Source organism: Vidua chalybeata, chromosome 2 (genome assembly GCF_026979565.1).
Source record: "Vidua chalybeata isolate OUT-0048 chromosome 2, bVidCha1 merged haplotype, whole genome shotgun sequence".
Lineage (NCBI taxonomy): Eukaryota > Metazoa > Chordata > Aves > Passeriformes > Viduidae > Vidua > Vidua chalybeata.
In genome coordinates, this window is record NC_071531.1 from 95,813,625 (window position 1) to 96,101,982 (window position 288,358).

General features: G+C 37.4%; 2 protein-coding genes across 20 annotated transcripts; both read right to left on the bottom strand.

Annotated features, from left to right (window-relative positions):
- Positions 1 to 294: 294 nt before the first annotated feature.
- POSTN (periostin) lies at positions 295 to 31,332 on the bottom strand. Of its 18 annotated transcripts, none has more exons than XM_053934417.1 (24): positions 31,178 to 31,330; positions 29,607 to 29,705; positions 25,654 to 25,718; positions 24,263 to 24,420; positions 23,574 to 23,738; positions 22,619 to 22,765; positions 21,585 to 21,726; positions 20,743 to 20,955; positions 20,446 to 20,580; positions 18,877 to 19,025; positions 18,269 to 18,405; positions 17,455 to 17,585; positions 15,746 to 15,876; positions 15,473 to 15,575; positions 15,028 to 15,095; positions 14,448 to 14,493; positions 12,329 to 12,376; positions 9,084 to 9,179; positions 8,418 to 8,507; positions 6,781 to 6,858; positions 6,308 to 6,358; positions 3,778 to 3,800; positions 2,047 to 2,088; positions 295 to 1,528 (listed from the first exon to the last, which is right to left on the bottom strand). In XM_053934417.1, the coding sequence occupies exons 1-24, from the start codon at positions 31,297 to 31,299 to the stop codon at positions 1,499 to 1,501; spliced, it is 2,469 nt and encodes an 822-aa protein (XP_053790392.1). In that variant the 5' UTR covers positions 31,300 to 31,330; the 3' UTR covers positions 295 to 1,498. The 18 variants fall into 18 exon arrangements, with proteins under 18 accessions (XP_053790392.1, XP_053790391.1, XP_053790382.1 ...); XM_053934416.1 differs by having other exon boundaries at positions 3,778 to 3,803; XM_053934407.1 differs by lacking the exon at positions 3,778 to 3,800 and adding an exon at positions 4,114 to 4,200.
- Positions 31,333 to 56,236: 24,904 nt separating this feature from the next.
- TRPC4 (transient receptor potential cation channel subfamily C member 4) lies at positions 56,237 to 187,463 on the bottom strand. Of its 2 annotated transcripts, XM_053934709.1 has the most exons (11): positions 187,018 to 187,463; positions 137,812 to 138,216; positions 117,095 to 117,613; positions 93,469 to 93,805; positions 81,017 to 81,156; positions 72,862 to 73,175; positions 70,966 to 71,161; positions 69,121 to 69,315; positions 61,019 to 61,060; positions 59,098 to 59,187; positions 56,237 to 58,796 (listed from the first exon to the last, which is right to left on the bottom strand). In XM_053934709.1, exons 2-11 carry the CDS (start codon positions 138,187 to 138,189, stop codon positions 58,080 to 58,082), a joined length of 2,928 nt encoding a protein of 975 aa, XP_053790684.1. In that variant the 5' UTR covers positions 138,190 to 138,216; positions 187,018 to 187,463; the 3' UTR covers positions 56,237 to 58,079. The 2 variants fall into 2 exon arrangements, with proteins under 2 accessions (XP_053790684.1, XP_053790685.1); XM_053934710.1 differs by lacking the exons at positions 117,095 to 117,613; positions 137,812 to 138,216; positions 187,018 to 187,463 and having other exon boundaries at positions 93,480 to 93,529.
- Positions 187,464 to 288,358: the final 100,895 nt, after the last annotated feature.

The following is a 288,358-nucleotide window of genomic DNA, read 5'->3' on the forward strand; positions in this document are numbered from 1 at the left end:
AGCCCTTGCCAGGGTTAAAAGCTGTCCTTCCATTAAAACACTATCATAGTAGATACTGAGGTTACCTTGGTGACATGTCTGATGGCCCAGTGGGAACGTCATTGTGGAATTAGGGAAGGTTTTTAATTGCTTAAATTGTTTAATGATGCAGTCCATTAGCATGTGCTAAGTAAGAAAGGGAAACATCAGTTTTCTTCTGTGAAAGCGTATTTTGCAATTACAAGTTAAAGTAAAAATCTTAAGAATATTTAGAATTTGCTTTGCTATTAAGAAATATTTACAAACGAAAGCAAGTACAGTTCAGCCAAATTCTTTATTGAGTATTTTCAAAACAGAAGTAGAAAAGCATGTTAGACAATGCCTCTGATACTTTGATCTGCAAAATTAAGGAACTTTGAACAGGTTTTTTCTACTCCATGAATAATTGTCTTTTACCTTTTGTTGATAAAGGCAGACAACTTCTATGAGTACAAAATTAGAGTGATAAAATTGACATAATTTACAGAAAACTCCACATTAGTACCAGACATTAGCAAAGCATGTTTTGATACAAAAGCTTTCAGACCTGGCCTCATTTTTTAAAGACCTTTTTCCATGCTGAGTTAACTGCTTGCATGCATTTTATTTATTGCTTTTATAATCCATTTTAATAATCAAAAGACACATTTAGGGGAAAATGGGAAAACACTTAATAATCTCAGGATATGTATTGTTATAGGATTCCTTTAATGGGAATGTGATTTCTTATAAATAAAGAAGTCAACATGATCTCTAATACATTGCAAGAAGCTCATAATGTTTGCTTTTTTTTTTCCAAGAGCTTCCATTAGCCAAGTTACTAGAAGGTTTTTGGATATGCAATGTAGGACAAAAAAAAACCCTGATACATTCAATATAAGGCATATTTGTTTGCTTATAAAAGGTAACATTACTGGTATTACGAATTTAAACACATGATGAATTTTGTCTTATAAAAGTATACAATACTACTGAACCAAAAGTGCTATGTTAACATCTCATATTTCCTTAGATTACTATAAAAGTCACCTGAGGTGATTATTTTTATTTTTTCTAGAAATTATCTAATTTCCCTTATATTTCTTATTTAGTGGAAATAATAATAATAAAAAAATACACTCTGTATTGTTCCCTGCTCATTTTTAATCCAATCCTGCTAACACTTACTAACCAGCAGAAGAAGGAATCCTAGTTCTACAGAAGTTTTTGGGCTTCCAGGATCCCACCCTTGATAGTGCTTACTATCAAGGGTAATAAAAGCACCTCCAATGGACTACTCCTAGTGAGCACTGTGCTGGCAGTGAGTATCTGCAGCTTCACATCTTTTTGTGGATTCATGGTTCAGTTTACATTATGTCATCAAAACGTCATTTTCTAATGTTCTCATAAAAAAACCCCAAAACTAAACAGTTCCTCTCAAAGACCATGTTGTTAATATGTAATTCTGTGAATTCTGTCTTGGCAAGCTTTTAGGAATGATCTAGTCTTGTCCTCCTTCTTGCTGCTCCTCCTGAAAATATGGAAAAAGAACTTTAATTATTACCTGCAGTAATATATAGCATAGTAACACTGTATTTACTTGTGAAACAGACATGTGAAAAGAAAAGATGAAGCCTGGAGCTGAATATTTCTCTCTTGTGCTGGCAGCTGTGAAATTAAACTTTTCAGCTTCTTCATTAATCAAAATAACATAGATTCTGAGAGTTATAAATCCTGTGGTAGAGAACCCAGAGTGCCATTTTCCCATTGCTAATACTCCTAAGTCAGACTTCACTTTTGATGGCTTTAATCTCATTGGAAACACTCTTTCAGTAAAGCACACAATCTAGATTGTTTTCAGATATCAGAAAAAAATAATTAGCAACTCCAGATTTCATTAGAGGTTTTGTTTTTAACAGAAGTACAATTTTTTCTTTAGAAATCTGTATTTTTAGGAGCCTTTCCCCTTCATCCCTGTCCTGACTCTTGAGATAACTGAGATAATATTTGATATGTGTTATAATGTTTAAATGTATGGGTTTTTTTTACCTTGTGCCCTCCTGGTTGGTTGTGCTTTCCGTACGGGTGCTTCTAGAAAAGAGAAATGTTGCAGTCAGAAGTTATTTGCTGGAGCCTTTGAATTAAAACTCATTAGAAATACTGGAAACTCATTGCTGACTTTTGAAGTTTGTTCTTTAAATTTTTCAGTAAATTAAGAATTTTGTTCCAGAAGCATGTTGGCTTGATCACCTGAAATAAGAATGCTTAAAATACAATTCCCACATTTCTCTCACATGCAGTCATCCATTAAATCTTAGTGACATTTAAAAAGTATTTTTGCATTTTGAACATATGAATTAATCCATTATCCACACTGATCTTCTACAGATGGTTACATGATGTAGGCAGATGCCAGAGCATTTTGCCTATGCTCTTCACTCATTAAACACCATGTGACACTGTCAGTTAAGTACAAGCTCGGGTTAAGGCACAGGACTCAGTCTCAGCTTTTGGCAGCAGATGTCCAGGTCTGTTGCATTGACATTACTTCAGGAGTTATTAAAAAATGAAATGCTTGGAACCCTTACAAGATGTTGGCCACATTTCCAGCTGTGTTTGGGGCTTGATTTGTAAGTGCATTGTGAGTCCACAATACGATTCCGCATTTAGGGTTCAGTTAATTTTCTCAGGCTTCTGCTTTAAAAAGGTGGCTTTTGGATAAGTACCATCACCATTAGATAGATTCTTTTTATTTCACTTATTCAGTGAAACTATGGACATGTTTTCCTTTTTCTCATCAAACCTTGAGAGTTTTTTTTAACCGGATGTCTCCTCATTGAGAGGAAAAACACATCATAAGCATAAGAAATAGTTCTTCTGTTACTGTCACAGAAATGTTACTGCAGTAATTTTTCCTTCTTTACAACCATGAAGTACTTGTGTATGCACTTAACCAGCTGCAGCCAGTTCTCTTTTCATCCTGATGTATAGGGTATATAAATGTATAGCCCTGAGATGTAGGCTTGACCTCATTCCAGCTGAGACTAAACACTGGGTATCTGCAGCACCATGGCAGAAAATTCCAAGCTCTGCACTTCCCTGACAAGGACAGGATATGGTCCATCCAAAGTATGCTTTCCATACTTAGGTGCTGTATGTACAATTATGCTTTCAGATAAGCCTTGTGTTTGAAGATCACACCCATCTGTCATTTTCAGGCAATAGGAGACTCCCCAGCATGCCTTGTGCTACTCAGCACTGAAGCTGTACAAACACTTTGTATAAACCTTCACTACTTGGCACAGACTTCAAAATTAAAAAGACAGAAACACATTTATTTAATTTCATTGCCCAAAAGCCATACTTTTTTTCCTATGTATTTAATTCAAAGGCTGACAGAATAACCTATTCTGCATTATTAGAATTAGAAAAAGATATAAATTCAAAAGAAACCCTAAGCAAATTACTTCTTAACTTTGAATGAAGATCATTAAACAATGGTTGTTAAAGTCGAAGAACAAGTTGCTGGTATAAAGGCAGAGTGAATTCTATTTGGCTCCTTTTGGACCTTTATTCCATTCCAGTTTTTCAAATCAAGAGCTTCCCTCATTTAACAACAGGACAAAGGTAGAGAAATTCCAAGACCCTGTGAGATATTTACTCAGCCTCAAAGGTCATATTCCCTGCACCCCACCCACTCCTTCACAACGCTGAGAAACCCTGGCAGCAAGAGATCACATTTACACTGATAAGAAATAACTCAAGTTAAAAGCAACTCACGTGGTCTTCTTCTGTATGTATGGCTGCTTAAAGAAAAGTAAATTCTTTATGGTTGATGTTCCTTCAAATGTTTTACTTAAGCTTTGTGGTTAGGCATTTCCTCTTGTCTACTATGCTTGCCAATACTTTTAGTTACTTTTAGCCACAAGATAAGCCTCAACATTTTCCTTTGCAACATCAGTGAAAGAATTATTTTCCAAAACAATTATAAAACTCTTGCTAAAGTGCTGGCTCCAGACCTAATAATTTTCATGTATAGATATGGTAAAACCTCACCTGGAATGATCACTTTGGACAAAGCAGGTCTTAGTGATACTGAATTTTTGACAAACTAACCTTCCAGATGAACTTTCTTGATTTCTCTCTCGATAATCTGTGGCTCTCCCTCAATTATTTTAGTAACCTTGGTGTACTCAGTTCCGGCTATGGTAAGCATCAAAAACAAATGAGTTAAAGCTGGCATAGCATTTTTCCATATGCAAGGAGCCCTCAGAGGAAACAATGTCATTTTTGGGCGTAGGTGTTGCAGGCTACCATGCTATTCATGCCCTAAGGCATGTTATCTCTAGGGATGAGTCATTCATTGCAATCTTGTTTTAAAGTTCTGCTTCAGCAAAGACTGCTAATTGTTCTGGATATTTTATGAGCAGAATTAGAGCCCATATGAAATAATTTCTTTATTTAGACAGTGATAATACATTTGTTTGTGACTGTACTCAAATTTAAATGATTAGGAAATTTTCAGTAAAAAATAATTTTATGTAGACAAGAGGGCCATAAAGCATTATCACCATTATCACCAACAACCCTAAAGCAGCATGTGGATCTGCTTTTATTGGCTAAATGTATAGGATGGTATTATCATGGCAGCCAAGGGTAACTGACTGGATAAATCATGGAAAAGATAGAGAAAAATCAAATTAAACAAAAAGACAAATCTGCCTACTTGGTCCATTCTGTAAAGCAGGATGCTTATGCAAACTAACATATAATAGCAAGGAAAATAGCAAGAATTCAAGAGATTATATTGTCTTCTTCAGATTTCCTAGAAAGAAACTATCTCTTTTACATACACCTATATGTTCTAAAATGCATTTCTACAGATTACTTCTATTTAATTGCATAACTCTGTATCTGAAGGTGATTACAAATGCAGTTATAATTGTTGGATACACCAGAATTCTACAGATAAAGTTTGATCCTGCTCCTTGTTGACTGATTTAAACCAATAGAACATAGTTCAGTGTATATAGAGGAATTTTCTTGCTGCAATTTCTTAATTTCCAGCTTTTCTTTTAAATAGTCAATCCAGAAATAGGCATCTCCAGAGAGCAAATCTTTTCACTTAGCTGGGATAGTTAGGATAAAATGAAAAACCCTCTGAAAGTTTCTGTTTCTGTCCAATATTATAGGTGAATTCTGGCTTAGGTCTGTAAAACTAAGATTCAGATGTTTGAAACAGAACAAAGAATTATGGTCAACGGGAGTCATAGCCATATGTTGGCTTTTCTCTAAGACTAGCTGTGTTATCAACTAGCATATTTAAGTTTGGCGGTCAGCTGTTCAGCTGTTCAGCCAACAGGAAATTTTTTACTTGACTGAAGCTTAAGTCACATTCACACAATAGTGTTTTTGAAAAACTATGATATTTAGTTCAGTGAACTAAATGTGGCTGTAAGTTACATTACTGGAATACAACTTTGTAACTTACTGAAAAATGAACATAAAATTAAATGGAATTATTTAATTTATGTCAAGAGAAGGATCCATCCATATTTTTGAGCTTCTGACTCAGGTTTAAACTAGAATTTAAAAAAACACATCACTTAAATTCTTTTTTTATTACCCATTGCTATTATAGATAGTTGCTCTAATCTACATTAAGCAGAGAACATTCCAAATTTATAGATAAAGATTAATTTCATAAGCAGAAGTTCTTTTACTAGTTTTCTACAGCTACTGGTTATATACTGCCAAAACTGTTAGAATTTAGAGAGCAAGAAGGAAAGAAAACCATTCCTTGGAATGCTGCATTTGAAGAGAATTAAAGTTAATGTCTGGATATCCATCACCTGTAAGCATTTAAAGAAGATGTTAAACATGCCTTTGATTATTAACTTGAGGGCAATGAACATTCATTTCTGAAGAACTGATAAGTAAGATGAATTTGGCCGGTTACAAAATGTTCCATTTCATAAGTGTTTTTCACAGCTTTAAATTTGCTAAAAAAATATTGGAATAAATCTTCATTGCTCCCCTGAGTTTTAATTAGGTAACCTTTTAAAGACTGAAAAAAATCCTTTTTTTTTTTTTTTCATGTAATCAATGGCATTAAAAAATTGATTACTCAAACTTTGGTGCTTACTTCCATTTCACAGATATCTGGCACTAAAAAACAGTGTTCTATTTTTTCCATTAAAATTCCACTTCTACTATGTCAGTCTTTAAAATGTTGAGTTCAACATATCTGAGAGGGGTTTCAGTTATCATAACCTGTTGCAAAAATGTTAGTTATAATACACTGAATTACCTCCCTGCAGAAGTCTTTTGATTTCTTCATCTTCCAGTAAATGACCATCACCTTCAATAAATTTGGTCACTTTCGTGACCTCTGATAGGATACAGGTTATGGCAAAGAATTGATTTGCAGAAAACATTTGGCAATCCCACAAGAGCACATATAATCATGTCATAGCATTGTTCTGAATTTAAAAATTCATGTTATGTTATCAAATTCCACATAAACACTGGAAACACCATATTTTATGACAAACATATCATGCTATGTATTAGACCCAGTCAGCTCTAGAGCTGACTGAAATATGAAGATCATGGACTCAGACAAGGATATTACATTTGGAGGGTTCTGAGGTTTAATCTCTGGGTAAGATTTTGCAGTATGAACATGATTTTTTAAACATGAATTATTGATTCAGTAATTACTTAAGTTATATATAGAGATATATATGTATTAATGAAACGAAATAAAACAAGCATACTAACCTTCTTCAAGGATTTTCTTTAACTTCTCTTCATTGTCTGAACCCCCTGCAGTAATTCTGGTATATTTTATTTCAGGACCTGGAAAAATTTTATTTTTTTATAAGATAGTAGCTTTTATCAGATATAACAGGTTTGTCCTTTAAATTATATTTTCCTATTAATACATATGGTGATTCCATAGTTAACATGCTGTTATCTGCTAATATGATAACTTTATTTTTTATCATTTCTGAAATGAATCTGCAAGAGCATTAAAAACAGTAGTTAGAACTAATTGTGAAAGTAATTAGGCAAATTTATCATAATTAGAGTAATTACCTGCTTATGTTCTTAGAGTAAGACACAATTTTAAACTCTGTTGTATTAGGTCATAGATCAGATATTTCTGCAGTCCATTATTAGTCTGAATTTACTGTTGCAAATAGATATTTTTGTTTTTATTATTGCTATGAATCATTTGAAGACTTAACATTTGACTTAACATTTGAGATTCTTTAACAGTTTCTACAGGTTGAAAATGAGACACGGTTCTGAAATTCTGGCATTTTACATTATATTTACCATTTCATGTGGGATATTAGTGAAACTTGAATCTGAGAATTGAGAAAATTATATTTTATTCATCTCCTCTACAATTTCTGCCAGAAAATAGTCCCAAGTTTATTTGTAAACCACTAATGTCTTTCATTCAGTTATTTTCATTGTAGTGAAAAGTTGTATGGTAAAAACTTAAGCATGTTTTTTATTTTTTTCTCAAATGAGTTCGGTAGAATTTTAATATTTTCTAAATAAACTGAATATTAGGACTTACAGCTAAGTCAATATGTTATTATAACAGTGTATTTTCTTTACAAGCTCTCTAGCAGACAGAATTTTAATGGCATCATTCAAACTGATATTTAAGCAAGGTGACCAAGAAGTGTCAACAGAGAACTCCATATATCACCTACTATGCTTAAATATACCTCACTCCACTTATCAGTTTCTAGGATTCTTAAAGAAATAGCTCTGAAATTGGTCAAATACAATTCAAATTGGCCAAGGAATTTGGGAGCTTTTGTGTGAGAAAATCCAGGGATGCAGATGCATATTGATTTTATCTTACATTAGCTGTATCCAAGTGTCTTAACTAAGATGTCGGATCAAGTCCCCACCTTACAGAGAAATAGAGATCTTTTTCTGAAATGGCTTTCAAGAGAACCTGGGATGGCATGCAAAAATAGGCATTTACAAATTAAACATCTATGTTTGGTAAAATGAAACCTTCCTGGAGGTATATAATCCAAAAGTTCAGAAAAAAAAAAAAGCAAAGCAGAGTACAAAAACGCAGTAAAAGCAGTCTCATTGTGAAATGGTAGCAAGAAGTTAGCAGAAGTAGACACTTACCAAAATATGAAAATAAAAACAAAAAAAGAAGACAAATTTTCATCGTTTTGCATGCTGTTTAAATATTGTTGCCATTTATGTATATGTGTGTGTAGGACACATGGCCAGACTTAAAGAGACAGCGGAAAGTATTACTGAAAATTCATCTGTCAAGGAAATGCAGTTTAGGCACTAAGACAGAACTTAGAGATATGTTACTTTTGTATGTGAAGGTGGACTTTACTAAGAATTAGTATCTCAGCTCAATTTACCTTGAATAATTCTTTCTTCTGTTACTTTTTTCTCTGTCACTTCCACAGGTCGTCCATCAATGATTTTGGTGTATGTTTTAATAATTGGTTCTACAAGGATTTTTAAATTCAAGGCATTAATCAAGTGATGAACTTTCGAGTGTTCTTTTTGAGATGTGGAAACTGACTGAAGCATGGAAGGAAATACCATAGAATATTTTATGAAAAATAAAAATGTTCAGAGATCAGGAACTGAATCGACTCAAAATTTAGGATAATCCTGTGATTTTTCCTTTAAAACCATCCTAGATGTGAACATCTCAATGCCCTTAGCAAAGAGAAGGCAGGAATTACCTCTCTTTCTTACAAAATTGTGTTTTAATCACAGAATCACAGAATCACATACTACATATTTGATTGCAGGACAGCAATGAGCAAATAATTCTTGACATGTCAGCATGCAAAGTATTTCTAAACTGTCTTGACTGAAGCTATGGAACACAATTAGGGAAAAAAAGCCCATTTTTTAAAATGCATGAGAATTAAAATATATATGATGCAATAAAATTGCAGCACTTCACAAAGGTCTTGTTAAAAACAAAACAGCTGTCTAACATGAATCACCTAGATAAACTGATGGGGAATAGTGAATGCTACTGCAAATTGAGTTGCTGAAAGCATACCAACCTCCATGAATCACTTTAGTTACTGTCTCCCCTTCTCTGACTATTTTGAACTCAGGTTCCCCTTCAATTAATTTAGTGAGCTGTGTGATAGATGGGTCTGTGACATAGGAAAAAAAACAACATGTTACAAATAGTCACAAAATAGTTTAGTATTCCATGGGGGTGAGACGAAGCTTGCATTTTCTTCCCCTACTCTAGATAAACTCTCTATTGTAATAGAGGGCTGTTTAAATCTGAGGTTATTTGTGGCATCATTTACAGTCTTGTGTTTTCTGATACAAGATCTTAAACAAAGATCCTATCATACACTTACTCTTTATAACTTATTTGCTTATTTCTTTTGTGTTTATGTTATTTTTAACATTTGTTGACAAGTTCCAGGCAATAAACCAGATCATCAGCAGCAGAAAGGAAGTCTTTTTCTACATATTGGTAAGAAGGGTTACTCTGCATCTTTGCAGATCTCTTACAGCTATTGCTCCACTAGTGAACAGCATACAATTTACACAGTGAAAGCCTTTCTTTCTTTAATTATTTTTATTATTTGTTGCTTTGGAGTTTATTTTTTGCTTTCAGGTTTTTTATGTGACTTTTTTTTTCCTTTGTATTTAAGACTTGTCCAGTGGTTATGCAGCTTTAAAAAAAAAACCCAAAAAGCAAAGTTTTGAGATCAGCTGGAAGGATATTTATCAGCATTACTGGCTATCATTATCATGAGTGAGGACATTTTGATTACACTGATCCAAATGTATCTCTTTCTGACATGCTAAAGCAGGAGATACTAGATAAATTAGGAACATACCATCAATTAGCAGTAATAATATAGTTCTTCTCTGACAACTGCTGTGGGACTCCTTCTAATTAAGAAGCTGCTGTAAAACAAACTTTCTTTATTCCTTATTCAGTGACAGAAACATAGCATAATCAACCTTTTTTGCTTTCTTTAAAAATCCCTTAAATATCTTTATATGAATTTTTGTAGAAGTTGATTGTGCATTGATTATTTTTTCCATAATTACTGATCAGGATTTAAGAACAGCTTTTAAAGATGTGTGCCTCCTGTTAATTGTTGCAAACAGTCAATATAGGCTACCTTCAATTATAAAAACCAAAAATGTTTAGGGTTTTTTTTTTTCAGTAGTAAATGATTGCATAAATTAGAATTTAGAGGTAAATAATTCAGATGAAATGATATGATAGAATCATAAAGATTCACTATTATTACAGACCTCTATTAATTTACTCTGAATTATAAACAGCTGAACAAGCCATCAATTCTTTTATTTTTAACAGGTCTGAATGAAGAATATTTATAAATATTTTAAAGTAACTGTCTTACAAGACTCATTCCCTGCTTCTATTTTAAAATTGGAGGAATTTTTTTGCATGTTGAGAATCCATTAAATAGCAATTTACATTGATACAAGAGATGGATATAAATGAAGTTATGTAAAAGTTGTATTTATTAATATTTATAAATGCTTTATTTTTACATTTCTCAATAACTGTATATTTTCATGTGATTGATACAGCAGATGTGTGCAAACCAAAAGGTGAAGGCATAGCGAGCTATATTGCCTAGTCTAGGATCAATCCTTTGAATAATCCTTTTATCTGTTAAGATTTGGGTTTCAGTCAGATTTAACTCTTTACATCTGTTTAATCTTTTAGATCCCATACATGCCCAGGTACAAAAAATGGAAGCACAACACAAGCAGAAAACACTGAGACAGGAAAAGGCACACATCCCCCTCTAAACTTGGTGGGGAAAGATGTAATTATTTTTTAGTGAAAATCGCTCTTGCATCATGACCTAGTAGAACTTCCTGACAAAAATTAGCATTTAACTTTGCCAGCTTTTATCTACAGGCTGTTGTGGATTTATGTGGTTCTGATGGCATCTGCCACTCACTAATGTTACTGAGAAAGCTCAGAAGTGACAGAATCGGTTTTATTTGGTCTATATCTGAAGCAATTATCAGCAGAAAGGCTGCACTGGCCAGAGATCTTTTCCTGGAGTGGGTCCCAAAGCAGAAACATTGGATTGGAAATGAAAAGGAGTAGCCCTTCAATACTCACTAACTTTGTTTTTTCTCTATTTGGTGAATAAAATTGAGTTCTACATTTGACTATACAAATGCTCAGACTTTTAATACTTCGTGAAATATTTTTAAAAATATTTCATTTTTTCATTTTTATTTTTTCTTTAAAAGACTATTTTATTTCAGTTAATTTTCAACTTCTAAACATCCTGTAAATCACCTAAACAATATACTCTGTCTCTGGGTTTAACAGAGCAGAAGAGGTACTTTCAGAGAGTGATTCACCCTTACCATAGCAAGATTTCTAAAATAACTTGGATGAATTACCATATGAAATAATCAATCTATTTATATTGCACTGTGGATCTGATTTAATGATGGAGACTAGGCAACAAAGATCAGCATATATGTTAAATGGCCTCTAATCCTAAATGGGATGAAGCACAGAAAAGCTCCTGAAAAAGTAAGCATTTGTCACTTCTTCTGGAAGGAAATCCTCTCAGAAAAACTGATTAAACAGTCTGGATAAAATTCTTTGCATGACATTTTAAACTGCCTTTCTCAGTTGAGATAAAACAAATTCCCTTTCAGCATTTTTATTTCAATGGGAAACTGGGTCTCATCAGCTTTACTTAAGGTATAAATCACAAGTGATTTTAGCAGACCCATCCCCACATTTTTTCTCTTCAGTCCCACCACTAATCTTTAAGTCATGCTTCCATATGGAGAAAAAAAAAAGCCAAAAATTGGGTAGATATAATTTTCAGGTATCCAACAGATATTGGTAGTTAGAACTGATTGAAAATGATAGAAAAATGAACCAATTTTTTTCTTCAAAGTATGAGAAGCACATCTACTTTAAAATATCTGTTTTAATTAAAAAAAAGGAAGTGTCTTAATTGAAAAAAAAAAAAAAGATGAACAAATAAATTGTTTTAAAAAGGATTATTTAAGATATTTTAAATATCCATGGAAAAAGGAGAAAACTCATTTGGAGAGAAAATCCATGGATAATCTTTTCATACAAAATATTTCAGTCAGTTCTAATTGCAATATTTGTATCTTTGCTTTTCCAGCAAAGTGCTTAACATCCTGGAGTTGCTGGGTATAAAATGCATCCCGTTAAAGAAATATATTCAAGATATATTCTGAATATGTATATGAACATATGCAGAAATATATATACCATATAGGCCTCATTTACCTTCCTTTGTGATGATAGGCTGGACGTTGCTTTCAATTATGTTAATTTCTGAAAATATAGAACATGGAATATACAGTGTATTCCATTCTTACAATTTATTTGAGGCAATGATCAGATAGATTTGGTCTGCTCATAAGGATGTGGGTAAAATCATAGATATTAATGGGTGGAATAGCAACAACAAAGGATCTAGGGTATGAATCTTGGTTCTGGTTATGAAATGGTAATCTACTCAGGTCATGGTACCTATGATGATATATGGTATATAATCGAGATGGCTTGTACAATTACCCATGCAAAAATCTGCACAATTCCCTGACATGCCTTATGCCTAAATATTGCCCTTTTCATTTGGGAGCTGATCAGGCACACACAGGAAACCTTCTGGCATTCAGAACTATAGATAGAACATCACAGAGATCAAGTTGTCCCTCTACATGCAGGAAAGACTCAAGTATTCATTGAACCCCTCTGATAGTGATTTGACTCATACCCATCCACTGGAGAAGCCCACACTGATAGAGGTTCCAGCCTTCTCAGTCTTTCACTCAACTGAATCTACAGCTACAGCTTTCTAGACTTCCACATTGACCTCTCTAGCTTAATTTTTACAGGCCCTGCTTCCTGTGCTACTCTCACTGGCCGTGGGAGGTAGAATCGTAGAATATCTCAAGTTGGAAGAGATGCATAGGGATCATCAAGTCCAACTTCCTTCTTTTCAAAGGAGAAGGAAGAATAAGCCATATGACCAAGGGTGCTGTCCAGAAGCTCCTTGAACTCTGTCAGGCTTGGTGCTGTGACTGCTTTCTGAGGATCGTGTTCCATTGACTGACCACCCTCTGGGTAAAGAACATTTTTCTAATGTCCCATCTGAACTTTTCCCAAAGCAGCTTCATTCCATTTCCTCGTGTCCGTCACTGGTCACCATAAAGCAGACCAGCACACCCCCTCCACTGCCCTTCTTGGGGAAGGCATGGGTTGAGATGGGGTCACTGCTCAGCAATGAGGTCACCCTTCTTCCTTCTCTCATCCAAAATGAGCAAGCCAAGTGACCTCATCAGCTCCTCAAAAGTCTTTCACCATCTTGATCACCCTCTTCTGGACACTGGGCCCAAAACTGGCTCTCAAAACTGCCTCAGTAACCGAGGTGAGGCCATCCCAGTGCAGAGCAGAGTGGGCCCATTCCCCTCCCTTGTCCGGCCGGCAATGCTGTGCCTGATGCATCCCAGGACACAGTTGGCTACTTTGGCTGCTGAGGCACTGTTGACCCACATTCAACTTGTCATGAAGGTGAATTACTCCATTTTTTGTTCCAAGTATTTTTTATCCTCAGTATGTCCATTCCCAATTTTCAAAAGTCTTATGTGATGGTTTCTCTTTATACTGTGAAATATGGGTAGGCCTCCATCAGAATTTAATAATTTGTCTAAATTCATCTTGCCTCACAAGGTTACAGCAGGAATGTTGTCTTCTAACAGTTTGTTTCAACACATAAGTTATAATCAGAAATTAAATGCACACCCTGAGAAAGGCTGCAAGAGTGCTAAAAGGGGTATTTTTTACATTTACTCCCTAAAGAGAAAATATTCTGAACAACTGTCTCCCATTCAAGCCTCATATTTGCACATATGGGAAACAGGGTCAAGAGGTACACTCTGTCCCTCTGGAAATATTTATGAAAAAAAAACAACTATCTCAGCACACAGTCAATGCTGCATCTTTGAGAATGAGTACAGTACAATGCTATATCTTAGAGAGAGATACATCTCTGCTATTCACCAAGCACCAAAACTTGGCTAAAGCCTGAAAAACAATCTTTTCCATATGTATCTTGTCTACTCCAAGAGTTTAAACAGCTTACTTCAGGGTTACTTTCCAGTCACACATGTGGAAAGGGAAAAATACAGTAGCACAGCAGCCAGAAACATTCTATTTTGAGTCTTTGTCTTCCTTTTCTTAATTGACACATCTTACTTTCCCAGAAATTGCTTTCTTCTTTATTAAAAAAGAGATGCACAATTCCAAATTGGAATTGGCACCACTTAAAAAACAATATCCAACTCATTTGGATACTCATTTGGATCAATTTTAATACTGGAAGTATTTAAAATTAACTTACTGTAAAATGTCAGTGGAATCTCTTTGAAGGTACTGTCACGAACAAACTATAAAAACAGAAAAGCAATTTATTTAAAATTTTTAAAAAGCAGCATTTATCTTATAGTTTCCTAATGAGTGTGGGTAGGATTCACTGCTTCATTGACCTATTTGTCTAGGTTCTCTCATTCATTGTTGAGGGAGAATGTAATCCCAAGAGGATAGCTGAGATAGACAAGGATGCCTGCTTTTCTTCACAGGTTATTGATGCTGCTGGCTTTAATGGCATAAGAATTTAGTCACTCGGTATTTTTTTTAAATAAGTTATTTGTTTTCCAAGAGTGATGAAGTGAGCTAAAGAGCAGATTTGGGCCAATTCATATTGAAGTTATCCAAATGCAAATATTCTACAATTATTTGGCATTGAAAAACATAACTGTTGAGTGTAGGGTATCATTCATGATTATATTTCGGTAACTGGGAGCTATTGAATGTGTTGTCTGCTGAAGAAAGGAAGGACCAGAGAATCACTTATGACTTATAATGTGCTCAGTTTCATAGATCCTGCCAGAAAGACAAAGGGATAATTACTAAAAGAATACCTTAATTTGAATGTATTTAATCAACTTCTTCAGTATTGTGAGCAGCTGATCATTTCCAACAGGCAGTTCTGACAAAAGAAGCAGGCACATAAGAGAAAATATACAACTCTGTGCATTTTACTTTGATTTACAATGATCAGGAGCTGCAATCATTCTCAAACACTCACACAAGCATGTACTCGATATATATAATTCTATATCAGCAGAAAGGGTAGGCTCTGGCTAGTCTTGTCTTTCATATACTTTACTTTCATAAAATTTCAAAATCTTGCCAAGGTTTCAAGCAAGGTTCTTCCACAAGATGAGCATTGAGGTACATTTTCTGTTTCAAATTCCACATCGGAATTGTATCCTTAAATTGATTACCTTTTTAAAGTTATTGCAGTTACTAAGCATGTAAACAGATTTTAAAGAGTGGATACAAATTTCATGAAATAATACTCACCTGCTGGATACAGGAGTTTGTCAATGACATGAATGACGCCATTTGTTGCCATGAGATCCGATTCTCTTGATTTCAGTTCATTAACCAGAAGAGTATCATTTACCTGGTAAAGGATCAAAAAAAGAGAACGCAAGTTATCAGGGACATTGGAAAACAATCCCAAACCCTATTATAAAACTGGGAGAGATGAATGCCATTCTATGATGTGGATAGATATGGAATATCAAATCTCTGTTACAAAGCTGCAGCAGGGAGACTTTTTCTATACTTAACTGTTTTCAAGTAGAGTTTGCCTCCTTGGATGGTTTTAAGAATATTTGTTACACCAGGCTCAAAGCCACTTCCAATAAAAACTCCTTGTGTCAAGTGGTAAAGAAGAATATTCCTGAGAGCATTTTTGTCTCCTATGTAAAAATAAAAAAGTAGGAATAAAATTAAATAGTAGGGAATAGTTCTTTGTGGGAATTCTAAGGATTCACATAGACTTGAGCTAGAATGAAACGCAGTATTTATGAAAATACCATGAACACATACGATCTGAATTTGTTAAAATGATGACAAAGGGAAAAAGTCCAACTATATGACAAAAAGGTACTCAGAACATAATCACAAACATCCTATGAGAATTTTTCTACAAAAGAATATAAAAGCAGTCAATGGAGCAATTAGAAGTGCTGAGTTTGTCTGTTCTCATAGAGGACAGAAGCAGCTTGGATAAGTCAGGAAAGGGGGAAACCACCCTATTATAGAGAAGATTTCCATATTTCAAAGTTTGACATTCCTATGTCGGATGAAAATAAAATTTGCAGTATTTTCAAGACTGTCTTAAAAATAGCCCAAGTTAATATCCTGATAGGGCTGTCTGGGTCTGTGGAGGTTGAGAGTCATAGGATGGGCTGCAGAAAAACCATACCATTCCCAAGGAGACAGGGTATCAAGCAGAGAAGCTTTAAAACACATCTGTTTGCCGTTATATGGAATATTAACCATTAATACTAGAATGACATGCTGATATCAGTTCTCATTAGGAGTTTCAGCCTTGATGAAACTGCAATGGGAATCTTGTCTGGTCATATTCTTTTCCCGACGTCTCTTTCAGTGAACATTTTCTGTTTTTTCCCTGTGTTTTGCTCTGATCACTAATACTATTGCAATTTACTTCACTACTGGAATGCAATTAAGTTATCTTCTTCTTCCTAGTAAAATTAGTACTGATACTTTGTGACTGGACCATTCATAGATAGCATTAAGTTCCATAAAAATCCTAAACATGGTCACTCCAAAGATTTTTGCACAGACTATCAAATTACCTTTGTAACTATGCCACCATAGTTACTGGTTAAAATAATCCTTGGTTTGTACCTTTCCTACAGATAAACAAAGTATTTCTTTATATTTGTTTAAAAAGTTATATACTTTAAGGTTTACTCTTTATGGAAAAAGCAACATAATAACTTAAAAGAAAACCAAGACAGAATTCTAGAAAACAATGTGGCACAAAATTAATAAAAAAAAATCTGCTGTTAAAAAAAATTATGAAGGCCAAGGAAAGCATAAAGTAACTGAGTCACAATTATAGAAAAAAAAACTAAAAAAAAACCCCCAAAAACTGGTCCATAAAGCTCCTGGGAAAGCAGAAGGGCAAATAAAATTGTCTTGTTAACTACAGAATTACTCCAATATGGCCTTGGCTTTGGGCAACTTCAAGTTCTGAATTAAAGACAAAAAAATAATAGAAGGAAGCAACACTATGGAATAAGATATTGAGGAGTGAAATTTAAATTTAAAAATCAGATTGGAGTTTTTTTCCAAAAAGACATTTTCTTAATGCCCAAGAAGGAAATAATTCAGGGGATTCCTATGACCTGCTCTATGCAAAAGGTAAACTGCTTCAGTAGACAGCTTTTGTGTGAGAGGTGCATTAGTCTCCTTTCCAATCAATTTTAATTTGCTCATAATCCCAGGTTTTTTATGTTACTTACTTATCAGTATGTCCTTATCATCATCAGTCAAACCTTTAAAGGCATCATTAGTTGGGACAAACAGAGTCCACTGTCCAGGCCGTGACAGAACATCATCCAAATCTGCAGCTTTCACCAGACTGAGGAAAATGCTGTTTACAGCAAACAGAAAAAGCACAAATACATTTTGTTGAAATGTGGTAGCTATAATTGCCTCCAGGTACTCAGTTCCCCCATTTTTAAAGGAAAAGGCAGTCTTAAAAGTAGCAGACAGAGGAAAAACTATTTGAAAAAATATATTGGCAGCTGGGATCAGAGAAGGATTTGTCAAATGCAAACCCTTGCAGATCAAACAGGTAAAAGGAGGATGCAAAGGATAGTTCTTGCTCTAGGAGTACTGAGATACTTGCAGGAAAGGGACAGATATCAGTACTGGAAAGGTATATAGTCCTACTGCGCCCATATGGAATTGTACTGCCCATTAATTAAAACTCCAGAGTCCATTGCATTTATAGGTCTGGATGTGTCATTCAATTCTTTCTGTCCTTTTACTCCTTCCATTCTAGTGTCTTACAACCCTTTGTGCCATAAAAAAGCATTCTAGCATAGAGTGTGGAAGCCTTTTCAGCATACAGCTGGAGGACATTTTTCTTCTTCCACATTTTTTTCCTTTTATGTTATTTGTGTAGATAATAAACCCTTTCCTGCCTTCCCTGCTCTCAAAACCCCAACAACTCACATGCTCACAGTCCAAAGCTTTATCTCAAACCAGCTGTGCTATATATACAGTTACCCTCTGCAGGAAAATCTCAGTTCTGTCAATATTGCTACTCACCTAAAACGCTTATCATTTCTTAGCATTTCATGCAAAGTCTTTTCTGCTGGATTGATGATCTGTCTGAAGATGTGAATAAAACCATTTCTTCCTTCTTTGCTTCCTCTGACCATGCATGAATTTTCAATACATACAGCCTTATTGAAAGAGAAACAAAGGTAGCTGTTTACACAATGTTAAAAATAACAACTATATGTATTTCCTACAGTCAAATTGTGTGTTCTTGCCAGGAAATTTGGCATTGCTTAAGCAAGCAGAAATAGCAAAATCTATAATAAAATAGTATGGTGCAAATATTTTAAAACTTGATATTTTTGTGTATGTGTTTGAGAATGTTCTTAATTCATTCTAAAAATGAGCTTTAAAATTTTGTAATCAACTGAGCATCCAGTTTGAAATTTTGTTGTATTTTCCCAAAGAGTTCTCCATGCAAACAAAGTTTGGATTGAGAAAGATCAGATTTTCATTTTTTGCTATCTTAAAAGTTGAAGGATTTTTTGCTAGATAGTCATAATGATAAATGTTGAGGGTTTCATTCAGCTTTGCCTTTTATCGACTCTCCATTTTCATAGTTGGATGCATATTTTTAGGAAGACTCATTCACTTACTGTGCGATACACGAAGACTCTAAGTAGTTTTCCTCCAATTGTTTCCAGCTCTTGTCCATTGTACAGTTCATTGAGCCCAACTTTCACTTTTATAATGTGATTCTGCAGGATTGTTTTAAGAAGACGTTGATCCAGCCTTAAGGTGTCATCTACAAAGCAATTTAGATATTAATGTATAGTAATTTATATAGTGCATTTTTATTCAAATATAGTTAAAAGAATCTGGAAATACTGAATCTTTCTTTGAAATGCTTGAGTTAAAGCATGGACAGGTCCGTGTATACAGAAGGCAAATTGTTTTGATTATTCCTCAAATTCAGTCAAGAACTTTTGACAAAGCCATGATTAATTACTATAACTAATATGTCTGATGATTGATATGTGGACCTGCTCCATCTCCTGAATTACTGATATAGTTTGTATTAGAACTAGTCCTTTCCGCATGTGCACCTAAAATCTATCCAAATTTGCTTCTGTGGTAGTGAGACAGCACTCTAATTCTTTGAGAAAAGGCAAGATACCCATGCAGTCACCTCTGCAAATATACAAACACCTGGTTTATGGTATATTTACATCAGTTTCTCTCTGCTTTAATGTACTGAGAAATACTAGCTTTCTTGTATTTCCTGGTTTTAACTGGGATAGAGTCAAATTTCCTCCTAGCAGGTCCCACAGTGCTGTGGTTTGGGTTTACTATGAGTATAATGTTGATAACACGCTGATATTTAGTTGCTGCTGAGCAGTGTTCACCTTAAGGCTAGAACATTTCAGTGCCTCATGCTCTGTGAGTGGGAAGGTACATGACAGGTGATTCAAACTTGCCAGAGGGATATTCCATACCATAGAATGTTGTGCTCAGTACATAAACTGGGGGAAGCTGCCTGGGAGGTGCTTGTAAATAGCTGGGCATAGGTCAGGGTAATTGTATCATGCATCACCTGTTTCTCTTAGATTTTAATTATCCTTTTTTAAAAATTACTACTACTACTACTACTACTACTACTACTACTACTACTACTATTATTATTATTTTGCTATTAGTAATATTAATATTATTAATATTATTATTTTACTTGTTACAGTTATCAAGTTGTTCTTATCTAAACCTGTGAGGTTTTATTACTTTTTTTTTCCACTGATTCTCCTCCCCATCCTAGAGTGGGGGAAAGAGGGGAGTGATCAAGTGGATGTGTGGTACTTAGCTGTTAGCTGGAATTAAACCGCTGCATATATAATCTGAGAATAAATAAGTTTTGAATCTAATGGAAGTAATGTAGCACTAAGGAAACTGGCAGTTCATTAATATCTTTCCATTCCTACAATCCTTCTGTGCATATTTTGTATCTTATTTTAGTGCTACTGTTTCCATTAGCAAATGATACGACTGAAAACAAGCTGTGCAGCCTGGTGGTTATTTCTACGAGGTATGTAATTTGAAAGGATGAAGTCATTCTATTTGTCCACGATGCTGTTGCAGTAAGACTTAGAACAAGAACTGGGAGTTATTTGGAAAACTGTCAGGGTAGCATACATACTTGTTTATTTTGACAACCTTTTAGGGCTACTAACCTGAGAAAGCACCATTGAGAGGTGCCAGGAGAGTGTATTGGCCTTCTGGCCTTAGAGAAGATGCCAGACCTAGCTGCGCCACCAGGTCCGTAAATGTAGTCTGCTGAGCACCCCCAAGCTCAATGACTTGTTTGGCTGCAAATAAAGAATTAAGAAAAGGTATTTTAACACAAAATATCTTCCTATTCCTGATTTGGCTTCTCCATGCTTATCCAGAACTATATATATCTGAGGGAATGTGGGTAAGGTTATTGAAAATATCTTCAGTACAAGAAGTTTTTCATGCACATCACTGACCAGAATCAGGAATTAGCACTTGATCAATCAGGTGGATAACGCCATTGCTTGTCACAATATCTTTGCGTTTCACCATTTTCACTCCATTCACAGTCAGACTTTCACCATCACAACCAACTTCAACAGTATTTCCTTCCAAGGTTTCATAGACAGCTCCACCTGTGATGGCTTCAGAGCACTGGAGAGTATTTAATATATGGAACTTCACGAGAGCTGCAGAAAAAAGAACAGGAATTTAGTGGATGTAGGTGTTTGGACACATATTCATATACGTATAATTCACATATAGGTGTGGAATAACTTATTCCAGCTACACTATTTTTAATGAATTTCACTCACAGATACTTTATTTAAATTTAATGATTTTGTAGGCCTCTAAATAACATTTGTGGTCAAAACTATTTGGCATCCCTTATATTATTAAAACTATATTGGTTAAGCTACAATCTGCTGGTGACTGCATATGATATGCTGCAAAAGGACCTATGAGAACAAAACTCCATAGGCTATGCAAAGATATGAGAGAATTTCATATTCAGATAGCCCTGAATTTCTAGGGACAGGAACGTCTATCAGACCCATGCAGCTGAACGATTAGAAAGTCAATGTGCCTGTATTTTCACAGTTCCCTTTAAACTGTTTTGGAGACTAAGTTTTCAATTACTTTCTATCCTTAGGCAAGTAGAAAAATTAGAGACAGAAGAAATAAGTCCTCCTACACACATGAAAGTAGAGGTGCTTAATTCCGGAGCTATAAGGATAATTCATTTTTTGCCTCTTGATTCACTTATATTTCTCATTCGCAGTATGCATATTTCTCGTTTGCAAAAAAGTTTAAATACCTTCAGAGGCCACCTTGTCACCCATGATTCTTTCTAAAACTCCCCTTGGAAGTCTTTCAAAAGCTTCATTAGTAGGAGCAAAGAGTGTGTAATGACCAGGTCTTCCAAGGATGTCCATGACACCTGACGTAATGGCAGGAGCCTAAAATATAATTTTTTCTTTTAATGCTGATTATTTGAAATATTACCAAAATACATTATATATTTAGTTTTACCTCATGCCTGCAGGTACTTGTATGCTAGACTGAGATCATTGTTTTTAAAAAGATAGATCATGAATGTTATAGAAAAATGAAAAAATTAATCGACAGAAGAATTTTTCTTATGCTGAAAACCAGAAAGTATTGGTTTTTTGTATTAAGTTTTTTAAAGAGATTAAATATTGTGGTTGTCTGTAACTGTCATGAACTGGATTTGAGGGATTCAGAGTATCTTCTCCACCTTTATGCCTCTGCATTTAAAATACCTCTTTGTATTTATTAGGGAGATGGAAGATGGAAAAGGACAATAGTTATCTGTAAACCAATGGCATATTTTTTAAAATATGCAGCATGAATTCCCATTACACTGTGCAGACACATTTTTCAGAAGATGGACAAATTAGAAACTTGGACAATTTTTAATCATGCTTCCTCTGTGCAAGAAAAATCCTTCTTATGTGCATCTACTGGTGCTCTAAAACTTGCTATGAGTCAGGTTATGAAATTTATTTGGCATCTTTACCATTTTTTATCATCCATTTTGAAATTGTTCTTATTTGTCTAGCACCAGACTCTGTAACTTCATGATCACGTTTCATTTTCTCAGTGCTTGAAGAAAAGACAGTTTTTAGGTACAGGGACACATTCTGTCCTATTGATGTTGCCTTTTTAAATAGCTATATTTGCAATATTACCTGGAGCTCTTAATTTAATTTATTTCTCTCTCTTGCTGAGCTAATACCTCTTACTTCCAGGTATCATAAAAAAATCAAAAAGGAATAAAAACACCCTACTTAAATAAACAGAGAAGAGTTTTTATTTTTGTCCACTTACTCTAAACGATGAAAGATCATCCTCGACTTCAATGAAATCCTGAATGGTATTTCCAACAGCAGTCAGGACACGATCAACGACATGGACAACACCATTGGTAGCAATCTGGTTGCCATGGATGATCCTTGCACAGTTAACAGTAACAACCTATATTTGAAGAATCAAGTAGAAGAAGATTAAACAATAATTTGATCACAAGCTTGGATCCTGACACTCACAGACTGGCAATGTAGGTACTGTACATTGTGTATTCACTGTTGTTATTCCAGTTGGTTTTTTCAAAATTTGAATTAAAGCCTTGTAAGATTTGAAAGTTTGACTAAGCTTCTGGAAAGATAGCAGCAGATTTATTCAGGTTACATTGACTTCATATTCATGTTTAATTTCTTACTGCAATTATTCTGATTTGATTTTTCTTGTCTGGCTAATATGTTGATTGTACTGGTTTTTTAGCAATACAACCTGAAGACAAACAAACATTTTGATGCATTTAAGACAATAAAGATGAGGAACTTAACTGGGAGGTTTCTAGCATATTTATAAATGATTGTTTTTTCTAGCCAAATAATGGATGTGTGTTTCCTACAAACTCCAATGCTCCTCCTATGCACTCAAATTAAAATAAAAGATCTGCTTTAATACTATTTGGCAAAACTATGAAAATTAATAGTAGATTTTGCTGTCAAATTTATTATGATCATGTATTTTGACCACAAAAGGCTTTGTCTTTTATGAATAAAATTCATTTTCATTTGAACTTTGATTTCTAAACAGCACAATGTTTGCTCATTCTTTCTTAGTGATTAGTCTACACAGCAGTCAAATGTTCTTCAAGAAAATATTTATTTTTGTCAGTGGCAACTGGCTTGGTAGATGGTAAACTTTTGATAATAACTTTTGATAATAACTTTTTAAATAACTTTTGTTAAGGAAATAAATAAGAGAATAGACTTACCCCATTAGGATAATGGTTAATAAGCAATTTCTGGCCATTATACATAGACACCAGGGTCATGCCATTCTTAAGATCTTTTGTCAACATGCGCTTGTTTAACATGTGGTGGTGGAGAGCATTATATAGTTCAATATTTACATTGTCAACCAAATTCCTGTGAATTTCCTGAAGAAAAAAAGGAATTTAATTAATTACAAGCTACAAAACATCTTGCCACTCAGAAAGATGTATGTATTGTTTCACCTTAGTATATGCTTTCAACATATTCAGCATCTGTTAGGGAAGACAACTTTGATGCCTAGAAATCTGACTCTACTTAAAGTCTGATTTGCTCACAAATGGAAGACGAGGCTTCATCACGGTCATGTCATTGGAGGAGCTTTAATTCACTGTTTATTCAACTAAAATCATTACTAAAAGAAGGACATCTGAATTACTGATGATGTACAACCATACATTAGGCAGCTGCTGGAATTCCTAGGAGTTTCCCTGAAACTATGCTAATAAAATTAATACCAATATGTGTCATGCAAGTGGTTAAATAAGAAGAATTACATGTAGATTATTTCATTATTACTTGTATTATGTCCTTCTCTGTCTAAAATCTTGACATTGTTTCCAATCTAATTTATCTCACACTAGCTGCTTCAGCTGAAATATTTAACTCATGCACATGCAGACAGACTTACTGAATCTAACTGGTCCCAGGCTTCATTGCTTGGTGCAAAGAAAGTGAATGATCCTCGTCCCTCAATCTCTTCTCTCAGCTTTGAGATGTCAGAGTAGCGCTGTGTGGAGGTAGCTCCCACAATACCAAGCGTACCATATACATGATCAATAGGAGCAACTAAAATAAACACAAGGTAAGAATACGGTAAACTCTTCAGTTTATCACAATCAAATTTTCTTTGTGTTTTTTGGATGCATAATAATTCTGATACTGTTTAAGTCAGAATTAAGCAATGTGTTTAGATTAAAAATTTCATTGTCAACATACACAAAAATCATCTAAGGACATCTGCTGGCTATTGCTTTTTGAGATTTTCTTAATGAAAAATTAGATCAAACAATACTAATATTCTAAAGTTTCCTTTAGAAGAGCTGTTGTATTTTGTATCAACCCAACATGAAGGAGGGAGGCTATCCATTTATAATCACAAAAATTTCAGTGAAGTGGGTCTCATTTGGTCACGATGGACCAGAATTCTTTTTGTGAGGCCTCTTATTCTTCTTTCAGTGTCTGGTTTATGCATATACTGATTCATCCAGAGAGTAAGAATGGCCATAGTCTCACAGTTAAAACATGAGAACAGCATTCATCTCTCCTAATTTTAGGCATCCAGAAGTGAGACATTTGCATGCAACCCAATGGTTCTTGGCTCTTTTTATGGTTATTGAGAAGAACAGGTGATTCTAGTGTGTGACTGATGTCATCCTAATGTCAGCATCTGAAGGGAGATTAATTTATCTAAACAAACTGAACTCTGCATTATTGAACATAAAAGGATTATTTCAGTTATAGGGATGAAAAACTATGAAATGTATTTCTTCTCATACTACTCTTTCCTGCTGAAATTAGCTTTATTTTTACAAAGCAGAATAGCATAAATAGGGGAGATGAAGAATTTCTGTCTTAATTTTCACACTTTCTTTGAAAAAGGCTATAAGACTCTTTAGGTAAATGAGATTCAAGTTTTTTCAGAAAAAGGAAAATACAAAATTTATATATGCTCTGCCTTGAGTCCTGGCTTTCTGATCACACCAATATGCTTTAGACTAGTCTCATATTTGATGGGAATAGGAATTAAAGCTCTTTGGCAACTTTGGGAACTGAAGACACTATGAGTTCTCTCTGGTCCAGAGTCTGGAAGGAGCTGGGAAATTCAACCTAAATTTTATTATCAAATTCAGTGCTAGCTGATTTTTAATCGTGTTTGTCGTGTGCAAATGAAGCTGTGCATTCTTAGGCAGTACTTCTTAAAAACAGGCAATCATTTCTCATGATGACCACCTTTGAAACTCTGCTGTAATTGTAATTCTTTCCATGTGCCAACTTACCCATAAGAAAATAAGCTCATACCTGCAGGACATCCTCTCGTACCATCCATTTTCATATAGCCAGGACAGCACTCATATAAGACAGTTCTGTGGGATGAAGACAAAAGCACAATTAAATAATATGCAAGAGAAATAAACTAATTTTAGCTAAGTCTAATTTTATTTTGATTATCAATTTTTCACTGCTAGCACATACTCTTCAGGTTTTCAGCCTTTTTTTTTTTCTCTTTCAGCCTTTTTTGGATTGATTAAAAATTGGTCATATTTTACTAAATGTAAAGTTTTTGAATTTAAAGAATAACTGCCATCATAAGATTTAAGTACTGGGACAGAACATGGGTGGGCTTATAGTACTCATATAGAGTTACCAAAAGATGATGTGACTAGAACAACAGCTGAAGAACATTAATTTATCTACTGTGTGTTGATAAGAATATGACATTGAACAAACAGTAAAAAAAGATGAAGACATTAAAATGAAATCCTAATTGAAGGGTTGTAAAGGAAAAAGACAAATTTAAATGAACAGAATAGAAATTGAAGTGACAGAACTACATGAGGTCACCTACATAGTGGTTATAGGAACTGACAAGTATTTCAGTGGTCTTGTGCATTGTATGGTGATAAAAAGTGGGATAAGAGAGCCTCTGTTTTCCAAGGAATAATTTGAAGAAGCTCAGGAATTAGGGAGAGAACTAATTAAGAACAGACACAAAACTGGTTACAGAGAGGGAAGTCACTAAAAAATATATGGATAAACTCAAGAGAAAGTTCACAGGTAAATGTAGTAAGGATGGAAACCAGAATACAAGAAATCAAAAACAGAGTTTAAAAAGCTTGCTATCACAGCATACAGAGACTTTAGCATTGCCAGGGGCCAGGAAATTTTATATAATAATATCAATAAAATACTCTCATTATCAAACACACGTAAGCTACACATAACAGCAAACCAGGGCTAAATGACAATTCTGTAATGTAATGTTCGTTTTAATATTGTGTTCCTTATAAGATATTATGTCTTCTTAATAAACAGAAATAAGATTTCTACCATTGACCTGTTTGAAAAAATCCAGGAAAATGCAAATTCACTAAAGTTATCACAGAAGCAATTTTGGCTCCTTGGAAGAAATTTAATACATTAAACTTCAGATATTTTTCAAATTATGGTACACTGTACAGTATATGGTTCACCATAATGGCATCATTGTTTTACAGAATAGATTTATTTTTATAGGTGTAGATGATGTTGACAGTTCAAATGTTCTGAACATTCATTCCTTTAAGCTTTTTACTGGGTCTTTAACCACTAGAGTCCAGCTTTTAATTTGCAGAATCTTTGGTGGAAGCTGAGTACATTTTGCTCATGTTTCATAATTTAAAGCTGATAAACCACAATCACATTAAAATGAACAAGCTTATTCAAATGAAAAGTTGGACTAGACTGGAAGAAAAATAATAATAAACACCATAATTGGAAAAGTGAGGATTATCATTCCATAAAAGAGAGCAATCTGATAGAGGTGGTGAAAATGATTTCTTTTGAAAACACAGTCTTTTATTTCTCCTATGGAAATATTTTTATCCATTCCCTCACATGCATATACATACATAACATATTCACCCTTGTGCATGTGCCATGTGCACATTTTCAACTGAGAAGTCATATATTGAAAGTATTTGTATAGTTCTTTTAGTACATCTCTTTCTTTAAAGCAATTCACTCAAGGCTATGTCTTAGGAATGCATGGGTAGCATACAATTTAGGCTACAGATTTTTAAGTTAATGATAAACCTTTTACTTTTAGTCTTCCTTGCATCCTTGACAGAAGCTAATAATAAAAACACAATAATCTGATTATCTGATTAAAAAAAGAAAGTGTAGCAGAATAGGAATCAAAATGTTAGTCTATCTGTGTGAATTGCTTTGTCGTGAGAAAATATTTTTTCCTCCCCTGGAATAGAAAATCTTTCCCCCTCATCCCATGGGAAGCTATGAAAGATTGTAGTTTAATTAGCTTTTGGGAAAAGGAAAGAGGCAGCTGAATTATAAGCATTGAGTAAGTAATGGCAAGTTTAATCCTCATACCACATCCAACAAAGATACAATTAATGAAAGACAGAAAATTGGCTGAAGAACATAGGTAAGAAGAAAATGCTTCAGCCAAGCATTACAAGATCAGTGCCTTTTTTACCAAGTATCTTGTTATGCTCAGCCTAGGCTTCTTTTCAGTTATCAAGTTCCTATTTACATTATTCATGTTCCCTTACAGTTTTCTGCAGTTAGAAGGTTCTTTAGCTGTGCCCAAAATATAAGAAAGATGGGATGGGAGAAAAGAGGTTTATATGGAGCATCATCCCAATAAGGTCAGAACCAGATAAAATTCAGTGCAAGATGCAGTTTCTCAGTACCACCTGTGTGTAGGCAGAGCACACAGGAGAAATGCCACCTCAGACCAGACCAGAAATGATCCTCATATGCATCCCTACTAGTTCAGTATAAGCCTGTGGCCAAAAGAAGAAAGAAAGTAATTATTCAGCTAAGAAACCAATTATGCATTCTTGAGGTTTTGGTGGAGTTTGTTTCTTTCTTTGTCTTGGTTTTGTCTTGGTTAGATTTTTTTTTTTTTTGGTTTGGTTTCTTGGTTGGTTTGGTTTCTTGTTTTTTTTTTTTGGGGTGTTTTGTTTTTTTTTTTTTAGTACAACATTGTCCTGACCTCATCCAAAGGACTATATTCCAAAGGAAAAAGATAGAACAGCAGTACCTTAATCCTTGTTATTCTTGGCTAATAGAGCCAGTTTTCAGTTTATTCAAATCAGCTCTGTGACTCATCTGTTTCTACTTCTTGCTGGCATGGAGATAAAATACTGCTGAGAAACAGTGGAAAGATTTTTGGTCCAACAAATGCTGATTTTAGGAAATTTGTGTGTTACACTCCCATTGTAAATGGGAATTGCACATAATAAAAATTTCTAACATTTTATAGACATAAGTTAGGGAGGACTTTTTAATGTGAATATATTGACATGAGATGAGCTGTTGTCCTTTGGATTAGCATTCTTATTGGAGAAATCTCTTAGTCTTGTCTGTGTTTCTGGGTTTAGTATGCAGAGTATAAAACTCATTAATGGCTAAGACTAAGTTACAACAGATGCTTTATTATACCCACAAAAAACCCTTATACAACCCTCAGGAGTTCTGACTCAACTTATTCTCACACACATTCTTTTCCTCATCTAGCCTTGTTAGGTGAGTGCTTGTACAATGGTAGGGGGTTAAAATGGAAGGAGAAGGTGATAATTTTGTGTACACTGTCATGACCAAGACCACCCAGCCCCACTGCTCAGTGTCTTCCTGTCTTGGCTGTATTAGACTTCTTGAGGCCTTGCATAGGATTTGTGAAATGCTTTACAACTAACATTCCTCAAAATTCTAGTCATGAGGAGAGCAAAGTCTCCACGTGACTTCAGTTCAATGAGTCTAAACTGCCTATTGCTTCAAACTATTTTTCCTAACACACAAAGTTATCTATCACTGCTTCTGGAGCTTTGAAAAGTAATGAATTCCCTCAAATTCATTCTGAGAGCAGACTTTCTTTCATGGGAAGACATGACCTCTATCTAGGAATACAACCACAGAAGTAGGTTGCTTTCCAAAACTGCCTGTGAGAATATTCAAGTTCCACTCTAAGCATTTTCAGGAAATACCTTTCTTCCTAATGTGTCTGCGGTAGAATAAAATTTAGTGCCAAAGTTGTCAGTAGTATGGCAGACATTACTGAAAAGGTGAAGTATTTTGGATGACGGGCAGTGTGCCCAGAGAAGGAAAGGGGAAGTCAGTATTGCAATGCCACCTGGAGGAGAAGTAAAGATTCTAACATAAACTGTAAACAGTTTGTGAGAAAAGGACTTTTCTAATTGTGCATTTTATTATCTCAATCAATGGAGTATAGTTTGGAAGCAGAGCATACTTACGCTTTCTTTCCACAGATGGCTTGCTGGTACCAGTTTCTGCATGTGCTGAAGTATTTCTTTTTTGTTCCCATAACTTGCTGAAGAGCACAGACATTTGGGCTATGGGTGCAGTGAGAAAAAGAAGTTTTTGTACATGAAAAATTTTACATGAAATAGTAGCAAATATTTTTCCTGTGGAGTGAGAAATTAGCATCTGGCTTCAGTTCCCAGGACAGGTGTGTTTTGAAGTAGCCACAGTGCAAGCTTTTGGGACTGCACAGCTGGATTCCTTGGCAAGTCCACCCTCCCTGCAGCGACAGAAGCTTCCCTTTCATTCTGGTTTGACCGTGTGTCTCTGATGGGCAGCGATCACCAGCTGTGCCCAGGCAAGTCTCAATATCCATTTCTCCCTTCCCCCTGTGAAGTGAATTACCAGCCACCGGGGACGAGTGAACACCATGAGGCTCTTTTCATTAAAGATTTTGTCTTTTACACATCTGTGCAGCTGAAGGTCTGTCATGGGGAGATGGGGAAAAAAAGTGCCTTGTTCTTTATGTAGAAGAAAGCCCTGTCTCCTGTAAATCAATCAGCTATTTTGATTACCAACCATTTTGAGTACCGCAGGCACCTAAATAAACATTCTGGGAATTACTGGGGACCAAAGGGTAAATTGGCATGTAAATACAAGGAGTCACAGACTTCAGAGGAGGAATACGTGTTCCTTAGCATGGTGGTGTACAAAGATGAATTTCTTACAGTCAAATTCCATGGAGCAAGGGCATTTCATCCCTTATTTTTATATTTCTGCAACCAAAAAAATTAATCAGTTCAGAAGTTAGAATATATACTTTACATCACTGGGAAGCCAATGAGCTTTTTTATTTGAAAAGCTAAAATAAATTTGAAAAGCATGTGTGTGTAGCAGGCAGTGGGAAGATAGGATGGTAAACAATTCTTATTCACAGAATTTTTTTACTTAAGAAGACAAGAGGAAAATATCTTTAGGCACATGTGTTTCCCTGACACCAGCTGTTCAAATGATTTCCATGTCTCCAAGCAGCCTGGCTTGTAAGCGCTGCCTTTTGGAAGCCCTGCTGAGCAGCTTGCTGCATTACTCTAGTGGGAACAGAAGTTTCACAAAGGATTCCCAGTATATATTCCCATATTAGAAAACATTTAAATAGAGTTAACGATTTTCATCAGGATGGAATAAAGAGAACAAATACTGTGGATAGCTATCAACTCTGCAAAAGTTTGAAAACACATTAAAAATTTCTGATCTCCCATTACAATACTTATGAACTGAAATTAATTTTGGTGATTCTGAATCACATTTTACCCATTGAGAAGTAGCGATTTTAGATTTCTTTCCATTTTATGAAGTCTAACAGTATTCTGTCTCCTTTTAAAACTCTGTGAAAAGCTTTTTATTCAGGAACAATTCTTGTAAAGTGAATTTTAAAAGAAAATTCTACTTGAATGACAGTAAAAATTCATAGTGAAAAATTACATGTAATATAATGCTAGAAGAAAGGGGAGAATAAAGATTAACAGGCTTCCTTTTAAATAACAAATAAAAGCCAGTTACTTACCCCTGGTCGCGTGCCCTTATTCGACTGTGAGTTAAAATCTTGTCATAGTGAGCAAAAGCAGCTGCATGTTCAAAAGCAGACAACAAAAAAGTCAAAAAGGTGAATAAGAAAAAGATCTTCATCTTTAGTCCTCTGTTGCTTCTGGCAAGTCTAGAAGAGAGAACTGGCAAAGGGTCTGGAGAGCTGACAATTTATATACATGCTAGAAGGTGGTGGGAGGGAACCACAGGATCAACCTGAAACTTTGTACCACCCCCCTTAGAACAGCAGTTTTTGCTGCCAGCTTCAGTAACCCAAATCTGTACCCTAATTAGCCATATAAATAATTTCTTTTAATCCCCAATTGATTAATTTCTTCCTTATTACAGAAGGCTTAACATTTTATTCTGCTGACACAACAACAGAGAGAGTTTAAGTTTAGACTTTGACTTATGGCTTAGTATTTATAGCACTGAGGCATCCAGAGGTCATGATTACTGCGTGTGGTTTTATTCAAACCCAGAGGAAGATGTTGTCTGTTCCCATAAGAACTGCATTGCTTTCCTTTGTTTTCCTCACAGTTATCAGCTATGAGCTGTTTAACTATGGAAGTTGATGAAAGTTTCAAATACAGTTGCCAATAACCTGAAATAGCATTTTTGTCTTGAGAAAAAAAAAGCTGTATTAACACAAATTCTGATTATAAAGTAGTCACTCAATCAAATGCAATATTAGTTTAAATATTCATTTTAATTCTATTGACAACAAGTACTGTTACATAATGCTTTCATGCAGACCTTTATGTAATATATGATTATGTATCATATCAAAATCACAGAGTATCTGAAAATTTGCATGTGTACCTTTCTCTACTTATTAGTCAGTCCTTCGAAGCTTCTTGTCCAATGGAAAATGTAATGAAAATGGAAAACTAATTCTGAGCTGTAACTGAGGAAACTGGGGCAGAAGTGACAGGCTCAAGTCTCCTATGAAGGGATAGTCTTAAGGCTCCAGGGGCAGTCGGTGTGTGGACTGCAATCCAGGAGTTTAAAATTTTCACGTCAAGGAACAAATTCTGCCATTTATACAGATGTGTTTGCATAAAACTTCATGGTTTCTAAGATTAAGAGCAGAGACATTTGGTTATATGGTATGTGGGCTTCTGTTCTATCTTGACCTCTACATAGCCATCTTCCAAAAAACTCAAGACAGCTTGTGGAAGTGTCAGCATCTCTTGATGTATGAGCTCCATGCCTGAAATCTCACTGACAGATCCACTGATGGAGGTGATGGGACAACTCTGTGATTTCATATTACAAGCTTTAGAAGAATATCAGTGCTGTGCCCTTATTCCTCTCAGAGCTTTTTATTTATTTCTGGTCTTTGCAGCGAGAAATACTCTGAGAAATATCACCTCTGAAGTGCCTAGCTATGATATTTCAAGCTGCTAATTTGCCTTAGTTGAGTAGTCTTTGCAGTTCTCAGTTTAAAGGTGAAAAAATCAGAAGATAGATAGTAAAATTAATGTGAAAAACTTCAGAAAGTCACAGAAAGTCTTCTCAGGAGTCCCTCCCTCATCTCTGAGATCTCAGGCATAGCTCAGGTTCTTCTCTTCCACACTTACCAAGTAGCACCAAAAAAAAAAGTAGCAATTAATGCTGCTGCATGCATTGAGTTCTTGTTTACAGACCTATCCACAACAGTTAATGATGGAGCAATCTGAGCAGGGCAATAATTTTTCTTTCTGTGGTTTTCCAGTTTTCTGATTAGTGACCCTACCTCAAATCTCAGAGAATCCTGTTTGTTCTCTGCATTGAGTACAGTAGGCTATAGTCCAACACTTAATAACAAGCCTGGTAACATCATTATACTATATTCAATGAGGCAAGCAATAGCAAAAAATAGTAAATGCAGAAATAAAGTTCACTGAAATAAAGTAACAAAAGGAAATAAAATAATGAACACAGGCTTAATTTTCTGAAAAAAATATCTAAATTCCTGAATAACTTCTTCTGGAAAAATAGATGCACAGATCCTAAAATGGATAAAGCTTATCTTTTAGTGGAGATTACTTTCTTGAAAATATCAACCCAAGAAAAATGACACACTTTCAATTTAAAAACTTTTAGTAATAACAAAACAAAAAGCTTAAAGAAGAAAAGCAGTCCAAATACATTAATCTTATTCCTCATTTATGTTTATGTTAAACTAGATATAAAAAACAATATTGGAGCCAGGTTCTATTTTGCTTGTGATATAACGGCATGCTGAACTGCACACCAGAGTAACCATTTTATAATTTGCCAAATAAAATACTGCTCTAGTTAGCCAATGCTTTATTCATTTGTATCTATTGCTACTTTACTTATTTTAATTTGTTGTTTATTTAGCAGGTTGACTATCCCACTAAGCTGCCACCTAAGTGTTTTTTCTTCCTTCAGCTAAATGCTTTGTGCTATTATACTTCCTAAGTGATGTGATGTTGAAGTTCTAATTATAAATGTTAAATATCTAATTATAAAATAGATTAAAACACCTAATGGATTTGAATTATTATTGTAGTAATAGGAATCTTTATTATCCACAACATAAGGAGTATATCCAAAGAAATACCTGGAATAAGAATAGAACACGTGTTGATTTCATGGACATGCAAATAATGTCAAGAAGCAAAATCTAAGGTATCTGCTATTCTGAACAATTTATTGTATTTCTCTAGAGACCTCTAGTGGAGAGAAATCTGTAAAGTCATTTTCTGAATTCTGTGTTAATTGTTCACACTAAGAATTTATTTTATGATAAGCAATAATATTATTCCTAAAGAGGATTGGTTTAACTATATAATAGAAATTCTTTATATTCAAGTATTTAGGGTTGTGAATAACTTCTTTTACATCAAATTGAAGCAACAGAAACATTGGTCTATTAATAATTTGTGCCCAATCCATAAAAATGAAATCTCAAATGATAGCAGTATGGTTCAAAAGAAGCCAGTAGTAATTCTGGACTTAGTTCTCTCTGGTCATTTACTTCAGGACTTAACAAAAAGGATTCTGCTCCTGAATAGAAATTATTTTTGTTTTAAAGTTTAAATTTCATTTGGCACACATTGTCAAATATTTTTTCTCCTCATATTTCCACCCTTTTTCAGTAGTTAAACTGATTCTATACATTGCTCTGTCTTTCCAAGTTTTAGCAACATAAAGGAGTTTATCAAAATAGCTTCATATTATTTTCCCCATGACATCACGCAGTGAGTGTGTGACACAGCATGTATATATAAACATACATGGGAATTAAAGCACAGAAAGCATTGCTAGGTGTAGAAACACAAAGACAGCTCATAGCCATCTGAATTTAGAAGAGAAGAAATGGAAAAAGGAAGAAAGGAAGACTCAAAATTGTCATTCTGGTGATTCAGAGCTGTAGATACTAATCAATACTTTGGTTCCTTCTGTATTGTAAGGAAACATTCATCTTTGGATATCCTCGGAAGCTGTAGGTATCTGGTTTTAAGCAGGTCACAGGAGCTGTAAAATCAACCTTACCTCTTAGAAACTGCTATTTTATTTTCAAATTTTGATGGAAGAAGAAATATTCCAAAATTTTAAAATATCATGTACATTCTATATTATTAATTTATTCTATCATTCTTATGCATAATGATTAAAGTGTAAGGTTCCTAGATGTTATTTAAACTAAGATTTAAAGTATCTTGTGTGCCAATTCGTGGATCTATTTTTCTTTAAGAAACTATATTTAATGGTGATTTACAAAGTCAGGGAAGGATTGCTTCTAATAAATCTCAAAAGTCATTCATTGTATGGACTCATCCTTCTTATGCTTTTTGGGAAAAATCTACAGCCCCAAGCATCAAAATGTTTTGCTTTCTCTGTGTCAAAGTGACACTAGAAATCCCAACACATGAATTGTAACGTGTACATGGGAAAATTTTGTAAAATATAGCAGTAAAGCATGAATTATATGGTCTGATTCCTCAGTCCTGGTCTGCATATTCAGCTCGGCTATCCTGAAAAATTAAGGAGGGATTAGACTTACTCCTCGGGAAAAAGGAATGCTGGTTTCTCATCCAACAGCAGGTGATGCTGTTGCCATTGGCAAACGGTTTTCATCCTTACAGAATGAGCACATCTGACAGGGCAGCCTGCGATAAAATCCAACTTGTGCTTGTAAAGCATGTAGCAAGTGTCAGTGCAACACCGAGATAAGAGCTGGGGGAGCCAATCAATTGGAGTTAAGAAGTCATTCAGGCAGCAGCAGAATGTACTAGAAGGTCCCAAAGACACAGTAAAAGCTACAAGGGTATTTGTGTTGGGCACCACTAATTTTTTTAAGGGTGCCCCAGAATTAGATGATATGGTGATAAACTACAGTGTGTGTCTACACTCTCTATTCTTTACTGCTTAAAGGAAAAAGCACACACAAGCAAACAAAGAAAAATCCTATGAGTTTGCCAGTGCCATCCAGTTTATTTAGTTAGTGAACATGCCTCGCGAACAATATTTTTTTGGTTGAGCTTGAAATGACAGCAAATTATCAGTAATATGCATCCTAAATGGCCCAGTTAAATGCTTATTTACTCTGCTGGAAAGCTTTTAGAGATTTCAAAGGTCATTTAAACTACTCTAGTGCAGGCAAAATTTATCACACTTCTAGTTAATCAAAAGGTCATTTTTTGCAGTGTCTGTATTGTCATGAACACTAAGGAGTGGTCACCAGGATATGTATACTACACAAATGGTAGCCATTTCATCTGGTTTGAATTTTGTGATTGCTACTGTCAAGTTAAGGCAAAATTCTAAGCTTCTTGCTATTTACAGGCTGTATAATCCTGAATGCCATGATTCTTTCCTGTAACAGCCAGACTTCGAAACCTAGAATATACAAGGGTGTGAATCAAACTGCAAGAAAGATACTGGAATTTATGGATGTGGTAGTATGGTGGGTGTGAGGTACAAAAAACATGGGAATAACCATCATTTATGATGAAAGAGATCTTTTAAGTTATGTTTTTGATCAATAACACTATAATAATAAAAGAGCTACTTTTGCTTTACACAAAGTGCAATATAAAAACACTTAAAAGTGGCCCAAGGAGAAACAAATACTTTCATGTTTTATAAGGTTAAACACGAGGAAGACAGCATTCTGGAAGATGTGAAAATAAGAATTGCCAAAATTGAGGTGTAGTGAAACATTAAAGCTCAACTTGCTCAATTTGAGCCTATGTATGTATGTATGGAAGGGAAATGGATTTGACATTTAAATTATTTTTCATTCTTGATTTTTTCTCAAGTTTCAAGTGCACATGACATACCAAGATAGAGCTTTTCTTAATTAAAGAATGTATTAGTGTCAGCTGAATGTGAAAAAAAAGAAGTGGTCTAGGCAACTACATGAAGTTTTTTGAGAATTGCCTGTCAGGTTCTCAGAGATTTCAGGAAACAAAATCATTAACATTGTTTGCAAAATCTAAAATTACTTCTTGTTCAAATATGTTTTAAATGGAAGTGATGTGAAACTGAATGCAAGATTGATCTCTGATAAAATAATGATAAAGATTAAAATAGATTAGAAGTATTAATATTTGAAAAATATATCTCAAAATTAATATAATTCTATTTACAGGGGTGACTAAAACACAGTTCAAAATATTGGGCTACTGGAAAGCCACAGCTTCCCCTCAAACTGAGAAGGAAGGGATTTGACCCTGGCTTCCCACATTGTGTATAATATCAGGCTCTCTCTCTGTCTGACATTCAAGTTTGTTTACTGCCCAGAGCTGAAATGAAAGTCAGGGAACCAGTTCTAGACATGACAAGACATATTGCCTTCCTCCTTGCACCTACATTCCTATATATACTGTCTGAAGACAGGGAAATCGTCTGGTGTCTCTTTCGTACAAACAGCTTTAGTACATGGCACAAAATTTAGGACCTTCTTAGTATGTGATTAGGATACAGTACTGTAAATATGGGAAAAAATGCCCCAGTATGGGCTCTAAGTCAAGGTTTCTCTGCATAAATATTTACTACAAAAAGTAGCTTCTTTGAGTTGGAGAAGCTTAAGACATATTAACTTTTCTAGGAAAAGTTATAATATACATAATATATATAATATAAAATAATATACAATGTAATATAATAATACAAGAAATACCTCTTCCAGAAATTAAAGTATTTAAGGTTTTAATTTTTAAAAAATTATGAGTTCACTTAATTAGATCAATAAATACTAAAAAGAACTTGATGCTAAGGGATTGTCTTGTACCAGTGAGACCCTGAACTGTGCATAAAACAAAGGGCAATGAATAAAACCTCAAATGTGGCCAGATTTTAGTTTTCATATACACTGTGACAAGGTCAAAACTTTAATGTTTTAATGACAAAAAAAAGTGTGACTGTGTTCACTACCAATATTTTGAAATACACAGGTTCTGAAGGGCTAAGACAGCATGAAAATATGAGTGTCACCTTTCTAAAGCAGATCATACAAACCAGCTTGAAGAAAATCAAACCCATTTTTAACTGGATTTCATAGATTCACACTTAAAGAAAAAGAGTGTTGCCCTAGTAGATCGATATGACTTTCAAATTTAGATTTCTATTCATCAAGTCATGTGAGCACATTTAGTGCATTTCAGCATTTTCAAAGCATGCACAGTCAGATTTGACCTGTACTATGTGCATCTGGATGTAGGTTTTTTTGCACATTTGCATATCATTTTTATTTTAGGTCTTTTCTAGAATACATGACTTTTCATAAGAAGTTACACCTACTGTAGCTTTTTTTACTAAACTGAAACTTTGTTTGATTTAAAGATCATGACTTGCAAATCAAAATTACTCAAACAGTATCATACAGAATATAATCTCCCTTGGTAAATCAGTAGATCTAATTCTGCAAGGTTAGAGAAAATTGATTTTCTCCTTGACATGGGTAGAGATTTGAGAAAAAGATTAAGGATATCAGTATTGTATTTTGGAGAGAAAATCAAACATTTATGTGTAATGTCAGGCACACTATTATTTCCCTGATTCTGTGAGTTACCATAGCAATACAATCCAGTGGCTTTTGAAACAACTTATTTATCTTAGTCACTGAGGGGAGGGGTTATTATATTCAGAATCAAGCTGAATCAAAATGAGAGAATATTTTTTTTTAACCACAATTACAATGAACAGTCCATAGCTTCACAAAATTAGCTTAGTGATTACACATTTGTCTTTTGCAATCAGCCTCACTTCTATAGTTAATGCATGAATGTATTGTGAAGGACCAAGAGTAAATCACTTGAGTGGCCACTTTTCATGTTGTAAGGACCATGACTTTGAGGGAGTCTTACTTATTTTATGGTGTTTGTAGAACCCTAGTAATTATAATTACATGACACATCTCATTGGTATGGGCTGGCATCAACACTGGTGTCAAACCAGTGAGAAAAAGTGCAACAGGGAAACTCCAACCTTGTCCGATACATCTTTCAGTAACACGATTTACTTGTTTAGCAGGCAGCATTTATTACAAGCAAGCATTTCACTATCCAAAATAGAATATCAGAATATCACTCTTGCCTCATTAAAGATCAATTAATAGGAACTGGACTGTAACACTGACTTTTAGAAGTAAAAACCATGGAATAAAACAAGCATCCATATCCTCAGAAGATCAGAGATGTAGCAAAATAAAAATCAGGTTAATTAAAGCTCATGTGTATAAAATGACTGGATTTGTTACGCTGATGAACATAATTACTGTTTGATTATTCTGTATCTGGAAGAAGATAAATTTTATGATTTCTCATATAACACAAAATAGTAAAGTAGAAGCCCAAATACCGCACTATAAATCTTGGATGCCATATTGGAAGATAATTATTGCAAAAAGAGACTTTTTTTTTTTTAATGGATTTTCCTTTTCAATCATACATAAAAATTTGTACCAGATTGTTTGAGTGATTGGTTGAATCTATATGTTTTGCAGTACAGACTACACTGATAAATTACATGCTATAGATAGTACCAATCTGTCACATCATTAAATAAATTTTAACTTCACTAAATATGCTGAATTTTAATGAAATTATATCTAATAAACTATTAGACACATGGCAGCCAGCTCCTTATATACCTATACTGCAATTTTTTCTCACTTCATAGCTACTGAGTGTTGTAGAGTGTCAATATCAGGAAATTAAAATATTATGTGTCTGAATGATCCTGAGGCTATCCAAGCAAATAACCAGTGCCTACAGTTTGTATAAAACTCAGACTGCTAAGATTGCTTAGTGTTTACAATGTGGAAAAGATTAGGGTTTTAGACTCTAGTCATACAAAGAGAAATCAGTTAATGGATCTAGTTAAAACTGAGAAGGGACAAAATAAAAATTAACATATTCCATTAACTTTCAATGGACACCCCATTTATAAATCACTGAGTGACAAATTTGATTAAGTTATTAAGCAAATTAGAGGATGCATTCTCACACATGGGGAGAATTCCACCTACAATTCTCTGCATCTTTACATTATTTTGAAAGCCTGTCCTCAGAACTCCTCTGAAAAGGTGATCTATTTTAAAGTAAGGGCTAGGGCACCTGACAGTATGCATGGCTAAAGTTTCACTTTGAAAGACTGAAAGAGAACTTATGAAATACAGGATGCACCAATATGGGGTCAAACATTTGTCCCAATGGTATAATATTTGTCAAGAATACAGTGCAGAAAAATTTTTAATTTTGGGAGAGGTTATCTTAGACTGAATTTCTGGGGGATTATTGCCTTTTTTTTTCCATTTTAGGGGGAAAACTTTTTATTGAGCTACATGATCTTGATAAAGTCTGAGAAATATAAGGATTACTTCAATCCAAGAGAACATGTGATAGGTATCACATGCCTAGGAATGAGGCATGTTGCTTTTTTTCAGACTTCCATATTTGACACAATCATTCCTTGATGTGAACATGTCACGAAAGATATATGGACCAATACTTGGTCAATATTATGTCTTATGTTACTTCACAGTGAATAATAATCCCCAGTTCTAGCTTGAGTAATACTAGATAATTCTAGCATGAGTAATCATCAGTTCCAAGGTTTCTTTTTTAGTACTAGTGTGTCTAAACTACCTTAGAGTTTCTTCCTATGTTCTGCTCACACAAGTCTTAATTTGGATATGATAATTCTCCCATCTGTAATTAAATCCTGGAGTGAAAGAGCATAACAAGGAAAAAATGGAAGAACAGCCCTGGGGATATTAAGACTGATCTTTCTTTCTAACAGATGGTGTAGGCATGGAGTTTAATACTGAAAAACATAATGCTTTACTTTGTCATTTTTATCAGTGCTTCCAAGTGCTTTGACCTTTGTCACACCACTGCTTAAAGGCACTTAAGTCCTCCTTCTGTTTCATATAGCTCCCTCTGGCAGAATAAGGATCACTGAAGAGGCAAGGAAATAAACCTACATTCACTTTAGGAAAGCCTTAAGATTTCCAGAGTAAAGTAAAAAAGAAAGACACACAATTGAGAATGAAGCTGTCAGAATAAATTATAATCAGTCCGTGTTGTATTTAAAGTTGACAGCAGACTTTTAAACATACTGCTAACATTTAACGAGAGCTGTTGCAGATCAACTGCACATTCATGTGGATGCCTTACCCAGACTTGCCTTAAAGCTCTGGATGATGACATCAAAGCTGAAGGGAAAAAACCTTGAAGTCTTGACTGGGTATAGACAGAGAAGTGGGTATATGTGAAAGAGGGCACAACGCAGCACCTGAAGCCCCATGTACTGGGGGGCCATATGCACACTGAGTTTAGGAAACTCCTCATTGCTGAAGGTGCCATCAGCAATAGCTTCTGACTTTGGTCTGGTTCTTGGAAAATCACACCGAATGGCACTTCCAACATCTAATGTCTATCTGCAGAACCACCCTCCACTGCTAACAGTTCAGGCAGAGGTTTAAGAGAACCGGGTGTTGGATAACTAAGCTCATATACAGTACGTTGCTGCCCTTCATCTCTGGAAGGAACATCTTTGGGCAGAAGTGGTTAAATAACAGTGGACATCTGACTATGGGCCTGCAGACTGAGCAGTGCCAGAGGAGCCAGGGGCAGCCTTCTGCCAATCACATCTATTTCCAGCTGGCTCCAAACAGTTTGACAGCAGACAAATCCCAGGCCTTAAATACCTGTTCAGCAAGGTAAAGGTTGGGATATGTTGTGCATCCTTTTTTCTTCTTGAACATTCATGGTGAACTGTCAAAATTTGTGTAGTATTACTTGTCTAAAAAAATATGTTTAACACCATAAGAAGAATCTGATTCTCCTGATAAAAGTTTTAGTCTTTCTTTTAATTATTTGGGTTTGAAGGCAAGAGTGATTTTCTTTGGATAAATAGCAAGATGTCTTAAAGGGTTTTTCTTCTCCATAAGATTTTGATTAATTTTAGTTTCTCTGTGCAGAGGTTCTCATGAGGTATCTTTTCAGCAGCTGCCCTGGAGCTGTATAGTTTATGAAATGAAAAATAAAACAGGTCCATGTATTTCAGTAAATATATCAATCAAGATATGGTGCATATTTAGTTCCCAAACATTGCTTTATTTATTTTCCTATCAGAAGATTTTCTTTCCTTTCATGAAATGAAGAACTTTCTTTCATGAAAGGAAATGAAATCTTGAAAATGGAGAAGAAATTCTCACAAACACTCTGGAAGGGAGTGTTTTGGAGAACAAATATGATTAAAAAACCCAAAATTTGGAAATGGAGTGACTACAAGGAAATGGATGAAATAAGGTGTATTGAAAAAAGAACTGAAACTTACCAAAACTAACTATACTGAAATCTCCAAATAAGGGGATGAAGTCAAATAAAAAGACAGAAGACAAAACTGATTAAATGAAATGCTTAAAGAGAAAAAAAATTCTGCACTGAAGGGAACACAATGAAATGGCATGGTATGACAAGAAGTGCAGGGAAATGGACCAAAAGCTGCCAAATTAATCCTTGTTGAAATCAAAATATTTCACTTCCTTTCATGAAATGGAAATACTTTCCGTTAGGATTAGGCAAATCCTTTTTCCCTTTAAAAGTAAAATCTCAAAGTCAGAGACCAAAGTGAAACAAACTGACTGGGGTGGACATATAATGGAATGAAATTATATAAAATAATAATAATAAAAAAAGAAAACTCTAAAATGTACTAATTGTAATAAAATGTAATGACATGACATGATGCATTCCCCTTTGCATGCCTTTTGTAGTTTTAGTGTGCCTAGAGCTCTACGCTTTGCGGTTTTCTGAACCCCAGTCCTAAGCATAACCCTAACCCTAGGTGGAGCTCTCAGAACAGCATTTGCCCGAAGCTGGTGCCAAGCAGAAAGACAAGGAAGGAGATAGGAAGGTTGGAGCAGTACCATTTACCTCTTGGCATGCCTTTTGCAGTTTCAGTGTCCCTGGAGCTCTGGGATTTGTAATTTTTTTCAACTCTAACCCTAACCGTAACCCTAACCTTAGGTGGAGCAGTAAAAGCAGCCTTGGGCTGAGGCTGATGACAAGCAGAAAGATGTGAAGGGAGAAATGTTAGTGCAGTGCTGTGCTCCACTTGGCATTCCTACTGCAGCTGCAGTGTGCCTGGAGCTCTGGGCTTTGTAGTTTTCTTAACCCTAATGGTACAGTAAAAGCAACATTGCCGGATGCTGGAATAGGGCAAAGAAAGTGCAGTGAAAAGGATCAAAACTTGCCAAAATTATTCTCAGCGAAACCCCCAAATTCGGGAAAAAAGGTCAAGAAAGAGACAAGAGAAGCAAAAGAAGAAAGGAAAACAAAACAAACAAAAACAAACAAACAAAAAGAAACAAAGTGAAAAAACTAATAGAAAGATGAAATCTTGAAATCAGAAAACAAAGTGCAATAAAACCTCTGGTAATGATATATGATGAAATAAAAATCAATTGCAGAAAATAAATTCAAAAATTTGGAAGTGACTAATACCAAACTAATACCCAATGAAATGCAGTGAAATAGACCAAAACATGCATAAATTTTTCCCACTAAAATCACAAAATCATGGAAAAAGAAAAGGTAAATGAAAAGAAAGGAGGAGTGATTTAAAAATAAATAACTTTAAAAAAAAAAAGAGGAAATTCAGTAAAAATTAAAAAGAGAAGTGCAGAAATATGGATCCATATTATCTCATTGATCCATATTGAAATTGCAAGATTTTGTTTCCTTTCAGGAAAGGAAATGAAATCTAGAAATCAGAGGACAGAGTTGAACTAACACTCCAGAAAGGAGAGATGGTCAATCAAATATGAAACTGAAAAAAAGCAGACAATTTGAACTGTGATGAGTACAACCAGTTGTACTGAGATGAATGATAGGTAGTGAAATAGAGCAAAAGTTGCCAAAATTTTTTGCATTTTGTATTTAAATCCCTAATATCAGGGGGAAATCTAAAGAAAGTGACAGGGATGAATGTAAAGTAATGAAATGGTTAAAAAAATTTTGAAATTAAGTGAAAGTAAGAAAAAAAAATGGGCTGATTTGAAGTGCAGGGAAATGGACCAAACCTTTATACATTCATTCTCATTGAAATTGCAAGATTTCTATTGTTTTCAGGAAATTAAGTGAAATGAACAGGGCTAATGCCTTTATTAATGTTCAGCTCTTTATTAAAAAGATCAGCTGGGCAGGGGGCTCGACGCAGAGCTCGCCCCCACGGTCATAGCTTTCCCAGGCAGCCGGAAGGAAGGAGGCATGCAGAGTCTGTCACTGGAGTCCTGAGCAGCAGCTGTCCTTTCTCCTTTCCTTGTGGCACACCGGTGGCCCGAGGATGAGGAGGCGTGGTGTGCAGAGTCTGTTGCTGAAGTCCAGAACAACAGCTGTCCCCACCACTCCTTCCGTGGTGGCAGCACCAGGGCTCTCTGTCTCTGTCTTCCTGTTTCTCAGACCCTAATATAGTCTGTTCTTTCTTAGGTGATGGTGACAGTTAAAAGTCAATCAGGGGATGTGTTTCCCTCTTCCTCAGCTAGGGCATTTGTCTAGACTCCTCTACTGTGTTCAGTTTTTGATTTATATTCATTTTTATCTCCTAAAAATACTCCCATGATCCTAAGGGGTTTTTATTTGCATGTTAGTCCCAGAATGGCAGCGTGGAGGGGTGGGAGGCCAGGTAGTTTAGAGAAAACAAACAGAGCAATTAGCTAATTAGCATTTCAATATCGGTACTTAGCTAGAGTTAGTAGTTTTCTTTTAGTGTTGCCATGGGAACTAGGAAAGCCCTGCCCGCGTCTCTGGGGAACACCTGGAAACTGTTCATAACATTAAGAATTTCCTTTCAGGCAAGGAAATGAAATTTTGAACACAGAGATGAAACTTTTAGATATGCTCTGGAAAGGAAAGATTATCAATTAAAATGCAAGTGCAAAAAATTCAGAAAATTTAAAAGTGGCTTGACCACAACCAAACGTACTGAGAATAAATTACGTGTAGTGAAAATGACTGAAATTTGCTAAAATTTTACTTACCAAAATCCCCAAATGAGGAAACCAACTCAAAGGAAAAGTCAGGCAAAGGAAGTGAACAAACTAAATGTATGCAAAAAATCCTGCACAGAAGCAAAAACAAGAAAATGGCATAAATGGGATGACATAAAGTGCAGAGAAACAGACAAAGCCTTGCCAAATTGGCTGTTTTCAGGGGGGTAGGGAGGGGCTTTCTCTGGTCGTCACAGGTGCAATTAAAAGGGAGCTGAGCAGGCAGTTCCCTTTCTCTTATCACCCATTCAGGAGTAGGGAGGGGCCTCCTCTGGCCATCGGAGGTGTGATTACAAGAAGGCTCTAGGGATTTTGGTGACCTGGAGTAGGCAAACAAGGGTGTGACATATCTTTGAGGGCATGGCACATCTTTTTTGCTCATGCAGGCAGGGTTACAGTCATCCTCTTGCTAGTGGGGTTTTTATTTTATGTTGGGGTTTGGTTGGTTATGTTTTTTTTTCAGCAATAGTCACCAAATGATCAAAAGCTATAGCTAGTAAAAGTGTACTAACCTGTCATGGTTTGACCCTGGCGCAATGCCAGTGCTCCTATGAAAATACACCTTCCCAAATGAGTGCTGTGAGATGCGATCAGGAATAGAGCAGAGCAGGCCCAAGCTTGAAAAACAAAGGACAAAAAACTTTATTAACCTACTACTATAATAAAAGACACACACTGAATTCAGGATGAAAACCCTCCAAAACATTGCTTCTCCCCCCACCCAAACTCCAACAAAGCACAGTGAGACACAACTTGGACCCTCAATCAAGCTATCACCCTTCAGATAATCAATACTCAGTCCATCAAGGGAGAGAGGAGTCTCTCTTGCACCATAGAGCCCCAGGAAACACAATTGCCACCTCTTGTGTTTCCATGTCACACATGGCACTGCCCCGAGAAAATCTGCCAGTGTGACACTCTCCTTTCCATGTCACAGTGCTCTCACCACCATGCATAGACCACGACTGCTCATAGGGATCCTTTAAGGATGCTTTGCCAAGGACCTAAAGAAACAACAGTTCAGTTTCTCATTTTGGGACCACAGTCCCCCCCATTTTCTCCTCCCCTGGGGCTCAGTGTCTCAAGAACAGAAATCTTCTTCTTCCTGAAGACAGAAGGCACCAGCACACCCTCCTCATCCTTCTCTGTTCACTCCACTCCTGTCACTCTCCTGGCATCACTGCAGCAGGTCACTCTCACTCCGGCCCTGACAGTCACTGCAGCCAGCCACTCCCTTGGCTCAAACCATTGCATCCCCCCAAGAATGCAGTCACTGTTGCAGGAGATATTGGTTCAGTCTATGGCTGTACAAGAAAAGTCCAGCCAAAAGCCACTTCATCATCTCCTCCCACCTAGGATTTCTTCTTCTAACATCTCAGGTCCCAGACTGTCTCTCTTCTCTTTCAAATCAAGGAGGAGTAGTGTTTTGCAAAGCTTTCTTTTTCCCAGGAAATGGTTAAAAGTCTCGGACTCCCCAGATGGCTGAAGTCTTGGCCCAGAACTACAACTCCCACAGCTGGGCACCTTCTCCCCGCCTCTCCTTCTCCTCTGCCGGTGTACTGGTGGCACAGTCTCTGTCTCTTTCACTCTCTCTCCCTCTGGGGGCGGGGGGGGAACAAAGACATCTCAGTTTCTCTCCGCCCTTCCGTCCACAGGGGCCAACCTGGTTCCAGTCCTTCGGCCCCCTGAGCCTACCTCGACCAGGCTACATAGCTTCCCCTCCCCCACTCAGCCTGTGGCTGGGCAGGGGAGGTCTGCACAGCACTCTGACCAGAACCATAAAGTTCCCCTGGGAGTTCTTGCTTTTAACCCCCTGTGTTCTCAGAGGTGTGTCCATGCCTTCAGTGGTCACTCCAAATGCCAATATTCAAACCTGACCACTAATTGTTTTGACCCCAATTTCCTGAGAAAATTCACTTCCCTGTCAAACCATGACAGAAAACAAACAGAAACCCCCAAGGAGGATGTGTCTGTCCAGCTCACTTCCTGTAAGGAGTGTTTGAGGCTGTCAGTAGTAACAGGGGATGGTGCATGAGGTGCAAACAGGTGAATGATGCCCTCTGTCTGCTGGCCAAGCTTAAGGAGGAAATAGAAAGACTATGGAGTATTAGGGAAAGTGAAAGGGAAATTGGTGGAGTTTTACCCTTCCATCACTGAGAGAAGCCCATCAGGAGTCAGAGGACTCCTGTACCTTCTACTATCAGGGAGAAGGAGGAAACCTAGTAGATGAAGGAGAGTGTAAATGGGTCCCTACTTGGAGAGTTAATAAAAATTCCTCCTGAGCTCCATCACCTACTCAGATGCCACTTCAGAATAGGTATGAGGCCCTGGATCCTGAGGGTCAGCCAGATGACATCAAAGAAAATAATCTGCCCGGTGAGCCTCCCAATTGCACTTTGTCTGTCAGACAGATGACTAACTCTACCATTAAAAAGAAAAGAAGAGTAGTCGTAGTAGGTGCCAGTAGGCTGGCAGTGATGAGACTGAAAAGAAGAGCACCAGAGCAGTTTAAAGGCACTTCAGGGCTCTCAGTCCACTGGTTGATGGGGCAGGAGCACAGGTGTTGTTCTGCTCAGTCCCTTCAATGGCAGGGAGAAGTGATGAAAGGAACAGGCAAACCCTCATTATCAACAAGTAGCTTAAGGGTCGGTGCCATCAGCAGAATTTTGGATTCTTTGAGCAGGGGGCAACTTTTCAGCACTTGGCCTGCTGGAGCCAGATGAGCTCCTTCTATCTATTAAGGATGAAAGGATTCCACCCCATGAATTGACAGGACTCATTGAGAGGGCTTTAAACTAGGTTCAAAGGGGGAAGGATATGCAACTAAGCTCTCCAGAAACAAGCCCAAGTGTGCCAAGCCAGAGTCAGGGGTGCAATCAGCAGCCCACTGAAGTGCATGTACACTGATGTTTGCAGCATGGGTAACAAACAAGGAGCTGGAAGCCATGGTGCAGCTTGAAAGCTATGGCATAGTCACCATCACACAAATGTGGTAGGATGACTCACATGGCTAGAGTGCTGCAGTGGATGGCTACAAGCTCTTCAGAAGAGACAGGAGAGGGAAAAGAGATGGAGGGGTGGTCCTTTATATTAGGGAGGCTCTTGATGCCATGGAAATTGAGACTAATGATGATAAAGTGGAGTGCCTATGGGTAAGAATCAGGGGGAAGGCCAACAAGGTTGACAACCTGGTAGGAGTCTGTCATAGACCACCCAACCAGGAAGAAGAGATGGATAATTTATTCTACAAGCAGCTGGAGGATGTTTCAAATTCACCAGCACTTTTTCTTGTAGGTGATTTTAACCTACCAGATATCTCCTGGGAACTCAACACAGCAAAGAAGAGGCAGTCTCGGAGGTTAGAGTGTGTGAAGAACAACTTCTTGTCCCAGCTGGTAAGTGAGCCCACCAGGGGAGGGACTATGCTAGACCTGATGTTTGCAAACAGAGAGGGGCTGGTGGGAAATGTGGTGGTTGGAGGCCACTTGGCGCACAGTGATCATGAAATTATAGTCCTCAATATTTGGTGAAACAAGGAGAAGCATCAATAAATCTTCCACACTGGACTTCCAGAGGGCAGACTTTGGCCTATTCAAGAGACTTATTTGGAGAGTTCCTTGGGAAGCTGCCCTTAAAAACAAAGAAGTCCAGGAAGGATGGGTGTGCTTCAAAATAGAAATCTTGAAGCACAGGAACAGATTGTCCTTGTCTGCTGAAAGATGAGCCAACGAGGAAAACTACTGGCCTGGGTGGGCAAGGAATTTGGAAAAAAAAGAGGGTTTATCACCTTTAGAAGGTCAGGTATCTCAGGAAATGCTTAAGGGAATTGCTAGGTCATGTAGGAAAAATTACAGAGGCAAAAGCTTAGTTACAACTCAATCTGGCCACTTCTGTAAAGGACAATAAAAAAATAGTATTATAAATGTATTAATGGCAAAAGGAACCTCGATTCTCTATTAGATGTGGGAGGGAATTTTATAACTAAAGATGAGGAAAAAGCAGAGGTACTTAACACCTTCTTTGCCTCAGTTTTCAACAGAAAGACAGGTTATCCTCAGGGCAACTGGCCTCCTGGGCTGGGAGGTGGTGTCAGGGAGCTGAATGGTCCCCTTGTTATCCAGGAGGAAGCAGTCAGAGACCTGCTGAGTCACTTAGGGTGATCAGGGAACTGAACTTTCCAAGCTACTCTCCATCATTTACCATCAGTTCTGGCTCACCAGGGAGGACCCAGATAACTGGAAGCCGGCCAATGTGACACCCATCCACAAGAAGAGCCAGAAGGAAGATCCTGGAAACTACAGGCCAGTCAGCCTGATCTTGGTGCCCAGCAAGGTTATGGAACAGATCATCTTGAGTGCCATCACACAGCACCTGCAGGATGGCTGGGGGATCTGACCTAGCCAGCATGGTTTTAGGAGAGGCAGGTCGTCCTTGACCAACCTGATCTCCTTTTATGAACAGGTGACTGACCTCGTGGATGAGGGGAAGGCTGTGGAGGTTGTCTGCCTGGAATTCAGCAAGGCCTTTGACACTGTCTCCCACAGCATACTTCTGGAAAAGCTGGTAGCCCACAGCTTGGACAGGAGCACACTTTGCTGGATTAATAACTGGCTGGATGGCTGGGCCCAGAGAGTGCTGGTGAATGGTACTGCATCCACTTGGTGGCCAGTCACCAGTGATGTCCCCCAGAGACCAGTTTGGCCCTGTCCTGTTTAATATCTTTGTTGTTGATCTGGATGAGGGGATTGAGTCCACCATCAGTAAATTTGCAGATGAGCGTGTGTCAATCTGCTGGAAAGTAGGAGGGCTCTACAGAGGGACCTGGACGGGCTGGATAGATGGGCCCAGTCCACAATATGAAGTGTAACAAGTCCAGGTGCTGGGTCCTGCACTTTGGCCACAGCAACCCCCTGCAGGGCTACAGGCTGGGGACAGAGTGGCTGGACAGTGCCCAGGCAGAAAGGGAGCTGGGGGTACTGGTTGAAAGCTGACTGAAGATAAGCCAGCAGTGTGCCCTGGTGGCCAAGAAGGCCAATGGCATCCTGGCCAGGAACAGTGTGGCCAGCAGGAACAGGGAGGTCATTCTTCCTGTATACTCAGTACTGGTGAGGCTGCACCTTGAATACTGTGTCCAGTTCTGGGCCCCTCAATTTTGGAAGGATTTTGAGATGCTTGAACTCATCCAGAGGAGGGCAACAAGGCTGGTAAAGGACTTGAAACACAATCTTGTGAAGAATGGCTGAGGGAGGTGAGGTTGTTTAGCCTGGAGAGGAAAAAGCTTAGGACAGACCTCTACAACTCCCTGAAAGGTGATTTTAGCCAGGTGAAGGTCAGTCTCTTCTCCCAGGCAACCACTGACAGACCGAGAGGATGCAGTCTTAAGCTGTGCCCGGGGAAGTTAAGGTTAGATGTCAGAAAAAAAATTCTTCACTGAAAGCATGACTGGACAATGGAATTGTCTGCCCAGGGAGGTGCTATGGTGACAGTCCTTGGATGTGCTTAAAAAAAGACTGGACGTGGCACTCAGTGCTATGGTTTAGTTGATGAGGAGGTGTTAAGTCATAGGTTGGACTAGATGATCTTAAAGGTCTTTTCCAACCTCGTTCCTCCTGTGCTTCTGTGATTTTGACAGAATCAGCAGGTAAGTCAATGCTCCCTTGGCACTGGTGACAATGTCACAGAAGATCAATAAGAAAATCCCAGGTGACTAATGAAAATACTTTAAATAGTATTTTAATACTGTCTTTATGTGGGAAATAGATTTCCCATGGAAATTGTTTCTTTTCTAGTTTATTGTAAAGAATTTTGTCTTTTGCAGTACTAGCATCTTGTTTCAGGTTTATAATTGCTTTTATTTGGTCTTTAATCACTTACTTCTCTTGACTATGCTGGGTAAATCTTGGCTCAGTATCATACATCTGGTTCTCTCTTTATCAGCTGCAGTGTGTGAGTGTGTGGGAATATTTAAGTTTTCAGAAGTTAGTCATGTTCTGCAGAAATAGAAAACAAACAAACAAGCAAAGAAAGAAGTAGCTTCCAAAATGAAGTGCTCTTTCCCCACCATACATGGTCCTTAATGAATAAACTTTCTCAGTATTTATTTCTCTGGGGAAATATGAGCCAGATTTGGGTTAGAGTTTGACTTCCTAAAACTCTGGGTGTTTGTAGTAATGTTTTGGGTTCTAAAACAGAACAAACTCCAAAACAGTTTGTTCTGTTTTAGACAGGCTTAAATATTGAAATATTTTCTCACATATATTTTATATTTATGTACTTTTCTATTTTTTGTGTTATATTTACAATTGTTTAGACATGACTGTCAAAGGCTCTGTATTATATCCTGTGATTGGGTAAACAAATCATTATTATAAACTCTTAAAATCAACAGAGCACCTTTCTCTGTGGCTGAAATCCTGATGCTTCCTCCATGTGGGTCTGATTTCAGATCAGAGCTGCACAATTCTAGGACAATAGATTCACTTGGGAAATGGTCAGAGAGTTTTAAATCTTGGGAAGTTACAATCCTGTAAAAAAATATCAGTAGAACCAGTCCTCAGATGAGGTCTATCATAATCTCTCCTGATTTACAATCTCTCAGTTAATGAAATCCTTGATAATTAAGAAGTAAAATTCTGGGTGTCTTGCAAAGCAATGCACAGAAGCAACTGTATAATTTAAAAAAATAAATGCTGAGAAAAAGGTCCCTCTTATTTTACTACTCTAACTTCATAAATATAGGTCTCTTTCAATTTTCTTTTCTCTGCTTCTTTTTCTTGATGTAGAACTGGATTCTGTTAAATTAGTCATAGTGAAAGAATATTTCCAGGCTTTTCTAGCTGCATTCATTTTGGATATGACTGAACAATAATATATCTGAGTACCACACATAATTAATCCAAATAAAACTATTTCTAGTATTCCTCAGTAAACTATCTTTTAATCCTATGGACATAAGGTCAAAGGAAACATTGCATTATTTGGTCTTTCTACTTTTAGAAACAGGTAGCAGGAAAATGTAAGACATTTATTTGTATTAGTGGAGTTGTACATTCTCTGTAAAAAGAAAGTATTAGATAGGGAGGATAAGCAGAGGAAAAAAGGGATAAAATTATTGCACCAATGAGCATCTGCGTAGGACTTTCTGAGTTTCTCTGAATATGTTTGAATGCTTATTGCATTTGAGACAAGTTGACACTTCCAGGAAATGATGAGGTATGTATCACCCATCTTGTAAACTCCATTTTGTATGCTAAAAGCATAAATCATTAACTAGAACGAGTTATTTTGCAGCCGACATTCTCACTTGGCTGCGTTTAAGGAGCAGTCTATGCTGCCCATTGAATTTATGAAAGGTTAGCTCAATGTTTTCAGATGTTCTTAGGGTACTAATAATACTACAAAACCTCACGAATCTCTAAAAATTGAAAAATCGCTTTTTTTTTTTTTTTTTTTTTTTTTTTTTTTTTTTTTTGGGTTGTAGGGTTTTGGTTTGTTTTGTTCTTTTTTAAATGGGGACTGGAGTTCAGGAATACAGTATTTCAGTCCACAAAGATTTGCTATTACAGGAGAAAAAACGTCTTTTTACTAACCTGTTAAATTGAAACATGGATTCCTAGAACATTATTTTATCTTGCTCACTAACCATGGACTTTTATTGCCTGTTTAAGCATTTATGGAATAATTTTATTGTGAATTTAAAAGCTGAGCACAGAAAGCAAATATAGATGGGGCTATTCCTGCTTTTTCAGTTCCATTTAATAAAGTATGCCAGCTCTTATGAATTAACTCTTAAGAGTTAATTGTGAACTCTTGTGAAATTCATGTGTGAAATTCTCTTAGTAACCTTCAGACTAGAAGCAGACTTTCTGGAAACACCTGTTTTTACATCTTGAACATTTCCTCTGTCTCCACTGCAAGCATGGCTCTCACTCTTAGAGTGCAACACTGAGTGTGTTGCCATAAAGAGACTTCTTTTTGAACAAGGACATCCTCAACTGCATTGTCAAAGAAAAGCGAGAGAAAAAATACTGAAGAACCACCATGCTGAACTCGTGTTCATTTTAACTATCAGCTATTGGAAACAGGTTTCTAGTCATAGAACTTCCTCTTAAATGTACAAAAGAGGCAAGGATCTCTATCAAAGACAATTATCCTGAAGTGAAGTGTCTGAAATTCAAAGTTGCATTTGCTCTTGAGTGTACCAATGTGGTACCATGGTGGAAACGTAGTAGGTTATAAAGAACTAAAGGCCAGAATGAAAAGGCCACAGCAGTAATGAGCAGTGCAACACCTACTGCTGCACAACACTTGGTTGTGACTGTGTTAGTCAACTAAAGAGAGCAGAAAGTTTAATTGAAATTAACATAGCATTATTGGTTTAGGCTACAGCCAAAGAAATCCAAGGCTGAAGGGGGATGAGTACAGTCAAAGCAAACAGTAGTCAGAAAAAAAATTATATAATTAAAAGATAGCGGCTGCTCAAAAGTACAAATATAAACAGTTGAAATGATTCATGTGTATAAAAATTTCATAGTTATATTTAGCAATACCAGAGGATTTGATTAATTTTAGGAAGAGAATTATGTGCTGGAGGGACCTGTGATAAAATTGTATGACTAAGTTCTCTTACAATTCTAAATTCATGATGGTTGAAAGTTGCAACTGTTTTTGTTGTTTTGATATTAATGAGAAACAACCTCTGTTTCATTCTTCACACTTATAAAAATAAAGAAACTTCTCAAGTACTAAAGCAGTGGTTACTAAACTTGGTTTGATGTAGTTCAATAAGTTCAACTTCTTTTCATACCTGGAGGATTGAAAATCATCCTTAACTGCAGCAATTTATTTTGGAGTATATCCAACTACTTAGGCATAAACTGTCTCAAAGGATCTCTAATTTGCTCATGCTGAAGTGAATGTAGGGTCCATAATTAAAACTTCAGTTAGTGAAAGAGTTTAAAGACAAAGTAAGGCTTTCTCAACAGAGATTAGAGTGCCTATGTTGGAAGACAGATGTGCCCAAGGACAGCTTACTGGTGTTATCAAATGGTTACTTGATATGGAAAACAGGCAAACTTTGAGCAGGGATTAGAACTGGGGGGTTCCCCCTTCCCAGGGGTAAACACATGGTATTGCTATTGTTACATGTACATTTACTAGTTCTAGTGCATTCACTACCACTATCATTACCAGCACTATTATTTACTATTTACCAGTATTATTATTTTTGTGAGGTTACCTTACTCACTAAAGCGTTTGGTATCTCTTAAGAGACTTTAAAATGAAGATGGATTATGTTTTTGTCCAACTTGTACTGCTATATTCCCAGAATAGTTGATATCAAATGTTTTGAACTGTATTCAAAAGTTCATTGCCTCTTCACAATATTTAAATATGATTTGCTTCTTTTCTCTTTCATGCTGCTTGTCAGAATATGATGAACTATTCATCTGAGGTTTTGATAGTAAATGGAGTGCTGTAGCTTGCAATACATATATAGAATTTAAGAAGAACATATAATAATTTCTTTGTGTCTTTTTTCTATGCTTTATTCCTGTTAGGAAGCTAAGCAAAAATTTTCCCCCTCAAAGATCAGTCAAAGGATGCCATTAAGGAAGACATTCTTGTATCAAATATACTTTTGAAGAATTTTGAGTGCCTGAATACCAGAAATTTCACCTTTTACCCCTCCCAACAGCTATAACTATAGATATGCATTCTCCTGGAACTAGATACTACTTGTTTACAAAAAAAACTCATATTGGGAAAGTCATAGAAATTCTCATTAAATCCTGATCTATCAAAAAGAAAGAGCTGTGTGATGTGTTTAGCTCATACCAGTCAATGTAATGTCTCAATCTATGAACAAAAACAAGATTAAAACCAGCTGCAGAGCTGTGGTTACCCCCGGAAGAGGCATCTACCTGGCTTGGTCTCTGGTAATATTGTACCGCATAAAAATATAGCTGTGGCCTGCAGCTGGCCCACAGGACCCCATAATCTGAATCCTCTGATGTTCTCACTTCTGCAGTGCCCTTGAGGGCCACTGAAGCATGCAGAGTCAGAAGGAGCTTTTGCAATTTTATCTTGAAGGTAAGCAAGCAGTACTTGCATCCTTGGCCTCTGACTGTGAATCAATGTGAAGCACTGTCTTGAATTAATTCAAGCTGCCTCCTGTCCAGCTGTGCCAAAGTAGCAAAGTCCTGCTGGGCTGTACTCTATTTCTCCAGGAGCTGAAGACATTACAAAGGGCAGTCAGGTTTTGTCATTACAAAAATAAAAAGATAAAAAATTTTAAAAATGTTTTCTCAACATTCTAAGCAACCTAATATTGGTATTAAACCCCCTTGTACTTAGTCAATTTTCTAGCCACATGAAACATTTTATGATTTTAAGCTCTGCTCCAAAAGACTGTCTTTTACAGGGGTTCATATCCCGGTCTGTTCATATTCCTTCTATATTGATGCTAATGGAAGCTGCAGGAAGGGATTGGATAGGTTTTAACTTTTTAACTTCTTTTGAGGAGAAAGTATGCTCAGCTTTGCAAAGCTTAACAATGCCTCTGCTGTGACGTTACAAACTTTGCTCTGTGCATATCTTCATCTTTCTTGGCACAGGTGTCCTCTCAGAGGCATCCAGTGAGAAAGAGGTTTTTTTTTGGCTGCCTGAATAGGAATAAAAGTCCATCACCATTTCAGTTTTGGATATATTTTGGGCTCATCTGTTGTCACAGAATGAGGTGCTTATTTGGCATTACTTTTAAGTTATGTCAGGTCCTAATTACATCAGGTCCTTATTAGTATCAAGCTTTGATGCCTAAGAATAACATAAAAATGTTGATTTTAAGTATGGTTTATTTAATGGACCTGTGTTTCAGTATTTGCATGTAAGAAAAAAAAAAAAAAAGGCACCAAAAGACTGGCCATCTGTTGCTATGCAATAAATCGTATCCCTATGGTTAAGTATCCTGCCCACCTGCACTGTCTCTGCTGTTCCGTCTTCTATCCACTCCGTGACTTAGCCCAGCACAGTGACTGTGCCCAGCACAACGGCATCATGATGTGATGGTGTGGCTGATATTTCACTTTAACTCTACTGTTAAAGTGTTGGGAACTTCATGCACAGGAGAAACAGGCTCTTAGGATGCCAGAATAATATGCAGAACTCTTAGACCTGTTGTAGTTAACTTGTTCTGATATTGGTGATATTTGCAATACAAATACCCTGCTTAGGCACTTTCTGTCTGGAGTGAAACCATGTGGCTGGAATGTGTTGAAAGCTCTTTTGAGCAAGCACTGTCTGTTTTGAATTTGGCTAGTGTAAAGGGAGTAAGCTTAGGACCTGAAGCCATTACAAAATATGATGAAGAATGAGAAACTGAATGAGTAGTGGAAGGACTGTTAACTGGGATATAGAAAATTTTGTGACAACATGACACATTTGCATTATGGCATTTTTAGCAAAAATGTTACAGTACAGAAAAGAACTCTCTAAAAGAGTTGACCTAATACAAATGATATGAGGTTATACCACCATTATTATTATTTATTTCTTTTTATACTTGTAATAATTCAGGTGCTTTCCAGACAGAAAAGCTGCAGGCCCTGCCCCAAGGAGCTTACAATCTAAAGGTGGACAAGGAGAGAGACGTGAAGGAGAGAGGGTCTACACAGCAGTCAAGAATCCAAGATGGAAACTAACCAATCAAATATTATTTGAACACATTGTTGCAAAGCTATACAAACTATTTTCCAATTGCTACTCATATTTTCCATTTTGTTTTAACTGTATCTGCCATGACATAAACAGGTGTGTAGGAAGGAAGCTTTCAATTTGTGGCATCAGAAAGAGTAGCACATGTGTAAAGTAGAGCTGGAAAACTCACCTTAAAGTATAGAGATGAGTCTGGATTTCCAAGACTCAGTTCAGTACCAGGACAATTTAGATCCAGAATGACATGGCTTTAGGTCAGGTTCTACAGGTTTACACGGGATAGATTACATCAGAAATTGTAAATTCACTCTATGCATTTGGAAATTCTGTAATACATCCTAATACGAACTACAAAATCTGTCACACAGGGCTGGGGAAGTTAAGAATGAAATAACAACACTTTTGTGGTATATTCAGTGGGGGAAGGAAAGGTGTTGAAAGCTGGGGGTGGTTATTCTTATGCCAGTTGTAAAATGAAATTTTTAATAATGTAGGACACCAGCCAATGATTAAAAAACCCCACAATGTTTAATTTTAAAAATACTGGTTTCAACTAAGACAGTAAGTCATTCATCAGTTATGAAAAATACTATTAGGTTTTCATTATACATTTAGGTATCTATTATAAAACACCCAATCAGGCTCCCCCAAACTGTAAAATTGTCAAAGAAACTCCCTTAAGGCATGCCTTCTAAAACTTCTCAACAAATTGCCATGTTTATTCAAGTACTCAGGGGAATCACTGTATGCTTGTTTATTCCTGAAGTATCTTTCCCTTAGCAAATGCAAGTGTATTGTAAAGGCAGAAGCTAATAAGCAGCTGAATATTAAAGTGCATAGGTTGTCCACATGAGGAAAAATAGATGGTTGAAGAAGCAGTAGCTGTGGTGATAAAGGATTCTTGGGGAGCAATCCATCATCAATTTTTAGTAAGCCACAGATATTTCTTTTCCTATAAGAAACATTTCTACAGTCTTCAAAACTTGTAAATGCATTTCTAACAATGGTATCAGGACAGTCACACTCCTCTTGCTGTGAGGGAAAAGTTGTAATTAAATAATCAAATAGACCTATTTTTCATAATTTACAGGTATTCATATTCCTTCAATAAATAAAAGAATATAATTTATCTTCTGATTCTGTATAGATTTCGACACAAGTTTCTAGCACTTTAAACAAATTATTCTAATAGCTTGATGTGAATTATGCTGGCAGGATCCACATATGGTTATTATGGTGCACAGAATCTTTTATGAACCTACAAAGTTAAATAAAAGCTTACAAGTCTCTTAAGCTACTTTTTATTTGCATAGAAAAATATTTATCATAGGAGTCAACTATCATATGAGAGAAATTCCATTTGTTGTAATTGAAAAAGATAGCTAAAAAGTTTCTGTGGATTATTGCAACAGTACAAGAATACAAGATGCTTCCATTTATTAAAAAATGTAAAACAAATCGTGAAAGCTAAAGCAGGCTACAAAACAGAAGGTCCTCATATTTTCTTTCTCTTGACTACTATGTTACAAGATCATGTGCCACAGTTGAGTACTATAAAGTGTAATTCTGCATTAGCTAATATAATTCTTAAAACATTCCCCCCAAAAGCACTATGCAAAATATATATATTTGTAAATGCTTCCTCCTGTAAGCATCACAACCTCGTTATCACATAGTCACCCTGAACAATTGTTTCCTGTTTCCCATCAGAGTCAATGCTAATGTCCAATGCCTTGTCCAGCTGATCCTGTGGAGTGGCAGGTTCTGAGTTTTGTAACTCCATTTTCTCTATTTCTGAAGGACAAATACTTCCCTCTTCCTGTGAATACAAAGACTCACTGGTATTTTGTGACTCAGCTAACACACATTTTTTGCCAGGATTTCGGAAGTTTAATTCACAGTTCATGATCAATTCTCCCTCTTCCAGTTCATCAGTTTTCTCACATTGTTCTTCTGCCTGTTGACGGGAAACTTCTTCAGACACGGTGTATATTTTATTTGTACTCTGCTCCACAGAGTTTGTTTTTGATCGTCTGTGAAACAACCCAAAATTTTTTATGTCTGTTACAAAATTCACACGCTTTTGTTTCTCCTGAGTGGACTCTGACACCATCATTGCTGAGCCATTGCTTACATTATGTCCTTCAGAGGCGATATTGGCTGATCGTGGGTGAATCATCGTTGTTATGTCAAAAAGGCTGAAAGGTTTCTTCTTTCCTTTCTTGTTTCCTTCACTCTCACTATTTTCTTCATTTTCTGACAGAGAGGCAGTGTCTTTGCTCATCTTTCCAGCTTGCAAATTAGACAGCTTGCTTCCTTTTAACAAACCCAGGACTTCAAAGCGAAAGCTGGAAATATCTTGTTTTAACTCCTAAAAATTAGGAAAAAAAAGATGAAATGTCAGAACATCAAAGCTCATTTGACTTTCCTTTTGAAATAAAAAGAAAAAAAAAAAAAGGAAAAAAAGGGCTTATGCTGGGGTCAGTAATAAGCTTTACTCTCTTGATGTTGGCATACCTGGCATCTTCAAGGTTGAAGATCTTGCTCTAGGAAGCAAGTTATTTGCTACCTGAATAGCTGAGTGTAAAAAATATGCTTCACAGTTTTAAAATATCTTACTAAATTACTAAAACACCTATAGCATAAAAATAAACATAAAAATAAACACATACCTTAAAATTTTCTTCTGTCAATCCTTCCTCAGTTTTGGCATCTCTTATCATCGCTGCAACATACCTTTTAACCAGATTTCTCATAACTTCCTAAAAAGATAAAGTATTCTGTTAGCTTTCTTGGTATTAGTTAGTAATCCTACACTCACAGGCTCTGCTTGGGCTTTTTCATGCTTTAGGAATGTGACAAAAACTATACAAACCTGTTTGAAAATTTGTTTTGCTATTTGATGGAAACTACTAATGTTTATTATCCTGAGAAGGGATATGTTGGGTTTGACCCAAGGTATGTTTCCTGCCAGTAATATCCAGCCTGGCAGCGAGCAGTTGCTGATGCCTCATGAGAGCAAGTCTGGTGTGGTTGTACAACTTTATTTCCAGCTATTCTCTGTCAAGCCTCCTGTGCTGTGAGCTGCAGTAACTCTGAACAAAAATGATAGTTCTAGGTTTAATTGGCTGTGACAGGTTTTCTTATGCATTTTGAACTAATGTAAACTTTCAGCATTCAAAAATCCTCTGCTAATGAATTCCACAGTATGGAGTAAGATTCCATTTCGGGGTTTTATTTTTAACCTTAGGTCTGGTAGTTTCCAGATTGTTGTCTTCTAAGAATCCTAGAAATTATTTAGATTGAAATAGATACCTGGAGGCTGTCTGAGTCATCTCAGGGCCATGCCCAGTCAAGTGCTGAATATCTCCATGGATGGAGATGCTGCAGCCTCCCTGAGCAACATTTTCCAGTATTTACTACCCTCACTGTGAAGATAATTCTCCTTACCTTACAGAATTTCCCTTCCTTCAGCTTGTGTCCATTTTGTCTTTTGCATTGTACCTCGAAGAAAAATCTGGGTCCTTCTCTCTAACCACCCACTATGTTATTTAAGGCAGCAGTTATATTTCCCCATACCTACTCCAGGCTGAAATCTGAACTGCTTATATGACAGTCCTCTAACCATCTCAGTGCCCCCTTGCTGGATCCCTTCCAGCTTGTTAACATCTCTCTTGTAATGTGGGGCCCAGACTAGATACTGCTCTGGATACAGTCCCACAAGAGGGCTGGAGGAGAAAAATCACTTCCCTCAAAAGGCTGCCTATACAGCCTCGCTAATGTAGTGTAGTACACGTGTGGTATTCCATTTACAGATAAATGGCAAACTGCTGCTCTGTGTTCACCTTCCTCATGATTCTATAGATCCTTGTTGTACTTCCCACAGATGCCTCTTCTTCAGGTTGGAAAAGTCCCAGCTTACCTAGTTATTTCCCATATGAGATTCATTAACTACCAAGCCTACAGCTCACACCTTGTTTAACTTGCAGCCCTTTTACATGACAAAAATTCAAAATAAAGCTGAAAATTATTCATTGTGAAATAATAATCTAAAAAAAAAGTGGAAGCTGAAGAAGGAAGGATGAAAAAATTGCTTACATACAAGTGATCTAGGCAGAGGTGTAATTAAGGAAGTTGTTTATGGGGGACTAAAGCTGGAGAGATGAAGAGCAGGTTCTGATGGAGCATGTCAGTTCACTGTACACATGGTCCTGATGATTCCTGGCAGGCAGGAATTTGCTTTTTTTAAAGGCAATCCATGTTACAATTTTAAATTGTAAAAATTTAATATTTAACATTAATCTTATATTGCCTTATATTAAATATAAGGCAAAATACTGGATAGCATGTTATTGCTCTAGAAAATATTCTTTTGCTCCAAAAAGAAGAAAATTGTATTTTCAAATGCTTTTGTTTGAACATCAAAAATACTAAGCTTGTTTGCTAAAGAAGAAATAAGTACAGATTTTATGTTTTTTTCCATTTATTTTCCTTTTCCACTTTCTCATTAAATTCGTCTACATTTTTTTCTTCATGAAGACCTTCTGAAGGCACAGAAAAACAATTGCCTAAAGAATAAACATAGGCCTGTACCTGGTATTGATGATGTCTCCTCAAATTGTCAGCTGCACGTCTCTGAAAAAGCAGAAAAGAATAAAAAAAATATCAATCCCTGTGTGGAAATAAAACACTTAAGCATAGAAAACAGCAGGCCTGTGTATTATACAGTATCTAGCAAGCTGAGAGAAGAGGTTCAAAACCTGTTGAAAAATGACTGTGTTTGAAAGAAGCCTATCATTTGCTTTATAGAAAGGGGAAGGCTGCTGTAGGGAAGGCAAAGTGGATTTTCTACATTTTTGTCAAAATGCTTTTATTCCTGCATCAGCATGCATGTGGTGGGGCAGCCAGGTCACAGGCTGCAGAGTCCCAAGGTCAACGATCTGAGATGGAAATGGAACAATAGATCATGTCACTCACTTGCACAGACTGAAGCATATTTTACTGAATTGAAAAGAGCTTGACTCATGTCAAGTTAGATTTTTCTTGGAGGTACACAGTGAAAGAACAGGAGTCAATGGACATGAGTTACAGAAGGGAAATTCTGCGTGGAAAATCATCAACATGGTGGGATTCGTAAAGCCATGGTGTAAGCAAGACATTTGCTATGGCTCCTAATGTCTCATTTAAGGTAAAGCTAATCAAAACCTGCACTATAAAACTGTGTTAATGAGAAAGTTTCCCCTTAGTTCTCTGTTAAAAACACTTAGTCATAGAGAGGTGTATGGAAGAAAGAAACAGCTTTCAACACAGTTTGGTGTTGACAAGGAGGGAGGGTAAAAGGGACAGTAACTCTGAAGAGGAGCAGCAAAAAGAAGTGTGGTAGGATGAAAGAATCGCCCAGGTTTCAAGCAGGTGTATTAAATTAAACTGCCATATCTAAGGGCTGCCCAGAAGAAGACAGAGAAAAAGGGCCGGATTTATTTTTTCCCTTGACTTCCTTTTTTCCTCAATTGCATAATGAGTAGCATATCCTCATCCTCTACAATAATTATTCCTAACTAGCGAAAGAAACACAGCTTTAACTTAGTCTCTCATATCTGCTGCCGACAATAAAATAACGTGTCTGACCACTGATTGTATCTCTACAAAACAGAACATTTAACAGCAGTAAAACAGGGTGAAAGGATATCCAAGGGACTTGTTAAAATTGACCTCAGTTGCATTGTAAGGCAGGCACAGCAAGTTATTTCATCTCTTTTTTTTTTTTTTTTTTTTACTTTAAATAAGTTATATACCTTTTCCCTGTACTTGGAATCAGTTTACACTTCAGAGTTGATTTCTGGTTTGCAATTGATTTAGGGATGCAGTGGTTTTGTGGCTGGCCTAGCAAAAAATAAAGGGGGAAAATCATTATTTCCTAATCAGTCTAAGAGCCACTGTGGTGTAGGGCTTTGTACATGAGAATGCTTTCTTCAGTATTTTTCCAGATGGTGTTTCTCCATCTATGCCTCGTAAAAGAGAAAATGGCTATTTCTTGTGTTTAAGGATGGAGGGATGGGTGAGCTTGCCCATCACCAGGGCCAGAGGGAACAATACAGCCGTGGAAAGGCTCATACCTTCACAACATCCGAACTTAGCTGGTTTTTAGAAAAAAAAAAAAAAAAATCTCAGCTTTCTTGCAGCTGGCCACACGGTGGAGATGTTTCATTCTGCTGAGAAAGCACTAAGGGAGTCCGTGGCTAAGAGCGCTCTCAACAACAGATCTGACTCACAGGTGAAGGGAAAAACAATTTAAGTTGTAATTGAAACACACTTCAGGTAAAGTGAATAACTACTAAGGGGAAAAAAAAAATCTGATTTTTGTATTCACAATACTTCCTGCAGCTGCTGTCTGCTCTGCTTTATTTTACAGTGAAATGTGAAATAAATGCATAGGTTCAATTCTCTACCTGTAACAAGAGCTACCTAGATAACGTTTATTTTTTTTTTTTTTTTTTTGCAGCCAATTTGGAAACTCACAGAAACAGAGGCTGTGGCTTTCCCCCTTAATGTAATGGCAACAAGGGACAACTATGTGAAAAGATTTGTGTAATAATGTGTCAGAACAGTTCTACTGCACTTAATTGTTTTCAATCCATACCACCAAGAAGCTGAAAGAAAATTAATTTTATTGTATGCTTTCATGCACATCTACATACCTAGTCCACAGGGAATTACACCTATCAATAACCTACCAAATTTATTTTCACCAAACAGTTCTCTATCTGGCATTTAAATGTTTAGGTTCCATCTCCAGTTCCTAATCATCTTTTGCTTCCTTTTGAAAGCAGAATGAATCTTTGCCTAAACACATCTGAAAACCAGGCTATTCACTAGAAATAAAATGTCATTAACATTCATATTGTCCTTATTTTAGTTCTCAGCTGGCCTGCTTTTCTCTACTCAGTTATAGTCTAATTTATGGTTCAAAATTTGTTTCAAGTAACCATTGTTATGGGCACGAAGAATTTGAAAATTATGGTTAGCAAAGGGATGAAAGTTTAATTTGACTAAAAATAGTAAGAGGGTGGGAAACACGGTTGTGCATGTTGAATGCAATAGTGAAATTGAGGGGGATGATGTTGTCACTTTCCAAAAGGGGGCACTAATGTCCTTTAGGAAGCTTTAATGGTAGCTTCACTGGTAGTGATAATTTTTCTGGTCTTCCTGTTTATGCCATTCCTAGCAATTTACACTGTTTGGAAAAAAGAGCTCCTTAGCAGTCAAAAATTTAATAAAATTGTATTACTTATTTTGATGTGTTTTATTAAAATTGTATCTTTTATAATGCAGAAATACAAATCCAATTGACCTCTCCATTTGACCTTAAACTGCTTAGTGATAAAGAAAATGGAACTATTGACTGAAGTTGTGGGATATATTTGTCATCTTGACTAGAAACACCACCTTTAAAGGATTAGAACTTATCTGTGTTGACAGAGAGGCTTCCCCATGAAATGATTCTTTGCTATACAAGGAACACTCCAGATTATTGATTTCCATGCCAGATGGAAGGCATTATTTCTTTGCTCAACTTTCAATAAACATACATTACAGAGAAAATACAAAATGCTTTCATTGACTTAGAAATTGCATCATTTTCCACTAGTGAGAAAAGGAGAAGGGAAAATGAAATTTTCTGTGACAAATGATAATAAAATCATGTAGGTTGCTCAGAAAATGGCATAAAATTCTCTATAGCGAGAAGAAAGGCAACTGTTTATCTAAATATGAGATGGAAAAAAAGATATTACTGAAGCTATCCCTGGCAATACTCTCCATTTTCACTTCTGAAATACTTAAATTTATCGGTAAAACACTTTTTGGTGACTGATCAGATGTAAAGCAGGATGTAATTTGAGGAAAACAGTACCATTTATTCCAGTGGGACTAGGATTTCTTTTCCCATATATCTTTTTTTTTTTTTTTCTGAAATACCAATGGATTTTAGATGGCCAACAGGATTAGCCTAGACACACCCATAAGCCTTGTGCAGTCAGGAAAAGCTCAGCCTAATTAATAGAATTATATTACTAATCTGGCTTTTGCAAAGATGAGCTAACAAAATTAATAGAACTGATATAGATATAGATATAGATATATGTAAAGAGTAGCACACAGGCATGCACTTATTTCAGAATTTTAAGTGCAGGAGATAAGTGATAATAGCTAAAGAAAATGCTGCATACCTGGGATATGTCAAAATGACAGATTAAAAAAATGTGCTGAACTCTGAGTGGTAGAAGAGCTCTGTCTGATTCATAGCAGAGCTGAAATATTAGTAGATCACATGTACCATCCTGGCCTTCCTTCAGCTGAAGATGTGGCTAGAGAAGCTGCCGTCAGCATGGCTGGGCACCATGTTGCTTTGGAGAAAAAGCCTCTCCCTTGAAAAACCTCCCCTTGACTTCCCCACCCACTGCTTCAAGTGTCCCAGTACAACAAAGGACAGAAGAGCCACAGAACTGACATCCAAGGAGATGCAAATTAATTGGCTTTTTTCAGAGGCACCTCACATCGCTACTGACCGTGTTCTTGCCCATGATAGTTTTGTTATAAACAGCAATTTAGATGATGTTCTCAAACATTGTCCTACTTATTTTTACTGGCATTTCTCTTCTTCCTATTGGCCAGATAAATAATTTCACTAGAATGTGTGCTGTAGACTATCCTTACTCTCAAGCCTTTCTTTACACATTCTGCCTGCATATACTGAACTCTCAACTGTACACATATATAAATTTTATGGTGGATTCTTGACACATTTGATTTGATCCTTAACTCAGTCCTAGTTCATGATTCCTGGCTTTTTGTTACTGAGGACTTTTTGCAGAGATCATGCATAATCCTTGCCAGCTTCTTTCTGTCTATCATGTATTTTGTATCCCCTAGCACAGACTCACTCTTTGGATGCACATTATTGCTTTTTCTACTGGAAAACACCATAGTACATCACTGCTGATTAGTGCTTCCTAATAGGAAAGTTAACATTTACAGATTTCAGAACAGAATGTTTTGAAATCTGAGCTCTGCCTTACAGACAATGTGGCATCCATCCATATAGCCAATATAAGAAAATCATGTTATAGCTTTTTTTTTACTCTCCCAGACCTGGTTGTAGGAAGGAGACAGAGTTTATAATGCAGGACTCAGTGAAAAGGAGTAGATCCCAACAAAGCTTATCTTGTAGCTCAGAGGCCAAAGTTATTACAGAGCAGATACAAGTGAGCTGAAGTCCTCTGAGATCCTTGAAAAAAAGACAAAGAAAACTCCTCATTAACTTTTGGTTGAAAGGGCACAGAGGTCCTAAATTTAATTTGTGGTGTAGCTTATTGGGACAATTTAAAAAGTTCTAGGAAATCAAGGCTGAGCTGTGGGTAATGGGAAGTTTGTTAGAACCAGAAAGAAGTGCTCTCTCTCAGGACAAACTATGAGATCACCATGGTGTGCCCATTTGTTGACTGATGATTAACCTCTTGGAGGATGTCCAGTTAACAGCACCTATCTGCTGGTTTGCATCTATCTAATGTGGAAATCAGAGCAGAGTGCCTATGCACATCTTACTCCATTTTGGAGCTTGGGTGAATAACTGGGTCTGGAAATTGCAAAATGTTCCAAATTCACATAAACCTAATGGGGCTTGTGTTATGCTGAGGAATTAGCTGAAGAACTTTGTGGTTTTATGAGATGCCCATATGGCGGACTGAATCTGCCTGGTCAGCCACAGCCACTCACTTTTTTCAGGCAGCTGGAAGTGTGGTTGCCATGGTGGCTCTGCTGGTAAGCTCTCTGCTTCACAGAGGTTTCACAGGGGTTCACAGGGGTTTCAGCTCTAATTCCAGCTAAGAATCTATTCTGCAGGGGAAACCAGGGATGTATATGGCCCTACTGTCCCATACACTTTAGGGATTCCACTTTCAAATAATTAAAAGAAAAAAATTACAGGAATCAACCCACTGCATGTCCCACATCTCTCCCTCACTGATATCCTCCATCCCAAAGATTAGTGGTTCACATTCAAATCATAAGGAAGCTTGGTTCAGCTCCTTTTCTTCTGTTCTCCTAAGAGAGCACCTTAGCCCCTGCAGTATCTTAAAGATCTTGAGAAGGAAATTTCTGTTGTCATAGCTTTTATGCTTGAGGTTAATAATTAGATCTCCACTGGAGAATAGAAGTAAATCTGGGTCTCCTTAGCCCAAGATATTTGCTTTAAATGGCATCTGCTCCTTTCTTCTAAACAGAAATTTCATCCTGAAGCTGAAAAGTTTCCCCAACAAAAGCTTTTTTGAAACTGAAATATATTAATTAAAAAGTTTGGTGTTTAGAGATTTTGGGGGATTTTAATTTAAAAAGAAAATTCTATTTGGAAAAATTCTCAAGGAGCTTGGTGCATAGACTTCCTACCCTTTGACCCTTTGCTGCACCAATTTTCCCAAATCTAAGACATGGGTTTCTTGAAGGTGGTGTTTATGTACCCTAGCAGGAGGTAGGTGCAGGAAGTAGACATGATCTTTCTGTATCCCCTTCCTCATCATGCCATTCAGCATAGGGCTGGGAGCACCCTGTATCTTTATTATTCCACTTGTTCAGGAATGAGTTTACTCCCAAATCTGCAGTTTGAGAGGGTAAGAAAAAGGAAAAAGTATTTCCTTATCCCAGATGGAAGGTCTGACAAGAAATATTGTCCTGAAAGTTTAGCTGGGATGTATAAGGGTATTCTGTAGCTGTCTCAGTCAAACAGGAATTTTGTGTTAATCAACCCTCTGCTATACACTGGCATCATAGCATTAATTTTAATATCATTCTCTCAGTTTACAGTAGCTAATCATCCCTACCAAATGTTTAACAAATGCCTAGAAGCATTGCCCACTCTCCCACACACACAAGTACATCACTCTCTCTCGTGACTTTTTCTTTCTAACAACATCTCATAGTTTCTCCTTCTGTTGGTCTCTGCATTTACTTTTTTCACTTCTTATATTACACAGAGATGTTTTACTCTTAAGATTATTCACCATTCATGCTAGTTCATGTTATTTTAAAAATTTCTATATGAATCATTGTTAGTCTTTCTTAATGTTTTTTGAGTGTGTTTCTTGTCATCCATTAGTGTTTTGTTTCAATGTCACCCTCATGTTTATTAGCTTTTTTCCTGGCTGTTTCTTTCCTGTATGTACAAATATGACATCAAAGTGAAATAGTTTTGCTTTCCCAATTTAGATACTGGCCAACAATATCAGTATATTGCAATAAGCCTGATTTGAAGCTTTCTACAAAGAGGACAAAATCCATTTATCAGCATAGTAATTGTGAATTAGTTTTGTATGTCACTTTTCATCTTTACCATATATCTGTACAAGCATGTGACCTTGGTCCGCCAAGTACTTCTAGAGATTAAACTGCATTCCAGGATATGACAGCAAAATAGGTAGGAAAAACTTATTACTCACTTATCAAGAAATAGGGAAGAAATACAAAGAAAAGGTTGATATCACAGTAATGTTCCATCAAAGAATTGTATCATACCCCCTGACTTCTTTGAAATGGATGGAAGTTTTTTTTAATAAGAATCAATAGCACAAGGACCATACCTCTTTCTTTTCCCCCTTACCCACATTTGACTTCCATATTCCCACTTAATGCTTGGCTATCTGAGTTCCTGACTTGAAACATTTATATTCATGAAATCGCTATGGTATAGAGAAAATTGCATTGTCCACATCTTATCCCAAATAGTCTTCTTCATGCTTGAGCTGGCTAAATTCAGTCTAGTTACTGAGGTATTGACTCGCTCATGGGAAATGAAGAAAACATAACTAGCGTGAATTAGTTGTTGGTGTGTTAGGATGTTGCCTGAATATTTGCACTGACAATATAGAAAAAGTGTGTCACTGACTGACAAGCAGACGAAGTTAGGAGGGAAAAGTTCAAATTTGCTTTACCCACTGCATCTACCAGAGAAAGTAAGTAGCTGAGATATTGCACAGGCATCTGCTGAATCCAGGTGCAAGACTATTCTTGGTCGCCTTGTGTGTCTTTCCCCCTCTTTTTTTTTTCCCTAGAAATGTCACTGCTAATCAGCAGTATCAGAATATGGTATGATTTCAGAATGGGATTCTGAAATAGCTCTACCTTTAAATTCAAGAAAACAAGTCCAAGTAAATGCTGTCACCTTTCAAAAAAGGGGAACAGCTATTGGTAAAAATGCTTTTATGGCAAACTCATTTCATTACATGTAGAGAGACAGAGACACAGAGAATATCTCATGATGAATACTTCATACATGAGTCTCTGGTTCATGGTATTCAATTATACCTGAACTGTGACACTTGAGCTAGGGATTAGCAACCAACAATTCTGACACTGACAGACAAGTATACACATTTGATCTCTTGTATTTTTTATTGCTCTTAATCTTTCTTGAACTATCTGTAGATGAAGCACAGTCATGGTTCATACTGTTCTTGTACAGGGATATGATGATGCTTTCTCTTCAAATACATTGACATGAATGTAAAAAGTAAACATTCTCTGTTAGAATTATTGTCTAACTCATATGCACATTATTTTACAGGTCAGACACTCTATAAAGCTGAGAAAAAGTCATCTATATAGCAAAGAGGAGGACTACAGGCAGAGTAAACCACATAACTTACCCCTATTGTTCCAAAACTTTCAGGCTTTCTTCTAATTTTTTTCTTGCAAAGGTGTCTCCATAACCATTTGATCAGATACCACAAAGACTTTGGGCTTGGTATGACATTAAAAGGAGTAGGCAGAGTTCCTCCTTCTTCAAAGTAACTCATCCAGAGTTTTGTTCGAGCAAACTTCCACTCAATGTCTGCATGATCCTGCACACAAGCAGCACATCATCAACACAGATAATTACAAATATTGCTGTAATTAAGGAGGTGAAATAAACCTCTACAAAAATCTGAAAAAAAAACTAAAGCTAGAACAACCTTGAAATCCCAATGAATTGTCTTTTTAAAATACTGCCATCTTTTGACAGTAGGTCTTTAACCAAAGCAAAGCTAAGCTGCTTTACCACAGTAAGGAGATATTCAATATGTAAAGTAGATATCTACTTATAAGCACTTCTTTCCCTGTTACAAGCTGTTAAATTATTGAAAGTCTCTCAAAAAACAGAAAAGGTAATTACAAGCAGAGAAATACTACAGTTCCGGAAGAAACATTTTGTTATAATAGCAGCTCAACATTATTCCTCATAGATCAGTCTAATTATACTGCTCTGCAGTAGCTGCAAAAAGTCAGCTAGGCTCATGCATTTTTTTAGAAATTACCAGTCCCCAAAATTCACAAATAGGTATCCAACAAATCATGACACTACTTAAACTATTGAGTCAATTATCCTTTTTTTTCCCTACTACTTCAGAATTCTATATTAAGGATAGGTTGTGGGGTGGGTTTTTTATTTTTATTTGAAATTTCATTTCGTTTGTAACCTATATAGCATTGTATAATTCTGAAATTTTTGGGAAAATGAAAGGTAAAGGCCAAGGAAAGATACCTAAATCCTAGCAGCTGAATAAAAAGTTTAAATCACTAATGATAGATTTGGATAGCCAAGAACTTCAGCTACAGGTCTAGCCCTGACCATACAGTAACAAAAGCAACAATTTAGAAGTTGTAGCAGGAAAAGTATGCTACCTACAGCCCAAATTTTGGTGAGTGGTACTATGTTGTGATATGGTTCACTAGACTCTGACAACTAGAGTTATACAAACACAGGTGGTCAGTTTTTCTTTTGTGGAAACACTTCTAATTTCCAGATTGGAAAAAAAGGGCATATTTAAATCTTAAGACTGTGAAGCTTTCTTTTGTTTGCTTTCTGCATGATCATATTTGAATTTTCATATGATGAATCAGTGTTTATTTCTCTTAGTCTCCTTAATAGACAGTTTACAAACAAAACTACGCCAATAGCTCTGGTAATGATAAAGACAGTTTTCACTGAAGGAGGAAACAAGACACTGTTGAATGAGAAGACACGACCTTTTGTTTCAATAGCTAGTGTCCTTGGAACATGGGCACCCAATTTCTGTTAGCTGTATATCCACGTCAGATAAAATAAAATAGCAATCTTTCAAATGTTAATAAATATAATGTATTAAAAATGTATCAGCAACAGAGCAATCCTGGGCAGTCTTTTTCTAAGAAGAGGTCCTGCACAGTGCAGCTTGGGCAGGGCTGTAGCCCATGTCACTTGCCAGAAGCATCAGGACACCCTCTTCAACTCACGAGCTGGCTTCTTCACCTCTTCCCCACTCAGTGTTGTGGGGAAATTTCACTCTACCCAGTCCAGTTTCTTTGGGTCTGGTTTCTTTGTCCTTCCAGAACAGTGCAAAAGAATCAGAGTACATTGCAATATTTGTTCCAATGTCCTATCTGTGAAGTGTTTTACTGCCAGAAAAATTGAATGTAGGAACAGAGAGAGGGTGTATATATTATAAATGATCTAAAAATAAGAAACAACTTACAGCAATGAGTTGGTAAGAGTTATTCATCATGGCTATTAGCATGTTGAGTAGAACAACCAGAGATATTACATTATAGGTACCAAACATGGTGGCCCCAACGAATTCAGTGAATTCATGCCTCGCTTTCACGTTGGTCACATAGAGATTGATGAGTCCAAATATAGACCAGAATAATGACTGCAGCGTTTCAAATAACCTGGAAAACAAAACCCAGAAGGAATAGCTGCATAATAACTACACATTTCGTTTTCAGATTGTTCAGTTTCTCCCAAAACACACAAAAGTTCTTCACTTGACTGAGATGAATGACACCTATCACAATATAGCCAACATAGAGGGAATATCTTTCTAGTGAAACAATGGCCTAGTGTTTCAAATCTGGACCTCTAGATATACAATAGAGAATCTATAAATAAGCCTGCAAGCAAAATGCTGATTTCGTTCAAACTTCAGAGAGATAAATATAGTTTCAGAGATCTTATGCTGGACACTTTCTTTTGAAGTACTTTCACCTTTTGCTTTAACTATAAGGGGTAGAATAAGGATCCAAACTCAAGTATGACTGCAAAAGTAATGTCTCGCCAGGATGTTGAAAGAGGTATGGTATCCTCAAATTTTGCAATTCTGGTTTGTTGACAGCCACTGACAAAAAAGGAGTTGAATAATTAGAAAGACATTATTAGCATTAGCACATGTTTTGTTTTACAAAGAAGGGAGACACAAAAAAGACAAGGATGCTTCTCTCAAAAAAAAACTTGTGTTTTTATACCTAAAGCATAAGACATTCCCTTAGAGAAGTTTGTACAACAGCTAGGAAGCCAGTAAAAATAACAATGGCTGTAGGCAGTATATCTCTGCACCTAGATAGATTGAAATTTTTTCCCTTTTGTTCTGTGTTCAGCTACACTGTAGTGTCATAAGAATGGTCCTGGTTAGGCTGCTCCTTGAAAGTATGGAGCACATAAAGCATCACATTTTGCCATGACACCACCTTCTGACACTGGTACCAGTACTCTCCACTATTTCCCAGATGAATAATGCTTTCCTCAATGCTGAGCTCTGAAAAATTTCTGTATGCTTTTCTGTTCAGATCACATAAAGTTTAGACCTGCATAGATGTTATTAATATACAACATAAATATGCTGTGCCTGAGAAAAGTTACTTGATTAAGATGATATAAAGGCTGCTATTTTTATAAAATTATTTCCTCTAAGAAGGAAACCATTGGTAATAAATATATTTAAAAAAAAGCCTAGATACACAGAAGTTAATAGGGAATGGACATTTATAGCAGTAGTTTGATACAGGTTGGAAGGCAAAAGACAAGAAAATTAGTGTTCATGTGGAAGTATTTTGGTACTATAGATGAACTAAAAACTATAATGAAGTAAAATTGATTTCAAAGTGAAAAAAAGAGAAACAGTTTATAATAGAAATTAGAAATTTGATTGGGGGCAGTAGAGTCAGTAGAATCTTCGACTGCATGTTTTTTTTTACAGCCTATCACATTTGCAAGGAATCTTCAGGTTTTAAAACACCACACTTATTTAATGCCCACAGGTAGACATGGAAGAAAAGCAGAGTGACAGCTGTCTGGATGAGCAAGATCTGAACTGGTGACCTTATGCAACTTCTAATCTCATTTATCTTCCTCTTATCTCTATTTTACTTATTATCTTTTGAAATATCTTGAATTGTACAGACTTTACTGTGGTATGAGGTGAACATTATTAGAGTGATGAAATGTGATTTTTTTACTATTAGGGTAATATTAGATGTGTTTGTCAGGACACCACTGTAATGCCAACAGAAAACAGAGGTTCTTTTCTGTAGACAGCATCTAAGTCTTAAAATATTTGAGGAGAGGGGGAGGATAGAAATAAATAGCTACTTACGTTGAAAATGCATTATTCTGCTTTTCACATCGTATTCCTTTGCAGTTGCCAGGTTCATTTGTCTCATAGTAGAAGTACAGCTGGTTCAATCCATTTGCAAAAGCAAGCAGCACAAGGCAGTATATGAAGAGAAACTTCAAAATGTCCAGCAACATTCTTCCTAAAGATATCTGCAGAGGTCCCAGGTGAGAATTTGCAGTGAATAATGAGATCAAGCGCAGGGAGCTAAAGATATTTGCGATTGCAAACAGGGCCTCAGCCACCAGGGTTGGATGCCACATGTCCCAGCTCTCCCGTGGAACTAACCCACTATACTGAAAACAAGCAGAAGGGAAGAAATTACTCCTCTATTTTGATGCATAAACAAGCATGTCAGTTTCTTCATAAGCTGCTCAATTAATTTGCAGATATCACAATACATTTTCACAGTAGCAAAAAATTTCACAGTTTAAAAAGTCTGACACTGCAAAAAGAACAGTTTTGAGCACCTTGCTTTTTAGAATTATAGAAGTTTCCAGCTGTACAAGCAGGTAAATTATTTCTTTGAAGAAAACTGCAGGGCTGACAGTGATGGATAGAAACCCACAAAAGCTCTGGAAAGTCAGAAGAAAACATTAAATCACCAAGTAAGTATATAAATTAATCACTAATACTGGACCAGTGATGAAAAAGATGTTTATTAATGAACCATGGCAAACTTCTTATGTGTCTCATTATCAAAGGGTCTGACCCCTGAAACCGTGACTTCTGTTCATGCTCTATCAAAAAAAAAGATTCTTGAAGATGAAGGATTAACTACTAGCAGACTCATTATTATTTATTTTGTCTCTTAAATCTGTTTTATAGAACATATCAGAGAAGAGAATCTATGCTAGGAAGACCTCTAAAAAGGAGATAATATAATATAAAGCAAATCTCAAAGGGCATGTTATCTTTATTTACCTATTCTAGACCACACAGGTGCACCTTCAGAGCAGCTGGGAATGCCCTGAGCAGTAAGGAAAGGGACTCCATGTGTCACTGGGGCCAGATGACACAACATAAACAGGCATCACAGCATTTCACCACATTCACCCTACAAAATGTGATTACTCTCAGAGTGGTTCAGAAACACCTGAGTAACTTGAACATATGTTAATTCTGTAGGAATTATGATCAGATGCATCCCAGAATCCTAAACAAACTGGCTGATGTAGTTTCCAAGTCACTCTCCATCATATTTGAAAAGTCCTGTCAGTCAGGTGAAGTCCCCAGTGACTAGAAAGAGGAAAACATTGCACCCATTTTTAAAAAGGAGAGAAATTAAAACATTGGCAACAACCAACCTGTCAGCCTCCCCTCTGTGCCTGGGAAGGCCATGGAACAGATCCCTCTAGAAGCTATGCTAAGGCACATGGAGGGCAGGGACGTGATTTGAAGCACGATTTCACCAAGGGAAAGTCCTTCCTGACCAACCAAGTGGTGTTCTATGATGGAGTGACTACATCAGTGGACAAGGGAAAGGTTGCAGGTGTCATCTGTCTGGACTTGTGTAAGGCTTTTGACATGGTCCCTTACAACATCCTTCTCTCTAAACTGGTGAGAGATGGATTTGATGGGTGGACTGTTCAGTGGATAAAGAACTGGCTGGATGAGTGCATCCATAGAGAGATGTTCAATGGCTTGATGTCTAAATGGACATCTGTGACAGGTAGCATCCCTCAGGGATCTACAGCGACTGGGACTTTTTAACATCCTCATTAATGACATAGAGGGATTGAGTGCACACTCAGCATGTCTAAAGATGATACCTAGCTGAGAGGTGTGGTTGACATGCCTGAAGGACAGGATGCCATCCAGAGAGACCGGAACAAGCTCAAGAAGTGGCCCCATGGGAACACCATGGGGTTTAACAAGGCCAAGTACAGGGCACTGCATCTGGGTCAGGGCATCTCCCAGTCTGGGGAGTGAGGAGATTGTGAGGAGATGGAGTTGAGGTACCAGCAGATGAATGCTCACAGCCCAGAAACCCAACCATATCCTGGGCTATACAAGAAGTGGGGCCAGAAGACCAAGGTAGGGGTTTCTGCCCCTCTACTCCACTCTGGCGAGACTCCACCCAGAGTGCTGTATCCAGCTCTGGCATCCTCCCTACAGGAAAAACATGGACTATTGGAGCTGGTCCAGAGTGAAAATGGTCACAAAGCTGGAGCACCTCTCTTCTGAGGAAAGGCTGAGAGAGTTGGGGTTGTTTCGTGTGGAGAAAAGGTGACTTTGGGGAGATCTTGTGGCCTTATAGTACCTAAAAGGACCTCATAGCAAAGATGGAGATAGACTTTTTTACTAGGGCCTGTAGCAATAGGAATGAGCTAATGGTTTTAAACTGAAAAAGGGTAGATTTGGACTAGATATAAGGAAGAAATTCTTTATGATGAGGGTGTTGAAACACTGGAACACGTTGTCCAGAGAGGTTGTAGATAACCCATTCCTGGAAATATTCAAGGTCAGGCTGGTCAGGCTGATATCTGTGCTTATTGCAGAGGCACTGGACTACGTGATCTTTAAAGGTCTTTTCCAACCCATACCATTCTATGATTCTGTGATTCTATGATCCAAACTGTGAAAGGGAACTTGGCATTGTTTTGGACAGTAACAGTTGGCACAGGCCCCTCACCAGGGTTTCTCTAACCAACTGGTATGCATGTGAAATTGTCCCAGTGCCTGACAGCAATCCCTGGTACAATGCCATTTACTCATATACAAGCAGCCATAGCAGCTGACAGGTTTGTGGAACCTGGGGATGAGAACTGAAAAACTGAAAAATAGCCCATTAAAGGATTAAGAATTACTCAGCCTTACATTTCATTCACCTATGATATTTTTTCTCTACAGAGCAGTGAATTAAATCTAGACCTGATGGAATCATAGATCAATACTCTCTTCATTAGACTATCCACTCCCTAATGATTATGGTCATCTGCCCCATCCACTATGGCTCTTTAATCCAGTTCTGATTGACTCAAGATCAGTGATGAAAAACAGGCAGTAGAAAGCAGAATTTAGTTACCGGAGACAACACCTAAGAGATAAAACAAGAAGAAAAAGCAGAAGAAAATATTTCCAGTGTTTTAGAGAAGAGAGAGATGTAAACTCTTCAGCATGATTCCTATAATGTCTTTGAATAAGATATTACCACACATTACTGCAAATTCTCATGGCACTTTACAACCCTCACAGCTGAAAACTTGCACCTTTTAAATAGCTAGGAATAATTGTCCATACAAGCAAAGGTTGGTACTGGACAATGCAGTAGATACTCAGATTAGGGAAAAGTACACAAGGTGTCTTGGGGCAATAAAATAAAATACAGTCATGGAGAAATGTAAAGAACATTCATGAAACTGGAAAGAGATGGAGTTTTTGGTAGAGAATCAAAAGCATCAAACTGCAGACATATTTTAGGTGAGGGCAAGCAGTAACAGATTCCAGGGAAGTTACAGATGTGGGGGAGTTGGGAGAAATCTAAGGAAATACCCTTCCAAGAAATTCATGGGAATTACATGACACTGAATAAGTATAGGACATGAAATACCAAGACACGAAGAATCAAGTTTAAAAAGTCAGGTGTGGATAGCCATATCTGCACTCTGCCACCTACTCTTACAGTCAACAAAGAGAAATGAGAATTTCTAGAGTAGTGGGAAAGAAAATAGCCCACATAGGTGAGTTGCTCTTTAACTTCCTCATTTTCTCCTCATTGAATGTTGGGGAAGGGGATAGAGTGTCTTACAGCTGTAGTGTGGCAAGATGTGTCCAATGTCACATTTTCTAGAAGCAATGATATTAAGTATAAAGGTGAGGAAAAAAGGACTTTGTCTATGATGTCCTGGATAAAGACACACAACTGATTTGTTTGAACATTCAGAAAAGATCAAATGACCTTTTATTTGTAAAAGGGAAATCAAAGGCACAACTGTGATATTTCAGCATATCTGACTCTTCCTTTTCTGGGCCCAAGTGCTTCCTGCGTGTTTGGATAGAATTCAAGAGGTGTCACCATTGTAAGCAGAGAGTGGTGGCTGCTATTTTAGTGTTGAGGAAACATAATTTAAAAGACTGTAAATACTTGGCAGAAAAAAGTGAGAAAGGTGAAGGCCTGAGAGATAAGTTTGGAAACTGTCTGTGAAATGTACTAACTGCAAGAAGACTGCAAACGATATAAAGAAAAAAATTAGTATAAGAGGTCTCTAACAACAAACCCCTATTGATTACACTAAGCAGAGGAGAGGCTGCTGAAAAGTAATCTAGAAATATAAAAAAAGCCTTAGAGAACAAAGCAGCTTTCATGTGAAAATGAAAATGCAGAAGAGTAGCAAAAAGACTAGGTATACTAAAACCAGGAACAGTGAAAAAGAATAAAAAATGTATCTTAGAGTCGAACCACTTAGAATTGAAGTATTTTTTATCTCACTCATGTTTGTTGAAGTCCTTCTGTTCTACACAGAACAGACAATTAATATTGTTCTAAGGATAAATAAATTAATATTGTTCTAAGGAGTGGAAAATTGTAAGAGAAAACATAGCAACACTGAGTTGGCTGTAAATCATGATGTTGATACTCTGCAGTCCTCTATTTGCTGACCCTGATGAATTTCTGTCCCCCCTGGAAATGCAAACACAACCTTTTGACATGTAACAAAGCCAATCATCACTTAATTTGATTAAATAACACCAATTATTGGCTCTGTGGTTGAAGGAAATTTACATGGCATATCAATGGAAAAATAAGAAGAGCAGAAAACAAATTGAGCAGCATATAAACATCAGAGTTTCAAGGTAAATATACGATGTTTTTGTGATGTTAGCCAGGGAATACAAGGTAATAATCCTTGATCCTTACTCAAAGGAATTAAAGTGCAAATTCAATATCTGAACCATTTGCGAGGGAAAAAAAGCGGAGTGATCACTGCTTTCCCATTAAAACAAAAGACATGAACTCTTGATCTCTTGGAAACACCACGAGATCTCAAACAGACATGTAGATCAGGCTACCTGAATGTTTAATGGGCTGTTGGACCTCAGTCTAAGATCACCCCCTTGTTTCTGGTCACAAAGAGACAAGTCAAATAATATCCATTTCAGGAAAAGTACTTTAAATACTTTCCTGAAAAGTCATATGTAAATGTGAACTCTTCGTATTTTAAAATGTATATACCAAGCTTTGCATTCATTATGTGGAATTTCAAAGCAGCAGTAGGAAAGGGGCAGAGGGATGGCCTAGCAGAGAGCTTTAGAATGGTAATTACACTGAGGAATTAAGTCCATAATTTCTCAGGGGTGGAGAGGTGTTAATCTGCCTGTGTAAATGGACATTTAGTCTGTGAATCTGATAAAATATCAATCAAAACAATTTTACAATGCAAATATGCAAGAAGATGTTCGCTTCTGCAGAAGTGGTAGCAGGAGAAACATGTAATCATATTTACTATTGAACAAAGTTGACCTGTCACCGTGACCATTAAGTGATCAAGCCAGTAAATGTTGAGACAAATAATGTACTTTAGCTACTTTTCAGAGTTCTTGCCCTGAATAGGAATTTGTGTCCCTACTAGATATTCACATCAGTGGCTGAGGCACGTTATCACCACTATGAGATTGTATGCGATTTTTAGCAGAATGGGAAACAAGCAGCACTAGGTCCAGTGCTCAGGTTTAGCAAGTATTTAAGAGAAAGCAAGCAGATTCTGCACACATGTTGGCACTGCACTGAACTTTACATATCAGAACAAAATAGATTATATTCAAAAAACATAAAAGGAACCATTTTTTCTTAACGCAAAATGATTTCTACCTAAAAACCCTCCATAAAAACAAATGTGTTGCTTAAAATCTGTCATCTTGTACTTTAAAAAGTCTATGACAATATACTATATATTATGATATTTTTATGGAGGAGAGAGCATTTTCAATGGATATACTGGATCATTTAGGAAGACGTAACATGTTGATACAGAGACAATAAACCATAGGCCATTGAAAATTATAAGATGTCCTTATTTTATTTGAATACTGGCAATGAACCAGTTACCTTGAGTTATCTTAGCAGGTCTCTCATCCTGAAATTATATGCTTTGGTGAATTTTACTTGACCTTATCAGCTACTCTAGATAATATCCATCTACTGCATCAGTACTACTGCATCAGTAAGAGCCTTAAATGGGCAATAAACACTATATTTTACTCTGGGAATATTTATCACACAGGAGAGTAGCATAGGGACACTCATAATTTTATTCAAGAGAGTTGGTTAAAATGTTTTATTGGGTGACTGGAACTGATCCATAGAAGACAGAATAAATCTAAGAACTGACCTTATGTATTTGGTTCAATAAAGACAGAAGAGGTGTAACTTAGAAAAACCTGAATCACAATGCTTAGGAAAAGAAAATTAAAGCTTTACATTAAAGTGTACTGGTTACATTTGGCATCCTCTCAATCTCATAGTGGCAAAGAACTCCATTGTAGGCATTTGAAGGAATGTGGCAGGGAATTAAATCAAACTTGTATTTCTCTGTTCATTACTTCACATGTGTTTCAGTTGAGTAGCACAGCTTTTGTATGCACTGTATTCATTATGATTAAAATGTAAACACTAATTTGGAGAGTAATGGATGCACATTTTCCCAGATACTGTCACCTTGGAAACTGATTACTGTAAGCAGAAGCCACTTGGGAGATGAAAGGATTATAATGTCTTCTAATCAATATTATTCTGAAGTGAATAATTGGCCATCTCCAATGATTTGGAAACATCTATTTTAAATGAGCTGTATGCTTTGTTATGAGGGACAGTGAAATGACTATTTCTTTTCTAGTCACTTTATTATAAGGCATCTTTGTGTGTAAAAAGGCATTTCATTAGCTTTTAAATAACAGTTCACCACTCTTTGGAGCACCTTCCTCTTTCAGGCTCCAAATTTCTTTGAGTGAGAAGACTTCCAAAGGTTTGCAGCCAGAGATCCAGCCAGAAATGTCAGAAACCTTTTGTCAAAGAAGGCTGATGTGTCAACACATGACCTGGGGGTCTTTGTTCATCCTTGCTCCTGACTGGCTGACACATGGACCTTTGTGACCAGACACAAGATGATATAAATTAGAGTGCCTAAGTTCCTCTATGCCCATGGCAGCAAGAACAGCTGCTGTTTGAGGAGAGGAAGTCCTCACTGGCTACTTGACAGCTCTCTCCTTGTCCCAGTCAAAAGAAACTTGGCAGAGGAGGGACTACACAGAGGAGTACTATTGCAACTATAAATTATCGCTGGTGGCAGGGAACTTGAAAAATCTGGAGTACAATGCTGATCCCAGTGGCCAGTAAAAATGGGCTTATCTCTACTTGGATGTGGTAAGAACTCTATGGCAAATGCTAAAAAATGCTTTAATTTCCTTTCATATGTGGCGTCCTTGGACTTGAGACCATCTTTTTGCTCAAAATAGCTCAGTTTTTGAGGAATTTCTACCAGGTTATGTATTCATGTAGAATACATACAAAATGTTCATACAAGATGGTCTATGCCTTTGCAAAGAAGGGCTGTTCTGCTGGAAGGTACTTAAAACAGTGGAAATATAAGACTGTTCACAACAACTCCATAAAAAGAATGTAAAAATGAATACACCTAGCCTCACGTGAACATTTTATCCCATTCAGTTTTACTTTTTCATGTTGCACTTATAACAAATTTTAAAAAGAAATTAAAATCTTGCTCTTTAGTTCCCCCCACCAATTTTGACTACATATTTTGGCAGCAGACGTGTCTGAACGGTGTGTAAAATTGTCTTAGGAGCAATAATTTCTCACTTAAAAAAACAAAGATTAACATAAAATGCAAGCATTATAAAATATTACAGGTAATTTTCATTTCTCAAGAATTTAACAATATGACAGTTCACAACAAAATTAGAAAAGATTGCATGGGCCAAGAAGAAAAAAGCATAAAACCCAATATTTTGTTTGCTCTTATACTTGTCTAGTTTCCTGTCATTGCTGCAGAAGATTCACAGAGCACATCATACATCTCTTGAATTGCTAAGCCTCAGGACCTCCAAACACAGATGAAAAATTGAAGAAGCCTGATTTAATTTATCTTTAAAATGTTGCTGATTTTTTTTTACAGTTTACCTTTGAAAATGCAACGATTTTCAAGGAGATTGTTGCCAAGTACAAGGAGTTCATTACAAAATCCATGAGGTTCCACCAATCGTGAATGTAGTCCTGTAGTCCACCATCCCACATCTGTTTAATTTCACCCCAGATAAAACCTGTAAATAGAACATAATTCATTAGGCATGAATATTAAGTTTAAAAAGGCTGTGACTTTTCTAGACACTTAACTCATGATAGATTGATTCTCCTTACATCTAGTGTAAAGGGAAGGTGGGTAAGTTCTCCAATTTACACATCCAGTTAGGTGAAATTTCATCTTTTCGCTATTCCTGGAATTAATTTGTCACAAAAAAAAAAAAAACAACCTCAAAAATCTACTTCTACAAAGACAATTTCTTTGGTTTTCTTCAATCTATTACTCATTGTATCCTAAAAAGTATAAAAAGGGTCTTAAAATAAGTTACAGGTGTCAACTCAGTCCTTGGCAACTGATGCAATGTATTTCAGACTGGAAAATTTATGACTGCAGGTCAATCCAACACAATTTATTTTGATTGGAACTCACACAATAAGGAAGAGAATTTCTATTGTTATTGTCAGTGCTGAACTAAAGTCTTCCTTTTCCATATGAAAGAGTAGTGTCTCCAGAAGAAAGTCTTTTGTGGACACCTTCCTTTGGGACATGAAGGAATTGAAACTGTTTTCATATGTGCAGAGCACACATTGTGCTAGGCACAGTGAAACAGAAATAATCAATCTAAGTGGAAATCTTGCAAATTGTCTAACATGAACTTGGTTTAACAGCTTCAGAGACAACTGTGTGGAGACTCTTTAATGCTATAAAAATTAAAAGCACTCTGAAGAAGATACTACACATTACTGTATAATATGTTAATAAGACAACACAGTACATTTAGAGGCACATTTCACGTTATTATCTACAGAGATTTTTTAATAATAATACCATTACAACTTTTGATTGTACTTATTTTCTTGTAGGAATTTCTTTCTTTGTGCTCATTAGAGGGGCAGAAATATTGCCAATCTCTCACATATTGGTGTTGAGATACAGTAAATTCAACATGCTTTTTTTTTTCCCTGCTTTTTTAGAAAATGATAAACAGATTTCGTGCAGGAGCCTGTAGAGTTCTGCATTTCCTTACTATGATCTTAATTCTCCTTAAATCTTGACATTTTGTCGCAGTGGGTCTTCTGGTTAACTGGATGGAAAACTTGTGATTTTTCTCAAACAGGATCCAAATGAAGTAATCTCTTGCATACTCTTGTTTGTGCCAGGTAGGTTTTTGAGTTATTACAATTTAATTTTGTAGTGTATTGGCTTAGTTTTTCTGTCTCCTGATTGCTTTCAAAAGGAAAAGTCCCCTTCCCAACTAACTTCACTCTCAATCCTCAGACACATGGACCCATCTTGTTTCTGTGTGTCATCACCAATAATCACAAACACCAGGAGTATCTGAATCATCTGATTGATCCAGCAATTTTTATTTTCTTTTGTGAAAAATAAATTTTCAGCCATGCTGCCATCACTATTTCAGCATTCTGCAGACCTGAGGCAACACCCTCTGAGGAAGGACCTCACTGGGAACATGTAGACAGGAAAGTGGAATAGGCCCATTTTACTGCCTACAACAGCCTAGACTGCCTTGACTGCAACTCTATCTGTAGTGTATCAGATAAAACTAACCCAGAAAATGTAGCACTGTTACAAAGTGAATACTTATGTTAAAGATGCGATCAATTGTGCTACGTAACAGTGAGACAACAGCGGAACATGATTGCATGGCAGGGGTCACTAACCTCTAACAGCACACCCTGCCACACTTCTGTTAGCTGCCCAAGTGCTATCACAAAGGCAACACCTTCACAAGGCTACTAGGGCAGGCTCCTACATGGTGCCCATTTCAGCCAGTGAAATGACTTAATCACTTTTCAAAGACCTGCTCACTTGTGACATGCAGTATGAACACGGTGACAGCAGCTCTGTCTCCCCCTTCTCTCCACAGTCCTCTCCAGCCTTCATCACACAGTCCATGAACTTGCAAATGTCCCTGCTTGCTCTTCCATTACCTTTCAGGCATAACTTGCTAAGACTTAACCATCATGAGGTCATAAAAGCAGCTGCTTTGTGTGTGGCTATATCCCCTTCACATTTCAGACACCGCTCTGAATCACTGCTGCTCCACCTGCATTATAGCACATAAAAATCACCACTGCAGGAGAAGACCTGGCTCCAGGCTCCAAGCTGAAGTCTTTGTAATACAGCTATGGCCCCTAAGTCTCAGTGTCACAGAACAGTACCTTGCTCTTTTTCATTTAAGAAATTGTCATTTAAAAGTCGCAGGATCTTGACATTGGCAAGATTGCTATGGCACAGGAAGCAAACAGCTGCATTGACAGAAGATCCCCAAATAAAAAGGCTTTGCAGAAATCAATGCACACATTCATAGAACGAAATAAACTTTTTTGTGACTCATCAGAGTTAAAATACACTTTGAAAAGAGAGCAGTAATAGGTTGGGATACAAAATAAGATGAATGCTTTAACAAGAGGCTTTAGGTTAATTGAAGTCTTCTGCCAAGATATTCTACGGTTCACAACCAGCCAAAGATGTGAACTGACACAGACTGCCATGGAGTTGTTCTCTGTAAGACTGTTGCTCAGTATTGTATGCTTTGACAGCACTGCCTAAAATATAATGGGATTATGGACAGATTGAAAAAGAAATGCTGAGTAATGCTGCTGCACTTGATCTGCTTTGTGAGTGAAAAGCCAGACTATTTTTCCAAGCACTTCCTGGGCTTCAGAAAATGAAATGTAATTTTAAAGTTGACATTAGCAGAGAAATACTGACCTATTATAAAAAGTGGAAGAGACTATATGGCTGTTGTAAATTTGATCATTTTGAATTAGAAACACAAATAATCCAAGCTACCAGCAGTTTGAAGTCATTTGGCAGTTGAAAGTTCTGAGTATACTTTGGGTACTTATAAAGGTGGTGGCTCTAATTATTTTTTTGGTTCAAGACAACTTTTATGTTCATCCTGATGCCTGTTCTTTTCAAGCAAATAGTAATGGAAAACTGTAAATCCCATATTTTTGCTGGCTGTAAGAGAGATGTGATAGTTTGCTCTTCATGCCAGCCAAAGCATCTAAGTAAAAACTCAATATATAAATACAGTTACTGAGATCCTACCTCACATCCAGAGAACTTGAAGCTATGCTGATGGGCAGATGGATACTATGTTTGTGAAAGACACAGAGCCCACCTATGCACAGGAGAGCTGCCCCCATGTGTTTTTGAAAGCAAATCTTGCTACCAAATCCTATGGTTGATTGCTCAAATTCACAATTCCAGGGCAACCTCATCATGACAGCTGCAATCAGAGTCTTTGCAGCTACCAGGTCTCCATGGCTAGGGATTCTTAGCAGGGCTCACCTGGAGCAATGAATGCTGGAAGAACTGGACTCTCTAGAGTTCTGTAAATCTACCCAAGTGTGCCTGAAGGGCTATCCTAGAAAAGTGTACTCTGAAATCCTAGAGCCTTGATGCAAAGCAAAAGATGTCTCTAAGGCCTGGTGAGCTGACATGATGAAGGTATTCTGAACAACAAACATCATGGATTCCCAGCTGTGCTGTTTAGGTTTAATTTACAGCAGCCAGAGGCCTTGAAATTTTTGTAGATCAGAACTGTATCTTTTTACAAGAAGGAAGTGTCTGGGGGGAAGAAGTAAGACCACCCTTACCTCCACAGGCTCTGACACAACATGCCAATTTTCTTCTGTTACATTCATTGGGAGAATCAGGAAAATACTTGGAAAATCTATGGGGTTTTTTTTGTTGTTGTTTTTTTCTTTTTTTTTTTTTTTTTTTTTTTTTTTTTAAGAAAAATACATCCAGAGATCAGAGCAGAACTATCTCTGTGACCTTGTACACTTTCCTACATTGAAGATTAATGGATGGCTGGATAGTACCTGATTTTATTATGAAAGGAGGCTTTAGGGCATTTCCAGACATGACCTGACACAATAGGAGAGAAGATATGCAGTGACGAGCCAGTCTAATAGAGGCACTGCTACAGGTAGGAAAGAGAGAGTCCAGGCACTGCCTGATTTTTAATATGCCAAAGCAGCAACATTTTCTGCATACTGACAGAGATCATGTCAGAGCTACACTTTCAGAAGCAAGAAAGCTGACATCTCAACAAAATAGAGGGGACACTGCCAGCTGGCACACACATATTGGGGCAAAACAGCTAAGAGAAACTAGCCAAAGACAGGGAGCAGATCTAAAAGCAAGAGCCTTTTAGGCGGTCAGGCTGGGAACAAGTTGCTTGCCCAAAGCACTCTTTTAGCCCCCTGGGAGGAAACAAGAATCTCCAAGGCAATAATCCTGTAATCTGCAGGTGGGTCAGTCTTCCCACTGGCTGAAAAGGAAGCCATGGAGGATCAGGCTTAATTAAAACAGATGTCTAACTTCCAGATGCCTGCATTTAGCTGAAATAATTCCACTCAGAGCAGATTCCACTTTTTTTAGCTGGATATTCTTTGCTATATTCTGTTTGTCTCTTTGCTCTAACTGTGTCTTTCCCATCTCTTCATACCAGTCAGATTTAACACTTGCCTCTTAGATCATCACCTATCCATTCCATGCTGTTATCATTTATTACCACTTACAAGGAAATTATAAACATTATGCATCTCTTCCACCTCATTAATCAAGGATTTTAATTAAAAAGTTGAGGGTAAGACTTTCAAATACTTGCTGCTTTGTTTATACCCACATATTGGAGCAGTAAAAGAGAAATAACAGCATGGATATTTTGAAACAGCCTGAGATGACAGAGAAAAATTTTATAAATGCCTATGGTTTTAATGGGATGAAATAGATAAATTCAGGGCAAGAATCCCACAGACCACATAGGGCCCTGGCAATGACAGACACCATGGAGAAGTTTTGTAAAGCATTGTGAATTATTATACAGGCAAGCTGATCAATTGCAACCATTTGACTGAAGTCCTGTTTGCCTGCAGCAAGAAAGGAACTAAAATTGATCAGATAAAATTAATTCAGAGAAATTAAAAGAATTTGTGAGCTAAATATTTTTTTTACAGCAAAATTTTTTGAACATTAATAAAAAAAGTTGTTTCTTCTGAAATAAAGCCTACACTTTGTAAAATAAGTTTCATTCAAAGCAACAAAATGAAAATATGTCTTAGAAAAACAAAAAGCACTGAAATAAAAGTGTTCTTAGAAAAATAACATCTTTCATTAAAGTTCTCATAACTCTTTTTAAAAATCCTTAAGAAGTTAGTAATAGATATCACATACTGCATATAGTTAATGTGTAGATCCATCAATAAATATAAACTGATAAGTTTAGCTTTTGTTTTAGATATTTATCTATAGATGTTGGTTTTGAAGCTTTCTTTCCAGTCTTGAAATCTTTGGACATTAGATACTGAAATGTCTTTTCAAAAAAGTGGACCTGCTTCTCTTTTCATAAATTCGGACTCTGATGGCAAACCTTGCAACTTTGAGCAGGGTTGCAGCTCAATACCATCACAAAAAAAAATCTCTGTTCCTTTGGATAAATCCTTGGGTTAAACACAGTATATTTTAGTGCTGGCAGACAACTTCCAATAAGAAAATATTTTGAATCTATCCTGTTTGATCCTTTATAGCTACCTAGAGCTGTAATTTTACTTTTAAGGAACACATCTCTTTGTCTCATGCAAAAGAAACAAACAACAAAGAAATAACTTTCCTCTGAAATGCATTCAAAGATGTTTTAGGTTCCAAGGAAAAAAACTTAGACACAGCCTGTCTAAATTCCTATGTTGTACTGAAACTAGAGCAACTGAAAAAAACAATTTTCCAGCAACTGTGGAAATTCACAAAGATTTATGCCATATCTACAACACTGCATTTTTTTGTTTATAATTATAATTATGGTTAAAGTCTCACTGTGAACAATAACATCAAAATTTGTCAGAGAGAGATATGAAAGGCAATATCCTGAACTATGTTTGGTCTCAAAAAGATTTGTGGGTCCCTTGCTAATTTTGGCCTTACCTTTCCCACAAAAGGTTGGTTGCTCAGTGCTATTTTTGTTCCTTACCATTAAGTGATGGGAAGCAAGAGGTTCCTCAGGGTCAATTTCTGCATGCCAAGATCAACAACAGCCTTTTAGCATGTTTCTCGGAGAACATATTTTTGCTGGGCTGTGAAATCATTTAACTGACAAAATCAACTTTGCTCTGCTATGTGATGTAGAGTTTTTCACAGATACAAGAAGAAGTGAGACACGCTGCTAATGATCTAAAGCTCAGTGAAGCAAAGGAAAGTGCTTCCAGGGAATCCAGTGAGTATTGGTGAGGCTTGATAAAGCTTTTCTGTTTTATACCTGGGCTGATGAACTGATCTCTGCTGAAGGTATTTGAAGGTAACAAGAGGCATCCTGGCATAATTCAGGGGCTTCCACTCTCTGGGGCATATTTTATTAACAGAGTACAACTATTTCAAGAGAACATGGACCAAAAAAACACACACCTCTGCCTTTCCCATGGGTAAATGCCTGTTTGTGAGGGGAAAAACTGCAGTGTCTGGGTCCTGTGTCAGGTCAGGTAAAGAACTGGGAATGACATGGCCAGAGGCAGCACTAGAAGTACTTCCCCTGGCTTTTTTTTTTTTTTTTTTTTTTTTTTTTTTTTTTTAATAATAGAAAAAAAAATTCTTTGGCCTCCATTTTGGAAATAACAAGACCATTCTAGATCAAACCTTAAACTACAAAAAGCAACATATCAGCCAACATCACTAACAACCAAAGAATATAATAAAATAATCTATATAGAAAATATTTACCTTAAATACTTACAACTTGAATTAAAGTAATCAAGTAAAAGGTCCTATTAAAGCAAGATACAGGCAATCTGGAGAACTGTCTCTCCTGATATTTAAATAAACAATTTAATTACTGAAAGAAGAGATATTAACTGGCTGAAATGAACTTAATGGAAAGATATCAAGCTAAGTAGGATCTGGACCTCATGATGTGTAAGAAGAGGAGGTTGAGGAAGCTGTTTTTGTTCAGGCTAAAGAAGAGAACACTAATGGGAGGTGAATAGTCTCAAAGCTCAGTTGGTTAGAGCATGGTACTAATACTGCCAAGGCTGTAAGTTTGATCCCTGTATGGGCCATTCACTTAGGAGATGGGTGGGTCCCTTCCAACTGTGATTCTGTAATGCTGTTGTCATCCACTACTGAAATTGCTGGTTCTGAAGAGCTGGAGCCAGACTTGTTCTAGAGGTGCACATTGGAAGGATGAGGGATGGTTGCATGCTGTGGCATGAGATATTGCTACTAGTATCAGGAAAAAAAGTTTACCAGTTGCTAGACACAGGCACTGTGAGAGGGAGACTGTGAAATATTCAACCCCGGGGAATTAAAGATCTGACTGTATAGGAACCTGAACAATGTGACCTGTCTTTGCAGTTAGCCTGTGTTTAGCAGTAGTTTGGACTTAATGGCCTTTTGTGGTCATTATGTGCATTATCCTTCCTTAAAAAAAAAAAAAAAAAGGTTGTGTTCCTGCTTTTTCTGGGGTTGTTTTTCTCCTCTGTGCTATATATGTCACTATTGGTTATACACTGTTCCATCTTGCCAGCCATATTACCCTCTATATCTGCTCCCAGAAACATGTCAGTGCATACTAAATGTTTAATTTTTTTACACAACACTTTCTTGACCTAATTTAGAAGATGATGCATACTGTACTTGCCCCCTCTACAATCAGTTATTCTGAAGTGTCTTGCTGTGCTATCAGTTTGGATGTACATTGTGCTGAGGACTGACAAGACCATACACTCCCATACATCCCACCAGCAGTTTGCTAACCACAATTTGCACTTTTGCACAGTTCACAAACATCCACATTCTCTATAGATTCATGTACTCCAACCACATAAAGCATTCTGACAGAAAGGATGAGGAACATGTTGTTCAAGAGATACAGTATGGCTCTATTCCTGCTCCAGGCAGGCTTTTGAACAATGCAATTAAAATGAACATTTAAATATGACCATAAAAGAGCAAAAACTCATCCAAAGAAATTCCCTAAAAAATCTCCTCTGCTACAGTCACCCTGAAAAACCGGCAGGGAGCTTTTTAACCACTACTGAACACTAAATTTTTCTGGTTGATGCCTTTCTCCTCTGAATTTTGTAGCATTTGCTGGTGAAGAAAATGCCCACTGCAAGAACACTGAGTACAGTCACTGCTAGGTTTGAGGCCATGGTTTAGGGCAGAAGAACAGCTATGAGAAACGTACAGGGATCAACATCATCCTTACGTGAGCTGCAGTCAAGGCACACAGAGGATGAAGTAGGGTCTTGTTGGATTTCCCCTCTGAATCGCTGCTATCATGCTCAGAGGACACAGCGATGGGGGATATGATGCTAGAAAAAGCTGTTATTCCTTGTTTTTTTCCCCAAGATGATACTCTTGATTTTCCTGTTCATTTTTCCAATGGTGATGGATTCTCAAGTATAGTAAATAGGTCTATATTTCTGTAGTGTAAAGCAACAGCCAATAATAAGATGACAATTAATTTTCCTTATGAGCCAAAGCTTGTTTCTTATTTTTTTAAGTGCAAGGACAAGAGATTCTGATTCTTCTTATTGAGAAAATTTTCACAACTAATTCTTAAGGTTATGACAGCCTTGTAACACTGACTTACTGTTCCACGGATAATCGCCACATACTGCATCACTTGTATAATCATCTAATCATGTAAAAGAGAAAATTAATGCAGAAGTTTCCTCAAGAGACTTTTGAAATGTAAAGTTGGTAGTCTCCATGGAAATGTAGCCCAATACAAGTTTTTTCCTCTGAGCCTCCTACTCTAGTGACATTTTTAATTATGTGCTAATTATGCAGATTCAGCCTTCTATTACATAGTAGTTGGCAAATGCTAATTACTATTTGCTCACTGGAGACCTTAGGTCACTATGGACAGTCTTGAAACTTCTTAAGTTGCATGAAATATTTTTATCCTGTAGTTCATGCCGACGAGAAACCTGCAACAGGGAGCTCTTCTTCCTCTCTGAATTTTAAGAGAGATAGTATTAAAATGCAAACTACATCCAGAGCTATTTGAATTAAGAAAGAACAAAAAAAAATCTATTGTTTAATATATGAATAGTTTTGACATGTAGTTGCTGCTCCACGATATCCTTTCCCAGGGAAGTACTTGGCTGTGTTGCAGGTTTCAGAGAACTATAACCCTAGAGCCACACTAGTTTTGACTCAAATGACAAAATTTTTTGTTTACATCCAGAAAATGCAAAAGTATCTCTATGTACCTCAGATATAGTCTCCCTTGAAGAGTGCTTCATTTACTCTTTTTAAGGCTACTGCATAATTTTATGGTTTAAAGAGATGAGACAACAAACTAAATTGCAGCCTGGAAACAAACCTTAGCTTATTGACATGGACTTAAAAAAAATATTAAGTTTATTAAAAGATGACTAGACTACAGTTTGTATGTATGTGAATAGCAAAAGAGCAGGGTTTGGCTGAGATTCATTCCTTTAGAAAATCAACCACCATCACCAAAAAGCACTGAAAAAACCAACCAAACAAAAATCCATCAAAACATAATGAACAAAACCAACCACCTCAACAAAAAGCAACCAAACAGAAAAAAAAAAAAAAAACAACAACATGAAAAAGACCTAAATATACAAACAAAAAAGCTGAAATGGACACGTTCATCACATGCTGTGAAATGGAATGTCCTGTGGAAATGTGTGTCTCTTTCAGTGGTATTGGGAAATCAGGTACCAAATTAATTGCCTTAAATTATGATGGGTGAATCTGAGGCCTCATTATTTGGCTGAGCTAAGGCAAAACCTGAAAGCTAAACACAGAAAATGTGAAACTGGAAGAGGAAACTGGTAGTTAGGAAACACTAGAGATCAGTGTGCAAAATGCATAATTTTGGATGCAAGAGATTTTGGAAGGCACGGGTTTTTCTGAACAGCACAGTCTAGATTGATTACAAGCTATTTAAGCAATGGTATCAAAATATTGATCTTTATCCATGCTCATGAATTTTTGCTTATGGATGTGGCTCCCTTGACTTGATCTGTACTGCTTGCAGATGAAGGGTTTGTTCAGCACAGGCATAATCCAGCCACATGAGTCTACACTGAAAATAATAATGTTGCTTTTAAAAGTGATAGTCATCTCAAACACCATAATTCTCGGGGTTAACGGCTTCTTCAAACAAGTGCTTTGGGATGCTGAGCCACATAAACATCTTCCTAAGTAAACAACTATGTCAGAGGTTGAGGGCATTAGAGGTTCTTCTTCTTCCCACTGAGTGTTTTCTGGAGAGGAGCTAGTCACTAAAAATTTTCAATTACCTTTACTACAGAAACTAGCTCTTGCCCTTCTCAAATTGTGCTTCTTTCTTTCAGCTCTATTAAAAGACAGGTTAATGACAAAATCCACTTTGGCATGTCAAGGTCTATGTGTCAGCTATGCATTTGTTCTTATTATCCTTTAGCCTCAGGATACTGTGAAAGCTGAATAGATACTGACCACCTGCTATTTTGGAAGGCCAGACAGAAAAGATACTAATGTTTTCTCTGAGCATGGCACAGCACAGAAGAGCCTCCTCAGCTTTGTAGCATTTATTTCTAAGGAGGTAATGTATAAAGATAATAGTTTTTATATTAGTTTCTCATTTCTTGATGGTAAAACAGTGGGAAAATTAACTGGAGGAATTTTTTTTTTAATATTTAAATGTGAATCTTGCTTACAGAAATTAGTCTGACTTGTCTATAAGAAGTACCTGTCTACACATCCTCCCAGATTGAATAATTTCTTTGCAATAATCTTAGATTTTGGCTTTTTTAATGTATTTGAAATATTTACCCAGCCAAGGAAAACACACCTCACAGTGAAGGCTGGTGGTGAGCACTACTATGCTACCATGGGGGAAATCCTTAAAAGCAGTTCACCTGTGGAAGGCAGGTCCTTCTGACAGGTGCCTGACAAATAAATGTAGACAGGCTTTTCAGTCATGCATGCTTGTTTTTCTAAGTGAAAAGCAGATGTACACATGCCTTCTGCTTCCCACAGTGCTCTACCAAGGTACATACAGAGGAAAAGCCACTAAATTATTCTCCAGAATATCAAGCACAATCAACTAGTGTATTACAGATTCAACACTATGTAGTAAATTATATAGGATCAATGGGGTCAAAAGCCTTGACAGTTACATTGGTCTAAAGAAACCCACATATTTGGTAAAAATGGAAGATACACAGTTATCTTAAGGAGAAGCTCTGGGAGAAGTAATGGTATCAAAATCCCACCAAAGTTTCAGAATTTTTTGTGCAGGTACCTGTCTATGTGATGACAATTTTAATGAATATATCAAACCTAAATTCTTGCAGCAAAGACTACTGAGTCCCTCCTTCTATAATTTTATTTTAGACAAATATATTTGCCCTGACCTGGTCCAACTTGTGTTGATTCTTAAAATAAGAAAAGGGGCGATACCACAGCACAGTGGGAGAAATTACCATCTAGCAGGGTGGACAGGCAAAGTTAGGGAGCACCTAGGATACTAGGATCCTTGATTACTAGGATCACAGGAAGGAAGAATCACATTTAAGGATGACATGACCAACACAAAGTAGGCTTTCAATAATCCCAGACCAAAATTTTTATTTTAAACTATGAGGATAGAGAGGTAAGGCTTTTTTTTTTTTTGGTTTTTTTTTTTTTTTTTTTTTTTTTAATGCTAGGGAATTTTCTCATTCTCTCTGATATAAGATATTTGGTTTGAATTGGAGTGACAAAGTCTTGCACCAAAAAAATACTCTGTGTGCATATTTTAATGAAAACACTCACTTGAAAATGCTGATCATCAGTATTTGCAATAGGTGCATCTGTCAAAATAAGCATACTGCAGGTATCTAAGTTTACTAATAACACTACAGAAATTATATTATGCCTCATTTCCCTACATGAAAAATAATTCTTCTAGCAAAGGGATTCTTTTTAAAAGTAGATTAGCAAATTAAAAAATAGACACAAGAACTAGGACAATTTCTGGTCTGGAGAAAATAGATATTAAAAAGAAAATCAATATATATGTTTCAGGGCACTGCATTATCATAGGAAAGAATCCTTGATATCTTTTGTTTTTTCTCATTGTAATCTTTCAGATGGTGACACTCTGGATTTTCAAACTCTTCTGTTTGCCTACATTGTCAATTACTCTTGCTAAACACTGGAGGAGCTGGACCATGTGCCTGCTTTGGTAGGTCAATAATTCATGACAGAACTCTGCTGTATCCTGCCTCAGGAACAGCTGGCAAAACCACAGTGGTCAAAATACTTTTCACTGTATTTTCTTTAGTAATACATTTACCCAGGACCCACGGTAATATCATCCACTCGACGATGGTTGGAGGGGGTCCCTGCATACTGAGGTCTGACCTGTCGATGTGCTGAGAGGCAAGCAACAGCAGGAACAGAAAAGTCAAGTACGATGCAGTATGGCAGATAAATTTGATAAATGGCTTTCTGATGAACAGCCCCAATGGGCTTTTGGGAGCTATCAGGTAGCACACAGAGAAGACTGGGAAAAGGAGTCCTATCACAACACATGTCAACATCTTCACTGCCCAGTGTCGCCTCCGCCATCCGGGGAACTCGTCGTACCAGCGGGATGCAAGCAGCTGCTGGCAGTTGGGCTGAGCAACAAACTACAGAGAGAAGAAAGGAAGAGAGTTAGTTTCTTGCTACCTCTGTAAAGTTTTTCATTCTATGTATCTTTAATAGATAGAAATTAAAAACATTAAAATAAATCCACAGCCTGTGCAAGCCCACTCATACTGATTGTACCAGTAAGACAGGGCTGGGTCAGCTTGCCTTTCCTTCAATGCCAAAAGTATAGTGTACAGAAACAAATATTTACTTTTCACAATAAAGCTTCACCTCTGCATTGGTTGAGTACACAAGGAGACAATAGACAGCTGAACACATGGACTTCAAAGCCTGACTTGAAACTGAAAAGCAAGTTCACAGATGCTTCTTATTTAATCAGCAATGTTTGTGGAGAATTCACAGAACATGAGGTAGAAACCAAGGAGCACAACTGAGGTCTGCAAACAATGAAACTGAATTCCACAGCCATGAACAAACTGTTCTCAGTATGTTCCCTGCTAATTCTCTAAAAATCAGGTTTACATGCTTTAACACTGACAAAACTCTTACAGATGCATTACAAAATGTTTACACAATGTGAACTAAGCACTAGCATTCCCCAGTGTTTCACCAGCCCTTGTCAGGATACACACCTATCCTGCGTGATACTTTATGGTCTATCTGTTACCACGATGAGACTTTATTTTTTGGAATATGATCCTTAAAACTGAATTTCACCAAAACACTCCAAAACAAAGTAAATATTTAATATTTTTCAGATAGTTTTTCAAAGAAGCATACATCAAGTATTATGTCATACTTTTCTTTGATCATTGGTTCCTATTTCCCCATTGTTTTCTTTTATAAGGGTGACAGAATAGCAGAACACAAGAGTTGACATAAAAGACATAAATAGAAGCAACATATGTATCGAAGAGGGCCAGAGTTGCATTAGGAAAAAAAAAAAAGGAATGAAAAGAAACATTTTCCTTCTGTTACTCTGGTGGTTTGATGCTGGCTGGATGCCTGGTGCCCAACAAAGCTGCTCTATCATTCCACTCCTCCTGGGGAGCAGAAAGAGAGAAGATGAAAGGCTCATGGGTCAGGGAAGGATCACTCACCAATTACCATCATGGGCAAAACAGACTCGACTTGGGGCAATTAATTTATTACTCATCAAACCAGAGTAGAATAATCAGCAATAAAATCAAATCTTAAAACCAGCTTTCTCTCACCGCTTCCTTTTTCCCAGGCTCAACTCACTCCTGAATTCTCTATCTACCCTGACATGGCACAGGGAGATGGGAATGGGGGCTGTGGTCAGTTCCTCATGTTATCTCTGCCGCTCCTTTCTCCTCAGGGGGAGGACTTCTCACACTCTTCCCCTACTCTGCCGTGGGGTTCCTCCCATGGGAGACAACTTTCTACAACATGACTGCTTCCCAAGGGTTGCATTTCTTCATGAGCTGCTCCAGTTTGGGTCCCTTCCATGGGGTGCAGTTCCTCAGGAGTAGACTGCTCCAGCATGGGTCCTCCATGGAGTCATAAGTCTTCCCAGCAAACCTGCTCCACCCTGGAATCCTCTCTCCCCAGGACCACAGGTCTTCCCAGGAGCTTGGTCCAATGCAGTATTCCCAGTGGGTCACAGTCTCCTTCATTCATCCACATGTTCCAGTGTGGAGTTACCCAGGGGTGCACGTGGATCTCTGGTCCACCATGGACCTCCATGGGCAGCAGGTGACAGCCTGCCATACCATGGTCTTCCTCACCAGCTGCAGAGGAGTCCCTGCTCTGACACCTGGAATACCTCCTCCCCCTCCTTCACCATTGACCTGGGTGCAGAGCTGTGTTACTCGCATATTCTTACTCTCTTGTACCCTGTCTGAAATTTTTCCTGTGCACTAACTTTTCTTCTTCTTAAACCTGCTACCCCAGAGGCACTACCATCACCAGTGATGGGCTCAACTTTGGCCAGAAGCGTGTCCATCTTGGGGTATCTGGCATCAAATATGAGAGAAAGAGGGGAATTTTCTGGCAGCATCTCACTTAAGCAGCCCAGCTATCAAAACCTTGCCATGCAAACCCAATACACTCACACACTTATGAGTCTATTACATACACACAGTGGATTAAACCATTAGCTGAATAGTTAGTAAAGCTACATAGAAACTTTTTTCTCTTGTTACAAAATTGTATTTTTTCACTAAATAATTTCAGATTTCAACTTGAATCAAATGCACCGATTTTGGGGTCTTACATTATCTTGATAATACTTATAACCACAGGACCCAAGTTCCTTTGGGGATGAAAAACAGGTAACTTCTCAAACTGTGTCTAAAATCATAGGGATTACTACTGGTAAAAAATGCTCTTTAGATTAGAATGAAATGAGAGTCAGCATGCACCTTTCTATATATGTCTGTATCTTGTCAGAATTGATTACCTCAGCCAAATTCAAACCTGGTGTACATTAATGAAATGTCAGAGTCTTTAGTAGAGACAAATTTGCCTACCAGACACCAGCAGTAAAGCTGCCTCTGACTGTTGTGAAAGATAAGAAAACTTACTCCTACTGTAAGGATCTTGAAAATAGCCTTAAAGAAGAGCAACAGAATGTACTCCTCCTTTAGAAAAATGCATTCTCAAAGTTTCAGGTTGTTTCTTTCAAGGTACAAATGTCTGGAATAATACTGTATGTGGTCAGAGCAGATGGTTTCAAAGTTATGCTTTTGCCAAATTTATTTTCTCTAAAACATTTTTTCAACTTAATTTGCTTGAGTAGATACAGATAGGTGCTTTGACTAGTGAAAAAGTGTGAGTCATTCCTCAATAAAATATTTTTCTCTTTTTGCCCCAGAGTGTAAGAGGTCCATGATTGCTTCTTCCTCTTCATAATATCTTCCCATTACTAAAGAATGGGAAGATATTATGAAAGAAATTACAAATCCTCTCACCTAAAGTAATCAGTGCCTAAGTCTTGCCTGTGTCCCCTTTCTAAATATCCTTGGCTACCCACACAGTGTTGGGGAGCTATGTGAAGGAACAGCTGCCAGGGGCTAGCAAAGCCTGGTGACAGATGTAGGGGAGCTACTCCTTGCCAAGCATGGCTAAAAGGGAATTATTTTTCCTGTTAGCAATGTAGAGAAAATTAAGTAAAAGGCAGGAGTTTTTCCAATGTCCAAATACTGGGCTACCCTGGGACTGGGCAGACCAGAACTGATGCAGAGGTACCTCATGTCGTGAGGACATCTTTGCTGAATGCACCATCTGGAGGATGCTCCACAATGAGGTGGATACTGTATTGCTTAGTTTCTAATCTTTAAACAGATTAATATGCAAAACTGTCAGTGTTAATAGAGGAAGCATTTCTGAGCAGGCTTTAAAAAATGCCTTGTCTTCTAATAAACATATTATATTTTATGGTGTTGGGATTGTGTGGTTAAGGTACAGTGTGTCAAGGATGGTGTTCTGAGGCACAGGAAGTTTTTTAGTAAGTGCAGAAGTTTTTCAAATCCCAGACACTGAAGAGACAATTTTTAAAGTACTATTTTCAGAAGAAATCAGCAATAACTTTTCTTCAAAATATGACCATGACAAGAGAATTCTAGCACTGGTTGGATCCTCTAAATACAGAAGAAAACTTGCATAGACTATGCATTTGGTATGGCTGGAGTCAGAGGAAGCAGCCTTGGTAACAGGCTTTAAATTACTTGCTTGACATAAAATACATAATGACTAATGGTATGGTATGGAGCAAGCATATAAAATACTATGTCTGCACTTAAAGAGCTGTATGCATAGGGAAGCAGTTCTAGTGCTACAGGCAAAGGTCTATAACAGAAAACACAACACAGTGTGTTTATCTACAGATGATATAATACATTTCTGAAAGGTCTAAATATTCATGCTGGTGCGTTTTAACAACACATTGGCAAGGTTGGTTAGCAATGTCCTGAAACAACAAAAATAGCTGGCTCTTCACTGAAGACTTTTCTTTATCATTGTGAGCTTCCTTTGCCATATATATATATATATATAATATTAACTATGAACCAATCCAAAGTCTCTATGAACCTATCCTAAGTCTCTTGCTGAAATTTCTTTTAAAGTTTAATTTATCAATGAACTTTATGACATTATTAAAGATGTCCAAACTAATTCTCACAGATTGGACTACTTCTTTCATTTTTGTGGTCAAGAGATTGTCTTCATATGCTGTGAAATACAGTCAGTATTTATTACATTAACAAAAAAATGAAGGAAGATTTTGAACAGAGAAAAGTTATACCCTGATGGAAGAAAAGTGTGCCCAGTGGTGAGCCCTACAGTCTTGTTTTCAGCTGCACAGGAAAGGTGAGTTTGTCCCTTCTGATCCTTGTGGAGGACCAGAAGAAATGAGAGGAAGGCACTGTTTTCATACTTCATAAGTAAGTATTTGAGAGCATACAAGAACTGGGGGCAGGGAAACCCTCCTGGGACTCACAGTGGAAATGCTGCCCATGTAGCCTGTCTCACGGACATTACTCACAGGTAACAAACAGTTAAATAGATCAAATTATTTAATCTGTGATTAATATATTTTATTACTGATTTCAAATTCCTATTATACTGTTAATGTATCCACTGAAAAGCCCTTCTATACATAAAAAAAATAAGGAAAAGGTCTTAATGACAAAATTCTCAGGTCAATTCACATTTATACTATAGCCATTAGAAACTTTTCTATTAGAGAGGATGAGTAAAAGTGGATGGAAGAAAGACATACTCCAGCATAGAACAATTCCTGTATAAATGGATGGCATTACATATAAGGTGATCACATATTAAAGCTAAATAGGCATGTAAGTCCCCTGATGAACTTGGAGATAAAAAAAATTGAAAGCTATTTTACACAAGTATTTTGTGACTAGCAGAAATAGAAATACTCTGTGACATTAATTTGCCAGTTCTGCATTGCCTATGCCAAAATATTTTCATTGTAGTATAATTTTCTTCCTTAATTGGAGAGATTGGAGGTATTCTTTTACTATTCTTGAGTATCTTTTGTACTGTCAGTATTATGTTATTTGACTTTGATATTGTCTCCACATAATTAGCAATCAGCAAGTTTATATTTTCACATTATGATGGCTTCCAGCAGTTTGTAATTACACAAGGGATTTTGCTACATGATTAGTCCCGATTTCAGATCTTTCGCTCCTTCATAGAGTCTGCCCATATGAAACTGTTCTGGTATTCACTCTCTTAGTTGTCATGCTGGGAATTGGCTCTTCCCTGAGACCGTTGAAAAACAGAAATTCACAGCATTAACAAAAATAATCCGGTATAAATAATAACACAGTCTGATTCTAGTGTTATCCAAGCATATACATAACACAGAATTTAATTTTCACTTCTGATTAAATCTGGTTTTGCTAGAATACATCTCTCAATGAAATTATGAAGAAATAACACAACTGATACTATTAACTTTAAAGAAAGAAAAATTTTATAAATAATGTATCATTAGAGTAAGTTGTTAGCTCTTTGCTGTACCCCAATGTTACCTTCAAGTGTTTATTTCACTGTATTATGAGATACAAAAAGATATAAAAAACCTGCACTTGTAACAACGTGCTCATTTTTACATTTATAAAAGCAGTCTAACAAAATCTGAGGTCCAAATTAAATTCTCATTCTGACATCCATAGATGGTTGAGTATGTTATATAATAAAGGATGTAATTTGTCATCTAGAAATGAAAGCTGTCAAAGAAAATTTGTTTCCTTTCTGACATAAACAAGGGAGTTATGCTGTAGCACAAAGAACTATCTCTGATAACATTCTCTAACAGATTAATGACATTAATGACTTTTTTTGAGGAAGAAACAGCTGAAAACATTTATCATAGACTTTCTTATTAATACTTTTTTGAAGTCATAGCCAGATTTTCTGTTGTGCTGTGCTATAGTGCCATTACAGACAAACTGGTAGGAAAGATTTGCTCTGAGGTCTGCTGCTTTGTCACACACTTCCCAATGATTGTGCTCCCATTTGACAAGACTCAAGCTCAATTGCTTTTTCTTTCTCTAGAATACTTTACTTTTCATATTTTACAAATTTTCACAGATATTTAATGAAAACTTATCTCTTCTATTTAGTTTAACTTCAAATTCACATGTCAGTATTTTCTATCTATTGCTTGTGAAAAGCATGGGCACTAATGACAGATTCAAGTCCCAATCTCACTAAGAAGACTCCTAAATTTGGTAGATTGTTTCTCCCTTTAGAGATGTCACTGCATATTATTTTCTATATCTTCCCCCAAAGGCTCTAACTGAGAATTTCAGCACTTACTCTGTGAGTACTACTTCATTAAGACAAACAACATTTAATTGCAATTTAAATGCTTTAATGTTATTGACTAGATCAGCTCTACATTTTCCTTTCCAAAAGCTAGGGACCATGTTCTACTTCCTTTGGGTACAGTTATACTGAGTGTTTTCTGCCTCAGGCCAGAAACCCTGATTCCTGCACCAAATCCTATTCTCAGGTCCATCCTGTCTAAATGTTGTGCCAGCTGGAGCAGACCATCTCAATAATCATGATTTGTGCTGGATGCAAACCACTGGTCAACTTTTACTCAGCTCTGTCTGCAGCTGTGTCCTTAAGGGGACCAGTGAGCTCACTCAGTGTCATGGTTTAACCCCCAGCTGGCAACAAAATACCACAGAGCTGCTCACTCACTACCCCATTCCTCTCAGTGGGGTGGGGAGAAAATTGGAAAAAAGTAAAAAACATGGGTTGAAATAAGAACAGTTGAACAACTGAACTAAAGTAATATAAAACAACAATAATAATGATAAAGAAAAAGAGAGTGACGAATAAAACCCAAGAGAGACAGGTGATGCACAATGCAGTGGCCCACTCACAGCTGATTGCTGCCCAGCCCATCCCCGAACAGCGATTGGCCCCATCTAACCAGCCTTCCCCAGTTTATATACTGGGCATCTAAGGTATGGAATATCTTTTTGGCCAGTTTGGGTTACCTGTCCTGCCCATGCTCCCTACCAGCCTCTCGTGCACCTGGCCACTGGCAGAGCATGGGACACTGAGATGTCCTTGGGTTAGGGTGAGCCCTGCTCAGCAACAACCAAAACACAGTGTGTTATCAACACTGTGGTCATACTAAACCCAAAACATGGCACCATACCAACTGCTAAGAAAAATATTAACCCTATTCCAGCCAAAACCAGGACACTTGGGATCAGAGCACCAAACAACACCACCTTATGAATGATCACGGCAACCTGAGTCACAGCAGATCTCTGTAGCAGAGAAAATTCACAGCACAGACGTATTCATCATAAAATCTGGAGTTTACATTCCTCTCAACAAGAATAGAAAATAATTCCAGGGGTTTTTATTTTAATTATTCTATTTTGTAACTTCAAATATGAGGAGGAAGGAAACAAAAGGAAAATAGAAAATAAAAACTGAAATGCTTTGTTAGAAGAATTAATGGCATTGCAGCTTTGAGCATTTAAAATTTCTCATCAACACAAGCAGAAGCTCTTAGTTTGATTCATTACTCCTTCTCAGTAAAATTACTCAGTACAGAAAAAAACCTATTAAATATCTATTAAATAAGCCAAGACTTATCTATAATTGCAGTGATTCTGATTAATTGCTTAGAAAAGGCAATGGCAACTGAAACTAGAATGCAGTTGTTAGGAACCAGCTGTGCATGAATAGCTTTGTTATACTTCCCAGTAGTAAAGGAAAATGAATCAGTTATTGGGCCTTGGGATGATTGTGTAAAATAGCTCAAAACTTCAGAACTGTGATATTGGTATAATACTTCTAGCTCCCACTCTGGGCAAGTGTTAGAGCCACCATAATTCAAGACATTTTTTGTAGGGAAAAACAATTACAGAAGCCCTGTAAGTATCTGAAGAGAAAATAAAATATGAACTTCTGTTATACTGGATCCCTGTTCTTAATACACCTAGCTGGTGTATTTCCATGCATCGCAAGCAAATAATAAAATGGATATTGCTATGTAAAGTCCTGCATTTGGGACAGACTAACCCTGTGCAACAGTGCAAGCTAGAATTCATGGGCTAGGCAGTAACTTTGCAGAAAATGCCTGGGGACACCAATAAGCAAGAAGATAAATATGACTGAGCACGTATTTGTTTAAGTCTCTATCATTTCAATCCTATTACTCCCAAGGCACTCTTCATATACCTCTGGCACCAAGTTTCCTGTCTGTACCAATACCTTGTTTCTAAAAAGTACACTATCTCACAAGAGAATAGAAATACTGGCTGATCATTCTCTCTAGTATTTATTCTAACATTGAATAAATTGAGACTATAAACACATTTTGTTTATCATTTCAGAAGTTCAAGTTCATTTTACAAGACCAAAATCAATATATATTTTAAAAAACTTCATATACCAACACAGGGAATGTAAAAAGAAGAAAAAACACACCTCTGGACCTGTGAGCAATTAAAGCTCCTTTCCAGTCCAAATCATTCTATGACTCTACTTTTCTTACATTCAAGTTGGTTTTGTGTCCTTTACTGGCAAGGCCTCCAAGCATCAGCTGGCCAGCCAGAAGGGGTTAGGATCCAAGTTAGTTACAGTTCCACTACATAACAGAACCAGTGAGTTCCCTCACATCCAGAACATTCTACCACTTTGTCTACTTCTGAAGCTGCCATATTTCCAGAAGGAAAAGTTACAAATTAATAAACTAACCTTTCAAAATTCATGAGAGAGCTGCAAATATGTTGAAAGCAACTGAAGCACAGAACACAGTGAGAGTTTAATTGGAGAAAAAATAGCTAAGAAAAGCTTTGAGTGAGGGATGGATGGGAAAACAATTAGAACAGCTAGATTCTTCCTCTGAGAATTGCCTGCTCATGTGAGAATTTCTATTGGTATCACTGGAGACCTCCATGTTCCTCATTTGCTCAGCTTATTGCTCAGCAGAGGCCAAAACAAGGTAGAGAGTCATTCTTAGTTCCACTTTCCTTTGTTGACTGTCCTTTCAGACTGGAGCAGGGTATGAAGTTATTTGAAAGAAACCTGAACACAAAAATTTTAATGCCTTCTTTTCTTCATTTTCAGGCTCTTTGACTGTTTCTGTGAAGAGAAACCTTGGATCAGTGATATTTTGTTGCACTATTAAATGTTTTCTGTAAAAACAATTGTAATTGCCTCCCATTAGCGCCAGGCAAATTTAGATATTACTCTGTTAGCTTTATGAGGTGCCATTCTGCATCCTCATGTGAAAAATATGTGGATATTAAGCATATCTGTTCTTGATGCCATACTTATACTGTTCTAGCCAGGAGATAAGAGAGTTGAACTCCAAGGTTTCCCAGTTTCTTTAGAAGTGACTGTTTGTGAAGCTTGTGTGGAACTGAAGAGGCCAAAGTTCCCCAAAATCAGTGGGAATCCAGTTCCTGGAAAGCATAACACTCATTTGAAGGCTGACTGAATACAAAATTAGAGGGATAAGGGAAAAAGAAAAACAGACTGATTTCAAAAGCATTCAAACTAAATAAAGCAATAAACGGCATATTTTTCTGCTGAAAGTTTTCTATTAATGTGCAGATCTGGCTTTGCAGTTTCACAAATACTTAGGAACAGAATGTATATAGTCACTTAATCTGCTTTTCTTTCTCTTCAAATACTTTTAATTCTTTTTATCTTTACGTTCCTCTTGTTTAACTTGGCTGTGTTTTTATCTAAGAATATTGAAGGCTGAGAAATCAGATTAATCACCTAGTTCCTGCACAAAGACTAAACTGAAATAATAAGTCTTTGGCAAGGATGCTCAGTGAGCGTTATTCTAAGACCATTTGCAGGAGAAATGCATATGAGTCTCTAACAAATGAATCAGTTTTATCAGTCAAGTGCAGTCATATGCAGCTTCTGCAGTTTAAACACAAAGTATTAATCTTGGAAAGTGTTTCAGGGGAGTATAATTGCTTGCTCCAAAGTCTTGCTTTTGAAAAGCTCTTTTACACCTAACAATAGGTTGTGGTTGAAGAAAATTACCTTCTCTTGGGAACAGACCTAAGAAATACTGTGCTTTCATGTAATGGGAAGATACCTACTACGGCCATTAATGAAAATCCGTGTATACAGGATCTGCCACCCTGGATAAATAAATAGAGCCTTGGATAGTTCTTTCCTCTTATGCAGCTCTGCAATTTGTGGCAAAACATTAGAGTTTGGTATCTCAAATAAAACCTGGAGTTACTCTCACTGTTGTTGTAAAGATGTCTGGACACTGCTGGTTTCTTTCATGCTGAGGAACCAGAAAGATGAAGGAATCCATAAAGAGCACATTTTAATTGAGAATTACATAAGCATCACTTTTAAGGATGTTTAGGCCTCATTAAAAAAAAAAAAAAAAAAAAAAAAAAAATCAGGGACAGAGTCTGAGCATTTGACCCCAGTCATCCCTACTACCTATTGTCTCTTGCCTGGCTTCATTTTTTATTTCTCCAGACAGGTCTGTGCAAGGCAAATCTGCAAGTTTTTGAAGTCTGAATAAAAATCCCTTAGCATCACTCAGTCGTCCCATCAGGCTATGGTCTGCTTGCATTTAGCAGTACAGACAACCTTTCAAAGACTAGTTCCTTGCTCAATATTTTATTGATTTACATGATACATTTCTGTGTTAGACAGGTGTTTCTAAAACTTATTGCATGCTTCTAGTAACTGGATAACTCAGGGGATGTTTTTGTTTGGCCAGATTCCATAGCATTCTCTTATGGAGATAGGGCATAATACATCAGCTTGTACTGCCAGGTAAAGGAAAATATTTTCTTTTAAAATTTGGAATAAAAATACCATTTCTTAAAAGCAAGACGTGGAAGAAGCATATGTGGAAGGATATAAACAAAGTTTTTTTCAGTCCCTGAAGGTTTGAGGCTACATTCTTCCTTGACAAATCAAAGGCAATTTGTTCACTGTCAGAGAAATTGACTTCATAGGAAGTTGTTACTGCCTGTATGACATACATGCCCCTAGCCTCTGCTCCAGCAAGTCATAAAGGGTACATTTCTAAGACAGAGCTGATCTTTGATCCTTGTGAAAGACACTAGTACTCTGAAATATTTTCTTTTGCTTTTTTTTCACTCTTCTGTGATGTTTCCCAATCATATGCATGAAAGCATGATTCTTTAAAACAAAATTCATTTGAGAGTCAGTGATACATTACAATTTAGAATAAAGATATTATTGTATAATAAAACATAAGTGAGTACAGAGAGGAAAAAGCCCAAGTAAACATACAAAAACCACTGAAGCTCCTATGTGACATGCAATTTAAATGTAAAATTAGATCACATGTGTACCTTTATCATCCTATATATAACATACAGGCTTTAACAAAATCAGCTGGGTCAAAGACTTCTGCTGAGGTCCACAGAGGCCATTCTGGCCTCCACAGAGGCCATTCTTGAGCTAGGAACATCCTGAGTTGATGTTATTGTCAGCCATCTTTTTCTCCACAAAATCCACCCTGCATCTGTAAAGATCTCATACTAATACCATCAAACATGGTAGTCAGGATGCAAAACATCTTCTGTACCACACAACTCTTTTAAATTCACACCCAAAATACCTGCTTGCTGAGGTTGTGGTGGTAAGACTCCAGTTTCTCTTTATTACTTACTGCTGTCCACTCTGTGCCAGTTAGTACCAACCCTGACAGAATCCATAGCTCTCCCAAATCCAGCCTCTATCAACACAAAAATTATGGTGATTTCTTCAGCATCCAAATGCTTCAGTGAGAGGTTGAGAGGAATGGCAGCCAAAAAACTCCATACTTCATAACTAAACTATATAGTCAACTAAATTGTATTGTAATTGTGCAGGGAAACAGCTGCAGCACTCTCTAAGATTTAACTGCAAGCTCCTTTATTGCTTCATTCTAGAACTTCAAGGATAATCCAACACCAGTGTTTTTCTCTGGGGAATTTTAGAAACTCCAGCAAGGGATCTGACACACAAACCCCTTAATTCTCTAACCTTGACAGTTCACAAAGGTAAAAACTCACCTCCTCTTTGGAAAAAGAAGACTTGATGGCAGATGTATTATCACTACTGCTTGGGGAAAATGTTTTTCTTTCTCTGAAGTACCGAGCTTGCTAAGCTTGTTACAAAACTAGCTTTTCCATGGAAACTGAGGGAGGATAGAAGCCAAAAGACCCAAGGCTGAGAGAATAATATTTATGTTTTTATTGGCAGAGTATTTATATTGGCAGTGTTATGAAGGGTCAATTTACATTGATTGCATTTGTGAAGGCAGAAAAGCAGTAAGGAAGGGAACTTCTTTTCCTTAATTTTCTTTTTGAAAATTATAGGATAATGATTTTCACCTAAATGTTTTGAAGTGAATGATCATATCTGTTGAAAATTTGGCCTATAAAGAATTTACTAAATAGTTCATTGTTTAATTGCGTTGTTGGTTTCACTACTTTTTTTTTTAATATAAGTATTTGTGTTTTGTTCCTGAATAATATCTGCAAACTGAACACTTTGTCATTCTATCTTCTGATGTAATAACTAATTTTATAGTGATCCACACTTTTCCTTCCACAATCACTTGGAAATTTATATTGCTTGATTACTTGAAACTCATTGAGCTATGTGGGAAGTTAAATATCCTGGAGTACTGCTGCAATATTAATAAGAACAAAAATACTGTTTCTGAACCTTTAAAATCTATTTAGGGTTTTTCTTTATGCTTTCAGCAGAGATGCCAGGTTATATACTGGCAAACACATATGAGAAAGACTAAGGTGGCCAGATTCCTTAACACCACAGGAGAAGAGAGGCAAGTGTGTGCGCCATCCTCTGTACACTTGATGATGGAGACTTCCCAGCACACCGGCTACAGTGCGTATGTCTTGTCAGCTCCTGTCATCAGATCACAGAAAACCCAGTCTGGAAGGGACCTCAGCAGGGAGAGAGTTCCTTCTTTTGCTTTGCATGAATGGGTGGCTTCTGCTTTATTTATTAAACTGCCTTTATCTTAACCCATGAGTTTTCTCAATTTCACTCTTCTGATTCTCTCTTTCATGCCACTGGGGGACAGTGAGCAAACAATTGTGTAGTGCTTACTTGTCAGATGGGGTGAAACCACAACAGGTTATGTTTACTCCAGCTGAAAGCTGCACTAGAAAAGCAAGACAGCCTCAAACCAATATAGCCTTAAGTATTGATAAGGTCTTGTTTGACCATCACTCATGCACTGTAATTTGCAGATCATACCTGGAAAGATCATTCTGAAAAGAAAATGTGCTCCTCTTGCCAGGCTACTTTTGCCAAGGTTTAGTACAGAATAAAGGCTTTTTTCATAGCCAGGTTAGGAAGACATAACCTTAATTTACTATGAAAATGATTATTTCTCCTCATTTAAGTGTTATTGTGCTACTTACCTTTAATGTGATTTAGCTAATACATTTTTATTGAGAATCAGGCCACATGCAGTGAAAGAAAGTATTTTTTTACTGTATATAAAAGCTTTATCCTTTATTTCAGGATTTTGACTGATGTTGAATAAATTCACTAGAGGTTTCAGCATTGGAAACAATGACGAAGAAGGGTCTCAACACAAGTGCAGTCTTGCAGGTTGTCATAGCCCTAACAGTTCTGTCTTGCAAAACTTTCCATCTGATCTTCAGAATCTTTACGTAAAATCGAGGATTTTTCCCTCAGACCAAAACTCTGAAAAGCAGCTTTGCATTATGCTTACTTCTCCGGGCAGCCCCTTAGATCACACAATGCACTGGAAGGGATTTCTGTAAACAGGTTCACCATTTCATCTTAAGGGCCTTTTCTGGGTCTCAGAGAAACAGAACACTAAGACTTAAAAAAATAGTCACTGTTAGTTACCTTCCAGAAATTATATGCTATTCTTTTTAGCCTGTATAACACATCTAGTTCCCTTGTCACCTTTACAATAATTGTAAGCAACATAGGTAGTGACAAAAATTATTTTGTTTTTGGATGGCCTGAGTTGCCTGGAAACGTCTGTCTCTTCCCATCAATGATGAAGGAACCCAAGGCTGGGCTGCTGACATAGGTACCATAGTTAAAAACCTGAGGTTATGTGGAATGAGTCAGGAACTCACAGCACAAGCACACTATAGGAATGGCTATTTCTAGTTTCTTTTTGTGTGCTATTAAGAAGGCAGAAACAAACACTTGAACTAATTTTATTAATAATGTGTCAAAACCTTTTTTACATGATGTTACACTTTCAGCTTGTCTTAATGTCAAAAGCCATGTAACCGAGTCATGTCTTTTTGTGAACCTTAACAGGGTTGCTAATAAAGCCTTTAAGGTCAGCTATTTAGAACTACATCTAATTTAAACAACTGCATTACCCTGATAATTAAACATTACTGTCTTTTATGCTCAGCAGGCAGAGTAAAACATATCCTCTTCATCCACCTAAAAAGCCTAACAAGCCAGACCTTATACTTGGCCAACACAGCATAGGCATGTTGCACTTTGCAGACCTTCAGCAATTTCTGCTTTCTGAAGATCTGCATTGGTCTTTCTCTCCTACAGATGCTAAAGACCCTCGCATTTATCCAATACTACTCAGGAATGAAACACACTCAAAGAATAGATTTGATGCCATGATTTGATGTAATAATGTAATAACATGGCAGATGATGTTCAACTCTGGATTTATTTCTTCTCCTGTTCATATGTATTCACCTTGGCTTTTCCCTGTCCTCTGATATTCTTTAAAATCCTTCCTTATCAAGTCCTTTCTAGTTTGCAAGTGCTCACTGACAAGTGAGACTATTTTCTCCATAATAAAAGAGTTTTCAATTTCTTGAAAACTTTTCTTAAAATCTCTTATTTCTCTAAAATGAGATCTCAAAAACCAACATACTTCAACATGGAAGAATAACATCCATTATTTATAGAAGAAAGCTAAGTGTCTCTGCAAGGAGGACTTGTTGATAGTTTTGTGTAAACATTTTCCTTCCTCTTTGAAAAATGCCCTAGAAGTTCAAATGCCAACACTCAAAATTGAACCCTACATGACTTTCAAAATGCAAGTTCCACTTTGTCAAACCACTGCCATATTGAACATCTCTCCTAAATTTTCTACTTTAGTTCCTGGAGCTGGAAAGATTAGAAGGTAATATTCTCTAATCAACTGAATATATATAGATGTGATCTCTTTGGAGGCACAAGAGTGAGTTCACCTAACAAACATTTGTTTTTCTCATGAACCTTTTGTTTGACAATGGATGCACATATTGATGGAGGCAACGGATGAAGACACCCTTTGCTATTTTATCTTCACAGCTAAGGCTTGCGCTAAATCAAGGAAGGGGTAAGGAAGGAAGTGAAGATTTCTCTGCGGACATCTGGTGGGACAAAGAGAAGACAGATTAAAAGAACGAGCAGAAAGACCTAAAACAAGTTTGCTTTGGCTGTCTTGTTTTATTGTTCAATAAACACTCAATGGAGAGAGACAGGCAATAGAAATGTTACTACAACAGCATGTAGAAGCTTCAGTGTCAGCATGTTCAAATGTGCCTCAGTCGCTCTTATTTTAGGCCAGTTAAATCTAGCACAGGAATGGATCAGTTAATTTTTGGACAGATGGACAGAACATTTTATGACATGATCCTAAATCTACCCCAGGTTTGTAGGGAAGCTTGTAGGTGCATTAGCAGGGACTCCTTCAAACCAACTTCTGCTGTTGCCAGTCTCAACAGAAGGGTTGTGCACTGCTGGTTAGGGGTTTGCACTTCTGGTTTTTCCTGTTTGAGGCATATATCCCAGCAATATTTCTTTTAATGAAGATACAGAAAAGGAATTGAAATGAGAGATTTCCATTGTACTTCATTAACAGAAAGTTTCCTCTTTGAGTTAATTACTTCCATCAGGTGTTTGAAATAAAAGGTTGCTGATCTTAGTTCATGAATAGTTTAACTAGAACTGTGATGAGAGGGTTGCAACCTGTGTGTAGCATATAGCATTTAAAAGTTATTGATGCCTTCTGAGACACAATTAACTACTTATTGCTGAATTCTGAAGTTCAAAGTCTCTGTAATCACAGGGTAGAAACTGCAGTTGATGCACTAAATTGTCTAATTTGCTTCTATATTTTCAATGCCTAGTGGAGTAATTCTTCTAAATGAAGCACACTGTTTCCTTATCCAGCCACAGAAGCAGAGAGAGATGTCTCTGGAATGAACTTAGACGGCTTATCTTGAACAGACAGGATCTCCCTCTGTGCATACCTCTGTCTATTGACTGTATAAGGAATTTATTCACATAATCTAGGAAAGTTGTTTCACCACAACTAAGTGCTGTATTAAGCAGATATGCCCTGTGATTTAGGAATGAGGGAAGGCTGTTGGTATTGGCCACCTGGACTTTAGTAAAGCCTTTGACACCATTTCCCACAGTGTTCCTGCTGGAGAAGCCGGAAGGCTGTGGCCTGGATGGGAATACCCTTCATGGCTTAAAGAACTGTTCGGATAACTGGGCCCAGAGAATGGTGGTGAATTGAATTACATCCAGTTGGTAGCTGGTCACTAGTGGTGACCCCAGTGCTCAGTGCTGGGGCCAGTCCTGTTTAATATGTGTATCAATGATCTGGATGAGGGTATTAGCTGCACCCTCAGTCAGTTTGCAGAAGACACCAAGCTGGGAAAGAGTGTTGTTCTGCTGGAGAATAGGAAGGTTCTGCAGAGGGATCTGTAAAGGCTAGATCAATGGGTTGAAGCCAGCACCATGTGGTTCAACAAGGCCAAGTGCCAGGTCTTGCACATGTGTCATAACAACCCTAGGCAGCACTACAGGCTGGGGGCAGAGTGGCTGGGAAACTGCTCAGTGGAAAAGGACCTTGGGGTGCTGTTCAACAGCAGTTGAACACAAACCACGTGAGTGCCCAGGTGGCCAAGAAGGCCCAGGGCTGTGACTGACTCCCCCCGGTACTCAGCAGTGATGAGGCCTTGAATTCTGTGCTCAGTTTTGAGCCCCTCACTACAAAAAGGACATTGAGACGCTGAAGCGTGTCCAGAGAAGGGAAACGGAGCAGGAGAAGGGTGTGGAACACAAGTCTCATGAGGAGTGGCTGAGGGAACTGGGGTTGTTTAGCCCAGAGAGTAGGGGGTTGTGGTGAGGTGGAGGTCAGTCTCTTCTTCAAAATAATGAGTGATAGAATGATAGGGAATGACCTCAAATTGCACTGGGGAGGTTTAGATTGGATGTTGGGAAAAATTTCTTCACCAAAAGGCTCGTCAAAAACTGGAACAGGATGCTCAGGGAAATGGTTGAGTCACTATCCCTGGAAGTATTCAAAAGACATGTATATATGTGACACTGAGGGACATGGTTTAGTGGTGGCCTCAGCAGTGCTGGGTTAATAGTTGGAATTAAAGTTTTTTTTCCAACTGAAAGGATTCTATAACCAACTAGAAGAAGGCTTTGCATGTGTAACAGATAATCTACTCACCTAATTCAGACTATTTAGCAATCTGTGGACTTCTTATCTATAAACATGGAGACTTTTACATGATTTACAAAGCAAACATATGGCCTAGTTTAGAGTACCTGACTCTAACATGGAAAAATGTTTGTCAAATTTTTTGAGTACTATAGCTGAGTGTCTGCAGAAATGGGTCTTCTGGAGACATGGACCCAAATGTGTATATATCACTCCTCTCAGTTATGCAATTCATAGACTAAACATGTCTTCCTTTGGTGTCAAAAATATCCAAATATTATCAGAGTCTGGTTTTTGTGAGGTTTTGTTATTTTTTACATGAAGACTTCTGAGTGCACCTTTGCAGCCTTTTGACAAATACTCATATACACAGTGACTTGCTACACATGGCCACTGTGTTTCTGCTTACGTTTCAGGTGTGGGTTAATTTTAAACACAGAACAAGACTTAAGATGTTGTTTTTCTGAAGTCATTCCAGCTTACAGAGTCAGTAATTCATGTTTTTGCATCTGAAAGACTTTTAATGAGATATTCATTATAATTAAATATTAAAAACATTATTAAGAACATAGCAACTTTTCATTTCAGTAGTTTAAAATTGTTTTCTCTAGGAATTGCTAAAATAGTTTTGAAAATCAATAATTCTTGCTTTCTATCATGCCTATACTGGTTTCTGTAATAATATGATATGGATGATATTAGCTATAAGAATTTAATTGGCAAATATGTTAAAGTCCAAGTGGAATTTAGAAGTAACTGCAGACAAACAAAATCCTTTATTTCATTGAAATGAAGTGTTTAGACACTTACATGAAATAATAGATTTGAAATGATTAGGCATGTTTTCACTGAATTTTAGGCATGTTTTCACAGAATTTTTGACATTATTGTGAAATATTTTCATTTCACTGAGGTTGTATTTTGCACAGAAAACTAGCAAGAACTGATGATTCCTTTTTAAAAAGTCCTCTTTTGAGCAGAACCAAACAGATGGTTTTTATTACCAAAACCAAACAACTTCTTTTTATCCTGCACCATCACTTTCCTGGAAACATTGAATTGATCCAGGAAATCTGAATGTCGTATTATTGTATTTAGTATTTAATTTAGTTTGAAGCTGATTTCCCTGAAACATTTTTCCCTGAAATTCTTTCTAATAAGGCCTGAACTCTTTTTAATTCTTTAAATACATCAAATTGTTAAACCCACTCCCTTTTTCACTCTGTCCTTTGCTAGTACACGTTCTGCAGCTGCTCACAACTCAGAAAAACAGGTCCTGCCCCTGGGAAGAGAGAGCATCTAGAGGTCCAACTAGAGGTATTTAGGAGAGTTTTAGTAGTTAAGCGGATGCATATCTAGCAAATAGGGAAAGAAAGTAAAATTTAAATTTTTTTAATCAAACCTTTAAAAAAAGTTAATTCAGGATCAGAAATACTTTAGAAAACTTAGCTCTGGCTTCTTTAGATAGCTCTCAACATGACACATAACACTGGATGGAGGCTAGATAAACTATGCATTTACTTTAGGTTTTTAAAGATAAAAGCAGAAAAAAAGCTTACAGAATTTTTTCCAGACTGCTAATTTGAAATGTGCAGAATTTAACCTATTTACAATATAAAGTATTCCAAATCTATCAGAGATTGTGTATTTGTCAAGGAAGAGAAAGATGATCAGCATAACCTAAGAATGGAAAAGATTAAAAAAAAAGAAAAAAGTGAACCCAACCCAAACAAGCCAGTGCTCATTCGAGAAGTGAGAGAGAAAAGCTCAACAGCTGCATACTTAAAAATTCCTATTTCTTCTGTGTTGATATGAGAATGTCTAATAACAAAGCAAAATGAGACAGTACTACCAATAATTATAACCTCATCCTGTTACTGTATTTGAGCTTATACAGTCATAGCTTAAATGAAATGAGACATTTAGCATGAGGCAAAAATGAATCAGAGATATAAAAGACTAGTCTAAGTATTTAAATTACACTGGTTAAATTTACAGTGAAACCAGATTATATTGATTCAGCCTATTAATCTCCCCTTCTTTATTTCACATGTATAGGAAAATTAGTAAGCATTGTAGGAAGCACTTTTTCAAATTTTTGTAGTTATATGCTTAATACCTAAACAGAACCAAAGCTAAAACAAAGTTAACTGAACAGTGAGAGAAATTGGGTTTTTGCTGTGATATCTCTGTTAAAAACTCTGAATATATAGGCCAAGAAAACACACATTTTGCAATGAGTGGAAAAGATGACTATTTACTAATCAACAGAGAGAGCTACTATTCTCTTCTACTTAATTGCATTGCTGCACCAGAGGTTTCCAATTAATTTGAACTCAGATTTGCCTGTGAACCACATACAGGGCTTGGGATGTGCTTTCTATATCCTTACGTGGAGCTGCAGTTATGTGCTTAGAATCTACCACAGTGAACTTGTGGCAGCTTTCATAAAACCAAACTCTCCCTTGAGACAATATTAAACAGCAGGACAACAAAATGTCTGTGCCCAGTGCAGGGTGGCTGAGTGACTTCAGGGAACCTAACCTCTCTTTGCTATTGGTTGTAGCCCAGGCAACAGCAGATGTCAGAAACAGGCACAACAAGCTTTGCTTACAGTCAAACTGCACCAGTGGTGTAAAATGAACATAAAAATAATGGCACCTTGGATGTTCTGTCCCATGGGCTATGCTACAAAACTCCACATATTCTGGCAGACACTCTCCTGCTTCTGCCCCATAACTCTGTACAGATATTATCCACAGTCTTGCTAGACATTATCCTTCAAGGTAAACTTGAGACTATAAATCTTTCAACCTCATTAGTTATTAATAAAGAAGATCGATGATTTTATCAGGGAAGTTTCTTTGTTGATAATACATTGTAGGTTACCTCTGGCCTGACTCCATGGGCTGAGAATCAATATCACTGAGATGCCTTTGGACAGCACATGAATGAGTATCACAGTATTATGGCAAGTGTGAAAGGAATGGAAATGCAGAGATGAGCAGCTTTCACTGTGGAGAATCTCAAATCCAATTGGCATAAAGTTCTTGGTTTGTGGAAGGCCCATTTCAGCAGCAAAGTGGAGAACATGGAGAGCTCTAAAAATGAATGTACTTTCTTAATTTCCACAAAAACAGGGTGATACCAGGGTCTTGCAGACCACTACACAAAGCACTGCTTAATAATTTGAATTCCAAGGGACTTTTTCTGTTCATTTCAGGATCTACATTTCAAGCATTATGTAATTTTGGAAAGTCCTCAAAACTTCTGAGCTTGGTAATTTTCTTTACTCATGTTTGTCAATTTTCATTTCTTTACACAATGAAAATTCTTCACCATCCACTTGTTTGCTTCCACAAGTACCCTAAATCTGTTGTTCTACACCATCCTGTGTCTTGAGGTTAAACCCAGTTATATTACCCAAAGACTACTGCACCCCTTTACAAGACTTTGTTCTAATATGTTTGCTTACTTAAAATGCCAAAAGGAATTACTGCTAATAATTTTTGGTATTATTTTCAACATGAAAGGAGAAAAGTAATACTTAACCCATGAGCACTTAATCATAAAAAAAACAATGTAAAAAGACACACACATCATTATTTTGTCACTTTTAGCTGCAATTTTTGGACTGAGACTGGACATTCTGGACAACCAGATCTGATTGCTTACTTGTGGAGCTCTGACCTTAGCCCAAGTATGGCATTAGAGTGTCATTTGGTAATAGCATGAATAAAGGTTGAGATTTTAGGGATGGGTTTTAAGATAAGAGGGGAAGATAATGCATTCTCATCTGCTTTGCTGTTTTGTTGCAGGAGACGCATTTAAAGAAATAGAAATTGTCGTTGTTAAGTCTGGCGCAGTACCATCTGAAAATAATTTACAAAAGCAGTGAATATATTGCCTAAAATACTGTACTATCAAGAGCTTCTGGCTGGGTTCCAGTGCCCAAACTGAAAGGATCCCCTGACCCTGGAGGCTGCTGGATCAGCCGGAGGCTGTGTCTCCTGCAGCATCCTTAACACAAGAAATAGAAAGACACTGATGATGTATTTTTATCATGATCCATATGGACCAGGACAGCTGGAATCCAAGCAATTGTTATGCCTGAGGTAAGTTTCTTGATCTTAGAGCTGCACCTACCAGAATACTGTAGTAATAATCAGAAACAAAATAACTGAACTGTTACAGAGGCTACTGTTTACTTCAGCAACCAGTATGGAAAACATTTTGGAACACATTCAGTAAACCTTGATTTTACTTCAGCAAGAATCAGATGGTAGGGACAGTGGGAAATATTTATAGAAATGAAAAATGTGTGTAAAATATAAAAGATCCACTAATTTGGAATTCTTTCACTAAATCAGTATGGCCTTTTTCTATTATGAAGAATCAATTATGTATTCAGCTGTATTATTGCAACTTAATTAGGCACAACAATCAGATGCAACTATAAAAAACAATTCAGCCTACATATGCCTATCACTGTCTCTACCTCAAATTAAAAAAATTAAAGCTTTGTGCTACGGTTTACAAAAATCTAAACAAACAATGAGGTCAGAATTTTATTTCAATGCACAAATCCTTGCGAAAACAGAAGTCCAAGCTTCAGCTTCTTATATGACCATAAGACAGGACTGGCATTTAAAGAAATAGAAATAGTGGTTGTTAAATCTGGCAAAGTACAATCTGAAAATAATTTATGAAGGCAGTGAATATGTTGCATGAAGCATTATACTATAACACATAAAATTATGCAATACATTTCTGAAGGAAAAAATGCTTATTAGAAGACTTATGAAGTCACAGACCAACTGAGGTTTTTTTCCATCATTACTTCAGTAGTTCCCTACCTCCACAGTAGCTTCTAGGATTACTAAATTATATTTCAAATGAACAAAAGAATCATTAAATGTTTGGCTATTGTTTCTTCAAACCTTTCAAACATACTTAATAACATATTTACTATTATATTTTGCAGAGCAGAAATTTAGCATGGATACAATTTAACACAGAAGTTTTTTAAGCATTTGCTGTAATGAATATGAACAAATACTAAATACTTACATTTGTCTTGCCTATAAACTTCCATAGATCAGCTGACTTGGTATGTACTGTTTCCCAATAAGATAATACAACATATTCTGACATGATGATGTGCAGGGATTAGGTGAAGGTTTGGAAATATCATGGGAACTGTCTTCCTAACTCATTTCTGTGTCTTGCTTCTTTTGCTTTTGTATGCACAAAAGAACTGGAGTACTTTAAACAATATATGCAGACATCCTCTGATTCCAACTGAATGTACACATTGGTGAAGCAAATGTATGAATTTTTAACTGCCATGGACACCAATATCCAGGTATTTCCATTTTGAATTCTTTATGAAAGAGAATCTGAATGCAAACATTTTTGGGAGTTCATGCGCGGCTATGAAACTTCTGTTTCAGTATCTGTAATAGCTACTTTTTGAAGAAACATCTCTACAGAGATGTTTAAACACAGCTGCCTTTTTCTGTCAGACACAATCCACGTTAATTTAAAGTATGCTTTATATATTTCTCACCCTATTACTGAAGAGCACTTCAGAGCACAACTACTGAAGACTACATTTATTCAGGTGTAAAAGAAAAAAGTTTCATAGGATCTGTGCTAGAAGAGACAACTATAGTTGTAACAACTATTCAAATTCATCTAAATAAAACTAATAAAAGAGCAGAAATCTAGTAGAACAAACAAACAAAAAAAAAGATAAGCAGAAATTTGTCTCAGTTAAAAGGATGTATTTCAGGCTCTATCACATTACTGCTACTGAATATGCTCAAATATTCTCCAGCACACTCACCTCTTTTTGACGGTACTTAATTGCCAGTTTCAATCTTGCAAGATCATTACCACTTTGTTCCTCTATCAAGCTATTATCATCTCTGTAATTAAGAATAATTTCCAATTCCCTGGAACTCCGTGTCTGATCCAGGAGATCTTTTGCAAATTGCTTGCATTGCCGTGACAGTTCCTCATACTCTGACTTAAACTCGTTTTCGACTTTACTCAGTTCCTGCAGCTCCCAGCTCAGCTGAAAAGCGGTAAGGAAAGGATCCTCACTGGACAAAGCAATCAGTGATGGGCTCGCCAGAGCCTTGTAGATATTGAGTCTGGACCGAGAGTGACGGAGGCTGTCCACATCTGAGCTTGAGACACATTCGACACAGTTACAGCGCACCTCGTGTGGCCTGGGCACAGACACCCCTTTCTGCACAAGGAGCTTTATGATTTCATAATTGTTGGTGTGGGCAGCCAGAATAATAGGTGTGATATCCGGCGTAAATTCTGAAAACTGCTTGTCCAGAAGCACTGGTGGCACCTGTGAAAGAAGGCAAAAACCTTTACCTCACTGAACAAGAGGTACAGAAAATTAAGCTAAAAATGGTTTACCAGGTAATACACTTACTGATGGATCTTTATTTTGACCCAGAGTTGAAGGAAACTCTTTACATATAACAATTCAACTAGCTAAGATAGTGTCTTTCCAGTTAATGAATTGCTATAAACAGGGTGTGATCTTTCATAGAACCTGTTTATATGCAGACAACCCATGGACAGTGATTTATTAGAGCAAATTATTAGATAAACAAGGACGAGTTAGACACAAATGCTCCTCTCTGGTCCCTTGAAGTGAGCAAAATGGAATTTTTTTCTTGTTTCTCACTGATTTATCTCAGTTTCATAGGGAAGAAAGAATCATGGGGGGGCATAACAGTGAATCTCTGAAGGAAGCAATGGCCAGGACACAGGCAAGTTAGATTTAGAAAATAAAATGGTCAAGTAAATGAGAAAAAAATATTTGTTTTCTTAAAGAGAATGTTGAAAATAAGGTTGTATAGAGAAACAAAGACACTTGCTGCAAAGAGCTTAATGTCTTAAGGCTCAGTTCTACATTCACCTGCATAAAGAAACATATTCTGTTTATAGGAAAACAGGGGAGTTAGTAGAACAAAGGCTCCCAGAGACCATTTTTAAAAGACTCTTCTGATATGCATTTCTGTTTTTTCAGCCTTCTTTATCAGAAGACTGTAAGGTTTTTAATTTTAAGCTTGTTTCTTTATTTTACGCTACCAGACTCTAAAGTCATTCCCAGGTCAAGACAACTTGTTCAATTAGTATGACTAAGAATGTGAGTGTAATTAGCCAATGTCAATAAAAAAATGATATTGGCATCATCACTTACAGACTGACTTTTGTCCACAGCTCAATATCCAAGTACAAACTCAATTCACAGAGCACCACATAGAAGTGCTCTGAAGGATGCTCTTTCAGGAGGAAAGAAAGAGAAAAATATTTGACTCAAAGTTATCTGAAGGCTAGAGAAACAGATGGCCATCACAGGGAGGAAAAAATTTTTGATGCAAGTCTCATGACAGCACCATGACCTCACTGCCAGGTGGAAAAAACAGAAGTGGAGTGGCAGTGGTAAAATTGGAGTGGAAAGTCAAGACTGGAGATCTGGCATTCAGGACTGTAATCACACATCCCTGCGGAAGCAAAACCTGCCTGGCCATAGTGTATTGCTAACCTTAAGTAGCTGTGCCAGATTCTGAGAAGTCAACAGGCAGATTCTGTGGAGTCAACAGGCAGAAATCCCTTTTCTCCCCTCTCATGTACTCAGACATGCATGCTTGGCTTGGCACTGAGTTTGTTTTAGCACAGCACTGTGGGCTGACTGAGCTGGCACACCCACCCTCATGACCCCGTGCAGAGGGTAAATCTATCCTCACAGGTGGGTGTTCACAACCACTGGTTCTGAGCCAAGCAGCTTCCATGCAACTTCACTTCTGCTTGCTCTGTTCTGAGGTACAAACATAATGGTGTAGTGTGTGCAGAGAAACATGGGTTAAATATTACTCATGAGGTAAGGAACCCAGCTGAGAATATACTGAAGGTACCTATGGATGGAGGGAACACTTGGGTACAAGAACAAACAGAAGCTCTGTGTGCTGTGCTTTGTCTCAGGCCAAAACCACAACTCTGGACATGTGACTTCCCAGAGGACTCTGTGGCTCTGCCCATGCTGCTCTGTCAGGTCTCTTCCAGGGTACTTCTGGGACAGCTGTCACCTCCTGGCTGGACACTGCACAGAGCTCACCTGGGGATGCCCGGGTGTCCCGATCACATCATTATTCCTGTCCAGTCTGAACTGGGCTTCAAATCCATGTATGTTTTCTCTCCTGTGTTTGGTGTCAGTGGGGGAAGTGAGACCTGTTTCCTACCCCAATTCTCACAGGTTATTGCAGTCTTAGATGCCTTCTCTTTTACTTACATATTTTATAGGAAAAAAGAGAGCACTGCGTGCACACAAACACACTTGTTACGCTCTCCAAATTGCAACTGTGGCCAGTTCTTTTGAGACTAGAACAGCAAGAAAATGGTGGTAGAGAGTCAAACTTTGCATTAGTAGAAATGAGATTTTGCGCTATCATAGAGCTGGAAAAGGTTTACGGAGAGGCATGTGTTGTGTTCTGACAATGTCTGCTACAAGCAGAGAGACTCCCCCTTGGACTCAGGTTCAGGCTACCAGACAGCAAAGAAGAGAGCTGCAAGGGCAGAAAACTCAAGGTCAGAAAGCTGTGGCTTCAAACTCACTGACTGCTCAGAGTATAACTCTGTCACTTCACATGTCACTAGTTTTTTACTTTCTAACAGTACTGAAGTAACATTTGCTTCAAGCCCTGCCAGAACTGAGGGCTGTCTTAAACATATCATCAGCTGCAAGCTCTGAAAAATTAAGGCACAGCTTCAAACGACATGGCATTACAGCGACTGACTTGTACATGAGGTCCATTTCCTTACAAGCTGCTTGTTTTTTCTCATAGCTTATCAAAATTATCTGAGTTATCTTAAGTTAACTCAGATTCAAGGCTAATGCACACATTTTGGAATTCATTGCATCAGAATTTACCCAAATATAGAAGTATTTATTAAATCTTTTCACTGTAACTTATGGAAATATTTAAACGTAAAGGGCAAACCCTAAGACTTCAACTTTAATTACATCATGTCTTTAACCCCCGATCCTTTACCTTAAAATTACAAAATTTTAAGATTTTGTACTAATTTAAATGAAAGAGAGAACATCGAAATAATAAAGCCAAATTATTCCCTCATCTGAAGCAAAATGAAGTACTTTGAAGTACTGAGTGCTCTCATGGCATTCAGAAAATTTCAACATCTAACGGTTGACCCAGAGTACTTGCTCTTAAGTTATCAGACTTACAGTAATTTTACTTTCAAACTACTAAAAATAATTCTCTTTAAAGAAAACCAAACCAAATAACCAGCACACACTGATATGGACCACACATTTGGAAGCCTTGACAGAACACTCACAGAAAACATTTTAGTCTTCCTTAAATCCTGGAGGATAGAAAGATACTAGGTCTTTAAGTCACTGACTGTGACTGTGACTTCCCAAGGCTCAGCAGTGGTGTAACTATATTATACATTTTGGAGTCAGCATGCTATGTTTGAGGCTGCTTAAACTTGGCAAAGGCAAATAATTTCTACCTTCTTACATTTTGTGAAGAATTTCTACTTCAACACTATTTACAGAGCTGAACATATATATATTTGTTATGAATGTCTTTGTGATTAGTAGACAAAAAAAAAAAAAAACAAACAAAACAGAAAATAAAGGATAGCTCAAAGTCTGAACATGTCAGTGCTCAAGGGCACAGGATGTTTTTGTCGCATTTCTTTTCCCTGCACTCACTGTAAGTGGGAATGAGTCAGTCTGGTTTGTATATCTAACAATTCTTTTAGATACCAAGTGGAATATATAAAAATAAATAAATATATAATAATAAATGTATATAATAAATAAATATGTATATATAGAATAAGTATATATATATAAACAACGTGTTTGTTTATATTCCATGTATGGTCTGTGTGAAGACAAGCTCCTTTGCTATGACAGGAAGAGAAATCTAGGTTAAATTAATGCCAGTTAGGTCTGAGACGTTTTCCTGTCCCCCTGACATCAAAGGAGAGACCAATTGTTGATGATCTCTTAAACATCCAGAAAACAGAAAAAATGTAACAGTCAGTTTGGAAAACAAAAAACATAAATCCCATGTGTGTCTTTGTCTCCATCTAGACTTCTCATAATAGCTGTCATTACTGCAATATCTCAACAGAGAGACTGAAAACTGCAGAGTCCATTTACCTGCTGTTTAAGTGCAAGAGCTCAGAATCTATGGAAATCTATTTCCTTGGGCAAACAGATAGGTTCCCTGGCTCTTGTCCTTGTTTATTTATTTGTAATTATTTTGTCTTTTGTTTGTAAATGAAAGAAAATCCCACTTGGTTTTGGGCAGTTAGAGGAATAACTTTCTGAGTCATGTCCATCATGACAGCATGACGGGAGGAAAAACCTACAGCAAAGGCTAAAAAGAGAATATATGGCAGATAAGATGAATACATATGTCATGCAGTACCAGGTTATATAAGGAAATTATAATTATTAAAGTGTGTCATCAAAGTCTCAGCTGCTTTTCTCTAATTCTCACTAATTCTCTATAGCTGTCATCAGTGAAAATACTTAACTCTACATTTCTGTGCAGCCCACAGCACATGAGTTATCCCTATGCATACACAGTTCCATGCTTTACATTCTGGCTTGTTGAGTTTTTCTTTTCTTTGGTTTGCTGTTATTGTATCATTATTGCACCACCTGAAATACCTCCTGATTAAGAAAATGGAAGTAGTTCCCCTGGGAAAGGCTCAAAAATTCCTCCTACCGCAACTCCTTTACCGTGGACTGTCACCAGTAAACATCCAGATATACTGAATAACTTAGAGATATCACGTCAGCATAACTTGAAATCAGTTGTCACAGCACCAGAGGGGTCCTGAGACTCATGTTGAAACTATCCTCACAAGACAACACAAACAGCAGGACTGCAGTGGTGGCTCCTGATTGTCTCAAAGTGCTTTTTCCCACCCCAGGGTGCTCACTGTGCGCTGTACAGCTGGCATGCTGGGTGGCCACCAAGGATGTAAGGCAGGCAAGTGGATGGAAGTGGCCAAGCTGAGCTCAGGGACAGCATCCTTTCTGAGCAGGGTCTGTGACACTAGCCATGTGGTACACTGTCATTGTCTGCTTTCCAGAAGCAACTTCCCTGGCCTCCCTGAGAAGGGTTCTACCTGTTTATTGTGCTTGAACTCATTACATTTCCTAAAGGTAAGTACCACGCTCAATCTGCTACTGAAGTGTTATCTTTCATTGGATAATATTGTACCTCCATGTCTAGTTTTTTTTGTTTTTGTAAGAAACAGACACATAACAGACACATAAAAATCAGGGGTCTTAGGCATTGTAAGCTGACTACTAACAGTCTGAGGACTAAATGTAAATGTTTTAGCAATATTGTAACTTCTTAAGAATGCATACTTTCATAAGATGTAATTAAAAATTGTGTCCTTTAACATTTTCATACCCAAATTTTACCTCAGAGATGGCAAAGGGTTCAATGCTTGTCTTCCAGATTTCTTTCCTCTGGAGTCTAATGTAATTCCAGTTATGAATTAAAGCCAGGTAGATATAGCAAAAAATAATAATTAAAAGTCAGATATTTTTGTGTGGACATTTTTAAACAAAGTATTCCAGATTTTTTTCTCTTTATCTTGAAAAGTTTATTTACTCTAATATTTCCCTATGATCTAACAACAAGAAGGGCCAATCCCACTTTTTTTCCAGATTAAATTATTGGGATTATACTGTATGATTATGACAATTCTAACTATTAATTTTACAAAATGTCCCTAATATTTTCCTGTGAAAATATTATATTTCATGTCATGCAGGAAAGATGTCTAGCAGAGAGGAGCTCTGATAAGCAACCCAAGATATATATCTAATTTTATATAGTTGAAATTGGGTAAGGTAAACACTCCCCTTAGCATGGAGCTCAACATAATTTATTCTTCGGACACAAGTCAGGTGCTAACTAGCTCAAAGTTTAATTGCTGTGCTATCTCATGCTGGTACTGACCCACAGCTAGCCATGGCTTGTGCCTCCTAACCTGCACTGCTGGGATACAAGACAGGTATTTTTCAAAAGTACTGCATTCATCATTTTGGCCAGTTTTCCAGGATGTGTGAAAAGAGGGTATGAACAATTAATGCTGAATGTGCTCCCTTAGGAGCTTGCTTTTAGTCTGTCTCCTCCTGGTAAGGGGGGAAAAGCGACATTCTTGCCTCTGTGTAAACCCTTCTGCATGTACATCACATGTCATAATATATTTCCAAGGCTCAGGCCTAAATACCCTCATTTGGTGGTAATATGGATCACTGTTAGCAAAGGATATCTTCCTTCCACTTAGAATAGTGTTTTATGTAATATCACGTCCATTAATTTTGCAGAAAATTTACTTTCAACTTTGCTGGGACATGACTGGAACAGGGATGTTTGTACTAACACAGAATCCCTGTTGCATTTAAGGAGGCTTCAGTGCTTGCCTTTTTACAAGTCTGTGAATTTTGAACAGTTAAATTTACAAGTTTGAGTTATTTTCATCCATTTTTTTCCCAAGCACAAGCTGAATTTACAAAACCTTGGATGTGTTTTATTTTTTATCAGATACACTTAACCTACCCCAAGATGTGAGCTTTCTAATGCTTGTTCATGCTCATCTTATTACAGCTGAACCAATTTGTGTGTCACAAGTGTCACATCATGGACTGATCACTTCCAGTCTCCATGACAGCCACATTGCACAAAAAGCATTAATGTAACACATTAAGGAAAAGAATTTGACCAATCTGTTTCTAAAGCTCTGCAGTGGTGGGTGGATATGTCACACCATTTCCTCACAATGTTTCTGATACTTCATATGCTCTACCTTTGTGCAGTGTGCACCTTATGTGCCCAGAAATTCTTGTTCTATGAAATGTGAATACAGAGAATATTTTGTTTCTTTGCTTAGTTCCTGTTTTCTAAGTTTTCATTCAGACTTTCCTTATGGGGGCTGGAACAGGATAGGTCCCTTCCAGCTTCCCACCCTTTAAGGTCCCTTCCAGCTCAGGCAATTCTGTAATTCTACAACTCTATGATCGGTCCTCATTTTATGTCATCAGATGTGATTCTGACTTTTGAACAGTAAAATGGTATTGTCCAGCATTTCATGTTAGTCTTGTTTTAATATTCCCTGCAGGACTGTTATCTTAATTGTTTTCAATTCCAAGACATACTTGGTTGATTATTTCTGCTCCATTTAGAACCTTACATTTTTTCTTACTGAACTCTTTTATTTTTCACATAAATAATTTCTTGCTTGCCAAAACCTGAATTCTAATTGTGTCCTACAACAGCCTTGAGATCCCCCCATATTGTCAGTTGTCTACAGAATTAACAGGCCCTTTATTTCATCTAAAATGTCATGAATAATTGCACTCATAGGGATAGACCCCTGCAGGACTGCTCATTTCACCCCTCTGTTTAATTCATATGTCCTGTTTCACCAAGTACTGTGGGCAACTCCTGTGTTTTTCTTAGACTGTCTTTTGAGTGACAGTTAATGAAATCTTACAAATCTTGAGCTATATGATATGTACTGCTTTTCCCCAACATACAAAACTTGCTATCTGGCGATGAATGATAATTATATTGTTATGACAAGCTTTGTTCCTGACAAATCTTGCTAGACTGTTATTCATGTCTGTATTTTCTTCCAGGTGCTTACAAGCAGAAGAATGTTTGACTATTTTCTTCAGGATAGTCACTGCTGTAAAAAACTATAGATTTATTTTATTTGAAAAAAGAATATGGAATGGAAAGGGAATGCTGTAAAATTAATTGATAACAGTTTCCAGACAGAAGCAGAGGACAATATATTGGATTTGATAGGTTTAGACATTAATTTGTTGGGTGGAACTGATGTCAAAGGACTTCAGTGCTTTATTTCTCTCTCCTTTTTTTAAAAAAAATGCTTTTTTTGTCCTCCCTGTATCTCTGAAAGAACTCTGATCCAAAATACTGCCTGTACATCAAACTGCTAATTTCCAATTAATGTTTTCCTGTGACCATTATGAGTGAATGCATGTGCTGTTTCATCAGTCAGTGCCAGTGGCTTGAGCAAAGGTGGGAAATTGCTTAAAAAGTAGACACTCAATACAAGACTGCAAGGATATTTAGAATTTGTTTTCAGCTATGGAACTTACACTTGTTCTCTCCACATACAAATTTTAAAGAGGTAAAGGAGTGTTTCTAGTAGGAGTTCTGGGCATTGTTTGACTGCTCATAATGAGGAGTGACAAGCAAAAGTTGTTTTCACTCAAGGGACAGTGAATGAAGCGAAGTAAAATGGTTTGGAAAAAAACATGAGAGCTGAGAAAGAAGAAAGATCTTATTATGGAAATGATTAAAGGGGAACTTGAATTATTTATTTCCATTATGATAAAGCTCATATATACCTCTCTGAGTTTGCATGATGAGTCAAGTCAATACTGAAATATTCTGAATGTTCAAAACATTTTAACATAGATCTGGGGAGGGGGGGGGGGGCTTCCCATCTGAATTTTTTAAACGGATGCATAGGTAATTTTCCCAAACACAGAATGGTTCATAAAGACAAAATCATTTTAATGAACATTAGGTCTGAACTAAAAAAGGTTCTGTTTGTTGAACCTCTCATTCTTAACAAACTTATACTACTGGCCTCAAAGCTGATTTCCTGAGAAACTGTGTCTCTGGTCTGATTAGTAAAATGTGGAAAAGCTCTTGCTTTTCCCTCTTCATTTTTCTTGCCCCAAAATGACTCCAATAGTCAGCTAGAAAAGTGGAAAGAAATTGGCTTGCGTCAACAATGAGGTTTTCAGAGAAATGTCAGAACAAAGGAGTTCTAAGAATCTAAGCAGGATCCTTTGTTTATCCCTGAGCTTCCTAGATTTAGAAACAAGAAAAGCTGTCCCACTGGCTATAGAATTATAATGATTGTTTCTGAAAAGAAGCTTTTGCAGAGAAGACAATAACAGATTGGTGGCCTCCTTGGTATCAACAAACTGTTTAGGAGATACAAGTGTCTCAGAGGGTGGGAATTAGCTAAATGTCTTTGCAGCTGATTGCAATTATTTAACATTGCAAAGTAATTTGTGATATCTTCATGGCTGGGAAGTAAATTTAATGTTTGAGAAAATTAAAAGGGTTGTACTCACAAAGAACAAAGTGGGAAACAGGCAAATTCACGAAACACAGAAAAATGTTTTCTCTATTTAAAAAAAATAAGAGAAAGGAGTACAAAAGATTATGGCAGAGACAAAGAAACTTGTATCTTAAGAGGATGCAGAGGAACTTCACAATAAGCTGTTTCAAAAGTAAATTATTCCCAGTATGCTATTCAGTGGTCTGTTATTTAGCAGTAGCTCTACATTTTGAACCATATTGTAAATTTCCCGTATTTCCCACCTTTCACAGATGCAAAACAGAACATTTTTTCTGAAGTATGCAGAGGAGACCAAGGCTCACACAACTATGCTAGGATATGCTGGGAATGAAAGATGTACTTGAGAGGCAAAGGATTGAAAACTGAATTTTATTAGAGGTTGATGATATTCTCAGCTGGATTCAATTCCTTAACCATAGACACGTTAAGATTCTCCTTGCATACAAGAATCAATTGAACAATCCTCCTGCTTACGAGGTTTTGGAAACATGTAAGTAAACAAGAGAAGATTGCTAGAAATAGAAATATTCCCTTTGAATTCCCACTGCAAAGAGGTCAAAGGAGAAATGGGAGAGACATGCATTATTATAACCTGCCCTACACAGTGAGAGACCAGGGGCAGAAGAGTTAGTCAGAGGTATTTAAGGGTACATTGCTAGAAGGAAACCTTTGAAACTGATGCCAAGGGGAATGGATTGGTTCAAACCCCTTAATACTCCTTGTTTCAAGTTAGGCTTATCTTAGTATTATATTCCTCTTCAGTTCACCAATTGGTTGGATCTTGATCTGTACAGATCTTACACACATGGTGCATCCATGCATAAAGAGGTATTCTTAATGTGCTTTAGGATATGGAAGTGTTTGTTTGGTTTTGGTTTTTTTGAGTGTATGTAAGTATATTTTTACTAAATTCAAGGCATGGTAGTAAGCAAAGACTTAATAAGCAAAGGTCTAAATGAGCAAGGAGCAGGGAAGAGAAATTGAATCTTATCAGACAGATTGCTTGTACATACAGTAAATGTCATAAAATAAGTTGGCAGCAAATAAAATAGTGGTAGGTTTTTTTTTGCATTTTCTGCAAATATTCAGCTCTATCTCAGCAGTACATAACATGAAATGTTACACTTTGAGGGTAGATATAGAAGGCCTCACACACTGTGACAAGCCTGCAAACTTAGATAATATTTTATTACCAACCCTCTGTAGTGTTTTAGTAGCTGAGTTGAAAGGGGAACTAGTTTTGCCTCCTGACAATCTGGGGTGAAGATATGGAAGATATGGATCTTGGTACAGGCACAAGTACAATCAAAACACTTCTGTCAGTGCAGTATGTGACATACATATCTTCTATCCAGAAAACAGTTGGTAAATTGACAAGCTAAATTGACAAGCCTCCCAAGACAAGTAAGCCCCTGTTATCACATTAGTGGGCTTTGTCAGTCAGTCCATTGTGACTTTTGAATTTGTTGGATTGCTCCAGCTGGGTGTTAACATGAAGGAATATTAGAAATACTAAATTTCTGCAACTTTCCCAAAAGATATGGATGTTTGAGATCTGAAGAAAATTCTGAAGTGTGAGTGCAGCTATGTTGCTAGACACCAGAGAACTAATACAAAACCAGGATATTATAAGTGTATCAGCCTCTTCAAAAGCTTTGATGAATGCTCATAACATCAAAAAGAGGAAATTCCATCATGATGCATATATCTGGGTGGAAATCAGATTTCATAAATTTCACTGCTCACAGAGAAATCTGACAAGAGATGCTCTGTGACACAAGGAAAAATAATGGTGGGGTGTGGAAGACCATATATGAACAAGCTTATTGACAGTGATGTATTTGTGTTTTTTTTAATTTTCCTAGGGTTTTCCCATGGCTGAAGGTTTGAAAAAATATTTTGTTTTATAGATTATTATGTATGATTGCATGCTTGACTCCCAAAGACTAATGCTTACTTTGAAAAAGTCTGTCAAATTTTACTCTTGCATTATTTAAGAGGTATCTCCACAGGCAAGTTCAAGGTAACTGCACTTGAGCAAAGTGGTTCTTCATAGACAGAACTCTAAAGTGGTGGCTCTTTGAAAATTTTTCACTGGACCACTGTTCAGTGTTGGATTGCCTGGAGGTTTGTGTCCATCAGAAACTGCTGTGCCCTGAGCTCCTTTCAACAGTAGGTGGTCCTGTTCCTAAAATATTTCCTGGGTTTCTGCACTGGGCACTGTCAGAAAGAGGATATGTTGCAGAAGAAGGTACAAGGAGGGTGTTTATCTTCATATTTAAACACCTAATGATAGCTCTATATCTGAATTGGTTTTAAGCTCCTATTACACCCAGGAAAATCGAGGGCTCATCTCAGTTGTCCACAGGTTCTGTGGCGTAACTGCAAGGCCACAAAACAAGTCTCACAGATATTCTAAGATGCTTCATGTTTCACTTACCCACTACATGTGAGCTACTGAGTTGGGCCCCTGGTTGATGTTGTGAGTGGAGTCCAGAGAAGTCTTTTTCTTAGCTTAAAGCAGACACTTGTATTTGGTCAGCAAATCCTCTTGCTCATCACTGATCTTACTGGGAGCTCAGCTATCTGCCTTATATGTGAGCAGCAAATGGACAGATTCAAACATCATTTTACTGCTTAAGACACTCTAGAGAATGAGAGAGACATACACACACATGACATGAGACCTACTGGAGGGTCTCCTTTGCAGCACAGGCAGGGGACAGGGAGGACACATCTCTGCACAGACTGACATCCACTGCTGCCTTGCCTTCAGCTTCAGGCATCTGAATGGGGGGCTGATTTCCACTCCCTTACATACATGTATCTGTATAAACATATTTATATATAGCATATATTTATATAGAGCACAGATCTCAATCTGCTGTATCAAGGGCTAAAACATTAACTGCTCCCTGAGAGGCTGCTCTAAGCAGAAAAGATTGTTTTTATTGCCCCTTTAATTCTTATAAATTTGTTAACTTCCTAAGTTAAACTGCATCACCCAAATGTACAAATAATTGGCAATGGGGATTTCTAGACTTTAAAAGAGAAGACTACCTCAATCAAAAAAGGTTCTATTTGTTGAACCTCTCATTCTTAACAAATTTATACTACTGTCCTCGGCTGAATCTTAACCTATTTTCAGGCACTGAAAGACTGTTAAAATCTTTAGATGAAACTATATTTGCAGTTGATGAGTTGCCAGGGAGTGAAGGTAGATAGGTTTGGCAAGAAGGATGCAGGCATGGAGGCTTGTGAAGATGACAGTACAGGCAGAAAGAACTGACTGTAGAAGGCAGAAATTTTGGACATATTCTTTTTTAATTTGCGTTCTCTCCCCATTCTGATTGTAAGTTTGGCTGAGTGCTGTAAAGATGGGCTCAAAAAACATGAAAAGAAGGAAAAAGAAATCAGCACAGAAAATGTGACTTCTTGAAGAGAAATCTGACTTTTACTCAGACCTTATTTTTTAATTACCTTTCTAAAGATTTGGAGTTTCTTTTTTTTCTAAAGGTTTTGACGTATTCTATACTTTCAAATATTTTTGATAATCTGCACTCATCTCCTCATGGTAGGAAACTGCTTTCATTTCTAGCATGAGTTTCAAACAAGAAATATGAAAATGTCAGCAAATAATGACAGAAAAGTACTTAATATTTCTGAATCTGTAACACTTCAAGTTTAGGTCAAGTTTGGGTCACCACCTATCTTTAAAATAAATCTGTATTTGTTATCACCAAAATTCTCTGGATTTCTGCAAACTACTAAACCAGAGGATTAGATTAATAGCTGGGAAAACTCGTTCTCAATAACACTTCCTTCCAGGAACCTATCTGTAAGCATCCTGATAGTCAGAATTTTTCTTTATGTTGCTAATAAAAAATGGCTCATCATTTTGTGCAGGTCAAGAAACTGTCGTGTTTCCCCATATTTTGACATTTGTCTTCAGCTATGGAATATGATGATTTAGAATTTGTTACAAGGTGATGGATGCATATTGCAGAACACATTGCCTACCTCAGTATTGAAATTGCTAGCAGCTCTGTTGGATGGCACAGGCATATCAGCTTCTGCAGTATTTCCTTAGTAATTGTCACAGGTTTTTCTACTCATCCACCCACCTTAGCTCTGATGCATATAAACACAGACAGTTTGGGTTTATTGCCAAGACATAATGGCATTTATGTGCAGCTTTTTTGAACTTGAAAACAGCCAGCAACCTCCTTAAAACCCAAGAACAAAACTTCTGTAAATTCTTATCTCTATCTCATATGCAATTAGTCAGCTCCAGCCTTACAGTGCACCTGTGCTACATGTTGTTTTCATGTGCCCAAATGGTTATATGAAAGACTGAATATGCATATATCAATTTTATCCATAAAATGAAATATCCCCTACACAGCCTCTCCCATTCATCCGTCTATTCATATGTCAGAAGATTCTAACTAATCAGATGCCACTGGGAAAAAAATACTCAGCTACCCACTCAGGCAGCTAGCAGTGGAAAGAAACAACATTTTGCCCTCACGTTCCACTTCAAGAATGTGTACTTTAAGCCCAACAAAGCATCTCTGCAACGCCTCCTCCATACTCATTACTAGCTAGACTGTCATTAATCACAACATTCAAAAAAGACATTTAGTTCATAAACTTCTGTGGGAGACATTTTCAAAACAAAAATGATGCTTGAATCTCAACAGACAAAGACTATCCCACAAGAGACTTTGACTGGTATTTTGTAAAGTTACTGGAGAAAGAGGTTTAGATTAGCAAACTACCAGGCATCATGCAATGCTTATAAAATCTTTCTTTCTCCCTCCTCTTGATCAATATAACTCCCAGTTCAGTTACTAGGGGAAAATTTGAAGGACAATTAAAAACATGTCAGGTTTAACATTTATGTAAAGCCCATTGTGCAGGCATGAACCTGTACATGTTCCCTGGTCTTCTCCAGCAGGGCCCACTGTTACCAGGAGGAAGTACAACTCGGACACAGGAGCTTTCCCACATACACCATTGGGCTGTGTGGCAATGCAGGACTGGGAAAATGATATCACATGAGACTTGGAAAGAAAACAATGGGCCAAAGCTGCCTAAATGTTCTGCACACATTAAGGGAGACTGAGTTTGAAGCTGGGTTACAAGTGCAGCTCCAAAGGAGAACATTGGCTTCATCTCAGGACCCTGGGACTCCTCAGAAGGCAATTTCAAGAAGTCCAAACATACTGAGAGACATTAAAGGAGCAGAGTGGGTGATGTGGCCGCATGTAGGGAATCTCCTAGGAGATAGGAGCTCTGTCAGGTCTGATAGGAGCTCTGTCAGAAGAGCAGCATCTATGCTGCCAGCATTTCAGAAATGACTCTTCAGGCTCTGTGCTACTTTCATGCTGCTTCCTGACTTTTCACTTTTAGACTTTGTTTCTGGGAATGCTGCCAGCCAGAAGGCACTTTGCCGCCAATCTCTCTAGCCTTGTTGTCAGTATCCCTTCCCAGATAGCTTAGGTGAGTGCTTGAACATCCACAGAGGAGTCTGTTCCACTGGCCTAGAAACTATACTGTACAACATCCTTGACACTTCCTCACACAGGACCATTCCCTCATCCTGCTGTTCTCTTATAGTCTTTCATTCTCTCCAGAACTACTTAGAAACTGATTTAAAAAAAAAAAAAAAAATCAGATGTTGAGACATATTTTGGCATAAGATCAGTCACTGTTATTTTTTTTTCTGATGAGAACTGCATCAGTAGATTCAAGCAAAAGACAACTTGTATGCTTGTCCTCTTCTTTTCTACCTTCCCACACTCCAAATAATTATCAATCAGATATGAGTCAAGATTGATGAAATATAACTTTAGCCTTTGACAGTAAAACAATGCCCTTTCTCTCCCTACCTCCCAAAAAGTCCCACAATAGCAAGCTTTCCTACCAATCACCTGATAACTCTTCCAGTCCAAGAGTTCACAATGGCTGCTAGCACACTGAATAGCACATAAATACCACAGCATTCCTGAATTCACATCTGACACCACCAGATGTCAGAGCTGCCATCTTCTTACACATTAATTCACCCATCTCTTCCAGATGCCATTCCTTATAACAGCACAAAACCACAACTTGCTGTGGTTACTCCTGCCACAAAATGTTTGTCTCCTTCCTTTCAGTTCTTTCCCTACAGCTAAAGGCTAGAACATACCACACTTAATGTCTACCATGGCCATGGAGAATCCTAGAGGCCCCTACATACTGATGAGGAAGGGTTGCTCACAGTCTGTCTGAAGAGAAAACAGTAGCCTAACTGCTGAATCTTTCAATCCTTCAGAAATGCCTCTATATTTAAAATTTCAGAGGTTTGGGTTTTTGTCTCTTTTAATAAATATTTTTACCCAAATATTTAGACGACAGATTGAGCTCACCCTTTCTTGGGCCTTTGCGAAATTGCCAGAAAAATCCATGAAACCCAACAAAAAAACGTTGTATATGCCATGGACTTCCATTTTCAGAGGCTGACACATTGACAAGCAGAAGCCGGGCTTCCTGGCTTGACTTTGGCAGAGTAAGTAGAGGCAGGGCTTTTGCATAAAGTAGTTTATGATGTGACTTTACTGCTTGTCCTGGGAGATCAAAAGGTATCTGAGTGTTGCAGCATGTGGATACGGTTTATTTTCAGCTTCCTACTTCCAGCACTATGCCAGTGATTTCTACTTTTCTTTACATGTGATCCAGGCACATATTACAGTGATCACATCCTCTATGTCCCAAAGTTCTCTTTCCTCTAGCAATTCTCTTGTATTTGCAAATGCCAGTCTGGCATTAGCTCAGTATTTGGTTCACACATCTGCACATCTATCCCTAGAGTGTCCACCCAATAAAAATACCCTCAAGTATCAGAAGACTGATACAATAGTGAACAGAAGGCATAAAAGCACTGTCATGTGCTTTTTTCTGCTAGTCAGACAATGCTGTAAGCACTGCAGTCAGGTTTCCAAGCCCTAAAGCAAGTCTGTCAGCTAATACAATGCTGCATGGATTCAAGTTTAGTAACTGAGATTTCAGCTTCACTTATGTGATTTGCAGCATCCTCAGAAGGCAGCTACACCTCTCCTTCAGTCTTCCCTGAATATACACAAATATCTAGATGGTCAACCCCCCAGCTAATGATCAGGGCCTGGGCTCCCTAAGCAGTAGAGCACACTGTGATTTAGATAAAGGTATTAATTTTTTATGCTGCCTAACCCCCAGCCCATCTGTGGATGCTGCATGCAATTTAACAAGACAAAAATGTTTTCTGCAGATACTAAATTTAAAAGAACAACTTTTTTCCCCCCCTCTTAATTTGGCATTCAGCTATCCATCAGGATAAGCAACAAGTGACTTGGCAGATAATTCAGGACATATGGCTTTGAAGAATGGTAATTTAAAAGTACTTGGACAAGTTTCCTAAACTCATTCACATTAATTTGCGCTATTCTCTTTTACTTGTGCTCTAGCAGCTGGTACAGCTAAAAAAGTATAGAAAATATAAAGAATATAATGCAAGTGCCAAAAAACCCCTTCTTCTGAGTTGGATTAATGTATAGTGCAAAAACCTCTCTCAAAAACTGAGAAACAGAAGTTCAAAGACAATTGAGAACTGTTAAACCAACATGCCTCATCTGTAGTCACCAGGTGGCACCAGATGTATCCATATATTGGTAATTAGGTTAAAACCATTGTAACCCATGTGGTCTTAGAAACGCTGAGCCCATCAGATATGGCGAGTAGGTAGAGCCCCACAGCTGAATGATCAATAGACTAGAGAGTTTAGATCTAATTTTAACAAGATCTGAACACTGTTTTATAGTTTGAGGATTGTGGGGGTTTTTGTGAGGATTGTTTATTTGTTTTACTGGGGTTTTGTTATTGGAGTGGTTTTTTTTTTTTTTTTTCTTTTTTTTTTTTGTCTGTTTTGTTTTGGTGTGGTTTTTTGTTTCTTTTAGGAGAAAGTGTAAATTAAGATCAGTGGCATCTCCTAATTTGGAGAAGTCGGTTATAAAACTTTTCCAAAAATGCAAAGCCACATTACTTTAATTAAATGCATTGATTCCTGGTCAGAATTAACATATTGTTACATTTTCCCCCTTTTCTTTTGCAACATCTAAAATGTTTAAAGCATTAAATTTTGGAGGATAACCAGTTCTTTTAAAAATACATTTCAGCAGTCCTGAAGAATTGTAGCTTTCTGTTGATACAAGAGGACATTTTCTTCTAGCTCTCTGACATTAACAATGAGAACTTGAATTATATAAGAAATTCTATGCTTAAAAATTATTTCGTTTTACAAATATAGCTACAATATTGTATGAGGTGAAGCCAAAATTAGCTATGCATATACATAGGATATTATCTCATGAATATAAAAAAAATAGTGAGAGCTAATTCATTTACTTGTGAATCATATCAGGTTTTTTCCAGAAATTCAATGTTCATAACTTTTACCACTAATTAAATACTTAGGAAACTGTTTCTTGTGCTTGGAAGTATGTAGCAAGGTGTTTTTCTTTCTATTATTAACTGTCTTCTGTAGAAATAAAACTTTTCATCAGGGACTAAGGGAAAAAAAAAAAAAAAAAAGCAAGAAAGGGTCGACCTCACTAAATCGATGGCAAAACTCCCACTAACTTCAAGGGGCCAGGATTTTACTACACATGACCAGATTTATTCAAAGAAAGAAAACCAAACAGTCAAAGATATCATGTTACTAAAAGCACAGTCTGAAAATAAATCATTGTCTAAACAATATATCAAATATTTACAAATACCAGCAATCAAAAAGTAGAATTGTAGTTGGAAATAGTTTCAAAAGAAACTTGAAGGGGGAAAACAACTTGAAGGAAGAAAAAAGTATATAATAAAAGTAGATAATTCTGAGTATTCAGATTTTATCTCTTTATCACATTGGAATGATTTTTCAGCCAGAAGGTACTTTTTTATTATACTACATTCATTGTGGCATTACTGCAAAAATGCCATTGGCATTTACATTCTCTTCAGCATGCCATGTTCCTAAAAATGAACCAGTGTGATTATCAGTGTACTATTACACACTTGACACCCATAGAAGCTTAACTATTGTTGGGATCCCCAGTGCATACAACAGCGAACACGCGTAAGCAACCTATTAGTTAAAAAGCCATTTTATAAGCGCTGGCTTGCAAGCAGCGCTTGCAGTGGCAATGGGCAAACGTAGCCTTCTACAAACACAAAAGGAGTTGTCTCTGTTCAAATGATTCATTATTATTCTTCACACTTTACAGTAAGACCCCAAGTGCAACCAGGGAAACAAAGAAAACATAGCAGGAGCAGCACTCTTCACACCAGCCAGCAGTGGACTCTGGCACTGAAACAACATGCTTAAGCTTCAGTACAGAGAAGGATCCTCTAGACTGGAGCAAAGCAGTTTGTGGATAATTTAACATAGTAGTATTCACACAAAAAGTAAGCTTATCTTTTGTCTGCTACAGCATGAAGATTGCCTAATACAAGTTTTACTGTTTGTATTCAAGCATTTTCATTACAGCAGCTGTGGCACATACAAAAAAGTAGTCCTGAAAGACTGAAGAACAGTCTGAAATTTAGGCAGCTATTGTAAGGTGAATTTGTAGGTTCCCAAGGCCAAAAAGTGATTTATGATGTCTTAAAACAAGTAACTGATAAAGACAGCAGGAAGAGCTCTCCAGGGATCTCCCTTTTTCTCCATTGCTACAGGGAGTCCAGGAAGCCAGACCAGAGACGAGACCTACCTTTGGATGGCTACCATCAAATGCCTTGAACTCTGCCCTGCAAATGGCAACTTCCACTATAGAGGCTGCATAATGGAGACACAGGGGTTTTAACTGGTTTGGGATGGGGCTGTGCACTGATCTTTCAGTGTACTGGTACACTGCACTGAGAAATTCCTATGCACTGTATTCTCATCTGCACTACCAGTTGAGGAATCATGAAATGAGACAAACATCATGTGAATATAGTTTTCTTCCCATTCTCTGACATAAATCTGTTGTCATTTTACAGGAGCTCTGCTTTTACTATCTAGAAGAGAAGGCAGGCACGCATATTTGCAGAAAGATCTAGTATACCTCTTTCTTTCCATAACAAAGAAGCATAGAATTCATGTTATTTTATCAGCAAAAATTATACTTTTTACCTATTATCTGCAATTCTATCCATGGCACATTATACTGTACATTATACTGTAATTAAAGTATATTACATGCATTATCTGTAAAAGAGCTGTAATAATTTCAACATACTATTCATTGAAATACAGTAATAGAATAACTATAACACACAAAAGTTGAAATTGATGAAAATAGAGTACAATAGTATAACTACTTTTAAAGTTTTTCTTCCTAGAAGAGTCCTAGGAATATCAGAATTTATGGGCTATGTCATCCTGTCTCCACTACTTTCTTAAAATGAAAAAGATTTGCAAGAGGCTACTTTCCAGAGATGTCTCAAAGCAGTTAAAGGGAAAACAGAGTAGGTATCAGATCATGAATGAGACTATATTTTTTGAAATTAATGATTTTTTCCTTTGAAAGAAGACAGGGAGAAAGGGAGGGAAGTTTGCACCGTTTTAAGTTGTACTTCATAGGATGGATCAACTGGGTCATGTCCACCAGTTTTGCCTTTCTGAGTTGGGATATGATGACATCTACATGGATGGGTTAAAACATTCATTGACTTTTATGGGAGTTTCATAAATAATTCAAGTGGACTACATATTAACACTACTATTCTCTTTTGAAAGATTTGTTTCTTTGAATGATTAAAGATTTCCCAGCCATATCTGCAAGTATAATGCTATCATTATACAGAGGGGAGTTATAGGAAAGACAAAGAGAGACTTTAAACCAAGGCCTGTGGTGACAGGAAAAGAGGAAATAGTTTTAAACTGAAAGAGGGTAGGTTTAGAATGGACAGAAGGAAGACTTTTTTTTTACAATTAGGGTTGTGAGACTCAGGATCAGGCTGCCCAGAGAAGTTCATGGTGTCTTATCCCTGGAAGTGTTCAAAGTCAGGTTGGATGGGGCTTTGAGCAACCTTCTTTAAGGAACAAGGTTGCTCATGGCAGGATGTTGGAACTAGACTTGAAGGTCCTTCTGACTCAAAATAATTTCTGACTGTATGATGTATAAACATGGTTGAATACAGTGTATTCAGCATCAGAGTAATTGATTTTGTGATTTTAAGTACTGTGTGCAAGGATGATGTTTTGTTTTTAGTTTTCTTACCCCCCCTTTGCACAATTCTTCTCTTTACATTAGACCAGATTAAAAACTCAGAAAATCTTGCACATACCTGCTTCTCTCCACTGGGCTTCTTGTGATTTAACAGCAGCTCCACGGCCCCAACCACCTCCTTCCGTATGGCATGCAAGAGAGCATCTCCCACATACACGTTAAAACTTAAGAGCAGCTCAATGAGCTCAAGGTTCTCGTTTTCAATTGCAATAAGGAGTGCAGTTCTTCCCAGGGGATCAATGCAGTTAATATTGATCTTGAAATAAATTTCTGCCTCCTCCAAAGCTTTCTTTACACTGGCATAATCTCCTTTCTCCACGGCATTCAGATAGGCTTTCTCTGAATGAGACAGTTCGGATTCTGCCCGTACAATGCGAAGAGGGATACGATCTCTGTAGGGAGCATTGATGCTTCTTTTGTAGTAGAACTGGGCCATATTTTATGCCATTCTAATACTTTGTCTCTGCAACATGAAAATAAAGATAAAATCAGTAACTGAGCTTGGGGGTATGGTGCACCAAATTAATATTTGCAATATGTAAATATTTAGAACTCATACTAGAAAGTGGTGTTGAAACATTTTTTATCAAAAGAACATGTAAGCAAAAGTGGAAGCCAAAACACTGCTTATTTGTAACTTACCAAGTAAAAGCATATCTGTCAGAATACCATTTGCTTATATGCTTTTTTAAAATCTGTGGCAAACAACAAATTATATGATACAACATAGTTTACCACCAGAAGTGTTGCTCCACTTCATCCTAAATTTCTTCATTCAGTTCTGCAAGGACTTAAAGAACACAGTTGCCTGTCTCAAACACTGTAAAGTCCACAGAAAGACTTTGCCATGGGAAAGCACAGAAGGGAGCAACAGGATGACAACCGCCCCAGGTCTGACAGAGGAGAGATCTGGTTAGCACATCCTGCTAGGTGCATCCGGACAAAAAATTCCCACTGCAGCAAACTATGTAGAGAAGCAACTGCTCATACACATATCACTGGTCAAACAAAGATCACCCCAAGTTATGGGAAAGATGGTATCTGCCACCACCAATGATCACCAAAGCCTCTCTCTACCCCTCAAATATGCCTCTGTGGATAACTTGAACCTGGGCTGTAAGATAAACCACTCCTGCAGGGACTTGAGATAAGTTAAAGGTGGTGCTATTGTCCAAGTGCTGTCTCAGACCTAGGGGGGAGGTTAACAAAGCCTGGGGAGAAGAATGGATCACTGATAATGGACATAAAGAATGTAGAATTTATGGGCCACAAGGAAAGGCAATTCAAAAACTGTGCTGAAATCAACTCCAACTGGGTAAAAGGTAATTCCAATCGAGAGATCTTCTCTGACATCCTATGTGTTGCTTGATGATTGTGTGTGGACAACTAAATACAGCTTTTACATCTTTCTAGTGCTGCTCAAATACCCTGACTTATCTGTGGCAGGCACAGACTGCACAGTTCAGTGGTGAGCTTCCCTACTAAGATTTTGATTCAATCTCATATGCTATTACAAAAACATTCACATAAAATGTTTTTCCAACCAGAGCTTACTAACTTATAAATCAAAACTCAGAACCTAAAAGGAAAAACAAATCCATAGGAGATAAAGTTCCAAGGACTGGTAGGTAATAGTCACAGTCTTAATTCTGAACTACTCAGTTCTAAACTAGAATTAATATGGAAATATAGCAGATATAAAACAATGCTAAAGTCTTACTTATAGTAAAGCATATCATGTCTGTGCTTTTATTCTGTATACTGTATTAGAGGACTATGCAAAAAATATTCCTTCTAACAAAATTATTTTCTCTTGGTTCTATCTTCCACCTGGGGAAAAAAAAAAAAACAAGGAAAAAGAAAAGGGAAAAGGGGAAAGAGGGAAGAGAAAGAAATTCACCTCAAAAAACAAGGTCCACAAAAAATATTTCCCTCTGCTGTTCAATTGGAGATTGAACACCTTATTAAAGAAAGAACTACAGCTTCTTGTCATTTTCTTAGCTGATAATGCAAGCTGCATTAACCCACTGTCTTTTCCTCCACTTTCTTCAGTCATTAAAACAAAATCTCTGTTGAGATTGTACAGCAAGCTATCATACATATTTTTATTATTGTGAGGTTCTCATTCATCAAAAAAGACACTTAACATAGTGAGGAACATAGTAATTAATCTGCTCCCCCTTTTCTTAAGCAGTGCAGTGAGAGATATGTACAAAGGCTGCTACTGAGTTGTTTTCTTTGTTTTCCAGAGCAGATCAACACGGCTTGACATGGGCAAGGTAAAGAAGACATATGAGAAAGAACTCCCTTCCACATCCATATACAGGAGCTGAGGAATCGTCATCCTTTGCAAGATGTTTCCCAGTTCTCCCTACAGGATTTTATCAGTCTACAGTCTGGGCTACTAGAGGTTGCCCAGTCTGTGGATTATGTTCTGTTAATCTCACTCTAAGTAAAATAAAGTTCATATCCATTGCACAATTTTGTACCCCTGGAACAGATACCACACTGTTAATGCACTGTATTTTATCACTTTCCTTTTCTTTCTTTTGTTTCAAAACTGCAAGTTCAATTCAAGGAAGTGAAAATTTTTGTGTTCAGATCCAAATTAAGAAACACAAATATGGTTCACAAGGAGGTATCTGCAAGAAAGGTAGACTGCTGTATTCCATGGACAGCCACAGACACTTTGAGTTTCATACCCATGCTCCCAAACTCAAGCAGATTGGGTGCTGGATGTGGAAGGGCATCCTGCCTGACTCCAGCTGCCACCTGACAAAGACTTAGGTTTTAACACAGGTTCTATTTCATATCTGTCAGGCAGATGTCAAGTTAACCCACAACAATGTACACACATTATTCAGTTTTTTACTATTTACAGAGCTTCCCAAGACCCCTGAAGAAAACTGAGGGACTGCAACTAGAGGGTTAATACTAAAGGCTTCTCTCTCTTGAAAGCACATGAATAAAAAGATCATTGTCTCCACATTTATTGTGAGGAAAACCATGCATTAACTTGTATCAATGAAACTGGGCATCAGAGATGTTTATTGCAGAAGAAGAGTACAGTCACCTACAGATGGGATCTATCATGATTTTATGAGAATGATTTGGGGGTTTCTTGTTCCTTTGTTTTTATTTTAAGTCTGATGAAGATATTTTGTTGCTTCACTGTAAGCCATAAGGAAAATACTTGTTGGAACCTTTTTTGTTTACCTTTTCGCTGTCCCCCACTAATCTCTCTGTTGCCTGCACCAATTCCTGAAAATAATTACCCATAAATAAATACTCTTAACATGCAATTAGAAACTAGAGGCTGATTGATGGTACAGTACAGTCTTGGAAGGTGATATAAACATCAAAGATAATGGTTCCATGGGTGCTTACAAAAAAACCCTGTTTATTTTATCTACAGGTAGATATTATTGTGTAACAACTGTTACTGTGCTATCACATGTAAATATGTCATGCATATGACATTTACATGGAGCTGTAAGACCTAAAACAAGCCAGCAGCAGTACAGAAGTCTCCAATTGCTTTGAATGTCTCTGCAGGAAGAAGTCTAAAGAAAAAAGAGGTCAAATACACAGGGCCAGTGTGAGAAGAATGAAAGAAACAAATTATGGTATGAACTTATGAAAAGCGTAATTATAATTTCTACAGAGTCCATATACTTGACATATAATAAAAATACTTCAGAGAAGAAATGAAGACAAAATAACTTTATATGGTGCTTCCTGTCATGCCATGGAAATATCAGCAGCACCTGAATAGCAGAAATAGATTAAAAAAAGGAAATCATAATACTTTCACAGAAAAGTGATTCTTATGAGAAAACATTTTTTTCTTAACAGGCAGTGTTGTTTGCACCTGCTAGAGACCACTATTTCAAATTATATGGGACTGTTTCTTTCATATGTTGTTTTTCAGGGAGGAACGGTAACATTCCATCTTCTTTGCAAACCTTTACCATTTCCACACTATCATTATTTAATAATTGCATATGTCTTAAGAAAAGCTGATGTTATCAATTTTGATAATCCTAAATAAATAATTGGATTCTTTTTTTCTGCTGCTGTATCATTGTGTATATGTACAGATACATGCATATTATAATCACAGGGATACAGATATTTCCCCATCAAAGCTCAAGAAAAACTGTAATCAGATTTCCTTGGCATGTATTCAACCATATTTGCTTCCTCTACATATATGATCATATCCTTCCTATTTTCCAGGGGACCCTGACTTGCATTTCCCTTGCTTGATGGCCCCCTACCCCAAAACAGTCATAGCCAGGCGCGAGAGGAAAACTGGAGTGAGCCACCAGCAGGCACCAAGGGCCTTGGTGACAAGCCACTTGTCACTGCTCACAGACGTACTGCAAACCTTCCAGAAACACAGAGAGACCCCAGTGAGGACACATCTTCTTCAGCAGATGGGCAGCGGGAGGGATACGGATATGCTTCTTAGTATCCACATGTGCAAAATCTGAAATCCTCACTAATACAAAGGTTCTAAATACACTTTATTTCCAACACTGACCACTGTTAGACTTACTATAGCATCATAGTATAGATAGATAGATAGATAGATAGATAGATAGATATAGCATTATCCTATATAGTTTCTTCTCTATTATCAAAAGTATACTTCTGATTTTGCTCATGAGTTTGTTTTGCAGTCTATTTGCATAAAAAAAAAAAAAAAAAAAAGTGAAACTTCACAAGTAACTATGGCATCACCCTGCTCAGAACCAGAACATTTATGACAAGTGAATAATGTGCTGATTTCCCTGTGATCTTCTGACACTATTTTATATGCATTTTTCATGGCAAAGGAAAGTTTCTGACATTTTCAAGGTTCATGAAAGTATGAAATTTTTCTTTCTAAAATAGATCTGTGACATACCAGCTTTAATCTGACACAGAACGCTATATGATACACAGTAAAAATGATGTTCAAAGAGAATTTTGGAAAATAAGACTAGCTCTGATAAATCCCAGCCCAAATGAAACAAAGTTCCTTCGCTGTCAGTCACCAGAACAAACTGTTTCATTTCAACAAGAACAAAAGAAATGCAGATAAGCCTTTGATTTCTGAATCCAGCATTAGTCCAGATACTGCCTTATAACCAAATGCCTAGACAGTAACTTGAACATGCTCTAGCACTGGGGTTAACTGGATAGGTTGTGTCCATAGTGTTGAACATACTTCATCCCAAAACAGGACAGCTGAATGAGAACTGTCTTCTGGGAATAATTTGGGGTTCATGCTAACTCCTACACTATGCCTGGAAAGTGTCTAGGAAGATGTAATTGTATTGAGCCAGGAATTGGGTTGATTCCAGGGACTGCTCAAACAACTTCAGCTGCAGGTGATGGAGTTTCACTGATGATGCCTGCCTTCTAGCACTGTTTATTTTACAACTGCTATAGCTGGCAATACAGTATGTGGGGTCCTCACCTGAAAGTAATTTTTCATTGTTAGAACTACAGTCAGTTTCAGATTTGAAAGCTAACAATAGCAAAAGTAGCAATTTAAAATTTAAAATTTAACACTGATTCACACATGCAGGATGTCAACTGAATAACTCAGTATGGTGTACGTTCCCTATAAGGTTGTTAATTTGGAAACGAGCTAAACCTCTTGGTTTTGCTCTGGTTTAAAATGCCCTATAATCAAAGTTTCAGTAAAGCAAAGAACTTGACCTAGTATACAGCTGTAGTGGATGACAGGAAGCAGGCTGCCATGTCATTTGCTTACAGGTGTTCTGGATTCACAGTCAGGAAGGCAAGACATCAGCTACAAAGAACAACTTTGAGCATCCAAGGTACAATGGTTATATGGTGGATTAAACACCACCAGCATTTTATATCAGCATCTTAAGAGATCAAGACCGAGGAAAGTCTGAGTCTGAGATGCTGAATGCGTAAATCTTTGATGAGGTGACACAGATTACTTTTATTTTTTTTTTGTAAAAGACAGGATGCAATTTTATAGGGGGGGTTTGGGGGGGGTTTAAAGCATGGTGCTTCATATATAGCATAAAGATGGTCTGTAAGTTTACAAATAGGAAACTTCTACCTTCTACCTTTAGTTACACCAAATCTTAGTTGAGAATGACAGATTCTTATAACAGTGACCTTTAAAGTCTACAAGACTACTATCAGACTGGAGTTTGAGAAATATCAAAATATAAATAAAAGACCATTGACAGACATTAGAAATTATTACCAGATCTTAAAGGGGTAGGATGATTTGGGGTCAAGCATACAATATTGCAAATCTGCATATTTTTAAAAAAAGAGATACTCAAAAACTCAGTTCTTCAAATGCACCTAAAACTGAGCTTAATTTCATTTACCTTATGGGCAAAAATTTGATAGGTTGCCAATGAGAAAAAAAAAAGAGCATCATTAGGTCACAGAAGTATCATTAGATGACAATATTAAATTAGTTCCTCTTCCCAGTTTATTTAAATGAGAAAAAGGCACTCTTCATAAAAATACAAGATGCATGGTTACCTCTTGCTGATGGGTAGCAGTATGCAAATGTCCTCAGGAATCCGTGGGAATGACCTTGAAGCTTGAACTATTTGTTCTTGCCCAGAGGGAAATAGTGATGTGTTTAAACTTGCTACCAGAGCAAAGGAGAGAAAGACTGCTTTCCACTGACTGACATGAACTTGTTCTTTGAAATGATGGAGCATAAATGATGCGATTCCAGCCTACATGCAGTAGGCAGTCAGTTTAGGGTGGGAAGGACAGGGAAGGCAATAACACAGATAATGATCTTAATGAGTGACTGCAACATGCAGTTGAGTCGACCTTCCTGTCTCCTTGGCTGGTGTTATTCTCCTGGGTAAATTCAAGGAACTCTCCAAAATAGTTTTCAAGATAAAAGTACTTCAGTGTCATCTGGCTACACAGAAGGCCGCCTTCCAGCATTTGCAACAGTAGCACTGACCTAATGCTCTGTGGATGTGATCCTGCAGCAGCCACACAGCATGGCAACATTTCTCAGGGGACATGGAGAGTCGACTATCCCTGCTCATGGAAAGGGTGGGTAGTCTTTCTCCAAATGAGAAGAGGATGGGAGACAAAACCTGTACACAATCTGCTGAGAAAAGGGTTGGGCAGAAAGGGTCTGACTGAGCAAGTTCACTTGAGGAGAAAAGGAGAGAGGATGCAGATTAGGTTGGGAAATACAGGAAAGGAGCATTATTTGTGGGAATTATACTGCAAGTAGCAGTGACTTTTCTAAGTTTCAGGGTATGTTTTCACACAGAACCACATGTCTTCCCATGCTTCCTATGATGAAGTACTAGGCAGCATGCACTTTGGCCAGAAAAGGGAGAGTTTGGGCAGACTGCCCAAATACTTTTAGTAAAGACTTGCTAATAAAAACACTCCTCTGTGGGTCCGTTTTCAGATGTACAAGCTAAGCCAGCCTGAGGATAGGTTAAAACACTTTTCAAGTATTTAGGGCCAATAGAGAGCCAGCTGTGAAGAGATTTGTGTTCATACATATATCATCACATGAGCATTTTAGTACTGGCTGCTGCCCTCAGAGTGGTATGTGTATTTTGTGGGGAGTCTTGAAAGAGACTGAACTTAAAAAAAACCCAAAAGCTGCCAATAAATAAAGACTAGTTAGGGAAAACTGTTCAAGTTTTGGAATTTATTGGCCTTTTTCCACCCACATCCTTAGTGGTTCTGCCCTCACACTGCTTAGAGACACTTGAGTTGGTGCATTTTAATAAGTTTACAAAAAGACTTCATGAAAATAAAATGAGGAAAATTTATTACCTAAGCTCACCTACCATAATAATCCAAAAAATCAAGTAAAAAGAATTATAATGTTCAATTAAACTGAAATCAAGCTGACATCAAAGCAAATAATTTAAACTCAATTGCAAAGAATGTTCCACAATTTAGTTAGTTAGATAACACAAAATGTAGTTATACAAGTCTATAAGATCATCACCTATTGGTAATAAACCCCAATGAAAGAATTTAATTGAAATCAGTCAAATGTATAATTTGGTTGGTTAACTTGTCTAACAGTGAAACCTATTTACTATCTGGACCAAAGCCTGACAAAAATAATGTTGTTTTTTTTTTTCCTAAAGAAGTTGTACACTTATATGATGACTAACCCCTTCCTGCCCTTGTAGCAATAAAGACTTCAAAGTGACAAGCCCTATTTGCCAGAAGTCATAAAATGACAGATTCATGTCACTCAGGACCTTTAAATGTATAGCACAGAACATGCCCTAATGAATAACTTGACAAGATATTATGTAAGGCTTCTAAAATCCAGAGTAACAGTTCTTTCCAGAAATTTGCCTGCATGTCCAAATTGTCATTTATAAATATGCCCAAACAACAATTCAGGATTAAAAGTCTCCTCCTAAATTGCAACAGGAGTGAAAAATAAAAATAGTAACAATATGAGAATTCTCATTGCTAGGGAGTGATGGCACCAGAAAGCTGTCATGTGGATTCCCTGGCTGACAAAAACGTGTCTATTACAGTGCTCTGTCGATCTGTGACCCAGCAGCAATTACATGAGATTAGTAATAGCTCAAATACTTCGAGCACCCTTCAGGAAGTTTGTATATTCTTGTGTGGGAGAATGTCAAAAGAAGGTACATCACTGCATTACAACACAAAAACTTTAAAAATAGATCACCTGAAAATCTGAACAACAAATCTATCTCCTCAACACTTCCTTATGAACTGTTTTCTGAAGTATTATATAATGTCTCTTCTCCTCAAAAATGAATCCTCTCCCAAGCATATATTATTTCAGCATCTTATTCACAGAAAAAAATACATTTGACTGATAAGAAAATAGGAAATAATTGATACAGAAAACTTTCACCATGAAAAATGAATCTTGCCAATACTTCCAACTTGCAGAAGATTAATTCTGTACTCTTTTAGACAAGGTTTTTACTCATCTACTTTAAAAAGTAATCATCCAGATTTATGTCTGAAAACAGTGAGTAAACAACTTCATTTTGAAGCACCTGTGTTATGCTTTCTTCATCTTAAGCCGGAGGGTACAAACTCATCTAAACACAAGCTAGCCTGACTTGGATTCTCATTGTAGGAATAGCTCCTTGTCAAGACAACCAAATAAAAGCTGAAGAAAACAGCAAGCAACATTAACATTTCAGGAAAATCACAGCTGATTATCAGAAACCCTTTGAAACAATATTTTAACTGTCAAGAAGCTCAGATGTTATGAGAGATTCACAAACTTAAGGATTACTATAAATACCTCATCTGAACTCTGACATAAGACAGGTTGAGGGAAAATCAGCATGGCTTCCTAGTCCTGAAAAACCTGAACTGGAAAAGGCTTTCTGAGCCACCAAATCTAGCCTCTCACACAGGCAACTTCCACCAAAAATCTGACTCTGTAAAAATCAGCCTCCCTGTCAGAAGTAGCTGGGATCCCCCTGCTTGACCCACTGCTTCTGTGAGTGGTGGTGGACAGAGACTCATTTCTCCAGCATGACAATTGTGTCAGTCCTAAATAATGTTCAGCTGTTAAGGACTGCTGACAGGATTATCTTTCTTCCAGCATAGTTGGAGAAAAAGCTATCCCTCTTTAGACTTCAATTGGCCAGGCTGCACAAATATGTCTCCTTTACAACTCCAGCCTATTCCTTGCACATTGGTGCCGCCTGAAACACCCCAGGATGCCCTATCAGTCCCCAGTTGCTCTCCTGAAAAGGCACAGGTCCCCTGTAGCTCTTATGTCACTCTCCAAACCCCTGGTACCCTCAGGCATTTAACTAGAAATAGGTGTCGCCAAGCGGTCAGCTGAACTGAACCTTCAGACTCCTTCTGTGTTTGCACTACTCCTTTGCCACACCACTTTTTCTGAGTGACCAAGGTGTACTTGTTACTCCAATATAAACCTTCCTGCCTTGTATGATTTCAATAATTCTCTATCTCATGCTTGGATATTTTACCTGATTAAGTTCCAGACCTACAATCACCTTGTTCAAGACTACATCATAATGATCAATCTTTAATCTGCTGATAACCCATGTTCTTTTCTTCTTCAGCTGTTTTCAGTAAAAAAAAAATCTGGTAAAAGGAAAAAAAAAGCCTTTTTAAAAATATTCTGTAAATGTTCATGTAATTTGCACTTTTAGCTAGATTACAATAACCTTTTGTATTCTGCTTCCTGCAATAGTGGAATAACTGGTCTCAAGGGCAAAGCAAAAGAAAGCTGATAATGCATGTACCTAATTCTGCAATGATGCATATATATAAGAACTTCTCTTCTTCCAGTAATCATCTTCCTCCCCAGAGCTTGAGCTTTAGTCAGTTTTGTCTACTTAGATGTATCACACAGGTCTCTGCCTCAGTTTGTTAGTAGTCAATAAGTCTTTGACTCCATGACCCCTTATAGTAAAGAATGTCAGATATTCCCTGTGAACATCATGAACTTTCTATTTGAAAATTTTGTTCTAAATATAAAAAAAACCCTGACCTGAAAATAACACATTGCATTTGGTCAAAACCAAATGAATACAAATGTACAAAGGAAGACAGACCCTACCCTGATTAAAAATATCAGGATTATCTCCTGATATGCAGGTGCCTGTCACTATTGTAAGCCAGATACAGCAATAATGCCATTTATTACTGAAATAATGCAGATTATGAGTCAAATTTATTTTGGAAAGATTTCCCTTTGCAGGAAATTTATTTCTTACTCTAATACCCTTCTAAGTAAGAATACAAATACTGGCACATCAGGGAGTGCACATGAGTTGTGGCACATGTTTCCTTTCAGATGCTGTGCTATAACAATATCTCAAACCATTCCTGGCCAATAGAAATCTCATTGAATATATTGAGATATTAAAGAAGATCACAGATATTCTAGGGGTATATATGTACAATTCACTAAGGAAGTATATATGTACAATTCAGTAGGGAAGTAATACCTACTTTTCCTTGAAACTGGTTTTCTGTGAGATGAAACTGACCCTGAGCTACACAAAGAAGTTGAGCTTCAAATAGATACGTGGAAGCTGTTAACATTATTCCTCACTGTGCAGGTGTATCCTACACTCTCTGCGATCCCCAGCATGCTGACACTGCAGTTACACACTGAGTGTAGGGATTTCTTTCAAACTCAGCTGCTAGTGATGGAACTTCCATTTGCAATTCTGTTTTTTCTTCCAAAGATGAGAGTATATACAAAGCTGAACATAACCCCATAACCAAAGCTAAAAACCAGCTGCTAGTAACAAGGCCGTGTACTTCTAGTAACCAATGTTGATGTTCTGGTTTGAAAGAAATTATTTTATTGGCTCTATGCATCTACTACAGTATCATTGCAAAATACGCTGTTTAAAATACTAATTTTCAGTCTAAAATTACTCGTAGTTGATACTCTAGCAGATGCACAGAATAAAAAACAATGCTGGAAATCTAATGATGACTCTGTTAGAAATTCCATGCACAGGAGATGCATTAATTATACTAAGCAACAGGTTATTCTGGCCTGACAGTAACATCTTTTCTGAAAGAACAGCCTAACACACATTCTTAGAGCAACATCCCCTCCAGCCATTGCTTCCCTGCCATGGAAGTGGTGTCCTCAGCAGGGACCTCCACTGGTCCCTGTGGGCCGTGCTGCCCCCCAGGGCTCAGAACCCCTGCCAGGCCACCCACAGCCAGCTCTGCTGGACATTGCTCGCTGCTGAAGTGGGTTAGTGCCCTGATGTTCTGGGTACTACAAACACCAGCAGTTTCTATTCAAGGAAATCTAAAATTATGGCATTCTTTCCATTGGGAGTTATAGCTTCAGACATGCAATAACCCTTAACAAATAATCAGGAACTGTTAACATAATACCATCCATCATAAAAAGAGTTGGTACTATTTTACTGGTGCTCCGAGAAGAAAAATCAGACAAACAATTGAAAATAATTCCATTTAAAATTAATTTTTGTGAATAGAGAGAAGCATCCTTTTAGGAATGATTAAGAATCAAAATATTCAAAGTGATTTTTTTCTTACAGCAGCAAAATCTTCAGACTGTCAGATATCAGGGATAGAATGCTACTGAAACATGGATCCCTCAGTTCTCTACACTCACTCTTTGGAACAAGGGGGAAAATTAAATTGCCATTGGTACATAATGTGCTTGAGTGCTCACTTACCACTGGTTGTGCAAGGAGAAGCTGACTGGGGTTTTAATATTGTTCACAGTAACAATTCTCATGGCAAAACAAGCTATTTGTTTTCCAGAGGTAGAACTGTTTCTAGACTAATCACACTCATTTGCTTAAATAGTAAGACAAATGGGACTAATTCAAGGGTAGTATAATTTAGACATTGCCTTCACAGAGTAGTTCCAAAGCTCATTGCACAGTGGAATGTCAGTGAGAACTTAATCAATCTAATTGTCTTAAAACATAAGGTCAACCTCAAGGTAGAAATACCAGCTGTTAATAAAACTCCTGTTCTCAGAAATAATTACTCAGTTTGACTGAACAAGAGATCTGGATCCTGCATTTTACAGACACCAATAAGAGAGAAAAATGTCCACCATTTTTAGCAGTGGCTTAATAACTTATGGGACCTGGCTAGAAAAGAGATAGACAGTGGATCATGCAACAGAATTTACCATATTTCCATAGAAATATAGTAAATAACAAAGAATTGAGAACTACATCCAGTGGCAGTGGACCCTAAAAGTATACTCTCATTTATTCCTGAAAAGCAACCAACTGTTTGGATGAGAGCTATGTCAAAGTGCTGTATATATTTCACAATCATTTACTGGCAAGTTTTTGGCAAGTTTTTGCTTTAGGCAGTCTCATGTCCTTAGACTACTTCTTTCAGGAGAATAAAACTGTGGGTGGGATTCAGTTCAGGGTTAAGACACCTACGTTAAATGTCTAAATGTAGATATTGGCATTTGAGATAAGTCCCCAAACTCCCTCTGTTGCCAGTGGATAACCAGGATGGGATTAGTTTTCTAAACAGAAAATGACCTTTCAGATATCCTACATGTCTGAGACATCCTTGGGAACTGGCCAAATAGAAAATACCTTTCCTTGTCCACAGGTAGAATCCAAGAAGGCTGCCATATCAGATGTCACTAGACACATACATTTTAGCCAACTTTATCACAGCTTTAGTCAGTAAAAGTAGCAGCACTTGCCAAGTGATATGACTCGCCTTAGGGATTGACACACCAGTCAGCTCCAACAGGCCACAGATTGTTTTCTTACCCAGCACACTTATGGACACCTGCATGAATACCCTGTAAGGGCATTGATGCAAATCCCACATGGTGAGTATAATTCAGTTGCCTGAATATAATCTGTAGGGCCACAAGATGATACATTGATGCTACAGATATGATCTGGGTCAGGTGAAAGTCATGACAGGCAGGGAACCTGCTGCCTCTAGGGCAGCTATCATCGGCCAGGTTACGCACTAGGAGGAGCCCAGGAGCACACTGAATTTAAATGTCTGCTGGGGAAGGAGAATGCACACCATCTGCTTTAAGGCAGCTGCAGCACCAGGGGTGTTGCTGTCAAACTGCTCCCTAGCTGTGCAGTCTATAGAAAAGCAATGCACAGGGGCAGAGAGACTGAAAGGAGCATGTCTCTTCTTCCCGTGGTGTCAGAGGGTCAGCAAAAACTGAGACTTCAAGGCTGCTGGCAACATCTGGCAATGGATGGGAGATGTCTGTGCAGCTTTGCCTCATTGCATGAGTGGAGTTTGCCATGCAGTTTTTGCTACTAATAGAAAAATCAAGAATGTCTCCCATTAAATCAATATCTGAAGAAAAAATGAAGATATAATACATTAGCAGCCATCATTTGGCACAGATGAGGCCGTTGCAGGCACTGCTCCATTTTTGGGACAATCAAAGTTTTGCCTTGACACAAAGTGCTAACAGGCAACCAGGTGTTATCATCCCACAGTTTGATACCCTGTTACTCCACATTTGAGCAAACGTCAGAGCCCTTCTGGGCTGCCATCTGCTTATTTCTAATCTATGATATTTGGCTCACTACTTGCCCCACTTGAAATATATATTGTTAGGGTTAAATCAGGGTTGCCAAGATTTCCCAATAATTTTCATAGATACATGATTATCATATCACATTAGAAAGGCAAAACAGCACAGAATATAAATGATGGACACATATGCATGTATTTCAACGCTAGGAGAGAATGTTTCACAGTCCAACACACTTCACTATTCAAAATGCTCTCCAGATATTTTGCTGGTATTTCACTTTGCTATCTCACACCACATTACTTCTAATTATACTCAACCCTGACCCAATTAAGCAAATTTTGCTAACAGCCTGCTTATTGACAACCACTCATCCAAGTTGTTTTCATCTATGACATCTATCAACTAGAAAGATTTGGGATGAACTGGCTATGTATTTGCCTTTTGCTATGGGACAATGGGCAAAGCTTTCTACTGCAGTCACAACTTCTTGCTGTCACATTTTCAGGTATGACAGCGTCAGATGGCTTCAATATCATATCTCATCCCTGAAGCAAGTCTTTATCCTAACCTTTTCCTTCATATTCTTCAACCAACTTATTTTATCCACACCTCTCCTCCAAAAAAGTAAAAAAAAGCTGAACCCCCTTTCCCCCCTAGAAAACCTGCCCAACCAAACCAGACTAAACAAAAAATAGGAAGTATAAAGGAAATTAAGCCAGCTTTCTTGAGAACACTGTTAATAGGCTATCTGCAAAGCTTCAGTTTGTGTCAGGTGAGAAGGTAGAAGTGAGGAATTGAATTGGCTGGTGACCAGCTCTACTTCTACAAGTCCAGTCTGATTTGATGAGAGCAGATGAGTGACTGCTAAAATAGCTAATCTCTGCCACATTGCTTTTAACTGTGCAAAGCCAGGCTGATCAAGAGCAACCACCAAAGAGGAAGCAGGAGCAGGTGTACCTGTTCCTGTGTGACATGAGCCCTGCTGTCTCAGCTATATTCAGAAAACCACCTGCTACCATACAGATCTGCATGTGACAAAACCAACGCATAAGGAAGGCACCAATCTGCTTATTGAGACTTGCTTTGTGCTCCTCAAAAGCATGTGCAAAGCCTGAGTGGGTCGTGACAGTGCACTGGAGCTTGAGCATTATTTTTTCATGCTGTCATTCCTATAGGAATAGACACCCTAAGACTGCATCTGCCTCAGCAAATATCACAGTGCAGTAGGAGCAGAGGTCCTTGCTGAGAACCCTGTATTTCAGGTGATTTAGCTCAGATGAGCTCTATCCTGGTCCAGCAAGCTGAGCATTAGCAGCTAGAGTGTGGCAAGAACACACCTGGAATCAATGATCTGTCTTTGGATCCTGTAGAGGAATTCAGTCCACAGGCTCCAGGCCTCTCTGCAGTGCCAAACAAAGCTTGGTAGGACAGGGAAAAGTAGGAGGGGAAAATAACTTAAGAGGGTACTTTGATGTTATGATACCAGACTAATGTAGATGTAACTGCAATAATTCAATCCCTTGTTTTCAGTTTAGAAACTTTTGTGCTGACATAAATTGCCCTGATCATTAAATACCTAAGAAAGCTCCCCCTAGGCCATTGGTATTTGACAGAATTGCAGTTATTTCTAAGGGTCCTGGTGGCCAGTATATGAAGTTCATTTTTTTTAAGATGCACCTAACTTAATCAAGGGAAGGGTTCAGTTGCCTATATGACAGCATGATCTTTAGTGCATGACTAAGTTCTCTCTGTGTTGAGTCCCTCCCAACGCAAACTGTTCTATGATTCTATGATTTAAACTCCACTTCTCTGTGAAAAGACTGTTGCCCCCAATCTACCCCCCTACCCTTCTTCACAGATCTAGAGGAAATTGTTCTCCTTCAACTAAGACACTGCCTTCTTCTTGAAAGTAAAAATATTAGAATCCACTTTCAGGAAAATTAACTTGGATAATTGCTTTCAAACCAGAAAGACATGTTATTCTTGATGTTCATAAAATGGTTCAGTGTTCAGAGAATTTGGTCAAATTTTGAACAAAGTACTCTGAGACATATATTCTAATCCCAGTGCTCTTCTGAAACATAATACTTTTCAGTATTCCTTCTGAATTTTGCCATTGAAAAAGAATTTCAAAATTGACTACAATAGGGAAAAGGGACAAGAGCATGATGACAAAGACTAGTGCTTAGAGCACTTGCCTGAAAGAGTCAGTGCTCAATTCTGCATTCAGGAATGGCTAGAAATAAAGTCTCAAGACATAAAATAGAAACTTTCTGGTACACCTCTTACCAAACACAAAGTTAGAATCATAACAGAGGACTATAATGAGAGTATGCTCAAATTTATTACATAATCTACAAATTGAGAATATGAACTGAAAATTACAAAATAATTTTTACCCTATTAACTTTTTGATTATCATTTGCCATAGTAAAATGTTGTTCTGCCAGTGGATAATGTTAATTTTGAACATGCATTGAAAAGAATTTAGACTTATGCTTTCTATGCATTCTATAGTACAGATCAAGTAAGCAGAATATGATAATTAAAAAAAAGAATAGTCAATTCTATTTTGGATGCCACTATAGACTTTAAAAATTATAGGTCTTAAACTCTATCCATGATTTGTACTGACCTCAACAAGTCAAGAGTGATTTGTCTCCAGCTACTTTTATTTTTTTCCCCTTCTTGATTGAAAACAAACCTCTGCGGCTGTTTTTCTAATTTTGTAACAGTAATATATAATGGACCAACCAGTGTAGAATGCTATGGGCTTTTTAACCACTCTTCAGAAATCCTGCAAGTCAACCTTGATAGTGAAATATTGCTTCATATGGCAGGACAAAACAAAGTGATTCTATACTTATAAATATATTTAGAGAAGACTCCTAGGAACAATAATGGAGGAATTTCCAATTGCTTATGTTCATCTGCAAGTCAGAACCACCTCTGTCATCTAGGAAATTGTGAGAGTTCCTGAATTAATTACCATGTGGCCTTTTTAGAAGCAAATCTGCTTAACTGTTACTGCTATGCTGAGTATGAATAAAAGTGCTTTGTATATTCTTTTTCTTAAGACAGTGTTCTCTACACACCACCCACAAATGCCTAAATAGAGCTACACTGTATTTTGAGACTATTTCTGATTATTACTAAAAGAAATCTAAAAGAAGCTCCTCACATGAGAGAGAGCTTTGTTCTTCTCAAATCTTTGCTTTAGGAGACATGGAAATATTCTAAATTGTAAGGATCATTTGGACCAAACACATTTTCATCATGGATGTTTCCTCTGAAAATACCTTCATAGGACTTGGATCTTCTACTTGCATATTTTACAAAATGCAGGTGGATAGAAATTAAGATGTCAGATAAAGGGGATCTGAGATATTTCCTGCTGCTTAAACAAACTTCAAAGTGAATCCAGTTATGACTTTTTTAAATAGTTGGACTTTTGCAGAATAATCAAATTCCAAGGACTATTTGATTCAATATAGAGTTAAAGGGAAAAGGCTGTCAAGTTGCACTAAGTTAATGCACTACAAATAATTACCATGCCCATCATCTCTCTCTATTTCGAACAAATCAGTTGCCAAGTAGAAAGTTCTAAGCTTTTGTCAGCTAACTGGTAAATAGCTCCAACTCCTCCACCCCAAGCTTATAAATCAAAAAAAAAAGTTGCTAAAATAAGATGTTCTGAATTGCAATTTCCACCGTGGTCTAGCCAACAAATAAAACATATCTCCTTACTTACATAATTGATTTTGTTGGAATACCTAGAAGGTAACACCTGGAAACAAAGCAACCATGGTGGCTGTTGTACAAGATACTTTGGAATGTAATAAAAGATGTAAGGAAAAGTAAATGGAACTACAAGTGCCCTGTATCACACACTTTGCCAGAAACATACTTGGAAAAAAGCTGAGACTTTTTTCTGTACTCTTGCTGCTCTCTGGCCATTAATTCACAGTCAAGTGTATCCAGGGCCACCGAGTTCAAGAGCATAACCAACTTATTGGTTAACATATTTCAAATGGAGTGAGAGGACACAGGCAAAGGAAAAAATCTAATCATGAAAAGATGACAGTGCAATGAGTATCAGTAAGTTTGAAAGTGAAATGCATGAGGAAGATATTAAAGTGACTAATGCCAGTAGCTTCTCAGGACCAACATAAAATCAGGCAATTGTAAAAGCTTCCCATGTCCTGATACTATGTCTTCACTTGCACCAAGACAAACAGTCAGTTTCATCTTTGCCCACGACAGTGAGATCATCATTTCTAACTGGCATGTAAACTGTTGTGGAGGAATTCCTCCCACCTAAGTTTAGTTGTCTAAATTTAGTTGTCCACAGTAGTCTTAGTTAAATTTAGTTGATTAACTAAGGGGAGTCCTTTATAGTCAGTGTGATGAAGCAGGCTGCTACAGATTCCTCATATGTATATTTTAGATACTTTCTTTAGGATCAGATTAATTCCTCCTGGAGACTGTGGGCTATAAGGGAGGTTGACTGTGATTTGTTTGGATTTAGATATGTGTAAATGAATTAGAATGACTTTTAGTATGTCATCCAGAAAATGGTTTTAGCCTACAAATTCTTTCTATGTGGGAGACATGAGTTATGAAAGGAAGCAGGAGACAATTTAATCATGTATTAAACGGTATGTGGATAGATAGTAATTTAGATCTGTAGTACACATATTTACAGATTTAGAGTTGTTTTGCACAATGGAATTAATATTAACCTTTATAACAACTTCAACAATTATATTTGTAAAATTAAAAGTGTGGCATGCCCACTTTTTACATTTGATAAATTATTTGTAACTTAAAACTTAATTAAAATAGATCTTAATTTAATTCATCTTTTAAAGTAGTTACTCTGAAGCTTGACAAATTTTATCAGTTTTGTGAGACTGTAATATAGTTTCTTCAAGAAAACTTTCTTTTTACCTTCATCCATTATAAAATGAATTTATATTAACAACTTTGAGTGAAAACCCTGTAGCCATTTACGTTATGATTCTGGAAACTTATTTTTCCCTTTCTTGTTAGGTGAACATTATGTCCTTGGTACAACATGTAACTTAAAATTACATCATCACCATATGACAATGTCAGGCGCATTGGAGAACTCAGATCTAAAAGGGTACAATTCTTGGATTTTCATTCATGCCACTGTGAAGGTCAGATGTTGATGTTTTGAGTTGGTTAAGGACCGTGGAATGTTTTGCTTCTCAGCTTAGAATATTCTTCCCAAGCAGCCGCAGGGTTTGTTCCTGGGCCTAAATCAAGACTCAAAACATTCCACAACCCTTTGCCTTATAAACTGAAACATCAGTGTCTGCCCCACATACCACCCCTCCAGAAAGAGGGCACAGGGGATGAAACATCATCACAAGTATCATTATTTAGGAAGAGCTACCTTCCACCACCACAGAACTTGTAAATAATTAATTAAATTTTAAACCCCCATACTTTTATTAATAGGGTTTTCAGCTGGCCCAGCTTAGAAAGAGCAAATTCCAGATGTCAGGTTCTGTAAATTTTGCTTTTATTTTTGCAAATAATTTGGCCATGAGAGCGGCCAGAAAGCAGGATCCTCCAGACTTTCTGCTGCATCGAGTATGCACTACAGTTATTAAAACCTGGTAGAGAGAAACTCTAATTTACAACCTTTAATTTCACATTATTTCATACAGTTTGTCCAGAACACCTATCTTATTGGAGACAGAAGAAATAAGTTGTTACTAGAAACAAATACTTCACTAGTATTTCTACCACCATTTCCTATTTTTAACAATTATATTTATCATTAGGCTTTGTACCTGATTGTTGCTTATGTTCAGAACTATTTCTTTTCTATTTTTGGATCTGATCCTTCAGCACTAAACATTTCATTCCCACACAACTGCCTTAAAGAGACAGTAAGAACACATAGGAAACTAAAAAAAAATAAATGTTTAGAGACAGCTAACCTTGTAGCATGTACACAAAGCATAGCTGCCATGTAACAGAACCTCAACACCTCTAATATATTACAGCTTCTTCCTTGGGGATCCGAAAAAAGACCATGGTCAACCACGTGACAAGTGTATCCTTGACAATAAGCTGTGAAAACAGCTGCTTAGTACTTAGTCCACTGCATATTTCCTGATTGGTTTTAAGCATAGAAAGCTCTTCCACAGACAGCCAATTCATTGTGAGAAACATCTACCTGTATTACAGCAGGACAACATCACCATTGATTTTATGATGAAATTCTACTGAACAGCTAGTTTAAATTACAAGATAGCCAGTAATGGATTGAGATCATTGATCAGCAATAAGGATGAGACCAGACTGAGACAAAGGAAATGTGCTCATGTGGGAAGATGTCACTAATTCAGGACTGCAAGGGGTCAGAGAGTGATCCAGACCTTCAGAGAGAGGAATCACTACAGTAGCTTGGGAAGTTCAGATGCCAGCACCCAGGAACACCAGCTGCAGAAAGTTGGCAGAAAAAGGGTGTAATCCACTGCAGGCTGGAGAAAGTGTGGAGAAAGAAAGCCTTCACTACTGGGAAGGCAGAATACAATGGTTTAGGAGGAGAGCCCAGAACCATCACCAATTCCCTTCAGAAGATTGCACCCTGGACAAAATATGCTTCATAAAGAATGGGATGTGGGATAAGTCTCATGCATCAGAGAACTCCCCAAAATAACTCCAGTATCCCCCCACAATGATGTAATCTATGCCAACAAAAACACTTGTCTGTTGCCATAGCATTTTTAAAAGTATACTGTGTTTAAATTTACTGGTGAGTACAGCCTCTTTCATCCCTCTAAATGACCTAAGTATTTGAGGAAAATATTTGAAAGACATCTCTCCAAGGCTAAGCAAGAATGTGGAATGTGTGGATGGCTGAAGGCCTCTAATTAATTAAAGGTTTTCTTCCCTCTCTGCATCATGCCAAAATTCTTTACTTCTTGTCTTTATTTGATATTGTTGTGGGGCTTTTTTATGAATCAGTGACATTTACTCACTGACTGCACATTGTACATCATCTCCAAATGCTCCAGTTCTTATATACCACCTCTACTTCAACAGAAAAGAAGAAGAGGTTGGTAAAGTTACTGGGAAAACAATAACCTGAAAGCTAGATGATGTGGAAATATCTAATTAAAGTTGGACAATAATCTCTGCTTTGCTGATTTCCTTTGTATGAAAGAAGAGAAACCCAACAATTATGATCTTAAATAAATAACACTCCCTGTAGCCTTTCTGAATGAAGACACAGAAGTTGTGCTGGTAGACTAAGAGTGGATTCAGTCCTTCACTAATGTCAGGAAGCATCTATTGTCCTTGTGTTGGGTGGTGGGAATGCCAGCACACAGCAGTACAGCTCTTTCCCAGGGATCCTACCAGTGCCTATGTAGTATATGTAGATGTCATGGGAACAGTGTGTGGACACACATCTTCTCTCCTCTGTATTTTGGTCAGACTTATGTTTGCTGCTGGATTTATTCGCTGTTATGGAATCAAACACAACCTCCAGCTTGTGATATGAACATGTAGCTCCTCAGGGTGGAGCAGGATACAGCTGAGCTTGAAAAGAAATTGTGGAAATAAAGGATGATTATCAACACAGATTGCAGAGACCATAGCTGAGACACAGTGTTGTCAAATCTGCCAATAAAAATAAACTTCTTTCTTGGTAATTTTTTTCTCTCTTTTTCCTTCTTGGGCTTTGAAGACGGTGAAGGGCCTTGAGGTGAAGCTGAATGAGGAGTGGCTGAGGTCACTTGGTCTGTTCAGCCTGGAGGAGATTGAGGGGAGACCTCACTGCAGTTACAATTTCCTCATTAGGAGAAGAGGAGGGGCAGGCACCAACTTCTTCTCTGTAGTGACAGAGGAATGGCCTGAAGATGTGTCAGGAGAGGTTTAGGTTGTATATTAGAAAAAGATTTTTCACCCAGAGGGTGGCTGGGCACTGGAACAGGCTGCCCAGGGAAGTGGTCACAGCACCAGCCTGAGAGTTAAGAAGCGTTTGGACAATGCTCTTGGGCATATGAGGAAACGGGACTCTTGGGGATGGTCCTGTGGAGGGCCAGAATCTGGACTTTGATTATCTCAGTGAGACCCTTCCAACTCAGAATATTTTGTGATTCTATGATTCTTCATATTATTTCAAAGTTAAAGTTTCATTAGATAATTTGTTCTTACATTTCCCAGTGTAGCTACTTGTTCCACCTTGGTGTAGCTCCAGGCATGGAATATTGCTGCAGGCAGAGCTTTAGGAACTATTTAATTTAACCTCTCCAAGAGATGAGAGAGTGTATAACAGATAAATTGTACTACCTAATCTCTGCCATCTTACCCAGCACAGAAACAACCCAAGGAAATGTTCAAGAAAATAAAGCTAATGTGAACAGACTGCTGCCTAGGTACTTTCTTTCTCTCCTCCTCTCAGTACAGAAAACCTTCCACTCAGAGGCACAGAGCCCTGGGTATTCCATTTCCTTGAAAACTCATGCAAATTTAGAGCAATTTGCATTCAGTTGGACTCTCACTACTCTGTTTATCATTTCTATTATTTATCACAAATTAATTTTGCAGGAAAATTTAATAACATGGAAGGTCTGTGCCACAGTTAGCAACTTTGTTCCAGTTGCCCAGAAAGCCAGCCTGAAATACACAATACTTGAAATAGCTGGTGAGTCTGAGTGTATTACTTGGCCCATCTCTTCTTTGCAGACTTCCATACTTAACATGTTTTATGTCAATAATTCATAACTCAAATTACATTCAAAATCTGTCATCATATAAACAATTCAAACAGCTAATGAATGTGCCAATCATCTCCTACTAGATAAAGACTATTAAACAATGTGCTGCCAAAAAAAGAAAAGATGAAATCTGCATGGTGAAATACTAACAAAGCCTTTTAGTTTAGGGTCATTATTTAATGACATACTGAGGCTTTGCAAAGGATCAAAATGCCATTTTCCAATGGATTTCTCCATTTCAAAATTGCACTATGTTCCAAATGAGACTATTTAAATATTACTCAAGAAGATAAAATGCTGAGAGATGGAAGTGTGGGAAGAGAATACATTGATGACTCAAAAATTTTAAAAAAGAGTTACAATTTTGACATTAATAGTGCATTTAAATAATTTTAAAATGAAATAAAAAATCAAATAACTAAAATTTTCTGAGACATTGTTCCAAAGATAACTAAATTATTAATTCAGCATTCTGGTATAATAATCTCCCCCTGAAGCTTTAATCCAAAATAAAATTCTAATATCATTTTTTTCTGCTAAATGCTGGATGCAATTTGAATTTGTCTTATTTTTACTATCTCTTGATTTTATTAACTTTTATTTACACTGAATGAAAACTCAAGAATCTCATTAGCAGAAATGATTATGTTCACTATTTTTTTACTTTAGATTTCAGATGCAGTGAGGTAAACTTTTTTATCTCTTCAGTTCTAAGCACACAATATCAAATCTCTGGACACAGAACAAACTGTAATATCAACCACCTGAAAAAATGTGATCACTGAAGATGCTCCTACTATATAACAGTTCTGCGTTCCTACTGGAACGTTTATATTTTTTTATATTTATATTTGAATAATTATCAATATATTCTTATATATATTATGCAAAGTGGTTTCTGTTATGGATTACAAATTTAAAGACAAAAATCAATTTTAATTACATTATAAAAGATTGGAAGAGAAACATTAAACAGATTTTTGTATCAGAACACAAAATACACTGTATATGACTTCATTAAAAGCACTCACATAGTCATTAATTCCCACAGACACAGAATTATATTAAAAGAAATTCCTGTCCCTCATGTATTTTCACACCATCTCTTGCAGGGAAGAACTTAATATTTTTTTGATAAAGTCAGAGAAATGCCACATAGAGATTCAGGGCTCTTTATATGAAATATGCAAATGGCAGCTATAAAAGATTAAGGTGATCTGCATAAAGCACCCTCAGACAAGGTTTATTACACCTTAATGGAACCAGAAATGTTTTTTTTTTAAGTCTCAAGTGCCCATGTTTAACTGCCTTAAGTAAACCAAGAGCCAAACCATGCAACACTGATTAATTTCCTCAGTAGCTGTTTTGCTCATGTAAAGACCCTCACTCAGAAGACAAAATTAGCAAGAACACAGATGCACTGCAAAAGACACCACAGCAGCATCACTAAATGATCTTCATAGCACAAGAAATGTTGGTTCAGGCCTTATTTAGGAGTTTACTGAATCTTACTATGCTCTAACTGTGCAGGTCTGACACCATCCTTGCTGCCTGTGAACATCTGCCAACCATCCTGTGCTGCTCACTGCAAAATGTTTTCACAGGTGATGCTGCTCCCTCTTAAGGGAAGTGAGAGCCTCTGACCCATTGAGGCCATAGGGTCTCTCATGCTTTGGGAGAATTTAGCCAGTGCTGGACTGTCCCACTCACGCATGCTGAAAGGCTGGAGTGAAACCATTTGCAGCCTCCTCCTAAGTCCTGGGCTCCAGGCACAGAAATAAAGACAGAACTGGGGACCACACTGCCCAGGTTTGGCCAGACACAGCTTCTGTCCAACTGCATTTCTGCTTGCCCAGTAGTTCTATACATGCAAGTCATTGCATGACTTGTCCTCCCTGGGTATCTTGACCTCTTCAATAAAAATGAGGCTTTGATCTTCCTTGGTGTCCTGTTTCTTGTCTACAGAGGTGGGTAAAACACTATGCTTCAGCTGAATTCAACCTTGTACTGAGGTAAGACAGCCATAAGATTTAAGTATTATTTTCTCTATCTTTGCTTTTGGGCAAAGAGACACAACCACTGGGAATAGAATAGAATAGAATAGAATAGAATAGAATAGAATAGAATAGAACAGAACAGAACAGAACAGAACAGTAGTATTTCAGTTGAAAGGGATCTACAACAATCATCTCATCCAACTATCTGAACACTCCAGGGCTGACCAAATGTTAAACTGTGTTGTTAAGGGCATTGTGCAAATGCCTCTAAACATTCCCCACCAGCAGCAATGCATACCACAAATTGCCAAGCATACTGAACTGAGAACAACATTTTAACACAGTTTTTACTGACAGCTGGGTGTTAATATTACTTTTTGTTTGGTTGTGTGGTTTTAGTTTGCTTGGTAAAAATTTACCTCAGTTGTACTTTGGTTTTCATTGCCTGAAGGAGAGATGAGGCTGCAGGATGATGTGAATTAAAAATCAGCTAAATTAAAGCAGGAATAATAAACAGTCTCAGTAAATTCAAAAGTCTTTTCACAGAGAACATGTCAGCAGAAGACAGAAGTTTCTTCTCACAGTTATTGTGAGGAATGTAAGTTAAACATTATCTAACTGTAAAAGTTAATTAGGAATGACACAGTTTTATATTACATATTGAGGATTAATCACAGGGAAGAGAGACAAAAGCAAATAAAGAAATATTGAATAAAACTTGCTACATTTTCCTTATTTTTCCTAATTCACTCCAATATTGCAGCTCAAACAAGGCAAGATTCTAGTATCTTTAATTGCACAATACTTACTGGAAATACTTTGCTCTAAGAAGTGACATTAGAAGAGGCACAAGCTAGATGCTTGAAAGGGAAAACCTGTAGCATTCATTTTAATTTCATTCCTATTCTTTTGATTGACAGGAAATTACTTTCCTGTTTGTGATATATGGCAGTGACACTAATATACACACTGAAGTAATGTGACAGTGATGACTCCAAAGTACAGTCATTGCAAGATATAAATTCAGTGAGGTTCTATAGTCTGCTGTTACTATTCATGAAAGCATAATAAATAATGAAAGAATTGTAATACTTTGTTTTCTAGCAAGTACAATTCTGGACTTCACAGCCCCTGTGAGAAATCTTAGAAAACAGCCGTAAATAGAAACAAAAACTGTGCTCAATTTCAGGTCTGTCTTCAAGTGTATAGCACTGTCATTGCTACAGTGGGACATCACACCCTCCCCAGACAGGCATGTCACTGACAGCAAACCTCACCTGAAATTGTTCCCTGCCTGAGGGATTATCTCTCTTTTATAGATGAAGTCTGGGGCTGAATTGTTATTGACTTGCACAGTGGCACCAAGGCAGCTGATGGTTCAGGGAGTGGGACTGAAGTCCTGTCTCTGCTGCCTTAGTGCAAATGTGAAAGGGAACATTAGCTTTTGTTTGACTGGAAGTGTCGGTTGCCATTCAGATGAAGAGTCCCTCGTGGATTTGCTATGTGGAGAAGGGGACGACAAGGAAATCTGTCAAGAGTCACAGAGCTGCCCATCAACAGCACTGAGACCCCATGCTTCTTATTGCACCATGAAAGGAGCCCTGTCCTTCTCTTCTCTTCCTCCCTCACCCTTGTGAAATCTCACAAATCACATCTCCACAAGGGATCACAGCCCTTTTGGCTCCCTTCACCCTCAAAGTCTACAAGATATTGCTGCAGCTATTTTGCTGTATTTGGTTGCATTTAAGATCTACAGACACACTTGGGCATGTAATGACAAGAAAAACAATTTAGTAGTAGCAGCAACAGCAAAGGAAAGTAACTATTACCTGGGAAGATCTGTTTCTCCAACTTTAAAGACCCAATTATATTTTATTTCAAGACTGCACCAGCCACACTAGATGAAATTTGCCAAACACATCATCATCTTACAAGAGGCAGCAATTCTACAGCTATCACTAAACAAGGTTATGTAGTACAGACAGTGCTAAAGCAACTTCAGAAAAAGAACATAAAAACAGAATTCTCCAGACTTACCAGTTATGGAAGAATTTAAAATTGCATATTTAAGACTGTGCTTAAAATAAATATCTACCTCTCTGGGATTTTAGACAGAACATGATTTTATGAATTTTCATTATGTCTGTGCTGACGTGTCAGAATGAACTTGGGAACCATCCCTAGTTGGCTCGGAAGGGACACACTAGCTGTGGTGGACAGGGGAAAATGGTTCTCATGGCTGTGTGTGCTGCAGAGAGGAGCACACGCGCTTGGGAGAAAATGTCAGTGTGGAACACCAAGCATGACGGACCTGCACTATTTTTTTTCCTGATAAAGGAACATGGAAGACTACCAATTCCCAACTCAGATGCTAAAAGCTTTTGCTCATCATACTCATTCAGGCTCACATCTCTTCAAGTTTCCATGACCACAGTGCCCACGACATTTTAGCAAACAGCCACAGCACTGTCCAGAGACAAATTCTGCAAATGATCTGTAGTAAAGGAGCTGAGTTTTAGATAGCTGGATCACAGTGCAGGGAAATAGTGAAAGACTGAATAAATCATGAAAAGCTCTCCAACCATGGACCTCCTTAGGACTCCTCAAAAAGTAATTATGCAGCTATGCCAATAGCATTTGATCCAACCCTAACTAGAATTTCATGCATAAAAGCCAAATGACACTCTAGGAGACTGTCTTACCAAGCATGATTTCCTCAGCTGCTAAAAACACTGACTGGAGAAAGCAACAAAAGGAAATCCCCTTCCAGCAGGGAAACATTCCTTCCTCCACTTCCCAAAAAGGAAAAAAGAAAACTACATCCTTTTTCAGGCCAGTAAGCCTAATGTTTGCCAGAGCATTTGTATGTTTCCTATTTTATCTAAACTATGTCTGTCAAAGTGAAGGACAGGTTTTGAACAGGAGTATGGCACAAAGAGCCAGAGCCTTCTACTGCCTGTATCCTTCAGGTAAGAATGGAACACAGATGCCTGCTGTCTTTCTGAGCTGACACACAAGCAAGAGATCTTTGGCCTGAGCGAGTTACCTCAGTGCAATCTTGTGGGGCAGTGTTCATGAGACTTAGGGGAGAAATGCCAGGGGACAGTGGAACTGAAGCATTGCTGGGGACACTGCAGAAAACACTCTTACTTTGTTCTTCTCTGCCATCTCTTAATTTGCTCACACATGGCTGCTATGAGTAGGGCCAATGATTTTTTTGTCTAAAATGGCACCTGTGATAAATTAAATTTAGAGGAGGGACATCAGTATGACTATAAATAGTAAATGTATTTTCACAAAAACAGTCCTACAGACAGAGCTAGAAGACTATCTTTGATTCAGCAAGAACTCCAGGACTTACTTAAATCTCAGTGAGGTTTTATGGGGTTTAAGAATACTCGGAAGATTTTGCCCTATACAGCATTCTAAGTGATGTTGTGAATGCACAGAGCATATAAAAGTTTGACTGTATTTGGCTTATGGAAGGCTTATCATCTTGCCTGGAGTTGTACCATTTTACATGAAGCAAACCTCCAAGGAGAATATTATTTGAGGTCATTTTGTCGGCTACATCTACTTACAAGCTTTCTGTTTCACTTCTACATCACACCCTGCCCTACACAAGGATCTCAGTTAGACTGAATAATACATTACAGAATTTAGGTACAAAATTATGTATAAGATGTCAAGAAATGTGCCACATTTTCAGATCCTTGAATGCTAAGTGATATAAAGTATTCAATGGAGAATTTCTTCCTGTGCATGTGGAGATTTCTTATTTTTGTAAGCCACCATATAAAACTAATTTCTAAAATAAATAAAAGCTAATTTCATCTGAAATGCAAGCAGTGAGTGCAATTAAAAGGAAATAAATGCGTAGTCAGTGAATCTAACTTTGGCCTCTCTAAAAAAAAAAAAATGTGGAATTGTTGAACTTACAGATCACATTACAACATCTGATTTTTTTCCTCCTCCTTAAGACATTCATCCTGAACTATTAAAAGTAAAAGAGCCTCTGAGATCACTGTGTACATAAACTAACTCCCAAGCACCTGTTTAGGAATGAAAAATATGTTTTATTTCCAGAAGAATGGCTCATACCCTCTTCACCTCCATTCAAAGGGCCAAAAAGCCACAGATACTGCAAAACTGAGTAAGAGAACTCTTGCAAGCAGCTCCACATCACAGAACTATATTCACACTCATATATAGCCACAGATGTTCTTGTGCTGGTGAGAACATGCTTATATAACCTGCTTGGGACTCTTAGGAAGGGGAACAAAATATTTCAGAATAGCTGTACTTCTGTTCAGTTATCTGGTGAGCAAAGCATTGGACTGGAACCCAACATACCATTGGGTGATACTGGGTGAGTTACGTCGCCGAGTGACTCACAGAATTAGGATTGTGAAACTGATTTTACCTGGGACAAGAGCTGCATGCAGAAGAGATGTTACTCTCATTCCAGCTGGTAGAAAATATGCCAATATTGCCCTTGCTGAACTTTATGAAGAAGCTGCAGATTGACCAGATTCAAAACTCAAATGGAAGTCAACATTCACAAATTAGAAAACTTTTAGGATGAAGCCATAGGACCTACTCATAGATACATCCAAAATGCACACAAACATGCTGGTCTGGATCAAAAATACTCATGCTACCTATTAAAAAAAAAAAAAAAAAAAAAAAAAAAAAAAAAAAAAAAAAAAGGTGAGCTCTACAAATCATATCTACCGTTATTTATTGAAGTTTGAAGCTTCTGTTCAACTATGAATGTTTGGTCTCATATGAGACCACCCACTGTGGCCACTTTATAAGGCAGTATTTTGCTTTGAAACACTGTATACACTGTGCGGTATTTACATACGCCTCACTATTTTGGGATAATCCTGGACTTTATCAAAAGAGGGATGATCAGCAGGATGAGGGAGGTGGTTCTGCCCTTTTACTCCACTATCCTGAAACCCCACCCTGAGTGCTGCATCCAGCTCTGGGGTCCCCGGCACAGGAAAGGCATGGATCAGCTAGAACAGGTCCAGAGCAGGGCTATCAAGATGATCAGAGGGGTGGAGCTCTCTTCTATGAAGAAAGGCTGAGAGAGCTGGGCTTGTTCAGCCTGGAGAAGAGAAGACTTAGGGTTGACCTTTTTGCAGCCTTCCAGTACTTAAAAGGAGCTTACAAACAAGCTGGAGAGTGATTTTTTACATGGGCAGATAGACACAGGATAAGAAGTAATGGCTTTAAATTGCTGGAGGGTAGGTTTACATTGGGTATGAGGTTGTGAGGCACTGGAACAGGTTCCTCAGAGAAGCTGTGAATGCCCCACCCCTGCACATCTTAAAGGCCAGGCTTAGATCAACCTGGACTAATAGGAAGGTGTCCTGCCCCATGACAGTGGGGTTGGAACTAGATGATCTTTAAGGTTCCTTCCAAACCAAACCATTCTGTGATTCTATCATTATATGAATTAAACAAAAACCACACAGATATTTTCAAAATGACAGACCAGATGCTCTTACAAAGCGTTTGAAACAATTTTGGATATTAAGCGAAAACACTCAGGGATAAACAGATATTGGGAGGTAACTCCACGCAAGAAAAATGCTGGCCTTCTGTAACAATTGTTAATTAAATGAAGCTCTACACAAAATTAATGTCTTCTCCCAGACTACTTGAATGGTATCAATTTCATAGGCCAGCACTTCCCTTAGGAAAATAATTTCAATTAAAAAATAATTCTATTTTATTTTTAGGAAAAATTAGAAGATGTGTTCTGTTACTTAGTATCACCTGTGTGAACAACACAGATGTGATTGTTTTCAAATAAAGCTGTGTAAATTTTTAAACTTTTTCTCATTGCAAGCAATCTTTTTCCCACATATTTAAATAGCCTTGGGCTAAAAGATCTAGAAATTTTGTCCATAAAAAGTAATTGTTTATTTTAGATTCTTTAGCTATAAACAACAAGCAATGTAGTACAATTTCTAAAAGTTGGCTTCTTGGTTACACTATCACAACTACTTTGCAATTTTAAGTATTCTTTCTTAAGCAGAAATGAATAGCATTTATTGCCTATAAATGGCAGAAGTTGCACCACCCACATACTCCAGTGCTTATTTTCAGTTCACTGCTCTAAGTCTGCTACAGCCTCTGCTTTGGAAGTAACTCCTGATAGTATTTCTTATATATATGCTCCTTCAGTTCTTAACTTTTCTGACCACATACCAAAAGCACTACAAAAAGTCCAAATTACAGACTCATGGAAGATGAGATCACTGAGTCCCACCATTAACTCAGCATGGGTTATGACTCTTCCTTTTGGTATTTTCTCTTGTTACTGCCACCTACATGAAATCTGCAGTCCAACCATACTCATCTGCAGTTTTTATGTCCCTTTATAAAGTATGATAAGTTTTTCCAAGGCAGTAGTTATTATTTACACTTGCAAATGCATAGTCCTATAATGAGAATGAAGTACAGACTCATCTCCAGTAACATAAGCAGTCCATTTCAGGAAGAATGACTTACTCCACGTTCTGCCACTGTTATGAATCCTGCTGGTTTTCCTGCCGTCTTCTTCCCTCTTCTCTTCCAGTCATAGCATTAAAATTTATGATGAGTATAAACAGACCATACTTGGCAATTCCAATATCTAGATGCCTTGCTTGGGAACGTATTTCCAATGTCTTCCTTCGTGCTTTGTTCCTTCATCAGACACGCTTCTAGAAGTACTAATGAAGCAGAGAGGTCTATTTAGTCTGGCTGACAGGAATTCTCTTTTCCCGTGTTTCTTTATGACTCACTCTTGATTATCATGCACAAGCTAATAGCTGATATTGATAATCCAAAATATATGTGTAAATACTTTTTCATCCCAAGCAGCCTAAAGATGAAAAAATGATTACTTTTAATTTTACACCAATGAATAACTAAAATTTTAGATGTCTATTTCTTTATTCATGATTGTAAAACTAGATAAGATGTAACTAATCACTGACTGATCCTTCTGTTATAATGTGCTTTTATTAATAATAACTACCATTAGAAAATGTGATTCTTCAGGGTAAACAACATCTGCTTTGGACCATTGCAGGTAAGTACTGTGACATCAAGAAGAACAGGAAGAAACTGGTTAATCAGAATTGAGACCTTTCAATTAGAGAGACATTAAGAGGCAATATAAGAAATGCAGGCTTTGAACTAGCATAAAGAGTTTAGGGGAGACTACAGGCTGTAATGGGTTTGCATGACAAGACTTTCATGGGGGTGAGGGGAAACCACTGGGGCTGCTTCTGTGAGAAGCTGCCAGAAGCTTCCCTCATACCCAACAGAGCCAGTGCCAGCCAGACCCAAGATGGACCCACTGCTGGCCAAGGCCAAGCCCATCAGTGACAGTGGTAACATCTCTGTGGGAATATATTTAGGAAGGGGAAGAATGGCTGCACCACAGCAGCTGGACAGAGGAGTGAGAAGCACAGCCCTGCAGACACCAAGGTCAATGAAGAGGAGGGGGAGGAGGTGCTCCAGGTGCTGGATCAGAGATGCCCCTGCAGCCAATGCTGCAGACCATGGTGAAGCAGCTGTCCTCCACAGCCCTGGGAGGTCCATCAGGGAGCAAGAGATCCACCTGCAGTCAGTGGAATAGACCCACGCTGGGGCAGATGGATGTGCCCAAAGGAGGCTGTGACCTGAGGGAAGCCTGCACTGGAGCAGGCTCCTGGCAGGACTTGTGGTCTCATGAAGAGGTGAGCCCACACTGGAGTAGGTTTCCTGTCAGGACTTGTGACGCTGTGAGGGACCCACACTGGAGCAGCCTTTTCCTGTAGGACTGTACCCCATGGAAGGGACCCAGGCAGGGGTATACACGCAGGACTGCAGCCTGGGTAAGGACCCAAATGAATCAATGCAGGCTGAGTCTTTTTCTTTCTGAAAGAGTAATGCAAATGTGTGACATCCCAAGGGTTTGCAAAGTTGTCAAAGGGTATGATCCATGTCAGTAAGATCAAGATGCTGAGCACTGTGAATGCTGAGCAATTAAGTGATTATTTCGATCCCAGATCAAAACATATCACGAAGAGAATAAGCTTTGCAGTGCAGCTGCTGATCAAAGAACCCAGCAACACAACAAAATGAAAAACATAAAGTGTTTTTCTATTCAGATTATATAGTGACATGAGATATAGACTTTGTGGCATTTCTGAACTACAAGATTATGAACTCCAATGCTCTGTCAGAGAGAAGCACAACAGAATCAAATTATTTTCATATTGCTTGTAATTAAAAATCCATTAAAATACAGTGAAACACATTCAAGTTTAATAGTTCCTCAAAGTTTGGAAATGTATTGACCATGGGCTATCTGCCTACTCAGGTTTCCCTCCACTTTGTCTGTTCATATTTAATAACAAAGATAACACCTTTCAGTGCTAAGGAATTGACATCAACCTTTGGCATGAGCTTTCAAACATTACTCTGGTGAAAATCAGAATTGTTAGAGCCCATGGCTGGGTTATGTTTCTGTCTCTGCCAGTTGAGGGGAACTTGATTGTAAATGCATCTCAAGAGTCCTTTAATAGAAATTGTAAATTTTTCAGGTAGATGTTAGAAAAATGAGATTAAATCATGACTCCTTTTTCCAACAGACAAACCAGAAAAACAACTGAACAGTTAACTTTTTGCTAAAGAATCTCTGATTTGTTTTCTTTGGATGTCTTGAAGAGAAACATGTACACTCAAATTATAAACTTCAAGTCTGAAAAAAAGAGGGGTTTTTACTTTGTGATATGTGTAATTAGAGTGCAAAAGACAGAAAAGAACAGTGGATTCTGCATGGCTCAGTGAGTAGTCTCCTAACTCTTATTTTCAGTATTATATGACTCAGTAAATTCCTATTCTCTTAAATTCTGCAGTTCCACAGCCTGAGATACATTTTTAACAAACTCAGAACAACAAGTTTAGCTGGGCAGAGACTGTGAAAATTCAAGAGAATAACAAAAGTTCTTCTACAATTTCCATTAGATCCATATGCTACAGTGAGTAATAAGCAGAATTTTAACACATGTACAGGAACTAAAAGACTGATTACTAGTATTAGCAAGCATTTCTACAAGATAATGATTCAGGTTTTGCAGCACTGTTTGATCTTCATTTCAATTAGCAGAATAAAAGTTATGCTCCCAGCATTGAAATAGACTGACATAAACAAAACACAAGACATTTTATAAATCTTCCTTTCTTGTCTATGCATAAATGAGTTATAACCAGTTACATGCCTCAGCTACCTCTGCCAAGCTGGCTTCAGGAAAAAAAAAAAAAAGTACTCTGTAACTCTTCTTTTATAAAAAGGGACAAGGCAAACACTTTGGAGTCATGGTTCCCAAAAGCTGAGATGAATTTTCTCTAATTACCATGCCCATTTCCTGTCAAACAGAATTTGCTTCACTCATACTAATGCAAATGCGTATGTGTCTGTAGTTTCAGAGTGGCATGCAGGATTGAACATGCACTTCTAGGCTCCTTATCTCAAAAATGGTGACTGTAGTACTGGAAAACTGTCAGAAAAGAGCAGCAGAATCATTAAATCTCCAGAAGCAGAATGACTAAATAAGGTACAAATCTTCACTCTGTGAAAGGAGAACAGATGGAAGGTGTAATGCAGGTCTGTGTAATTATGGGTGTCAAGAAAAGGACAGACATGGATTATTTGTTCATTGGCTTTTCAGGTATGAGATCCAGAGGCAATCAAACAGGCAGTAAGAGTCAAGTTCAAGTAGAAGAAAGAGCTGATAAGACTTCAAGCAATTACTTGAGGAATTCATAGCTGAAGGATTGTGAAGATGCTAAAATTTTCTGTGGTCTACCTAGAAGTTTGGATGACTCGGTGAAACAGAAACCCATAGAGGATTGCAAAACACAGAGAAACTGTATCTAGCAAAAAAAGACCCTGCCTAGTACTACAGCAAGTGAAGGCACTCTGTTACTGTACTCCTGCCTATAGATACACTTTTTTTGCTACTGTTAAACAGGGCAAAAAATGCTACAGGGCTTAAAAAATCTAGATGCAGGCAATATGACTCTGACTGTATTCAAATAAGTTGAAAAATTTCCCAAAACATCAACACAGCTTATTTTCTTCATTTAAGTTATTATCCTCCAGATTGTAAGCCACTACAATTTACAAGTTCATTGTGTTACTTTGCACAAGTAATGAGATTTACATATCTGATACTCAGGAAATCAACACTTTTTCTAGAGGAAGTACCAACACAATTTTTACAGAAAAAGACACAAATTATCAAGATCATTTGACTCTTTCAAATGGTAGTCTTTCACTTCCAATTGATTTTATTTGGGGAAAAAAAAAAAAAAAAAAAAAAAAAAAAAAAAAGAGATTGTTTTCATTGCCTAGCTTCATCTATTTGTTCCAGTACAGTATATTCATTTCCAGGGATCTGTTCCAACTCTTCCTTTGTTTGGAGTCTCTCCTACTTGACTGCCAAGACACCGTGTAGCTCTTGGTCTGTGTTGCTTCTTATTCAACAGCTAGAGAAAATTAAATACGCTTAAGAATCTTATACCACCCAAATACATGAGTCATTTGATTCTCAAAAGCTGCCAGGACTGCTACAGTTCAGCAATTACATCCACAATACTACATAGCTGACTTTTGGTGTCACTCAGATAGTGTTATTTAAGGCTCCAGTGGTATTATCATATTTTGTTTTCTCTGTGCTTTCCCAGGAAATTTTAAGCACATTCTCATGCCCCTTTTAATTTCTTTCATGTGAAGTCTCCAAAATGGTATATGGTAAAATGTTCCATCCTCTACTGCCAACACCCCAGCAAGCCAGTTTGTCCCACTCACTCAATCAAGAGACTCTTGATTGTCTCTCAATCTTGACTGTTGCTAAAATATCAAAGGCATTACAACAACTCAATAGTTTAAGTAATAACACAGCTGAAATCAGTGGCAAAGCAAACTTTGACTTAGCTAGGTAGGCTGGGGTTAAGGAAATTATAAATACATTAATTACTATAGGATTTCTGTTTAAATGTGCCAGATACTATAGGTCAGAAAGCAATGAAGAGTTAACATGTATAAGCACAACTGTACTGCTACACTACAGGTGCAATAGCTATACTTATTGTATAGCCTAAAAACTACTGTTTCTCAAATTACTAGTACCTCTTTCACTAACTGGCACTAGGAAATGACAGAGAACATGACTTTTGTACCTTTCTGAATCACTGTCATAGAGCTTTACTGTACTATTCAATCTTAAATCTTCTACTTGTAGAGATCCCTTTCCCCTTCAGCAAACCATAGTTTTATCTACTCCTAAAACCTCTTGGAAATCTTTCCAGTATTTTTCTATTCCCCGGTGTGCTTCCTCCTAGTCTGTGTGTTTTACTTGAACAGTTTCTTAATTTTTTTGTAATTCAACAGCTGTTAAACCTTCTTTCAAACAGGTGTTAACTACTATTGCTTTCTGACTGCATCTCTAATCCAGTTCATACCTTTAATCCTGTAGCAACTTCTTTCCTTTTTCTAATATTTTTAAAATAAAAAAAATAGTATATATCTTGAAATAGATATTTTGGATATGTTCTTCCCTTGGTTTTAGCATTAGAGCAAAATTGCAGCTATGTTTCTGATCACTACTGAAACCCCATAAGGCAACAGAGGAAAATGGGAAAGATTAGGGTTTCAGTTGCTAAAATTTTTGAATCTTCGGCCCTCTAATTAGGAACAAATCCATTGTCAGCAGTCCAGAGGAAATAAGGTATGATGAATCAGGATCTTTTGCTTAATAAAGGACTTTCAGAGGTTGTTACAGTCTCTTCTATACTTGAATAAAGTTATTGACCTGAAGAGGACTATTCAGTTTATTTGTACTGGCATTCAAGGCTTAGACATCTGGAGAAGAAACCCCAATGCCCTCAGGTTTGTCTATCATCCAGCACTAGGACAGACCTTGTATAGTTTGGGGGGTTTTGTACAACACAGAAAATAGTTACAATTATTAAAATTGAATATATGATTGTAAAACAGCAAGGAGATAAGCACCAGGCTGTTAAAGGAAAGAACTGTGAAAACATGTCTGAGAAAATCTAACACCCAAGCAGTGAAGAAATGAGCTGCTCTATGGACCTCAGCAAACATGAGCGTGGTTCTTCAGAACAGCTGCTACTGGCTTCACTTAAGCTCGCAAACCTATTTTGTGTGCAGCTTTTGGCCAGCTTCATTTCTGACCTGGCAGCCCAAGTCAAATCCTTGCATTTCATTAATTCTGTCTTGGTAGCACTTAGCACTTATCCTTGTTTGATCGAGAAATTTACCAGTTCCACTGCATAAGTTACCAGCTTGCACTGAAAGGAACTGGATAAATTACCTGCAGATGACATATATTAGTAATCAGTGACTCAGAAGAAATTTAACTTTTTGTGTGACAGTTCTGAAAACTTTAAAGTATTTTTTTCAACTCATGAAATCAAGAATTGAAAAGTAATTTCTATGGACCAATTTGTGACTGACTCAAACATGGTTACCTAGAGAAGTCTAACAGATTGGTTGGCTTTGATCTCTCCAGTTCTTTTACACTCAGCCACCCCATGCAGCTACTTCATAGGTCCAGGCAAAAAAAAGGGGGTAGCTTACTCAGTGTTTTGTAGACAGGCGAGTGCAGAGATGATCAAGAGTTTTAAGAGAAAAAAAAAAAGATGGAACCTTGATTATGTGCTTCCTGTTTTTACCAACAAAGGAGATTCATCAGGGATTTCAAGTTACTGTTTTTCTGAATCAATCAACACAGACCACATCCAGGTGCATGTCCCAGGGCAACTGAAACTGTCAGGCCAGGATGATGTTTTCTAAATTGGCTTAGATGATATACACTGGTTACTCTGAAACCCTCTTTCCATCTTTTCACTGTGATGGTATCCTCCACCTCTATTCTTGCAATGGTTCTTGCACTCAGATGAAGGAGATCACAAAACACAGTCAGGTCCCAGCCTTCTGCCACTGCACTGACTCCTTGTGAAACATCTAGCAAGATCCTGATCACATCACAGAATCATAAAAAGGTTTGAGTTGGAAGGGATATCAAAGATTATCTAGTTCCAACCCCTCTGCCATGGACAGAGGATGACACTCACTAGATCAGGTTGCTCAAAGCCCCATCAGACCTGAATACTTCCAGGTATTGAGCACACACAGCTTCTCTGGGCTACATCTTATTTTTATATTATGCACACTTTGGTCTTTACACTCAAAAGCAAGTTTCTGAGGAGGTTTTGAAATTGTGTAGCATGAGAGTATTCTGCCTCCTTTCAGATGCTTTCCCTGACAGCTGCCATGTGCAGTTCACCTAAGGATCAGGCAAAAATGTTATTGTTTGACTTAATGAATCTGATTAATAGACCGCTGTGCTTTTAATTGCATGTGTTATATAACTTCTACATAAAAATCTACCAAAAGAAAAATCCTTCTGGATAATAAACAAAATGAAAGGTAATAGATTAGTCCCAGTCAAGCTGTATGTGCTACTAGACTTGGGAAAAAATTCCTTTATAGGAGCTGTGTCTAAGTTGGCACATTGTCAGAGCTGTCAGCTCCATGGACAGAAGTTGCTGGCTTTTAAGCAGCCTCCACTTCCTGGGAGTCTCTAAATTCACAAGAAAAGTAACTGCCTCTAAAGTTTCCAGGTCCTGGTAGGTTGCCATTAAGTTAAGAGCTCATCTGTTTGGGGTGGCAAAGAAGCCATACTTGGCCAAGAGCTGGACTCAGTCACTTAGTTTTTAAATCTTATGAACAAGTGCAGAGAGATAAATACTCCCAGGCAACGAGATACTGATATAACTCTGCGTGTGCTTACATGAGATAGACACTTTAATAGGCTATATTAGGCTATATCAGGCTGTATTCCCAAACTCAGTGTAGCTCTTCTCTTTCACTTGCCAGAGCAAGTATAAACTTTTCATGTGTGTCAGTTACACAGTGCACATAAATATTTCTCTCTACATATAAATATACATGTGTTCTTCTCTTAAGTGTGTGTATAAAACTCTATATGCATATACATACAAAACTGTAAGGATCTATAAATATGAGTATTTTGGTACAGAATACAATTGGAGCATCCATAATCTTGGAAATCATCCCATGGTAATACAAAGTCTGGTTTCACAGTTGACGTAAGTAGATAAAATATTAAACCCATGTTATCTTATGTTCAGTGAAATTTATGTGATTTACTGGAAATATGAATAACAGCTTGAACATACTGAATATATAATAGTACACTAGAGTTCTGCTCATAGTAGAGACTTCCAAGACTGGTATTTTTTCATTTGATGTGCTATAACCTTGACATAGAAATTGGTTTCTGGCAATTCTATAAAACCCTGTTCAGAATGACTCCTGAATGTTTTACAAAAGATTAAAAGAGAAGTTTGGTTTAAAAAATTTACATGTAATTCCCTACTTGATTTTCACTCTTAAAGTCAATTTCCCAGCAACAGAAAGATGCAGGAATTCTTACAATCAGACACAGTGAGATTTTAGACCTTGTCAACTATAGCAATATATTTAAAACAAAGATTCACTGCTTCCCTCCATCAGTACTCCATATATGAGTCTGTAAACTGCAACAGAAAAAGGTATTTAGACAGAGAATGGAGAAAATTTTATATTACACAAGACAGATGCTGGCTGCAATCATGACAATAATTGTGAACAGATTAATGTTTCGGGACTACATATTTTTCTAAAATACTCAACAATGAAAAGATTTTGGATTAGATTCTCCACAATTTGTAATTGCATTGACTGCATTAGAGTGGAAAAGTAAACACAAAATATTTTTCATAAACTGCTAAATTATTGAGAAGAAACAAGAAGCTGCCAGAGCACTATAATTCTCTTGAAACTAAGGGTACAAATTTTCTAAAATTACATCATCTTTACTTATGTAGGGTCGATGAGAAGGCGCAATTGTTTTATTTTGTATTTTGTAAAATTTCACATAAGAGTGGTGTAATTTCAAATTACTTTGATCATTATCACCATCTTAAATTCACTTATGATCTTAATATTTCCCTAAGACCAAAGAGTATGCATAGTTGCAATATCCAACAAATAAATGCACAAATAAATAAAAAAGCACAAAGCTTTTGGGATTTTAGGAACATTTACAATATGCAAAAGTGGCTGAAAGTTTTTGAACATGGCATCTTTGGCTACAAAATGACCTTCTTAAATGACAGCTACTTATATAACAAATGTATGTCATAAAATGAGTTTTCTCAGGGAGATATGGTAAAGGAATGGGAGAAATTTTGAACAATGAGTTGAACATCTGAACAATAGTCATACTTCCAAGGGAGAATGCAAACATGTAAAGCACAAACATCTTTAATGTATTTCTAACACTTGAGAAATTGCTAAAGAGAAGTTGATTTGTGCATTATTGTTATCTTTGCTTGGTGTCATATATAAAATGCTCACCTGAACTTTCAAATTGTACTCTTAAACCTGGATTAAGGAAAATGTGAAAATGTCTCATACTGAGAAATGGAGTGAAGACAATGCTTAACAGGAAGCACCTTTTGAAGCTGCTTTCAGCAGAACACCAGAAATTCTTTATGCTTGCATACTTTCTTGAATTGAGGTTAAATTAGAAGGAAGCATCTTATTTCTTAAAATGAATTCCATCATGTGCTGGCCATAAAGCTTTGCTATCATGAGTGGTGGATTGGTTTAGGTAATTTTTATTGTGTGCTTTGTTTTTCAGCAATGGGTTTAAGTAAAGAGTGTTAAAATAACAGTAAGTAGGCAATTGGGCAAGAAAACACTTATGGAGTAAGATGACTAAAATATCACATTGCCCCAGTACACGTCAACCAACCCATCATGTTTCCAAAAGAAAATCAAGCCCTTAAAGGTGTCTATTATCTAACTGTCACTAGGAGCATCATGGGGAAGATAAGCATGAGCTGACCTACTTGAGTGTGCTAATGTCTCTCAAGAGTCATGGTCCTTTATTTCCTTGATTGCTTTGAAATGGCAACACTTGCTGTTTTGCCCACTTTTGTTTTGAAATGTCAACTTATTTCTATCCTCCTCAAAGTCCCACTCTTGCCCTTGCTAATTTGCCCAAATTCAGCAAACCCTGGTTTTAGCAGAAGCCTGGTTTAGATTATCACTGAGAAGAATCACTAATCAGCAATGATTCTTTCTGAAAATACGGACCCTGACACGTGGAGTTTGGGTAGTGCAAGACAGTATGTCCTAAATTACTTGTTTCTTGGGTGTTAATAGCAATGCCCTGAAGAACTTCAAAGGCTCTGAGGACTAACCAGAAAGAGCTGCTTGAACATATCTCATCACACAGACCTATGGACCCACTCACAGGTACTGCTGGCCCAAACTGCTCTTCGGGGACAGCTGATTGCTTCCTTCCCACAGACCTTGGTGCCATTAAAGCCAAATGAAATCCCCTTCAGTCTCAATGAGAGCTCACCTAAAACTTCTGGACTTCATGTACTGAGCAAGTGAGTGGGAAATCCGAAGTTAATAAGGGACATGGGTGAATGCATAGGAGCACTTCAATTAAGGAGACATTGGTAAAACCCCTCACTAAGGGTGCTAAGCAAGGAAATACCCTGCTATGAGAGTATGTTTCTTTAACAAAATAAAATGAAAGAACAGATAGATGACATACATCCAGATTCTATGCACTGGAGAATCTTTTTAATTATAAAAACCTATAAACTTAAATCCTGTCTGCTCTTACTCCAAAGGAATTCTTCAGATGGAAAAATGTTCCCACTTGGCTTAAAGCCAGCACAAGCAGTAGCAAAAGGAGGGTGGTTTATAGGAAGTGAGTGTACAGGAAGCACAGTGGGCATGAATGAGAAAGCCTTCTTTGATTCTAACCCATCCTTATAAAATCCAGCTTACGCAGTCAAGCTAGTTCAGTCAGTCAGTGCAGCTCTGAGGATGGACTAGTGGCCAAGAACTGAAATGCAACCCAGCTCACTGAGCATCCCCTGCTTCCCTCCTCTGTGAGCAAAATCACACTGAAAAGAAAGTCTGCTTGGTTTAAGTATTTTGAAAAAAGAAAGTTTTAAATTACAAAAAAAAAAAAAAAAAAAAAAAAAAAAAAAAAAAAAAAGAAGAAAACCAATAATAGTTATGTGGAAGTTTAGTTTTACATAAAGATACTGCAGTAAAATAAATGTAATCATCTCATATTGCATCAGTATTTGGTACAACTGGCCTCAGTGCATAAACAAATTAAGTTAAACAATCGCAAATAAAATATTTTTATGTAAGTGGACAGACCAAAATATTATTTTGCAATTGCTCTGTAAGAAGCATGATGCCTTTTATGAGAAAATACAAGAGTAGTTACAGACTAGGAGTTAGTGCAAATACCTGCCCATGTCATCAAGTTGGAATATGTGATCTCTGTGCCATAGGTACCAGGTTCCTTAACAGATTAAAAAAAATTAGTGCAACACATTCTTCATATTAGATTTTGGAAACTTTATTAATCATTATGTGACACAATAAAGTACTTCAATTTAAAATATGCAAAAAATAAAGCCAAGACACATATTCAATAAGCCAGGAATCCAAAACAATGACATCCAAGGCTGGTTTGTCATCCCAATTTTCCTTCATTACAAACGTGAAGAAATGCACTCCCTGCAGAGGGCAATTAATTTCCTTCAAGATATGTCGTATGAATCACCCTATGAAGTTAACAAGTTCTTTCTAAAGGCTATACAGATGCAGAGGTCTGATGCTACTGTGTCTAGATGAATTCAAAGACAAACAGTTAGTTACAGCCTTTGGAATGACAGTTTTGTAGCTAAGAGGCTTAAGGCAAATTAGACAACTGTTCTGTAGGCAACTTGGATTTGGTTTTATTCATGGCCAAAATTCCTGCTGTAGGGTATCTGCCAGTTAAAGCCACTATAGGGAAAGCACATGTGGTGTTGCAGGTATAAATGCACTACAGAACACACCAAATTTGAAAAACAAACTCACTGTGCCAGCATAAACAAATCCAAGGGATTGACTGCAGCTCTCATAACTTTAAATCATTACCATCAGAAAGGAATGGCCAGTATCTCTCCCAACCTAAAAAATAAAAAATTGTCAATATAAACAAAACACAAATGGAATACTTTTCCTGTTTTTCAGTGGAAGATAGGCAGGATCTATTCAGCAATCAGTGCTGAAGAGCAGCAGAAGGATTGCTGTTGAAATGTTTAATAATAATGAGCATTTCCACATGAACATCACTTAAAACTATTTCATCACTGAGAGATAGTTTCTGTGTTTGGTGGACTAAGGTACACTGTGGCACTGGCAATGCTGAGTACATTTGAAGAGAGAATCTGTGCTTGCTTTCCCTTGCTCCACAGATACAATGTGTTCTCTCTGGAAAAGAGTCACCTTGCTCCTGGAGGAGGCAGGATGTGAGCACCCAGAACAGTGTGTTCTTCCTTTGCAAGAGTCCAGCTGACACTCCCATTTTCCTTGGCACAACTAGAGGCTGTATTTCAGCTACCCAACCCATTCACAAACTCCTAAAAATTTTGACAACAGACAACAGGATATTTAAATTATGTTGCAGACATCTGTTGTTGTTATGATGTCTGCATCACTATCAAGAAAGTCAACAGGATCTTAAGATGCCTTAGAAAAAAAATCAGTATCTATTTAATGTGTCCTCTGAAACTGTTTGTTTGTTTGTTTGGGTTTTTTGACACCACTAGGGTAAGGTTCATCTTGCCTTACTTCAGCTCTGTGAAATCAAACAAAAATCAACAACAATAAATAGCTGGTTTCTTTCCCCTCTATGTCAGGTATAAATTGATTGGATTAGTTTGCTCACAGGAGGTTTCTGTCTCTCTCCAGTGACTATACAAAGAATGTAGGTGGTTGGTGTTCACAACTATATCAAATTTGTGGGACCTAGGTGGCCTTCACTGCAAAAATCCCTTTTTAGAGCTTTTCAAAATTTCCCATTAAAATATTTTTGATTAAAATCAGTATATAGAAATGAACTAGGGGTAATCTTAAATCAGACACTATATGACCCTTCATCTTCTGCTATAATCCTATTGTTCATTCCTTTACTCAAAGGAGGTAAATCAGTCTGGTTTATTTTTTATAATGGAAATGAGAGTAGCAAATCAATGCACAGAATATAATATTTATTGGTAAAGATTAATTGGAAGTATATGAATTTTTAGAAGAAAAAATATAGAAGAAAATATCATTTTCACCGGATATAAATTTGGTGCTCTATCTTCTTAGTCCAGTACTCTCTGGCCTGACATCAAACTGCTAATCGGTTAAAAAACATCTGTATGCTAGGGAATAGTACAGATTTCACCTTCAAATCTTTGCTATTCTTCCCCAGATTCAGGGAATTACAGAAGGATCACTGGTGAAAGTTTATCCATTAATTTAACAAACACAGGACAGTATTGATTCTACTAGAACTGCTAACCTAGTACCCTGATGTGGGTACTTTAATTAAATAATGGTTAGAAGAAGAAATTTGAATTCTCAGTGAATCTCACAGAGAGTCTACTGCAGGAAGGTCCTTAGTGGCAGAATGCCTCCATCGCTCTAGATGTAAGATGTAAGAAGAAGTGAGGCTCTCAGGCCAGTCCAACTTCTCACCATACATTTTGGGCTGGATACAGAGCTGCATTAATGCCCCATTCATGCTTTATGACCTGGGTTAATTATCACCCCCACTACTTAAACATCACTGAGAGAGTTTCTGGGTTCTCTGGCAGCAGCTGTCTCTCTCTTACAGACATGACAACCAGACACCTGAGCTGGAAAGTGACAAAAATTTTAGTTATTAAGTAGTTATAATTTAAGTAGTTATTATAGAGAGTTTGCATAAGACTCTATGTTTTGAAAAATTCTGTGAAAGGAAACTGGATTGCAGAGGTGGCAGCTGGCAAACTTCCAGAAGATATGAGTTCATGCTATTTACAGATTTTTTAAAAGTTAGTACATCAGCTTGGAGCACATGCATGTGTATGCATGGTTTTTGGTTTTTTTTTTTTTTTTAATGTACATTTTAGGCTGATTATAGCAATAATTTATCCTGTATCTACTGACCTCTGTGCTTATTCAACCTTTATGAAGTACTACCACAGCCTGCTCTGCACAGCTGGGATTCAGCAAATCTATCTTAAGAAGGAAGGTTTGTTGTCTTGGTGTTTGCTGCATGGCTAACAAAGAGACAGTCACCTGTGGACGATGCTTGTTCTGTTATAAAAGAGATGACAAAATACAGAGGATGGTTTACTCTCTGCTTCAGCCCTTCTCTTTCCAGGAAAGGAAAAGAGACACTCCAGGTTCACCCCAACAGCTGGCAAACAGGTATTCCATGTCAGTTTATGGTTATCAAATGTAGCCAGAACAGGTTAGCCTGCATGCCACAAGATCTATAGGAGGCTGGAGTCCTCCTCGGTGCCAGCTCTCAATCAGCTGGTCTGTGCTTTGTCTGACTATCTGGCACAAGGACATGAGGAGCCCGAGACTTCTTTTGCCTTCATTCTTGGGTGTGAACGCGGGTAGGATGAGCTTTCTGATTCTCTGAGCCAAGGAAGGATGAACTTGTGGTCCTTAACACTGGTATCAGAACCCCTCTAAAGAAACAAAAGCAAAGGAAAAGATCTTGTTTATCATGGAAAACCAGTGTATGCTGAGCTAGGACTAGAAGAGCTTAAGGGCACCACCCCATGGCTTGACTGCTCAGGGGCTGTCCATGCACCAGTGGTGGAATGGAGGAATTGCCTCCTGAGGAAAGGCTGCTTGATCCTCAAAAGTTTCCAATGATATGTGGAAACCATCTCCAGAAGAATCTCATAACCTCTTTCCCTGAAAAGCCCAGTGAAAAGTCTTTCTCCATTTACTGTTCCCCTTTCTACCCACTGCATAATATACCAGATAATATGATCATAACATTCAAATGGTTCATCCGACATGCACAAGTATGGCAGAAGCTTTTGAGATTAGATTTGACTGGTTCATAATCCTAGACAAACGTACTATTCACGCAAATTTAAGGAAGTTCTCCTGTCCCACTTCAGGCCATACTTGCTGAAAAATACCTTAGCTGTAAAAAAAAAAAAGTAACTTTTATCCAAGGTTCTTTTCAGTTTTTGTCTCACGCCAGTCAATATCTAAACTAGAAATGTGGTTGTAAAAGACTGGAAGAAGTAATTTGAGATTTTAAACCAAAACAGACGTTTGAAGGGAGAAGAAAAACCTCAAATGAAACCAAAACAGCCCACAACTCCAAGAAGAACATGATACAATAGTGAAGTCATTTATTTGTTACTTTAGTCATTGTGGAACACTAAAAACCTTTTTATTCCTTTGAAAACTTCACTGTACAAAGAAATTGTCTTATTTTTAGTTGCTCCTCTTTTGACAGTCTTAAATTCTATTTTGCAGAAAGGTAATGCCCCTTTGAAGGACTTCTGCATGCATATCTGTTACAGAAAGATTTAAATTGCTCAGCCTTCCCCTGCATTGACTTAACAAAACTAAATTAGTATGTATTTAGTCAGGAGACTTTTTTTTCCAGCAACAAATCACAGTGGACATGAGGATCCTGGCACCATTGTTCCCGGTGTTACACTGACACTATGCTATACTACTTAAACTAGTGTCAGTGTAATGAAGCAAGGGCAAAGTTTGGCTTATCTTTCTCAATTATTCAGGACTTCTAAAACAGATGGTTTCTGGAATTTTGTTCTGTCACAAAACATGGTGATGGAAGATTGATTTACACACAAAGTTTTACTTTCAACCTTCCTTCAGTAATTAAGAACATTGTATTTGAGAAAGTAACAGGAAGATAACCCAACACAACTTAAAACTGAATAGAAAAAGTAATGAAATCTGACACTCATGAAGCCATTAAATGTCTGAATAGAACAATGCTCCATCTATTTTTATCTGCTTTTTCTTTAAACAGGTTATAAGAGAGTCTTTTCTTCCTGCTTCTATTCTGCCTTTCCCTAAGATAAGTTAAGGTGACTTAGTCATAATTTTCAAAATTAATTCAGTCCTTTTAACACTGACTACCAGCACCACCAGAGGCAAGCAGAGATGCCATACAGGATTTTCCCTGTTGGTTTTGCCATCTCACTCCAGTGAATCAAATCCCAGAAAAAGCTGACGACAGATTAAACAGTGTACTGGTAGGGAGACAGGTCTCAGGTCTTTGGAGGAGCAGTCATGCACATTTTTCCTTGTCAATTAAGTCAGGCAATAAACACACACACACAAAAAAAAAAAAAAAAAGGTGAAAGCTAATCCCTTAACTGTTGTCTCTATGTGTGTCCTTCAATATATACTTGGTGGTCTCTCCATGCTGAAAAAATGCAAGCCCACTGTCACCAAGAGCAGAACCACACTGGTCAGGACCCAATACTTTCAGTAGATAAGCAAAGATATCTCAAAAAGATAACCAAAATCATACCAGATCTGTAATGACCTCAATTTCACTTAAATTTCAGCTAGCAGTATTTGTCTCTAAATAGCATGAGATAAGAAGAAATGGATTTTTTTTCTGGAGCTATTTTAAGGGCAATGACTGCTATACATAGAGCCAGAGTAAGTGGCTAAAGTTAAATTTAAAAGACAGACATATTTTTGTTTTCCTGTTTCCAAATAGAGTCTCATCTGTTCTTAAGTCAGAATAACAGAAGAAGAAAGAGAAAAAAAAAAAAACCCCACGGTAAAGAATGCCATCCTCCTGCAAACAAGACCAAGGCCTTTCAGTGTAGAAGGCAACACTAAAGGAAAACCATGTTTGGCTTCAGCTATTTTGATATTGAAGGATAAAGCTTATTTCTGAGTCTTGTCTAAAAAATTCAGGTCTTCCAGAATTTCTGCTATTCTAGAAGAAGTCTGAAGCACTCTCACTGGTGTCTGGCTTCCCTAACTGTACACAAAACTACTGCTTAAGTGAATGAGGTTAATTTATGGAAAATTCAGTATGCTTGCACAGAAAACTTTTCTAAGCTATCTTGGTGTGAGCTTTGAAGCAAGTAACATAAACACTGAAATGTTCCATGTCACTGCAATACAACAAATTTGAAATTTCAAACAAACTGGACTTAAAGGTCCCGTAATATTGATATTTAGTGTGTAGACCTTAAACTGTTTCCCACTCTGTCTAGTCTGCATTCTAAAGAAAATCTCTGTGCACTGTTTCTTAGAACTACCTATTTCTCAGATGAAACCAACATGCATCTCTGTTACCTATGCTTTTTTTCTTTTTTTTTTTTGCTTGTGGAGTACTCATTCTCTGTAACAAAAACACATAATAGAAGGTGTTTTTATTTACTTTCACCTGAAAGGTGTTGTAATGTTGGAAGAGCCATCTCACAAGTCATGCGTAGAGAAATCTAAAATCAGTTGCCATGCTAACAGAAAGTCACTCAACTAAGTCCAGTAAAACAAAGTGCATAAAAGATGTTTTCTGGTAAAAACAAAGAAATATTAGATTAACGAGTCTGTAGGTTTTGACAACTGTAGCCACAACTACAGTTGTGTGCCTCGGTAGAGTGCTGAATTTCTGTCGGCATTTAAACCTCCAGAGCATCAGCTGCTTCTTCCCAACAAGATCATAGCTTCTCTCCCATCACCTCAGGCGTCAGGGCCTTGCCCTGTAAACCCCACATGGGGATGAACCCACCAGGTCCCTTCCTCTGCTCCAGGAGCCGTCCCACGGCCCACTTCCCCCTGCTCTGCTCCTGCCGCCTGCACCTCGCCGTCCTCCAGGTCCCTCCTGGGGGCTTCCTGACAGGACTCCCGTCTTTCCTGGAGGGTTCCTGCGGACTGCGCCGGCGGCAAACGAGGCCCCCTCGGGGACAGACACCTGCGGGAACACCGCCAGCTGCGGCCGCCATACCGTGGGGACCAGGGGCGCTCCATGGCGCGGCTCCCGCACCCACCCGTATGCGTGACATGTGAACTCCCGTCTGGCGCTGCCGGGGGCCGCGGCGCTCTCAGCGCCGGCAGGGCCGGCAGCAGCCGCGGGGACGAGGGTGGAGTGGGCGCGGAGCGCGGGTGGCGGATGCGGAGCTTCCTCCTGCCCCGCGGAGCGGCCCCCGCCCGCTCCCTCCGGCCCCCTGGGCGCTCCGCTGTGCTGCAGGTGTCACCCAGCGACCGAAGGATGCTGCTCCCCGCGGCAGCGGCTGCCCGGGAAAAATACGTTTATTACAGAGGAAGGAAGAGATCCTAAAAGACTCCTCTGGACTATCACCAAAGGCCAAGGGCGTGCACGATGTCGCTTTTGGCTGCTTTTGTCGGCGCAAAAAGTTACCTTAAGACAGTCACAGGCTCTTCTTTTTGCAGATGGTCAAAAAGGTAATCAAAGGCTCAGAAAGAGGACAGATCAAAACTGATGAGAACTTACTTGGTTTAGGTGCTTGCGGTGACAGCCGGCATTTTCCGACAGCAGTTTTAACAGGTCACATTTTCCCATGGAAATTGTACCCTTTTCAATCCCGTTTGCAAATTAAATCCCTTCAGAACGTGTTTGTTTTGTTTCACTGGCTGCCGTCCATCTCAGGCACTATCCGCATTTTTTACTTTATTTTCTCCATGTTTGCCACACATGTAGGCACTCTCGGACGCACGCCACGAGTCAGCGGGTGCCCATCACCTCCGGCCGGGGGAACCGCGCCTGCCGCCGGGTTCCGCTGCAACAGATGAGAGGCAGGTTCTTCCCCGGTTGCTTAGCGCGGCGTCTCCTTGTTCCCCCGGGAAGCCTCATGCCGGCTGCAAAAAGTAACAGCTCCTCCCGACGCGGCGGTCCCCTCCGGAGCGCGGGCTGCGCGGCGCGGGGAGGGAGGGAAGAAACCCCAACACCGGCGGAAGGAGCGCGGACGGGCGCACGCCGCGTTTCTCCGTCCTCGCCGCTGCGCTCTCTCCTGAGCTGGCCGCAGGCTGTGCCTCGGCAGGCGCCGTCCCGCCGCCCCCCGCCCGCCCGGCCGCCGCCCCCGCCGCCGCCCCCGCCGCGCTGCCCCCGCGCCCGCACCGCTCCCGCGCCCGCCCGCCCGCGCCCCCCTGCGGCCGCGCCGGGCTCCGCGCAGCTCCGCGCAGGCAGAGGCCGCCCCGGGCGCTCCGCGGTGCTCACCGGCTGCCGCCCCGGGCACGGGGAGGAGCGAGAAGGCGCCCGCCGAGCGCTGGAGCGGGGCTCGTCGGCGAGCCGAGAACGCGCGCCGCTCGGGACCGCTCGGAGGCAGACGCACCAAGGAGCAGCCTCGACTCCGCAGAAAGTTCGCTGTTACGTCGCTCCGCATTTGGGAAAGCCCTGACCCGCTCCATGCAGCCGCGGTGGGGCTCTGTGAGTCCGCCGCCGCGGGGGCCTCGCCCGGCGCGCTCCGAGCCCGAAGCCGAGGTTCGGTCCAGGTAGCTCGCCCGACGCTCCTTCCCGAGGCGCAGCAAAGGCTCTGCCCTGGTTGCGCCACTCGGCGCAGCCTCCAGCCGGGTGGTCCCTGCCCGTGCGCCGCCCCAGCTTCGCCCGGTGCCCCTGGGTCAGCCCGGCCTGGACGTTACCGGGACCGACCAGCAGCCAAGATTGGTAATACAGGAGCAGAGGGAATGAGGCTGCTCAACCCCCAATTCCTCGCTTTACTTTTCCTTTCCCTAAAAAATTGTGACAGAAATTAAATGCACGAACTTAGAAATGGTAGGAAAAAGATGCAACGTGCAGAGACAGAGATGCATAACAGAACATCCATGTCTTTGCTGAGTTTGGTTTGTTTGTTTGGTTGAGGGTAATATAGTAATAATACAAAACAACAACAATAACAATAATAATAATTATTTGAGGTCTCTTTGGACTCAGCTCCGCGTTGGGGTGTGGATACGATGCGCACAGAGGGCCACCTGCCACCATGTGCAGAGCGTGCCGTGCCCGGGCGAACATCCCTCAACTCCGGCCCACTCCTGCCCCCACGGGAGGCTAGCCCCCGCCTGGCACCGCCGGGCAACATGCCAGCGGTTTCGCGCTTTGCCCGTCTCTTTGGATGAATAGCTTCCACCTGGGGGCTTCGAGAGAGAAGCGGGGTGAAATAAGCCCAGGGCAGCACGGGGCAGGGCCGAGTCTCAGCGGGGCGTGCAGTGTGGCGCAGGCAGCCCAGCCGCCAACAGCCCCTTTGCTTCCTGCACCGCCGGGACGGGAGTGTCCCTCGAGCTGGGTTTCACCTGCCTCCCTGGATCGCACCGAGGAATGAAGTGCTTGCCAAAGCAGGCACGCCTGAAAATGTCACTACAGCAAATGTGAAGGAGGTGCCAGCCACAGCACACTCGAAGGCAACTGTGAGAACGGGCACCAGACCACCAGACCTCCACGGGCAGCAGAGGTGATGCAATTAATCTGCATTAAGGTGTGCAGTGAAAATGCCAGATGGATTCTGCTCTGGGACTTCCACGGTTGCAGCATCAAGTCTCTGCATCGGACTGCTGTGTGAACCACTGGCATACGTATTTTAGATGTGCCCCAAGTTAGGCATTGCTGGGATTTCAGCAGAAACACACTGCCTTTGGGGACCTGCTCAGAAAGCAGCCTCATCCCACTGAGCAGTGTGCAGTATAGGCAGGCAGTAACAGGTCTCTGCAGGTCTCTTCCTAAGAGACGTCAATGGAACATGTGAGATCAGCTCGTGTCAGTTCAAATACAGATCAAATACCAAAAGCAGCTGCTTGGAAAGCTGAGCTGGATCAGTCCGTGTCTTACAAATGGGATGGGACCTTGACTGGTTGCAGACTTAGGATTTATTATTTGTTTGTATCATACAAGTAAAAAGTAAGAGACACAGGAAAATAATAACATCTATGCAACTCTAGATTAGAGATAAGATGGTAGCTCATGTAAAGCTTTTTTCTACATATTTTTTGAACTAATAGTATAAAAGAAAAAGGTAAAGTTATTATACTCTAACTAATTAGAAAAGGACTTACATGGGTTTAACATTAACAAAAGGACTTTTCTGAACTTCAAACAATATACAATAATTCATTATTTAAGATGGAAACTTTTTCTATCTTTGCAAAGCATATATTTAGGATTTTTCACATCTTGAACTATTAATAAGTACTTGTTTTTTCTTGTTCCTTATGATAAATATAAATGTATTCACTTGGTTCTTAACTTCTTAGCTTCTCATGAGAAGGTTTAGAAATTTCCCAACCTTTCTTAGCTTTAGAAAGTGTCTTTTACCTTTTTATATTCCTACACCAGTCATTCTAGTGAGCACACATACATGTATGCAAATGTTTGTGTAGACCCATACATGCACAAAGACATACATAGACACAAAGACAAGGAGAGAGAGCTGGGTAAATAGAGGGACATTTGAGGCCAGAGAGCCTGCAATGGCTGCTCCATCAGATTTAATTGGAATTGGCAATGTGAGCACATCAAAATATTATTGGAACCTTTGTACCTCTTGTGCAGGCTACCAACAGCACTGGTATTGCTCCGTGTTGCTACAGATTGGAAGTGTAATCACAGCTTACTTTCAGAGGCATTTCCCAGAGCAGAGTGCTTTTCCCCCCATATATTTCCTTATTAGATCATGAGAAGCCAACTTCTGTTTTGAGTGTAATATTTAATTTTTCACAAGAAAATACCTCTATAATTAACAGTATTTCCTGTGCCTTTTTATGCATATTGTGACATTTCTACTCTGCAGGGGTGAGCGCAACATGGCACTATCAATGTGTTTTGCGTTTTCTGGCATTTTACGTATCATAACCCATTAGCAGTCTCCCATGGGTCTTCCCAAGCTTATAATTCCTTATTAAACTAATGTTCAGATAAAAACTCTGTGGTATTCCTCAGATGAGAATTAAGTAAACAGAATTTTACCTCTGTTTCAGGACAGTGGAGTCAGGATCCTTGCAACATTTTGAGTGTGTGTTAGTACGTTTTATTCCTAACATGTAGCTAGCTGCCAAATGTTTCTCAGCAGTAAATACTGTGGCCAGGAGAGAGAAGTAAAGGGGAAAAATTAAACATTCTGTGAAACCCATATCATGTTTTAGGGGTTTTCAGGTTTTAGGGGTGATAAAGAGCATGATTGGGCCTTCCTTTAATCTGTTCATGGTGTCACACCAAAATAAGTTCCCCTTAGGACCTTCTCCATTTCTACTTCCCATGTTACATCCTCCTTCTCAGAACACTTACTGGCATATGCCCAGGTGTTGATCATTTTCAATTCAGCCAAATCTTATATATCCAAAAAAACAAGCAGACTGTGATTTTCCCTTCTCTCTGCAGTTTGTGCAAATATCACTAGGATAGATCTCTTGGTTTTATTTCATGAACAGGAAAACACAAGATATAAAAGACAGCTTGAAAAATAAGATAGAGCTGGAGCATTTAGGAAATACAAATTGATTTTACCTTCCAATATTAGTGGGTACAGGTAAGAGCAACTGCAGCAGCTGTGATTCAGTACAACTTTACCCAAATCAGGTAAGCTGACTTGGCTCATTATCTTTAAAAAAGAAGGGAAGAAGCAATGCAGAAATTTCAACCATGTTTGCTCATTCAGTACCAGGTAAAATGTGCCATAATATTTTATGTCTCAGCTCATTTTCCTTATGTGCTACTGAAGACTTTTCTTACTAGCATGGACTTTAAGAGATTATGAAATTTTCTCCAAGATGGAGTTTTATATGCATAAGAAAGAAACTTATACTACTTATTTAAAAAAATTTATTCCATTTATTAAAAAATATTTGTATTATTTTTTATTAATTTGGAATAATGGAGGAAGATTTTTTCAAACTTCTTATTATTCTAATTTAATTTTAAATATGCTTCTACCAAGCTATTGCTCATTAGCAATGATGTAAAATCACACAATACAATAATATCTCTTGTTGCAGTTTAGATTTCTTTTTTTCCTATGTTTGTTTTGGAGACTACATTTCTACACAGAATAAGGCTTATAATTTTTATCTCTGTATTAATCTAATTAATGAAATCTGTAACAAGTTAATTTCATTAATTCTATTGTTACAGACTCTGCAGTTCTCTCAGACAGAACTCTGCAAGCAGCAAATGGTTCTTGCCAGCCCACACCAAGCATGCCATACTATTAAGTCTTTACTTCCACATAACTCAGTGTATTACCATTTATGTACTTAAATACCATTAGACAAAACTCAAATTTCTGAGACTCGAGAAAGAGAGAGTCTATTTATTGACTGATAGAAGAATGTGGATTCTGTGAAAGAAGATGGGGAATCTCAGTCAAAATCTTTCATTTTCTATGAAACATTTCTTGGCAGAGATATCATTCTTGTGAAGGTTTAGTGAGGCAAAAGGGTTGTGAGTGAAGAGAGAGACAGGAACATGCAAGGGAAACAAGTAGAGGAAAAGATTGATTCAGGGATGTTAATAAATAGTAACACTTTCTTTTAAGCAAGCAAGTACTGACCTCAGCTGTAGGACTCTTCCACTCAGGTTGTTTTTCTATGCCAGACTAGAATCTTGAAGTATATTTCTTTTGTGTTTGTCTTTGGTTAGTTTGTTGTTGTTTTGGGGTGATTTTTTTGGTTTTGGTCTTTCTTTGTTGGTTTGTTTTCATTAAAATGTAAAAAAAGAAAAACAGATCAAGTCAAACACAAGTGAACAACTAGAAAAAATATGCAATACTAATATTTAGTAGTTTTTAACCTTAATTTCAGGTCATGACAAGCAGGTTCTTGTCTGACTTTTTCTCAAGACTTTTGAGTTATTCAGGTAAGAAGATATTTGGGGTTGTATTTTAATACAGGGAAGAAAGTGGTTTAGGTTTATTGACAGTTAAATTGCTATTTAATTTTATTATTGCAGTTTACATTGGAAGTATGCAGAATTCTATGTAGATTCCCATTTCATTACTACTTAAATCTCAACAATTCATATTTTTGGTGGAAAGCAAGCAATTAAACTTTTTTTTATCTGCCTACATTTGTCAGTTTCACAGAATTCACATCTATTATTTTTACTGACATGCTACAAGCTCTTTCTCCTTTCTTCTAACCAGAGTTTTTGAATGATTTAAGCTTGTTTTTCTTACATCAGAGAGTGGAACTTGGTGCAATAAGGTTCACTGCTTTCTTCTGCATTTTTTAAATGAATAGTAGAACAACATCACTAAAGTTCTTGGTGTTTTCAAAGTGTCTAAGCTTCCTGTAGAGCCAATGAAAATTTATTCAACACAGTGATGGGATTGTAGAGAAAAGTTCAGTTTTGAATGTGCATTTTGACTTCTGGGTGAGCTACATCCTGTCTAAGAATTCTACTGAAAGGGACAAACTCCAAAGCAGAGGTGCCTTGTGCTGTTTGAGGTTCCTAAGACTATCCAAGATGCCTGCAAAGGTGAACAGATAGTTTTTGACCTGCTTTGAATTGCCTTGGCAAGGAAATTGCCTTATAGGTGACCTGTATGTTTCTCTATATTTGACCAAATATTCTATGAAATTTTATAGGTTTTGGCCACCTTTGCACAGCCACCTGAATCCACACTACATCCCTTTTGGCTCTAACAGGAGATCAAATCTCACATATAAACACCAGCACAGAATCAGATGTTTGAATCTTCATCCTCAGAATAACACAGCAAAAGCCTTAAGACAGCAAAGTTTGTTGAAAAAGAGAAGGAAGTAAAACAAAGGAATGATCCCTTTTTCATTTTTATGAAAGAGCTTAAATCTTTACCTGTTTTTATGGGGGTGGTTTCCTGGTAAAGGATGTGAAATCCTGGAAACAAGTGGCATATTTGAATCAGGAGAAAAGAAAACAAAAGGCAGGATTCCAGGGCAACTAGCCAGACACTTTAGGTATCTTTAAGTGTGTGGAATAAACAGAAAGAACAAAATGTCTTGATACACAAACAAAGCTATAACTTAATCAGCAAGACAGAGACTTCATAGGATAAATCAAAGGATTGGAGTGTTGATAGAGAGTGGTACAGGCTGTTCAAGAAAGAAAGACTGGGAAAAGGGGAAGGCAACATTACGTTACCAAGAATGTGTTTATGATTTGTCAAAAGAGAAGGCAGATACATCACTAAGGGAACCAAAAACAAGGTTTCAAAAGATTGGTCTACCTCAAATCAATTTGGAGAAGAGGTGATTGAACATCTTAAACACACACAAAAAGGAGACATTTCTTGGAGTTGTGGAGCTGTTGTTTTACATCCTTAAGTGGTAGAGTTTATACCTAGATTTTATTCACTCTTAATGGTGTGAAACAGCTGAGAAATACGAGATGAAGGCCTCTAAATCTGGTAAAAGGGGATTTGAAATAACAGGATAGAGAACAGCAGAGAACAGCACTTCAGAAAAAGAAGGCGGTGACACACTTAGATGACTGGTAGGAAAGTCTGAAGATTTTAATGGAACATACTCAGAGAGAGAGTCAGCCATGAGAAGCTAAGCTGTTGCAAAAAAAAAAAAAAAAAGAAAAAGCAAGCAATATTGGCAAGAAAGCCAGTAGACATTCAGAATGTATTACCAGGGTGTAACATGTGAGAAACTGTTGTTCTGCTCTAGGTGAGCAGAAGTTTACATCAACTTCAAACCTCATGTTTGACAGAGATGTAAAAAAGAACCTCCTGCAGGGAGCCTAGAGATCAGCATCATGGATAATAGGGTAATGTGATCTTTCAGGAATATTTCAGCTGGGCTTGTTCTGCCTAGGAAAAGATACCTTTGAGTTATGTCATATAGTTTATAGTTGTGAAAAAGGGAGTACTAAAGAGACAGCTAACATATTCATCAGAAGTAGAAGTAGTAATCAATTTTTCATCTTAGGAAGGAATACCTAAACTACACATAAGTAGGATGTTCCTAACTATAAAAAGAGTTAAATACTGGGAGATATCACATCTCCTGATTATGGAAAGTTGTGGAATCCATATCTTTGAAACATATGAACCTTTTCCTAAGAGTAGGGGTTTTTCCTGCTTAAGGATTCTCTAAGTGTCTGAAATGAGATATTTTTTCTCCAAAATTTAGTGTACCCCTTTTTATCAATGATATTTTGGGAAACTGAGTTTTCATGCTGTTAAGAAAGACATGCAGCCAATCTGTTTGCACTCTCAGATGCCATTTGAACAGCGTGATTCAACTTTGGAAGCATATGTAGCTTAAGAGACCAAATACAGTTTCTGTCCTGGCCTTTACATCTGAAAAGGGTGAATTCTTCCCTTTGGACAGAGTTCTATAAAAGCCAGGAGGGTACCAGTGCATTCCAATGCAGGAATTTGGCTTGTGTCCATTGTGGTTTAAAACAATGGACCTCAAATGAGGAATTCAACTGCCTAGCCATAGACAGTCTTTTAGATTTCTTAGGGTACCCCAAAAGTCTTAAGTTGGTGTAAGTTGGGTCTGCACCCACCCAAAGAGCTTCACAGAGACTAAAAAGACACCAGGAAACTGACTCCTGTCCTCAAGGTGCTTTTTGGTAGTTGTATCGCTTCCATATTTTCTTTCAGAATTGTGATAATTGTGATATCACAATTATTAGCATTGTGATAAAGCATACATATTTTTTCATTAACCTCTACTTGGAACTCTGTTTTAAATTCAAATCACAGATTAATTACCTAAGCTTTCAAAAAAACATAATTATTCTTCCCTCTCCACCAGACAAATACATCAGTAATGCTTTTAACATCTGAGAAAGGGGGAAGTTTTTAAAATTGTGTGGCTTTTACAGTATATTAGTGATCTGGCTCATAAAATGGCAGAATGACAACAGTTCAGCTTGGTGGTGGGTTATGTTGAAAGCGTGTAGAACCTGAGAGCTTATAAAATTCACTCATTTTGCAGACAGGCTCTAGAGCAAGTAGAGGATGGCAGATAGTCAGGCTTGAGTCATCACTTCTCTTCCTGCCTTGTAAATACTTCTTTTGTGCTGTTCCTGAGACTCAGTTTTCTTCCTTATGATATGGCAACCCTCTTTCTTTATCACTCCATTATGACTATGCATTCAGGATCCAGGAAGAAATACCTGTAAAACCATTAAAGACCCTGTAAGTAGGAACAACAGTTACTATAAGAGGTTTGCTTAGAATGGATGCTGCACTGATTCGACATTTTGGATAAAAATAGTTAATCACTTTTTTAAAAATTGTTTCCATTAATGTAAAGTGCTGGAAGTGGATTATTTATATATCTAAAAGATTGCTTGTAATAAGACTTGCTGTGCATATTGAGACTCACTAATAAGAATAATGGCTATGTCTATTTGTTATGGTGTGTTGATGACATTGAGAGAGGCAAAGAGTATCAAGAAGGTATCAAAGGGCATTTCAAGATTGAAGTAGCTTTCCTTTAACAGTTGACAACAATTTCTGTTGCCATACCTTTTATGTTTTTATATAGCTAGGCAAAAATAAAGATAAAAAAAATAAAGATAATTGACTCATGTTTTTATTGTTACCATTTTAGAGGGCTCTGGTAGCTTTCTGTAGCTTTTTTTTTCTGTGTGACAGCACAGTATGAAATTGGCTTCCTGGATTTCAAAGTGCTTAATGCAGTCTTTAGCTACATTTTTATTATTACATTCTCCAAATGGTATTAAACTATGACAGAAACTTCACGTTTGATTTTGTGTAACAGAAATGCAAGATAATTTGTTGCGTAGATTTCCAGAACATTGCTTAATTATTCATTCTTAGAGACCAAGCTTCTATTTATCCGAAAATAAATAGATACCATTATATTCCTCGGTTATTCCAGTGTGTCTTTCCATAGTGATTAGCTGAAGAGAAGTGGCAGAAGCTGGGCAGGACAGAGGGAAGAGCAAGCACGCCGAGAATATGGCTATGTTGCTGTACACTTCAGCCCTGAGGTGTGGAGTTTTGGGGCGCAGGTTTTCTGCGGTGTTTTCCAGCCAAGAAAAAGCCACTGGATGGTGCTGTGGAGACAATTTGCAGTCGTGGCACAGACCTGCAAGGTGCACAGCCCCGTAGACTTCTGCGTGAGGCATGAGAGAGGCTCACACCAAGAATTAAATTCACCCTTCCCTTTCTTTTATTTCTTTTCTGACACGCTTTATAGAATTCCATAGTAAATTCTAAGTCAACAAATAGCAATCAGCTGCAATCTTATTACAAGACATCCATCCTATTTTTGTGTATGTGTGTTTAAGAACTTTTTATTGAAGGAAACTGGTCAAGACTTTATGTCGGTTCAGTGTCTTTTTCTGGCACTGCACTCACAATAATATAGCCATAAAGCTGTTTGATTTATTTGGTGGTAGTAGAGCATGTCATCTCCCTGGGCATTTTGTGCAGGTATGTATTTGGGCAGAGAGCTTTAGCCTCTTGTCACTTGATGACTGACTCCATGGGAGGGAGGGGAAACAGCTTTGCTCTGTCTGTGCCCTGCCTCTGGTCACTGCTGCCCTTGCTGTGGGCAGGGTGATTGATCTACACAAGAAGAATTTCCTTTTCATCAGTGCTATGGTGGGACCATTATGGGGGAGTCAAGAAAGTATTACTGTCAGACCCCAAAACCTCTGTGCCTCAGGATAATTCAGCACTTGGTGCTCAGATCCTGCTTCTGTGAGTGCCTTCTATGCAGATTCTGAACTCCAGTGAGATACACATCAGCAGGTGTTAAACACTACAGTACAAGTGCCTGTATGAGATACTTTCTTACACATTGCCACACTGCAGCCGATGTAGACAAAATGCTTAGGCAAAGTCTGTTCACAGTTGGGACTCATCTCGCTACAGGAATGCCATTTTTTCCTCAATCTGAACATGGCACTTTGCCTTCTGTAAACGACTGCAGAGAATCTCATCCTCATAGCCCACAGAGACACAAGTGGCCATGGCCTTCAGGGAAAGGACATGTAAGCAATATTGCAATTTGGAAGGAGGAATTTACAAACATTATGTCCATGAGTGTATGAAACAAAGTGAATTATATCATCTCAGCTGCATCCTTGAATTCAAGTTTGCTCAATAAGCTAATTTCTTTTGTTTTCTAAGTGTCACAATCACTATTGTTCAGATATCAGAGGGAGAACTGAGAAAAATATTGAAATAGGTATTTAATTTCTTGGAAATTAATTGTTTGTTCAAGATAAGTTCCTTATGTTTCTCTGCACTAGCTCCAGTTCCTTCCAGATCACACTTGAGTATTCAGATTTTGCAAATACTCCATTGCATTCTCTTAAATTTACCAAATCTCTGAAAATGTATGACTATGAATACAAGTGGAATGATCATGTAGATAAACACACAGAAAGATGTAGTATTTAGTGACTTGCTAGAATTCTTTTTTCCCTTCCACTCTCTTAGATAATTTTGTGGGTGGAAATACTTCTCTGTGTAATTGTATTATTTGTGCAAGTAAATGTCAAGATTTTCCAGAATTTTTAGGTTTATTATACATGTTAAAATTTATGAATAGTTTTTCAAAACTAGTGAGATTGTTTGAAAAAAATCAGATTTTCTAATCATTGAGATCCTGTGACTGTTAGACCATTTTCTTCCATGTAATAATTCTATGTCTATAGAGACCTTTGTCTCTGCTAAAATATTTGTATTTATCATCATGTAATTTTAATGTCAAATCACTTCATAATTTAAGGACCATTTCATCTGTCACTCCTATGCTTTCTTTCTTCACACATGAATAAAGTATATTTTTCATGCTTTGTCTCCTAAACAATGGTTGCCAAAACAGTCAATATCAACAATCTAAAATGTTAAATTTGAAAGTAATTAAAAAAAATATTTATAATGATGCTCTAACATCTTGTTTCTATCAGGAAAAAATGCCAAGGTCTGATGGCTCATGAAATTAATATATTTAATTCAGAGGAAGCAAATCTTTAAAAAGTAGCCTGCTGCATGATTAGTCTTAATAAATTACTGTTGGTGGAAGAAATAACTTATGTAGAGTAAAAGGGAAAACACAACACCATTATCTTTAAATAGACAGATTTAGTAAAGAATATATGGTTAGATTATTTTTGGCTTTTGAAGAAATCCTACAGGAGAGGAATGGTGTAGCAATTCTTTTCCTGGAGCACACCCTTACATCTCTCACTTATTCTCCCCGCTTTCTCTGCCCCATGAGAAGACAGTGCTGGTGCCAGGTAGCACTGATTTTGATCTGTGGTATAGACAGGAAACAAGACCACACTGATGATGAGAAAGTGTCCTTAAATATTTTCCTGATGTGGTAGACATCACTGGCTTCATTACTGTTTTTCAACCATGAGCAAGGGCTTCTGGAGCCAGGAGGTGTGTGACAGCCCCGAGCAGCACGGTGAAATGATGCCTCAGGTTTTAGCTTTTATATTTTCAGCTTCTGTACTGCTTTGGTGTGTACTTCCAAGCTTCTGAGCTTTAAATTAGGAGGCAGTAAGCTCTCTTTACAGAGTAAAACAATTCCTTCTCTAGATGGAGACCAAGAACAAATGATCCAAATTTGAGGCCCAAGAGCATAAACGACAGTGGACTGAAGAGAGAAAGACAAGAAGGATAAGACTTTATGGACTAAAGCTGTTATTGGACAATTGACTCCAATATGCAAATGGACCAGAACTTATAAAAGCATGAGACCCCGTGACCAGTCGTCCATTTTGTGACCATTTTGGGTTCATCTTGGGTGTAGCCCTGGCTGGGCTCTTGTATTGCCCAAGGTGTGTCCATTGAGGCCTTCTAATAAATATCAACTTTAACTCCATCTAGCCTCTGTTCTAGGTCAGCCTTCACAAGGCATCAAATAAATATTCTTCATTGTTATCTGACCAAGTTATACACTTCCATTAATATAAGTCAGTTCAAGTATTGCTTGTATCTTCATAAGGGTGGGGTTTATTTCGGGTAACAAATGTCTCTTGTGTTGATATGCAGGCAGCTGAGATATTTAAGAGAGTTCTCCTCTGTCTCCTTTTTATCTCATGTTCAGACAGACTTTACATCAGCTTAATGGCACAGATAGTTGTAGCTCTGCTCCCTTGAAGCAGGCTAAAACATTGCCAGTCATCATCCAAGCACCAGGAAGTGACAAACAGCTGAATGGATCTGAAATAATTTCTGGATCCCTTAGGATTCCTGTATGGCAGCACATACCCACAGAGGCTGTGCCAGCTCAGCAGGGAAGGCTTCTCCATCCACAACTCCCAGCCTAGCTGGCAGCAGGTGTCTGTCACTTTGGGGGCCCTTTGGGGGCAGGCATGGGCACAGGGACCTGCTGCTTGGGTCCCTCCCTCCCTCTCCAGCATTCCCAGACTGCTCTCAGCTCAGCGTGGGGGTCCCACACAGACCACCATCCAAGCTACACTCCTAACAACTATAGCAGAGAAAATATCTTCTATGTATAGAATTCATCCAAATTTTCTTCTATTTCCTTCTAATTCTAAAAAAAAAAAAAAAAAAAAAAAAAACCCTCATGCACTGTGGGCAGTGTATGCCATACTGTAGCTGTTTTTCCACCAAAAGATGCTAGAAAGAAACTATTTTAGAAGCCCAAAATATTTTATTAATAACCCTGTTAGGAGCACTAAATGATGTGACATGCCTGAACTTCCCTGGATTTTTAATCCTGGATTTAAACTATTATATGGAGAATGATGTTTTTCTTTGCAGTCGTATCCTCTCTCACAATTTATCTTGGCAAAAAATGGCCTCAGTTGCCATCTGCTGCACCTTGCCAGATTCATATGAGAAATAAATCTTCTGTGATGGCAGGACATTATTGACAATTTTCTGTCTATTGTCTGTAAAATCATGTGGCTAATAAAATAGAGATCCATCTCATAAAAATGACAGAAGCTGAAGAAAAAACAGATAGTCTTCCTTTCTGTGATTAATGACTCAACATAATGATGAGACAGTGTTTCAATTGCAGCCTTTCTCTAATGTCTTGATGTCTTATATGAAATATTCCAGTTAAAAGCAATAAATGGATATGCTTTTTTTTCCCCCTACTTTCTATCTTTTTCTCATTAATCTTCATTAGGAAACCTCCAACCCACGATTTAGAAAGACTCAGACACTGGAAAATTTGTTTCCCAGACTAGTACCCAATGTGCTTGAACACATGGGTGACATCAAACTACTTGTAATGGTCTTGCTCACAAATAGCCTTGTCTTTATAATGGAGTTTGGTAAGGTTTCATCTTATGTCAATAAAAACACACAGAGTGCATCTGCATTTTAAAGTAGAGGACACAATTACAGAATCTGTGCATATACTGGCAAACCTAAACTATGCTAATTGGGTTTTTTGTTTGTTTGGGGTTTGGTTTTGTTCTGAGGTTTTGGATTTTTTTTTTTTCTTATTTGTCATCCTCCCTCTCTGTCTTCCATACAAAGCATCAAAAACATTCAGAGGACTGTGCCACAGTACTGTTTTTTTATTGCAAGAACCAGAGGTTTAAAATGAATACCCAGGGGTGTGACATGAAATTATGGGTGGGTGTTTGCAGACCAATCTCCCAGACCATGCTGGGACAGTGTCAGTGAGGGGATGAGGGAACCAAGACAGGTGTCACCACACCTGCCCTGCCGTGCTGAGTTTTGCTGTGGGAGGAACATATAGAAAAAAAACTCCAACATAAAATAGCTTTAATGTTATATGTCAAATATGTGGAGAGAGATCCAGGAGTGCAATAAAGAACTAAAATTTTTGACTGTGCAGAAATAGCCAGAGTTTCACAGCTGCTATGTAAAAGCTGCCATGGTGCAAAATATACTAAATTAAGAAAGTAATGGAATGAGGTTGAACACTGGACATCAAGTGTTCACGCAGTTTATGGCCTTTTTTCCAGACCCCTCTTGTTAGATATGAAACAAGCAACACCAAATGCCAGTGAGTCTTTACTGACCCTCTCAGTTGAATATTTGTTTGTATTCTTTGCAGGGAAGTGCCTATTGTAAGAAAACTATTTATATGTTGATCTATTACAGCAATATGAGATGAATAAATTAATTTTCTTGGTGTGAATGAGCATAGTTTGGCTATAATAACAATGTTTATGTGCTCTACAGTGTATATTTACTGATATTAATTTTCTTACAATCATTTACTCTTGTTCTTTTTTGGACTTGATTAGTGCTGAAATTTCTTGATTCAGAGTATATTTTAGTGCTCATTTATTGAAATTCAGAACAAATATAGTGGTTGTTTATTTCTTAATAGATTTTTTTTTTTTCTGGAGGGATAATTCTACTAGTCACTTGACAAATATGCTCAAAAAAAAGTCATGGAAATGCCTCATTTTCCTGAAAATAGATTTTATAAGACTTTAGAAAGCCAACAGTAAACTTCATTTATTTCATGTTGGAGTCAGTAATATCTACTGCAAGATATTTGTATAGATCTATTTTTGCATAAGTAATCTTTATCTGCATGAATGTAATTACTAACATTTTAAAGCATATTTTGGTATATTATTAACTGGTTTTTTTTAATATCCTATTTTGTGTAGCTCAATATTCAAATTTTATACATTTAAAATCTTTGATTTATTTTTAAATTATTTTAAGATTAATGTAATTCAGATCAGACTTTGTGTGTCATGTTCATACACTATTAGGTGGTGATTGTAAGTATTTACACAGAATTGTGTTAAATATTAATTATTTATAAAGCTACCTATCATATTCATTACAGCTTTGTAAGAGAGGCCTAGGGCCACCACAGAAGCCCTGTGCACTGCTTCAGACCCTCTGGTCTCATCATCTGTGTATTTGGGGAGTAACGCCAGTTTAAAAATACCAGTGAAAGACAAGAGGATAAAATAAACTGGGAAGGCTGTGCAGCAGCCAGCATGTCAGCAACTGGGTGAAATGAGAGCCTTACTGAGCACAGTGAGAAAGTTGGTGAAATATCTCCTAACTACAAATACTATTATTTACTCCACGCAGAGGGAAGTGAGGCCTTTCACTGAAATGTGGTAGAGAGCATAATCCAGTAGCTCTTAATAATTTATTTAGCTCAGCACAATCAAAGAACAAACATTATGACAGAAACTTGGAAAGAATAAGTGATCATCATCTAGCCCCAGGCAAATTGTATAGAACACAACAGGGCTGTCTGGCAGACAATATCAGACCCAAGACTGTTTCAGGGAAACAGTGAAAACTACAGTAAATAACATATTGAGAAAGAGAAAAAGAAAAGAAGACACCAGTGATACCATATAAAACCAAGAATGGATAAAAACTGTAGAGTTTCTGGTCAATGTTTTATTAAACAGAACTACATACCATAATAATGAAAATTTTAAAGGTATTTCTTAAATGATGAAGATTTCTAATGAAATAGAAATAAGTTCTCTCTCAGATGGACAGGAAGGCAGTTTGCTTAAGGATGAAATGGTAACCAGCACTGTGAGAAAGACTCTAAATTTTATAGCTGAGATGCTTTCAGGAATAATTTTGTTTTGATTTTGTTTTCTAGTCAATTTTTTTTTGATGTGAAATAATTTGTAGTTTTGTAGAATTGCAGAGCTGAGTTCTATTTCCTTCTAACACTCAGCTTTTCAAAAATTTCTAGAGATGAAAATTTGGAGCACTGATAGCAGTAACAAGAGAGGCCTTGCCTGCATTTGTGAAAGACTGTTAACTGCAGGGGCTGAGGTAAGATCTGGGTGGTGTTTTTTAAAAAACCAGAAAGGAATCCTCTTGTTCAAAGCTTTTACATACAAATAGTCATCACCCATAAACTTAAGCCTGCATGCAGTTCTGAGATGGCATCTCAATAAATATTTAGAATGAAATTTTTTAAGGCAATCAACCAGAGCTGAAGGGGACATCACAGTGAACATGGTTTCTCTCTAGGTAACTCATGCCCAGAGTTTAGTGTTCTCCCCAGTCCCTTGTGCAGTACCAGACACATGGCACTGGCCTGCCCCCGTGGCACTGGCCTGCCCTTTGTGGATCAGGTTGTTTGCTAATGAACGTATTTTTGCAATTGACCCAAGCATGAGTTACACCAGCATGTTAACGCTGTGTCTGGTCTGCTGGCTGGTGAAGCACAGGGCTTTTCATTCTGGTACAGGCAGGGTGCTGCAATGAACTATGGCCCTGAAGATTGCTGGTGAAGATCATATTCAAATAGTCTCCATGTCCATTTTACTAAAGATTTCTGGAAATGCATTGTGTCTTTCAAAATATTGGAGATAAATGTTTTGCTATTGCCATGGGCAAGAATTTCTGCAGAAGTTAATTTCTGGTTCAGTTGAATAAAAAAGAACGAAAAAAAAAAGAATGAAAGATCCTCTTAACACATCTATGACTGTAGCTGTTTTTTCGGCCTTCTGCCCCTTTAGTCTAAAAGAAATATGAAAATAATGAATTAAAGAATACATTAATTTATTAAGCATGATTTCCATCCGTCCCTTTGAAAGCATTTGCTTATCACCTCTCTGTTTATTTAGAGACATTACTGAACACTGTTTGTTTTTTTGTTTTGTTTTGGTTTTTTTTAATTATTTTTATTTGATATTTGGTGAAAAATTCCAGAACTAAATATAACAATGTTAGTTGAAAAATAAAAAAATCCTTCATTTACAAAGGTGGGGGGAGGGAAGCAAAAAAAAGCAACAAAATACTCTGTTTTATCTTTTATTAAAAATTTACTGCTTTCACATGTTAATGAAATTCATGCTTCTGGACAAAAATTCACTGAGAAAAAAACATTTCTTACCAATAAAATAGAAAAGTCTGTATTAAAAACAGGAGCTATAAACAGTCATTGAACAGAACATAACAGTATTATGCAACTGAGTAAGGCAAGAAGAATCTCACTCAATTGATCCTCAAAGATATTTGTGGTATGCAGGATGCAATTATCCAATCAGGTCTATCATCCCACTGCTATGAACAGTTCCACTGGTGGGAGTTTTCCAACAGTGTGTCCTACATCTGGTTGTTTTTCAAACAATGGTTCTTTCTCTCCATAATCCAGCAGGAATTGATCTTCACATTTTCCTGATGCGAGGGTCCTTTTCCCATCTCTGATAGTCCAAAGCATCCTATGAGCTAGAGTATTCTGTGAGATGTGTTCATCTTGCCTGTTGCAAAATGAAATAAATTTCACGGCCATGGTACCCAAACCTCTTCTATTGAAGGTAATTATGGGTCATCAAAAAAAATTTGTAATGATCCAGGATCCACTGATGGTGCTCCTCATCCAAGAGAATGGTGAAGGCAAAGGCTGCTTTATTCACCCCATCTGAAAGTTTTCCTAAATTGCAGTAGTGTTACACATTCCCAAAGATAAAGAGAATTCGTGTGACGGTTAGGAGTTAGGGTATTCAAATTTTCACAAAATGGGTTCTTTGCTAGTGACAGAACACACAGAAGCCAATGAATTAAGTTTGCTTGCAACAAAAATCCTCTCCAAATTTGCTCATCTGAGTTTCTGAAGGAAAAGTAGGACCAAGAGAAAAAAGATGGATCACACATGCAGCGTTAAAATACTGGAATAACTGGAATTCCACACTCCTCTTTCTAACACAAATGATACCAATGGAAAATACATGTGAACTGGTGGAAAGTGGTTCTCATCCAAGGTCTTGAAAATTTCAATACTCATTACCAGAGTTATGTGACAATTATCAAGTGGCTTCCTAAACTTCATGTAAAATTTTTCTTTTGCTCCTCAGGCTCACTCTGGGAGTTTTTGCTTCATAAAGCTCTTTACACTCAAAGGAAAACACAGGGCAATATTTTATGTTCCGATATAAAACTACAGAGCTTTGTAAGGTTTCCAGTGGAAACCACAATGCCTCCCTGGCATATCCTCCCCTGGTAGCAGCAGGTGTCATATTTTGTGGATTATTTAAATTGCATTGGAAGGTTATAGTTAGGACCCAGCATGAGCACAGAGAAAAGGAATAAAAGAGTTTCAATAACTTACCAAAACTGCTATTTCAACTTATACATAGAAAAGGAAAAAAAAATCTCCTGAAGTCTCTCAGTAACTATTGGCAAGTCAAGGCACTTTAATAGAGGTCAACAAAGCACACCATGTTATATTCTGTCAGAGAAGTTCTTACTATGCTGGTAATAATTATTATGACTTCATCTTACTGACTGTGGTGGATAGGATTAAATATTCTATTCCTAAATTTGCAGTCAAATGACAGGAGTGTATATTCAAATTGGTGATAAAAGTATATCTCAATATCAGAGATAATGACTTAGAAATACAATTCTTTCCTAAGAGTCATTATTTAAAAAACCCAAAGCAATCACTGAGGACTTCTCTGTCATTCAGTCTCGATTTTGTTTGGTCTGTGAAAGTTGAAGTGTCAGATTCTTCCCTGCTCCGGTGTTCCCCTCTGCTGTTGACAAAACAGCAGGGGAGGAAAAGACTAATGAAAGAACAAATCCTAAATCATTGGAATCCTTATTTTATTTCTTATTATGAAATTAGGTGTGGTCCTCATTTCTTTCTGAATACTGTGAATAAGGAATACAAATGTTCCCCGGATCTCCAAGATGAATGTTTACCTACTAGGAGACAGACAGAACAAATAATCATAATACTGAGAGTGTATATATTTTGCATTTAATTAGTATCAAACCCAAAGTCAAAATTATATTCTTTTTCCTGCCCATATTATGTCATATCAGGAGCAAGGCCAGTTATCTAGCTGATTACATTAGCATGAATCCATGTAAGGAATTTGACTTTTAGGTCATTGTTTTGTAGCTGGGAAAAACAGTTTGATGTTGAAGCTCAATACATATATAGCAATAAAGATGGAGGACTAGGCAGATTTGCAAGAAGCACTGCAATTCATTTTAGATTGTAAGAGAGAATTAAGTATATACTACTTCAAAATATTTGCTTAATTAGTTTTTGAAAAACCAGTTTTATTTGAATTTGCTGACCTTGTGATGTGGTTTGCTTAAGTGCTTTAGCTAGTCTCAAATCAGAAAGACTTTTTTACTAATTTTAATAATATTCCTTCTAAATCAGATTTACTGTGAGGTAAGTTGGTACAGCTCATCCTGACCATAAGGAACACAACAGATGGAATAACACATCATCATTTTTTCTTCAAAGGCATATTCATGTCTTCTGGTTGTTTTTCCAAGTTACACAAAATTACAACCCATCCATGCTTTGTTCAGGTATCTTGCCTATTATTCATTTCATACCTATTATTCTTTTCTCTTTCTGTCTGTTGTTTGTCTTCCTTACTAAGAGACCTATGCCTTTCCTAATGTATTTTTGTTCACCTTTTAATTTTATACGATTCTTTGTATATTTCATTATGTACTTCATTTTTCCTTGATTTTCTCACAACAGGTTTTTCTATGCAGCCTTAGGACTCTCTCAATAGATTGACACCAAACTTGACAAAACTGGTAATACATCAACAAAGGATGGGGATGCTGCTGGTGTGTGACCCTGAAGAGATTTAGTCAAACCACTCTGCGATTCACTGGGCTGTTCAGTGGGGTCCACACAACAGGGCACTGGTTGGGTGTAAGGGTCTTGACTTCCCTGGGGGCACCAATAGATTGATCGAATATCAAATATAAAGAGTTCAAGGAAACTCCCCCCTTTGACATGACTGTTCCCATTAAAATCTGCTTGGTCACCTGGACCATCTTGTCCTTTGTCAACACCATCTCAGGAGCTCTCACTGTTTTCTTGAGCTTTTGGAGAATTGCAGTTTAGGGGTTTCTTTCTCCTTGTTTACGATCACAAACAGTTCTGCTAAAACTTCTTTCATGTGAATTGCTTTCCATCTTCATATTCTTAATCACTTCCTCAGAATCAGATCTAAACCAGCAAAGGCCTGATCCATTTTTTCAGCTTCCGTACGAAGTGTCTTGTCCAATCCTTTAGAGAAGGTTTTGGCTCATTTTGTTGATGGTCAAGTGTTGATGTTGGCTCAAGTGTTGATGGTCATGAGTATTTTAGCTCCCTCACATTCAGATACAGTCAACTACCATCCTACCCTGAAACAAAAATAATGCATTTGCAAAGGTGTTGAGTACAAGAGTTTTATTAAAATAAGATTTTTTTTCTCTTTTGTGCTAGGAAAATCTACAATACCATACTTTCTGTAGAATTTGATAAAAAGACCACAGAGACTAACAGACTTTTTTACTGACACAAATGTTCTTGAAGTAGATTAAGGACTACACTACAGACTAGCTTTTGCACTATTCTGTAAAAATGCTTATATTCCACTAACAAATAGAAAAATCAGTGTTCTAACAGTCAGAAGAATAAGCAACAGTGGTAAGAACTGCAGTTAGCAAATCAGGAGAATAATACTTTTTGTGAACTCATCACTTGAATGAGTGCGAATTCCGTTACATTGGCTTATAACTAGCAATCTGATATTTTCAAATTAATGACAAAACACTGTGAAGATGTGTTCCCAATTGTTTCCTTAAATCAATAAAACAATGAAAAAGTAAAAGAATGGAAAAAAACCCAATGAAAATCATACTGTTTGAGTCTAAAAATACCTTCCTTAAATTAAATTAATTCAAAGTTCATTTTACATTTTTTTTGTTGGTTTTTTTTTTTTTGTTTCGTTTTGTTTTTGGGGTTTTTTTTTTGTTTGGGTTTGGTTTTGTGGTTTCTTTTGGGAAGTAGAAAGCATTGATATGGAACATCTCTTGCAGGTCTTTTAAAATAACTCTTGGAGGTTTTTTTTAAATTCCAATTACTTGAAAGTTATGACCATAAAAACCTGCAAGGTCCTATCTCTCTTAGAATAGAGAAGAGCCTAAATAAGGGATTTCATGCCCTGTAGGATTTGTGGAAGCACAGCTGAGGATGTAGAACGTATTGGAAATAAGTTGCCATGGAAAGGGGATTCAGGTAAGTGTGAAAAAGAATGGTTTACGCTTGTTCTGCCTTTCCAAAAGTACTCTGTATAGTTCATCAAATTTCAAAGCAATTCTGCCCTGTTTTCTCCTTGAATTCTACATCTACATTTTGTAGTTGGAAAACAAACCTGAACAACCAAACCCTACATCTTTCTAGTGGAAACTGAGGTTTGATTAAGTTTATTTTTCTTAAAACCAGACATGCTTCCATGAAAAGTTTTAATTAAAAAAGCTGTAATTCTACACATAGGAATGTCATGTAAACTCACTGAAAAGGTATATTTCCATTTAGAAACACTTCTGTCCTAGAAGATACAGTGTGATTTCCTGCTATCACTACTTTCTCCTTCTGGTCGCATTCCCCAGTCAGACTCAGTTTTCAATGATTCACTAAAGATAGAAGTCCCAGGAGCAGGAGGCGACAGTGCATTACAGAAAAACGTATTCTAGCCAAGGAATCTGTCATATGAAGGATGGCAATATCAGAAGGCATTTGAGCTTCTTTTACTATCAGTTTGGGGTAAAGGCTGTCACAATCTTTCTTTATAAAAAAGTCTGGTTTCAAATGTTTAAGTATTTTCATCACTTGATTTTCCAATTAAATGTAAACAGTTGTTATGAGGGGGAACAGCAGTTGTCATCAATATCTGCTGAAACAAAATATCTATGTTTGAATGTTTTATCCATACAGGAATGAATGAAGCCCAAATATAAAGCAGTTATGGTAATCCAGCTCTAATTATACATTGTAGAAGGCATGAGAATATTTTTTAGATAGTATGTCATTGTCATCTAAGTTGAAATCCAGGCATTACAAAGTAAAATGTGAAAGCAGACATTTCTGTAGGTAGCTGAGAGGTGATTTTTCCATTTGAATTAGTTCTTCGTATTGATAGCCATGAGATTTAGAAGTCAGGAGGAGAAGTATAATATTTAACTTTCCAAACTGTGCAACAGCTCCCATAAACCAAAATTACAGCCAAAGAGCCAATGCTGAGAGCTTTTTAATGACCCTATGAAGCCAGTATGTTTGCCTATTTATTATAGCACTGTGAAATATGAACCTAAAATGTGTCAGATTAAATTGGGTTGAAAACACAGTAAAATTCCATTAGAGGGGATCTGTTAATATACTCTAACTGAGGAGCTTTGTCTAAACCTGATTTTAGAAACTTTATAAAAAACAGGCCATAGCAAAATGATTGGTCGAAAAGGATAGCCAAGATAAAAAGTCCCTCTTGGACTTAAAATGTGAAATAGGAGTGTCATGGTCTGGTTTTCCCTACTTTGATGGGGAATACTCTAAGTTTCTAGTACATTAAGTATCACATCAGCACTTCAGTTATAAACCAAATATCTGTTTTATTTGTTGACCTTCACAAAAGAGAGTAATAATGATGAAGAACATCTCCCAACAAAAAAAGAGCTTTATAATTTAAAATTAGTGGCACAGGATCATTAACTACATGTCTGCAAAGTATAAGCAACAAGGAAGCAGAAAAAGGACAGATACATCTATATCTGCTTTGCTTTTTTAAGTCTGCAAACTGTGTAATTTGCATGTTGTCATGGCCATTGTTAGAATAGCAGAAAAACAAATAATGCATTTTATTTCCAATACTGCTTAAACAGATGCCGTCCAGAAACCTCCCTGTCAGAGACAACTCCAGGGGTTTCTGAAACCGCTGTCAGGAAACTATAATAAAATGAAAAGCTCTATTGATAATTTGTCTCCAGTCTGACAGCACTACCCTGCTGGCCTTGGAGTGGATTTACATTGTTACCTTTCTTGATTCCTCGTTAGATTGTGGGTTTGAGGTTTTAAACATCTTCATGTACTTCTAAGTAGTAGCAGTGACACTCATAGTAGTATTGTGATTCCTGGAGGTCAAAGCTAGATTCTCTGCTGATGTCTAAGGACTTGATTACCTCTGTCTTGAAGACTACCTCAGAGATTATATTCACAGAGGAGCAAAACACACAATTATGCTTCATTTTGTCATAACAATGTCCACCACAATAGAACTAGTGCTCAAAACAATAGCCATAATAAAGTTCACAATTGATTTCAGCATAAACTAGCAGTGTAGGCATGTATCTAGGATTCTTGCTATGCTTCTAGAGATTTCTAGTGACTTATGTCTGTGCCAGCATTCCTGTACTAAAGTTAACTGGAGTATGGCTTCTTGAACACAGGTCGATAAATCAAATTAACATGGAGAATACAAGAATGAATAAATATTAACTCATCAGCATAATGAAAGTGATTATAGAAAAGTTGTTAACTAGATTTTCTCATTTTGGCAGACATATTGGCAGAGAGTATTTCAGGGAGGGATCTAGAAAGAATAATAAAGCAGTGTGATTGCATGCAGCTGGATTTGTTATTAAGACTGTCTTTTTTTTGGACTGTGACACTCTGTAGGAGCCCTGTATACAACAATATGTAACAAAAACCCCAAAACTACAGAAAAGTTTAAATAATTGAGTATGGAAAAATCATTTCTTTAACAGGTATGTTTCAAATTATATCTAATGCAAAATATGCTTTTTTGTCTGTTACTGACACAAGGAATCGGTCCTCTCGGTGTGACATTCACTCTTGCAAGGAGAAAAACAGGAAAGCACACACAATGCTTTAAAATCTTATTCTGGGTATACAATAGAAGTAAATGTACATTTCATCGGCAGAAGACAAAATGTGATGATTCATTATCCCTTGCCATTTCTGAGAAGTACAAATAAAAGTCTGATATCATCAGCTATGTCTCTAAATCAAACATATTGCTATAGCCTCTTGATTTTTCTTTCTCTACATTCAGTTTCTTCTGAAGCAGATTTATGCTCTTTATTTCTACAATTTAATCAGGCTGTGTAGAAAGAAATTCCTTCTCAAAATGCTCGCAAATGTAGACTGACCTTCAGCAATAATCCATTGAAAAAATAACTCTTTCCATATCATGATACTGTGTTCTTCTAATATTGTTGCTTATCTGTGCTTTCCCCTTAAAACTGCCAAGCAACCTATTGGAGGTTTATCACATTCCCATATGCAGTGAAAAATAAATTCGGAGCATGAAGTTGAGCCTCTCTTTTATTTGTAGCAGGTGTTGCCTCACTAGCACTTTTAAATTTAGTCCATCCTGACTATGAGAACAAAATGTTTCAAATTGGCTTGGTTCTGACTTTAAAAGCACTGTTTACATCTGAGTTGGGAGATAAAATCAAGGGGTTTTACAACTTTAAAATTAAAGGAATGGTCTTAAAAGGTTTTAGGAAGATATCTTCCAAGGCAATACTCATATGTCAATGGCCCTGTGCTGGGCAAATTATTGTACACAGATAGTTGTATTTCTCAGCCCATTAAAACTTTCACGACTTCAAAAACATTCCCATTCTTCATCCAGTTAAAAAAAAAAAAAAAAAAAAAAAAGGATTTTTATCTCCAAGTTTTCCACAAATAAGTACATATGAACTGAGTCCTAAGTGCTCAAATCTCTGTGGTTGTGGAATTCTGCACCCCAAATAATTGTCTTTACCATTAGATTTGTTGATGTTCAGGGCTTAGTTTTACTTCTTTCTCTCTCTCTTTCTTTCTTTCTTTCTTTCTTTCTTTCTTTCTTTCTTTCTTTCTTTCTTTCTTTCTTTCTTTCTTTCTTTCTTTCTTTCTTTCTTTCTTTCTTTCTTTCTTTCTTTCTTTCTTTCTTTCTTTCTTTCTTTCTTTCTTTCTTTCTTTCTTTCTTTCTTTCTTTCTTTCTTTCTTTCTTTCTTTCTTTCTTTCTTCTTTCTTTCTTTCTTTCTTTCTTTCTTTCTTTCTTTCTTTCTTTTCTTTCTTTCTTTCTTTTCTTTCTTTCTTTCTTTCTTCTTTCTTTCTTTCTTTCTTCTTTCTTTCTCTTTCTTTCTCCCTTTCTCCCTTTCTCCCTTTCTCCCTTTCTCCCTTTCTCCCTTTCTCCCTTTCTCCCTTTCTCCCTTTCTCCCTTTCTTCTCCCTTTCTCCCTTTCTCCCTTTCTCCCTTTCTCCCTTTCTCCCTTTCTCCCTTTCTCCCTTTCTCCCTTTCTCCCTTTCTCCCTTTCTCCCTTTCTCCCTTTCTCCCTTTCTCCCTTTCTCCCTTTCTCCCTTTCTCCCTTTCTCCCTTTCTCCCTTTCTCCCTTTCTCCCTTTCTCCCTTTCTCCCTTTCTCCCTTTCTCCCTTTCTCCCTTTCTCCCTTTCTCCCTTTCTCCCTTTCCTTCCCTTCCCTTCCCTTCCCTTCCCTTCCCTTCCCTTCCCTTCCCTTCCCTTCCCTTCCCTTCCCTTCCCTTCCCTTCCCTTCCCTTCCCTTCCCTTCCCCAACTTCCTTCCTTCTGTCTTTTCCTCCCCTACAGCTTTAAACTGTCACCCCAAACCTGATGGATTCAGCTTTTGTTCAATCACTGTTTTATCACTAGAAATCTTAGAACAGAAAACAGTGAAAGAAATTCCTGAGTGTATGTGCAGGATAAAGCAGGCAGGGTTGGAGTGTGGGTTTGCACATTGTCTATAGGTCACCTTACCAGGGCAGGAGTCAGCCTGCTCCCTGCTTTGATGGCATCCCATACCAGTTGGCATTGTCTCAGTTTCAACTAATTTTTCCTGGCAATCCTGGACAGCAAAGATTTAGTCAGGGCAGTGTCTTGCTGACAGGGCTCACATAGGACCTAGCCAATCTGTAAAGCTGAAAGTCCTAGCAAAACAGGTTGGAGGGAAATGTCATGTAAGAGCAGGGCACCCGCTCCACATGGATGCACTACAACATCAACAGAGATTAAGTTAGGTCACACAGCCTGTCATAATTTTTTCACAACATACAGCCTCATCTTTTTCAGTGCCAATCCATTTAAAAATGTAACCAACCATATCCCATTAAGTTTAGTTCAGTTTCCTGGTTGCCTACCTATCTGTTGGCAGATGGGGAAGGAAGGGGAAGAGTCAGTAAGGCACTTACCCAGCACATGTGTATTGGTATGCACCTGTTTCAAGGAGAAGCCTTTGAGAGAAATTCCTCTCAGAGAAAGGGGCTGAGAGTGTGGTAGTAAAGTGATGTCTCATTTCATCCTCTGATTGGTAAACTTCCTAAGAAAGTTCACGTAATGAAGAAAATCTATTGAAAGAGGCACTTAGAGAATGAAATGTTAACAGGAATGAATAGTTAACAGGAATGGGTCAAATTTGGGCCTTCCTCTCTCTGCCTCTGGGCATCTCCACTTCTTATTTCTGCCACCATCTGGTAAAGAAGGGCAGCCACTCTTCTACAAATGAAGAGAAATGTTTTACTTAGATCTCAGAAGGGCAAAAGCTCAACAGCTGCTGTGTAGGCTAGAATGGTGCTTGTAAGAGACAAGCTGTGATGTGGGCAAAACACTTCTAGTCTTTTCTTCATTCTTTAGACTTTTTTTTCAGAGCTTTAAAGAAATTTCTAAATTTGTCTAGACCTATTCTCCAAACAGTGTGCTGTGTTGTCACAGTGTAATATACTATTATTATAATGCTGTTCTATACTATGAGCTACGGTATATAGCATGATAGCTCTGAATTCAGTGTATTCAGTAGTCTTAATTCTGAATTTCACTGATTCATATGCTTTCCTGTCTGTGGGAAGTTGACGTCATCTAAATCCAATGCTGACTTTGTCTTGAAAGCTGATTTTATGTTAGAACATTAAGTTCTGCCACAAGGAAATTGAGTATCTCCTGCTAGTCACATAGACTGCTCTTGTTCTTAGTGACTGATGGATATGGCAACATACCGTGGAACTGTGGTTTGTGAGTACAGTAAATAATGGGATGGCTCCACCTTGGAGACTGACATGTGAGATGTTATCGGAGCATGCACATTGAAACTAGGAAATGTTCTCACTTCTATTACACAGCCATGATTTAAAAACCCCCAGTATTTGCAATTTCTTGCATACCTTGAACTTAGCTTCTACCTGGATTTATCTGTATTTCCATTTGCACTTAATTTACTTTTCAAATAGCTATAATACTCTCATTTTAAATGTTAATACAAGGCAACTAAATGATGAGTAAAAATATAATATTGGGTACAAAATGTCAAAAACATGTGGATGGAAAAATGCATTGTTTTCATGTTAAAGAGCAATACAGACAGATACAAAATTAGATAATAATGCTCTGCAAAATGTAAACTAATACTTTCAGCCAGGCTGAAAGATTCAGTCTTGGAAGAGTCCCTTCTAATAAAATGATTAACATTAGGAAGGTTACCAGAATGGAGCCCTTAATCAAATTAGACAACACCAGACATAATCATGTTTAAAAAACCTTCTGAACACATGTGCTTTCTTCTCCCTTATAGACATTTGAAGGAAGTCAGTATTTTAACACTATAATTACAGCATGTAACTATTTTGTTTCCAAATGTAATTATTAACCCTTCAAATCCATTTTCATGCATCCATAATATCATGCAATCTGATTTCAGGGTTGACCTATTTCAGTACCCCAGTTATATTTAAGTTTAGTTAAAACATGATGTTTTCTTACGTTTTACAATACAGTATCTTTAGAAATACTTGTTCTCTCAAAATGAGTCTTTTCAATAACTTTTTTTTAGTGCTGATTTTAATGGCAAACTCCTATGTTCTGGAATAAAAATGATCCATGCTTCTAAAAGGAATATAAATATTTCCTTTTCATTGTGCAAATAAATCAATTTCTCTAAGTTTAATAGTTTTTCAAACATGCAAATACTTCAAATTATTCATGGTTAGATCAGATTTATTTTCTCACTTCCTGGCAGAACAGATGAAGAAGAAGACCAGTTATTTATCATTGTGAATAAACTTAACATCAAAAGATTATTTATCAAAATTTTTGATCTTCAATTATACATGAAGGATTAGAAAAGACTGATTCAGAATACAGTTTATTCTTAAACAGTGTAAAATCAAAGATGCTAGTTTAGACATATGGCAGATTGTCTTCATGTCTGAAAATGAGTAATATGGGAACAATTATTTTCTGTAAAATGATAATTCATATCAGATTCAGTTATTAATTAACATTTTTGTATGCGTTGTAGCACTGAATATTTAAAATTAGAGGTAAAAAATGGCAAATAGCACTATATCAGCTTAGCGCAGCCTATGTATTTATTATTTATTGAGTTGCATAAATGTAGTTTTGATGAATCTATCAGTAACCTTTAGTATTTTTATCCACCAAATCTTTCACACAAGAGATTTTTTTTTTTATTATACTAACTGATGGAGTTGGAAAAACAAACAAATATTTTTGGCACAAAGTCCCATCTTAGAGTTTGAAATGAAAAAAACAAAATCATAACAAAACAAAACAAATTACAACAACAAAAAAGAAAAACACAGGAAACCCAGACAAAACAAAAACAAAAACAAAAACAAAAACAAAAACCACCATCCCAAACTCCTTAAATCAATGAAATACTGTTTCTTCTTTGGAACAGATGTACTGCAATCAGAAAGCCTTTTTGTCTGTCACAGCTTTCTACAATGTACAAAGTCTTTGAAGTTAGGCAAGGTGTTCTGTGAGCTTTATTCACAAGGTAATGTTCATAATGTTACATGATTTCCTACCACATTTATCAAAAGCAAAAACATTTCTATCAATATGATACTGCTCTGCTTCACCTCACAGTGTCCCTTCACTGCATAGTATTAATCCTGACGAAGAAAAGGAGAAAACCAGAGGTTACTCACTTTCACCATAAAAAAAAATATTTTTCTTGGTGGCTCTACCACAGCTCAAATGCATTTAATCTTTGATTTTCATCTCCTTCCAGAAAAATTCATCTAGATGACAGAATACATTTGTATCAAAGCTAATCCATAATATGTAGGAAAATAAATCCTTTTCAGAATAAAAAGAAATCCTTTTTCATATTATGGTGAATTTATTTGGCCCCTGGAGAGGCCTAATGAAGATGAGGTATGAGGCAATGAAAGGAAGATGACTACCTTCTGTAAAATAAGCCAAGTTAGAGCCATAATAGGTCTTGAAATACTCATGTATGCTAATGGCCATTGATCAGTTTAGCCAAACTGTGAGCCTATGAGCAAAACAATGTGGGAACAGTGGTAGACCTGAAAAAGCGGGTTAGCTATTTAAGCGAAATGGAATGAACCTCTTCAAAATTTTATTTTAAAGGCCCAAAGGTTGAGGTTTATTTTGAGAAATACCAGTTGTAGCATTCTCCTCAGTGCACAAAAAGATGGTGATTTCCTTCTAGCACCAACATTCTAGTGGACAGCCCCTCATGTTTGCTTTCTGAAAGCTTTTCCTCCCCCAACTCAAGGAATGACAGGAAACAGAACAAATTATTGCCTTTGATTGTATGTCCTCACATGTATTCTGACAAATAGGTTGCCAAAATGCCTAAACTTACCCCTACTTTTATTGAAGTAAGATCTACTTAAAAATCAAAGACTTGATTTAGTTTTTATGTTTTTGTGAGAAGACTTGCAATTACTCATAGGAGCTTGTAGAACTTATGAGTATGGACTTGAGTCTGGTGTGAAAATCATATCTTCTGAAACTGGGTTTGTTTTTTTCTCATTGGAAATGGGTCTGTCCTTTACACTTGTAAGATTTAGGTTTAACCAGAGGCGGAATAGCCAAAAAGGAATGGAGGTAATAAAATTAGCCTTGTGAAGAAAATCTTAAAAGAGGGGGCATAGTGAGGATCACTAGATCACTTCTGCAGCATGAATTTTCAGTGTCATAATGGCATCTAAAGTAATGGTCCTGCAGCAATCCAGACTGAAAACAGAAAGGCTCAGAGAATCAGCAAATTTAACTCATTTGCAACTGGACCAGTTGTCCTTCATTTCTGGTGGTGTCTTATTCATAGATCACTAGAATAAATGCTGCACTCCACTTCTGGAGTGCTATGTCTCTTGCAGACCTGCATTAACATCATGTAGCCTTTTTGTTTCTCCTTTGATGGTGACCAAGGAAAGAAAAAATTGTTTTTTTTCCTTTGTTTACTACTGTTTGCTGCTTAGGGCAGTATGATCACTTTTACACAAGAAATTCCAGGTTTTTTTCTGACATTAAAAATTGCTATGGCTATAGTAGGTGATGACTCTAAGGGGTAATTTATTATAGTCTGTAAATCTAATTATTTTAATATAGTTAACATACTCAAGAAACAATACCATTTTAAATTATAGCCTTGCTGTTAACTTTAAACCCTGAAAATTTTAAGAGTAATAAAACTCAAAATATAGGTTCTGAAGCTCTTCTCCATGAAAAGAAATAACACTCCATCCATGTAGGCATGGAAATCCAGTTTTGAGCTGAATCCACTGCTCATATCTTTCAGATCTTTAAGCTAAGAGAGATCCTTTGATTCTTAGTGTCACCTGAGCAGAAAGCAAAACACCAGACAGCTCCATACACAGCTCTATATAACCATATATTTTGCTCATTTTTTTCTAGTTCTATCATTTTGCAGCAGGTAATATTCAGGAACAAGGTCAAAGTAAAATTTTTAGGGATTCATGTAGTGGCCTGCCCCTGTATGAATATTACAAACAGTATTTGCTATTCTGACAACCACCATGTCTTTTTGTCATAATGATTTCATTTACTGGTAATATTAGCAAAAACTTTGTAAGTACTTATTATTAATAGGTTAATGGCATGAAGCTGGGTCAGCAGAGGTTTGGGTTGGGTATGTGGAAAAGGTTCTTCACCCAGGGAGTGGCTGAGCACTGTTAATAGGCTCCCCAGGGAAGTGGTCACAGCATCAAGCTTGACAGAATTCAAGGAGCATTGGACAGTATTCTCAGGCACAGTATTCTCTTGGGGTCCTGTACAGGTCCAGGAATTTGACTCAATAATCCTGATGGTTCCCTTCCAAGTCAGCATATTCTGTGATTCTATGATTCTATTTTTGTCACTTTACTGGGATGTGGACCCAGAATTATACTTGGTGGGTTTTTTTTCTTTTCTTTTTTTTTTTTTTTTTACATTTTATTACAGACTAATTCAAGAATTATTCCTAATCCAGGAGTAATTGTTGCAGAAAGAAAAAGAATGCATCTATACAGAAAGAGTTCCAGTAATTATAATAATTCAGTTAAACTCATTGTGAAAATACTTCTTATTTTCTATGTCTTTTCCTGATTTTCTGCTCACTCTTCCATTGTTCCTCAGGGTCATAAACTTGCTAGTCTCAACCTAGTGTTGGCAATGAGGGTGTTGCAGGAAATTTTCAGCATCTACAGTCCTTGATGGGAAGAATAGGATGCCCATATTGACAGTTTCTTCTTCCTCACTCTAGGATACATACACGGTCATTTTTGTGTGTTTGGTAATACAACTTTTTCACCATGACCTTTCTTACCTGGTCTGCAGCTCTCCTTGGAGATTAAAGAATAGGCAGATATCCCAAAGGCTCTCAGTTTTGTGTGCCTTTATACCTTGAAGTGGACAGAAGAGGTAAAGAGGCATCATGGAGCGCTGAGAGATGAAAAAGCAAAAAACCTCTTTTTCTGGACGGTTTTACAGACCCAGTTGTTGTGTACAGGGGACACAATAGGCTGTGAGCTACCAACAAACTTGTGACCCTGATTTTTGTCATGAAGCACTTGTATGTCAAAGAATAAAAATCAGAGAGCAGCAAGCACATAAATATCCAGACTACTTCAGTGAAGAAACATTTTGCTAAGATTTATTATAGGCAGTTATGTAGGGGTGACAGATTAGTAGGAAAAGCAACAGATTCATTCTAAGGGTGTTTAGGAGGTTAATATAAATTGAGATTTTGAAAACACCTCTTTCTTCATTTCACATCATTCTGTGCAAGGCAAAGCAGCTTTGAGATGGGTGAACAACTTTGGTTTGTTCCACCAGGTATAGCAGCAAAAGTAAAGACTGTAATCTTCTGGAAAGAGTCGGTGGAAATTTCTATTTATTGTCTGTCCTTCCCTTTTGATCTTCTTTTCTCTGTCTTCTTTCTATCCGTGTTACCAAAAGATATTCCTTCTCTGCCAGCAATTTTGAAGAAAGCAACATTCACCTTGAATCACTGGATGGTGGGAGCTGAGCAATACGAAAGATTCAGACTGGCAGAGTGTTTTTTAAAAAATTAATCTGAAGTGAGAAAGTTTAAAGAGTGGGGCAGTGGGGAATACTATCAGCAAAGTGGCAACTTTTATTTTTTCCTTCAGAATTTTGTTTCACAAGGCATGGTAGTTTCTTTGGTCTTGTTCTAGTGTAAAGAAGGTAAAAATAAAGCAAACTGATAATTTCCATGAGCCAGAAATACAGTTCTCTCCCATTTCATCCTTAAATTTAAATTATACTGGTCTAAAAACCAGCAAATTATCACCTTGAAAGAAGTAGCATTTTTCATTCAAGAGGTCTTTTTATTTTTCAAGACACCTAGAAATATCGTAGTTATTTTGTTTCTGACATTCTCATTTCTTCTGGTTTCTTTATTTGTATTGTGTTGTGTTTCTGAGAGTTTTTTAGTTAATTAAATTTCTAGAACCAACTGAGCAAAACCAAAAAGATTGTATTGCAGCCTAAAGAGATTTTTTGACTCCACAGGTATGCCATTTAAAAAGAATTTTATTTGAAATTCTATTATAAATGCTTCCATGACTCCTAAATATTCCCAAATTTGTTGCTTTTCAAAATTTTGCTCTCTTCAATTTAAAACTGATATCTCAGCAATTACAACCCAGGCTGTTTCTAGAGACTACAGGAGAGCTCTGTACAAAATATATATTTTATTTTCAGAAATTCAAAATCCTCTCCTTTTCTCTCTATTTAAGTTTTCTGGTAGTGGAGAAATTCTGACAGTATATTTTTCATTGTAATCTAGATAAATGCTCTTTAATAAAACAAAATAAAATTTGGGGAGAGGGTTTGAACATTATCTAGCAATGAACTTCAAATTTGAATGTCATTTAATTAATAAATATGTTTTACCTTGTAAATTTTTTTTAGCAAGAAGAAGTGTTTAATTTTTATAGTCAGAGAGTTTCAAATTTATATTGCAAAATGGGACATTTTTTTTAGAAAATTACTTACACACAGCTAGAAAATGCAATGGAAAAGATCATACACCGCATCTGGATGTGTAAATTCAGGGTTTGTTATTTTTTCATTGGGAAAAGCACTGTTTTGGTGAGGGATACTGAAATTATGGCCAGCTGGTGTGTGTCTGTGCATTCCACTCTGCTGATGGACAGAATACATAAGGTTTGCCTCCTTGAGCAGCATCTCCAGCTGTTCCAATATGAAGAAATGTCTTAAAAACCTGCCTCCAAATTTGGTCATCACTCTGTGCATATTACCAGGTCACTCTTCATTGGCTTGAAAAATGTTGAAGCAGAATTCAACTGTCACCCAATGCAACAGGAACAGCAGAGTTCAAACTTTAAAGTCCTCCTAGACTCAGTTTTAAACAGTCAGAATTTTTAAACTCTTTGTTAAGTGGTGTTTTAATTGCAAATCAATGTTTCTTAAAGGACATACAATATCAAGACCCAGAAAATTGCACTTTTTGTTTAGCAATAATTAAAAAAAGAATTGAAGTCCCGAGGGAGTACCAATCTGAGGATGCAGACATCAGAATAATGTATTTTCTGTATTACTTATCTTCATTTTTCCTGATATTCCAGTCAATATGACCTGTTGTTTTGAAAGCCAGTGATAAAATCAGTGTACTAGTGCATGTAAAAAGTAACCAGAAAAGAAAAACTTTCAGATGTTGAGCCTAGATTTTAGAGAAGAGGTCACCATCATCCACATTACCTGCTAGACTTTTCTTGTCCATGTGTTCAAATTTTTAATACCTGTTGTCCCCTTGGAAACTTCTTTTATACTCTCAGGTACAAAAACATTCCAATTTTTTTTTCAAGTGACTTATTTTGTACATGAGAACAATATGCTGTAATAAAGCAGCTTAAGGTTACTTTGATAATTTGAGCCTCTTCTGAGATATTTTGGTTTCTAAAAAATCTAGACATTCCATTTTTCTGAGTTCATTTCTTAAACTTTTATTTTTACAAGGAATTGAGTTAACCATTTAGGCAGAGTGTCAGGTGGGGTAGTTAAATATTATAACTAATAAATCTCTGCTGGATATAACATTTCCAGACCAGATAAAAAAATTCAAGAGCTGACATAAAAATGGTCACTGAGACACAGGGGAATGTAAGTCAATGGAAAGGAGACCATTGCCAGGCACAGCCTTTGTCAGCTTAAAATAAAAAGAAAATCCAGGTTCTGATTGCATTACTTTGCAATGGTTGATCGTACACAGGCAAATGTCGCTTTCAGAGTACTGTTAAAATAACCTGGGAATAAAAATCTGCTCTGAGTGCTGTAGTTGTTAGGATAATCTGGGAATGAAAACCTGGTCTGTAACAATATAAAGATTGGGAAGAGATCCAGTAGGAATATGGAATCTAAATACCAGTATGGAAGTGCGGTGATCACGCTAAAACCACTGCAGGTCTAGCTTTTGAAGACTGGTGGCTGCTGACAGTGGGGCAGCTGGACGACTCTGCTTCTCAGGCCCTCTTGCTGCCTTAACTATATGCATATTGACTCTTGTGAAATGTCTCTTTAAATGGCACAATTTGGAGGGTGTAGTTTCAAAATTCCTACTGTTTTGCTTTAAAAATGTACTGTAAATTTCCATGTCAGAGGAACAGTTTCAGTAACAATTCCTCTGTCTTCAGTGGGGTGGCAGAAAGGTCGGGTTACAAACCCAGAGTAAGTCATCCTTGCTGCCGTGTCAGAACTATTCACATGTATCTTATGAGTTAGGGACTCGTCATTTTGCACTGCTATTTTTATACAGAGCACATGATATGGCTGACTCTCTTCTAATCTTCTGGAAGTGCATTCAGGGCTTTAGATCATGTACCGTATACAGTAACATGAAAAATTGTTTTCATTAGGAGATTTGGCACACAGAGAGGCTGCTTTGAAGTCTGGTTCTGTAACAAATCTTGAATAAACTTTGTTGTTCAGATGTTGAATAATTATTAGTGATCCTTATGCTGTAATAGAGATCCATATTCCAGTTTGGATAATGTGTACTTACATCCTTACAGTAGTAAGGAAGATATTTAAACCACAAATACTGTTAGCTGCATGTCACAGACTTCTCAGACACAGCACAAACAAACAAACAAACAAACAAGCAAAAACCAAAACCAAAAAAAACCCCACAACATTTCAGGGGAAACAGATGCAACTGAAAAAAATACAAGAATTTTAAAAACTGCTAGAGCTTTATTGCCTCAGCTATTCAAATCTTATTCCAAATACCTACTCACAAGTTATATGTTGTCCACTGAAGCAGATAGCCCAAGAAACTGATTTCCCTGCAGAAATGGTCTTGGCTGACATATCAGTATTGTGAATTGATTCAATGTTTATGACTTAAAATGTTAAAGACAGCAGGAAAAAAAAAAAAAGAATAAATCTGTTTTGATAGAAAATTCTAGTCCTTTGAGCCTGAAATGTTTACCTTCTAGCATGTCAGGTTGGAAGTATTTTTATCTGGATCCTTAATGAACTTCCCTACAAAAAAAGCTTAGTGTTTTTAATGTTTCTAGACTGTGTTAAGCAATTTGGCATGTTTGCTTTGGAAATTAAAATTAATTTATTTAAAACTGTGGAATCAGTATGTTCCTAAACCTATAATAGTCTGACAGAATGACAGGGTTTTGACACTGGCATAGCTACAGATTATTCCAGGACTGACAGCCTTAAAATACTGAGGCATTAAAAAAACATATATGAGTGAGGGGCTAAGCCCCAGCCCCACCTAACATCAGAGTCTCCAATTGTAAAGGATCCCGGAACTGTTTCAAACTTGGTTTCCCAGAGAAAATAACCATTTTTCCCCCACTTAATTCTTTAAGTGCTGCTCTTCTCAACTGTTAAAGGTGTACAGTGGGTGTGGGCCCTGCCAGTAGCTGTGCCTTAGAATTGGATGCAAAGGCACACACACTATATGATACTTCTGTTATCCTATTTCTTATCTGGTAAAATAAGACAACACCAAATCCATGCCCCCTCCCCACCAAAACATCTTCCATGATAGAAATATTCAATCTCCTTCCCCAGTGCTGCTTGTCAAGACAGAAATGTCTGTGAAAGGACAAAATATCTACTAGTTGACATACCATGCTTCCAAAGATATGGTTATAAAAAGGTCCTCTTGGGCAAATGAGGAGCTGGCCCACTCTTCGGGTAACACAGTTCATGGAATGTCAAAGGTGATGGTTCTGCATGCAAAGTCTCAGCCCCTGGTTGGACTGAGTATTTTTGGAACATTTGAAAGAGTTGCTTTGACTAATACACTTAAGAGGAAACATCACTGACTAGCAACATGGACTGATACGAACTCTGCTATGGGATGTTCACAGTCTCCTGCACTGCAAACAGTGCTCCCAGATCCCAAAGAGTTTCATATCTCTGTAATGATTTTGCAATGTAATAGCTTAGATTGAAGACAAAATAAATTAGGCCAGTAGGTTTTGATTATGTTGTGCTAGATTGAAATACAAAAAAACAAGCCCTAAATTATGAAAGCCCTCCTGACCACAATAAAAAAATTGCTCAGTAGATTGGGTCTGGGACAGAGAAAAATAAGAAGCCTTTTTTTGCATATGACCCATCCTAATGAGCCAGATTTCTTTTGCAGTCTGGCTAACACATGGATTCTCATGTCTCCAGCTTCCTTGTCAGGAAGCCTGTGGATGAATGGTTTTGATTTGAACCCACTTTCATAGGGAAGGAAACACCCACGCTCACAAATATTTGAGATGTTTTGAGGTAATGTTTTAAAGTGCTGAGCAATTACATTTGCACCACATGAAGAAAGACACTGAGTAACCCTTTCTTGCTAGGTTACTACATACCCAACAGATTTCAGCCACCTACACCTTTACTAGTGCACCAGAGGAGCATTATATATATGCCTGAAAAACAGGTTTCTGTCCCACTCTTCTCTTTCACCACTGTCTTTTCTTTCTTAACTACCCCTTGTTAGGAAGTTAGGAAAAAACTCTCAATATCTAGAACAGATGACTTAAGTTTTCTTTCAAGTTTTCATTCAAGTTAAATTAGGAAAAAATGGCTCATTAATGAAAAGAATAAAGCTGAGGTAAAAAAAAGTGCCAAAAAGATCCTGTGAAATGGATTATTTTATCTGGGCAAATAGATAATTAGGGTGTATAAGGCCTTATTTTTTGAGCATCTGAAGTGTAGGTGGATTTAAGAAAACAAAGCATTAACGCTCAATTTTACACTTATTTTATTGTCTTTGCACACTTGTCTCAGTTTCCTGTGGTGCCAGCCATCTGTCCAAGCCCACGTGCTTGATAGGGCATGTCATGGTATGCCACAAGGACCTTGCGTATCATCCTGTTTAGTCCAAATCTTAAATTCTGGGTTCTACGTGCAATTTTCTTTTATTTTATATTTGTCATATGCCTGGGTATGAGTCCAAGTCAAATATAAAACATGAAGGCATGCTGTCCTTCAAGGAATGACAATCCCTTATATTTAAAATAAAGACATAGTGCCAAGAATACATCTCAAAAAAAGTATATATAAAAGATAAAAAGTGCTGCTCTGGACCTGGCTTCATGGACCATTTTGGAGACTGAGGTGTTGGCTGTTGCTATGGCAGGGAAATGAAAAAAAAAATTTTGCACAACAAAATTTAGGTAGACTCTGTACTGAATAAAATAGGATAGCCTGCATGGCAAGATGTCTTAGCAGATCTATAACAAAAACTGGGCGATGAAGCATGCAAACTAAAGATTTTGAAGTTAGGTGTAACTAATTAATTTTCAAGTAATAACTTCCACAACCCCACCTCAGTTGAGTTAATCATATCATGCATAACACCCAATGTGGATTGAAGTCTGTTTTATCAGCTTAAAAGTGATTTGAAAATGAATCAGAAACAAAAGCTTTTGCAATTGCATTTGTTTTTCTGTTGCTTATTTTCAAAATAATTTTCGGAACGGGGGACACTGCTGAACGATCCCCAAATGGTGAGAAAGAAGAGTATATTGAGAGCACTGCAGATCACAACTTAGTCTCTGATTCCTCTTCACACATTCTGTATGACCTTGGGTAAGTGACTGAATGTTGGATGCTAAGAAGATTTTAAAACATTTTCGAAAAATAAATGTGCCTGTATCCATTGTCCAACTTCATTGATTCACTGCTGCTTAAAAAACTCAACTAAGAGTTTCTAGAAAAAAACACTAGTTGTGTATAAAATCACCTGGGACATTTCACAAGATATTTAGGTGACTTTCAATTTTAAAAATGAATATCACATTCTGCTTTTCAGTATGGGTTGGATGTAGTTACAACTTTGGCAACTGGATTGAAGTACCCATTATCCACGTTTTACTCTCAGTATAGCTACTTAAGGGAAGTCTTTATTGCTTTATCACTCTAGAGTTTTTGATATTCTAAATAGCTTCAGCTTCCAGGATGCCATTACAAGGCACAACTTTTGATTTCTCAGTTTCCAGATTGTCAAACAGACCTCATAAATTGTAACTAGTATATGTGGATATGGTGACAGTCACAGCTCTGTCAGTACAAAGGAAGTGTAGTCACAAAAATCCTACTTGGTACTGTATATTGGTCTTAGAGATATCCTGTAAGAGGTTCAGCTGTTACTCCAGCATCCCTTCAGAGATCTCTCAAGGGACCACAGTTCTCTCCATTGCCAACCAGCAGTAGTTCTCCTGTTCTCTTAGTAACACCTATTTTCCAGATATTTTACTTCCACTGATGGAATAAAGAAGCTTGTTGTCTGCTTTCACTCATCAGATGAAGCAATCCATTTTTTATTGGGAACTTATCCTCTCCTTCATACTTACTATTTTTCAAAAATATCTGCCATCAGCATACTTGATCAGTTTGCTTTGTTTGGCTTTATTCTAAGTTGTTCAAAAGAGCTGCATGTTTCATAAAGCTAAGAATCAACTCCTGTGGATCCTTGTGGTCCCTAAGTAATGCACTGGCTGATTCCCATTAGTTTTGAGATATGCTATGTCTATTTTTAATACAATCTTGGTGCCTCATATTAATACCATATCATTTTAATTCTTAATCAAAATGTCAAGCAGTATTGAGTCATGATCATTACAGAAGTGACAGTTTGTTACACCACCATCCATTACCTTTATTAACCAAACTGGGATCATTAGCAGAACAAACTACTTGAAAAAGATCTAAGGGTTTTCCTGAAGCATTAATCATTTTCCTAATTGTTCATTAATAGACTGTCACCCATTCCTGTATTTACTGATGATGCTCAAATTGTTCTATTTTTAATTACTTTGTTTGAGCAACACTGTGAGGGCATCATTACCCCTTTTCTCCAATCTTCACTTAAATAAGTAAACACAACTGTCTCTAATGGACTGATTGGCCAGAATCAGGTCTGTCTTGAACACCTCTGCCACTCTCTCTGTGGACATGAAGGAAGTTTCTGGTAGCTTCTCTCAGAAGACACTTCATGTGAAACCCCACACTACCAAAATTTTGTCAGGCAAATCCAATACAAACATGAATGAAATTATGAAGTTGGAGCGCTACAAAGAACTGAGTCACATTGAGACAAAGACTGGGGTTCTCATAGCATAACTCCAGTTACTTAAAATTTAAACATATCTTCTAAAATAGCCAGTCATGCCTCATAATTACTCACAAGACATGATTGGAGTGCAATTCATCCCACAGATGCTGAACAGTTGAGGCTGGCTCAGCTGTCTTTTGTGGGTGCCCATCTGTCTCCAAGCAAACCAAGGAATTTAGGTTAAACTGGGTGATTAATACTTATCTGGCTAAAGACAGTTGAAATAGACTCCATGCAACATGGCTGATCCAAGGAAAACTGCAGTACAAAGCAAATTTTTAAACGTTCCTCACATCCTGTAGAAAAATATAATCATTACCCAATTCTTTTCAATTGAAAATTCAATTGAGATTGTAGTTTACAATTTGATTGTAGAAATAGAATAACAGTGTCAGTTTAAATGTAACCTGCATTACACATTCAGGTTTTTTTAATTGGCTTTTCATAGAAAGCAACCCTTAGAGAAATGCCAGTTATTGCACAGTGCTTCTCTCTAATAAGAACAAATCATCCCGCCTAAATAAAATCAATATATATTTATAATCATTGTATGCTTATTTGATTGTATGACTGTGTGTCAGGGTTTTTATTAAAAGGAAGGTAGTATGCATTTGAAGTTATTAATTGAACATATTAGTTTACATATAAGTCTGTATGTCCTTATTCAGAGATTGCCCCTCAGAAAAAAAGGCCCCTATACTCCAAAATTAGAGTCTTGACTCTGTTTCTCCTTATTCTATTAAAATGCAGTCCTGCTTCCCAAAAGAAGGAAAGTTCCCTTGCTTTTTTAATTCCTCTCTCTCATCAAGCCAAACACACTGTCTAGCACTCTGAGACAGAAGAAAACAGCTAAACTGAGCCTAATTCATTCCCAGTAAAGAGGAGAAGGGAGCTGACATCCTTGATTAGTCATTGCCATCTCCCTGCTGCTATCAACACAATGCAGCACCTGTGGCAAGGAGCCGAGTACCCCTTTATGCTTCTCACTTGATGCACACATTCATTGCATTCACACATTCAGAATGTGATCTTTGATGAGTAAGGAGTTATGTTTAGTAATGAGACATGTCCAGTAATCAAGAGTGAGTTTTTCCTTAGCGAAACGTTCTCTGTTTAAAAAAAAAGAAAAAAAAATATTTCTGGCAGAGAAGAAATTGCAGATCTTTAAATACTCCAGTTCTGTTAAAAATCTTAGGCCTTAGCAAATGATTGACACTATTTCAACAACGGGAAGTGGTGACTGGGAACTTGTCTGTGAAAACAGATGGTGCTTGACACTTATCCAGTAGAACCTGTCAGCCCCTCTAGAACACCAGGTCATCTATGAAGTATAAAAAGAGACTATTCTTGCCCTAAAATGTTTTCTATGCAACTTTAGAAAAACATTTGTGTATTAATTGCCATGGGAGAACTCCAGACTTACAGAAGATGTGAGTGGTGCAGTAGTCTAGAGAGAGCCTTGTTCTGGACTCAGCTGGCACTTTGATGCATGGGTGAATATTTGTGTGCATGTATACACAGGGAAACACACCAACATTGGTACTTCAGTAAAGAAGGTAAGGACTAGCCTGACTTGTCCTGTAGGCATCTGGGGCTAGTTTGGATGTCCTCTTTGATTTAAGATACCTTGAAGATGACAGTTATTTACAGGAAGCTTACAACTTTCTCCAGTTTCAGGTGGAAGTTGCCAGGCTCCCCTCACAGTGCCTAAATGCCAGTAGACATATGTATTTGTGTGCTTGAATCCCACCCCACACACTGTAGTGTGGAATGTAAACTGTTATCTTCTGCTTTATGTATTCACCTTGGGACATATGTCAATATGACCAAAAATCAGAAAATTGAGGGTTTTATCTGTTCAGAACAGTTTTACTTTTGGGTTTACATAATGGGTTTCTCTCTCATTAATTTCATCTGGTCAAAATGTACTTCAGTTTACTGCTTTCACTAATGAGTCACCCTGTTTCTACTGTGGCTTGCTCACTCACTGAAGTGTGGGAAGAGATGTGCTACATGCAATAAATTCAGCTGGCTTCATACACCAGCTTTGGTGTCCAAGACTGTGAATGAAAGAACTTCAAGTATATTTTTGCTTTTGCTTTGCACTTTTACAAAGGGAAGTGATTGAAAATGGGAAGTGACTAACAAGTTCTTAATCAAAAACCACTGTAAAACCAGACCTGACACCCCTAAGAGAAAAATCCCCTTAATCTGTATAGAAAATGTGAAGGTGAAGAAACATAGAAACTAACTGCCCAGTGGCTGATTGTCTCCAACAATTCACTCTAAAGTGTCTTTGTAAGCATGTTCCTTATACTTTGAAAACAAACTATTTTTTTTATTGGGGTCTATGTTATCACTTTCATTTGCAGGAGTATGCATTGCGTCCCTATTTGTTTTTCTATTTTTGCTTCCTTTTTTCTTGTTTTTTTTCCTTTTCATCTTTTTTTATTTTTTCTTTCCCCTATAATAGCATTATTGGCAAATTTGCCATGGGATTTTTTTTTATAGGATCATATCATTAGTCTACATTTCTAGGAGTGACTCTCTGTTCAGGAGTAACCCTGCCAGTTTACAGCTAAGCAATGAAAGATTTGAGCATTGGAATGTTCCTAGAGTTCAGGGAGAGGCTTGATCTATTTTGTGGCTTAAAATCTGGGATAAGGACCAGGCCTGTACTGTATATTTCTTATGCCTTCCTTTCTTTAAGTTCTCAATTCTAACCATTTTATTTGAAATTTCATTTGACCCTCTTGACCAGCAGATTGAACTTTTGTCTTGATTGTATCTTGAGAGAAGCATTTCCACATTTATCCCTGTCAGAGTTCAGTAGTCTCTGAGCAGGAAGAGGGTTCAGTGTTTTTTATCAAATCTATTCATTTGGTGTATTTGTGATTTTGATTTAACAGAGTGCTGCAGCAATGTACTGAAATCATAATAGAAAAATGATACAGCATTTGCATACTGGTTGAATCAGAGAACAATCCTGTTCCTCATTACCGGTCTCTGTGTGCCCACTGTCAGGATGCTGAGCATCCCCAGTCCCTAGGAAAGCATGCATGGATTAAAGCCAGATAGAGCTGTCTTCCAATTCTGTTCTAGTAGTTGACCAGATTTTATACTTTATGTTGGGCTGAGGCATGTGTATGTCCTCCCAGTCCTGGCACACTGGTCTGGGTAGCTCAGGAAGACATAATTGTCTGTTAATTATCTCAGGGAACCTGATGATTCAACAGTGCAGCTGTCTTATCTAAAAACATTGCCCTTCATTCTTCCTGGTGTTGAGATAAGCTTAGCTTTCTTTATGATGCTTTTCTACCTGAGCTCATTGGGGTTTTTACCTCATCTCTGAACATTGCTCCACTGTGGAGGTGTGTTGGTCAATCACAGCCATGCAAAAACTGCTTTCTCCCATGTATAAATTTGCAATATACTTTCCCCCCAAAAAAGCATTGCATACAGTATAAATACTACACCTCAGGTTTTTCTTCTGCAATAACACCATCAAAACTGCAGAACACAGCAGCTACTTTTACCTGCTGACCCCTTTTTATTATGACTATAGCAAATTCCTAGTCTTCTGCAAAATCTTCTGAAAAGTTTTTCTGTTTGTTTTAAAACGTTTAGGGATTATATTCTGATTTAAAAGAGAAAAATCTAATTATCTTGAAAAAGTGGGCACCTGAGAATCCATCATTAGGGAAGACAGGGATTCAATACAGATAGTTGACTTGGAAATATCCTGCAGGAACTGATGCTTTTCTACAGCTGAGTCATATAATAAAGAAAATCATATAGAGAAGTTATTGCTCATGTGAATCAAGTGACTAAGAGTATGAAACAACTCCTACAACTCCTCTCTTTTAGCCCTCAGATCAGATTTTTACTCTTTCTTTTTTTTTAAGAAGTAGGTTCAGAGTAACAGAAAGTGTTATTTTTCCAGTCCCCTTTTCTCCAAAAAAATCCTTTCTGAAGAAAACATGCAATATGATGTTTTACATTTTACAAGTTAGAACAGCTTTAATCTAAGTTGGCCACTTCTACTTTTTTTCCCCCCAAGTTATTCACACAATAATGTATAGGTTCTGAAACAATTTACAAATTTATTTCAGTGATCACTATATTTATCCAAAGTATGTGTCCAGGTTTGCCTTTATGTAAAGGCTTATATATGAGGCAACATCTCTGCAGTTTCTGAGTACGGCATTGGCATCCAAAAAAAATGAAGTACAGAGAATGAAGGGCCTCATTCAGATACAGTCAAAGGCTATGTCCACAGAAGTAAATTAAATATGCTTGAGAATATTTCAATGCAAATTTATTAAAATTGATTCAGTCACAGATGGACAGTAGAGTTAGATGAATAACAGACTTTTCTGTAGATGTTAAGTCTTATTCTAGAATTGTACCTCATATTTCTGAGCCTCTGTTTTGACTCTAGGTCTAAACTTGTTGGCTGTCCACCTTTTCTAACTCTTGGAATGCCTTTACAAAAGTCCCTTCATGGATGAGTATGGTGGTATCTTGCAAGTTTCTATCCTCCCTAATCTCTTTCCAAACACTTCTACAGGCCATTTTCAGGCATTTCAGAGGAAATTAAGGATCATTTTATAGGATCTGAGTCTGAACCACTGAATTATCTTCCACCTGCTCATTGTCTATTGAATGACTGCTAAATGGTGTGATGCTTAGTTTGGTTCTGGTGAATCTTTCAAAGCCATGAAACTGACCTTCTGTTGCCATCACAAAGGCAAGCAGAATTGGACTGATAAGAGTAATGAAGAGCATTTTGTAAAGACTTTCCTTTTCGTAGCTGGAGAAATAGGGTTATTCATCATAATAGTTTAATCTATTCAAAATTTGTATTTCTATATTAATTTTCTTAATTTGCAGCCCAAAAAGGAGGCAGTGTTATGCTTGTATGCGAGAAATGACAATGATTGATATATCTTGGAACGAGCTGTAATTTTTTAGTGTTTCTCTGGTCTTTCCTTAATTTCCATAATTTATGAAACTGTAAGGAAAATCAGGTTTATTCTACTTGACTGGTCTCATTATGGTTTATTTTCTCCTTTTAATTTAAGGAATATGTTGACCTACTTCTTTGGTTAGATAACCTAAATTCTTCGCCTCTAATTTTGGATAACTAGTGAATCCCTTAAATGTATTTTTCAACAAGTTAAACTAGGGAGGTAGAGTCTTCTATGTATCTGATGTGCTGGTGATATAGAGATGTCTTCAGATAGTACTTAATAGGTATAGTATGTGTAACATGCCAACTTTTATTGTTAGGCTTCAGAGAATACCTATAATTACTATATCATACCGTGAGTATGACATACAATAGTGGGTCAAAACTGTGATCTACTTCGCTTATTTTAGTTGCAGAGATCTACACATGGGCCAATTCTCTCATCAATATCCCATACTTGAGAAAAATGGGCATTCCTTAGAAGTGATCCACCTGGCCTATTACAAATGTCGGCTTGAGGAAAAGGTGAATAATGCCCTGCCAGAACTGACTTCTCTCTACTGCCAGCGTGACTGTATTACTCCCAAGACAGACCCCTGCATGGTAAACATCAGCATTATATCAGACTTCTACTTCATTCCTTCTTATCTAGAACTCTGGCATCCATAAGTGTTGTACAAGCCTGGGTACCATTTGTCTCCAAGCTGGTGCTGGGTTTGGGGCTTTGTACCCATGGCTTTGCACTGTGGCTGTGCCAGTGAGGAAGAGCAAGAATATGAGTGAATGAAAATGGTCCCAATTCCCAGATTGCATGTGGACCTAGTGACTGCCTTGTGTTTATTTTGCAGTCTTTTGTCTGTTTTTGTTGCTACAAGCTCTCTTAAATGCATTCTAAACTTGAATGTTTCTTAACTCCATATCCTCAGTTTCAAAGGGTGTAATTTATGAGCCTTGTGAGCTTTTGTGCAAAAAAAAAATCTTTTTTTACAAAGTGGGAATACATATTCTGCAAGACAGATAAAAGTTTTAATTGTAATTTTTTGTTTCTGCCTACATAAACTATACCTCAAACACAGGATAGCACAGTGCAGATTTGTTGCATTAAGCAACACTTTATTTACAGATTTTTTTCTGACCAGTAAATAAACAGTCTGAGATGGACTTTTAATGAACAGTTTGTCACATTCTCATATGCTGTGAACTGAAGGCTACATTATTTTACCTTGGCTAAGTGTATAACCATATAATTAATGCCATAGTTATCTACACTAATTTTTTTTAAACTAGATTTTTTTTTTTTTTAGGATATAATCAAGACAGAGTAAATATGAATATGAATAGGACAGAAATCCCTCTTTCTCTCAACTGCCCTTAGTTCTTTGCTATGAAAAGCTGTTATAGATCAGGAGTTTAGCTCTTAAGGCCCACTTCATCATATCAGGACTTTCTAAAGATGAATTTGATAAAGCAAATAAAATACTAATTATCTTTTTTAGAAAAAAAAGAAGACAGAAAAACAAAATCAAAGGTTTTGTTCAATGAATAGTCACTTGAAAGTGCTGGGTAAACAGTTGGACTTAAAATTTTCAAAGATTTTTTCCAACCTAGATGATTCTATGATGCTATGATATTTAATGTTCAGTGCATCATCTTCCTTTTCGTTTCTTTTCCTTTTTTTTTATGAGCATTTCTGTTCAAAACCTTCTTTATTCTAAAGTCTTCTAATTATTCTCACTCACAGTTTCAGGAAAATTAGCTTCTATCAAAAGTAGTAAGATTAAATATTTTATCAGAGAAGATCCTTTGGACCCTGGTAATTTTCTTTGTTTCCAAGTTACTTGAGCTTATGCAATGTATTTTTATCCTGAGGAAAAGCAAGACATTTCTCATGTTGAAAATAATGGTAGGAAAGGCCAGAGTCATGGGAGAGGACCATACCATAAACTTATACTCTTCTGGTGAATGTGATCATCCTTAGAAAATTAGAGAAAGAGAGATGTGAACATGGCTCATGATCCAAAAGAAAAACTTATAATTAAAAATAAATTCAGCATAATCTTTCTTAATATGATGGATTAGTGAAAAAGGAATAGACAGCATCCTGGCACCTCAAATGCATCATGGAAGAAATTTCTTCCTCTCCAGTACTACATGCTAATGTATACTTGGAAATTTCAATTCTTTTTGTTAAGAACCATTTAAGTTTCCACACGTATTTGAACAGTGAAGAGGACTGGATGATGGACAGCAACCTCTTTCTTTTGTATATTAGACTCCCTTATAGCACTGATGTGATGTGGGTGCTGAAATTTAATTAAAATGCCTATTAAGAAGAAATCTCTAGAAATATCTTGTCTTCAATAGGTAGAGATTTAATTTATTTTTAAAACGTTGATTTAGCTGTGCAAAGCAGAGCTTTCTTCTTTAGAAAGATGAATATGAATGAAATCCTCTCCTTTTGTTTTCTAGTTAAAGCATACTGCTGATAACGTTTTTAACTCAGATTTTATCATTAGCCTATTGCCATCAGCAGATATAAAAGCACAGAAATTTCACTGTAACTTCTGAGTCACCAAGTTCAACTCTGTGTCATAGACAACTGAACAGACTGTTATAAATGTATGATGTTCTGTTTAAAACAAGCTGCATTAAGTGCTTTCCATTACACTTGAGGAAAGAGCCTCACTTTTGGACTCCCAAGAGACTCCTTTTTCTAAATTCATATGTAAACTTACTTATGGTCCCCAGACAAGTTGCATATTTTAAAGCTATTCCTTACCTTGATTTACCTTGCCCTTAGATGTGCAGCAAGCATTGCTGTGACTGAATTGCACTTACGTGGCAAGATTTTGGTGGGAGGTGCTGCAGGGGTGGCTCCTCCGAGAAGGCACCAGAAGCTCCAAGATGGACCTGCTGCTGGCCAGGACCGAGTCTGTCAGCGATGCTGGCAAAATCTTGCATGTGATAACATATTTAAGAAAGGATGAAAAATTCTGGAAGAGAGGAGATAAAAAACATGAATAAAACAACTCCACTGAAGGAGGACATGCATCAAGTGCCAGTGCAGACACTCCCCTGCAGACCATGGTGACAACCATGGTGAGGCAGCTGCGCCTCTGCAGTCCATGGAAGATCTCTTACCAGTGCATGTGGATCTGGCCTAAAAGAAAGTGCAGCTTGTGAGAGCCTGCACTAGAGAAGGCTCCTGGCAGCACCCGTTGACCAGTGAAGAGGAGGAGTCCATGCTGGAGCAGCTGTTCCTGAAGGATTGCACCCTGTGGAAGGGACTCATCTGGAGCAGTTCATGAAGAACTGCATCCTATGGGAAGGATTCACGCTGGATGAGTTCATAGGATTGTCTTCCATGAAATGAGGGGAAGAGTGGGACAGGGAAGAAAAGAAGACATGAGGTGTTATAAACTGACCACAATCCCCATTCTCTGTCCCCCTGCACTTCTCACATAGAGAAGGTAGAATTGGGAATGAAGTTAAACCTGGGACAAAGCAAGAAGAGGAGGGAAGATATTTTACAATTATTCTTGTTTCTCATTATCCTGTTGTTTTTGATTGGCAATCAACTAAATTGATTTCTCCAAGCTGAGTCTGTTTTGCCCATGATGGCAATTACTGAGTGACCTCCCCTGTCCCTGTCTTGACCCATGAGTTTTTGGGTCTTATTTTCCTCTCCATCTTTTTGATGGAAGGGGAGTGACAGAGCAGCTTGATGAGCTCTTGCCAGGGTCAACCCACCACAGTTCTTTGTGTTGCACAATAGGAAACTCTTTGGAATTGAATGTAAGAATAGTAATTGGGAAAGGTAATGGGCAAAACATGGACTGAACAATGCTAGAGGGTAAAATCATTGTTAGGAATTTCATTTGCAGCTGTAGTGAAGGCATTAGGGGTGAAGTGTGTGTGAATTGTCTGTATTTGTCCGTGTTGAAATGGTGCTTTAATGTTTTTGGTTGCATTTTTAAGAAACTGAGGTCTTTAAAGAATGTATGATTTTATCTAAACTTAATTAATTGTTAACAGTGGACAGCCAGCAGGCAATAGGTGCTGAAATACCTTTGCCAGTCCTTGAAGAAAGTTAAGCATTTACAAAATGCTCTTCTGTTGTAGGCCTTTTTTGGGCACCTAGACTTGTGTAATTTTCTTTGCAGGCCTTTTGTTTCAATCTTTTTGGGCTTTTATTTACCTTTACGGCTTTTTTTGAGATACTGCCTTCTACAGGATCTGGTCCGCAGCATATACATACATTTTTCCTTTCAATTCTCAGGAGTCACTTTCAGCTAGAAGCAGCAAAATAGAAGCTATATTGTTGTATGCAAGTTATTTCATTATAAATAAAAACTTGATTTTATACCTTAAAAACCCATAATTTCTAGATCCAAAGGTAAGTGCAGTGTTGATCTTTACTATTGCTTATTTATGTTTCTTTTTCTTGAGCCAGTTTTGGGGTTTTGACTGTGAAAAAAGATTTTTTTTTTTTTTTTACTAAATCTAATTTATTTAAATGTAAGAAGTTAATTCCATCAGCTTCTGATCATCCTTAATTAATGATCACTTCAAAAGGTAGCTCAAAGTGTAGGCTCAAAATGTAATTTAAAATGTAGTGTCCTCTTTGAAAAATCTTTTTCTTTCCTAAAGTATATCTGAATCCTGGTTTTTTTTTTTTTAATCAGTATTGTAAATGACTAGATTTATCAGCACCATAGTTTGTTTAACATTGTAAGTATATTTTCTTCAGCAAAAGCTGAAAGTTTGCACTACTAACCAAACTTGAATGTAGATTTGTTATTTCTCCAGACCTATTTTTTTCATCCCCTAGATTAGTGTTTAATTGAAGAGATGATTGGAAAACAGAGTACATTAAGAAAATTTAACCTCTAGGTCCTAGTATATTAAAGTTCAAGACAAGTTCTCTGCAACGGTGCAAGAATATTGCAGAACAATAAAAGACTTTAAAAACCCACAGAGGAATTTCCAATGATCAAGTTAGAAGCCTGTATGTGATTTTGGACTTGCTATTTCCTTAAAAAAAAAAAAAAAGAAATACCAAAGTTACAGATGTTGACTGGAATTTTGGCCACACCAAAAGACCTGGTGGAACCATTTTTTCACAGGTACCTTTAGTTGGCCTTTTTTTTTTTTTTTTTTAAATTTCCTCACTGGCAATAGCCTTCTATAATCTCTTTTCATCTCTCACTGTCATTTTGTTTGTACACTCAGCTTGGTTCCAACACTCCCACTGCACCTGCAGTGCCGGTACTTTATTTTCATGCAGAATTCCAGCTAAATTACTGGAGTCCTGCATTGAAGAAACTCATTCTTGTGAAGTCCTCTCAGATCTCTCAGACAACACCTGGAAACAGTCAAAAGTTAGAGCACATGAGGAACAATTTCTAAGAGGCAGTTAACTATTTTTTTTTAATACTGGAATCTGTTTTGACTATGTTTAATTCATTGTGTACACATATCCTTAACACCTCATGGCATGATCTCCACTTGTGAATTACCTAAAAGTTGTGATGCCTTAGCATCTGTAGTAATCCAGGGCTTCAGGAGTGGTGTGGCACAAATGTCATGGTTGCATTAGCACTGAGCAAGGGTGTGGGTGGGATTTGTGCTAACTGGGTGCTGCTGTCTTGTCTTGGCTGCTTGCTCTCTGCAGTCCATTACCACTGATAGCTGCAGGTGACTTATCTTACAGAAAGCTTCACATCACAGCACTTGAGATACACAGGACAGAAATAGTTCAGTGCTTCCAGCTCAGCAAGCTCCTTAGGTACTGGGATAAGCAAAGAGAAGGTGATGTCTTCCTATTGCATAAGCAGCCGCAACAATAAAAACCCCTTCTTTTTCTCACAAAGGTGTGAACCCAGTAACACGAAAACCTTTCACATTACAGTACCTGAAGTAAAATCTGCATATTTATCCATGCTCCAGGTCATGTCCGTCATCATTCCTTTCTACTCTGTGTGTCTTCTAACAGCATCAGTTGCCATTTCATCAGCTGCTGCTATCACTCGATCCTGATCCCTTTTGTAGTTCTCCAGAGCAGAGAACCTCCCAAAAGCTATCCTCTGCCTTGATTTCCCTGTAACATGATGTGGTAACTTCACCAGAAAGCAAAATATGGATTGTTTCAACCAGCCATAAAGACTGTTATAGATGATGATGCATCAGGAAACTGTGAAAGTCTTTATGAGGTTATGCCATATATGTAAAATGAGGAGAACAGGAATGTGAGAATAAAGCCCCAAAGGAAAAGCAGTGCTATAACTGATTGTGCTATATTTGCAAAAGCATTTTACTCACTGTGAGTGCAGAAACTGCAAAAGGCTTTCCTTCTTAATATATTTAGAGAAATTATATTGTGATGATGATGATGAAAATCTAAACAAAGATAAATACAGGTGTTTTATATCAACTTCTATTTCAGTGGTAATACTAATGTGGCTATTACTGGAATTTTCAGCTGAAAACTGAAAATAGCATATTTTGGCAGATATCCAGCATTAGAAATAGAAAGGAAAACCTGTGAAAACATATTTTCAGGATCTAGTTGCACCAATTAGGAACATTATTTAGTTCTGTAACTATGATTTTAGAGGTGAGATTTGCTGCTTCTATCTATTCACGTCCAACATAAATGCTGACACACTGTATAAGCAGGTGCTTGTCATTTCTCTGATTAGTTTATTCTTCATGGAAAGTTTCTCCTAAGTTTTGTGTAAAGATGAACTGATTTGATGAACTAAAAGAAGAAAAACAAGTTTCAGAAATTAATTTAAACAAAGACTTTAAAACAAATTATTCAACTAAATCTTACATGTTGAGTGAGGTCATTATGTGAAATCGTTTTATTCATAACTAGACAAGAAAAATACTTAGGATTTTGTCATCCTACTTTTATCATTTGGCTTTAAAAAGTACTGAGGTTCTACATGATGGATTTTTTAAGCACCTAAAGCAAGTCTTTCATTTTTAGTTTTCACAATCCTGAATGCACAAATACATTCAGGATGTTTTTAGAAAGAAGAAAAGTAAAAAAATAAATGAAGCTTGATCTGCCCATCTTCTATTTCCATTCTTGTAATCCATCACTTGATGGATTTGGCCAAGAGCAGATGTCTCTTAAAAAGACCTGCTTCAGGACACAGCTGAACCTGTCAGCCAAGCTGGTGGTGTCTCTGGAAAACCATATTTTAGAAAGGGCAAAATGCCAGACAGCACCTATTTTGTAACAATGCTTCTGTTTCTTTTTATCTCATGGATTGTCCTACCGAACAGATTACTGATACTGATATTGCAATGCAAATATTTTTTAAAGCCTATAAAACATACAAAATAATTACATTACATCCTAGAAGTCCTTTGGGAAGCAGTAGTATGAACTGGGGACACAGATGTCTTCCTTGCAATTGTCCTTCAGAGACAGTAGCAGTTCCTTATTTAAACAGTACATTCACAGGTGTGGAGAAAAGGCAGACTAAAACACACCGTTGGTACAGATGCTGCCACTGTCCCACAGATGAAAAAGTCTTTGAGGTAAACTGAGGTGTGAAAAGTGAAAACTTGTTTCCTTTGGCCTCTGTGACTACACCTGTCTTGGAGTAAGTGATCTCACTGGGTCTGTACTCTCTATCCTGGTGCAGTTTGTGGAATCCTGTGCACACCTGGATGTGAGTGTGTGTGTGTGTCTCTCCCTGTGTTACCCAGTGGGCACAGCAGTAGTGTTTTTTCCACAGAACACCGTACATTTCACAGGTTTCATCTGTATAACATTTGCAAGTGGTGCTGTGAGACTCAGATCCAAAGAAGCCTAGTTTCTTAAAAAATTGTTATGCAGAAATGAGATTTTCTGCCTGTGTGACCCCTGAATCTAGGCTTGCACAACTCTTCCACAATGGGACACCAACAGAAAGTCCCTTCTTTCACTAGCCTGTTGCCACAAGACTGATATCCTTGGGAAGATTTTCTGTTATTCTTGGTTGAAATAAATTTCTCATTACTTTAAATTTAGATAGTCTTTGATTATAATGGATCTGCTTTCTGGAATAAAGAAGAATGTGAAACTTAGAATCACAGAATCCACTTCACAGAGGAAAACAGCTAGTTTTATAGCCACTGGAACTAACAGAGCTGAGGCTCTGGCAGGTTTGTAACTTAGAGTTAAAATATCTCATATCCACTAAGGTGTGAATTAGATCAAAGCCTTCCCTGCAGCTGGATTCATCATGACTTTTCTGTTTCAATAATAATACTGGGGTTTTCACCCTGCTAGTCTTAGCATCCCACAGATAATATGTAAGAGAAAAATTAAACTCTTCCTTCTGGTTCTGAGTCTTTCAAATTGAAGGTTTTTTATTTATTTCATAACTTAATGTCACTTGCCAATCTTCCATCACCTGCCTCCTTATCCAAACTGTGGATGATAAACAGGCAGAATTCTCACATTGCAACAGGCATGGGTTTTGATTCTCCTCTGTCAGCCAAGATTCTCATATCAAGTATATCATTTTTTCATAGCTGAAACTGAGAACACTTCAAAAATATGGATGATGCAAGCAGTTCATGAAAAGATGCTGGACAAGTTCCTGAAGTTATATGTAACCATCTAAAAGAATTTCATAAAGGTATTGATAAAATTACTATGTGCTCGATATGCTTCAGTGTACTCCAGAAACTTCCAGTAGGATGTTTTTGACTCTGTATGCATTCCCATGTTTGTGAAAATGGGGTGAGGAGGGATGGCTTAAGTCAGGTGACACAAAGAGTGAACCTATCTGTAATAGCAGAGAGACTGTCATGGAGCATTTGGCTTGTGTGGCAGCGTTTTGTTAGCGGGGGCATTACAGGGGTGGCCACCTGTGGGAATAGACCAGGGCCCCCGTTGGTCACAGCCAGTGCCAGCCCACTCCATCTGAGCCATCACAGGACATGGCTAAGCCTGTCAGTGCGGCTGGTGGCACTGCTGCAAGAACATATTTAAGAAAGGGTAAAAACCCTGCACAGCAGCTGTGAGAGAGGAGTGAGAAAAATATGAGAGAAAGAACCCTGCAGATGCCAAGGTCAGAGAAGGAGGAGGAGGAGGAGGTGCTCCAGGCACAAGAACAGAGATTACCCCACAGTCTTCGGAGGAGGTAATCTCCACACTCCTGTCCATGGAGGACCCCCTGCTGTAGCAGGTGGATATGCCCCATGCTGTAGCAGGAAAAAAGGTGCATCCCATGAAGAGAGCATGCATGAACATAGAGAGGAGCCCACAAAGAAACAGGTTTTCTATCATCATCTGTGGCCCATGGGGAACGCACACTAGAGCAATACGTGAAGGACTGTCTCCAGTGGGATGGACCTCACACTGCAGCAGCGGAAAAATATGAGAAGAAAAAAATAGCAGAGAGGAGATGCTGGGATCACAACTCCCCTTCCTCGTCTTACTGTGCCAGTCTGCATAGTGTGTGGAAGAGTTAAGGAACAAAGGAGTGAATTTGAGCCTAGGAAAAAGTGGGGGTTAGAAGGAAGATTTTGAGTTTTGTATTTGCTTTTCACTATTCTACACTGTTTTTAATTGGTAATAAATTAAATTAATCTTCCCCAAGTTGAGTCTGTTTTGTGCATGATGGTAACTACTAAGTGATCCCTCTGTCTTTATATGAACCCACAGATATTTTTTTATCTTATTTTCTCTCCTCTGTCCTGTTGAGTAGGGAGAGGGATATAGTAATTGGATGGGTGTCTGGCAACAAGTCAAGGTAAAGTCCAGTACAGAGACACAATCATGAGTTAGTGAAATAAGTAAGTTTTATCATATACTTCTCTCCAGGAAACATTGCCATAATTTGGTTGTCATCATCTCACTGTTCAGACCTGTGCATCTACGAAGACAGAGTGTACTTAGGAAATGCTGAGGGTTTCCAAAAAGAGAGGAAGTTTCCCAGCACTGTGATCCCTTGAAAATAGGTGTCTAAACTGTGACCTCTGTCAAGGATGCTTGGATTGCTACTTAAGGACAACTTATAGTGGTACAAAAAAAAGGGTAGCTGCATAGTCATTGTATCTGAATTGGTGGTTATATGCCAGTGGGAGGGAAGTCAAATCCTCTGAGTAAAACCAGCTGGATGCAGTTTGGAAATGTGTTCTCAAACAGAAGTGCTGACATAAGGCAAATTTCACAAGTAGAACTAACTGTAGGACTAACTCTCACTCATGGTGGATGAAATCTCAAAACAAAAAAAAAAATAAAGAAATATATATAAATGGAGATAAAAGTCAAGACAAAGTATTGTCTTTCATTTTGTTCCTTTTATCATTATTGTCCCTGAAGAGATGTGAGAAACCTTATATCTTACATGCACAAACACTGATACACTTTCAGGAATCTTGACAGGAAGATATATCTGCACTTTTCTAAACATAACCAAAGCTGGTGTTCTTAGCTTTTTCCTTCTTATCACCTAATTCCCAGTTAGTTTTTTCTAGTGTCTCCTCTGACTGCTGCAATCCTTACAGTTTCAGCACAAGAGTCATACATCCCTCTGCTTCGTAAGAGTGGACAAAAGCTTGTCAACAGCCCATAAAAACTAAATAAGAATGAATCAAAATTTAAACTAACACTTCCACAGACTTTGTACACATTTAAGTGTTTCCAAATGCAAAAGTATTTGAGAATGAAGAAAATCTGACTTAAATATGCCTCACTTAGGTTTTCTGTTGGTTTGCAGTTAAAATGAATCCTTGCAAGAGAAAGGACAAAACTATTTTGATTCAAGCTTCTGCAAGTATCCCCAGGTCTTTCTCTACAAAGTTGCTCCTCTTCAGATGGACCCCAGTCTGCTTTGTTGCATGGAATTATTATAAATGGTACTTAAGTAACAAAGCTCTGTCTGTCACATTTTTATTGTGAGGTTGATCAAGTGCTGGCACAGCTTACCCAGACATGGCTTGGAGTCTCCCCCTTTAGATATTTAGAAATCTAGACATGGTCCAGTGCCTAGTTCACCCTGTTTGACCAGGTGGTTTGGATCAGACAACCTCCAGAGTCTCCTTCCAACCTCATCCATTCTGAGATTCTGTGAATGCTGATATCTGACCTGCTGGGTGGGGCACTATTTCTGTATCAGTGGGACGTGATTACTGAAAAAAATGTAAGCAACCTCATATTTGTGTGACAAGATTATTCTTTGTTAAGAGAGGGATCCTTGATCACCAGGCTCTGAGATATGTGCTTCTCTCTGTAGCTTTGACTCTGCTAATATGTGTTTCATCTATACTTTCAGGACATTTTTCAAGATGAGTAAACTGATTTTTGTATAAAAGCAGCTTCACATTTACCAGTGCTTCAGTGTAAATACTCTTTAAGTCTCTGAAATTTCAAATATTAAATGAATGGAAAATCATATGAAGAAAATAACCATGAGATAGTCAAACATTTTTCTCATTTTTGTTTCCATTTCAACCACAGTAGCATCTCTTTCTTTTCCAGTCAGAACTGTAGTTTGGCTTTGTCAGAGAAAAACACTTCCCCACTGCCATTACAGGATCTGGTTTTACTGCTTGCTAATCATGTTCTAACATAAACTGTGCATAACTAATCATAATTTTAGATAACTATCATTTACCTTTAACCAGGGTAGTTCTGAAACACCTGTTTTAATATTCCTGAGTTGTAATTTTGTTTTTCTCTACAGCTGTTGAAGCAACACCTCCTGGCTTTATATTGGAAATGAAGTTTTATTTTGGATATGTGCATGAAAGTTAAAAATAATTTTTTGCAGATGAGTAGAATAACCATTTCTGTTAATTAATGAAAATAAGAAATGTTGGGAAAAACCACTAAAGAAACACAGGGAAATTTATCCATGTGTTAGAAATCATTGTACCATAGCAAAAAAAGCATTTAATTTTCATTGTTTATAAATTCCTGTCAGATTCTAAATCTGTTAATTCACAGCTGTGGGAAACGACATTTTTGGGACCTCTCAGGTCACGAGGGGTTAGAAAGAGAGGCACTGCTGATTTCACAGTGCCGACTAATTAGAAATCAATAACTAACTGAATAAAAGTCTCCCCTATCCGACTCAGAGTGAGTCAGCGAGTGATTTTTGAAGGTAGAGATGACAACAGCTTTCCCAGGAGTCTTCCTGGCCATTATGGTAGATATGTGTTTATTGTTTAGGGTGGTACAACAGAAAACTGAGTGAGATCCTTCCCTGTGGTTAGTTCATGTGCATAGGTCATGGAACTTCAAGACTTTTGCTGGGCAGGCAGAGAGAAGCTGAACATATAGATGAAATTAATTATTTTCATCATTCATGATATGGTCAGTATTTTGGTATCTGGAAATGTACTAAAGAATAACAACATTCTATTATTACAACTTTAACTACATTTTTAATAAGAAACGTAAAAGTTGATCTTTCAGTTCACTTCCTGCTGCTGCTTCCTATTTTCCTGTCAATATAATTCCTAAGGTCATAAAACTCTCCGTATGAGCCATTAATTTATGCATCTGCTTTTTATTTGGCCAGACCCACATGATGTGGAGCACAGTGTCTTGTGTACCTGTGAGCATTTGCACTGAGGGTCTCAAAGACTGAGACAGAGAGGGGACTAGGACACCATATATACATCCAGAGTTCATATATTGCAAATAATGTACAGGAATGGCTTAAGAATTTGTGTACCTGTTACACTCAACATGTCTATTGAACATACTGGATTGACATATAAAATTTTGTCTATATCACATAAGAAATTGTTGTTTGCCCTCTATGTTTGATTTATTTCTGATAAATAATTCATTTGAGCAATTAGTTTTGAATCTTTACTCTCTTGGTATGAGAACATTGACTAAGTTACAAGGTTAACAGTTTCTGTGGAGTGTAAGCTGAGATGCATAAGAGAAATACGAGTGTAGTAAAATATCTGAATGCTGTGAGGGACTGGAAGGATTGCTGTGTCTAAACATTTTGGGTGTGTGTGGGGGGGAAAGGGACAGGTTGGGTCTTTGGTGTATTGTTGTAGATGCATCACCCTGCTATGGCCACCAGACCCTGGGACACTGAAGGCAATGCTCTACACCTCTGGAATCCCATTCTAGCCCCAGAATGGCCAGATGGCTGGAAATCCTACCTGGGAAAGGCGCAGGAAAGCCAAAAGGTATTTAACCCAGGACATGTGGTGAGTATGTCTTAATCCTACCTCCACTTGGAATTTCTATCAGCTGAACACTGCTGGAACAAGACTTGCTCCTTTCTCTTTTCTGTCTTTCTCTCTTTCTCTTTCTAATTCCCTCTTCTAGCAGTTTTGACTTACTTAAAATTGGACAGCCTTGGAGTCTACTAATTTGAATAGGCAAAGTTAATGCTTTGAGAAATGTTTTATGTTTTAAACTTTTGCCAAAGTTGTCTGATTTTCTGAAGTTTCCAGTAATGTTTTTTGTTGTTTTGACCTCTTCAGAATATCTTCTTGATATTTCTCCCTTGCATCTCACTCAGAGTACATGAACAACGCCAAGTCCTTTTTAAGAGTCTCATTTAGTGTGTTTTCTGGGGCCTTACAAATGCACCCATGCATATCTGATGAGAAGACCAAGAAGGTCAAATAATGAACAGATAAGTGTCAGTCCTTGTGGGAGACTGGAAATGTCATCAGATTAGTTATGTGATTTTGCATATATAAGCTCAGCTGAAAATAGATGCATTTGAAATATCACTGGGTCTCTTGAGAATTATTCTAATATCCTTCCAGCATGTGGTTTTAACAATACATTTAATTTTCACTGTTCTTAGGAAGTTTTTGTATACTAGCTAGGCAGATGCGCAAAAACCTTTTGAAGAGTCATCATTTGCATTTCCAGACTTTTTGCCTCCCTCATATGTATCTCTTCAGAATACCTGAGCACAAGAGTGAGGGAATTGGATATGGCAGTTGCAGATTTACTTGGCTATTTTCTTTGTGCACAAATGATTACAGGCACAGGCAGGTAGCAGTGCTAACAAAATACAGGAGATTACTGTCAATGCTATGATTTTGCAAAATCAATCTCAGACACTAAATGCTTAGGACCTTCATGATATCAAACTAAATGCAAAACAGCAATTCTGATTTCTACATAGTCACTTCACCTATGTGGATCTTAGCCATCCAAGTGCACACCTGCACTGACGAGCTTTGCACAGAGGTTTACAGACATTATCAGGCGTTTCCTTAGCAACAGGAGCCATGTGTAGGCTATCCAAACTGCTTTTCCTGCACCAGGTTTCCTTGGCAGCAAGGATAATGCTTAGAAAGGAAAAAAAAAGAGACAGACCAATTCCAATACATGAGTGAATTTCAGCCATTTACCTGTGCAGCCCAGGCTGCAAAAAGAAATGTTGGGCTTATTTAAATAATATTTTTTTTCTAAACATCTATATGAACCTGAGCTTTTCTTTACGAAGACTGACAGCGAAGGTGCAGGGATGGCAGTGTGTGCTTGGCCCAAAAGAGTGTCACACTGTCACAGCCATCTGTGCACCACAGTGTGGTCCCAAGAGATTTGCATATCTGCAAATGCACTTTCCTTCCATGAAGATCCAATGCACATGGTGGCCCTGGGGAAGCAACTTGCATGAGTTGTGTGCTGCCAGTAAGCTCAGGAGGAGTCCAGAAATTTATGAAGGGTAGTACTTAAATCAGTGAACTTTCTCTGATGAGCAGAGGTTGACCTTCAATATCACCAACCTACCAACATCACAAACCATTTAGTCACAAACCAGCCTGTGCTCACCACTGCTTGTAAGGTTAGGGAGAAAACAGTACAGGGCTGCTGTTGCTGTCACTGGCTATAATGTTACCCACAGTGCAGGTTGTTGGGGTATATCCATCCATCACACAAATAAAAAGGTATATCCAGCTCCTTGACAAGGCAGATTAACCCCTGGATTGTTGTATGGTACAGAGAATCAGGAATAAATGTACCAAGCCCACTAGCCTAAAACATGGATATTTACCCAGAAGACTCCATCTGAATTGTAAACTGTTTCAGGGGTATTTGAATTTAATTAAGACCTAAAATACACACATTGCTTCATCTATATATCAGATAATGAGATTTTGTAATTTATTTCTCAAGTAAAACATAAAATAGAAAATGTGTCCTTTGTATTATTTGTATATTTGTATTTGACTTAGGGCAGCAATACTGTTTGAAATGTCAAGTAATGAGACACCCTAGAAGAAAGAATAATGGCAGAAAGCTTGATGACTAAGGACACAAAGGAGTTTTCTGAAAGCAGTTTCTTGCATTTGTGCAGAAGCTTAATGGCTTAAGGGGCAGATTTTCATTTTTACAAATGAAGGAAAATGGATTAGATATATAATGTATATATTTATACATATATATAAACACCAAATGCTCAAATTATCTTTTAAATTAGAAACACAATATTAACTTAAAAACAAAGCAAGATCAGAAAGCTATGTAAACCAATTCATATATTCCAAGAAGATGAGATCATTCTTACTGTTTTTTAGAAATCACAAAAGTTTAGTAGGAGGTCTTACCAATTTTTTTTTTTTTTTTTATGAACTCAGATCTGCTCCCACTGAATTCACTGGACATAGATGAGAAAATTAATTTATTCAGAAGTACACAAAGACTTCTTTGATAGCCATTCTAGATTTTCCATTTTCCCCTTAATGATGTTTTTCTGTCCCAGACTATTGCTACCCTCTTCCTAATCACTAAAATTTGCTCAAACCTCCAGGATTACTTCCAGTGTTTGAACAGGTGCCTAAACCATGCAGCTGCTGAGCTACATTGCTAAGCAGAGATGACAGCAAGTATCTGCTACAACTGAGGTCCTAGTTCAGTCAATCAGGTACAGCTGCCTGAACAAGATGGGCACCACAGTCCCAAAAAAATCATGGTCTTCATTAGAGCCACTCAATAATTTGGTCTTCAAATAAATTTCTTGTAAGTACATGTGCTGTCTCTTGAAATACACCTTTTTGTCTCCATTTTTGTTAATCTGAATGGTTGAACAATATTAATAATGGCTTCTGTATGCATCTGTGGGGGTTGATGCATTTTGGGGTCCTGTCAATCCTGGTTTTATCAGACAGCTATATTGGGACACCTATTCAAAGCAAAGCTTTTGAAATCCTTTCACAGTGTCTCATAAAAATGTACTAAGGTGAAAAACAAATGCATTTACTAACTATACTGTTTCCTGCTTAGATATCTCTAGCATTATTTATTTTAATGTTTTGTCTTTTTGAAAACTAATATGAAGGCAGCATAAGGGAATTGTATAGCTATTTGTCTTCAGGGTTCTATGATCCCAAGAACATATTTTATATGCACCCTGATGTGTCAGGATTATTTAAATCACCAGGGGAACTAATGAGAAGGTCTTTGAATGTCCTGTCACTCAGCCTAAACTTTAAAATTGGAAATTAGTGACATAATTTATGTGGCACGTAAGAGTGGTAAAGAGAAACTAAAGGGCAAGACTTCTTTTGCTTCTAACGGCAGTAGAGTTATGATCTCTGAAAACATCCCTTTAGTCCAGGACATCCTTGATTACCATGTAGAATCAGCTATTTATCTCTTTTGGGCTATTTTGCAGTAGTGCAAAAACTATTCGTACAGCCTTAGACTAATTTTGGAAGAGGTATATGATAATGCCAAGGCATACAGAGTGCAATTTTAAAATATATGTTAATGTTCCAGAGAGTGAAAATGTCATTATGGAGATAAACAATATCTCCAAAGTATGAATAAACAATAAAATCCTTTAGAAATAGCCTATTGTTAAAATAGGCATTCAGACAGATGCACTCAACTGTCAAAATCTAACCATATTTAGAATATAAAAAATTTATTGTAGTGCTTGACTTTGTTATTTGTTTCTTTTAATTCACAAGGTTTTGAGTGAAACCAAGAGTACCACCACAAGGAACAACTGGCAGACATGACCAGTCACACTCCTTTGGAATCCAGATGTTACAAAACTCATTCTGATCACTGACCATTTCGTCTTTCCTGGACATTAAATTAATGATTCTGGTATTTCTTTATCTATCAACTGAAGCTTGTTGAACAAGCTTCCTTTCCTTTTGTCATAAGGTTTCCTCGGAAACCTCAAACGTTTAATGATGACTTTGTTGAAATTTTCTACTCCCTCTATTACAATATTACATGCTGTTTAGCAGCTTTGCAACATGATTTTATTCCAGACAGTAACAGTAAAATAAACAGAGATTTACTGAAGAACAGAGGTAATAATCTATGGCACTTCAATTTAAGATTGATCACTATTCCTGTAGCCCTACTCAAATGCCCTGCTTGGGAAATTTGGCCAGTACGCTGCTACACAAACAGTCACAATACTGGACTGAGTACTGTGCTGCTGAACAGTCTTCTTGAGGTTTTCTTGTGTGAAGACCACCCCACTAGGAGGACAGAGTTTTAGAGACAAAGTTTTTTTCTCTGAACTTATCATGAAAAGCAATATACAAGGCATCAGGAAACCTAGTGCATATTTTCTCTTTCTGTATCTGTCTGCTGCAGCAGAGGAAAATTTATTTGTTTTACCGTGGGTCAGGTATCACTGATTACCTTTGCTACACATGGACTCTCAGGGGTTTTTTATCTATTTATCTGTTCTTAACATTGGCTATCCTGCAATTCTTAATACTGAATGCAGTCCATATACATATAAATAAGGCATATGCTGAGGCACACTTAGCAGCCTCCTGAGATGCTTCATCAAATTCAAGCTGTGCAAGCACATCCTTAATCAGGCAGAGAACAGCCATTGGCCTCTGCCCTTCTGTGCAGATCTGGATGAGTCTCCCTGGCAGCAACCAGCCACTCTCAAAATTGCTGCTTCCCTTTTCTATCAGCTCAATTGCTTGCTCTTCACTATTATGATAATTGGTTTTTCACAGAATCACAGAATCACTAGGTTGGAAGAGACCTTCAAGATCACTGAGTCCAACCCATGCCCTAACACCTCAACTAAACTATGAGACCAAGTGCCACATTCAGTCTTTTTTTTAAACACATCCAGGGATGGTGACTCCACCACCTCTCCAGGCAGACCATTCCAGTACTTTATCACTCTTTCCATGAAAAACTTTTTCCTAAATTTCCTATATTTCCCTTTCATGCAGCTTAAGCCTGTGTCCTCTGGTTCTGTCAGTTGCTGCCTGAAAGAGACCAACCTCCACCTGGATACAGCCACCTTTCAGGAAGTTGTAGAGAGTGATAAGGTCACCCCTGAGTCTCCTTTTCTTCAGGGTAAATACTCCCAGCTCCCTCAATCATTCCTCACAGGGCTTGTGTTCCAAGCCCCTCTCTAGCCTCATTGCCCTCCTCTGGACACGCTCAAGAGTCTCAACATCCTTCCTAAACTGAGGGGCCCAGAACTGGACACAGCACTCAAGGGGTGGCCTCACCTGTGCCAAGTACAGAGGAAGAATGACCTCCCTGTTCCTGCTGGCCACGCTATTCCTGATGCAGGCCAGGATGCCGTTGGCCTTTTTGGCCACCAGGGCACACTGCTGGCTCATGTCCAGCCGGCTGTCGACCAGTACCCCCCCGGTCCCTTTCTGCCTGGGCACTGTCCAGCCACACTGTCCCCAGCCTATAACATTGCAGGGGGTTGTTGTGGCCAAAATGCAGGACTCAGCACTTGGCCTTATTAAACTTCATGTCATTGGACTCTGCCCATCCATCCCACCATTCCAAGTCTCTCTGCAGAGCCCTCCTACCCTCCAACAGATCGACACACACTCCCAGCTTAGTGTCATCTGCAAATGTACTAATGAAAACCCAGAAGTTTTTACTTGTCTTCTATATTTAATTCCTGATGAATGCTTCTTCCCTTAATAGATGTTGCTGCTGAAGGTTATCAATGAGACAGCAAAGGTAGCTTTAAGCAAGCTAGCCAGGGTGGGTCATAACAAGTGTGTTTGGGCCCTGGAACAGGCTACCAAGGGAAGTAGACATCTCACCAAGCCTGACAAAGTTCAAGACATTATTAGAGAATGCTGTTAGGCTCATGGTGTTATTTTTGGGGCTGTCCTGTGCAGGGCCAGCAGTTGGACTTTGATGATCCTTGTAGGTCCCTTCCAACTCAGAATATTCAATAATTCTATTTCAAGTGTGTGAAAGTCTCAGAAACATTAAACAAAAGATTGTAACCATTTATAGGCATAATGGGAATAAAAAGCAGCCTTTCTTGCCTAAACCACACCTAACAATAACAGTTCCAGCTGTCCTAAAATATCTTATTTCTAGCTCACAGTCTAACAGGTTTGTGGGACTTGTGTAGTCTATAGAAAAGTCATCATAATGGGGGTGGGAAGATATAGCAAGCATCTTAGTGGATGCACGGTATGTTGCTGTTGGATTGCTATTTGTTTTCAAGCAAACAGATAACTGACAGGAAAAATATGAACTTATCCCTCTGCTCATTTCTGGTAGCTCTGTTGCTGCATTTTAGCTTACTCCAAAGAAGCTACTGCCATCTTTAGTCTGTTCCCATGGTGAAGCACTGGGTTCTGCTGCACAGGGTGGGCAGAACAAAGAGCATGCCTGTGAGAAGCTGTAGCTCTGACCCTTGGCTAATAATGCTGGTGTGGGTCTGACAGCAAAGGAGGGCTCTACAGGGAACAGCCCTCAGCGATGTCCAGAACAATGCCATACAATCTAAAAGCAACGAAAGCGTGATGGACATTCCATGGCCCAGCTCCAGAATGGGGATCTTTCTGGGGCAATAAGGAAGGGATGTTTCAAGAAGACTGAAATGCATCCCAGTGTCTATTGTCTGCTTCACAGAGAATAATTAGTATATGGATATCTGCTTTTCAGGGCTCACAAAGGTGCAAATATAGAACGAGAAGGTGAAGCACAGAATGAGCTGAATGATCTTCCAGAAGCTTTGTATTAATTTAATACAGGCTCTGCAGAGACCCACAAGAAAGAAAGTGTAACAAAGAAGTTTAATATCTCTTGTGCTGACTAAATCAAAGCCCTAGATAAAAAAAAAAAAAAAAAAAAAAAAAAAAAAAAAAAAAAAAAAAAAAAAAAAAAAAAAAAAGCAGAAAACTTGATTTTCAGTAATCACTGTCTTTCTAGGTGATGCAGAAGAATGACAGGAGAGTGACAGGAGAGCAACAAAGACTTCAAGAGGAGAAGTAGAGAATATTTGTATTTAAAATATTTGTTCTAATTATAGCATGAAATAAGGAATGTGGGAGGCATTCACAGCTCCTGGTAGAAGCAGGTGGGCAGAGAAGGAGGATTTTTTCATTTTCTTATGTCTGTGAAATGGTGACTTAAAAGAGGAACTGGGGTGGGCAAGCACTGCTGGAGATTCAAGAAAAGAGCAATTTATTGAAGAGCAGCTTTAAAACATGATCAGCATCTTCAAGATATGCTGGAGTAGGGAACTCATCAAAAGAGAACAAATTACTTAACTCGAACTTCCTGTTTTATTTTAAATGCAAAATTCATTTTAAGGTAAAATAACTGGTTAGTGAAGCTGCCCCACACTGCTGAGTACCTCCTATAAATTTTACAAATTGAGTACACACGCAGTTGTTATGTGGTAAAGTGGACATCACAGAGAAGGAGTCTTTTGCTAAAGTTTTTTGAGAATTACAGTAGAATTTATGTTACAGAAATGGATTCTTTGAGGGTTATGGTATGCCCAGGGGCCACCAAGAAAATGCAAATTTATAACGTTTCCAAAATATCCTCCTGAATAATTTGGCTCCTTTTTTTATGGGTTTATTTTTGTTATTGAGGGGTATTTGTTCCTTCGAGATTCTCCATCTATTGATTTTGTTAAGAACACTTATGCAGTTAACAGCATACTTGGATATAATAATATGGAACTCAGAGATATGATAATTTTCAAAAGAGAAGGTTTCTCATAGAAACCTTAAGAAAAAGGTTTTTGGTTAGTTAAATAAGGATCTCTCTCACAGTGAGCCTTTCACTGCATTGTCCCAGTAAGTGGTGACCCGTGAGTGTGTGGAAGGAAGGATTGAAGTATGTGAGGCAGAGCTTTGAAGGAAGAAATGGGGAAAACAGCTAGTGCAAATGCTTGTTACAGTTGCTATGATTCTGCAGTGTTCTTGATGAGCTTTCTTCATAAAGATGCGCTCAGATTTATAGACTTTCTGTACTTCATGAAAATCAGTATGTGGTATAACCAAAGAAATGCAGAACATGAGAAAACAAAGTACTGGGAAATACTTCACTTGTTTCAAAAAAATGGTGACATCAGGGAAGACAGGTATGATACAAAGACTTATTAATTCTGATGTATTGGATTTTTGTGTGGCTAATTAGCTGGTATTGACTCAAAATACATTTTATGTCATTTCTCCTGCAGTGTGATATGGCTTCAAATGGAAATGTTTTTGCACTCCACCTTAGATGTCTAGGAATCTTTTTTTACTGATATAAGGTTAGCTCCAAAAAGAAAATCAGTACATAAAATTCCACACAGAAAATGTTAATGGATGGAATCTGCCCAAAGAAATATGCATTACCTTCCCAGCAGAATGCTTTTCTTCAGAGAACAGTTGGTATTTTTATTACATATCATCAATACCTTTTTGTGAATGTTTGGATTTGACAGGCCCCCTGACAAAATATTGATTTGCCTCTGCTGAAGTATATATTCACTATTAATGATGATAAAATCCTAGGAAAATGCATCATCTAATTTTCTTTAATCAGCAGGCTTGATACAGTGCATTTTACAGATACTGAATTTGTTCAACACAAAACATTTTGTGTTTCCTTTTGTTCTGGTTCTATATGCTAACATAAAGAGAATTTTATTCACCTTGTTGGTTTCCATCTAACATTTCTTTTTTTATGCTTCAGCAGATTCATTGAGAAACTACATGCTATACAAGGAAATTTTTCAGAGATGCTGAATACCTGAATCCTTGGTAGCATTTAGATCTCTCAGAGCTCAGCATGAGTTATGTACATAAATTGCCTTAGACAGTCTGGGTCTCAGCCCTTTCTGTGATAAAAATTTCCAGTGCTGTAGCAAACACTAATAATCACCAACAAAAAAAAAATGATGGTGACAGAACAGAGAGAAAAGTAAACTAGTCACTAGGCAGGTATTGGTCTTAGCTGTATTATGTGTTTTTGTGCATATTTAATATAGCCAGTTGTGTTTGCTTGCTTTTCATCTATTTTTACAAAGGTGTAAGTGAAAATATTGTGGAGATAAATATTTCTAGACCACTTTCATTCCTATGTTTTGAAGTATTGGCATAACACTTATATATTTCAGAGAAATTTCAATTTCTCCTCCAGAAAGTATCTTTCAGAAGAGTAAATACCAGCAGTTACAAACCTGGAACATCCATCTGGAAGATGCATATATATTTTTGTCAGGTGTACAAGCAAAGAAATGTTCAGCTTAGCAAATTCTGTGAAATTAAATTTATCTTCCCTGAATGCTCAAGAAGTATCTCATAATTTTGTAAAACTGTAACATTGAAAAGCTTTTCATATCTGGAGTTAATTAAAGGAACCTAGCTATGAAGTTACAAAAGCCAATACTCTACAAGTATTTCTTACAGTATACCCCATTTATGCCATGATTTCAGTTTGCCCTGAATATGAAAACTAAGTCAAAATGGTTAAGAAAACAAACAAAGAATTTGTATGCAAGTTTTGGATGTACACAGCTGAAATATTCTATTAAATGTGTGTACCTGTAATGTCCTTATGTAAAACTTATATTGTCTCTTTGTGTTTTCCTCTCAGTGTTTGAATGTCCCAAGCACCCTTTTTTCAGATATATCATCAATCATCATCATCATCATCATCACTTAAATTAATGACAATTAACAAATATGTTTTGATCTAGCTTTGATTGGATGTCTCCAGTTGACAGGAAATTAGCAAATGTAGCAAATGTAACACCCATCTACAAAAAGGATCAGAAAGATGACTGGGGGAAATACAGGCCTGTCAGCCTGACCTCAGTACCAGGGAAAGGTCACGGAGCAGATTATCCTAAGTGCCATCACATGGCATGTGCAGGAGAACCAGGCGATCAGGGGATCAGGGGATCAGGTCAGCACAAGAGTGAAAGGCAAGTCTTGCTAGACCAATCCTTCTATGACAGGATGATCCATTTAGTGGATGAGGGACAGGCTGTGGATGTAGTCGGTATACCTGGACATCAGTAAAGGTTTTGACATCATCTCACACAGCATTCTCCTAAAGAAGCTGGTAGCCTGTGTCTTAGACAGGTGCAGTCTTCACTGGGTAAAAACCAGTCTGGAAGACCAGGCCCGGAGAGTGGTGGTGAGTGGAGTTACATCCAGCTGGCAGCTGGCGACCCCAGAACTAAGTACTGGGGCCAGTTCAGTTTAACAACTTTACTGATGATTTGGATCAGGGGATGGAATTCACCCTCAGTCATTTTGTAGAGGACACCAAGTTGGTTGGGAGAGTTGATCTACTGGAAGGCAGGTTCTACCAAGAGATCTTGACAGACTGCATCACGGGGATAAGGCAAATTGTATGAGGTTCAACAAGGCCAAGTGCCAGGTCCTGCACCTGTGTCACAACAGCCCCAGGCAGGGCTACAGGTTGGGGGCAGAGGAGCTAGAAAGCTGCCTGGTAGAAAAGGACCTGGGCTTTTCAACAACAGCTGAGTGTGAGCCAGAGTGTGCCCAGGTAGTTAAGAAGACCAATGGCATCCTGGCCTGTATCAGCACTGTGGCCAGCAGGACCAGGGCAGTGATTGTCCCCCATATTTGGCACTGGTGAGACCACATGTTCAATTTTTGTGCCCCTCACTATGAGAAGGACACTGAGGTGGTGGAGCATGTCCAGAGGAAGGCAACGGAGCTGGTCAAGGGTCTAGAGCACAAGCCCTGTGAGGGGTGGCTTAGTGAGCTGGGAATATTTAGCCTGGAGAAAAGAAGGCTGAGGAGGGACCTCACTGCTCTCTACCTGAGAAGAAGTAAATATCAATGTACTAACAAGGTTAGATTAGCAGTAAAAACAAGTGAAATAAATTCCAGATATTGTCAGTTCTTTGTTCTTGCTGAATTTGAGATTTTTGAGGTTTCTCATTCCCTCTAATGTAGTGTTCAAGTATTGAGAGCTGCTGACCTGAAAACCTGCATTAAAATGGTTTAAGCATCTAACTGTTATGCATATCCTTTAATGTTGTTGTCATGGAACCTGAAATCTTACAGAGTTAGGAAAAGTCCCACAGACTTCCTGTGATTTTATTTTTTTTTCATGAAATGTAGTGAGAATAGCTCAACAGCAAGACAATATTCTCTACTGCATGGTGTCTATTTGTATTTAATAATTAGAGTTGGGCTTTTTGATCAAAAACTCTCTACTACCCCAAATTATTCAGAATTCTCTGCTCTGTGAAAATTGTTTCTTTTCACTCCATACAAACAGGAACTGGGGTTTGTGGGATGGTGCCTAACCTATACCAAATTTCAGAGAGATTATGTAACAGCTTATTCTTTCACTGCAGATTGTATGGGCTATAACATCTCTTTGCCCTGTGCAGACTCATAGTACTTTAAAGTTGGTTTGAAACTCCTGCAGAGGGCTTACCTAAGTATAAATAGGATAAAGAAAAATCTCTCTGAGGGTGCATTTTCACTATGATAGTAGAGGTAATCATTCTGATCCTATTAACATCTAACAGGATTGTTTATAAAACCATTCTCCTATTACCACTTGCTTTAAAAGTGCCTAGAGGACTGCCCTTAAATATTGTGAGACTTAATCCTACTCCCAGACAAAAGAAGCAGGATCTTATCCACAGTTTGTAAGCAGAACTGAGTGTAGCTCATGGAGGTGAGGTAACTGCAGGCATGGAGAAATATTTTGCTGCATTTAAAAAATAAATCTAATTGTGTATATCCTCAATATTCCTATCACCTGAATGCACATGGTGAACTTTGTACCTAATAAAGAGAACCAGCCAGTGGGGTTTCATCAGCACTAAACTTAGAGATTGATTTTATTTTAGGATTTGTAAATACATTTTTTTTTACCATGTTTATATATTAAGGGTAGGATATAGCCATCAAGCTAGGGTGTCACAGTTGAGTGGCCTTGATAGCATTCATTTCAGAGCTTACTGAACAGTGCCCTCATATTGCTCTTCTATTTCTGCTCATTTTTTGTTTGTTTGGATTTTTGGAATTCTTTTGCACATTTACACACAATAGCTCAAGTTTTAAAATTTCAGCCAATAGATGTTTAGACAGCTTTGAAATACATTGATAATTTCCCCCCCTCTGTTGCATACTACACCAGTATATTACATTTAATTTTTCAAAGTAATTATTTTGGAGAGGAGATTTTAAGATGCTTTTTTATCTGATGTGGTGGATTGACTGTGGCTGGATGGCAGGTGTTCACCAAATTCACTGAATCACTTCTCATCTGCACAGAAGAGAGAAATTATAAGAGAAAGCTCATGGGTCAAGATAAGGACAAGGAGAGATCACTCACAGATTACTGTCATAGGAAAAATAAAATTGACTTGGGAAAATAAGTTTCATTTTTTGCCAACCAGATCAGAGTAGGGTAATAAGAAATAACTTAAAATCTTAAAAAAAGAAAAAAAAACCCCACCCCAGCATCCCTCCCTTCTTCCTGGGCTCAGCTTTGCTCCTGAATTCTCTATCTCCTCCCGATCAGTGGCTCAGGACAACAGGGAATGGGGACTGCAGGCCATTCTTCACATACTGTCTTTGCAGCTCCTTCCTCCCCAGGGGAAGACTTCCCCTGCTCTAGGGTCTGGTTCTTTCCATGGGAAACAGTCCTCCATGAACTGCTCCAGTATGAGTCCTTCCCATGGGCTGCAGTTTATTGTGAACTGCTCCAGCCAGCTTGGATTCCCCATGGAGTCACAAGTCCTGCTGGCAACTCTGCTTCAGAGACAGTTTCCCATGGGGTCACAGCCTCCTTCAGGCATCCACGTGCTCCAGTGTGGGGTCCCCACCATAGGCAGCAGGTAGATACCCACTCTACCATGGACCTCCAAGGTGGTAAACATGTCTTCATTGCTTCTGACTACAGCTACCCTCCTAATTTTACAACATTATGCAAAAGTGCGCAGTGTTTCTGACATTCATGCTTTAACTGTTCTTTGAATGCATCACATGAGGTTTTGCCATCCTTGACTCCCTGCTTTTAGAAAGCATCAACAGCTCCTAGGCACCTTCAAAGCTGATCTAATATAAATTTGTCATCTTTTGATAAATTCAAGGATTGTGCAAGCTCTTTCGTTTGTATAGGAAAGACCTTTTTCAAATGTGGCACTCAAGGCTATATGACATGAGGAAAGATTCTGTAATCCTTATGCTGAATTTTAGTGATTTATATGCAACTACTCTTGTGAATAGTCCCAAATAGCTCAACAGATGTATGTTTGAGTAAATGGTGTAAAGATTAAATATTCTGGATGAAAATATCTCTTCTTACATACATATGTTTGAAAGTTATTTAATAATAATATATTCTCTGAAAAGTTTATATTCAACTTAAAAATTCAACTTTGAAAGTGTACAAAGTATTTTTCATTCACTCTGCTAATGCAGGTTGACTTTTAAATCATGACCTAAGTATTTCCTCCATATCTCAAGATCATGTCCCCACTGACTGTTCTGTGATGGGAGCTGCTTAGGCAAGAGAGCAACTTCTTCCTCCAGTCCAATCTAGAGGTTTGAATTCAGGCTACTCAGCACCACTCAGAATTGAGACCACATATAAGTTAAATTGCAAATCTTTTGGTTCAGTGGCAAACACCTTCTTCAAGACATTTTAAAAATAAGGTGATGAAAGCAACAAAATCTGTTGCTCATAAATTTAGATCACTTGGAGTGTTCACAAGTACCCAGAATCCCATTCAAAGCTTCAAGACACTTTTTCCTTTCTAATACACATAGTCTTTAAGAAATACTGACATCTGCTGTCAATATGGGACTGGAATCAGCCTGGTAGGAGGTTTTATCTAGCTTACTACATTCTGCACCTCAGATGACCCCAAGTTTCTCTGTGCTTCAGAGTCTATTATTTTTCCTGAAACAAAACATGCCAGCTGTTAGTAGAAATGAGTATAACTTGGGGAGTAATTTGAAAACAATTTGGAACAGCTTACTTTGTTGTCATTGACCTAGGACTATCTGAGAATTGGTAATGATCAGACAGAATTTTGTGTTGATGTCTAGTTAATGGCTTATATAAGGAGACATTTGGATTTTGCAGTCTCTTTTTAGACTAAAGTAAATGTTCACCAAATCACATCAAAACCAGGAAGTTATCATGAATAAACAAGAAGAGAATCAACATGCAGATTTTTCGAAGTTTTGTTAGGTTAAAATAAATGAATAGATGAATGAATAAACATAAAATAAATAAAGCATGTAAGTAAAAATAAAAGTTCAGGATATTGTCAGGGCTCTGTTTTGAATGCCTCCATTTCTGCTGATCAAAGATATATATACTTTTAATTACTTACATATAAATAAGAATCTTCTTGTATAGTGTCACCATTCTTATTTGTTCACTAAGCTTTTTGTGGGATGTAGCTTTGGGCAGTTTGATTCAGCATCTAGCCAGAGGTCATCTGGGATTTCCTGACAGTGGAGTATGATTGACTGTTTCAATAAGATGTCTACAAAAGAGTTGAGAATCTTTGTCAGGATATGCCCAGGGTTTTCTAATTTTCTCTCTGCTGTAATACCTATAACTAAGTAAAATGAGTTTTGAATGAAAACTGTCATTGTGGCTTGTCAGTCTGAACGTGTAACACTATCCAGAGGTGGGAATGGGCTTGCTCTTTAGGTCTTGGTGGCTAAGTGGGACATAAAGTGGAATGATCATGTTTGGTTACTGGGTTGCTTATTATTAAGCAACCATTTTCATTATCATCTTTTACTAAAAATTATTCATGAAAAGGTTTATTTTTCTAAATGACAAATATTTCCAAGTAATTTGTCAACTGTTCACTTACTCATTATCGTGAGCCTTGACATGTGTCCTTAGTGAAAAGTATTTCATACTAGAAGTCAATAATGTAAGAGCAGATTTGGGTGCTTTGGCGGTAGGAAGGCCAGTAATTCCTCTTGTATTATAAATACTTGAAATAACTTTGCTAAGGTCATAGAAAGGCAGTACAGGTTTCAAATATATATGTAATAGTTGTTTGGGATTTTTAAGGATCATGAAATTATGACCATCTATTTGATTTGCCTTAATTTTTCTTATTGTTTAAAGTATTCCATACCTTATAAATTTTTCATGTGTTTCAGTTATAGAAAGTCCAGATTCATCTCAGACTTAAAAACAAAAAAGCAAGAATAATGCAAGTGTTGAACAAAAATACAAGACAGAACAAAAAGATGCAGTCACTGCATCTTTCAATATTCAATCAATATTTTAAATTTTATTTAAATTGCAGTTTATTTTACATTATTTTTCTTGACAGAAGGACTAACTACATTGAAAAATAAGTAAATCAATAAATCAGAGGTGATTGAAGCATTATTAGCACATAGAGGGGAGTGGAAAAAAGTCACACAATCATTTTTAGTTTAAAAAGCCAGCTTGTGATCTACCTTTATTATTCTTGAAATATCACAAAATTATATTCTTGAAATATCACAAAATGAATTATGAAGTCTTGATTGGTGTTGGCAATGGAAAATCTCCTCTCTCTGATGTTCTGTGTCTCCTATTCTCTGCTTATTACATGCTTCCATGTGCAAAGTTCAGTTCTGTCCCATTAGGTTCCACCTGAAGGCAAAGGTGCCTGTGTGTGCTTGAGCCCAGGAGATCAAACACATCCTGGGCTGCATCCGAAGCAGAGATGCATCCAAAGTGGGCAGCAGGTCAAGGGAAGGGATTCTGCCCCTCGTCTCCGCTCTAGTGACATCACACCTGCAGTATGCATCCCCGTATGGGTTTCCCAGGCGGAGAGACATGGGAAAGACCTGCTGGAGTGGGCCCAGAGGAGGGACACATAAGTATTCAGAAGGCTGAAATCCTCTCCTATGAGGAAAAGTTGGGAGAGTTGGGGTTTTTAAACCTGAAGAAGTGAAGGCTCCAGGGATACCATATTGCAGCCTTCCAGTATCCGAAGGGGGCCCATAAGAAAGGTAGGAACAAACTTTTTAGCAGACCTGCAATTGACTGGACAAAGGGCAATGGTTTTAAGTGGAAGAGGCCAGGTTTAGATTGAACACAAGGAAGAAATTTTTACAGTGAGGATAGTGCAACACAGAAACAGGTTGCCTGGAGATGCTGTGGATGCTTCATGCCTGAAAGTGTTAAAAGTGTTAAAAGTAAGGTTGGATGGGGCTTTGGCGCAACCTGGTCCAGTGAAAGATCCATGTCTGTTCCATGGCAGAGGGTTGGGCTAGGTGATCCTTAAAGCTCCCTTACAACCCAAAATAATTTCATAGTTCTGTGGACATCTTAATGCAAAAATGAACGAAAAATAGACTGGGGAGATAATTTTGTCATCATGAAAAGAGCCACAATCATGTTACCTGGAGTGGTGGGCAGAACTCTGCACAGCTGTAGAAATGTCTGGCATAACCTTAGTGAAGAAAGGTGATAATTTTCCTTAAGAGACTTGTTTCATTGTCTCAGAAAGATGTTTTCCATCAGATTTTTCTCCATTCCTTGTGAAGCCTTCATCTTCCGTGATGCAGACAGCTAGAGTAATTCTATAACACATATTCATTTTCTCAATTATGCATTTCAGATACTGAGCACTGAGATAAAGAAATGGCCAGCAATGTCAAAGACAAGTATTGAAAGTGTGAAAATAGAAGAACCACCTCTTCTTTGTAGGCTGAGGAAAAATATGATAAAAGTGAGGAAAAGGATCATACATATGTGGGAGTACAGTCACAGTTGCATATGGCTGAAAAGAGTGGACTGACAAGAAAGTGAAGAAACAAAATTATACAAAGAGCACTGCAGGGAAAAAAAAAGATTAGTATTAGGAAGTAGAGGAGTCAAAGCATTGAGCATTTGAGAAAGAACAAGAAGAAGACTGATGTTTAAAAAGTTGAGGGTAAAGGAGGAAAATACAGGTTGCAAATAGGTGGTTGTCACAGTTAGGTAATCCACGGGTCTTCTGTGGTTGCATCTCTAGTCATAAATTAAACAATGTCTAGAAACTTTCCTGGGTGCTAGCAATACTACTCTATACATTAGAATTATTTAAATGGTCTTTGAAATGGCTTTAATGCATTTCCTAGTCTGGTAGCTTGCCATACATCAAGCACCATTCTCAGTAGGCTGTCTTCATGCACACACCCTGTTTTGGAGATAAAAATATTTAATCAAGTCTGTATAAAGTGCTTTGCTTTTGATTCCTGAACATATTTCTTTTACCACTTTAGATATAACCAGTCCATCTTGTTCTGAAGAGTAGCAGAGGCTAGAAGTCATTCTTTTTCTTCCAAAACCCTGAAAAATTTAGATTTAGCCACAGGTACACACATAGAAAAGGGTCCAGGAGAGAAGTTCCCTGAGAAAAACCCAAATAGTCATGGCATATATACCACAATCTGCTTTGCTACATGGCACAAAAAGAGTTCCAGTTTCCCAAATGTCACAGGCAAATGATGCAACTGCTCTAGTGTAAAGGCTAAGCTGCTGTTTAGGCATTTGGACTAGATGATTTCTGTAGGTCCCTTCAAAGTGAACCATTCTAATGCAATGGACACTGAAGAGGCAGCCCTACAGTCATGCAAAGGTTTTTTTCCACCCTAAACAAATAAAATGCAGTACTTTTCCCTCCTTATTATTCCAGAACTTTATTTCTTTCAAACCCTTCAATTTTATCACTGTGGAGAGTCTCACATGCTGTGTGTACACTTACAAGGACCCTAGGAACAGGGGAATGTGCATGAAACCACTTTTTTCTTTATTCTTTTCTATAAAACTTCACCTGCAGTTTTCAGCAGCTCTTTCATGTAGGCATAAAGGAAGGTTGAGTCAAAGAATTAAATGCATTTTATTCTTCACAGCATGCAAAGCATGTGATTAGAAAGAAAAGGGCCTATTTGAGGTCACAGATTGCAGAGGAAAACAGCATTTACTCTCAGCCCACAAAAGGTCTTGATTTTGATTGACTTAATTTGAGCCCCTAAGGTTCTGGGGGAGAAGGAGAGTTCAGTTTCCTTTGTTTTGTTTTGGGGGTTTTTAAAGAGCTAGTTCCCACAGAGTCATTTTGAACATTACAGAGCAAAAGTTAAAAAAGCCTTTTTCAAAGACTCTATTTGTTCCATAATGAAAATATTTGAGCATTCAAAGCTCAATTAGCTCTACACTTTTAAAGTATTTTCTAAAATGACTCTTTACAAGAGCTAAAGAAGTACTCTTTTCTTCTTTTTACACCAGGATTATCCTATTCACTTCAAGGAATTTACAGACTAGGTATGTAGAAAAATATATGAGAGAAGAATTTTAATTTGGCTGTTTACCCTAGATTACAAAATCCTGTGTTGCACAGACTCCTAGATCTCCCCATTTTTATAAGACAGGATAAGTCAGCATATCCTTAAGATGTTGAGATAGTGCTCAAAAAAAAATAGGCAAGGATCTCCATATACTTAGAATAATTAAAACATTTAGGTTGCAAAAGACCTTCTAGATCATCAAAGTCAACTGTTAACCCAACACTGCCAAGTCTACCACTGAACTGTGTCCCTCAGTGCCACATCTACACATCTCTTAAATACCTTCACGGGTGGTGACTCTACTATTTCCCTGGGAAGCCTTTTCCAATGCTTGATAACCCTCTCCATGAAGAAACCGTTCCTGATACAGTCTACACCATCCATGTTGAAACTTGAGGCCATTTCTGCATGTCCTATTACTTGATACCTGGGAGAAGAGACAAACACCTGCTTTGCTACAACCTTTCAATCAGTTGTAGAAAGCAGCAAGGTCTCTTCTTCTCCAATTCCTTTTCTCCAGACTAAACACTTATGACTAAATCATAAGACTTATGCTCATGACCCTTCACCAGCTCTGTTGTCCTCCTGTGGACATGTTCCACTACCTCAATGTCTTTCTTGTAGTGAGAGCCCTAGGCTAGCCCATATTTACCACCATTCAGCAACATAGGCTCTTATGACACCTATTCAATTTATCCGTTAAATTAACTTTTTAAGGCAATATAATGATCAGTAAATGGTGGAAGTTTGCTAATCAGATTATATTATGCACTGGAGCATAGCCTATCCTCAGGATCTCACTCACTTTTAATACACAATCACCCTGCACTAACAGCACCACACTGACTCCAACAGTTCTGTTGGTTTATTCTTCAAATCACTGAAACCTCTCTGCAAGTACAATGGTTACTTTACAAATTAGGGTTACGTGATCAGATTGTGCATCTTTCCTCTTCTCTCAAGATGTTCTAACCAACGTTGGACATTGAGCCTGCTGGGTACAGGTGTGTAATCCACAAGGTGAGACACATTTCATGGCAAAAATTTCTATTTAATCCGTGAGACTCATGCTAAACTCTGTACTAAAATGTCTTTTACTATTTATTTATTAGATCCCTAAAACATATTAAATTTTGTAATGAAACAGATGAAGAAAGATTGCTTGAAAACATAATTTTAGAAAAGAAACAGAAAAAAAACAACATGTTTTTGTTGTATCTTTTTTAGTATGTATTGGAATTGTTGTATCTTTTTTAGTATGCCATTAGATGTTTTCTCTATAAAATAAAGTCCATTTGTCTGAATCTGAGGAATAGACATTTTAGGTAGATTTGTCTCATTTTGAACTATTGCATTAATGGAAATCATGTTCTGTTGCTCATGCCTTCTAGTTCCTGAAACAGCTAAGGACATATTGTAATAGAACATTTCATGCCACACACCTCTCAACAGGTGTCAACGGAGCAGGTTACAAAGTAAGGAAAGCATAAACAGGGCAAGGGCTTTTATGCCATGACTAAATGAATTTTTAGACAGTGTTTTAAAAGCATGAGGGCAGCTGAGTGCTGAGTAAATTTGCATTTGAAAATGTACCCATTTATTCTCTTCCTTCAGCTCTTCAGGTACACTGAGTCAGGCCAAATGCTGACATAAAAGAAATCCAGGCTACTCATTTCAGAACATCCCACAGGTGAAGGCAGTGCTAAGCCAACAGTGCTGGGAAGTTAATTAGAAGATTGATCCAGCAAATACTTAGTCATAATTTCTCTGGGAAAATCATGGATTGGAGGGCTCAAAATAGCATGGACAGATGCTGTCTTCTGGATCAAGCAGTGTAATTTTGGCCTATTTCAACTGCTCCTTATTTAATCACTCTTTGGAGATTTCCTGTTTTGCTTTTCTGACCTCAAGGGCTGCATGGAAGTGGTTTCTAATGTACACTAGACATGGCCAAAACAGGAAAGGGAAGATTGAAATGTCATTGAAGCCATGGGTTTCCCTCCCTAGATCTGTCAGGTAACTTCACACCCTTTTAAAAATGCATGTATATATATTTATATATAGTGAATGGTTTACAATTGTGCAAGGGAACAAAATAATGAAGGTACTCCTGAGGTAGTTTTGCATCATGACCTAAAAACCACAACTTTCTCGTACATGTGTTTTCATTTGAAAAGTACTGAGAAGGAATTAAGAAAAAAACACCCATCAAAATGAGTATATCAACATAATTATTATCATTGACAGGTCAAGCTGGTTGCCACTGATGCACACCAAAATAATGACTTGCTTTCATTTTAAAATCTTCCTTTTGGGAAATAAATAATAAAAAAAAATTACTTCATTCACTTGAAAGAAATTTCCTTTCTAAAAAAAATTTAAATCACAAATGTGTAATTATAACTATACATCATGAAAACAAAAATAGTGATTTAGGGCAACTTCTTTCTCACTGGAAATGCACCATCACTTACATGTAAAGTTGATAATTAAAAAGATTCTTTTGAAGAGGCTGGAGCTCAGAAGATTGTCTAGTGATGCAGTACAGTCAGAAAATTGCTAATATATATTACTGAAAATAAATTTTCACTATATTGTGTCCATATTGCTTTAAAATGCAGACATTAGTTTTGGTGTAAAACAGTATGGAAACTGTAGTGATACTTTCATGTTATCTCTGAGAAAGAAAGATTATTCTTATTTGTAGTGCAAAATGCCCTATTTATTAGACTCTGGTTGAGATAGTTAGAATGGTGCAGTGAGAGAGAAACATTAATTTCTTTACAAAAGGAATCATTAACAGGTCTTGCACACAATTTCTTGTAAAAATACAATATTCCTATATCTTTTAGGGTAGAAGGAGGAGAAAGAAATATAAGATCACCACATTTCTAAGAGGGTTTTAAAGCATAAAACTTTTAGGATACCTGCCAATGATCTGACTAATAGGAAGCAATATCTGTCATAATAATTAAAAAATAGACATAGAACAATTATTTCAATTTTAGATCAAGGCTTGAACGGGTATTTGAGTTTTGAACTTACAATTCATTTAGAAGAAAAAAACTGTTTTTTTCAACTTACACTAGTCAAAAGTAATTTCAGGACTCACACAATCACAGATCTAAGCAGTAATTGCAGGTAACATTCACATGAATTGTCAATACCTCACTGAAAGTGAGTGAGTAACCCCTTCACTGAGCATCCTGTGCTAGGCATTTGCAACTCTTAGGGTAGGGAAGACTTTCATTAACTTCACAGCTCTGGTGGTTGGGGGAAAAAACCCACTTAAATCCTTGTTTCTTAATGGTCTACTGTAACACAGAAGGCAGAATAGAAAAGGAATGATAGAAACAATTTCCACATATTTGGGATAGAATGTTTTGTCTCCATATGTAAAAGGAAAGACTTTCTGAAATATATACATAGGCTAATGTTTTGAGAGATGATTCTGCATACAAGTTAGATGCTGTAGTTCTCAACAACCAGGCAATCTGAATGGAAACACAAAATAAACTGAGACAAAGCATCATAAGTTCTTCTCAGTAAAAAGAACTTTTCTGTCGGTGCAGGTGCCAAAAAGTTGGTGTTACAATAATGAACATTACTTAACACTGAAGCGTATTTAAATTATTCAAACTCTGCTAATTTCATTTTAAATACTCATCATTTCCACAAAAAGGGTTGAGCAATACCCATAGCAGATTCCCTAGTTTTTGCCAAGTTTTTCACTATGCAATAACATCTGAGGAGCTAAAAGGCAGCATTAATAAGATATGTACCTTAGTCAATTCTTCTAAAACTGCATGTGTACAACAGATCTCTTTCAATATTCCACTACCTCACTAGATATGTAGACTTGTAGAAGTGTGGAGTGAAATGTTACTGCTAAGTAAATGAAAACTAATTATTTGGTTATTGCAGTTTGGTAGTCAATTTTGTGTCAATTTTGAACATGGGATGGATTTATTTTAAGAGATGCTCAGCATCTGATGCTCTTTGGTGCCTACAGGAACTGCATTAATGATAGCTGCCTACTCAAAAAAATGTTGGAGGACTGTGAAGCATTACTTATATTTAGGTTTTAACTTTTACCAGAAATATGTGGGTGATACAAAGGAAAAGATGTACTAAAGATATCATAGTACAACTATAGATTTTCTGATGAGCTTGGAGAGTCTAGATCACTTTGTTTTAGATGTATTTCTGTCAGAAATTATTTAGGTATATCCTGATGGGTTGGATGGGATTACCTGTAGTACTTGTACTGCCTGCAGCTTTCTAATACTACAGATAAAAGAATAAATATTTGGGGTTGGGATAAGAGTAGAATTGTCCAGTTTCCTCAACAAGATCAAATTAAGTACCACAACTAGAATACTTTTCTAACATTTAAGGGTTTAATTTGGAAATAATGACATTTCATCACAGTATACTGAAAGATCTGGCTGATGTTGTTGAGAGACCTCAACAACAAAAAGAGTTATTTATCAATGGTCTTGGGAAAATGAAATAGTTCCAGATGACTCGAAGCTAGCAAATATTATTAGAGTCTCCAACAGGGCAAGAAAGAAGACCTTGGTAATTATCTGTCAGTTTCACTTCAGCGCCTGGAAAAATTATGGAGAAGATAGTTGGGGGAATTATTGAAAAACACTTGAAAGACAATGCAGTCATCACTCAAAGTTAGCATAGGTTCATGAAGGCAAAATCATGCTTCACTAACTTAATTCACTTTTATGACAGGGTTACCTGACTAATGGATAAGGAAAAGGTACCAGACAGGTGTGGGGTTTTTTTGTTTGTTTGTTTGTTTTTGTTTTGGTATTTTTTGTTTGTTTTATTGGGGGTTTTGGTTGTTTTTGTTTTGTTTTTTTTGGGGTTTTTGTTTGTTTGGGTTTTGGGTTTTATTTGTTTCTTTGTTTTTGGAAAGGCTTTTTATACTTTCTTTTATGGTATTCTTCTATAAAACTATCCAGTCATGTATACAATAAAATGTGTGACCAACTGGCTGAAGAGTTGGACCCGAAAAGTGTTTGGAGACATGGGCTGATGAGGAAAAAAGCAGAGGTTGATGAGGAGATTGGAAATTGCTCAAGTGATCTTGCAATTGGGAATAACTCTTGATTAGCAGGCCAGGAATCTTCTAGCACAGACTCTGTCTAACAGAGCCTGTGTCTCTGCTTGTGAGTCTCTGCCTAGGTACTGCTTTACCTGGTTAACAAGATAACAAAAATAAATTTACTCTATCCATTCTAGTCACAAATTTGTGTTTGTCTCAGCTGTCAGCAGTCACCTGTGTTGACTCACACAAAGAGTTGCAGAAAATAAGGCAACTTTTGGTTGGTGGCCAGTCACTAGTGGTGTTCTCCAGGGCTCAATTTTATGGTAAGTTCCCATCAACATTTTTATCAGACCTAGATGCTGGAATTTAATGCACACTAAGCTTGTCAACTAAGCTAAATTAGGAGGACTTACTGACTTCCTCAGGGGTAGAGAGGCCCTTACAGAGAGACCTTCATGGATTAAAGGGCTGGGCAGTCACCAACCACAGGAATTTTAAAAAGTGCAAATGCCAGATCCTGCACGTGGGATGGTGTAATCCTGGATGCAGGTATAAACTGAGGGCAAAAGACTGGAGTGCAACCTGCAGAAAGAAGTTCTGGGAAGCTCAGTACGAGTCAGCCATGTGCCCTGATGGCCAAAGGGCCAACTGTATCCTGTGGTACATTGAGCCTAGTATAGCTAACCAGCTGGAAGAAGGAATTTTAGCATTGTAATCAGCATTGTTGCAGCCTCACCGCAAGTACTGTGTGCATCTTGATTTCCAAAATATAGAATGGATATAAAATATTAGAATGTACCCAATTTTTCAAGTTGCCTTGTGGGAAGTCAATTATCCTTGTGGATCCTTTCAAACTCAGGATATTCTATGATTCTATGAATCCTGGAAACTGGGGTAGGAGAGAAAACATTTTTCAAGGAACATAAAAGAAGAATTAATACATTTAAATGACATTATGTACTTCAATTCTGAAATAAATAGCATGGTTTATTGTCTGAATTTTTCACTATGCATTTTCAAAAATTATAAATGCATGTATGTATGTTCAGAAAAATGCATTTATCAAATGTTTAAGTCTATTAATTAGCCACCTCTTCCAGCCTCATATTGTGAGAATGATATTAACTACTTTTATGCATCTGGAATGGATATTTGATCAAAAATTAAAAGGCACAAAATCCCCACAGCTTAAAGCCACACCCAACTTGGTTTCTATGAATAGTAAGTTAAATATATATGACTAGATTTCACTTTATTCTTTACTGATGGAATTTCTTATACAAAGTCTTAAAGCAGATCTTATTCTTCATTTATTTATTTTTTTAATTTATTGTCAGAATTCTTTTTATTATATTCACCTAGATACAATTTAGGGTTGTGATTTACTGTCATATCCATTATTTAGTATTTTGTGCTTTGCGGTGTAACGCTGTAGAGTTTTTATCAAAACATTTATTGTGTTCACTGCAATGTATTTTCCTCACTATTATGTATTTCAATCTATTTTAAGTATGCATGAATATATGTCATACCTTTAGAAATATTCTTTTTGTACTTTCTTATTTGACAAGTGCTTCTTATGAAATATTCAATTTAAGTGACTGAAAGGGATTTTAAGGAAGAAGGGATTTATTTATATTCATAAAAAGTAACATTCTCTTGTCTTCCCCCCTATTAATTATGTTTTCTAGTGTACCCACTCTGAAGATAAGAAAAAGACTTTTGAGCATTATATTTCATTTTTCTTTCTTATTTAACTTTACTTGTGGGCTATCTTACTGAGTTCTGGTTATAGTGTAACAAGTATTTTCAAACCAAAGTAAATAAATTATAGATCAAAATAAAACATCATAGTTGTTTGAAAAAGAATGTATTATGACCTGTATGGCTTAATGGGCTAATCAAGATTGGAAGCACCATTGTGTTTGCTTTTAACTAAAGCTGCAAAATATAGTTTTTAATTAAATTCCATTAGGATAGATTTAGCATTAACAACCTGTTGAGACAGTTCCCCTGTGATATATCACAGAAGTGAGTAAAGATACTGCCTTACATGAAAAAAAATATTCTAGAGAAAAGTTTAGTGGGAAAGCTTAATGATTAATGCCTACCATTAAGATATACCCATCATCTGCATATAGTCCATCCTTCTTCCAGTAGACCTTGAAGACCTATTCAACCCACCTGAGCATATTCTCAAACAAATCTGTTTGCAACATGAAGATAATATATTTCCAGATGACAGTAACAGAAGAGATTGCCTAGCAGAGAGTAGGAAGTAATTCAGCAGCCTTTTCTTTAGGCAAATGAACCAACCTGCCAGGTTATGAGAGTTTTATTGCCTTATCTCATTGGCAAAGTTTGTGCCACAGAGTTCATTCACCCACATACACCTCAGATCATGCTAGGCTAATGAAAGCTCCAAATCCCTTAAAATATAGAAAGCCCTTAGGTTGTATCCCAACTGACTTTGCAATGAAAAAAACAATAAAACTAGAAGCATGGATACCTGGATACACCAGTATCCAAGCATATACTTCTCATCTTATTACTTGTTACCTGGGAGAAGAGACAGACCCCAGCCTCACTACACCCTCCTTTTAGGTAGTTATAGAGAGCAGTGAAGTCTCCCCTCTTTTACTCCAGGCATGAGAAAAAGTAATTGGAAACTGCCTAATAAACTCTTTTTCTTTTACTTGAGTGTATTTTTGTTTCATCTGTAAAGGGCTGTTCATTCTCAATTTGTGAACTAGTACTCTGAATCAATCAATTTCTTTTGTATGAAAAAGAAATTATTGCTTTCAACAAAATGCATTATAATTTTGTCTTTTTTGCATAAATTTTCATGGCATGCTCACATACAATATTTATGTTTTGTATTATGAGGCATTTTGTAAATATTTTATTTAATATTGCTTAAATTTGCAGCAAAAATTTTGGAGCAGTAAGAAATAAATTTATCTCATTGACTTACCTGCATACCAGTCCACCATCAGGAAAAGACAGCTACACTTTAGAGGTAATTAAAATATTACAATTACATTCTTCATACTTATCTGTCATCATCTATTTTCACCTCTGCATCTGTAGTGCTTTGTGAAATGCCCTTTTCCATCCAGATGTTTGTTAGACTAAATGCTTAAATAATGAAGTATTATTCAAACATTTTTAATGCAGTTAAAAATACTTTTGGAATTGATTTGTTTCAATATTCACATAAAGTGGCAACAGAGGAGAGGAAGAAAGGAAATGAAGTGATTAATTATATGCACTTCAGAGATGAAAGCTCCTATTTTCTCCATCTAATTGTTGCTTCCACAAAATTCAAAAAAGGCTCTTAAACTGGATTAACACAAAAACACATTTCTGACTAAATAAAGCTTTTTATGGTCTTTCTGACATTTTATACTTTTCTGCCAATGCAACCAGTGCTCACGGGTGTGCCATGCCCAGGTTGGAATTTGGGCATGTCTCTTTTACGAGTGCTGAACTGTTTGTTTTTTTTTTTTCAATATCTGTGATGAAGATATCAAAATCTTGAATAATTTTCTAAATTTCTTGGATTTCCAGTATAGCAATAGAAGATGTACTAATTTCAAATTAAGAGTTTAAAATGGGTCTTCATGACACTGTTTCTGTATCAGAAGCATTATGTTGATTAAATTGGGTAACTATGCTGTAAGTGATTTTTTCCAAATGTAGGTAAGTTGTAGAAGCTGGAGAGAGCTCCATTAATGCAGGAAGAGAAGAGTAGGAAAAACATTTTGAAATCAGGCTGATTTGTTTCTGATATATCTTTTGTTGTGACAAGAGATAATTTTGAAATTATCTAGCATGCAGTTTTGATTGCCAAGGACCAAAACGAAAACTTTGACAAAAATATAATAAAAAGGCTCATTTCTGCATATTTCTATCTGTGTGTATTTCCTAGGAAATGGCTGAGCCATCTTGTACACATTCACTGATACCCTTGAAGTTTGTTAGGCACTGGAGGAATTGCCAGCCTGAATAAAAGTCCTCAAAAACAGTACATCAAATTTCTTGCTCTTATTTTCTGATTAAAATCCAACAGAAACAGAATATTCTTTGAGGTTTCATTGTGACTAAGGGAGAAAAAATGCCATTGAGAAAATGTTATCACAAAACAGCACCACGTTTTTACAGGTTCTGTTAAAGAACCAACCTGAGGTGAGCCAAGACAAAACTCTAAATCAGCAACTGCCATCAGATGGTAGATGAAAATGGAGTTAAAAACTGAAATGCAGATATTTTCAATTACATATAAATGAAGGTTTCTAAGCAATAAAGTAGGATCTTGCACCCACATGGACAACAGGGCAATGGACTCTCTACAGTTAATCAGATCTGGCTGCCTTGAAACTGGTGGGTGGGACACCAATTTTCCCATCCAATATGTGATAGGCAGGACCGTGAGGAAACATTTTATTTGCCTAGGTATTCACCCATGGACCTTTCTTGTGGAGCTTTAAGTGCATTCCTTTTCTTTTCAAATGAATCAAAGGTTGCTCTCTTAAAACCTTATCTGAAATGTTGCAGTTGCCCTTTCCACAGTAGCTTGGGTGTTACAGCACCTAGTGAAGATGGGCAGAGCAGCATGGATTCCCTCTGAGTTATTTCTAGGTCACTTTTGTTTCTTCCTCAGTGTCTGATCTCTTCACCAGGCTAGCTAGCCCAGGAAAATTTTCCTTAGTTTCCTCTGAAACTGAGACATTTTTTATAAATATTACTATGGACAGAGAAGAGATCATGATATAAGAAGGACATGGACCTGCTGGAGTGAGTCCCAAATAGGGCCACAGAGATCATCAGAGGGATGTAACAGCTCTCCTGTGTAGACAGGCTGAGAGAATTGGGGTTGTTCAGCCTGGTGAAGGCGCTGGGAAGACCTTATAGCATCCTTTGAGCATGTAAAGGGGACCCTCAAAAGAACTGTACAGGAACTTTTTTACATGTAGGGGATGTAGTGATAGGGCAAGGCTTTAAATCAATAGAGGATGGGTTTAGATTAAATATCAGGAAGAAATTTGTTGCTGTGATGGTGGGGAGACACTGGCAGAGGTTGCCCAGAGAAGGTGTGGATACCCCATCTCTGGAAATGTTCAAGGCCAGGTTGGATTGGGCTTTGAGTGACCTAGTCAAGTAGAAGGAGTCCCTGGGACACCAAGGGAGGTTGGAACTAGATGAGCTTTAAGGTCCCTTCCAAGCCAATCTATTACAGAATTCTATGATTTTATAATCCTATGAGAGAACATTATGCTCTGATTCAGCTGATTCCCATAAGAGAAAGTCACAGTTCTTTTCCTATCTTGAAGGGTCCAAAGACATTTGATGATCAGACACCAGATACTAAGCATGAATTAAATACTCAATGGCACAATCACTGTGTCAAATTGAGGCACATATAGAACAAGACCATGGCATCTGGTGACATGCAGTGTTCAAAAATAGATGATAATACAGTTTTTTAACCATCTCTGGAGTTAAACAGATGCAGCTTAGCAGTTCTCAGGATCAATAAGGAACTAATTTCTTCCAAATCTTTCTTAAGGCACATAAATCCTTTTTTGGATTTGACCCTTAGCTTCATGCAGATTTCTTTTAAAATCCATTTATTTATAGCTTCCCATTATGGCATATGACATAGTGTATAAACATCAATTCACTCAGATGGACATACACTAAGTATTTTCTCACCTTGACCTGGGGAGGAGAGAGTGACACAAAGTGTACTAGAAGTTTATAAATGTTGCAGGCAAAGTAAAATTCATGTGATGTGCAGGCAAAACTCCTGGTGGTTTGTTCCTTCCATACACTTCAAGAGTCTGTTTTGAGAGAATTAATGCCTGTTTCTTGGAAATTCTTCCCATTAATTAAGTTTTGAATGTAAAAAATTTGTTTTATATAAATTTGAAGAATAGTGAGCTTAAAAATAGTCACAGTTATATATTCAGATTTGTAATGTGGAACAGTAAGTTACTATTTCTTTTTTACCCTTTATTATAATAAAGGGTTTTATTTTCCTCCTTCAAATATCCCTTGCACTATTGGTACCAAGAAAGGTGCAATAATATAATGGCTTATGGCAGAGATGATGTTCATGATTGAAAGGGAGTAGTTTATTTTTGGAACCAATACTTCAAAAAAAAAGCAAATGTATAGCTATTATAACTAATTATGATTATATGGATTCTGTGTTTTCAGCTTTAATATACATTTTTCTTCCTTATAATAAATCCAGATAAATATTATGTCTACTAGATTTTTCATGGGACAAGAGGGATATCATCCATAACAAAAATGTCTTTCTCACTCCCCCCCAAAACCCTGGTGGAGTGCATCCTGTAAGGCAACAAATTTTTAACCTCAGATTTAGAATATGGATTGGAAATCAAGATTCAGAATTGCAAATTCTTTTCACATTTTTCTTCAGGAAATGCTTATTTTAAAATAATTGCCAGACCATTTTTAAGACTGCATCTATTTATGGTATATGCTCTTTCTCTTGAATAGTCTTGACCCAAAACCCCTCATTTTCCAGAACATTCAAACAAAACACATCCTGAAGTGATCACAGACTGAGGGGTGATCAGGATAATGTCACTATGAAGTTGGAATGCCATAAAGCTACACAAAGAAGGTAATACCACTTTGAAATAAATGTTTAGATTAAACAATGGAATGTATGAAAGATAAATTACTTGTATAAAAGAAACTACTGAAAATATCACTGTGAGCTTGAATAAATATATTTGCCACCTAATTTTCTGCCTTATGTGTTGTTTTTTTGAGCCCCACAATTACACCGTGATCTCTTTCAACTTCCTTACATTTCACAGTCTTTTCCTCCAGTGATCATTCTTAAGGCACAATAGTTTTTCTCAACCTCATAGACATTCTGTTCTGTGCTGGTTTTCCACCCACCCTTCCCTGGTAGCTAACTGCACAGCAGCCCACTCTCAGCAGCTCTTTTCACAGATGAAATATAGATCTTGTAATTGCAATGCAGCTTCGATTTCATTGGACTTCTCATACATTCATCTGAAAATTTCATTGCAGTAGTTATCAGAATCTTTATTTTTACACTTAAAAGTATTAGATCATCATCATAGAACCACACAGTGGTTTGGGTTAGAAGGCACATTAAAGATCATCTAGTTCCAATCCCTCTGACATTGGCAGGAACATCTTCTACTACACTGGGTTTCTCAAAGCACTATCTAACCTGACCATGACCGCTTCCAGGGATGGAGCATCCACAGTTTCTCTGGGTAACCTGTGGCAGTATCTCACCACCCTCACAGTAAAAAATTCCTTCCATATATCTAAAACTACCCTCTGTCAGTTTAAAGCCATTGCACCTTGACCTAGCTGAGTCACATCAAGCTTCTCATCTACCATCACTGAAGATCATCAGTTTCTCTTGATTTCACTGACCTATGTTTTTCCTAAATGGACCACACTATTTTATAGTTTTTGGTCCTCTAAGTTACTTCTAGCACATAACACCTCAGTAATGATCATTTCTTGAATTATCTAAAAAACAATATATAAAATCATACATACATTATTTGATTAAGCACTCTTTGAGATCAGTGCTATAGTGCTTATTTTAGAATACAAAAGGAAAAATATTATACCAATAAAACCACTTGTGAAAATTTGAACCTCAGAGTTTTTGTTTTTGTTTTTTTAATACTCTGTCCTGAAAATACAGATATTACAGAAAATAGATAAATTTGAATTCTAAAAACATATTTCTCCTACCCGCTCCTTCAGACCTCACCCCTCTAACCCCAAAACCATGAAGACAACAGCGTCCAGACAATTTCTGAACCTTCCATGAGGTATGTTATTACAAAGATACTTCTTTGTAGTCCCAGTGCATCCCCACACACTGTTACACATCCTTCATTTATTACTCTGAATCAAAACATGTAGCAGCAAAAAGACCTCCCACAATCTAAAAAGATTATCTTTCATGGGATGTTTGGACTACATGTCAAAAATGTTTTATCATATAGTATATCCAGAATAAACAATGGATTGTACCTTCAAGATATAAGATAGAGGGGATGAAAAGTCCACTGAAACCAAAAGCACGGAGTTCAACAACAGCCAATCAGTAAATCATGAACTACAAACATTCACGATCTAGTCAGCACAATTATTTTTCAAAGAAATATTTGTTTAAACTATCATGTAGTACTTTTATTTATATACATTGATTTTATTTCTACAAGCTATTTACAGATTCTTTTCCTCACGCTGGGGTGGGTTTGTTTAAACATCCATTTCTCACTAAGATATTTTAAATCAAAGTTAGTGTCAAAGAAATATTCAGATGTTACTATATAGTACATCTATTACTGCATGTTACATTCATTTCTATTTCAGTCAGATTAAGGAAGCCCAGGCACTTTGCTATTTATAAGGGACATAAGTTCAAGAATCAAAAGACCATATTTATTCATGGCAGTTAATTTCTGTGATTTCTGGCGTGTCTAAATTCAGGACTATGATTCCAACAACATACTGCCAAGTGGCACATTTTCATATACATTCAATGTATATTTAATAATATTAATCAGATTTTAGTCACAATATCTACTGATGTGTTAATAATTAGGTATGTCAAAAAAAACCAAAAAACAAGACATTCTTTTGGTGAGTCAAAATATGCAATAAGGCTATGTGTTAAAATTTGCAAAATCATTTCACTTATCTTGTTTGGGGTCAGATGAGCAGCCGATGAAAAGGAAATTCCAGGACACATTCCACATAATTTAGGACATAAACCTTTGTTCTGTGATTCCTATTTTTTGCACAGTCATGCAGAACACTTGCTCTCCTGCTCTCTCTCTGTAAACAGAATTTACCACTATCTAAATCACAGAGCTTTTTTTTATATTCAAAACCAAACTGGAAAAAGATGCTCAGAAATCAAGATATTTGGGATTATATTAGATCTGTGCTGAATGTTTACATGAACCACTAAATATTTTAAACTCCCTCACCTTAAAATATACAGCAAAACATAAAGGGTCAATCTTCAAGAAAATGCTATTTCAAAAAAAAAAAAAAAAAGAAGTTAAATCAAGAATAGTAAAATGTTTCAGCAAGATATTCTGATATTATTTTCTTTTTCAATTTTTCTCAAAAAAATGTTTAATATTTCTGACAGAAATGAAAGGACCTGAATACACATTAGATCTTATATCCCCAGGCCATGCCCAGCCAGCCATATGTGCAAACAGGGTCACTCAGAATGAAAGCTGCCCACCACAGCCATTTGATTTCAAGAGCATCACACCAGAAATCAAACAGAAAAGGTATTAGCATTCATTTACTGGCTACATTGTTCTGTTTCTGGGTGCATAGACATTCACTGAAAGACCAGACTATTGGATCAAACTCAAGGTTATAATAAAGCAAATTCTAGAGGATTTTGTGCTTTTTGGAGGGAGTACTGGGTTTTTTTCCTTTTTTTTCTCATTTTCTTTTCTTTTTTTTTTTTTCTTTATAATAGCTCTTCTGATTTTCCATAGATCCATTATCTTTACGTGCTAGGATTTCTTCTTTCTAATATTCTTCATCATTTTGACTGAGTGCCCTATAGCCTTCGTCAGACAAAAGCAGCAAGAGTGTGTTAAACAATAAGGTGAAATAAAAACAAGCATACAGAGATGATCAAGTCAAAAACTTGTGCATGAAAATCTTGGATAAAAAGCAAAAAATGCATGATTCATTAAGCCTTTTGAGCTTGTGCTGGTAACAGATGCTTGACTAGACAAGAAGGAACAGAAGCACTGAGAGGCCAATGATGAGCAGTGATGGACTTTGAAAATTCAGCCTGGTTCGTGTCTTGCTTTGGCACGTATCGGGGACATTTCACTGCAGGTGATGGAGCAGTCTTACTGAAATCTGCATGAGATCAGTTTGTTCTCTACTATATCATCTTCTGGGTTTGTAAAATACATGTAAACAAGTCCTGAAAAAAACCCACCATAACTTCTTTGCAAATAATTTTTTCAGATAAGTCAATTAATTTCTCAGATGTTGAAAATCTGACTAACCTGACATGATTTGTGAAAGTTCAGTTCCTACTACTAGAATCCATAGTCCACTAGGAACCTAAATATTGACTTAAAAATGCAAATTTTGCTTTGAAAGATTGAAAATAATGGAATAACGGTTGATCAAAACCCTGGAGTTGAACCACTGATTTTGACAGGACTGGAAAAGCAAGTGTTACAGATTCTCTTTCTTCTGAGTTAAACAGCTTTGATAATTAGAAATAACTACATAATTTTATTTTACTCTTTGCCAAAGATATTGTCTTAAGGAATGACTAATTGTGACAGTCAGAATGATTATACTCTGGTATGTTTACCAAGTTGTGAATTTTTTCCTTAAACACTTTTTATGTTTTGAGAAACAGAGTTCTACAGGATTCTAACTGTAAAGATTTCCTAATTTTTAAGCAATTGTGGGTGTCATTCTTATGGAATCTAGGCTTCTTGGAGTTGGGGACATAATTGTAGAAAACGTCTGGTTTTACATGCAAAGCTGCACTAGTGAATAAATGACATGGAAATCTGAAATTTTTGTGGTCAAATATTCTCACTGAAACGGTTCAGGTTTTTTTTTCCATTCAGACTTCAATCTGACTATATTCCAGCTGATGTGGTCAGTGGCTTTTTTCCCTAGTGAAAGGATAGCACAGCATATCTTAGAATATGAAACCATTTCTATAGTAGATATAAAGTTGATTTCACTTGGAAAAAGAAGGATCTTTTCCTTGGACTTCAACAGGTGCTTTCTAGCTCTAACAATTCCTGTATGGATACACACCCAGCAATCTAATAAACCACAGAAATGCATTACTATCCTCAACTATTTGATGTCTTCCTACTTCAGATCAGATCTATAATTTATAAAGGACTTCAGTTAATTCCAGACAGTAGACTCATGTTTCACATTTCAAATACCTCATAATTTAATTTAGAAGAAATCAGCAGTGCTGACAAATGAGTAGTCAGGAAAAGGAACTGGAATACATGGCATGGCATGGCAGGAACTACCACAAGTCCCATCATTTTTTAGTTGCTATATGTTTATTTTTTCTGTTAACTTTGCATGTCAGATCAGTAATTATGTGTTAGAGAAGAACATAAGACCATTCATCCAGGGTAAGCATGATCACTGATGACAATATGCCAGGGAGACAGAATGTGTTGACAGTGACATATCCCCGGAAGTCTACTTTTCAGTCACGATTCATTAAATCACATTCAACAGCACATTAAATAGAGGCAAATTTAACTTAAAGCTGTTAATAGGAAAGCATGTGTTTCTGTCTGTGTACAGAAGCATAATTTTAAAGCATAAATGGAACCTCAGGAAAAAGATGTAATATAATCCTTATTTTGAGGTAATTCATTTAAGCATGAAAACAATTTTGAATGGCATTGTTGGAGGGAGTCCAGATGAGAGCTGTTAAGATGATCAGAGGGCTGGAGCACCTCTCAGGTGTAGATAGCTGGGAAAGTTGGAGCTTTTAAGCCAAGAGAAGAAAAGGCTCTAGGGAGACCTTATAGTATTTTACAGTACCTAAAGGGAGCCTGCAAGAGAGAGACACGAGGTCTTTTTAAAAGGGCATACAGTGATAGCACAAGGAATTATGGCATTAATATGGAAGAGAGTAAGTTTAGATTATATATTAGAATAAATTCTTTGATATGAGGAAGGTGAGGCACTGGCACAGATTGCCAAGAGAAGCTGTGAATGTCCCATCCCTGCAAAGGTTCCAGACCAGGAGGGGTGTGTCCTTGAGCAACCTGGTCTCATGGAAGGTGTCCCTGTTCCTGGCAAAGGGTTTGATCCTTAAGGTCCCTTCCAACTCAAACCATTCTGTGATTCTGTGGATGTTTCATTTAGTAAAGATAGAACAGCAAAAATAGCATTCTCAGTGCAAATATTTATAGTATGGTGTAGTATGATATAATGCGTTTCATTTCAACTCTACTTTAAATAGTTTTCATTCAAAATCATGTCATGCTATTTTCAGAGACATTTGGTCATTGTGAACCCTTCAGACATCTTTTATAAACATTTTTATGCAAATTTTCATTATGAGGTAAAAAAATCTCCTGATGTGATATTATTGTTAATGCAAGTGACAGCATACTAAGCAAAATGCAATTAAGGAAAAGTTTGAGAAGAAATATCTTAATGAAGCATGTAGTGGAACAGTCATTTGTGCATATTTGCATTATACAAATTGTCTGTATATAATATGAAGCAGAGCTAAGCTTAATTTAATTATTCTTTAATTTCTCAAGCAGCTTACTGGACACCAGCTTTCTGAAGCTCTGCTTTTGCTTCCCATTCCACATCTACTTCAAATGTAGAAGATTCACCAACCAGGTATATCAGCATGGTTTCATCTCACATTTAACTCTGGAAGAAGCATAATTCCACTTGGGGTTTGTTGTAATGTAGATTCCTGAGCTACTTGACCTGAGTGAAATGCAGCCCTTCAGCTAGCATGAATTGCAGCACTTTGGTTCACTTCCAAGAAGAAAAGCACGGGCTGTAGCCTGGAGATCTCTGTGGGGCCTAGTACTAAAAAAGACTGTTTGCTAGTTAGCTGCTACTCTCTTGCTAACTTTGCAGAAGGGAGAGGAGGAAAAGCCTTTATTATTTTTCAGTGTTTGCAGTTGTGTTACTTTCACAGCCTTCTTTGCAGATTAAAGCCTAGATGGCATGTAAAAATGCCATTACCACTCTTACTGGTCTTAAAGTATTTGCTTTGTTGGGAGATATGAAGTGAGCACACATTCTACTTTTACTCTGATGCACTGACTTGGCTTAGTATTTTGTTCTTTGAAATACATCAGCAGAAGAAGCTTAAAAGTATTAGCCAAGACATATGAGCAAAGCTGTGTTCTCGCCAGGGCTGCCAAAGAGAACTGACTTTCCTTTGGATCTCTCCAGTCATTCTCTGGTTTCATGTGAAAGAATAGTCTAGAGAGAGTTTGATTTGGCATTGAAATCTTGAATGACACACAGCATATATTTCTTTCTTACTTGTTCATAATATTGCAGTCTCTTTGTTTTTGTTTTATTTGTTCCAGGTTTCACACCTGTGCTGTCTGGAAAAGCAGTGCGTGGGGGAAAAAATGCTTAAAATGTCATATCTGTTAAAAGAAATGTAATCCAAATCAAATAAATTCCATAGAAGAGTGTTTATTAAAATCTCCATTAAAAATTCTGACCACCAAGGTTTGATAGGAAAGGTCTATTCACCATCCCTACCCATGATGGCTTTCCCTCAGGAGAGGAAGAGGTGAGGAAACTTCCATTGCTAACAGAGGCAGCATCTAGAGAGCCAGGAGCCAGCTAATGAAGTGCTGGCCCTGCAGGCATAGCACACCTGAGCAACCCAGCCAGGGTCTTTGATGACCATCCTCCCCAACTTCAGCAGCTAAATTCTGTCTCTGAAACACTTAATAGGGTTGCAGCCCTTCTCAAGAACACTTAATGTGAACTCAAGCTCACCTAAACTTCTCAGTAGTGTTCATTGTTCAACATCTGAGGCAATTCTGTTCCACTGAGTTGGGGTGATAACATTGCAGTTGACTGCTGTTGAAGTCTGTTTCCTTTTTTAGACTCTCAAGAGATTAAGTAAAATATTTAAATGTCATGTGTTCGTGTTCATCTGTGTGGTTTCAGCTTGTGTTCATCTTTCATCCCTTTCTTCTCTCTAAGTTAATTTCAAAAGTAATCATCATGTCTCTGATTTCCAGGTATTGCTTTCTCTCTATGTCTCACTTGTATTTAGGTCTTCTGTATGTAAAAGCACTGATTCATTGTGTTTCAGATTCTACTACGGATGAACAGGACAGACCATTCTGGCCTTGAAAAATTGTCTGCAAGCTGAGACAGGGGAAGAAGGTGAGATCTTGGAAGATTTACTGACATTAAAGATGGCAAACAGCTGCATGTGTAATTGTGTAGAATATCATTACCTAGTCTAAAAATATCTTTCTAAAAGTTCATTTGTACCAAAGAATAAATATTTTTATTAGCATACGCTTAGCCAAGCTATCAGACTGAAGGCTAAACTAGTGCCAAGAAATCACTTTGTTATAATTACTAAACATACCACAGAGATGCAATTTAAATTTAAAATACCTAACTCCTAAGCCAGAACTAAAGGCAGAGTAGGTTTTTCAAAATGTTCAGAAAATTTCTTACCTGAATATCCTTCAATTTTTTAACATTCAGTAAGTGCAGTATCTTTTTCTTTCCTAAAATAATTGCTTTGTTTCAAAAGCCTGTTCTGAAACTCCTCCCCACAGATGTTTGACCATGGTTTTCTGTGGAGTCTTTTCTGCATCCTCTGTGCTGCTTGTGTTTGGTGTTGGGATTCAAAATAATTCTGATTCTAGAAAGAGTGAAGTAGTTCTGGTGCCTTCTGATGCCTTCACACCCTGCTCTGACAAGCATCAACTCACCCATATAGCAAGATTGTAGGGTACTTTATTGTTCACTTAATTTTACACTAAAATATCAAACTAACTTCTTAAAGGCAAAATTAAAAATCTCATGCATTGCACCAACAATTGAGTTAACAGTCTTCTGCAAACCTAATTTTGAAAGAATACAGATTTTAGGAACTAATTCATGTGTCCATAGAATGTTTTAATTAAGAAGCCTACATGTATGTCTATATATGAAAGCTGTAGCACTAACATGAAGATGGGACTTGTAAAGTTTTTATGTAGATTATGTTTATATGCATGGGTATATTTTGTGAGAAGCAAACTCCAAAAGGCCCCCTATCCTCAACTGTAACAAAATTAAAATAACACACATATATGTATCTTCGGATATATTCCTTAAATATTGTGCCTTAGTTTCTAATATCCATTTCCAGTGCTGAAAATTAATTAGTCACAGCTTTTAACTAAATAAATTAGCTGCTACTTATTATTTGCAAAAGTCTGGGGCACATAAAATGCTTTTTATGAAAATTAGGGATAAAAGAACATGTTAAAGAATACCTTTGTTTAAATTAATTATAACATTAATTTAAATTCATCTTCACATTGGAAAAATATAATGCATAAGTAATTCTATAATTTAAGGTTATTAGGGATCTCATATGCTGTAATTCTGATAGTTTATATATATTCTGTATATGAATGTGCATGGGAATGTTCTGTTGAAGAGAATGTAATTGCACCTTTCTTGCACATTTTTTATGTATTCAAGTGAAAATTTGAATATGAATTGAAGATTCATTGGTCAGGAGTGGTTTTGACCCAATGGATGATCTGGAAGGGCTCTCAGTATGATTTTCATCATCATTTTTTATGATATTTATGATATTACTTTAATCAAATATGTGCTTCTCAAAAGCCACTCGGTGGTGAGACCAGTGTCTGAAAGTAATTTGCTAGATCTAGAACTAGGAGAGGAATCAGGAGTGTACACAAAATGGAAGCAGTCTCAGGCAAAGATCAAGAATGCTTTTGGGACCTTAGAAAATAAAACTGATAATAGGAACCCTTTGTAACTGGCTTCCCAGAACTCTTAGACGTGTTGATATAAGTAAGGAATGGAAAGGGTCCTGGATAGAACAAAATCCACCCAAGTATCTTCTTCATGGCACTGAGTGTCATTTGCTCCACAGTCCACTTAGTCCTATCAACAAATACACACACCATGGCTATAAATGAATTATTATAGCTGCAGTGAGGCTGAAATGACAAGCCAAATCAGGTTACGAACAAACCTATGTATTCTAGAAAATGACAATTCCCTCATGATCACAGCAATTTTCCTGCCATAGCACTTTTCTATGCTTTCAACTATTGTCAGTAATACTAATTATTCTTTTCCTATGGAAAAGTTAATGAAATAATTTACTTGAATAGGTCTAAAGCAGCACAAAGGAGTGATTCACAGTATTCCTCTCATTTTTCTCCTTGTTCTATCCTGCTGCCCTCCACAATAAAGTAAATAATAAACATAAAGCCTCTCTATTTCTATCTATATTGCTTTGATTTATAACCTATTAGCCCATTATTTGGTTCAAGAGGAACCCTCAGGAAGAATAAGAGCACTTTTAAGTCATGACTGGTTCCTTGCTAATCCAGTTGCCTACTGTCTATGAAGAACTGTTCTCGGAATCAGACTTCAGACAGGTCTGCTTGCTTTCCTACAAGGGGTGCAGGACTATGAAAGCAGATACCTTGAAATGATGATCAAAAATACTGTCTTGGAGATGATTTTCAACAAAGTCATAACAGGTAGAATATATATTTAACAAGTCCTAGAATCTAGGGTCATATCATTGACTTTTAACATATTTTAATCATTAAAAAAAATCTCAGAATACAATCTCTGCATATGACAAAGAAATCATCAGATCAAACAGCAATTATCAACAATCATTAATGAAGATGTTGAAGAGAACTGGGCTAAGGATGCAGTGCTGTGGAACCTCACTAGGGACAGGTCATGAGGCTGATGTCAACCCCCTTCACTATAATTACCCTTTGTGCCCTATTTGTGAGCCAGTTGCTCACCCATCCCAGGATGTGTTTATCCTGCTGTGGGCTGGACATTTTGTCCAGAGGATCCTCTGAGAGACACTATCAAAACCTTTGCTGAAGTCCAAAATGATTACATCAACTGGCTTTGCAACAAGAATTAGGTGGGTTACCCTGCTGTAGGAGGAAATCAGTTCCAACAAGCAGTACTTTCCCCTCCTGAAGCCATGCTGGCTGTGAATGATGACTGCCTTTTCCTCCAGGTGTTTTTCAATACTACCCAGAATAATCTTTTCCATGGGTTTACCAGGCACAGAAGTGAGATGATCATGCCTGTAGTTTCTGGGGTAGTCTTTCTCACCCTTCTTGTCAAAAAAAAAAAAAAGTTGCTTCTGTACCCGAGCTTTTAAGTGACTGACAGCTGGAAAGAACCTCACATTTTGTGCAGTTTACAACAGTCTGTCCCATGGAAAATGCTTTCATATTGACAAGACCCCATTTACAAGATAGATTACACTAAAATATGTTTGTCAAACTCTGTAAAGAGAAAAAAAAAGACTGTTGCCAGAGACAAGAGGAAAAAAATCCATTATTAAAAGGAAAAAGGATAAGTATCCAGAGGCAGAGAAGAGCAAACATGCATACTGCATAGAATTGATGATAAAATTAAGCTGGCAGTGTAGTTATGTACAACAGAGAGAAAGATGCCCTTAAAAGGAGTGAATCATTTCTTCCTAAAATGTACAGTGAAAGTAGACAGAATAATATACTTCTGCTTTCCATAGAGAGTAAAGGCAGTCTAAGCAAGATGGCCAAATGCAGATATTTAAGTCCTCAGCTGTGTGTGTGTGGAGTCAAACAAGAAGATCCAATCCACAGGATCACAAGAAGACACCTCTTACCTATAAATCCATTTAATTGAACTTCAAAGATAATCAAAATTGTTAAAAAAGTATGTGTGTTATAAAAGCTGGGACAGACACACAGGCTCAAGGCAGATGGGATGCACGCCATGTTTATTGTTTTACAAAAACACAAGTAGAAATCTACTGACTTAAATGACCAAGGCAGATATTTTCAAAGGAGCTTCATGGCTCCTAGTAGATTCCTAGTTTTTATGGGACTATTAGAGCAAGGCATGTCTCATCCTGCCTTACCAATACTGGAAATTGGTACCCTAAGTTCCCCAGCATGGCATTTTCAAAGTAGCACAGAGCAGCAGAAGACATATCTAGTCAGCATTACTGTTTCTTTAAGAGGTATTTTCCCAGAAAAATTGCCTTTGCACAAACCCTGAACTGAAGCCTACTCCAATCAGTCAAGCAGAGGTACTCATATTTAGGCATTCCAGTTTCAGGGAAGTGAAAGACTTGAGTATCTCTAAGTGTATTTCTTCATATAAATGAAATACTTCTTTTCAGCCAGCACAAAATATATTTAGGCACTGATTTAACAGAGCACTTTGCTCTTAGCATTGCTACCATGACTTTCAGTGACTAAAATACATCTGTATGGGAAATCTCAAAGGATTCAGGACTGTAAACACTCTGTTGGTCTCTTGTTCTCATATGTTTCACTACATTTGCAATATTTAAAATAAAATACATGCACCATAAAGGTTAAATTGCCTGAAAGAGAAGCAAGACTGAAAATCCTACTAATTCGCTCCAGTAAGGTTCAGCTTCCTGAAAGCCTTCATACTTCTAAGACCAGTGCAATCCTGTACTTCATAAAAGAAAAATATTTACTCTTCCAAAGTGACTCTTAAGTTCAAGATGCTGCTGCCAGAATTTCACAGTATTTAGAAAGACTTTAATTCAAAGGCAGGACTTTTTCTTTCCAGGTGATTTTCTACCAATGGGAGAAAATTCAGCTGAGGAAGGAAGACAACATTTCTGGGAATCTGATTGCTTAAAAGGAAGAATGAGATGTGGTAAGATTAGTCAAATGAAGAGCTCAATAGAAATTAAAAAAAATAAGGCATCTTAGTCGTCCTTTCCTTCTACCCTGCATTCAACTTTCTACTGCTACAATCAACTTTCATGCTACAGATCTTCAACTTGCATCTTGAAGTTAATATTTAGGGGGTGAAAAGAAAGAAATCCATTCACAAGGCTACAGATCAAAGCCCAAAATTTTATGAAACACATTCATCTTATCAGAGACTGCTGACTCAGATTTTAAAGCATGCAGACAGTCCGTGGGCTTCCTGGCTCTCACGTATATCTTTATTTCTAAGTTAGTGAAGTCAATCTTTTGAGATTTCTCATGAGTCATTCCCCATTAAAAATTCTTTGGTACTAGGCTGATTCATAAGCAGGGACTCAGGACTTATCTTTCTTAAAACTTATCTATATGTCTTTTTGGCTTCTAGTTTTAAAAGGTTGATTTAAATATGGAGAAAGACTACAGGAAGGCTGGAGAGAGATTTTTTGCAAGAGCATGTAGTGATAGCACAAGGGACAATGGTTTTAAGCTGGAAAAGCGTAGACTCAGCTTAGATATTAGGAAGAAATTCTTTATTGTGAGGATGGTGAGGTGCTGGTACATGTTGCCCAGAGAAGTTGTAGATGCCCCATCCCTGGAAATGTTCCAGACGTGGTGGATTGGTCCTTCAGCAATTGGGTCTAGTGGAAGGACTGGAACTAGATCATCTGTAAGATCTCTTCCAACTAAACCCATTATACGATTCTATGATTTTACGCATAAAAGCCTTGATAAATGACTGGAAACAGTTTTGCCTTGCAGCAGTAGCTGTTGGCAAATCTAATCTATATATTACTCAAAACACCTTTGAATCACAACCTGCTTGTTTCTGTTTTGTATGATTTGAAAAACACTTTTTAAGAGCAGATTGGCATAGACCTACACGTAGAAACAAAAATAGAACATTGCTAAGGGATTAATACTGCATCTCATGTTCCAGGACTTTCCTGAATTTATTGCCATCAGAAGCCTGTAGCATGGAGCTATTCTTTTAGCATGTGCTTGCTCCCATTATGATTATTTGTAAAGTTACATGATCTTCTCAAATCCATTTTGCTTCAACTTTCAGGAAAAATTTCCCATGCAGGACAGAATTGCCTGTAGACATGTATTTTTAGAATAGCTAT

Bases quoted from the DNA above. Each gene is read 5' to 3' on its own strand.
- POSTN (XM_053934405.1), bottom strand. From the start codon at position 31,299: ATGAAGATCTTTTTCTTATTCACCTTTTTGACTTTTTTGTTGTCTGCT. The intron at 20,956-21,584 runs GTATTTAAACTT...TTTTTTCTGCAG, and splicing joins TGACAAGGTGGCCTCTGAAG to CTCTCGTGAAGTTCCATATA. The intron at 6,859-8,417 runs GTAAATTGAGCT...AAATTTTTCCAG, and splicing joins AGAAGAAAGAATTATTCAAG to GTCCTGAAATAAAATATACC.
- TRPC4 (XM_053934709.1), bottom strand. From the start codon at position 138,189: ATGGCCCAGTTCTACTACAAAAGAAGCATCAATGCTCCCTACAGAGAT. The intron at 71,162-72,861 runs GTAAGTAGCTAT...TTTGTTTTCCAG, and splicing joins CAGAATAATGCATTTTCAAC to GTTATTTGAAACGCTGCAGT. The intron at 58,797-59,097 runs GTATGTGTTTAT...CCTAATTTTTAG, and splicing joins TGACAGAAGAAAATTTTAAG to GAGTTAAAACAAGATATTTC.